Raw genomic sequence first — 288,358 nt, 5'->3', positions numbered from 1 at the left:
GTTTTTTCGTGACATATTGTACTTTAACATACTGGTAAAATTTTGTGGTAACTTGCATCCTTTCTTGGTGAAAAATCCCAAAATTTGATGAAAAAAATGAAAATTTTGCATTTTTCTAACTTTGAAGCTCTCTGCTTGTAAGGAAAATGGATATTCAAAATATATATTTTTTTGGATCACATATGCAATATGTCTACTTTATGTTTGCATCATAAAATTTATGAGTTTTTACTTTTGGAAGACACCAGAGGGCTTCAAAGTTCAGCAGCAATTTTCAAATTTTTCACAAAATTTTCAAATTCGATATTTTTCAGGGACCAGTTCAGGTTTGAAGTGGATTTGAAGGGTCTTCATATTAGAAATACCCCATAAATGACCCCATTATAAAAACTGCACCCCCCCAAAGTATTCAAAATGACATTCAGTAAGTGTTTTAACCCTTTAGGTGTTTCACAGGAATAGCAGCAAAGTGAAGGAGAAAATTCAAAATCTTCATTTTTTACACTCGCATGTTCTTGTAGACCCAATTTCTGAATTTTTGCAAGGGGTAAAAGGAGAAAATTTATACTTATATTTGTAGCCCAATTTCTTTCGAGTAAGCACATACCTCATATGTCTATGTTAGTTGTTCGGTGGGCTCAGAAGGGAAGGAGCGACAAGGGGATTTTGGAGAGTACGTTTTTCTGAAATGGTTTTGGGGGGGCATGTCATCTTTAGGAAGCCCCTAGGGTGTCAAAACAGCACAACAAAAACACATGGCATACCATTTTGGAAACTAGACCCCTTGGGGAACGTAACAAGGCATAAAGTGAACCTTAATACCCCACAGGGGTTTCACGACTTTTGCATATGTAAAAAAATATATATATTTTTTACCTAAAATGCTTGGTTTCTCAAACAATTTACATTTTTACAAAGGGTTAAAGCAGAAAATACCCCCCAAAATTTGAAGCCCAATTTCTCCCGATTCAGAAAACACCCCATATGGGGGTGAAAAGTGCTCTGCTGGCGCACTACAGGTCTCAGAAGAGAAGGAGTCACATTTGGCTTTTTGGAAGCAAATTTTGCTCTGGGGGCATGCTGCATTTAGGAAGCCCCTATGGTGACAGGACAGCAAAAAAAAAAACACATGGCATACCATTTTGGAAACTAGACCCCTCGGGGAATGTAACAATGTTACAGTGAGTACTTACACCTCACAGGTTTTTTGAACAGTGGGCCATAAAAGTGAAAAATTTGATTTTTTTGCACTATATTGATAGCGTTACCTCAAATGTTTCATTTTCACATTGGGTAATAGGGCAAAAGGCCCCCAAAATTTGAAGAACAATTTTGTCTGAGAAAAAAAATACCCCATATGTGGATGTAAATTGCTCTGTGGACGCACTACAATGCTCAGAATTGAAGTCGGGGGTCATGTGCATTTATAAAGCACCCAACATAAAAAAAAAAAAAACATGTGACACCATTTTAGAAACTACACCCCTCAATGAACATAACAAGGGGTACAGCGGGAAATAACACCTCACAGGTTTTTTGAAAAGTGGGCCATAAATTGAAAAATTAGATTTTTTTTTTTTACAGTAAAATGCTTGGGTTACCCAATTTTTTACATTTTCACAAGGGGTAATATGAGGAATTGGGTTACAAATTTTGGAGGGCTTTTCCCCCTGACTATAAAAATACATCCACATATGGGGTAACGTGCTGGACGGGCGCACAACAAGGCTCAGAAGTCATAGAGGTCACTTTGTATTTGTGGCCTATGGCATATCAGTAGCTGACTGTTACATACATTCTGAGGAAAATACAAAAATGAAACACCCACATGTGAAACCATTACAGAAAGTACCCACCCTGGGGAATGGGTATAGGGGTAAAGAGGACATTTTGAACGCACGGGTGTTTCCTAAATTTATTTTCCAGGAATGGATGAAGGTTAGCTTTTGAAAATTGCAATTTTCAACCTATACTCTGCTTCATTTTTCTGGGAACAACTAACATGTGACTCCGAATTGTCGCCTGGAAATACGACAGAGCTCAGCGAGAACTCTTCACATTGGAGGCGGATGTTTGTTACGGACCTAAAAGTTACATACATTCAGAGGAAAATACAAGAAAGGAACACCCACATGTGAGAATACTACAAACAGTACACCCCCTAGGGAAGGTGTATAGGGTGAAGTGGAGATTTGGATCAGACTGGTGTTCCCTTCATTTATTTTCCAGGAATGGATGAAGAGTACTATGGGGGGAAGAAAATTGCAATTTTAGAACTGATATGCCAATTATTTTCCCAGAATGATGACCCAGAGTACAGCCAAAAGTAAAAAGGATGCCCGCCCCAAACCCTATACTCTGAATCATCATTCTGGGAAGGGGATGTGTGGGGCCATCCCTATTCTGTTACCTCAAATGCGCAACCCGCTCAGGTGGGGAGAGAGAGCGTTGCGCATTTGAGGCAACTGCAAACCTCCAATGCTGTTGACTCTGTGTCCCATGACCCATTTTTTAGGGGGAAGAAATAAAAAAGATATTGGGGGTATTGGGAAAAAGATGTTTTTTGTCATTTTTTTTTGGGGGGGGGGGGTTGGTATAAAATTTGGAAGACAATGTACTCTGGACTGGTACATTGGAGTCGAATTTTGGGGAATGAAAATTAGGGCAAAGGATGGAAAATTTAGTACTCCATGGAAGTGTGATACTCCCTGAAGCAGCCTATGCAGAGGCCCGGATGATCGGGGCAAGTGTCGCATTGAGTGGTGGTGTCCTTCCGAATCCCCCTCTTGCGACACACTCTGCATTTCTTCTGAGATCGTCCCTTCTTTCCAGTGTGGGGGATCACACCTGGAAAGTGTTGGCCGGGGACGATCCGGGGACCTGAAGTTCCAGAGGTGCTCTGACCCGCTCTTTGGCGGTCACCAAAGATGAGGGCCTTTAGAACTTCCTCTTGGAACTCCAGGTATGTCCCTGTGTTGCCAGCGTACTTGTACAGTACAAAAGCGTTGTACATGGCAACCTGTACCATGTAGACGGCAAATTTTTTGTACCATACGCGTGTTTTCCGCATGGCATTATATGGCTTGAGGACTTGATCAGAAAGATCAACTCCCCCCATATACTGATTGTAGTCCAGAATACAATCGGGCTTGAGGACCGGTACCTCGCACAGGGACAGGGGTGCTGCCATTCCCATGAATTGTGGTGAGCATAAGGACATCCCTCTTGTCCTTATACCGGACCAACAACAGGTTCTCATGGGAAAAGGCACGGGACTCACCCCGGGGGATAGGAGTCTGCAGGGGATAGGAAGGAAGGCCTCTTTGATTCTTCCGGACTGTCCCACAAGCGACCGTGGATCTGGCGGCGAGGGATGTGAAGAGAGGGATACTAGTATAAAAGTTATCCACGTAAAGGTGGTAACCTTTATCTAGCAATGGGTGCAAAAGGCCCCAAACGATTTTCCCGCTAACACCCAGAGTGGGGGAACAATCTGGGGGTTCAATGCGGGAATCTCGTCCCTCATACACCATAAACTTGCAAGTGTACCCGGAGGTACTCTCGCAAAGTTTATACATCTTCACGCCATACCGCGCTCGCTTGGTCAGGATGTATTGCCGGACATAGGCCTCCCAAAATCTGGCCCCGAAGTGATTGATGACCGGCCTGATTTTATACAGGCGGTCATACGCGGGATCAGTTCGGGGGGGACATGCCGCATTATCAGCATAATGCAAACCTCTCCGAATGGCCTCGAACCGGGGACGTGTCATGGCCATATTGTAGAGCGGGGTCTGGTACAGGATGTCCTCACTCCAATATTGCCTGACACTGGGTTTTTTAAGTAGACCCATATGCAGCACGAGGCCCCAAAAGGTCCTCATTTCGGCTGCATCGACTGGAGTCCAGCCGCCGGGTCTAGCTAAAAGTGAGCCCGGGTTAGCGGCGACGAACTGTTGGGCGTACAGATTCGTCTGTGTAACCATTAGATTAACAAAGTCGTCACTGAAAAAATGACCGAAAAAGTCCTTTTCAGTGAACCCGGCGATGTTAATCTTGATTCCTCGCCAACAAACTCAGGAATCACGGGCTCGTGGTCCGCTGGCTCAGCCCAGTCAAGTTCTCCGGTACGAGGTACCAGTGACCTTGGCTGGGGGGCTTCACTAGTATGAGCGCCAGGGGGACTCATACTAGCATGGGGCACAGGGTCAAGGGCAGAGGAGGTTTGCGGCGCCGCACAGCGGCGAGTTCGCCGCCTTGGTGGCTCATCATCTGAACTAGATGATAAGGAGGACGATGAAATAAGGAAGGTGGGGTCTTCATCGTCCTCTGAGCAGCTCTCGGTGTCGGAGGCAATTATGGCATATGCCTCCTCCGCCGAAAACGCTCTGCGGGCCATTTCCCTACTCTAATGGGGATACGGGTATGTGTGTGTGTGGGGGGAAAACTTTATTGGTGTGTGTGCTGCGTGTGGTGTGGTGCGATATTACCTCCCTAACCTAACTAAACTAACCCGCCCTAACAGAAAAAAAATAAAAAGGCGACTTTTTTTAAAAACAAAAAAGGGACTTCTAGCGCAAAAAAGCCCTACGCCAAAAAAAAGCGTTTATCTAATCAGTGGTGTGCGCACTGATTAGCGCTTGTGGCGGCAGGGGGCGCAGACGTCAGTGGGGGGGTCCGGCCACTCAGCCCAGAACAGTGGCTGGTGGCTTGTACACAGACCCCCACACAAAAAACCCGAAAAATAAAATAAAAAAAACGCTTAACCCCGAAAAAATGCACCCGCCTGAACCCAAAAAAAAAACGCTGATCAGTGATAAATCACTGACAGCGGTGGGACAGGCTGCACACACAGGTACGGTCCGTCCACACAGTACACGCCTGCTACTGGTGGCATGGACCGCCTATGGGTGCAAAAAAAATACGCGTTAACCGAAAAAAGTGCCTTTACCACAAAAAAAAACGCTGATCAGTGATAAATCACCGACAGCGGTGGGACAGGCTGCACACACAGGTACGGTCCGTCCACACAGTACACGCCTGCTACTGGTGGCATGGACCGCCTATGGGTGCAAAAAAAAAAAATATGCGTTAACCGAAAAAAGTGCCTTTACCACAAAAAAAAACGCTGATCAGTGATAAATCACTGACAGCGGTGAGGCACGCCGCACACACAGGTAAGGTCCGGCCACACAGCACACGCCTGCTACTGGTGGCACGGACCGCCTATGGGTGCAAAAAACGCTAGAAAACGCGAAAAAAAGCGCCGGCACCACAAAAAAAAAAACGCTGATCAGTACTACGGGACTGATCAGCGGCGGGTGGGCTCTAACAAACGGTGGCGGACCGCTCTTTTATAACTAAGAGGGTCCGCACACACGCTTAGAAAAAAAAAAGATCTGCGCCAAAAAAAAGGCTGGCAGCAGACCGCAGCGACCCAGCAGGGCCGGGGTCACGCAGCTAAAGGTGCTACGGACCCACGGACACCCACTGAGGTACGCTGAAAAAAAAAAAATAATAAAAACTTTTTTTTTTTAACCCTAGCCTGTCCCTGGGGATTTCTGTGCCAAGGGGCCACAGAGAGGGGGCAAGGGGCACTTTTTTTTACTGAGGGGATGGTGGGCAGCACGGGGCTCCGTCCTGCACACCAGATCTCTCTGAAATGGCAGGCAGAACGGAGCAACATGCTCCTAGCCCACCAGATCCCCTCCCATTACATTGTGATTGGTGTGGCCACTTTGGCCACCCAATCACAACTGTACTGAGGGGGGTGGCCACAATGCCAGCCCCCAGTACAGCATGGATGGTGATTGGTGGTGTATACTACACCACCAGTCACCATCTATATTCGGGTCACAGGGTCACACGTGACCCTGATGACCCGGAACCGCTGCAGAACGCCGGTTAGTAGTTACCGGCGTCCTGCAGCGATCGCCGGTATAGGAGGTCCTCCGGACCTCCTCCGGCACACTGCCGGGATGTCTGCTGATAGAAATCAGCAGACATCCGGCTCCGATCCCCGCCCGGCGAGCGGCGGGGAACGGAATCGCAGCGCATCGCTCATCTGACCTAATGACCCCCCTGGGCGATATGCCGGGATGCCTGCTGAACGATTTCAGCAGGCATCCGGCTCCGGTCCCCAACCGGCTAGCGGTGGGGACCGGAATTCCCACGGGCGTATGGATACGCCCTCGGTCCTTAAGAGGTTAATATATAACTGTTCTTTTCCTTTTCTCTGAGACAACAAACATCCGTCCAATACTATTTTTATATAGGAGTGTGCTGAGGACTGAAACCCTGTCCCTTATCATTTACAAATCTGTTTACCTTTCTGGCACCAGTTGATTTAAAAAAAAAAAAAAAATTCCACAGGAGTACCCCTTTAATGTTAGTCAGTAGTGTGCATGGCCTCAACGTGCCTGTATAAAGTCCTGGTATGCACCAGATAAGACAGCAGATGGTGTTATGGAGCATAGTAACTTTGTCGCTACTTGACCGGGTGTGATACCATTACGTACGTTAAGTCCTAGTGACTCTCCGTTGGTTTAGGACTGGTTAACGCAAGGGCTAGTCATAGCATCAATGCTTTTGCACACTGGCCACAGGAGGCTGAGTATTGTCCTGCATCGGAAGGAACCCAGGGCTCATTCTGTAATATACGAGCAACAAGGTTTGACAGTGGCTCGTAGGATGTCATCCAGGTACCTAACAGCAGGCAGAGGAGGTTTGTGTGACCCTATAAGACAGGTTTGGTGCTTTAGAAGAGTGAGGCTCACAAAGAGAAGAAAGCTTCTGGGTGAGAATAGATAAGGTAGGTGCTGCCTGCCTTGTCATTTACACCTACTGACCTGACTACAGCGGTGGCGCTATGAGTATTTGGAGGTAATCTCATAGCATGTAAAAAGCAAGTTTTTGTGCATGAAATCCGCACTGAATAAAGGGAATTCATGTGCAAACACTTGTTGTTCACGTGTATGAACAGAGGGGGAGATTTACCAAGCTGTTCCCGCCTTTTTTTTTTTGCTGTAAAAAGGCGCATAGTTGCATTTTTTGCGCCTTTTTGCATACATTTTTTGCGCCTTTTTCATATATGCCATTTTAACAAAAATGACTGGGAGAAGATGAATTCTGTTTTTACATAGACAGTGGAAGATATTTACTATATGCGCCTTTTTAAATAAAGCGCATGAATTGGTGCATATCATTCAAAAAATGCTCAAATATAGACCAGGGTAGAGGCAACCTTTGGAAAACGTCAGCAGAACCCTCCTACGGTTTAGTCCCTTGCTATTAAGACCTGTTATAACATCCGTATGTATGTATGGCCGTACACCTCTGCCTACGGACTCCCACAGCCGTGATTACTACTACTCCCATCATGGAAAAGACTTGTTTCCATGATGGGAGTAGTAATTCCCTGGCTGCGGGAGTCTGCTGGGGAGGTTACATTAGTGTTTGTACTACAACCCACATCATGGATCAGACTCTGTTCCATGATGGGGGTTGTAGTACTGGGGCTGAGGGATTGATCGCACCGGGTCTGACTTCTGACACACAATCCGATCAGAAGTTAAGCAGGGGAGCGGGCGGGATGCTCCACAACCCTGCGATCACAATGTATTTTTTACTTTCATTTTCAAATTCCCCGCTGGGAGCCCTGAATGATCAGTACTGAGGAGCCAATCAGGGGTCCCTGCGGGGAATTTAAAAATGAACGATGTGAGGGGACATGACATATGTATATTGAAAGTGTTGTGGGGGCAAAATATATAGCGCTATATATCTAGCTCTCCAGCTCATTATAAAAAATATACCCCCCAGCGTTATCTGCCCCCCACAGTGCTTCTATATACATATGCAGCCGCCGCTCTATGAAAGAATAGTATATCTATCAGGATCATCTGGCCGTGCCCCTCCAATTTAAAATAAATGGGGAGCCCTGCCAGCTAGGACATGCACCACATCTCTTCTCTTCAGGTTCCTGCTGCCGTCGGGTCTGGAGGAGGAGGGGGAGGGGATATAAAGTGTTATGGGAGTATGTGTGTGTGTGTATAAAGTGTTATGGGAGTACGTGTGTGTGTGTGTGTGTGTGTGTGTGTAGAAAGTGTTATGGGAGTACGTGTGTGTGTATGTGTGTGTATATAAAGTGTTATGGGGGTACGTGTGTGTGTGTGTGTATAAAGTGTTATGGGGGTACGTGTGTGTGTGTGTGTGTGTATAAAGTGTTATGGGAGTACATGTGTGTGTGTATAAAGTGTTATGGGAGTACATGTGTGTGTGTATAAAGTGTTATGGGAGTACATGTGTGTGTGTATAAAGTGTTATGGGAGTACATGTGTGTGTGTATAAAGTGTTATGGGAGTACATGTGTGTGTGTATAAAGTGTTATGGGAGTACGTGTGTGTGTGTATAAAGTGTTATGGGAGTACGTGTGTGTGTGTATAAAGTGTTATGGGAGTACGTGTGTGTGTGTATAAAGTGTTATGGGAGTACGTGTGTGTGTGTATAAAGTGTTATGGGAGTACGTGTGTGTGTGTATAATGGTATGTTCATACAGCAGAATTTCCACTGGAAATTCCAACATCATTTTCTGCCCTTTGACTTTAATGGGATTCTGCTGTCCCATTCAGACAGCAGAATTTCTGTGGAAATTCCGCATTCCACAAAAATATAAGATTAGTCTTATTTTGCAGAATTCCACAGTGGAATCCCATTAAAGTCAGTGGGGCTTGAATTTCGACAAAATTCTGTGTTCTGAGAACACAGCAATTCTGCCAAAATTATGTCCAAATTCCACCAGTAGCTTTGCTGAATAGAATTTCTGCGGAATTGCAGAAATTCTGCAGTGTGAACATACCCTAAGGCTCCCTTTAGATATAAAGCATATTTCAAAAGTATTTAGTCTTCCGTTTTGCAGAAGTCCAGGCCTCAATACAGGTCATCAAACCCATGGCATAGTGTGTGGTAGTATTGTATTCAGATGGCATGGTGTGTATTATATAGTATTATATTTAGAGGGCGCAGTGTGTAGCAGTATTTTATTCAGAGGGTACAGTGTGTAGCAGTATTTGATTCAGAGGGTACAGTGTGTGCCAGTATTCAGGGGGTACAGTGGGTGGCAGTATTATATTCAGGAGGTACAGTGGGTGGCAGTATTATATTCAGGGAGCACAGTGTATGACAGTCTTACATTCAGGGAGCACATTTTCTGGTAGGGTTACATTCAGGGGGTACAGTGTGTGTCAGTAATATATTCAGGGGGTACAGTGGGTGGCAGTATTATATTCAGAGGGTACAGTGGGTGGCAGTATTATATTCAGAGGATACTGTGTGTGGCAGTATTTTCTTCAGAGGGAACAGTGTATGGCAGTATTATAATCAGCAGGCAGGGTGATAATGATTATTGTCTTCATACAGAGAATAGGTATCTGCTGACAAAGTGAGGAACCAATGTGTGGACATCACACTTTAGAAGAAGACATGGCATCTGGACCACATGGAAAAGAAAAGGAGAGACAACAGAGAATACGTCACTCAGTTCATTCATATCACTGTGTATTCTCCTGACTGTCCCATCAGAGCTGGAGTCACTTGTAAGTTCTGCAGTGATGATGGGTGAAACTGTACCTCAATCTGTAGCTCTCCAGCCGGTTCAAAACTACAGCTCCCATCATACCTGAGGCACTCCAGACATGATGGGAATTGTAGCTTTGCAACAGCTGGAGAGCTACTTAAACCAAGGTGATCGGTCGGGGTCCCAGCAGTCAGACCTCCACCAAAAAAGGTTGCTTATTCTAAAATGCCCAGACCTATTTTTGGTCCCAGTCCGGCCCTGCCTGTAAGTCACTGATATCATTGTGTATTGGCACTGGCTGTAGTCACTGATATGTGACAGCCGAGGCCAGGTAAGGGGGTTGTCTGGAAAGTGGGGGGCCCCAGAGCAATTTTTTGCATTGGGGCCCTGTGATGCATTTAGGAAGCCCCTGTGGTGCCAGAACAGCAAAAAAAAAAAAAAAACACATGGCATACTATTTTGGAAACTACACCCCTCAAGGAACTTAACAAGGGGTACAGTGAGCCTTAACACCCCACAGGTGCTTGATAAATTTCCGCTAAATTTGGACGTGAAAATAAGAAAAAACTTTTTTTTCACTAAAATGTTGGTGTTACCCCAAATTTTTCATTTTCACAAGGGGTAATTGGAGAAAAAGCCTCCCAAAATTTGTAACACCATTTCTTCTGAGTAAGAACATACCCCATATGTGGATGTAAAGTGCTCTGCGGGCGAACTACAATGCTCAAAAGAGAAGGAGCGCCATTGAGCTTTTGGAGAGAGAATTTGGTTGGAATAGAAGTGGGAGGCCATGTGAGTTTACAAAGCCCCCCGTGGTGCCAGAAACTACACCTCTCACAGAATATAATAAGGGATGCAGTGGGCATTTACACCCCACTGGCGTTTGACAGATCTTTGGAACAGTGGGCTGTGCAAATGAAAAATGACATTTTAATTATCATACAATTATATTTAATTATTATACAAATTATTTATTTTTACAAGGGTTAATTGGAGAAAAAGCCTACCAAAATTTTTAACCCCGTTTCTTCTGAGTATGGAAATACCCCATATGTGGATGTAAAGTACTCCGTGGGCAAACTACAATGCGCAGAAGAGGAGAAGCGCCATTGGGCTAGAACAGTGGACCCCCACACATGTGACCCCATTTTGGAAAATGCAACCCTCATTGAATGTAACAAGGGGTATAGTGAGCATTTACACCCCACTGGCGTTTGACAGAAAAATTGATTGAAAAATTAAAATGTTAATTTTCACGGACCACTGTTCCAAAAATCTGTCAGGCACCTGTGGGGTGTAAATGCTTACTGCACCCCTTATTACATTCCGTGAGGGGTGTAGTTTTCAAAATGGGATCACATGTGGGGGATATCCACTGTTCTGGCACCACGGGGGGCTTTGTAAACGCACATGGCCTTTAATTCCAGACACATTCTCTCTGCAAAATCCCAATGGTGCTCCTTCTCTTCTGAGCATTGTAGTGCGTCCGCAGAGCACTTTACATCCACATATGGGGTATTTCCATACTCCATGGGGTATGGGGTTACAAATTTTGGGGGGCTTTTTTTTTTTCCTATTACCCCTTGTGAAAATGAAAAATTTGGGCTAACACCAGCATTTTAGTGAAAAAAATTAAAAAATAACCCAAATTCTTCAAACACCTCTGGGGTGTAATGGCTCACTATACCCCTTGTTACATTCCATTATGGGTGTAGTTTCCAAAATGGCGTCACATGTGGGTGTTTATTTTTTTTTTTTTGCGTTTATGTCAGAACCGCTGTAACGATCAGCCACCCCTGTGCAAATCACCTCAAATGTACATGATGCTCTCACTCCTGAGCCTTTTTGTGCGCCCAAAGAGCAGTTTACGTCCGCATATGGGGTATTTCCGTTTTCAGAAGAAATTGCGTTACAAATTATGGGGTATTTTTTTCCTTTTACTTAAAAGGAGAAAAAGACCCCCAAAATTTGTTAGGCAATTTCTCCCGAGTTCGGAAATACCCCATATGTGGCCCTAAACTGTTTCCTTGAAATACGACAGGGCTACGAAGTGAGAGAGCGCCATGCGCATTTGACGCCTAAATTAGGGATTTGCATAGGGATGGACCCGGATGCAAGAATTATACTTGCCTCTGGTAACAAATGGTGCCTTCCAGCTGTTGCAAAACTCCCAGCATGCCTGGACAGTCAATAGCTGTCCGGCAACACTGGGAGTTGTTCCATTTTAGAAACCGTGCCATACCAGACATTTCTCATTTTTAATTGGGGGGCGGGGGTGGTGATAACTGTGTAGGGGTATATGTAGTGTTTTACTTTCTATTTTGTGTAAGTGTAGTGTAGTGTTTTTAGGGTACATTCTAGGCGGAGGTTTACAGCGAGTTTCCCGCTGGGAGTTTGAGCTGCAGCAAAAAATTTGCTGCATCTCAAACTTGCAGCGAGAAACTTACTGTAAACCAAACCGTGTGAATATATCCTGTACATTCACATGGGGGGGGGGGGGGAAACCTCCAGCTGTTGCAAAACTACAACTCCCAGCATGCCCTTTGGCTGTCCGTGCATGCTGGAGGTTGTAGTTATTCAACAGCTGGAGGCACACTGGTTGCAAAAAACAGAGTTTGTTACTTAACTAAAAGTTTCGCAACCAGTGTGCCTCCAGTTGTTGCAAAAGTACAACTCCCAGCATATACGGACAGCCAAAGGACATTCTGGGAGTTGTAGTTTGCAACAGCTGGAGGCACACTGGTTGCGAAACACTGAGTTAGCTTACAAACTGTGTTTCGCAACCAGTGTGCCTTCAGCTGTTGCCAAAACTACAACTCTCAGCATGCAGTGACAGCTGAAGAGCATGCTAAATCCCCGCCCGTGTGAACAATCCCCCAGCCCTGTACATTCACATGGGGGGGGGGGGGCAAGCCTCCAGCTGTTGCAAAACTACAACAACTTCCAGCATGCCCTTTGGCTGTCCGTGCATGCTGGGGCTTGTAGTTATGCAACAGATGGAGGCACACTGGTTGCAAAACACTGAGAGTTTGTTATTTAACTCAGTGTTTCCCAACCTGTGTGCCTTCAGCTGTTGCAAAACTACAACTCCCAGCATGCATGATCTGCCTGATCTGATAGGAAACAGACAATGTTTCCCAACCAGTGTGCCACCAGTTGTTGCAAAACTACAGCTCCCAGCATGCCTGGACAGCCGAAGGGCATGTTGGGAGTTGTAGTTATGCAACAACTGGAGGAGAACAGTTTGGAGACCATTGTGTAGTGGTGTCCAAACTGCAGCCCTCCAGATGTTGCAAAACTACATCTCCAAGCAAGATCAGACTGCCCAGGCATGCTGGGAGTTGTAGTTCAGCAACATCTAAAGGGCCAGATGTTACAGAATTACAACTTCCAGCATGCCTGGGCTGTCTGAGCATGCTGGGAGTTGTAGTTTTGCAACATCTGGAGGGCTACAGCTTGGGCAACACTGTATAGTGGTCTCCAAACTGTGGCCCTCCAGATGTTGCCAAACTACAACTCCCAGCATGCCCAGGCAGCCTTTGGCTGTCTGGGCATGCTGGGAGTTGTAGTTTGGCAACTCCTAGCCACTGATCTTCACTGCTGCTTCCACCACTGCCGCCGGTCCCTCGCCGATACGGCACCCGAGGCCATCTTCCTGCCACTCTGCCCACACATCCAGGGGCTCCTATCCTTCAGGATGGTCAGGGCTATCGGGTCATCAGAGACCGGATCAGCCCGGAATCTACTCAAATCGCCGATCTGAATTAATTGGCGATTTGCGCTGATCGCCAACATGTGGGGTCTCAGGACCCCCCCAGGCGTTGTCACGGGATGCCTGCTGAATGATTTCAGCAGGCATCCCGGTCCGATCCCCGCCCGGCGAGCAACGAGGATCGGAAATACTCAGAGCATACAGGTATGCCCTGAGTCCTTAAGGACTAGGAAACGGGGGCGTATCCATACGCCCTGCGTCCTTAATTGGTTACACAACTGGACAATGCAAAATATTACAAGCGATTTATGTTTAATGATGATTTATTAGTAGTATTCTGTTTTGGAAAATGCACTTTAAATAGCTATACTATACAGCTACACTATGTATACAGTAAACTGATTTGTCCAATAGTTAACATGCTATGCTTGTTCCACCTGTGTGTAATCTTGTATGTGGCTAGTAAACCAGTACTTGTTTCATTTGGTTTCCATAGGATCTATCATGTGCATAAATGACAAAATAAACAAAAGGACATCTGAAGTGCCTACTTTTATACTGGTAGCGATCCTCTATGAAGACTTATACCTTATGTGAGGCCAAATATATGTTCTTACTAAACTGGTTCTCTCTCCACAGACATCCTGTTTTTGGAAAAACGTTGGGCATTTCTTCCCTAGTGCTGTTATATACAGTATATGGTGTCCCAGACAGTCTTCCACAGTAAAAAGTTGTATTGCACATCTGGCTCCACCTGGTGGACAGCAAAAGACTTTGCAGGGCCTAATTGGAGAAGCACAGAGACTTTGTACGTTCTGGCGCCAAAATTAAAAGAAGACCACACTTGAGCAAGTAGGGCCGGTCTTAATCTGCATGTGGTACCTGCCATCTCAGGCACTGAGATGTGGCATTGGTGGAATTTTACAGAAGAGCATGTAAAATTGTCTGTATTTTGCATGGCAGAGAGTGACATTTAACTCCCCATGTTAAAGGGGTATTCCAGGCCAAAACTTTTTTATATATATATATATATATATATATATATATATATATATATATATATCAACTGGCTTCGGAAAGTTAAACAGATTTGTAAATTACTTTGATTAAAAAATCTTAATCCTTCCAATAGTTATTAGCTTCTGAAGTTGAGTTGTTGTTTTCTGTCTAACTGCTCTCTGATGACTCACGTCCCGGGAGCTGTGCAGTACCTATGGGGATATTCTCCCATCATGCACAGCTCCTGGGACGTGACATCATCAATGAGCAGTTAGACAGAAAACTTCAGAAGCTAATAACTATTGGAAGGATTAAGATTTTTTAATAGAAGTAATTTACAAATCTGTTTAACTTTCCGGAGCCAGTTGATATATAAAAAAAAGTTTTGGCCTGGAATACCCCTTTAAGTTATGCAGTGAAATACAGAGGGTTCAACAATTTGTAGCATCTATAGAAGTTGTACGAGGACTCCTTTAAATCTAGTCAGCCTAGGTCATTCACGGTAAATCTTTACAATATTGTGTAAAGTATTATTACTACATCCACAAGTTTCTTCCAGTCCACACTGAAATCCATCAACCATAGATTTTGTTTCACCCTGCGACACGAAATTGTAGTGCAAAATCGTGAGTAACTAAAAGGGGTAGTCCAGTGCTGAAAAACGTATCCCCTCTCCTAAGGGGGTTAAGTTTCAGATCGCGGGTGGTCCGACCGCTGGGGCCCACCGCAATCTCCTGTACGGGGCCCCGGCTTGCTGGCCGGATAGCGGGTGACAGCGGCTGACACCCCCCCCCCCCCCAAATACATCGCTATGGCAGAGCTGGAGATTGCCGAAGGCAGCGCTCCGGCTCTGCCATAGAGTTGTATTGAGGGGGCGTGTCAGCCGCCGCTTCGTGCGAGTGGTCAACACGCCCCCCTCCTGCGGGCTGCTGGGGTCCCGTACAGGAGATTGGACCCCCCGCGATCTGAAACTTATCCCCTATCCTAAGGATAGGGGATAGGTTTTTCAGCACTGGATATCACCTTTTAAGGGGTACTCCCGTGGAAAACTTTTTTTTTATTCAACTGGTGCCAGAAAGTTAAACAGATTTGTAAATTACTTCTATTAAAAAAATCTTAATCCTTCCAGTACTTATTAGCTGCTGAATACTACAGAGGAACTTCTTTTCTTTTTGGAACACAGAGCTCTCTGCTGACATCGTGACCACAGTGCTCTCTGCTGACATCTCTGTCCATTTTAAGAACTGTCCAGAGTAGGAGAAAATCACTATAGCAAACATATGCTGCTCTGGACAGTTCCTGAAATGGACTGTGATGTCAGCAGAGAGCACTGTGGTCATGATGTCAGCAGAGAGCTCTGTGTTCCAAAAAGAAAACAATTTCCTCTGTAGTATTCAGCAGATAATAAGTACTGAAAGGATTAAGATTTTTAAATAGAAGTTATTTACAAATCTGTTTAACTTTCTGGGACCAGGTGGTTTAAAAAAAAAAAAAAAGTTTTCCTCGGGAGTACCCCTTTAACCCCTTTTAACCCCTTTTAGTTATCATTCTGATTCCGAGATTGTTTTTTCGTGACATATTCTACTTTAACATAGTGGTAAAATTTTGTGGTATCTTGCATCCTTTCTTGGTGAAAAATCCTCAAATTTGATGAAAAATGTGAAAATTTTGCATTTATCTAACTTTGAAGCTCTCTGCTTGTAAGGAAAATGGATATTCAAAATATTTTTATTTTTATTCACATATACAATATGTCTACTTTATGTTTGCATCATAAAATTTACGTGTTTTTACTTTTGGAAGACACCAGAGGGCTTCAAAGTTCAGCAGCAATTTTCCAATTTTTCACAAAATTTCCAAACTCACAATTTTTCAGGGACCAGTTCAGGTTTGAAGTGGATTTGAAGGGTCTTCATATTAGAAATACCCCACAAATGACCCCATTATAAAAACTACACCCCCCAAGTATTCAAAATGACATTCAGTAGGTGTTTTAACCCTTTAGGTATTTCACAGGAATAACAGCAAAGTATTTTTTACACTCGCATTTTTTACACTCGCATGTTCTTGTAGACCCAATTTTTGAATTTTTACAAGGGGTAAAAGGAGAAAATGTATACTTATATTTGTAGCCCAATTTCTCTCGAGTAAGCACATACCTCATATGTCTATGTAAAGTGTTCGCCGGGCTCAGAAGGGAAGGAGCGACAAGGGGATTTTGGAGAGTACGTTTTTTTAAAATGGTTTTTGGGGGGCATGTTGCATTTAGGAAGCCCCTATGGTGCCAGAACAGCAAAAATCCCCCACATGGCATACCATTTTGGAAACTAGACCCCTTGAGGTACGTAACAAGGAATAAAGTGAGCCTTAATACCCCACAGGGGTTTCACGACTTTTGCATATGTAAAAAAATAAAAATAAAATGTCACTAAAATGTGTGTTTCCCCCCAAATTTCACATTTTTGCAAGGGTTAATAGCAGAAAATACCCCCCAAACATTGTAACCCCATCTCTTCTGAGTATGAAGGTACCCCATAAGTTGACCTGAGGTGCACTATGGGTCAACTAATAATGCTCAGAAGAGAAGGAGTCATATTTGGCTTTTTGAGAGCAAATTTTGCCCGGGGGCATGTCGCATTTAGGAAGCCCCTATGGTGCCAGGACAGCAAAAAAAAAAACACATCGCATACCATTTTGGAAACTAGACCCCTTGTGGAACGTAACAAGAAATAAAGTGAGCCTTAATACCCCACAGGGATTTCACGACTTTTGCATACGTAAAAAAAAAAAAATCACTAAAAGGTGTGTTTCCCCCAAAAATTTCACATTTTTGCAAGGGTTAATAGCAGAAAATACCCCCCAAAATTTGTAACCCCATCTCTTCTGAGTATGGAGGTACCCCATAGGTTGACCTGAAGTGCACTACGGGTGAACTACAATGCTCAGAAGAGAAGGAGTCATATTTGGCTTTTTGAGAGCAAATGTTGCTCGGGGGGCATGTCACATTTAGGAAGCCCATATGGTGCCAGGACAGCAAAATAACCCCCACATGGCATACCATTTTGGAAACTAGAACCCTTGAGGAACGTAACAAGGGGTACAGTGAGCATTTACCCCCCACTGGTGTCTGTCATATCTTTGGAACAGTGGGCTGTACAACATTTTTAATTTGCACAGCCCACTCTTCCAAAGATCTGTCAGACACCAGTGGGGGGTAAATTCTCACTGCACCCCTCATTACATTCCGTGAGGGGTGTAGTTTCCGAAATGGGGTCACATGTGGGGTTTTGTTTTTTTTGCGTTTGTCAAAACCGCTGTAATAATCAGCCACCCCTGTGCAAATCACCTCAAATGTACATGGCGCACTCTCCCTTCTGGGCCTTGTTGTGCGCCCCCAGAGCACTTTGCGCCCACATATGGGGTATCTCCGTAGTCGGGAGAAATTGCATTACAAATTTTGGGGGGCTTTTTTCCCCTTTACCTCTTGTCAAAATGAAAAGTATAGGGCAACAACCAGCATGTTAGTGGAAAAAGTTTATTTTTTTACACTAACATGCTGGTGTAGACCCCAACTTCACCTTTTAATAAGGGGTGAAAGGAGAAAAAGCCCCCCAAGATTTGTTAGGCAATTTCTCCCGAGTACGGAGATACCCCATATGTGGCCATAAACTGTTGCCTTGAAATACGACAGGGCTCCAAAGTGAGAGTGCCAATGTGCATTTGAGGCCTGAATTAGGGATTTGCATAGGGGTGGACATAGGGGTATTCTACGCCAGTGATTCCCAAACAGGGTGCCTCCAGCTGTTGCAAAACTCCCAGAATGCCTGGACAGTCAACGGCTGTCCGGCAATACTGGGAGTTGTTGTTTTGCAACAGCTGGAGGCTCCATTTTGGAAAGAGTGGCGTACCAGACGCTTTCATTTTTATTGGGGAGGGGAGGGGGGCTGTGTAGGGGTATGTGTATATGTAGTGTTTTTTTACTTTTTATTTTATTTTGTGGTAGTGTAGTGTAGTGTTTTTAGGGTACAGTCACATGGGCGGGGGGGTTACAGCGAGTTTGAGCTGCCGCGCAAAATTTGCTGCATCGCAAACTTGCAGCCCGATACTCACTGTAAGCCCCTGCCCATGTGAATGTACCCTGTACATTCACAGGGGGGGGGGGACCTCCAGCTGTTGCAAAACTACTACTCCCAGCATGCCTGAGAATGTTTGGGAGTTGTGGTTTTGCAACAGCTGGAGGCACACGGGTTGGGAAACACTGAGTTAGGAAACAATGTTTCCCAACCAGTGTGCCTCCAGCTGTTGCAAAACCACAACTCCCAAACATTCTCAGGCATGCTGGGAGTAGTAGTTCGGCAACATCTTTAGAGCCAGATGTTGCCGAACTACAACTCCCAGCATGCTTGGAGTTGTAGTTTTGCAACATCTGGAGGACTACAGTTTGCAGACCACTAATACAATGGTTCCCAATCTGTGCCCTTCCAGATGTTGCAAAACTGCCAAAACTGTCCAGGCATGCTGGGAGTTGTAGTTCTGCAACATCTGAAGGGCCAGATGTTACAGAACTACAACTCCCAGCATGCCTGGACAGTAAGGGCATGCTGAGGATGTGTAGTTTTGCAACATCTGGAAGGGCACAGTGGTCCAAAAACTGTGGACCTCCAGAAGTTGCAAAACTGCAACTCCCAGCATGCCCAGACGCCAAGTGCTGTCTGGGCATGCTGGGAGTTGTAGTTTACAGGGTCCCAATACAGCAATGCATGTCGCTTTACGGCAACGTGCATTGCTGCAAAGGGCCCGACCGCGGCTGAAGATCTACTCACCTGTCGCCGCCGCCGTCTTCATCGTCTGGATCCGGGTCCTCAGGGACGAGGTAAGTACCGGGGCCGGTCCCCAGCACTCCCCCGTCCCCCGCCGCGTCCTCCAGTCTTCCTCCCGTCCTCTCCGGACTTCAAGGGGCCGGGCAGGACTGGAGGAAGTAACCGCCCCCCCTCCTGCGATTGGTCGGTTAACTAACCGACGGATCGCAGGGAATAGGAGGAGGTGACAGGCTTGCCACCTCGCTCCTATACGTTAGCATGGTCCTGGCTGACTGTGACAGCCGGGATCATGCAAAATTACCGGGCGGTCGGGTCCCAGAGACCCGATCAGCCCGGTATCGCCGCAGATCGCAAGGGCGATTTCCCTGGATGCCTACATGGCCCCCCTCGGCGTTTGCCCTGGATGCCTGCTGAAGCATTTCAGCAGGCATCCGGTTCCGATCTCTGCCCGGCGAACGGCAGAGACCGGAAAACGCCATGACGTACGGGGACGTCCTGGGTCCTTAAAGCCCAGGGTGCGGGGACGTCCCTGTACGTCCTGGGTCCTTAAGAGGTTAAGGCTTTCTAAGCTGTCTCACCACGAGGAGCCAACCAGTGAAGGTCCTTATTCAGTAGAGTATTTTCTGGATAGGTTTGCTCAAGGCTAACCCTTTACAGCAGTGTTTCCCAACCAGTTTTCGGCTGTCCAGGCATGCTGGGAGTTGTAGTGTTGCAACAGCTGGAGGCACCCTTGTTGGGAAACACTGCTTTACAGGCTAGAAGAGTGAATATAGGCATATCACCCCTAGAAACTTTTGAGGTGTCCCAGTACCGTATTTTATACCTTACCTTTGCAGAGGTCCCCATAGTCAGAGTCCCTAGGACTTTGGGGTCCCTCTTCTGTAGTTATCCCCTTGTCATCCCTCAGTTAGTCTATAACTATATAGAAGTTCATATAAGTATAGATATATGTATATATGTAATTGCCTACCTGTTCAAGCATAGCAGGACCTGCGGGTCACGTGATTAGATTAGAACTCTATGGTTTTGCTACAGGACCTTTGGAGGTTCCCATGACGTGTTCACCCGCAATGAACTGTAACGGTGAGTGACAGTTGTTATGGAACAATCCAAAACGGCCAGCCCCTGCCCATATAAGGGACCTGCGCCATCTTGATCCCTCTTTTGGGTTGCTGACTCTGGAAGAGGTAGGACCTCCGCAGCTTACAAGACGATTTACTAGGTCAAAGCCTTGGCTAAACAATACCCTGCTACTCACCGCAAGATCACTGGACCTAAACGCACCCTTAAATCCAGCGGATCTCTGCTATACAATCCCTAAGAAGCTAAATTGAGCTTATCTGATCCCAACCAACTGTCAATCGCTGCTCAGCTATATGCATAGAGACTCTGTTATCTGGACTGTTACTATTGCTGCATGTACAGAAATTCTTCAGCAAAAGTTCCTGCAAGTTTTCAGTTAACAGTGGTTGTGGACAATCCTTTATTTTACTCTTGGGAAGGGTGGCAATAGGCCTGTCAAGAATTACAGAATTTAACCCCCACCCTGGCGTCACGAGTGACAAGGGTTAATAGCGCCCGTAACTATCCTGAACAGCAACACCCTACTTACCCTACACCCCCACAAGGCTTGATCCCAAATCCGCCACCACAAGCCTTTTTGGCATCATACGAACAGGATTCGGGTGTGTGCCTACTGCTGTTGCCACTAGTGAAAGTGTACTCCCCCCCAGAAAGTAACGGACTTTATTCATGTGTTGCAGACCGCAAGAGCGGTGCGTGTGGTGCAAGTTGCAAGGGGGCAACGCGAAAAGTAAGGGGGAGGCGAAAATTCATGCGCAGCAAGAATGTGTAAACTGCGAAACGAATTCATGCTACGATCCTCTGGTCTGGTCAGCACAGCAAGAGTTAACCTGCTACCAGAGAAGCGGGCGAAAAAGGCCCGTGCAGCGCCACGTCCCGCCCCTGGGCGTGGCTGCCAAGTTGCTGTGTCGCAACCGAAAGGGAACTTGGAGACACAGGAGTTGTTTCTGGGAGGACCGGAAGTCGGGGCTGCACCGATGATGTCCTTCCTGCCGGCCGCCATTTTGGGGAAGCCCACTATAAAAGACACCACGCACAGCGACCTCTTCAGTCTGCACAGAGAGCCAGAGAGTACAGACATGGCGGAGAGCAGCGTTCCACGTGGAGAAGATAGCAAAATGGCGCCGGAACAGCGGAAAGTTGTGGCAGTCGCAGCCCGACTTTTCCAAGAACTTGCTGACCGTCTGCAGCGGTTTTCATTAGATGAAGAGGGGGCCTTCAATCTTCCCCCACTGCCTGATGATGATGACGATTGGCCAGACACACCTCCAGCAGAAAGTGCAGGGACACCTGGAGGTGCATCGCCGGTGAGACTGTCCCCTCACCACAGAACTTGGGGCTCATGGGCCGAAATCGGAGGAGTCTGTGAGTACACCTCCAGAAGCGGCCTTTTCTTCCTCCTCCAGCCCTGAAGCTAAAATACCCCTATCTACTTTGCCAAGTGCACGACCGTGCCCCATTGGATCTTTGGGGACTAGCCGGGACTCATCGAGTATATGCACGCGGTTCTACAACCCGTACCTGGGAAGCCACTCCCACCAATTCCAGCCGCACAAAGGGAAAGGGCCCGTCAAGAAGTCGAGCTGGCTGAGCTGATGTATAAACTCAAGGCCCGACACAGAGAACTGTACGCCCCTAAGCATGTGCATTTGCCTCCTGAGGAAAGAATTCGCTATCAGGAGAATACTAAAGAAATGGAAGCTTTATTCATCCGTAAATGGGACCATCTCCGAGAAGGGGAGGAGCCTCTAGAACGAAGAAGAGCAACTGTGGCCAAGTTCGACAAGGTCAGAGGTTATGGGACACTCCTAGATTACCATACAGGCAAACCATCCTCGTAAACTGGCGAGCAGTGCAGAGGCCATATCTTCATAAAAAGTTCTACTCCTTGGAGGTGGGTGAAATTGTGGAGGACACCCCCGTCCAGAGCCTGCGTGGAGAATGGGCTGCAGTGGTCACAAGACCAACAGCCCCAACACAGCTTCCCTTCAAATACTTTCCGTCTACAGATTTGGAATCGGATCCCTTCAACCTGAGGCCGAAATGGTCTGCTCCTGATGCCTCCACCACTGTACTCAAGGAGGAGGAGCCTCTACAGCATCAATCATCTTCTGTGTACAGTAAAGTGCCAAGTCCTGCTCAAGATCAAGAAAGTAAACCCAAATTGCGGGCACCATAGACCGTACCTAGACCCTCTCGGAGCAATGAGAGTTTGTCTGTTCCAGAGGTACCAACGCACGTACCTAGGCCCTCTCGGAGCAATGAGAGTTTGTCTCCTGCACAGGTACCAACGTATGTATCAAGGCCCTCTTCCGACGTGGAGAGTTTGCCTGCTTCCAGGGTACCGACGAAAGTGCTTTGGCCCACTCCTGATATGGAGATGGTGCTAAAACCTTATGCACCCACTTTGATCCCGACCAGTAAGCCCCTGGTCACTTTGAATCCTACTGTTACCCATTCTATTCTCACCAATGTGGTGTGGGAGAGTTACATTAACTCCTTGCCTGCTCCAGATGTTGGGAGGTATAGAGGATCTACAAGAGGCACAAGAAGATTCCGTAGAAATGTCTTTTGAAGGACTATAAAGTAATGTTTATTGCTTTTCTATGCTAACCACTTTTGTTTTTCAGTAGCAAAGTTTAAGACTGTTCCAGTTTCAAGTTCAGCAATGTAACCATCAAGCTTTGTGCCTGACCATCAGGTCAAGAGACTCCTAGCCAGTAGGAGATTCGTAAATTTTATGCCCGGCTGATTGTGGTAAAGCCGTGTTTCCCATAGACTCCTAGTGTAGGTGGACTGCAGATCCTTACACGTCCGTTCTATGTACATAACCCTATATTTATAGGACTCTCTTGCTAAAATTTGCACTTATCAGGTGTATGCACCTGAACTTTGTTGGAGTGTTAATAAATGTATAATAAAAATGTATATGGTTCCTGTACACAGAAAAGTAGCTTCGTGTCTGTGTACATAAAAATTAAGTAAAGGTTGTACACGGAAAATTGTCCGCTATATGCACGTGTACACCAAAAACAAAAATGTAAATAACTCTTGTACACATGTACATATAATGTAGAAAAATGCTAAAAGGTGTTTGTCACGATTCGGCTTACAGGTTGTGGATCCACTGTGTCAGCGAGGGATTGGCGTGGACCGTGCTGGTGGACCGGTTCTAAGTGGCTACTGGTGTTCACCAGAGCCCGCCGCAAAGCGGGATGGTCTTGCTGTGGCGGTAGCAACCAGGTCGTATCCACTAGCAACGGCTCAACCTCGCTGACTGCTGAGAAGGCGTGGGACAGAAGGACTAGGCAGAGGCAAGGTCAGACGTAGCAGAAGGTCGGGGCAGGCGGCAAGGTTCGTAGTCAAAATGGATAGCAGGAGATCAGGTAACACAGGCTTGGACAACACTAAACGCTTTCACTGGCACAAGGCAACAAGATCCGGCAAGGGAGTGCAGGGGAAGTGATGTGATATAGCCAGGGAGCAGGTGGAAGCTAATCAAGCTAATTGGGCCAGGCACCAATCATTGATGCACTGGCCCTTTAAGTCTCAGAGAGCTGGCGCGGGCGCGCCCTAAAGAGCGGAGCCGCGCGCGCCAGCACATGACAGCCGGGGACCGGGACGGGTAAGTGACTTGGGATGCGATTCGCGAGCGGGCGCGTCCCGCTGTGCGAATCGCATCCCCGCCGGCAATGTCAGTGCAGCGCTCCCAGTCAGCGAGTCTGACCGGGGCGCTGCAGGGAGAGAGACGCCGTGAGCGCTCCGGGGAGGAGCAGGGACACGGAGCGCTCGCCGTAACAGTACCCCCCCCCTTAGGTCTCCCCCTTTTTTTGTCCGGCAGCTGCTTCACATGGGACAAGGACACCGGGAGTGACTGTAGGGTTTCCTCAAAGGCAGGCAGTACAGCAGGAGTGGGAATGGGGAGTGAGGGCAGAGGGTGAAGCTTAGCACGGGGCAGTGTGTCACCAGGACGGGGGCCATGAGGGGGCAAGGTACAGTCCTGATAAGCCTTGGGGAGACCAGGTGTAGGAGGAGGCACTGAGGCTTGCCTGACGGGACTGGGAGGGGGGAGAGGCATTTCTTATGGCAAGCAGAGTCCTAGTTCTTGATCTCCCCGGTGGTCCAGTCAAGGGTGGGAGAATGAAGCTGGAGCCATGGCAGACTGAGGAGGACCTCAGAAGTGCAGTTGGGAAGGACAAAAAATTCAATCAATTCGTGATGGGGTCCAATGCACATTAAGAGGGGTTTTGTGCGGTAACGCACGGTGCAATCCAATCTAACTCCGTTGACCGCGGAAATGTAGAGCGGCTTGACGAGACGGGTCACCGGGATGCAGAATTTATTCACCAAAGAATCCCAAATAAAATTCCCAGAGGCACCAGAATCCAAGCAGGCCACGGCTGAGAGGGAGGAGTTGGCAGAAGGAGAAATCCGCACGGGCACCGTGAGACGTGGAGAAGCAGACTTTGAACCAAGAGACGCCACACCCACGTGAGCTGGGTGCGTGCGTGCGTTTTCCTAGACGTGGAGGACGAATAGGGCAATCCACCAAGAAATGCTCGGTACTGGCACAGTACAGACAAAGATTTTCTTCCCTACGGCGATTCCTCTCTTCCTGGGTCAGGCGAGACCGATCCACTTGCATGGCCTCCTCGGCGGGAGGCCCAGGCGTAGATTGCAAAGGATACTGTGGGAGAGGTGCCCAGAGATCTAAGTCTTTTTCCTGGCGGAGCTCCTGATGTCTCTCAGAAAAACGCATGTCAATGCGGGTGGCCAAATGGATAAGTTCTTGCAGGTTGGCAGGAATCTCTCGTGCGGCCAGCACATCCTTGATGCTACTGGATAGGCCTTTTTTAAAGGTCGCGCAGAGAGCCTCGTTATTCCAAGATAATTCGGAAGCAAGAGTACGAAATTGGATGGCGTACTCGCCTACTGAAGAATTACCCTGGACCAGGTTCAGCAGGGCAGTCTCGGCAGAAGAAGCTCGGGCTGGTTCCTCTAAGACACTACGGACTTCAGCGAAGAAGGACTGGACTGTGGCTGTGGCAGGATCATTGCGGTCCCAGAGCGGTGTGGCCCAAGACAAGGCCTTTCCTGAAAGAAGGCTCACTACGAACGCCACCTTAGACCGTTCTGTAGGAAACAAGTCCGACAACATCTCCATATGCAGGGAACATTGAGACAAAAATCCACGACAGAGTCTAGAGTCCCCATCAAATTTGTCCGGCAGGGACAAGCGGAGGCTAGGAGCGGCCACTCGCTGCGGAGGAGGTGCAGGAGCTGGCGGAGGAGATGGTTGCTGCTGTAGCAGAGGCAGAAGTTGCTGTAACGTGGCGGTCAACTGCGACAGCTGCTGTCCTTGTTGGGCAATTTGCTGCGATTGCTGAGCAACCACCGTGGTAAGGTCAGCGAGACTTGGCAGCGGCACCTCAGCGGGATCCATGGCCGGATCTACTGTCACGATTCGGCTTACAGGTTGTGGATCCACTGTGTCAGCGAGGGATTGGCGTGGACCGTGCTGGTGGACCGGTTCTAAGTGGCTACTGGTGTTCACCAGAGCCCGCCGCAAAGCGGGATGGTCTTGCTGCGGCGGTAGCAACCAGGTCGTATCCACTAGCAACGGCTCAACCTCGCTGACTGCTGAGAAGGCGTGGGACAGAAGGACTAGGCAGAGGCAAGGTCAGACGTAGCAGAACGTCGGGGCAGGCGGCAAGGTTCGTAGTCAAAATGGATAGCAGGAGATCAGGTAACACAGGCTTGGACAACACTAAACGCTTTCACTGGCACAAGGCAACAAGATCCGGCAAGGGAGTGCAGGGGAAGTGATGTGATATAGCCAGGGAGCAGGTGGAAGCTAATCAAGCTAATTGGGCCAGGCACCAATCATTGGTGCACTGGCCCTTTAAGTCTCAGAGAGCTGGCGCGCGCGCGCCCTAAAGATCGGAGCCGCGCGCCAGCACATGACAGCCGGGGACCGGGACGGGTAAGTGACTTGGGATGCGATTCGCGAGCGGGCGCGTCCCGCTGTGCGAATCGCATCCCCGCCGGCAATGTCAGTGCAGCGCTCCCGGTCAGCGAGTCTGACCGGGGCGCTGCAGGGAGAGAGATGCCGTGAGCGCTCCGGGGAGGAGCAGGGACCCGGAGCGCTCGGCGTAACAGTGTTTTAGTAGTTGTTAAATAGTTGACTCTCTTGGCTCCTCCGAGAGTAGCATTCCAGTCGCCAATCGCTAGCACCTGTCTCAACAAAAATAACGGGGTAAACTACCCTTAAGGTACCAAGACTCACATTCAGTACCTGCACACATGGTACCTTTGATAACTCACTTCAATGTACTACCTATATCTTTTCAGCACACTAAATTACTCACTTAAATGTACTACCTCAGTCTTCTCAGTACATACACAAAAACAAAAATATATCTCACATTCAAGAAACACTTAGAAATTATAGCCTATTGATACCCAATTCCTGCCACTGTTAGGTACACTCATATTTCTCTTCTCTGTATTACGTGTGTGAGATGCTCTACCTGGCCAGTAGATGCTCTTGCAAGCTTAGAATTAAACAAGTATTTCTAAAGGTAACCTAGGTAGGTTATACTGTTGTGTTCTAGGGGTAAGTAGTATGTAGCCGATAGACCCTAGTAGCCATCCTTATTGGTAGAGAGCCTCGGGCAAGCCAATATACCCTTCTGTGTACAAACAGGTGAATCATCGTGGCAAAAAGAAAATGTGGTGAGATTTCTAAATGTTTAGACAGCTTGAGACTAAAGGTTATCGAAAGCTGTATATGAATGTCTAGTTAGCCTCATAAATGTTATAGAGAGCTATAAAAAAATGTCTAAGGAGCTAAAAACTAAAGGTTAGATAGCTTCATCACTGTCTAGTCAAGATACTAGTAAGAGTATCCAGAGAATGTGAATGTGTTTAATGTTTACTTAGGTTTTGTCAGGATGTATAGAAAATATATATATAATCCTGTTCTAGTCCTAGTTCCTCTGCCTTAGGGCCTGGGTTCTCAACCTGAGGTACGCGTACCCCTAGGGGTACGCCAGGGGCTGTCAGGGGGTACGCGAAAGCGCTGTCAAATACCGGCCATGCATTGGCCAGTATTTGACAGCGCATAGCGGAGAACAGCCGTGGCAGCTCACTGTACAGTAGCCGCGGCCCGAGCTACGGCCGCGGCTACTGTGAGTGAGCTGCGTGGTTGCCGGGGAGACGTGTGACCTCCCCTGACGTTGTGCGGACTTGCCGCACAGCCCAGGAGACGACACACGTCAGTGCGGCCCCGCTGAATGGGGCGCGCTACATCCAAGAGCAGGCCACAGGGGACTGCAGGATGCCAGGTAAAAAATTAAAACAAAAAGTTGAACACAACTGTATGGCACGGAGGGGGGGATATATGGGATGGAGGGGGGATATATGGGACGGAGGGGGGATGTATGGGATGAAGCACAAGGCATTAAGATGGAGGGGGAGAGGGATAATGGCGGAGGGGGAATGGGGAGTAATAAAGCACAAGGCATTAAAATGTAATGCCTTGTACTTTATTTCTCCCCATCCCCCCTCCACCATTATCCCTCTCCCCCTCCATCTTAATCCCCTTGCGCCGTTTCCCCTTGCTATGATTCCCTTTTGCCATATCAGATAATAATGGCACATGGGGATTAATATGGAGGGGGGAAAATGGCAAAAGGGGGATCAGAGGGAGGGGGAAATAATGACACAAGGGGATTAAGATGGAGGGATAATCCCCTCCCCCCCCTCCATATTAATCCCCTTGTGCCATTATTGTGGCACAATATGGCAGAAGGGGATCAGAGGAGGGGGGAATAATGGCGCAAGGGAATAAAGATGGAGGGGGAATAATGTCACAAGGGGATTAATATGGAGGGGGGAGGGTTGATTATCCCCCCCCTCCATCTTAATCCCCTTGTGTTATTATTCCTCCTCCATCTTTATCCCCTTGTGTTATTATTCCTCCTCCATCTTTATCCCCTTGTGTTATTATTCCTCCTCCATCTTTATCCCCTTGTGTTATTATTCCTCCTCCATCTTTATCCCCTTGTCCCATTATTCCCTCCTCCATCTTAATCCCATTGTCCCATTATTCTCCCCTCCCTCTGATCCCCTTTTGCCATATTGGATAATAATGGCACAAGGGGATTAAGATGGAGGAGGGAATAATGGGACAAGGGGATAAAGATGGAGGAGGAAAAATAACACAAGGGGATAAAGATGGAGGAGGGAATAATAATAACACAAGGGGATAAAGATGGAGGAGGGAATAATGGGACAAGGGGATAAAGATGGAGGGGGAATATTGGCACAAGGGGATAAAGATGGAGGAGGAATAATAACACAAGAGGATAAAGATGGAGGGGGGAATAATAACACAAGGGGATAAAGATGGAGGAGGGAATAATGGGACAAGGGGATAAAGATGGAGGGGGAATATTGGCACAAGGGGATAAAGATGGAGGAGGAATAATAACACAAGGGGATAAAAATGGAGGGGGGAATAATAACACAAGGGGATGAAGATGGAGGAGGGAATAATAACACAAGGGGATGAAGATGGAGGAGGAATAATAACACAAGGGGATGAAGATGGAGGAGGAATAATGACAGGGGGATAAAGATGGAGGAGGAATAATGACACAGGGGGATAAAGATGGAGGGGGAATAATGACACAAGGGGATGGAGGAGGAATAATGACACAAGGGGATGAAGATGGAGGGCGGGTATAATAGCACAAGGGGATAAAGATGGAGGAATATTGGCACAAAGGGATTAAGATGGAGGGGGGGGGATACATTAGTATAAAGGCAAGAACACGCCTTTTGTCCGCGGGTACCCCTCATGCGCAAGTTCCGCGCGAGGGGGTACCCGCAGACAGTGGCGTTGCTAGAGTTGGTGTCACCCGGTGCGATAGAAAATGGTGTCACCCCCATACCTACCCCCTCCCCCCAGTAAGTTTTTAGCCTGTTGTGACAGACACCACTGTTGTAGCGCATTGTGAGAAATTCCAGTATAATAATCAGATATACCAGTTGCCACAGAATAGGAAAGTGTTAAAGAAGTTTTCACCATTGAAATATACAGCTCCCAGAATTACTTAAAGGGGTACTCCACTGGAAAACATTTACTTTTATATCAACTGGTGCCAGAAAGTTAAACAGATTTTTAAATTACTTCTATTTATTAAATCTTAATACTTACAGTACTTATAAGCTGGTGTATGCTCCACAGGAAGTTGTGTAGTTCTTTCCAGTCTGACCACAGTGCTATTTGCTGACCCCTCTGTCCATGTCAGGAACTGTCCAGAGCAGGATAGGTTTGCTATGGGGATTTTCTCCTACTGTGGACAGTTCTTGACATGGACAGAGGTGTCAGCACAGAGCACTGTGGTCAGACAGAAAAGAAATTAAAAAAGAAAATAACTTCCTGTGAATTGCTTATACAGCCGCTAATAAGTACTGGAAGGATTAAGATTTTTAAATAGAAGTAATTTACAAATCTGTTTAACTTTGTAGCATCAGCTGATTAAATTGCTGATTAAAATTTTTTTTTTCCAGTAGAGTACCCCTTTGAGCAGTGGTGAGGTTATGCTGGGAGTTGTAGTTTCACTGACCTAACTGTAGAACTGACAAGTGACTACAGCTCTGATAGGACACAGAGAGGAGAATGTACAATGATATCAGTGACTACCGGTGACGTCTTCTCTATAGTGAGGAGAATACACAATGATATCAGTGACTACAGGTGACGTCTTCTCTATAGTGAGGAGAATACACAATGATATCAGTGACTACAGGTGACGTCTTCTCTATAGTGAGGAGAATACACAATGATATCAGTGACTACAGGTGACATCTTCTCTATAGTGAGGAGAATACACAATGATATCAGTGACTACAGGTGACGTCTTCTCTATAGTGAGGAGAATACACAATGATATCAGTGACTACAGGTGACATCTTCTCTATAGTGAGGAGAATACACAATGATATCAGTGACTACAGGTGACATCTTCTCTATAGTGAGGAGAATACACAATGATATCAGTGACTACAGGTGACGTCTTCTCTATAGTGAGGAGAATGTACAATGATATCAGTGACTACAGGTGACGTCTTCTCTATAGAGAGGAGAATGTACAATGATATCAGTCACTACAGGTGACGTCTTTTCTATAGCCTTCCCTTATCTAATTCAGATGGTACATACCGCCAGGACTTGTTCCAGCTAAAACTTCTCTCTGCAGAATGTGACGCCCAGACGTCTCCTCACTATGTCAGCGCATTCTCATCCTCTATATGAAAACAATTATTATTATAAACCTGCCAGACACTGTATCCTCTAAATATAATACTACTATACACTATAAACCTTCCTTGATTATAAACCTTCCATACACCATACCCACTGAATATAATACTACCACACATCTGTACATTCTGAATATAATACCAACACATACTGTACACTGAATATAAATCTGCCACATACTGTACCCCTGAATATAATACCGCCACATACTGTACCCTCTGAATATAATACTACCACATACTGTACCCTCTGAATATAATACTACCACAAACTGCGCCCTCTGAATATAAATCTGCCACATACTGTACCCCTGAATATAATACCAACACATACTGCACACTATGAATATAAATCTGCCACATACTGTACCCCTGAATATAATACCGCCACACTGTACCCACTGAATATAATACTACCACAAACTGCGCCCTCTGAATATAATACTACCACAAACTGCGCCCTCTGAATATAAATCTGCCACATACTGTACCCCTGAATATAAATCTGCCACATACTGTACCCCTGAATATAAATCTGCCACATACTGTACCCCTGAATATAAATCTGCCACATACTGTACCCCTGAATATAATACCGCCACATACTGTACCCTTTGAATATAATACTACCACCCACTGCGCCCTCTGAATATAATACTTAGAGATGAGCAAACTACAGTAAATTCAACTCGTCACAAACTTCTCTGCTCGGCAGTTGATGACTTTTCCTGCATAAATTAGTTCAGCTTTCAGTTGCTCCCGTGGGCTGGAAAAGGTGGATACAGTCCTAGAAGACTCTTTCCTAGGAATGTATCCACCTTTTCCAGCCCACCGGAGCACCTGAAGGCTGAACTAATTTACGCAGGATAAGTCATCAACTGCCAAGCCGAGAAGTTCGTGATGAATCGAATTTACTGTAAGTTCGCTCATCTCTAATAATACTACCACAAACTTCGCCCTCTGAATATAATACTACCACAAACTGCGCCCTCTGAATATAATACTACCACAAACTGCGCCTTCTGAATATAATACTACCACAAACTGCGCCCTCTGAATATAATACTACCACAAACTGCGCCCTCTGAATATAACGTTGCCATACAGTGCACCCTCTGAATATAATACCACAACCGCAGTAACACCCCTTAACATCCGTTAACTGATGCTATTACCACAGGAGGGGGGTATTGGTGGTGTTGCTAGTGGATGATGGGGGTGCTACTGGCCATCCCCCCTGGCAGTATCACCCCCATCATCAGGATCATCCTCCTGTCAGGAGCACCTCCATCATTCACCATCAGGATCTGCTGATGGAGGTGCTGCTGGGGGGGGGGGGGGGGAGTTGCTCGTGGATGATGAGTGCTACTGCCAGGGGGGGAGCATTAGGTAGGCAGCAGTGCCCCCACATTAGGTAGGTCGCAGTTTCCCCACATTAGGTAGCATCTATTCCCCACATTAGGCAGCATAGATTCCCCACATTTGGTACCATTTCCCCCACATTAGGTAGGTACCAGTTACCCCACATTAGGTAGCAATTTCCCCACATTAGGTAGCACAGATTCCCCACATTAGGTAGCAATTTCCCCACATTAGGTAGCACAGATTCCCCACATAAGGTAGCATAGACTCCCCACATAAGGTAGCATAGACTCCGCACATTTGGTAGTAGTTTCCCCACATTAGGCCGCAGGTTCCCTTGCAGGTTCCCCACAATGGGTCAAAGTCTCCCCACAATAGATCGCTGGTTATACCCCCCCCCCCACACACACACACAAAAAAAAAACACATACAACACAGAGAGACAAACACACACACACACAGTCAGAGAGACACACACTCACAGACAGACACACACACAGAGTCACAGTCACACACACACACAATCACACAAACACACAGAGTCGCACAAACACACACACAGAGTCACACACACACAGAGTCACATACAGTCACATACACAGTCACATACACACAGAGTCTCACACACACAAGCATAGATAGAGACAGACACACACACTCACCCATCCAGCGCAGCGCTCCTTCTCACCGGGCGCCGTGCAAGTGATGTAACTCACGTCCTCCTGCGCGGCCATGCGGTGTGACGTCAGGCTGGCGCAGACGTGGGAGCGGAGGACGGGCACAGTGGACGGACGGGCGCACAGTGAAGTTGAAAGAGGGGGGTTGCTGACGGACAGGCGCACCGCACACACAGCGCAGGGGGAGGGGGGTGCGTCTGTGTAGCTGGGGAGGGGGTGGATGCTGCGGAGCGTCTTGGTGTCACCCCATTAGGTTGGTGTCACCCGGTGCGGGCCGCACCCCCCGCACCCGGGTAGCAACGCCACTGCCCGCAGACATACTTTCAGCCTTCGGGGGTACCCGCAGACATACTTTCAGCCTTCGGGGGTACCCGCAGACATACTTTCAGCCTTCGGGGGTACAGTCGCCAAAAAGGTTGAGAACCACTGGTGTAGAGGATGAGTGGTGCCGTTGTCCATAGCAACCAATGAGATTTCTTCTGACATAAAAAAAAAATCCTGTGAAAAATGAAGGAAGCAATCTGATTGGTTGCCATGGGCAACTAATAATTCTTAATATATGGATATTAAATATTTAGTAAATGATGTAGCTGAGCTGAGTATGCACCACTACTACATCACAGATCCAGTCTGCAGTGCGCAGCGCTCTACTAGAGATGCAGTTCTACGCATGCGCTCTTATTAGGCGCTGAGCCGCTTGCGTTCCAAGCCTCGGTCTCCTTCCCCTGTGTGGCCTGTGATTGGTCAGCTGGTCAGAGCCTGAGACGTCTGTTCTCCGTTCCCCTCACATACTCGGCATGGCTCCGTTCCTCCCGTTGCTGCTGACCGTGCTCACCCAGCTATGTACCGGACAGCCGGGCCCCCCAGACTCTCCGGGCAGAATAGGTATCTATGGAAAGTGTGGTGGCGCCCCCACCTACATACACCTGTGCCTCTATATGTCCCCTTGGTATGGCTGGCACTACACATAGGAAAGAATGAGATGCTATAGATGAGCCTTCATGTTACACCCCAGATCACGTGATCTCTATGTATAGCAGATAATGGGGGTCTCAGGATACATGACCTCCCTAGTATAATGGTAGAGATGGCTTTATTAAGAATTGTTGGTGTACACATGGATGTCGCCATCACAGACCATAATGATGTAAAACCTTGCCTTAGGAAACTGAACTTAGTGACTGCCTATGCTGGTGATGAATGGATTACAGTGTTTCCCAACCAGGGTGCCTCCAGCTGTTGCAAAACTACAACTCCCAGCATGCCCGGACAGCCAAAGGCTGTCCGGGCATGCTGGGAGTTGTAGTTTTGTAACAGCTGGAGGCACCCTGGTTGGGAAAAATTGGTGTGTATCTGTGTGGGCAAAGTGCAAATAGCCATAAATCTGTTGTGCCTACAGCACCTATACATGATCATGTGTCTCCATAGTAACAGACTACAAACAAACAGTGTGCAGTCTGATCCTGCAATCCTATACTTATTTGTAGAGATGAGCGAACTTACAGTAAATTCGATTCGTCACAAACTTCTCGGCTCGGCAGTTGATGACTTTTCCTGCATAAATTAGTTCAGCTTTCAGGTGCTCCCGTGGGCTGGAAAAGGTGGATACAGTCCTAGGAAAGAGTCTCCTAGGACTGTATACACCTTTTCCAGCCCACGGGAGCACCTGAAAGCTGAACTAATTTATGCAGGAAAAGTCATCAACTGCCGAGCCGAGAAGTTTGTGACGAATCGAATTTACTGTAAATTCGCTCATCTCTACTTATTTGCTAACCCACCATATATACATTAGTTATAACTAAGGGGGAATATAGAATGGAGTATGATTAAATGCCACAGCTTTGTGCTCTGACATGGAAACACGTAGGTTTGTATAGGAGCTGGAGACCCTAAAAAGTACATTTTATTTAATTTTTTTATTGAAAGTTTTTCTCATATCGTAAAGTAAAAGCGTGTCATATTGCTAGGGTATATCATCATTTTATGATCATCCCTGAGACCCCAACTGCTTAAAGGGGTACTCCGGTGGAAAACTTTTTTTTTTTTTATCAACTGGTGCCAGAAAGTTAAACAGATTTGTAAATGACTTCTATTAAAAAAATCGTAATCCTTCCAGTACTTATTAGCTGCTGAAAACTACAGAGGAGATTATTTTCATTATGGAACACAGAGCTCTCTGCTGAATCACGAGCACAGTGCTCTCTGCTGACATCTCTGTCGCTTTTTAAGAACTGTCCAGAATAGGAGAAAATCCGCATAGAAAACAAATGCTGCTCTGGACAGTTCCTAAAATGGACAGAGATGTCAGTAGAGAGCACTGTGGTCATGATGTCAGCAGAGAGCTCGGTGCTCCAAAAAGAAAAAAATGTCCTCTGTAGTATTCAGCAGCTAATAAGTACTGGAAGGATTAAGATTTTTTAATAGAAGTGATTTACAAATCTGTTTAACTTTCTGGCACCAGTTGATTTAAAAATAAAGTTTTCAACCGGAGTACCCCTTTAAAATAATACTGGTGGAGCATAGCACCTGCCTTTGTGTTTGCCTACACACCAGTACTGCAAATTGCAATTGGGAAGACTGGGTGCCAAGGGCTATACCAGCACGATGTCTCCTTTAATCTTATGATCAGTAAGGCTATGTTCAGTCTACGGAATCTCCGGCCGGAAATATTTTGGCGGTGGAATTTCAGGGATTGAAAGCTCCGCCGCTTAAAATCTGTAAGGTGCACTGTCCCATTGACAAAAATAAGATTTTGCTGCATTGGAATTTTTGAGTATAATTTGTAAGCGGAGTTATGCTTCTGTAGTGTGAACCCACCCTTAGGGTACATATTTGGCTGCTGACTTTGAAGTCTATGGGTAGGAAGATCAGCCACAGAAAATCTGCTGCAAAATACGCACGTGTGTAAGTACCCACAGAAGTCAAATTCTCACCAAGTGTCCTATCGATAAGCCTTTATTTTTATTATGAGAGTACCTCTTTAAAAGTGAAATGCTGATTCCGTCAATGGATACGCTCCACCCAGCATTGGGGTTAAAGGGGTACTCCGGTGGAAAACGATTTATTTTAAATCAACTGGTGCCAGAAAGTTAAACAGATTTGTAAATTTCTTCTATTAAATTTTTTTAATCCTTCCAGTACTTATCAGCTACTGTATACTACAGAGAAAGTTCTTTTTTTTACATTTTTTTATTTCTTTTCTGTCTGTCCACGGTGCTTTCCGCTGACACCTCTGTCCGTGTCAGGAACTGTCCAGAGTAGGAAAAAGTCCCCATAACAAACCTCTCCTGCTCTGGACAGTTCCTAACATGGACAGAGGTGTCAGCAGAGAGCACTGTGGTCAGACAGAAAAGAAATTCAAAAAGTAAAGAACTTTACTGATAAGTACTGGAAGGGTTAAGATTTTTTAATAGAAGTCATTTACTGTTTAACTTTCTGGAACCAGTTGATTTGAAATAAATCGGTTTCCACCGGAGTACTCCTTTAATTTAACACAAAAATTAAAGGAGAACTTTGGGTTAAGAAAACTTATCCCCTAGAACTTTGGGCCCCGGCAGTCATCTGTCAGGGGGCGTTTCCGACCACAGCATAATGTGACAGCCGACACGCCCCCTCAATACATCTCTATGGGAGAGGCGGAGCGCTGCATTCGGCAGTCTCCACCTCTGTCTTAGAAATGTATTGAAGGGGCGTGTTTGTTGCCACATCATGCGGTGGTCGAAACGCACTATTTCGGCAAAGAGCCGAGGGACCCGTACAGGAGATCGTAAGGGGCACCAGCGGTTGGACTCCCCGCAATCCCGGAGTACTCATTTTAACCGCTGCAATTCAGAGACACATCAAGTAATGGATTTTTTCAGATGGATTCAGCCAGAAGACTGAACATCTTTATTCTTTCAGCGGAATCTCATCCCCATTGGAACTTCCGCTACTGACCTTCCATAGTGAGCTCTGAGCAGTAAAATCCCATTGAGTTCTGCTGCAAGTGGATTCCGTGCAGAATATCCGTACTGTGCATGGGCCCTAAGATTTTGCAGAGGTGTACTTACCCTTTGACCTTGTTTAGTGATCAGTCCTTGTAGTTCACTACAAAATAAATTAGAGATGAGTGAAGTTACAGTGAATCAATTCGTCACGAACTTCTCGGCTCGGCAGTTGCTGACTTTATCCTACATAAATGAGTTCAGCTTTCCGGTGCTCCGGTGGGCTGGAGACTCTCTCCTAGGAATGTATCCACCTTTTCCAGCCCACCGGAGCACCTGAAAGCTGAACTCATTTATACAGGATAAAGTCAGCAACTGCCGAAGTTCGTAACGAATCGAATCACTGTAAATTCGCTCATCTCAAATAAGTGCTAATACCGTGTCCAGACTTGGTGAAATTGCCAGGGATTTCCTGGGTGAAGTCTGCACTTGCAAATTCACTGCAGTTTATGGTACAAAACAAAGCAGCCAAAATCTGTATGAAAATGTGAGCATGCCCATTACTTAGTGGAGTCTTTAACACAGACTTCACCCTTTGCAATGCATAGAACCCTCTGCAGAATTGACAACAAAACTCCATGTAGCCAGATTATCTGCCATGTTTAGACTTGAATCTAATAAAATGTGTTAAAGATTAGAAATAACAGCTGCATTTCATGTGAAAAGAACGTGATGTAAGAAGAGTTGTTTCCTATTGTGACATATTTTGTAAGGCTCATACGGCGAGTTCATACAGCCGTCTAGACCCGTCCCGTTCTTCTCCCGTCAAAAATAAAAACAGACTTAAAAAAATAATAAAAATGGACAATAATGGATGCAAACTGATGTTATGTTTTGATCCGTTATTGTTCAGTTAATAACACCCCCAATATTTTTTTTCTTCTGAGCATACTCACAAGTAGAAACGGATTGAAAAAACGGATGGCATTAAAAGGGTACTCCGCCCCTAGACATCTTATCCCCTATCCAAAGGATAGGGGATAAGATGTCAGATCGCCAGGGTCCCGCTGCTGGGGACCCCTGGGATCTCCGGTGTGGCACCGCGCTATCATTACAGCACAGAGCGAGTTCGCTCTGTGCGTAATGACGGGCAATACAGGGGCCGGAGCATCGTTACATCATGGCTCCGCCCCTTGTGATGTCACGGTCCGCCCCTTTCAATACAAGTCTATGGGAGGGGGCGTGGCGGTCGTCACACCCCCTGCCATAGACTTGCATTAAGGGGACGGGCCGTGATGTCACAAGGGGGCGGAGCCATGACGTCACGCTGCTCCGTCCCCTGTATCGCCCGTCATTACGCACAGAGCGAACTCGCTCTGTGCAGTAATGATAGCGCGGTGCCGCAGTGGAGATCCCGGGCCTCCCCAGCAGCGGGACTGCGGCGATCTGACATCTTATCCCCTATCCTTTGGATAGGGGATAAGATGTCTAGGGGCGGAGTACCCCTTTAAAGGCTCATCCGTTTTCCATAGACTTCAATGTTAAATTGACTGTATCCGTTTTTTTTGACGGGAGAAAAAATACTGCATGCACAGTCTTTTCTCCCGTAAAAGAAAAAAAAAACGGAAATGAGCGCAGACGGGTTCAAACGGATGTGAAAGAATTGTAAAAAAATCCAATTGACATCAATAGGATTATTTTACAGCCGTTTGTAATCCGTTTACAAGCAGCAACAACAGAACCTAAACGGGGGGAAAAAACGGGGACAGACGTCCATGTAAATGCATCCTACAGAGTTACTCTTACAAATGGTGTATTTCTCTTTATATTTGCAGCTGTAGTTGGTGCTGGAATCGGGGGCTCAGCGGTTACATATTTTCTTCACCAGCAGTTTGGACCCCAAGTGCAGATTGATGTCTATGAAGCCGACCGTGTTGGTGGGCGATTGGCCACCCTGACTGTGAATAGCCAGCAGTATGAGTGTGGCAGCCCATTCATTCACTCACTAAACCTACACATACAAGACTTTGTCAATCTTTTGGGTGAGTCTTTCTACGTATAACTGTGTTTCCCAAATAGTGTGCCTCCAGCTGTTGCAAAACTAAAACTTCATGCATACTGGGGTTTGTAGTTTTGCAACAGCTGGAGGGACACTGGTTGGAAAACACTGATGTATATGCTGGTACCTCATGTTAAATATACCTGGTAGCAACTTATCTTTCTCTGGAACAAATAAACTAGCTTATTTGTAGTTATGAATCTCTCATACCTCTCATACATACTAGTCATTTTCCAATTCTGGTAAAATCGAGGCTAGACCAACTTTTATTTCATGTGTATGGGCAGCTTTAGGATGTACCAAATCTGGATCTGCACACTGAAGGGGACACCAATATAGTCACTTTCTGTACTGCAAAACTGTTGGTGATTTATATTGTTTATGCACTACCCCTTCTGTGTTATGTATTAAAATAATGCTATCGGTTACTTTTCTTGTTCTGTACAAGAGCTGAGGGGAACTAGCAGGTAAGACAATAGGTTACATGAAAAAAGTGTCAACAGTGCCATCAGAACACTGATCATATGGGTGGCACCTTTTCCATCTATGGCTATCTGTACTGACAATATTCTTCTTCCCTAATAAGGGTTAAAGCATCGTAAAGAGGTGGCGGGGAAAAGTGCTATTTTCAATGGTGAGAATTTGGTTCTGGAGGAGACGGACTGGTATCTCTTGAATCTTTTCCGGCTCTGGTGGCACTATGGAATCAGTTTCTTGCGACTTCAGATGTGGGTGGAAGAAGTGATGGAAAAATTTATGAGGTTAGTCTATGTCCACCAAATTAACAGCACCCAATATATATTAGTATGTGAACCACGGTGACTACAATATACAACCCCAAAAATAAGCACAGACCACTATGTATGAAAAAATAAAAATACTATATATATATTTTATTGATGTATATGATCAAAAGATATCAAAAAATTACATAAAACACAAAACAACACACCTATAAAAAGCTTACACAAGAGAATAAATAAACCATGGTGAACTGAAACATATAAATTGCTTAAAGGGGTACTCTGCTGCTCAGCGTTTGGCCCCGCCCCTCATGACATCACACTCCACCACCTCAATGCAACTCTATGGGAGGGGGCATGACGGCTGTCACGCCCCCTCCCATAGACTTGCATTGAGGGGGCGGGGCTATGACATCACAAACTCCTGGCTCCAGCATTCGGAACAGTTTGTTCCAAACGCTGAGCAGCGGAGTACCCCTTTAAATACTGCATACAACGTTAAAGCACAATGTAAGAAACAACGTATGCTTGCTTATAGCCAACTTTGTCAAGGGGACTTAGGCCGAATGTACATTGGGGATCTGTGCCCCTAAGGTTGGTATTTTAGCTTTTTATTAATTTGCTTTGTCTTTGCTCCTTGATGCCTTTTGCACTGTGCCTTACCATTGTATGCATTAAAGGGGTACTCAGGTAAAAACCTTTTTTCTTTTAAATAAACTGGTGGTAGAAAGTTAAACATATTTGTAAATTACTTCTATTAAAAAATCTTAATCCTTCCTGTACTTATTAGCTGCTGAATACTACAGAGGAAATTCTTTTCTTTTTGGAATTCTCTCTGATGACATCACGACCACAGTTCTCTCTGCTGACGTTATTATAATAATAATGCTTTATTTATTGTTGTCCTTAGTGGGATTTGAACCCAAGTCCCCAGCACTGCAAGGCAGTAGTGCTAACCACTGAGCCACCATGCTGCCCTTAGCATACAGCTGCAATGCATGGTTGCTAAAATGGACAGAAATGTCGGCACTGTGCTCGTGATGTCATCAGTGTTCCAAAAAGAAAGGAATTTCCTCTGTAGCATTCAGCAGCTAATAAGTACTGGAAGGATTAAGATTTTTTTAATAGAAGTAATTTACAAATATTTTTAACTTTCTGCCACCAGTGGATTTAAAAGAAAAAAGGTTTTCACCGGAGTACCCCTTTAATGATGCTATTGATATCCAGATATAGGTAGCAATGTGCTGTTTCCCTTTGCCATAGTTTATTTATCCCCTGGTGCTCACTTTCTTAATAGGTTTATTTTATGGCATCTTTATATATATACATCTTTTACATATAATTGTATTCATCTTAGTAATAAATATCAATAAAATATACATTGTATCATAATTTTTAATACATTTTTTTTTCATACATAGTTGTCTGTGCTTATTTTTGGTGTTGTATATTGATGGTTAGCGTTTGCATAATTATTATTTCTATGTCTATGTCTTTAATCTGCTGTGCAAGTCCATTTTGTTGAAACAAATTTTCTATAATGTGTGTTACACAATCAGTGTGACGGTAGAGAAAGTGTTAAATGTCTCAGGCTTTCAACATCTTGGTGTCCTTATGCTACACTTCCTTAAATTAGAGGAAAATACATCTACCAACTTTAAAATGATATTTTTGCCTGGAAATGCCTAAGTTAGGCTGCACACCACCACTGTCTACAGCCAATGTGTTTTATTTTTATTTTTTGCTTGATGAAATCTAGTTTTCATTGATGCCATTTTTGGATTTTTGGTACATATTACGTTTTAGGTTGGGTTCATATGTTATATTTAGTCAGTACTTTTAGCCAAATCCAGGAGTGTCTCCAAAATACAGAAAAGGTGTAACTCTTTGCATTCTAGTTTATCTCTCTGTCAGTTCCTGGTCTTGGCTAAAATACTGATCAAAACAATGACTAGAACTAAGCCTTATGTTTTTTTTTTTTTGCCCAGATTGGGGGGGGGGGGGGGGGTCAATTCTGTTGTTTACTGTGTAGATTCTTTCTCTATGCAGGTTTTATATTTATTTTACATTATTATTATTTATTTTCATGGAGTGACCTGGAACACTGTAATATGATAAGGGGTTAAAATACATATAACACAAATGCAAGTACACTGGACCCGAAACAGTAAATGACAGACTGATATAGAGGGTCCTGCCCATGAGGGCTTACAACCTTTATTTACTTTTTGTAGGGATCGACCGATTATCGGTTTGGCCAATATTATCGGCCGATATTCACGTTTTTGGATGTTATCAGTATCGGCAATTACCTTGCCGATAATCCGATAATGCCCCGCGCCCGGCTCCCCCACCGCACCCCCCATCCACCACCCTCCTGCGGCGTCCTGCGTTGCGATGTGCGCTGCGCAATGACGAGTGACGTCCTCAACATGACATCACCGTCAGTGCGCACAGTGACAGGGCAGGATGCCGCCAGAGCCAGAAGAAGCGCGGACCCCAGGAACAAGTAATTATAAAACCAGGGATGGGGGGAGGCAATGGGGCAGCGGCGGTGGTTGGACTAAGGACTGGGAGGGGAAGAGAAGCGGCCGTCGGTGGTCTCTGACCAGAGGATGGGGGGGGTTGGATTCAGGAGGACCCCAGGACAGGCAGGGGGAGAGAAGCATGTGGCGGCGGCGGTGTCTGGCCCCGCAAAAGCCGCTGCAGTTCACTGATTTAAAATGCCCGTTTTAAATCAATGATCTTCAGCTGCTTCTTTGGGGCGGGAGGTGGTGAAATAGCCGATAATTTATACCGGAATATCGGTATAAGTTATCGGCTATCGGCCTGAAAGGCCACAGATTATCGGTATCGGCCCTAAAAAATCGGTATCGGTTGATCCCTACTTTTTTGTCTTAGACCCTCTATGATACTTAACAATAAGATTATTTGCATTATTTCCTGTCAGTGTTAAACTGACAATCTATAGAATTTCTGGTACTGTCTCTGGGTGTCTTTGTAAAGCCCCATCACTTCCATGGTAGACCAGTGGAGGCTGGCGACCATGTTCACAGGCTACTGGTGAGGGCAAATGGAGCCTCTTCTGTCACAACTTAGATGCTGTGGATACTATTGCCCCCAGCATCTGAGGGGTTAAAAGACCATGATTGGTGTTATCTCCAATTCTAGTCATGATGGTGGGAGTCTAGCTGTGACTGATAGCTGGAGATCTAATTTACATGTATGACATACTGTACAAACTAGCCTACTCACATGACATACATGTACTTAACCCTTTAGATATGATTTCAAAGGACACAGAGTAATGCTTAATTTAATCTGTGGTGGGCCGCAGTAATAGAACAACCTGTTTACTTCTGACAAACAGATTGTAAAAAAAAAAAAAAAAAAACACCTTCTTAAGATAAAGTAATATGTGCTCTGACATTGTGAGTAGGTAATCTGTCTAACAGCTAGATAGCCCTAGTGGTTATGTGACTAGGTCTTTACTGTTCCTATTATTCAGTATGTTTTGACTTTTATACAGCCAAGGCTACGTTCACATCAGTGTTTGGAGCTCCGTTATGGAGATAACTGATTCCGTTATAATGACAGGACTTTTGTGAAGAAAAAAAATCTTTCATATAAGGTTTTTTTCTCTGCTAAAATGATGAAAAATAACAGGCATCTAACGAAGCCGCGGCGAACCCCATTCAAAGTGAATGGGACCTGTTGTGTTCCATTGATGTCCCTCCCAGCCCCGTTTTCAGCAGTAGTAACAGAGCTCCACAACGCGGATGTTAATCTAGCCTAATAGTCATAGCATAGAACAAATGTAATGTGAATAATGTGTTCTTTTTACAGAGTATATAAATATCAAGCCCACGAATACGCCTTCTCAACCATAGAAGGGCTCCTTCGTTCACTGGGAGGGGATCTCTTTGTAAATATGACACACAAGTCGGTTGGGGAATCTCTGCAAGGTATTGGAGTGTCCCAACGATTCATTGATGATGTGATCAGCGCTGTAATGAAAGCCAGCTATGGACAGTCTGTGTCTATTCCTGCACTAGCCGGTAAGTTTATCACTTTGATCACCTTCCTGAGAAAGGGAAAAAAGATGCTGCTGTGGTCTCTTTTCCTCAGTGCTTGTTGTGATACTACATGCTGTGCTGTGCTGTGAGAGAGGAGGAGGAGGTGCAGAGAGAAGAATAACTGCAGAGCATTCACAATAATAATGGGTATAGAAAAAGAGAACGGTGCGCACCTCGTGCAGGTAAACTAAGGTATGATGGTATATAGACAGATAAATTCTCGGGCCAACAGGGTGGACCCTTACCTTAGGGTGCTATGTAACACCTGCAGTAGCTTTGAAATGTAGTTGGAAGATCACAGCATCCAGGTTCCTCTAGGCTCTCAGTGGTGGAGTCCAGTGCATCAATAAGAAAGAAAAAAGTGGTGCAACGCAAACACAGAAAGAGTTTCCAGCCCGTACCGGGCTGGAAACTCTTTCTGTGTTTGAGTTGCACCTTTAATAAAGTACCCTTTTATCAAGCCTCATAGGTCTGCGCTCCTTCAGATGTTCCAATTTTCCGTGATCGGACTGATCCGTTTTTTTTCTTTCTTATTCACAATAATAAAATACATAAACCATTAGGGAGAAGGAAAAAGGCCCACAATATGTAGGTCCGGCACAGCATTTCTAGCTGCACTGCTTTTACATTTCATTCCTTTCTGTCTCTGTAATGAAGCGATGTTACACTTCACACTGATAAAACCTATCACTACACTTAACCAAGTGCATGTCTTCTAACAACTGTTCCATATCCCATTATTGAGTGAGATTTATCAAAACCTGTCCAGAGGAAAAGTTGCCCAGTTGCCCATAGCAACCAATCAGATCGCTTCTTTCATTTTTCACAGGCTTTTTTTTTCAACCGGGCAACTTTTCCTCTGGAAAGGTTTTGGTAAATCTCCCCCCATTATCCCTTGTTGCACTTGTATGGCATTAAATTTAGAACTAAAACCATAATAACAATATTAATACTTATACTATAGTTTTGCCTCTTGTCACGTTTGCACCTGGCACACCTCAAAAACACACTCCCACTAATTTAGTTACAAACCCTTTTTTGTGGGTTCACGTGTCGTGACCCTCTCTAGTCTATCCTGCACACGTGACCTCAAGATGTGATGATGAAGGGGTACTCTGCTTCCTCACTCACTTTTACACACACCTAAAATCGCCACCATCCGTCACCACAGACAAGACGTGTTTACTTGCACTCTGGACCCTCTATCACCTAAAGGGAACCTGTTATGATACTGTACCATATAAAATGTGTGGCAATGCATTATGTAGGGTAAAATCTTTTTCCTTACCATCCTCAGGCGACGTTCCTGCCCGCATGGATTGTAAAGATGTCATTTTAGAAATTTTCCCTGACATTCCCGTAAGTAGTCCCCTGGGCTGGCAGCTATTCTCGCCTAGTTCCCTCTTCTCTGGCTGTAATCATGCCCACTCAGGGTTAATTACAGCCCGCATCACCATTTTACTCTTTAAAAAGACAGAGCAGAGCTATGTACCTGGGCTGTCAATCATGCTGAGGGGGCATGATTACAGCCAAAAAGAAGGGACTAGGTGAGTATAGTTCCCTACCTAGTGGACTACTTACGGGGCCTGCAGGGAACACATTCTAACCTCGTATTCTCACCATTCCTGGGGGCATGAATGTTCCCCAGGGATGGTGAGGAAGAAGATTTTACCATATATAACACATTGCCATGACAGGTTCCCTTTAAACGATAACACACACAAGCAACTTGTACTCTATAGGCACTTAGGTTCTTAAAGCATCAAGGCAAACTATTACAGAGAGACTATATGGAGCCATTTGTCTTTTAAGATTCATTTTCATGATATTATTTCTCCAAAGCCTAGTTTTACCATATCTCCCATCCACATCTTTCATAGAGTCATATATTGCAATGTCTGATACAGGGTTTATATAATGCTTAAGACAATAGCGACTAGTTTGACCAGTTTTTTAGCCAACTTGCATTTTTAATTTGGTGACAAGACAATAGCAACGTTAATAGACATTAATAGAAAACAAGGCGAAAAATGTCACGCTTTTTAATTGAGCAGAGGGAGGCAAGCTGCTGCCATATCTCTCTAGCAGGGGGTTTAACTCCTGTGCAAGCAAAGGCTTGGTCATTTTTAAATCAAACATGCCTGATCCTTATTTACCATTACATCTGTCATTTAAGGTGAATCTGGTAATCCCTATACACACTAGGTAGTAGGTAGATCTCAGCAGAATCAGTGGGTTTGACTAATACTTACCTGATGTCTGTGAGTGCCTTAAAGGGGTACTCAGCCCCTAGACATCTTATCCTCTTTCTAAAGGATAGGGGATAAGATGTCTAATCGCGGGGGTCCTGCCGCTGGAGACCCCCGCCATCTCTCCTGCAGCACCCCTGTTTCTCAGCTGCACAGAGCGAGGATGACTCTGTGGCTGATGATGGGCGATGCAGGGGATGGAGTATCCTGATGTCACGACTCCGCCCCCTTGTGACATCACGTCCCCTCAATGCAAGTCTATGGGAGGGGGCGTGGCGGTCCTCACGCTCCCTCCCATAGACTTACATTGAGGGGGCGTGGCGTGATGTCACAAGGGGGCAGAGCCGTGACATCACGATACTCCATCCCCTGCATCGCCTATCATCAGCCACAGAGCCATCCTCTCTCTCTGCAGCTGAGAAACGGGGGTGCTGCGGTGTCTTTGGTGTCCTTCTCCAGTCCCCGGCTGCAATCCTCTTTCTGAGCTGCAGCGTGACGCTTGGGCCTGGAGTGGCAATCTCCGGACTTGCCATAGGACTGTATTGAGGGGGCGTGTCGTCCGCCGCTTCATGTGGTGGTCAACACATGCTCTCTGGCCAGAAAGCCAGGGCCCCGTATGGGAGATCGCGGGGGGGTCCCAGCGGTTGGACCCCCCATGATCTGAAACTTTTCCCTATTCTTAGGATAGGGGATAAGTTGTTCTACTTATTCTACACTGGACTACTCCTTTAATGATATTGATTTGATGCTGTGTTCAGTCATTTAATTTACATTGAACTCTGCAGCATCAAATCTGCAGCTTCAAATCTTTTGCATCAGATATGCGCAGGATACTGTATGTGTGAATAGACCCTCAAAAAGGATCTTTGAAGTGCAATTCTAGTGTCCTCTGCTGTTGCTGCTGATCAGGTATTCTGTGAACACTTCATTGTATGTGTTAACACATGTGCTCTCTCTTAGGTGCCATGTCTTTGGCAGGTGCTCAGGGAAATATGTGGTCTGTAGAAGGTGGTAATAGGCTGATCTGTTCCAGTTTGCTGAAGCTAACAAAAGCTAACGTGATCCACGCAAGGGTGACGGCAGTGTCTCTGCACAACACAGGTATATGCTTTTCAGTAACACATCCATGGCAGAATATATATGTCCACTTCTAGAAATGTCTGAGTCTGATTACTTCTCATAAAAGGCCAAAATTTGTGGTAAAAATTTGCAAAGCAGATGCTGAAATCGGGATCTGTATTAACCCCTTCATGACCCAGCGAAAATGTTCTTTTTTTGCTCACCCTTTTTCTCCTCACATCCTTTTTTTTATTTATCCTCCGACAAAGTTACTTTAGAGCTTATTTTTTTTGTGGGATAGGTTGTACTTTGTGTACATACAATGTCTTACGGAGCCAGAAAGAAATATATGCAAGGCAAAATTGAAAAAAAAAAATGAAATTGCGCAAATTTGTTAGGCAATAATTCTTTTGGAGTTCACAATATGATAAATTTGACAAGCCAACATTATTCTGTGGGCCAGTGCAATTCCAATGATACCAAACTTACATAATTTCCGCTTCATTTTATAATAAAAATAAATAAATGAAAAAATAAAAAAAATCTGTTCATTGCCATGTTCTGACCCCTACAACTTTTTTTTATTTTTCAAGTTATGAAGCTGTGTTAAGGTTAAGGTTTATTTATTGCACCATTTTTAACAGTACCATTGTTATTTGACTTTTTGATAAATTATTATTACGTTTTTTCTGGGATGTGATGTGACCAATAATCAGCAATTTTGGCATATGGAATTTTTTTTGCGTTTACGCCGTTCACCGCGCAGGGTCAGGAATGTGATAAGTTAATAGTTTGGACGATTAAACAAGTGGCCAAATACAGTGGGGATCAAAAGTTTGGGCACCCCAGGTAAAAATTTGTATTAATGTGCATAAAGAAGCCAAGGAAAGATGGAAAAATCTCCAAAAGGCATGAAATTACAGATTAGACATTCTTATAATATGTCAACAAAAGTTAGATTTTATTTCCATCATTTACACTTTCAAAATAACAGAAAACAAAAAGATGGCGTCTGCAAAAGTTTGGGCACCCTGCAGCATGCACTGTCCCCTTTGCAAAGCTATTTTCAGATGTCAATATCCTCTGTTTGGAATGTAATTAAGAAATGGCAGTCATCAGGAACAGTGGAAGTTAAAGCAAGAACTGGAAGACCAAGAAAAATATCAGACATAACAGCTTGCAGGATTGTGAGAAAAACAATTCAAAACCCACGTTTGACTGCACAATCCCTCCAGAAAGATCTGGCAGACACTGGTGTTGTGGTACATTATTCCACTATAAAGAGATACATCGTCCTCCCCACAAAAAACAGCGTTTGAACTTTGCAAATGAACATATAGACAAACCTGATGCATTTTGGAAACAAGTTCGGACCGATGAGGTTAAAAATGTAACTTTTTGGCCGGAATGAGCAAAGGTACATTTGGAGAAGGGGAACAGAATTTAATTAAAAGAACCTCTGTCCAACTGTTAAGCAAGGGGGTGGATCAATCATGCTTTGGGGTTGTATTGCAGCCAATGGCACAGGGAACATCTCACGAGTAGAAGGAAAAATGGATTCAATAAAATTTCAGCAAATTTTGGATGCTAACTTGATGCCATCTGTGAAAAGCTGAAGTTAAAGGGGTACTCCGGTGGTCAACGTGTTTTTCCATTTGTGACTTACCCTATTTGTTTTGTTTCATTTCTATTCTTGTTGTTTAGGCGACTCTATTTCCGTTCTTTGTTGTCTTTTTATCCCCCACTTTGTTTTCCTATCTTTGCTTCTATTTCCTGTTTCTTGTTGTGCTGAAAACTACAAATCCCAGCATGCCACATGCCTTGCTGGTTTGGAACGGCTCCTTTTTTTTTTTTTTTTTGTTTGCTCCGCCCTTTACCCATCCTACTATTTTCCCGCGTCGGCCCCCTTATACACAATACACTAATATAATCAACCCTGGTTGGGAAACACTGGCATACACACACAAAAGGGACTACAACTCCCAGCATGTGTCATTCAGGAGTCTTAAATCTGTGGTATAACACCAGCATGCTGCCTCTGTAGTCTCCTGGGGGTTGTAGTTCACCACACCTCTGTAGGGCATGCACCAGTGTTTCCCAACCAGGGTGCCTCCAGGTTTTGCAAAACTACAACTCCCAGCATGCCCTGACAGCCTTTGGGCATGCTAGGAGTTGTAGTTTTGCAACAGCTGGAGGTACACTGGTTGGGAAACACTGGTGTAACATGATGTGTATGCTGAATAGGCTAGAACAGTGTTTCCCAACCAGTGTGCCTCCAGCTGTTGCAAATCTACAACTCCCAGCATGCCCAAAGTCTGTCAGGGCATGCTGGGAGTTGTAGTTTTGCCACAGCTGTAGGCACACTGGTTTGTAAACACTCACACAACAGGGACTACAGCTCCCAGCATGTGTCATTCAGGGGTCCCCCCTCACATATAGAGATCATTCCCAGTATAAGATTTATTCCCCTGCAGTCCATACATCCCCAGCCGGTGCACCCTGTCATCCTCCCCTTCAGATAACACACTCATCTTATCTGTGATCTTTCTCCTGTGCAGACCTGCGTCCTTAGAATACAGAGCGGGGGGAGGGGAGGAGCTGTGTACTCAGCTGGATGAGATGAGGGGGCGTGGCTTATTCCTCTCATGGAGACAGAGAAAAAAAAAGCTGTGACATCTTGTCCACAACAGACTCAGAACTGTGGACAACAGTAAAAGAAAACCCTCTGAACTACAGAACTTCCTGCCCAACAAACAGGTAAGAAAAACACATACATGCTGCCAAAACATATAACACATGTATATTGCAAAAAAAACTAAACTTACAAAGAAGATGCCATATAGTCAAAAAAATTAACCACCGGAGTACCCCTTTAAAGAGAGGATGGCTTCTACAAATGGATAATGATCCTGAGCACACCGCGAAATCCACAGGGTATTACATCAAGAGGCGTAAACTGAAGGTTTTGCCATGGCCTTCACCATCTCCTGACATCAACATAATTGAAAATCTATGGATAGACCTTAAAACATCAGTGTGTGACAGACAGCCCAGAAATCTCAAAGAACTGGAAGACTTTTGTAAGGAAGAATGGGCAAAGATACCCCAAAAAGAATTGAAAGACCCTTGGCTGGCTGCAAAAAGTGTTTACAAGCTGTGATACTTGCCAAAGAGGGCAGTACCAGATATTAACTCTGCAGGGTGCCCAAACTTTTGAAGACGCCTTTTTTTTTGTTTTCAGTTATTATGAAAGTGTAAATGATGGAAATAAAATCTAACTTTTGTTGACATATTATAAGAATGTCTGATCTGTAATTTGCCTTTTGGAGATTTTTCCATCTTTCCTTGGCTTCTTTATGCACATTTAATACAAATTTTTACCTGGGGTTCCCAAACTTTTGATCCCCACGGTATGTATGTTTTTTTATGCTTATTTTTTTACTGTAATGGGAAGGGGGGTATTGAAATTTTTATTAGTGGAAAGAAATGTTAATATATACATATAACATAACATTTTTTATTTTTATTTGACATTTTTGAAAATTTTTCCCCCCTTTTTTTTCCCCCTTTTTTTTTGGGCTCCACTAGGGACCTATCATAAGCCATCATTAGATGACTTACATTGATTTATTCTATCTCCGTTCGATTGCCAAGGGCTGCCTAAGGCAGTCTTAAAGGGTACCTCTCATCAAATAAACTTTTGATATATTTTAGATTAATGAATGTTGAACAACTTTCCAATAGCATGTTAATGAAAAATATGCTTCTTTCTATTGTATTTTTCCCGATCAGTCCTGTCAGCAAGCATTTCTGACTCATGCTGGAGTCCTAAACACTCAGAGCTGCCAGCCTGCTTTGTTCACAGCCAAACAGGCTGTGAACAAAGCAGGTTGGCAACTCTGAGTGTTCTCCTTTGTGAAGAAAGCAGACTGGCAGCTCGTAGTGTTTAGGACTCCAGCATGAGTCTGAAATGCTTGCTGCCAGGACTGGTAGGGAGACCCCTAGTGGTCATTTCTTCAAAGTGGAAAATTAAATAGAAAGAAGCATATTTTTTAATAACATGCAATTGTAAAGTTATTCTGCATACATTAATCTAATCTATAATATATCAAAAGTTTTTTTGATGAGAGGTACCCTTTAACCCCTTAAGGACTCAGCCCATTTTGGCCTTAAGGACTCAGACAATTTTATTTTTACGTTTTCGTTTTTTCCTCCTCGCCTTCAAAAAATTATTACTTTTATATTTTCATCCACAGATTAGTATGAGGGCTTGTTTTTTGCGCAACCAGTTGTCCGTTGTAATGCCATCACTCATTTTACCATAAAATGTATGGTGCAACCCAAAAAATACTATTTGTGTGGGAAAATTAAAAAGAAACCACAATTTTGCAAAGTTTGGAAGGTTTCGTTTTCACGCTGTACAGTTTATGGTAAAAATGACATGTGTTCTTTATTCTTTGGGTCAATACGATTAAAATGATACCCATGATAACATACTTTTCAATTACTGTTGCGCTTAAAAAAATCTTTTTAACCAAATTAGTACATTTAAAATCCCTCTATTTTGAAGACCTATAACTTTTTCATTTTTCCATATAAGCGGTGTTCTGAGGGCTCATTTTTTGCACCGTGATCGGTTCTTTTTATTGATGCCATATTTGCATATATAAAACTTTTAAAACATTTTTTACCAATTTTTGGGGGAATAAAATGTTATAAAAAAGTTCACACCGTTCGCTGTAAGGTATCATTAACATTATATTTTAATAATTTGGATATTTACGCATGTGGCGATAGCAAATATGTTTATATAATTTTATTTTTTTTACACTTTTTGGGGGGGAAATGGGGAAAATGGGACAATTTACATTTTTATTGGAGGAGGGGATTTTTCACTTTCTTAAACTTTTTTTTTTATTATTTTTTTTTACTTTTTATACTTCTTTTTTTTACACTTTAATAGTCCCCATAGGGGACTATTTATAGCAATCAGTTGATTGCTAATACTGTTCTGCACTGATCAGAGACGGCCCTGATCAGCAGTAATTCCGGGTCACTGGAGACCCGATTGACCCGGATTCCGCTGCAGATCGCTGGGCTGAATTGTACAGCGATCTGCGGCCATCGCCAACATGGGGGGTCATCATGACCTCCCTGGGCGATATGCCGCAATGCCTGCTGAACGATTTCAGCAGGCATCGGGCACCGGCTCTGCTCCAGCTGGCTTTGGGGGGTCGGTAAAGCTCATGTTGTTCTCATATGTCATCAGTCCTTAAGGACTCTGAAATGAAGACGTATGAGAATGTCATGAGTCCTTAAGGGGTTAAAGAGTACCTGTCACCAAATAAACTGTTCTCAACTACCTCAGGCTATGTTCCCTAACTACTCCTAACACCCCTCCTGCCCTAAAAACACTATATCAGAGCTTTAAAGCTGTGTATCATACCTTTCTTCTTGCTCGCATAGTGCAATCTCCCAGCAGAAGAAAGTGGGCGTTTCCCAGCAGGCATGACATCACTGAAGCCTGCTGGGGGGACCACTTCTGCCCTTACATTGTTGCAGTGCTGTGATGAATAGAAGACCTCAGGCTCTGTGCATGTTTCAGTCTGTGTTGCTATTAGTGAGGCTCTCCTGCAGGTTTCAGTCTGTGGAGCTTTCACTTTCTGAGCAGCTGACACTCCAGCTCAGTGCAGATAAGCACTTCCTGAGTTTGCACTCCTGCCAGGCCGGGAAGAGACCACACTCACTGTATTCATTGTGTCAGGGAACAGAACAGAGCCACCTAGTGGTTGTGAATGGGAAAGTGTCTGCTAATTATACAAGGAACACTATATTAAAAGTTTGATTTGGCGACAGGTACTCTTTAAGCAATCGCCGATCTGCCAAGCACCAGAAAGGACGGGGAAGTCCCTGTTCTTCCACAGCAACCCACTGGCAGCCCGCTATTACATCAGCAGCCTGCGATAGCTTAGGGGAGGGGGCTGATGGCACCTTTGCCGATTCGGAACCATGATTATAATATGGGCTATATTTGGTACCATTACTGTGGCTGGGGGCATGATTATTTTATGTCCATGGGTGTATATTTAGCACTGTACACTCGGAACAGGTTCTTGTGAGCTTGCGGCCAGCGCTAAATTCAGGCCCCCCCCCCCCCCGACCAGACGTTAAATATGCTTGCCCATATCTCTCCCCCAGCGCAGTCATCGTCTAAAACACAGCCCATATTGTAATTATGGTTCCCTGTCCCTCTGACGGACTACCTGCTTGATCAGTGGGGCTACAAAGCTCTATAACTTGGCAATGGGGGTGTGTGATTGGAGAGTGAAATTGGTGTACAAAGAGCAGATATACACATTACAGTGGTTTAGTAGACAACGTGGAGCCATATGATTTGTAGGATTACACTGACAGTGGAAAAGACATTGAGCAGTGTTAAGATGCTATTTTTTAGTGAAATATGGGTGATAGAGACATAATAATTACCGTATTACCGGGGTATAAGACGCACCCTATTTTTAGGTGCAAAATCTAAAAAATTAAAGATTTTGAACCCAATAGTGGTCTTCAACCTGCGGACCTCCAGATGTTGCAAAACTACAACTCCCAGCATGCCCGGACAGCCGAAGGCTGTCCGGGCATGCTGGGAGTTGTAGTTTTGCAACATCTGGAGGTCCGCAGATTGAAGACCACTGCATAGGAGGTAATACTCACGTGTCCCCGCCGTTCCGGACCCGTCACCGCTGCCCTGAATGTCACTCCATCGCTGTCGCCATGTCCCCGTCGCTCCGGAACGTCTCTGCTGCCGGCCGGGTATCCTCGCTCTCCGTCGCCGCCATCACATTGTTATGCACGCCGACGCACGTACGCGACGACGTGATGACGAGGAAGGAGAGCGCCGGACATACAGGGGATCCCTGAACGGAGAAGACACCGAGGAGGCAGGTAAGGTCCCCCCTGGTGTCCTGTAAGCACTAACCCGGCTATTCAGTCGGGCTATTCGGGACCGCCGTGGTGAAATCGCGGCGGTCCCGAACAGCCTGACTGAACAGCCGGGCTAGTGTCACTTTCCCTTCAGAAGCGGCAGTCAGCTTTGATTGCCGCGTCTGAAGGGTTAATACAGGGCATCACCGCGATCGGTGATTTCCTGTATTAGCCGCGGGTCCCGGCCGTTGATGGCCGCAGGGACCGCCGCGATAGGGGTGTATTCGCCGTATAAGACGCACCGACTTTCCCCCCCAGTTTTGGGGAAGAAAAAGTGCGTCTTATACGGCGAAAAATACAGTACATGATCAGGATGAGATACTGGGTAACGTATAACAGTATTTTTTTTTTTTTGTGGGATCTGACAGTACACTTCAATTTTTATTTGTGTTTCACGTGTTTGTTTTTTATGCAATATTTGTTTAGTTTTCCACAATAGTTGGGTTTTTTAATACATATTTTCTGTAATATCTTTCACAAATCATGTAATTCAAATGTTTCTCTTGATGAATGTTCAAAATGCAACAAAAAAGGTGAGGTTTGGGGGTGGAATGATCAGTTCTGTTTTAGAATGCAGGAGGATATAGCTGATAAACCTTCTGGAATTTTTTGCAGTAAATGAAAAAGATGGCTTTTAAATAAAAGGGCCATATGGGCCACATGAATAGTACAATGCACTGTTGTTTGTTAAATAAAGAAACATTTTAGCTGGACCATCAGTCTTCTGGATTGCATCTGTTTAGTCCAGATATTACAGGGTTATAAAATGCTCTATATTTTCCACCAGAGGGAGCCACAGTCTCGCACTGTGTCACTATATTGCGTGTCTGTGTACTGTGCCCTTCATGGAAGTGCCGCAGTAACAGCTGTTGTGCTCCCAATAGCTAATATTTGTCTGCTCACATATATGACTTTAGTAATATCGTACATTAAACATACAGTAAAGGAACAATGTAATACTGGAGATAAGATGTTAAACTAATCCTATATTGCTTCTCCCAGTAATATGCGCCATTATTCTTTATTGAATGCAAGCTACATTAACAGCTCTGCTATATAAAGGAGTAGTCAGAGCTTCATTTTGCGAGTGCTTCCAACCCCTGTGATGTCTGTTTACCCTAATAGGAACAGATAGAAATTTAATCTTTCATTAATGTGTTTAATTTTAATTAAAGGGGCTGTCCAGGGAAATTAAATGCATGTGGTCACTGTTACGACCAGTGAATGGCTGAGCGGACATTTCCTGCTTGTCGAAACAAAAGCAGAAAGTGCTTAGCCAGGACAGGGCACAATAAGCATGGAGAATGCTCAAGGCAGGTGTGTGTAAGGGTATTTTTTTTGTCACATATAATTTCCCCAGACATCCCATTTAAAAGTAAAGAAAACAGGACTATAATATATTGGTGGTATAACTGTAAAGATGAGAAATGCACGAACGGTGTCTGTGACTTGTTCTGATTATCTGTCTGATTCCCCTACAGAAAAGAAGCGCTTGTATGAAGTGCAGTATGAGCAGGAGGGAACTCTTGGTTCAGATTACTATGACTTGGTGATTTTGGCTGTCCCTTTGCATAAAGCCGGATACCCCATCTCATTTCTGAACCTCCAGCCTTCTTTTCCTGAGCCTATGGGTTCTTACCATCGGGTTGTTTCTTCAATTGTCCATGGCTACCTCAATTCCTCCTACTTTGGTTTTGTAGATCCCAAACTTTTTCCTTTTGCAAGTATCCTCTCTATCGACACGCCAGATGCTATATTCCATAGCCTGGAAAGTCTATGTCCGGTCAACGTTTCGGTCGGCTTCCGCCGCAAGCCTCCTCAGGAAGCTGCAGTGTGGCGAGTGCTATCTCAAAGGCCTCTGGACAGAAAGGAACTGAAGACCCTGTTTAAGTCTTACTACTCAGTGCAAGTAATCGAGTGGCAAGCCTTTCCGAGCTATGCGACCGCTGGTCCCTCTAGACCATTGCCCCCCATCATTCTTCATGATGGTCTCTATTACCTTAATGGTGCAGAGTGGGCTGCTAGTTCTATGGAGATGAGCGCAGTCGCCGCAAAAAATGTCGCTCTTCTGGCTTTTAATCGTTGGTTTGAACTCAATGAGAAAGTCGACCAGCAAGACCTAATGCACAAACTGAAGACTGAACTTTAAGGCGGTTGTCACCCCGCAGAAGTACTTGACTATTTATCATGGCGTCATGCATTTAACACTGTACATCCTGGTACAGCGTATCTTCAGCTCTGCAGATGGATCTCCTGTGCTGGACAGCTTTATTATCAGATCTGGGGTTAGGATATGATATTTTATTTAAAATCTGCTTGGAATAACTGGAACTTATTCATTTTTATTGTTACTGAGGATTGCATCGATCATGGAATGAGCAAATTGTGATCTGTGCCCCTTTTTTGCTTAACATTTTTCATTATGACTGTTTTTACAGTATCAACATTGGACTACAGCACTACAATGTAAAACTGGATGGACCTGGTAATAGTGGGGTGTTAAAAGCCACATTAAACTGCATGGTCAAAGCAGAACATCTAACAGGGCACTTACTGTGGATTTTACCTTCAAATTATTATGGCCTTAGAGCCAGGAGCCAATTTTAGGAGAACTTTGCTCTGTTATTGTAGATGGGATATGAAACTGCATAAAGGATTAATTCAAGTTTGATACACACTCTTTCATTTAGGGATGAGAATATGGGTCATGAAAGGTTTACATGCTTTCTAGCGGTGATATTTAAAAAAAAAAAAAAAAAAATTACACAATCTCATTCACTTTATTTTTTTTTTACAGCCTTCTATTTGCAGACCTGAGCTGCAATGGTTTCTGCCCTTTGATGTTTAAGATGAGCTGTTGCAAGATGCCGCGCCTTTACTTTGAGAAAAATATGACAAAAGTAGAAGGAGAGTGGGGGATGGGCACTGAACGCGTTAGCCCAGCAATCATACACCTGGTGAGCAAATGGCGTCTATGGGGTGCCAGACACTAAAGGAACCAGCGATTCCACAAAAATATCCAAGAAGGAAAAAAGCATGTCTGCACTCACCATATGGAATGAAGAAAGTTCGGACTTTATTGAAGCAAGGTCCATGTAAACAACATATTCAGACACGTTGGATGCATAATCTATACACAAATAAAGTTCACCCAGGGAGGGAAGACAGCTACCAGCCGGAGCGTAGTAGAACGACAGCGCAGTTTTGCGTCAATCCGGTTGTTTTGAGGAACCGGATGATGCGCCGAAACCGCGCTGTTGTTCTACTACACTCCAGCTGCCGGCTGGTAGCTGTCTTCCCTCCCTGCACCTGGGTGAACTTTATTTGTGTATAGATTATGCATCGACCATGTCTGAATATGTTGTTTACATGGACCTTGCTTCAATAAAGTCCGAACTTTCTTCATTCCATATGGTGAGTGCAGACATGCTTTTTTCCTTCTTGGATATTTTTGTGGAATTGCTGGTTTAACTAGTGTCTGGCACCCCATAGACGCCATTTGCTCACCAGGTGTATGATTGCTGTGCTGCATTAAGGCTGCTATACACGCATGCAGTGCCCATCCCCCGCTGTCCTTCTACTTGTTGATTTTTTTATATAAAGCTGACCTTTAATGTGGTCATAAATCAGCTTAGAAGATTGTTCAGGAAAGAAGTGATAAGGGATGGTGACCGAGCTGTCAGGCGGCTTCTTTGATAGATTTCACTCTGAAAGTGACATAGCAGCCTGCACAACTTGTAAAAGCATACAAGCTGCAGAGGAGAAACTAAGCAAAATGACTTATATGACTTATAGAGAAAAAAATGTTATGCCTTAATAAGTACAATGCCATAAATAATTGCACTAAAAGGCGTCCATAGCCTTTGCAAACAATCTATCACATTTACTCTCTTATACATGTGACAAAAAAGGGGTACTCCACTGGAAAACTTTTTTTTTTTTTTAATCAACTGGTGTCAGAAAGTTAAACAGATTTGTAAATTACTTCTAATTAAAAAAAATCCTAATCCTTCCAGTACTTATCAGCTGCTGTATACTACAGAGGAAGTTCTTTTCTTTTTGAATTTCCTTTCTGCCTGACCACAGTGCTCTCTGCTGACATCTCAGTCCATGTCAGGAACTGTCCAGAGCAGGATAGGTTTGCTATAGGGATTTGCTCCTACTCTGGACAGTTCCTGACATGGACAGAGGTGTCAGCAGAGAGCACTGTGGTCAGACAGAAAGGAAACTCAAAAATAAAAGAACGTCCTGTGTAGCATACAGCAGCTAATAAGTACAGGAAGGATTAACATTTTTAAATAAAAGTAATTTACAAATCTGTTTAACTTTCTGGCACCAGTTGATTTAAAAAAAAAAAAAATGTTTTCCAGTGGAGTAACCCTTTAAAGTGCTCCAGAAAAGCTGTTGAGCAGCTTCCCATTGTATTAAATCATGTAAAGGAATACAAAGGGGTGCTTTATGTGCCACCATCAGGTGAGAGATTGGTTCAGCAAGTAGTATATATTGTGCTTGCCTTTGTTAATTGTGCTGGAACCACAACACTAAGACTGGCATGTATCATAAATCCCGGGCACAAGCTGTATCCAACCATGGTCCATTACTGAAAATGGTGAAGAGCCAGAAGCCGGGGGTAGCTACAGGATGCACAAGGAGACACACAGTGCCAACAACAGGGCTATACTGATACCGGACGACATTCCTATTTCCAATAGTATAACATCCATGAATAACTTTTATAGTATTGCATATTATAATAGGATGATTGCATGTATATTGAAAAAATATGAATTCTGTACTGACCATAAATGCGTTGTCCTATTGTTAAATGCAGCTTTTTATGTGCACGGTTGTATTAAATCTCTTTCATGCGTGTAATAGGTCCATGTGCGATTCCTCACACCAGTCAGCGCAAAAAGCCATTGTCACTGTAAAGCGTTGTTTACACACGTACAGGTAGGTGTGCATCTGTCAATATCACTGTTTGTTGTAGTGTATATGTAGCAACCTACATGGTGAAATCATCCACCTGACCACTGTAGCATGGTTATCAGGAGTAGGGTAAAGTGGTGAATTACTATTTTATTAAATAAATGATCAGTGGTTTTAACATGTATGGCTTTTTATTTCAGTACGTGTATTTTTTATGAGGTGGGGAACTTGTTACTGGTTTTATGAATGTATTGTATATTTTAGGAAGTACACAAGCTGTGCACCCAAACTGGTTCACAATATTCTAGTCCACTACCCGACCAGCACTTGAAGCCAATGGATTCTGTCCAGATGACTACTGTTCATTCCGGCCTGTCTCTGTGAATTGTCACCAGGTTCTGTTTCCTGTGCATGCATTTATATACACACCGGAACAATTGTATGAATGTCTCTTACTCTTAGTGCCAGACGCCCTTTTAGCCGATAAGGTCAAGATTTATTCCGGGGAAGTCTGGGTCAGCAGCAGTTTGCTTGATGGACGAGGTCATGTTTTGCCAAATGAGTACAATTTTAATGTTGTATGAACTTTATATAACATGTTTATGCCTTTTATAATCTTAGTCTTAATCTTAGTATAAGGGGGGGGGGGTTCCTGCTTTGGCCTACCTGGCTGCAACATGTATAACACAGTTAGCCATTGATCTGGATGGCTACCATGCAGTACTACATTTCCTTTGCAGCAGTGTTTGAGTCAAGCAGCAGTTTCCTAGAGGTGGGACCCACATCTAGCAGACTTTTATGGCATTTTACCAGGATAAAGGGGAGATGGAAACACCCCTTTATGTCCCATAAGTTGCGAGGTATGGCCTCCATAAATTGGACTTTTTTTTTTTTTTTTACTCGGGCTACTCTGCTCAAGCAGTACAGGATCTGGATAACGTAGAGGCAATGTCAACACCTTGAAGTCTTTGCTATGTTCATCGACCCATTCCTGAACAATTTTGGTGGTGTGGCAAGGATTACTATCTGGCATTAGGGAATTGTATTTTCATCAGGCGAACTAAGTGTTCAGCAGTGTTTAGGTAGCTTTTCGGTGTGAAAGTAACATTCACATGAATGCCAGGACATACTGCCCCGAGCATTACACTGCCATACCTCCATAAGGTTGCCTGATTCCCATAGTATGTCCTAGTGCTAATTCTCCCTTGGGTAAGGGAAGCATATACACCAAGCTGTCCAAATGATGTAAAAGAAAACATGATTGTGTGGCATTGTGAACTTTATCTACAACCCAAAATTATTAAGGAATTTTGGAAAATATAAAAGTCTATGAATTATCATCACTTGCATATGTTTATGGTTCAGGTTCAGAGTGGATTAATTCATTTTTCTCAAGATGCAATTCTAACCCTCATTTGGAATTTTTTGAACATCCTTCTCCCATCTACATTTATTTCTATACCCAGCATTACCAATATAAACATTCAATGTATTGTATAGATCCCCAACACCCCCTTCCTGAGTATCCCTATTGACTTAAAGGGGTACTCCGGGGGAAAACTTTTTTTTTTAAATCAACTGGTGCCAGAAAGTTAAATAGATTTGTAAATGATTTCTATTAAAAAATCTTAATCCTTCTAGTACTTATTAGCTGCCGATTACTAAAAAGGAAATTCTTTTCTTTCTGGAACAAAGAGCTAGAAAGAGAGTAGAAGAAAATCCCCATAGCAAACATATGCTGCTCTGGACAGTTCCTAAAATGGACAGAGATGTCAGCAGAGAGCTCTGCATTCCAAAAAGAAAAGAATTTCCTCTGTAGTATTCAGCAGCTAATAAGTACTGGAAGGATTAAGATTTTTTAATAGAAGCCATTTACTAATCTGTTTAACTTTCTGGCACCAGTTGATTTAAAAAGGGGAAAAAAAACACCGGAGTACCCCTTTTAAGAGGTAACAAGCTTTTGAAATGACGAAGTGTCTCCAGTGTTTTTAACCACGTGCAGAATCTGTAAATAACAATATTTATTTTTTGATTTAGCATTATATTTACTTTACTCCAAAGCTTCCCATTCTTATATAACTAATCCATCTTAGTGGTACCCTCTTTGACCCAAATTGTATAATTATACATTGAGAGAAACTTTTTTTTAAAGTATCTAACATACTAACCTGCTGTTACTGGGTAATGGCGCTTGTGACACTGATCACTAATGGTATTTACCTTACGTTTCTCTCTTGTTCTGTTTGTGAGAAATTAATAAATAGCATAATGCAAATTATGCTTTTTTGTGCACTGGGGGTGTTTCTCTGCCTCAAAGTGTACCGCTATACCTCCCCCCCCCCCCCCCGCTCCTCTAACAACACCTCTTTATAAATATTTATAGATCTCTGCTATAGTGACGTAGCTCAATTCTGCTCCAAATCTTGCGCTTAGACAGTAAAATGCTGGGCCACCATGTTGGTGATGTTGCTGCGTAGATTTCCATGCAGGATTAAGCTACATCGCTGGGTGGTGGGGGGGGAGCAATAAATATTTATTTATAGAGGCATTGTTACAGGAGCTGGTAGGCAGGCATAGAAGTGCACTTAGAGGCAGGGTAATGCCCCCAGTAAACCAAGCAATGTAATTTACTTATTGATATTAATCATTCTCAAAAACGGCACAATATAGAGACATGAGGAAGGTAATATAGAGATCAGTGTCATGAGCGCTATTACCCAATTCCAGCAGTTTAGTATGGACTACCCTGCTTATAGATTCCCTTTATAGATTCTAAACCTGTTTGGCCTTGTGCATGGATCATGTATGTGGCTAAGGCTCCTCTCACACTATATGTTGCTCCGATTTGAAGACCCGTTACAATGTCCCATTAAGAAAACCCTTAAAAACAGCAATTTTTGATTATCCGTTCTCACCCATTGTAGTCCGTTATGAATAATGGACGTTATTTGTGACGGGAGAAAAAACGTTACATGCTCTAATTTTTTCTCCCGTCACAAATAACGTCTGTTATTCATTACGGGCTATAACGGGTGATAATGGATAATCAAAAAATCCCATAGACTTGAATGGGATTTTGTAACAGATGTTTTTAAGGGTTTTCTTAATGGGACATTGTAACTGGTCTTTAAAACGGAGCAACATATACCGTAGTGTGAAAGGAGCCTAACATGCCATGATATCTTGGGGAATATCTGATTTGTCGGGGTCCAAAAAAAAGTTGGCCACAAATTGTGGTTCTCTTCTCAAAAAAAAAAAAAAAAAAACATGCTTCTTAAAAGGTACCTCATTTTATTTGAGGCTTCATCGGATGCATAACACAGAATTGTGAGCTGGAAGTGACTCAGCTCAACCAAATGAGTTATCCGAAAAGAACAGAATCCACATAGTTTCCTGTCCTATCGTTTCAGTCTCTCTACACATTCATCACTTTATTTTACCTATAGAACCAGTGGTGCTTTACTTTATATTCCACTCAGCTCCATGGATATAGAGCTGCTGTTTATGAATTCAGAGTTCATGAATTCAATTCTTTAATTGTTAAGGGTGCATTCACACCGCGTTTTTGCAATACAGTTCCCGTATACGTTTTCTATGTGAAAACCGTATGCATTGACTCTCCATTGACATGCAACTTAAAATACATTGGATGCATGAGTAGAAAGCTAAAAATCCGGATCCAAGAACCTTTTAACTTACCTGACATTCAGAAGGTCGGCAATCGATCCATGTCCGGTTTTTCTAAACATCTACTTGAGAGGCATGCAGGAACTATCCCTGAAATTTAATTGACTTGTCCTGAGAGGGTGCGCCCACCTCAGAGAGGGGGTGACTGGAACAGAGCACTATTCAGACGGGAAGCGTTTTGGATTTTGTGTTTAGACACACACTTCCCAGTAGGTCTGAATTATAGATATGATCTTAGTTATATATACTAATTATAGTTAGAATATTTCCGGTGCAATGTATTTTCATTGGTTCTGCTCTGACCCGAACAGGTACCTCCCTTCCGAGTGTTTGGGGCGTGCCCTGGTTTTCCCAGTTAACAGTTCACTGGCTACCCAGGTATATAAGGTGCAACATGTATTTGAATAGCTACTTCCATGACTAAGACTTATTAATAAGTCGAAACGCGTCGGGGGACGTTTCGTTCTGTACATATGTACTTTTTATCCATTGTGTGTTTTGGATTTTAATTTTGGAATAATAAAGAACTCTATTTTATCTACGTGGGAGCCGGACTATTTTCCTTGTTATGGTCTAACTCTCCATTGAAAACAGTATGCCATAAGATGCATCAAGTTGTGTCCGTTTTGCATCCTGTACGGTTTTGTCAGGTTTTTTTTTTCCCATACCCAAATTCGTAGACTACCACGGTTTTTGGTCCAGGTGAAAAACTGTATTAAAGCGTACACATTTTTTTATTTATTTATTTATTTTTAACATGGGAGTCAATGGGAACTGTACAGAACTGTATGTGCATACGGTTCCATCCGGTTTTGACCATCCAGTTTTTGACTTTGCACAATTTTTTTCTTGGAATTTCAATCAAACAAGTGAAATGTTATTCAAAATGGAGTGAAAAGTTAAAAACGTATACTTTTTTTTTCTTCTTAAAAAAACGGATGCAACCGGAGATAATTTTTTAAAACCGTATACGGTTTTTAACTGTATACGGGTTGAAATTTGTACACACGTTTTGATACAGTTTAGTCAGGTTTTGAGGAATCCGTTTTTCATCAGAAACCTGATACGGGAACTGTATTGCAAAAACGTGGTGTGAATGCAGCCTAACTTCTTTACAAATCTTAGTGATCTGATAAACTAAAGCTTCACATTGGGTTGAGTTACCAAGAGACCCATGAAATGATTGCAAAATGTTCTGGTTTTATGAAATGATAACCCTACCGTATTCATATAAGGCAGAAGCTAAAGCCTTTTGTGTCAAAAGCATTGACAGATGCTTTTCCTGTGGGTTTTCTTTGGATCCCAAACAAATTTCTGAAATCTTTCTTGGTCTACCTGATCTTGGCTTTGGATTGAGATCTGAGACCTCAAGAAAGGGTATCCCTGGAAGGCATTGGTCATTTTCTATTTTATTGCACCCCCTTCTATTTTTTAATATGTTCAAATAAAACTGCAAGTTTAACCTCCTGAGCGGTATTCCCGAGCGTGACTCGGGGTTAATTTTCCCTGCCAGGATCGGTAACCCCGAGTCACGCTCGGGGTAGAATTGCAGAGTTCCCGGCCGGGCTGCACGATATATCGCAAAAGCAATGCGATATAGCGATGCGGCCCCCGGAAAAACATGCGATTATCTGCTCTGGTCGGCTCCCATTGAAGGGGCCGGCCAGAGCAGATAAAGAAAAATACTAAAAGTCAGTATTTCCCTACCAGAGGGCCTCCAGCTGTTGCAAAACTACAACTCTCAGCATGTCCGAACAGCCAAAGGCTGTATGGGCATGCTGGGAGTAGTAGTTTCACAACAGCTGGAGGTACCCTGTCAGAAAAACACTGAGCTAAGTGTAAAAGGAAAAAGTAGTAAAATAAAAAAACCTTTTGCTCACCTAGTCCCGGTCCCTGAAGATGTCGTTCCCCTCTGTGCGCTCTGGTCCCTGCTCTATTTATCTTACAGGACCTTTCACTTTTCAGCCAATCACAGGCCGCAGTGGTGTAAAGCCTGTGATTGGCTGAAGGGGAAATACACTAGGTTTGAAATCTGCCCGGCAAACCTAGTGTATTCTGCTGCATGACCAGGTGAGAAGGGGGGATGAATGTGACAGAGGGGGGAATGTGACAGAGGGGGGGATGTGACAGGGGGAGGGATGTGACAAGGGGGAGGGGAATGTAACATGAAGGGGGGGATGTGACAGGGGGGGTGTGTGACAAGGGGGAGGGGAATGTAACATGAAGGGGGAGAATGTGACGGGGGGGATGTGACAAGGGGGGGAATGTGACAAGGGGGGGAATGTGACGGGGGGATGTGACAAGAGGGGGGAATGTGACAGGGGGAGGGGGAATGTGACATGAAGGGGGGGATGTGACAAGGGGGGGGATGTGACAGGGGGAGGGGAATGTAACATGAAGGGGGAGAATGTGACAAGGGGGGGAATAATGTGACAAGGGGGGGAAGAATGTGACAAGGAGGGGGGAGAATGTGACGGGGGAATGTGACAAGGGAGAGGGGGAATGTGACGGGGGAGATGTGAAATTCAGTGCAAAAAATTGTACCGCTTTTGGTACAAATTTCCAGAAAGAATCATACCGCCAGGGAGGTTAATAAGATTGTCGTCCGGAGTGCTGGGATATCGTACCTCTTTAGAGGCTCTTTCCTTCACACTGCTGGGTTTTCTTCTGTTTAATGAGGTGACATTTAACTTTGTAGGAGAAGAATGTCTAGGGATCTCTAAACCAGGAAAACCAAATGGGTAGTAGCTGCAGATATGACATCATGTTCTGAGGATGTTATACCATATTTATACAATGAAACCTCTCCAAAAGACCATTTCTTTGAGAAGATTAACCAATACTCCATATGAGGTTTTCTCTGGTGGAGAAAGTCACCCTCCATGTTTATTTTTTAAATTTTTTTAATTTTTTTTTAAATAATAACCAATTGTTGGTGCAATTTTAGGTGGTTTTACTGTAAGAGATTACATATATAATATGTGTGTACTAGCAGAGTACCCAGCATTGCCTGGTCTTCCTACCTAAACAATGTGGGAGAGGAAAAGCAACTATGACCCTCCTGTCCTTATATCCAGACCTCATATATCTTCCTTAGGTGGCTGAGCTGTGATGAGGAGATTGTAGGCCTAAAAATAGAAGGGGTGTGGCTTATGGGCAGGGGCGTGGCTTGTAAGCCAGACCGATCCATCCACCTGGAGATGTGGAGTGTGTGGTGTAAGGTGGGACTGAGCTATGATGAAATGTTTATGGTTGAAGAACGTGTAATGTGGATGTATCAGGCCAAAATGGTGTTTTAGTTGACCTTTAAAGGGGTACTCCGGTGAAAACCTTTTCTCTTTTAAATCAACTGGTGCCAGAAAGTGAAACAGATTTGTAAATTACTTCTATTAAAAAATCTTAATCCTTCCTGTACTTATTAGCTGCTGAATACTACAAAGGAAATTATTTTCTTTTTGGAATTCTCTCTGATGACATCACAAGCACAGCGCTCTCTGCTGATGTCATTATAATAATAACTCTTTATTTATTGTTGTCTTTATTGAGATTTGAACCCAAGGCAGCAGTGCTAACCACTGAGCCACCATGCTGCCCTTAGCATACATCTACTATGCATGGTTGCTAAAATGGACAGAGATGTCAGCAGAGAGCACTGTGCTCGTGATGTCATCAGTGTTCCAAAAAGAAAGGAATTTCCTCTGTAGCATTCAGCAGCTAATAAGTACTGGAAGGATTAAGATTTTTTAATAGAAGTAATTTACAAATATGTTTAACTTCCTGGCACCAGTTGATTTAAAAGAAAAAAGGTTTTCACCGAAGTACCCCTTTAAGTAACGTGTACAAAGTTTTACCAAAATATCTCCAGCCGTTTTGAAGTGATGCTGGTACATGCACAAACATATACATAAACACATTTTTAACATACAGCATGAAGCTATGAAAGGAGCTGTGTTTAGAAAATTATATGAAAAAATGAAGGTTTTGATTCACTGCCAAATTATGGATTTTATTAGTTGATATTTTGCCTCAGGTTACATGACAGACAAGTAGGATTTGCAGTAATGTTTTTTGAAGAATATGTGGTTTGTGGAGTATTGTGAAATAAATAGAAAAATTCACTTTAAGCCATCTATAAGTTGTACAGACAGAAGGGTACATACCTGCTTTGTTATTGAATTACTACTGACTGTGGAATTACACTGCCATTGTTATATATACAGGAATGAAAATCTGAGCGGATAAGAGGAAGCAGCCCTGTCTTCAGAAGATACATGTACAGCCTACAGCTATGTTCTCCATGACTGCAGTATATTCTTTGTGGCACTTCTTTCTTCTCCTTCCCCTAAGTCCGGCCGAGCTGTTCTCACAGAATCGCCTACGTACAGGTATCTTGCTATAGATGGGAATACTTGACATGCTCAGGTCCTCCTGCATAGTGAAAGGGTTGATACAGCCAGTGCATAGACATCGAGCTTCTGGTATGTCAAGTGGGATGCGGTTCTCGTCATGGTTTATACTGGAAGAAGGCAAACAAATGTCCTATGAATGTGCAACAGTTATGACCAAGAAGACTATAGTGTTCTAAATTCAATGCTTAACCCCTTAAAGGGGTACTCCCGTGGAAAACTTTTTTTTTTTTTTTTAAATCAACTGGTGCCAGTAAGTTAAACAGATTTGTAAATCACTTCTCTTAAAAAATCTTAATCCTTCCAGTACTTTTTAGGGGCTGTATACTAAAGAGAAATCCAAAAAAGAAATGCATTTCCTCTGATGCCATGACTACAGTGCTCTCTGCTGACCTCTGCTGTCCATTTTAGGAACTGTCCAGAGCAGGAGAAAATCCCCATAGGAAACATATGCTGCTCTGGACAGTTCCTAAAATGGACAGCAGAGGTAAGCAGAGAGCACTGTGGTCATGACATCAGAGGAAATGCATTTCTTTTTTGGATTTCTCTTTAGTATACAGCCCCTAAAAAGTACTGGAAGGATTAAGATTTTTCAATAGAAGTGATTTACAAATCAGTTTAACTTTCTGGCACCAGTTGATTAAAAAAAAAAAAAGTTTTCCACGGGAATACCCCTTTAAGGACGAAGCCCATATTGGACTTGAGGGCCAGGCAATTTTTCGTTTTTGCACTTTTGTATTTTTTTCCTCCTCCCCCTTTTCTAACCATCATACCGCTTTCAATTTTGCACCTAAAGACCCATATAAAGGCTTGTTTTTTGCGTCACCAATTGTACTTTGTAATCACTTCACTTATTTTATAACAAAATCTGCAGAAAAACTGACAAAACTTATTAGTGGGGGTGAAATAAAAGTAAAAGCTGTCATTTGGTACCTTTTGGGGGCTTCTGTTTCTACGCAGTGCACTTTTTGTTAAAAATGATACCTTATCTTTATTCTGTAGGTCCATACGTTTACAAGGATACCCAATTCATGTAGGTTTTATTTTACTAGTTAAAAAAAATAACTACATGCACCAAAATTAGTATGTTTAAAATTGTCATCTTCTGACCCCTATACCTTTTTTTTATTTTTCCGTATACGAGGCTTAATGACTGTTCATTTTTTGCGCCGTGGTCTGCAGTTTTTATCGATACAATTTTAGTTTTAATCACTTTTTGTACATTTTTTATGGTATATTAAGTGACCCAAAAGTGCGCAACTTTGGACTTTAGTATATTTTTTATGTGTACTGCATTGACCGTGCAGTTTAACGAACCTTTATTATTATTATTGATTACATTTTATTTAAAAAAAAAATGGGAAAAGGAGTGGGTGATTAAAACTTTTATTAGGGGAGGGTCTTATTCACTTTTATTATCTCTTTTAAAAAATGTTTTTACACATTTTCCGTTAAGGGGTATTCCAGGCAAAAACTTTTTTTATATATCAACTGGCTCCGGAAAGTTAAACAGATTTGAAATTACTTCTATTAAAAAATCTTAATCCTTAATAGTTATTAGCTTCTGAAGTTGAGTTGCTGTTTTCTGTCTAACTGCGTTCTTATGACTCACGTCCCAGGAGCTGTGCAGCTCCTATGGGGATATTCTCCCATCATGCACAGCTCCCAGGACGTGACATCATCATTGAGCAGTTAGACAGAAAACTTCAGAAGCTAATAACTATTGGAAAGATTAAGATTTTTTAATAGAAGTAATTTACAAATCTGTTTAACTTTCCGGAGTCAGTTGATATATACCGTATATGAAAAAGTTTTTGCCTGGAATACCCCTTTAACTTTTTTTTATTTACGGTATTTATTTTTTTAAGCATACACTGTTCAGTGCTGAGCTTTGGCTCAGCATTGATCAGTGCTATTGGTGCTGTGGAGGCTGGAGGCAGCAGAGGATCACCAATCAGATGGCGAGGAGGCAAGTAAGGGCCCTCCCACCGTCCTCTCAGCTGATCAGGACATCGCGATGGTCCTGATCAGCTCCGCTGAGCTGCTGGGATTGTTTTATTTTCATTTTAGATCCCGCAATCAGCTTTGATCGCAGCATCTAAAGGGTTAACCCTTTACCCCTGGGTCCCACTGGGTTTGAAGCAAACTCAGCCTGTGAGCGTGCTTTAAATACCGGTAACGGTATTTTTTATCAAGTATACAAATAGGAGGATATTTCCCCATTTTTATTATGATTATTGGCTTATCTTCTTTCTTTTCAATTTATCCATATGGTGTACCTTGTTGTTGCTGTGAAAGGTTTGAAAAAGGGATGTAACACACCTAAAACGTCACCAAACAGCCGGCGCTCAGAGAGGCTGAGAGCTTCGACTTCCAGCCCGGAGGATTAACCAGGATTATGGCCAGGAACAGGAGCCCTCGGCTGAGGCACATGATTTCCAAAGACGCCTAATCCATGGACCCTGGCTACGTATTTTGCATTTGAAGGAATGGATAAAAACTTTGGATAAACACAATCCTCGTGGTGTGTGATCTTTGATAAGTCTGAATATGGTCCTGTACTAGGGTGTGCAGCACCTCGATTGAACACACGGGAGCCACCCAGTTTGCTTAAATTCCAGTGATCTTAAAGGAAATCTGTCATCAGTGTCACCCGCACTAACCTGTCATACAGGCTTGTAGTGCAGGTGATGCTGATCAAAATGATACTTACAATGTCCTGAATGGTCCAGCCGTTGCGCCATTATCGCTGTTTTCTTTTTATGTAAATGAGGTCCTTGGGACATGGTCGGAGCTAGGACCGGAGCTCTGGGCACCCCACGTGATCTTCTGCCGGGCGGGCGCTCGGCCCGGCTCATCAATATGAACGGCCTCCCTCCCTGCTTTCATGGCAGGTCTTCACCACGGGACTTGCGCCGTTCCCAGAGTACTCACAGAAGCGGCGTCAATTTCAGCCTCGTGAGGCTGAAACGGACATCGCTTCTGGGTGTTCTCTGGCATGCACCGTGCCACGAAAGCAGGGAGGGAGGCCGTGCATATTGATGAGCCGGGTGAGAGCCCGCCCAGCAGAAGATCATGTGGGGTTCCGAAACTCCAGTCCTAGCTCGCCATGCCCAAGGACCGGGGGGGGGGGGGGGGGGGGGGGCACGGCTGGACCATTCAGGACATTGTAAGTATCATTTTGATCAGTATCACCTGCACTACAAGCCTGTATGACAGGTTAGGGCAGGTGATACTGATGACAGATTTCCTTTCAAGCTTGTTGGATTGTGATATGTCATACATGCAAAGAGAACAAAATAAGGGTTCTGTAAAGTAACAAAAAAAAAAGCTAAAAACTAAAGTTAAACTAATAGAGCCTTAGAAATTACCTTTATTAGTAATATATACTCTAAATCCTACATCACTGGTATTTATAAAATTATTAGGCATGTTTACTTGGCATATGTAGTTATATCCTATATCTTACCAGTTTAACCACAGCTAATATAGGCCATGGCCCTCCATTATTACCCGTTGGGGTCTCAGCCTTTATCAAGAATAAATGAAAAGTTAAAAGATGTGTAGTGTCCATCTGTAGGATATGAAGTGAAATGTATTGACTTTAATAGCTGGTTTATGACAACAGCTTTTCAACTATCTTTCTCTTACAGTAGAACTTTATATTCTCTAGTTGTGTTTGTTTGTCATTTGCTTCTAAGTGGGTGACTACAATTGGCAAATAAAGTTTCTGAAGCGGCACTCAGAACTGACAAATGTATTTCTGAAGGACATTATCTTCTTCTTGCCCTGAGCCTTTATAAGATTTCCAAGCACCTCAATTAGTAAGTAACCCAGCTACTTGAAAAATGAATGTGAGCAGAGTCCTGACATGTTCTTTGCAGGCTGGCGAAAGATAAAGGGCATGCAGAAAAGAGGAAAAGTGTGTGTGAGTGTGAAACTTGGAGAGAGAAGAAAGTGACTAAAATAGCCCAAGGTAGTGAAAAGGATCTTAGAGGAATTTTAGATTGCTGGAGTGATAGGAAAAATGAGGACATCACAAGGTTTACTTTGGAGATGTTAAAGGGGTTTTCCATCTTGTGCCAAAATTAACCCATGGCAGGGAAGAGGAAGTCATAACAATGCATACTATCCCCTCCATTTTTCACATATTCAGCACCACTGCCGCTTCAGGCTGCTACACAGGATGTTGCAGCCAACAGGGTTCGCCATGGGCATCATGGAAATGGGCATCATCAAAATTGCTCTTTAGTGCCCTCACTTGATTTTTTGTATCATATATTATGTAGCAATTTGATGCTTTTGTTTATATGTTTTTCTTTTTTACTAAGTTTTCCCAAGACCCATACATGGTGGGAGGCAAGCGTTCAAACCCTAGGAAAATGAAATGACACTGTTGTCCATGTGGACTATGTTGATAATTTTTATCAGTTTTAAAAATGAGTCACACAAATGACATAAGGAACTGCACAAATTAAAATGCAACTACCAATAAAATGCTTGAGGGCTGAATCAGTATCTACATAGAAACAAAAAAACAACTGCATACATATTGGTGTGTATAATCCAGTGAGGACGCACATTTTTCAATTATTATCCCCTTGTTGTACTTCCATTGAGGACCTCCTTTATACTCTTTTGCCATTTATTGCCTTTTATTAGTACACTTTTGTCATAGAAGGGCTCTATAGAAGCAATGAATGGCAATCGGGCAGAAAGGACACTTAGAGGACAATGGTTGTGTCCCCATTGGGGCTCATGTTCTAAATTTCAAATTAATTATATTCTGCATGCTATAATATTACAGAAAAGTGAGCATCTGAAGGGGAAGAACATGCAAACTCCAGATGTAGGCCTCATATTCAAAGCTGGATGCTTAGCGCTGTATTGCAACAGAGCTAACCACTGAGCCATCGTGCTAGCCACCATAACAATGCACAATGATGGTTCTGGTGCCATTCTATCAGTATATTGAGTTCTTTCCTTAAAATGTTATGCTTTTATTTGAATTTGGCAAATAAGACATGTTAGTTGTCCAAAAATGTTACCTGTAAGTCCAGGGTGATAGGCTTCTTCTGTTAGAAAGCCAAAGCCTCAGGTTCACTTCACATTTTCCACCAGAAGATTCTGAGCCATTTCGTAGCTGGGTAACCATCTCCACCAAACTTTGTTCATACTCCTCCACTAAACTATAGATCTGTGAAGGAGCAAAAGAATTTACTCCCAGCACAGGGTCTGGAGATGTCTTCCCGTGGCCTTTGCTTTGAACTTTTTTCCTGTTTTTAGAAGGTTTTGCCGTGTCTGAGCCAAGGACATGGATGAGTAGGAGAGAACTCGCATACAAAAGTAACTGTAAAGGTAGACAAACTTGCGTTAGTAAATCATTTTGTCAAACAACATCTATTTTCCAGTATTAACAAGTTTGACCTCCCTAAATCATGACATAACGTCTATGAGGAATTGTACACATAGCAGATAATGGCCATGGTCTGTGGCCAAAGTATTGACATTTGCATTGAATTGCTAAATATTCTACAACATAAAAGTGCAACCCCTGGCATATTTACGTAATCTGAGGATGTACCATATTTTTCGCCGTATAAGACGCACTTTTTCTTCCCCAAAACTGGGGGGAAAAAAGTCGGTGCGTCTTATACGGCGAATACACCCCTATCGCGGCGGTCCCTGCGGCCATCAACGGCCGGGACCCGCGGCTAATACAGGACATCACCGATCGCGGTGATGCCCTGTATTAACCCTTCAGACGCGCCGATCAAAGCTGACCGCCGCGTCTGAAGGGAAAGTGACACTAACCCGGCTGTTCAGTCGGGCTGTTCGGGACCGCCGCGATTTCACCGCGGCGGTCCCGAACAGCCCGACTGAATAGCCGGGTTAGTGCTTACAGGACACTGGGAGGGACCTTACCTGACTCCTCGCTGTCTTCTCCGTTCAGGGATCCCCTGTATGGCCGGCGCTCTCCTTCCTCGTCATCACGTCGTCGCGTACGTGCGTCGGCGTGCGTAACGACGTGATGACGGCGACGGAAAGCGAGGATACCCGGCCGGCAGCAGAGACGTGTCCGACAGCGACGGGGACACGGCGACAGCGATGGAGCGACATCCAGGGCAGCGGTGACGGGTCCGGAGCGGCGGGGACACGTGAGTATTACCTCCTATGCAGTGGTCTTCAATCTGCGGACCTCCAGATGTTGCAAAACTACAACTCCCAGCATGCCCGGACAGCCGTTGGCTGTCCTGGCATGCTGGGAGTTGTAGTTTTGCAACATCTGGAGTTCTGCAGGTTGAAGACCACTATTGGGTTCAAAATCTTTATTTTTTTAGATTTTGCACCTAAAAATTGGGTGCGTCTTATACGCCGGTGCGTCCTATAGGGCGAAAAATACGGTATACTATCACTGAAACAATTCAATGTTTGTTTAATAGTTGATCATTCTAGCTTTATGAAACCTACCTCAAAGAATTTTATTTTTCTTCATTTTTTGGGTAGTGAGAGGTACATCATGGGACACACATTAAAAAAAGGATACATATTTCTTTCCACCATTTTAAAACGGATTGTATTGTATTTTCTGGTCATTGAATTCAAATACCTTTCCTTAAAGAAAGCTTTAACACTCTTTGCTCTGTAGGAAGATGCAATAATATCCTGAACATTATTTCATCATCACCAAATCTGTTTTCTTTTTTTCATTAGAATGGTACCAGACAAAAGTTCCACTATCATCTCCTTGGCCAATGCAGATTGGTGATTTATCACTGTATATCACTTTCATCCAATGCTCTATGATTTCTTCTTTTTAGCTTGTTTTCTCATGTTTAGCTGGTTCATTCAGCCACATTGACGCGTTTGCTATCCTGATGCTTTGACATCTGTCTTAGTCTACCTGTATGTTTTAATTTTCTAACCTTCCCATTTTGCTTATACTTGCATCAATTTGTAAAGACAGCTGCCTAAGAACAACCAACATCTTTTGCCACACACCACATGGATTTCTATTTTGAAAGAGTTTTTTAATTCTTTCCATTGTTTCAATTGACTCTCTGACTCTTGTTTGTTTTGGGGCCATGTATTCTTTTGGCAAAGTCCACAGCTCAGCAGTGGCACACCCAAAGATTTTACAGTGGCTTTTTGCTCTGTCATATCTGTTTTTTTATTTTTTTATTTTTTTTGCTTTGGTTCTTTTTTTGTTTTACTATTTTTATGTTCTTTATTCACTTTTTAAAATATTAAAGTACACATTTTCCAAAATCCACAAATTACCACCCCCTCACTTGGTGTTGCGGAAATTTTTTTTGTAATCCCTACCTAACACGTTAACCTCAATACCTCAACTATTTCCCAATGTATTCCCTGAAATTTTTATTCCATCTTTCCTATTTTTAATTAGCCAGTTTTCATATGTCAGAACTGTACTTCTATCCTTATAACATTCTGCAACTTGTAGTATTTTTTTAATATAACCATACACGTACAGTTAGCAAGCTGGCTTAAAAAAAAACCAACTTGTATACCACCCCCCTTTTAAACTTGCTCATCCCAATCCTCTTCTTCTGCCGGTTTTTTTTTTCCCCTAAAACTGCCGCTGTAGTTTTTGAACCAAAGCCAGAAGGGAAAAAATAGGAAAAATAAAGGAAGGACCTCTACTTCTCCTGCCTACTGGATCCACTTCTGACTTTGGCTCAAAAACTACAGTGGCAGTTTTCCAAAGAATGCCAGAAAAAAACCTGTATGGAAACCATTACTTGTCAATGTTCAGCAGCCCCATAAAGAACCATCCATTAGCCTAACCATCCATTTTCAGGACAATTTTGTGTCCATTCTCTGGATCGATGGGAGTCTCAGTGGTCGGACCCCCACCAATCAGCTTGCAATTGCCTATCCTGTGGATAGGAAGTAAGTACTAAGTATTTGTGTGGTGGTAATGTGTACTTGCTGCAAATGTATTAAAGGTTTATGTGGCCAATGATAAATCAAGTGCTAGAACATTTCTTTTTTTTTTTTATGATGCTTCAGTACCCCACTTTGCAAGGTCCACCTTCTGTGACTTTTCAATTCATTACGCTTAAAGTGTTTAACTTCTTCCAGTTTTCCACAGGCAGTTTTGTAAGGCAGGTCTGGGCTGGTGTATGTCTGAGGTGTACTTGAGGACATTGCGCCAAACTTTCAACTTTTTTTTCCAAGAAAAGTCACCCTTCAAAACTACCACTGCAAAGTGAAAAACCAGGAGTGTGCAGCAGAAAGTCTCACAAATTTTGAGCAAAAGAGACATTTCTGAAACTTTTCTACACCAAAAAAGGCCCTAAACCTGTTGATAAATTCATTAAAACATTATCCCAATACCCAAATCTGCTATTCCCGCTTACCTTCTCACCCATGTTTTGTGAGCATGCTTCTGTTTTATTAGTCACTGCTTATCTCAATATTTTGTACAATGTAGCCATCTCCCCGTACAATTTTCCTTAATTACTACATTGGCCCTCATTTACTATCGCCAAACCGACAGCATTTGTCGGGTTTATGTTGTAGCACATTGCAGACAATGTGCGACATGTTGCGACACTAATTCCCGAACCACCCGACTCGGCTTGCTGAAAAGCCTAAAAAGGGGCGTTCCCCGACAAAAACCTTACTTTCACACATATTTACCAATTTTCCCGACCACATTACTCGGGTTTTGTGTTGTTTTTTAACCGACAGCTGCAAGCTGTTGCAAAAAACGTGTTCAAGTTTGTGCAAACTATTTCCCAACCAGGGTGCCTCCGGTTATTGCAAAACTACACCTCTCAGCATGCCCGAACCGGCAAAGGCTGTCCGGGCATGCTGGGAGTAGTAGTTTCAAAACAGCTGGAGGCACCCTGCTTGGAAAACACTGAGCAAAGTGCGCAGGGAGAAAAATAAAACATTAACATTTTGCTCACCTAGTCCCGATCCCTGCAGATTCGTCTCCGTGTGTTCTGGAGTTTCCTCTCTTCTTGGTACAGTAGGACCTTTCCCTTTTCAGCCAATCACTGGCCACAGTGGTGTCACATGTCAAGCCAGTGATTGGCTGATGGGGAGAGGTCTTGTTCTGCAGTAATACACTAGGTTTCCCAGGTCTCGTGGAAGATTTGAAATCCGCCCGGGAATTAAACCCAGTGTATTACTGCAGTACAAGAATGTGACAGGAGGGGGGGGAGAGGAATGTGACAAGGGGGGAATGTGACAGGAGGGGGGGGAGGTGATTGTGACAAGGGGGGAATGTGACAGGAGGGGGTTTGGGAATGTGCTTTCTGTTTGCTGCAGCCATAATCTCCAGCAAACAGAAAGCAGTTCTTTTCTCACACTCCCGCGCTTCTGAGTGGAATGAATTCTGACAGGAATCTTGTTAGAATCCGATAGGGATTCTGCTGCGACACTATAACTCACATGCGACATTGTGCGGCACTCACATGCGACACATTAGTAAATATGTGTGAAAAGCCCTAGCTATCAGTGGGAAAAAAGAAAAAATACAACCCGGAAAACTTAGTAAATGAGGGCCATTATATGTGAAATCATATTAGACTCCAGTATTGAAAAATCTGACCTTCTAGTTGCTGTCACCGCACTTTTTAAATGTAAATATTTTAGATAACACACAATTGTACCGTGCAGCCTACAAATGTCCTCGTAACTTGTAAGAAAACCATATCTGGTCCAGACACTTTAAAAAAGCAAACTAAGTTGAATTTGTTTTAGTTATATAGATTACAAGGATATATATATATATATATATATATATATATATATATATATCTAGCTCATATCTATCTAATATATAGATGGGAAATGTTTTTCGGAATGTGGTGATTTGATCATTTTGTAACCCAAAAGCTGTAAGGGCATCACAGTTTCTATTTGAATACCGTAATTATAAATAAAAGTTCAGTTGATTTTCAGCACTTGTCAATGTACAGCAGCCCCATAAAGAATGAATGAAGGTCTGGCCACTCACTCATTTACCGTACTATCAATTTTTAGGACAATTTTGTGTCCATTCTCTGGATTGGTGGGAGTACCAGTGGTCAGACCCCCACTGATCAGCTTGCTATTCCGTATCATGTGGATAGGAAGTAAGTACTTCCGATTAAAATACCCCTTTTATTCATCACTATAAGGAAGCTAATGACTGTATATCATTTATACATTGAACCCCTAGGGGAGGGAAATTGTAGCTCTGTATCAAAATAGCAGACCTCTAACCATTATAACAATTTATTAAGGAGGCACTTCCATTATTTCCCCCCTGCCTGTCACCTACACGATGTAAGTTGCCGCATATATTTTTCTACCAGTGCCTTTATTAGGGAGTTATTGGCTTTACCATATCCCTGTGATATGCCCTAAATGCGCGGGACCTATATCTACAATCACAAATTACAGAAATAATGTATAAAGCCCCCAGGCCACCTTGCAACCAGGTCATTTGGGCCAGCGATAGTACCTGCATCTATCATGGGGATATGTCATGAATGTCTGAGATAGGGATACTCCTTTATGATGTATTCACACATACAGTATCCTTCACATATTTCATCCACTAGATATTAAGTTTCTGATTTTTTGCTGCAGATTTCACTGTAAACTAAATGACTGAACACAGCTTTAAAGGGGTACTCCGCTGCTCAGCATTTAGAACAAACTGTTCTGAATGCTGGAGCCAGCACCGGGAACTTGTGACATGATAACCCCACCCCCTCATGATGTCACATCCCGCCCCCTCAATGCAAGTCTATGGGAGGGGGCGTGACAGCCATGACGCCCCCTCCCATAGACTTGCATTGAGGGGGCAAGGTGTGACATGACGAGGGGGCGGGGTTATGACATCACAAGCTCCCGGCGCTGGCTACAGTGTTCGGAACAGTTTGTTCCAAGCGCAGAGCAGTGGAGTACCCCTTAAAATCTGAAGCTTCAAGCCCCGTGCATCAAACATGTGCAGGAGACTGTACGTGTGAATAGATCCTTAGACCATATTGTGATCTCTTTTAGGAGCACAGTCCTACATGAACTATCAGTGAATAAAAAAGATAGGTTGTGTGTTTTAACTCAAGTGGATGTACTGTATGTAGTTGTAGTTTCTGAAAAATAATTTTGATAGTAAGAGTTCTTAAACCCTTTAGACTTCTCTGGTTTAGTGCTAAGAAAAGCTCAACGACATTTCAAGCATTTCGTCTGCACAATCTGTGAAGCTAAGAAGGGGATTAAGGTCACGTTTTTATTCTTTCCTGCACTCAGGTGTTAGTGAATATCACCGGGAAGGAAAAAGGACAGACCAGCAGGCCCGAAGGTACAATAAACCAGCAAGTGACATGTTCCTATAAACATCCTCCACATAGGACTAGCTTAGAAACACAACACACAATATTTCTTAGGCTTGTCAGAATCGCTGCTCTCTGAGCACTTCCATATGACTATACTAACATAATAGAAGCCATCCAGCTGATGACCATTATGCAGCCTATTCTGCCACTTGTTGAGCAGGGTCTAAAGTGGTCAAGTAAATTACTGGTAATGTGACATAAAATGTAACACAAAATCTATTAATATGTCCGGAAAACATAATTTTATGTTCCACATATAAATATAAAAATCTGATGCACACATACATATATAAACATATATATATATATATATATACAGCCTATAATCAGGTTAGGTATATGTATTATAGGCTACAGTCAGGTGTGTTATGTGTATTAACATGCTACAACTGGGATTACACATTCCTTTTGAATTCATTGTAGGTATTACAGGTAACAATCGGTACTAGTTTAAGTATTAACCGCCTTAGTCAAAGTAGAATAGTTTGTTTTCAGGCTACAATTAAATAGATGATATGTATTTACAGAATACAGCACAATGTATCACAGGCTACACTTGATTGTCTTATATGTATTACATTACAGATATGTATTACAGGCTACAATTGCATGTACATGCTAATGTCTTTCTTATCTACAACAGGATAAGTTATTTATTTTACAGACTATTATTAGATCGATCATATGTGCTTTCGGTAAGATAGATCGTACGTGCTATATGATACAATAATATGTATTTATGTATTATAGACTACCATCAGATGACCTCTGTTGTATGTATCACAGGCTACAATCAGAAGGGTTGTATGTATTCCAGGCTATTATCAGAAGGGTTGTATGTATCACAGGCTATTATCAGAAGGGTTGTATGTATCACAGGCTACAATCAGAAGGGTTGTATGTATCACAGGCTATTATCAGAAGGGTTGTATGTATCACAGGCTATTATCAGAAGGGTTGTATGTATCACAGGCTATTATCAGAAGGGTTGTATGTATCACAGGCTATTATCAGAAGGGTTGTATGTATCACAGGCTACAATCAGAAGGGTTGTATGTATTCCAGGCTATTATCAGAAGGGTTGTATGTATTCCAGGCTATTATCAGAAGGGTTGTATGTATTCCAGGCTATTATCAGAAGGGTTGTATGTATCACAGGCTACAATCAGAAGGGTTGTATGTATTCCAGGCTATTATCAGAAGGGTTGTATGTATTCCAGGCTATTATCAGAAGGGTTGTATGTATTCCAGGCTATTATCAGAAGGGTTGTATGTATCACAGGCTATTATCAGAAGGGTTGTATGTATCACAGGCTATTATCAGAAGGGTTGTATGTATCACAGGCTATTATCAGAAGGGTTGTATGTATCACAGGCTATTATCAGAAGGGTTGTATGTATCACAGGCTATTATCAGAAGGGTTGTATGTATCACAGGCTACAATCAGAAGGGTTGTATGTATTCCAGGCTATTATCAGAAGGGTTGTATGTATCACAGGCTATTATCAGAAGGGTTGTATGTATCACAGGCTATTATCAGAAGGGTTGTATGTATCACAGGCTATTATCAGAAGTGTTGTATGTATCACAGGCTATTATCAGAAGGGTTGTATGTATCACAGGCTATTATCAGAAGGGTTGTATGTATTCCAGGCTATTATCAGAAGGGTTGTATGTATTCCAGGCTATTATCAGAAGGGTTGTATGTATCACAGGCTATTATCAGAAGGGTTGTATGTATCACAGGCTACAATCAGAAGGGTTGTATGTATTCCAGGCTATTATCAGAAGGGTTGTATGTATCACAGGCTATTATCAGAAGGGTTGTATGTATCACAGGCTATTATCAGAAGGGTTGTATGTATTCCAGGCTATTATCAGAAGGGTTGTATGTATCACAGGCTACAATCAGAAGGGTTGTATGTATTCCAGGCTACTATCAGAAGGGTTGTATGTATTCCAGGCTATTATCAGAAGGGTTGTATGTATCACAGGCTACAATCAGAAGGGTTGTATGTATTCCAGGCTATTATCAGAAGGGTTGTATGTATTCCAGGCTATTATCAGAAGGGTTGTATGTATCACAGGCTACAATCAGAAGGGTTGTATGTATTCCAGGCTATTATCAGAAGGGTTGTATGTATTCCAGGCTATTATCAGAAGGGTTGTATGTATCACAGGCTATTATCAGAAGGGTTGTATGTATCACAGGCTATTATCAGAAGGGTTGTATGTATCACAGGCTATTATCAGAAGGGTTGTATGTATCACAGGCTATTATCAGAAGGGTTGTATGTATCACAGGCTATTATCAGAAGGGTTGTATGTATCACAGGCTATTATCAGAAGGGTTGTATGTATCACAGGCTACAATCAGAAGGGTTGTATGTATCACAGGCTATTATCAGAAGGGTTGTATGTATCACAGGCTATTATCAGAAGGGTTGTATGTATCACAGGCTATTATCAGAAGGGTTGTATGTATCACAGGCTATTATCAGAAGGGTTGTATGTATTCCAGGCTATTATCAGAAGGGCTGTATGTATTCCAGGCTATTATCAGAAGGGTTGTATGTATCACAGGCTATTATCAGAAGGGTTGTATGTATCACAGGCTACAATCAGAAGGGTTGTATGTATTCCAGGCTATTATCAGAAGGGTTGGATGTATCACAGGCTATTGTCAGAAGGGTTGTATGTATCACAGGCTACAATCAGAAGGGTTGTATGTATTCCAGGCTATTATCAGAAGGGTTGTATGTATCACAGGCTATTATCAGAAGGGTTGTATGTATCACAGGCTATTATCAGAAGGGTTGTATGTATCACAGGCTATTATCAGAAGGGTTGTATGTATCACAGGCTATTATCAGAAGGGTTGTATGTATCACAGGCTATTATCAGAAGGGTTGTATGTATTCCAGGCTATTATCAGAAGGGTTGTATGTATCACAGGCTACAATCAGAAGGGTTGTATGTATCACAGGCTATTATCAGAAGGGTTGTATGTATCACAGGCTATTATCAGAAGGGTTGTATGTATTACAGGCTATTATCAGATAGCTATAGTTGAATGGATCATATGACATATCAAGTACATTCAAATGTGGGATAGTTATCACAAGCTATGTGTTTATTGAATTCTATTATATGCATTATAGATATAACAGGCTGTATAAAAGGCTATAGATTTTAGGCAGCCACCTGTATAAATTTAGTATATTCAGAAATATAATGCAATTTTTTAGTAGGGAAAAAAAACTTAAACATGTGAATGGTTCAATTGTATGTGGCAAAAAAGGTCATAGTAAAAAACAAAATACATATAACTAAGACACAAACTTATTTCCTCTTTCCTTCCATCCATGCCAAGAATCTATCATCCAATACATAACATTAGGCCATACACAAGACTAAAAGGGTAGCATACAATACTGCATGGCTTCTCCCCAGTGACATACTCAACTAACAGCTTATGCTATATTAATGGACAAATACGGATACCTGAGCAAAGCTGATGCCCGTTAACTGCCCATAGCTTATAAACACAGCTAATGCCCACTACGAGCCCATATAAAACAAGCATACATGGAAACAAGAGGGCCGTCTGACCACATAACAGTGATATCTATGTCTGACTCTTGGAGAACTTACCAGTCTATTTGAGCCAAGCATTGTGTGTTGAGAAGTAGCAAATGCAGCTGCAAACAAGTCTCAGGGGCTATCCCCGGTGTCAGTGGGGCACAAGCTGCACCTACTTTGAGTGTCTCCAATGGGGTTGGGCCCAATCCAATGTACAGTTAGATTTGTAAAGGTGCTGAGTACAATGTTAACAAAGGCCCAGCCTGTCCCTATTGCCTTCTGTTCTGCTCCTCTTGTTTTGTGTTCCTGACTCCACATGCAGGGACTGTGTTTGCAGACTGGGAACACAGTGCACAGCGGCTCTGTTCTCACACTCGACACACAGACCTGGCTGATACGTGATGTTTGTTTGCTTGTTCTTTAAAGTCCTTTTGGAATAGAATCCCCTATTTAATAGTTCAATGGAGAATTGTGAAAATGTAATATTACCAGCTGCAGAAAAGGGCAGAGTATCCATTTTCACACTTGGCTGTGGCTAATTTAGGAATAGGCATTAAAATAAATGTTGGCCTGTAAATGTTCTATGTGAGAATGCAGTGCTGTGTATGCTCAGTATTAGCAATGGATCTACAGCATGTGCATCAGTCACTAGATGATAATATCACAGCTGATACCATTTGTCCAATGTACAATGCTTACAAACATGTTCAGTAAATGCACCCTTAGCAACATTTCTACTGGAAATAGAACAAATATACATATGTCCCAGATATCATCTAGCCTTTGGGTGTGCTATAAACATAGTGTGGATCTATAACGTACCACTGGATGCCAATGGATATCATACCGTATTTCTGTTTTTGTTGGATTCATATGAGCAATTTTACCAGGGCCAACTGGAGATGTACTGGTTAACTCCTTAGGCCTATCATCATAGGAGATGTGGCAATCATTTGGCAGACACAGTTTTTGCAGAAAAGGATGGGTTCACTCAGTGTTAATGCTTAAAGAGTACCTGTCATCAAACCATATTTTTTAAACTAACTCAGATTAGATTCCCTAAATACTCTACTAACACCCCTCCTGCACTTAAAAAAAATTTCCGAGCTTTAAAAAGCTGTGTATTATACCTATCCCCTTACTCACATTGTGTGAGCTCCCGGCAGGAGAAAGTGGGTGTTCCCCAGCAGGCGCAACATCACTGAAGCCTATGAGAGCTGTGCCTCACCATGCCCCGCATGCACTTCCTGCCAGGAGACTAAACTAATTGTTTGACTTGTGGCAAGGACCAGAACAGAACCTAGTGGTCGTTTTTTCACCCACATTAAAAACATATAAAGGTTGAGAATTTTAACAGCAAGTAATTAGCAAAGTGTGCAATAATTACATGAGGAACAATGTATTAACCCCTTAAGGAAGGACCCATTTTTTTACCTTAATGACCTGGCTAATTTTTTGTAATTGGGAAAGGGGCATTATTTATATATTTTATTTTTCACTTAATACATGTATTGAACAACCTTTTATTATTTTATTTTTCACTTTTACATTTGTATTGCAGCACAGTATGGCCTGATGAGCTGCACACACTACAGACTGTGCGATCCAGCCTCTGGCTGTATCTCACAAGCTTCCGTAGCAGGCAGACAGGAGGTCATCAGCTGACCTCCTGCTGCCATAGCAACCAACGGTGACCCACGATCTTATTGCGGTGCCGCCGTTGGTGAACAGGGGGAGCACACACATACATCCCAGTGCGCGAACATGTCGGGTGCTGGGACGCATGCATACGTCCTATAGCTGGAAGGGATTAAAAGTTTTGTTTGGTGACAGGTACTCTTTAAGATATAGCTATACATTTAGCTATATGTAGGTATCCTGTCTAAAAATGTATGCCGATGTGTACTGTGGTGCACAGCAACGGATCTATTCAATTTAATGTCTCAAAAGTAGTTTGTTGGTGACTACATATCGGCCTATTTCTACTCCAACAGGTGTATTTAGCTTTACACGGTAGTGTGGTGTGCGACAATGTTTAGTCCAGCAAAATAATCACAGTATATGTCGGCATCCCATTTTTGATAGGATGAGAACATAAAGCTGGGACTTAGAGCATTAACGCTAAGTGAACTCAAGCAGGCTTTACTAACCCCTTATTGCAGTCACATATAGAAAAGGTTGCCTCCCATGTATGCGGCCCTCTCCACTTAGTTGACTATATGGTAACTATCAAGAGAGAGAACTACATTAAAATGTGCTACACAAATATGTCTTCACCTCTTTGGCTGGATAGAATCTCAAAATAACTATCAAGTAATCTCCAATTTTTCTGAAGGTGTCCTAAAGATGAACAGTGGATATATATTACTCATAGTGACTGCCAGGTGCATAACTAGAAAATTATTTTTAGATGGCTTGGGTGGGGAGGGTGGATGTAGAGGTCCCAGTGCTTGTGCTCTTGTGCCCACCTTATAAATGATGCCTTGATGCTTGAGGTCTGGACTTTTATCCGCAGACAACCCCTTTAAACTTTCCATCAACCCACTTGTGAAGGTCTCCTATTCTTCCTATATAAGCACTTAAAGGGGTACTCTGCCCCTAGACATCGTGTCCCCTATCCAAAGGATAGGGGATAAGATGTCTGATCCCCGCGATATCCCACTGCAGCCAGCGTCCGTTTAGAGTGTTGGGTGCAGCGCTGGAGGCTCGTGACCTCACAGTCACGCCCCGCTCGTGATGTCATGCCCCCTCAATGCAAGTCTATGAATGGGGGCATGACGTTCGTCATGCCCCCTTTCATAGACTTGCATTGAGGGGGCGTGGCTGTGACAGTGACATCACTAGCCTCTGCCCCGCATCGCAAGTCATCCAGCATGGAGCGAAGTTTGCTCTGTGCACCGGATGTCTGGGGTGCCACAGCCGAGATCGTGGGGGTCCCCAGAGGATAGGGGATAAGATGTCTAGGGGCGGAGTACCCCTTTAATTGGACTGTGCAGAAAGGAATCCACTCAATGCATAGATTGTGCTCTGTATGTTGTTAAATGACATTCGGACCAGACCTTTAGACAACAAAGACCTAAAATGATGATTTCCTCTAATTCTCATATCTTGTGGAGACAGTTTTCTGTCCAGCATCGGCAAGGCTGATATTTCCTTAAAGTTCTTGAAGACAAGCAAATGACTATAACTGTTGCCAAGAGTCTTTGTTCTGGGGAATATCTTTGAGCAGCACTTGTGTTGTTTGACCTTCCCTGTGTCGTTTTAGAAAAGGAAGTGGAGATAAATGTTTGGTTGTTCACAGTTCATCTGTTCCTCTTTTTTTTCCATACAAGTCATTTCTCAAAGATCTGGTGCTGCATAAGTGATGCATCTGCTACATCCTGAACAGAAGATGGCTGTTGACATAGAGGTGTATTGTGTGCAAGACACTGAACATCCAATCACCACTCCCATGGACGTGCTTATACAGCACACAGGCAGGTGAGTTAGGGCTCGAACAGGTGTCCAACAGCCATATATCACCTTAGACATGCGAAATGTAATGGGTGAGACATATTAATAGTGTTGTATGAACCATCTATTATATATTTATGTGGATTTAGGATTTGCATAAGAGTTTGACACTAGGCATGTTAGACACGTTTCTCTTTTTACCACTTCATGGCTGCCATATTTGGCACTTTCTACAGCTTAACTACACTTCTTTTTAATACTTTTTTTTCAGAAATGCATAAGAAATTTGGTGCACACATTGTACTCTATTTTGTTGCAATTTGTGACAAAATTGTACAATTCATCAAACCTGTTTGTTTTAAGTAATACATTTCAATATTTCCTTGCTTTATGTTTTCCCCTGCTTGGATCTGTAGGGCCACTGGCTAAACTTAAAATAGGTTTTGGAGGGTACCTGGTGTGGTCTTCATTTTTTAATAATAACAAAACTCTGTATTTTTTACAAAGATAATAAAGAACTAAAAGGGGAATACATGAAAACTATGGTATACTTAGACAGTGTAAGCACCACCCCTTTTGGTGCAAATTGCACTAGATTTTGGTGCAGACACTTTCATTTACCCACCTCACCTCCTGACCTCAATGCTCTTATAGTTTGAAATACAACTAAAGGCTCTCAGGTTATGGCTTGAAAAAATACAGAACTATTAAATAAACCTTTTTTGGTCCATTTCTATAGATATCTACCAAAAAATCAGTCTGGTCCTGCAGGGGTGTGACTGACTAAGAAAGTGTATAAAAATGTGACCACCCCTGTGAGCATCACAACAGGTAAGTGATGTGATGGTCAAATAATGATTTTATGAAGACTAAATCTTTAGTTATGTTGAAGAACGTATTAGTGTCATTCACCAGTGATCACAACCTCCAACTAGATTTGTCAAGTAAGCCTTATAAAACCATGTGGAATCCTCTTGCTGACTGATAACCTTAGTGCAGTAAGTTAATAGTCATGGTGAATACTTGCAGCTGTTCATATGTACAGATTCCTAGAGCATCTAAACTAGCTAGCGGAAACTCATGCAGTTAGGCTTAAATAATAGCGTCTGAGGCCAAGTTCAGACTTTGTGTGATATTGGCTGCATTTTGTTTTAAGGAACTGTTTCAGAAAGTGATCTACTATATACAAGATATAAAATCATGCATTTTTGTGCTGTTGGAGTCAGTGGGGGAGAAGCAAACAAAGGCTTTGGGGTCTATTCATCAGAAGCAGCAGGATAGTTGGCTCCGTGAAGGAGTTATACAGACTCTACAACAACAAAATGGTTTGATCATAGTTTTTTTTTTATTAAGGCGAGAAAGTTGCTATATTGTGCAATTAGATAGAAAATTATGTCCATGGCCTGTAATAATAAAAAATATATTCTCTCATAACCCAGAAGCAAAAGCTTCTGCTGGGGGAGGGCGTAGCAAAGGCTTTTAAGCTCTATGTCAGAAGCAACAGGACAGCTGGTTATGAGAAGGAGGTATACAGACTCTCCAACAACAAAATGGTTTGACTATGTTCTAATGAAGGATATTTAGCTTTTAATAATTAAAGCATTACTTTGAGGCAAAAGCTCCTAGGGAAACTTACAGGCCATTAATGCACTATTGTGGGTGACACCCCCTTTTTGGGAAAGAATCTGGCTTTGCTTATAATACCCAGTCATGTTCTAAGGTTTTTCAGAGAAGTAAAGCACTTATAGGGATGATATCACCTATAAATGGCACCAAAGAGCAAGATATTTCCTTTCCAAGAGAAAGCTTCTTAGCATATCGTGAACAGGGATTATTAGGTAGGTCATATCACTTCAAAATGATTAAGGGCTCATTCACACTACGTATTTTCCGAGTGGAATTTTGCTCTGGAATCCACTGCAGAAAATACAGTGCAGTGGTTTCCAAAGTGACAACAACTGATATGCTTGACATAAAATTGGAGCCTTTAAGGCCTAACATATAAATACATACATGAAAAAAATAAAAAAAAATCATTGCTCATGTGTATTGCATAAGGGTACGTTCATAAGTACAGGATCTGCTGCATATTTTTTTGTGCATATTATGGCTGCATATTTTCTGCAGCTGATTTTTTCTATCCATTAAAGTTATTGTAGCAAAATCAGATGCACAGAATATGCAGCAAAAAATATGTAGCAGATCCTGTACGTGTGAACGTACCCTAATAATACATTTTATTTATATAGCTGAAGCAGCAGGTATTCTTCTCTTTAACCAGCAGGGAGCGCTGTGCTCTTCTTAATCACCAATGATATGATTAATGTCGTGTTCTTTCCTATCATAAATATGCAGTAACATCCATTGGATTTGTGTGATTATATCTGCATAGAACGTACCTGGCAAGGAATGAGAGTATTGAGCAACTAATAAATGATTTCTGCAGAATCCGTTTTTTTTTTCCATTAAAACCTCTCAAAATACTTTCTCTCATTTTGTTAACTGTAAATGATATTGTTGAGCGTTTGAGTATTATATATTAACATTTCAAATATGTATTAGCCCACTGAAATATTTACATTACTTACTAATAAAGAGAAGTTTTAGTGGTTTGTATAGTGCAAACATATTCCACAAAGCGGTACAGAAATTGTCATCATTTATATCACTTTCTGTTCCTCTGATCGAATTCCCCATACACTCTCACTAGGTCCAATTCCATAGGAAGCCAGATTATCAATATACTTTTCTGTAGAAAAAACTAAATAAAATGTGCTATTTATGTGTTGTTTATTGTCCAATAGCAGGAGGCTGCTGGTTGTTCCAAATAGACCCAGAACAGCCCTAACAGGGACAATTGTTACTTAACCGTAACTAAGCAAATTTCACTGCAACATATCAGAAATCAGCTCAAAAGGTTACATACCCTTAGAGAATTGGTAAAAAGGGTGTAAAAAAATGCTTCACTTACACTTACAATGATAAATGCTTCACTTACACCTACAATGATAAATGCTTCACTTACACCTACAATGATAAATGCTTCACTTACACCTACAATGATAAATGCTTCACTTACACCTACAATGATAAATGCCGGCCACGGTCTTTTTCCAAAGCAGCCTGTATTTCTCCTTGGGTTACCTGTGGGTTTTTCTCTGTATTTCTTCTGCCTGAAATCAATCTTGGTCTACCTGCCCTCTGCTTGGTATGAAGAGGCCCCCAAATCTTCCACTTCTTTAGTGATTAACCAGTACTGACTGGCATTTTTAAGACTTTTTGATATATTTTACATCCTTTTTTCATCTTTATAAAGTTCCATTACCTTATTTAGGGTGGGTTCACACCACGATTTTTCTATACAGTTTTTGGATACGGTTTAAAAAAACAAAAAACGTATGCAACCGTACAGCAAACCGTGGCCATAGACTTTCCATTCAAAACTGTATGCACCATATTGTATACGGTTGTCTCCGGTTTTGCTTTTTTTTTTCTGGACAGAAAACCGTGGCCTACCACAGTCTTTGGTCTGGGTGAAAAACCGTATTAAACCATATATGTTTTTTTTAAACATGGGAGTCAATGGGAACCGTACAGACCTGTATGTGTGTACGGTTCCATCCAGTTTTTACCATACGATTTTTGACTTTGCACAGTTTTTTTTTTCTTGGAATTTAAATCAAACAAGTGAAACTTTATTCATTATGGAGTGAAAAGTTCTAAACGTATACATTTTTTTTCTTAAAAAACGGATGCAACCGGACATTATTTTTCAAACTGTACACAAGATAAAACTTTGTACACACGTTTTGATACAGTTTAGTCAGGTTTTGAGGAATCCATTTTTTTAAATCAAAAACCTGATACAGGAACTGTATTGCAAAAACGTGGTGTGAACCCATCCTTACACAGGTCTTCTGACAGTTTGTTTCTGTGCCTCATGGCTTTCTATCTAGCCTGCTGAATGCATCTAAGTGAAAGCTAACAAACTCATTGACTATTCATACCTAGACAGGAATTGCAACACACATTGGCCTAGATTTATCAAGCTGTGTGAGAAAAAAAATTGAGAGATTTTCCCCCAGCAACCAATCACAGCTCAGCTTTCACTTTACCAGAGCTCGTTAGCTGAGCAGCGATTGGTTGCTGGGGGACAATCTCTCTATTTATTTTCTCACACAGTTTGATAAATCTGGGCCATTGTGTATATGCACAGGGCCAGCCTTAGGTGTTCAGGCGCCCTGTGCGAGCTAACCTTGTTGCCCCCCCCCCCCCCCATTACCACATAAACATACACAGAGAGGAAAAAAATCTTTGTAACAAATATATTTTTTTTAATTACAGATAATTTAACTGCAACTCCCAGCATTCCCTGGTTGGGAAACACAAGCATACACACACATAACAGGGACTACAACTCCCAGCATTCCCTGGTTGGGAAACACTAGCATACACACACATAACAGGGACTACAACTCCCAGCATTCCCTGGTTGGGAAACACTAGCATACACACATAACAGGGACTACAACTCCCAGCAAGTGCCCCCCCCCCCCTTCTCACATAGAAATCATCCCCAGTCAGAGATTTATTCCCTAGCCCCTGCAGTGTATGAATCCCCAGCCCGTGTACTTTGTCATCAGGGGTGTGGGAAAAAAACAAAAACAAAAAAAAACTACTTGTCCAAGGGACTAAAGTGGAACACAATCTACCTGTCCCTCATGAAAATCCACTTGTCATGGTAGATGAAATAATTTCAACCAAAATAGTACGATCCCCCCCACTAGACCACCAGGGATGGATATAAGATCCCTTTAGACACTGCTGTCAACGTAGACAGCGGTGATCTGATGGTTTAATAGCGGCCACAGTGGTCGCAGCATGCCAGGCTATTAGCAGCAGGAGAGCTGTAGCTCCTTTTACACCCCAGGCAAGCCCCCCCCCCCCATCTGACCCCCATAACTCCAATTTCTCCATATAGAGGGATGTATGAAGGTAATCTTATGTGCTGTGATCTGTAGTTTTTATCGGAACTTTTATTAGGAAAGGGGCTTATTCACATATAGACGCACTTCTTAAAATATTTTAATCACTATTTTTCAGTCTTCATAGGGACTTATATATGGAGTCTTTGGTTTGGAAAACACTGAACGCCGCTGTGTTACTGGGGGGGGGTTCTGCTTCTCCAGTTTGTGGTGCATTTTATATACTCTAATTTATGTGTCAGAAAATGCTGGAAGTTGCATTTAGTTACTAGATAACTACAACTCCCAGTATGCCCTGATACAGCCTATGGTTGTGTGGGTGTTGCAGCATGTTGCACTGTATAGTAGTACAGTTAAGGTTATTGTGTAACATGCTGGGAGTTGTAGTTTTGGTTTGTGTCAGCTGCAGAGCCATAGGCTGTGTCAAGGAATACTGGGAATTACAGGTAGTAACTACAACTCCCAGCATGCCTTGATGCAGCCTATGGCTCTGCAGCTGACCCGAACCAAAACTACAACTCCCAGCATGTTACACTTTATAGTTCTACAGTTTAGGTTATGGTGCAACATGCTGGAAGTTGTAGTTTGTAGACCTGCATCCTCCCGAGATGAGGGAGGGGGCGTGTACTCTCTCCCCATGCAGACCTGCATCCTCCCAAGCTCGGGGAGATGAGGGAGGGGGCGTGTACTCTCTGCCCGTGCAGACCTGCATCCTCCCGAGCTCAGGGAGGGGAGATGAGGGAGGAGGTGTGTACCTCCTCTCTCCCCTTGATGTGCCCTCCCCCAGCTCTAGCTTCGAAAATCTTCGGAGGGCTGGGGGAGGAGCGGATGCATGTTTTCACGAGGGCGCAAAGTTCCACCTCACACCGGTCTATTACACTGCGAGCTGTGTCAGCCGCCCGGCGCCCCTGTTGCTATGGCGCCCTGTACGGTCACACAGCTCACACACCCCAAAGGCTGGCCCTGTATATTTAACTGTATATTCTCCTATGAGCAGACACTCTGAGCTAACCAGCATAAGCACTGTGTGCCCAGTAAGGTTCCACACACAGAGCTGCTGTCAGGTAGCCCAGAGTGTCTGCTCATAACAGAATACGCAACGTATTTGCTGCTGCGCATCAGATTTGGCGCAGCATGAAATTCATTGTATATACAATATTTGTGATTTGTGATTCTTTTTTGAAAGAAAAGAATTGTTTTTGAAAGAAAACACCTATGTTTATATAATCCTGAATAAATAGTACACTGCTCAAAAAATAAAGGGAACACTTAACTGGTTAACGACCAAAGACGTATATACACATCCTTGTGCCGTTAACAAGGTATGGCGCGGGCTCCCGACTCTAGCCCGCGCCATACCGGCCGGCCTTCAGCTGATTGTTGTAGCTGAGGGTTGGCGTTAATAGCTGACATGTGGCGATCGCCACGGTCGGCTATTAACCCTTTAGATCGCTGCTGTCACACTGGCGTCTCAGGGTACCTTTAACTGCCCCGCGATCGCCTGAGGGCTTGCCTCTGCTTCCTTGCTGGTTCTGGCTTTCACATTGGCTTATCAATCGGAGACAGAGCACACAGATCAATGTGGTTCTATGGAACCACATTGATCTGTATGAGGAATGAAGTGATTCCTCCTAAAAGTCCCCTAAGGGGACTAAAAGTGTAAAAAATAAAAATAAAAAAAATAAAAAGTAAAAACAAACATTTAGAAACACACATTAACCTCTTCCTTATTAAAAGTTTAAATCACCCCCCTTTTCCCAAATTCCATATAAATAGTGAATACACATAATAAAAATAAACATATGTGGTATCACCGCGTGCGCAAATGTCCGAACTATAAAAATATGAGGTTAATTAAACACGTGTACACGTAAAAAAAAAATCCAAAATCCAAAATTGCGTATTTTTGGTCACTTTGTATACCATAAGAAAATGTATAAAAAGGTCAAATCAAAACAATCATAGTACCAATAAAAACGTAAGATCACAGCACAAAAAATTAGCTCTCATACCACCCCGTATACGGAAAAATAAAAAAGTTATAGGGTTCAGAAGAGTACAATTTTAAACATACAAATTTTGGTGCATGTAGTTATAATTTTTTTAAGTAGTAAAATAAAGAAAACCTATATAAATTGGGTATCATTTGTAACCGTATGGACCTACAGCATAAATATATGGTGTCAATTTTACCGAAAAGTGCACTGTGTAGAATCGGAAGCCCCAAAAGTTACAAAATGGCGTTTTTTTTTCCAATTTTGCCGTAAATATTGTGGTAAAATGATTGATGTCATTACAAAGTACAATTGGTGGCGCAAAAAATAAGCCCTCATATGAGTCTGTAGGTGCAAAATTGAAAGTGTTATGATTTTTAGAAGGTGATGAGGAAAAACACCTTTGCACCTAAAAATCCATATGATGGCTTATTTTTTGTGCCACCAATTCTACTTTGTAATGACATTTTACCCAAAAATTTTGGGCGAAAGGGAAAAAATTGTGCAACAAAATTTAAGAAAATTTTTTACTTTTTGGGGCTTCCGTTTCTACACAGTACATTTTTCAGTAAAAATTAAACCTTATCTTTATTCTGTAGGTCCATAAGATTAAAATGATACCCTAATTATGTAGGTTTGATTTTGTCGTACTTCTGAAAAAAATCATAACTACATACAGGAAAATGTATATGTTTAAAATCGTCATCTTCTAACCCCTATAACTTTTTTATTTTTCCATGTATGGGGTGGTATGAGGGCTAATTTTTTGCGCCGTGATCTGAAGTTTTTATCGGTACCATTTTTGTATTGATCGGACTTAGTGATCACTTTTTATTCATTTTTTAATGGTATAAAAAGGGACCAAAAATACGCTATTTTGGACTTTGGAATTTTTTTGCGCGTTCGCCATTGACCGTGTGGTTAAATTAATGATATATTTTTATAATTCGGACATTTCCGCACACGGCGATACCACATATGTTTATTTTTATTTACACTGTTTTTTTTTTTTTTTTAAATGGTAAAAGGGGGGTGATTCAAACTTTTATTGGGGAAGTGGTTAAATGATCTTCATTAACTTTTTTTTTCCCACTTTTTTTTTGCAATGTTATAGCTCCCATAGGGGGCTATAACACTGCACACACTGATCTTTTACATTGATCAATGGTTTCTCATAAGAAACCATTGATCGATGATTCTGCCGCTTGACTGCTCATGCCTGGATCTCAGGCACTGAGCAGTCATTCGGTGATCGAACACCAGGAGGTAGGTAAGGGGACCCTCCTCGTGTCCTTCAGCTGTTCGGGATGCCGTGGTGAAATTTTGGCGATCCCGAACAACCCCCTGAGCTAACTGGCATTAGTTTAGTTTCACTTTAGACACAGCGATCAACTTTGAACGCCGCGTCTAAAGGTGGGGGTTGTGCTTACAGGTCGTTTACCATTTGCTAAAGAACACCAAGATTGCCAAATTCGCCACTAGCACCCTGTGCTCTTCACAGATGAAAGCAGATTCACACTGAGCACATGTGACAGACGTAACAGAGTCTTGAGATGCCGTGGAGAATGTTCTGCTGCCTGCAACATCCTCCAGCATGACCGGTTTGGCGGTGGGTCAGTAATGGTGTGGGGTGGCATTACTTTGGGGGGCCGCACAGCCCTCCATGTGCTTGCCAGAGGTAGCCTGACTGCCATTAGGTAGTGAGATAAGATCCTCAGACCCCTTGTGATACCATATGCTGGTGCGGTTGGCCCTGGGTTCCTCCTAATACAAGGCAATGCTAGACCTCATGTGGCTGGAGTGTGTCAGCAGTTCCTGCAAGAGGAAGGCATTGATGCTATGGACTGGCCCGCCCGTTCCCCAGACCTGAATCCGATTGAGCACATCTGGGACATCATGTCTCGCTCCATCAACCAACGCCACGTTGCACCACAGACTGTCCAGGAGTTGGCAGATAATTTAGTCCAGGTCTGGGAGGACATCCCTCAGGAGACCATCCACCACCTCATCAAGACCATGCCCAGGCGTTGTAGGGAGGTCATACGGGCACGTGAAGGCCACACACACTACTCAGCCTCATTTTGACTTGCTTTAAGGACATTACATCAAAGTTGGATCAGCCTGTAATGTGGTTTTCCACTTTGATTTTGAGTGTGACTCCATATCTAGACCTCCATAGGTTGATAAATTTGATTTCCATTGATAATTTTTGTGTGATTTTGTTGTCAGCACATTCATCTATGTAAAGATGAAAGTATTTCATACAATTAGTTCATTCATTCAGATCTAGGATGTGTTATTTTAGTGTTCCCTTTATTGTTTTTGAGCAGTGTATTAAGTATTAAAACATTTTTTTTCTATTTTCAATTTTTTTTAAACAATGTAATAAACATTATAGAAAACATAACAAAAAGGACATCCATAGCCTTACGAAAAAATAAATAAATAAAGTTATTCAACTAACATGGGAAAATAAAACTAGTGCAAATGTGTCTCATCTTGGATGGCCATAATACTGAGCTCTGTCCTACACTAACAGCAGATCATACTGAGATCAACTTTTTGTATATGGCCAGCCTCAATGCACAATTGTGTTAAATTGTCTATCGCTGTTCCAGCAGTTTTTTTCCTGTTTTCAGGGTTGAGGCAAACAAAACTTGGTGAGGGAATACTGCTTGTTAGCAGTGTTGAGCAGCTGTCTGATGCTGCATTGCATCAAGAGTCAGGGAAGTAGAGCAACAGATGCACCATAGAGCCACACTTGAAGACCAGACAGTTCTATGACTTCTTGGATGGTACTGCCTGCCTTCTAAATGACCTCATCATCCTGAGTGTTGGATAGAAGTTGCATTGACCACTGCATAAATCAAGTGTGTTTATACCCCAAGAAGTCATATTCTGTCACAGGTCCTTGTTAGGCTATGCTCACATGGTGGAAAATTTGCAGAATGTCCGCGGATATTCTGCAAATTTACATGTTCTGCTGGTGGTAGGACTGCTCGGAAATGCACCGTCTCCTTAGACTGCAATACATTTTCGAGTGGAATCCGCAATACAATGAACATATTTATTGTTTCTGCAGCTGCCGAATTTTGGGAAATACCACCATGTGCACAGGGCAGCAGAATTCCATTAAAATAATTAGGACAGCGGAATTTCTGAGTGGACTATTTCAGCAGAATTCCGTTTGGAAATTCTGAATTGTGAACATAGCCTAAGGCCATGTTTACACGTCCCGAATTTTCATGCAGAATTCCGCAATAGAATTCTGGAGGAGATTCCGAAGCAGCAGAGTCCAATTGTATTTAACTGGATTCTGCGGCGATGTGGACACGGCAGAATTTCCGCACCAAATGTTTCTGGCACAGAAATTCTGATTTCTATGTCCTCAGAAAGAATGAACATGTCCATTCTCTCTGCGGAATGCATAGCCGTCTATGAGACAATGCATTTCCTTGCGGACATTCCGAACATGTCAATATCGCCTTAGAAGGAATCTTGACTACAGGAGGCTGAAACAGGGAGAACAACAAATTAAATGGAAGAGAATTGCAACTTTTTTGATTTGTATAGCTAACCATTTCTACAAATGAATGGTGCAATTGACTGATTCAGAAACAATATCCTATCTAAGATAGAGCTTATAATCCCCCAGTTGTTCTTTAGGGATCCTTAAGTCGCATGAATGAATTACATGACTAATGAAAAAACACAGGGGATAAAACGCCAAACAAAAAAACTGCACAAAGTGAACAAAGCCTCACTAACCACATTGCTGTCTGTTTTGTTCTGTTGTAGTCCTACCTCTAGTGATGTCATCACTAGAGGTGGGACTACACCAGGCCAGGAACAAGAGCAGCCATCTATATAAATGGCTGTATACTGTATACCCCAACTCAAGAATTTATCTAGCACACAACCCAACAAGGGGTAACAGTAACCCAGCGATTTATACAAATTACTGGTTTACTGTGTGTTGAGAAAGAGTTAAGATGCGCTGCACAGCCCAGCAAGGAGTTACAGTACAAATGGTTTACTGTATATTCTTGCAGGCAGGAGGTACACAGTGTACACCTTCTCCCCAGCCTAAGCTGTACCCTTGGCTGTATAGCTGTGGGCACAGATTAGCCACGCTAGTAGCAGGGATAGTATACAGCTGTGCGCTATGCAGCGATGTATTCTGTAGAGCCAGTGGCTATGCATCACTATACTAATCTGTAGGTGCTGAGACTATGGCATCTTTGCCGATAAAAATGCCATAGTCTCAGCATGCTGCAATTTTGGAAACCTGCCAATAAGTCAAAAACCACAGAAAAGCGGGCAAGATAAGTTAAAAACACCAGAGGAATAATCCGTATTGACCTTCAGCTAACGCCTGACTGCTGCGTTTTTGCCGTGCAAGCATTTTAGCCTGAGTACTTAGCCCGATGCAGTCACTTTGGGTCATTAGTTATAGCTTGGATTGTGGTTTTAATTTGGATTTAAAAATACAATATTATATCTGAATAACTGCAAATATATCTATAGCTAGCAGGTCAGCCAAATTAACAATGGCAACCTCTTCCTTTGTCTCCTGTTAGTGATATACTTGCATCATAGACATATCTGAATTACTGATTCCATACTGAAAGATGCACATCGACCCTTGGTACCTCTTCCTCTTGTCTATCATTATAGGCATGCCATTGGCATCATAACATATTTACAGCCCTTCATCCGAAGCTACAAATTTGGATACCATTGTGGTAAAAAAAGGGCCCTCAGTAAAAGATGGGTGAGATCCCACACATTGAGTGGTGGGCCGATAAAGATTTTGATATGGAGCCCATACCTGCAGTTTTGCTCCTAATTTCATCTCTTTATTTTAGTGATATTATGAACCTAACTTGTTAGTGGCACTAAAAGTCTGGAGTTTACTAGAACTCGGGGGTGACTGTATTTTCTGTGCAGCCAGCAGTACTTGGCTGGTTCTCCTGGCCTCCTGCCTTTATAATATCAACATTTGGAAGTAATGTTTAGACATGAGGGGAAGGAAAGATAGTCTGCGGCCACAACCAGTTACAAAGTTTTGATCTTTTTTGGTGAGATGGAAACTTACCCTCTTAAACAGTGCCAAATTTGATAAGGCCCAAAGAAAGGGCAAGCGGGAATAGGGAATCAAATAGAAATATGGCAGGGGAAAGGAGGCTTTTATGTAAACCATGTTTCCAGCTATTTATTGTTTTTCCTACGATGAAAATGAACATAAGATACATTATCTATTGGTGTCTATTTATGAAGGAGATTTACCCTTCTTTTCAAACTATGGCTTTTATATGACATTTTTTTTAACTTACTTTTGCTTAGATGCGACCTATCTATCAAATAGTCGCACAACCTTGATGAATAAATCGCACGTAAGCATAATCTGGGAAACCCACTTACAAAGGCATTTTTTAAAGCAGAAAATTTTCCCTTATGTTAATAGCCAAAGTTCTTTATCTACCCTTTATTACCAGTAGTGTTGCTAGAGAGTGATGGGGAGGGGGGGGGGGGGGTCGTACTGCAGCGGGTGACACCCTGACTGCCCTGCCTGGCACTAAATAGCTGCGCTCCAACTATCTCGCAACAACCCATCCACCCTTCTCAGAAATTAAAAAATATTAAAAACATACTATGCCGCACCATGAATATCCGTACTCTGGAGGCTTTTTTGTTTAATTTTGAGCCCGCATTTTGTGACGTTGGTGGGCGGAGTCTTGTGTCGCTGCGCTGAGGCCGGAGTTTACGTCAGGAAGGTACGTTACCCACCCCAAAATGTGCCTGAAGATGTATCACTATGGATGTTTCTTTTTTTTTAAGGAAAAATGTTAGTGCCACATATGAGTTATTTACATAGTCTGTAAAAATTCTTACACAATTATTTTGTGCCTTATTTTATTTTAACACAACATTAATTTTAAAATTTAGTGGGTACACCAGCATGTACGTGTCCTAAAATTAACAAGGTGTGCAGTGAGTATTTTCAACCTTAAAATTAATAGTTATTAGTTATATAATAATTTTTTTCTATAATTAACACTAACATTAATGTAGTAGCTTTGTTTCATGATGCAGAACAAGAACAGTTGTTAAAGTGGGTGTTAAAGGGGTATTCCGGACAAAAACATTTTATCCCCTATCCAAAGGATAGGGGATAAGATGTCTGATCGCGGGGGCCCCCCCGCGATCAGACATCTTATCCCCTATCCTTTGAATAGGGGATAAAATGTTTTTGCCTGGAATACCCCTTTAATTTCTTTTTCTGCAGACGTATGCACTTTTTGTAAGCCAGGTTGGGCCTGGAATACATATGCGACTTTTAAATGGAGATGCTACTTTTTTCTTCATAAATAGCAACTATCACATTTGATAAATACATGACCACTGAAAAGTAAAAAAAAAATGTTTTTTTGCATAAAAAAGTGTGCAAGTACCTTCAACTTTTTTACGCAAAAAAATGTACTACGGAGCTTGGTGAATCTCCTTCTATATAGTTATCTTAATGGATTGAAATGGAAAACCATCAGCATTGCCATTCCCAAATATATATGATTCTTCTAGTTTGTTGCCTGCATTTTTTTTTTGCAGGACAACATATACAGTAACCCTACATATCAGCCCAGTGCTAGATGTCACATCTCAGCCATACATGTATACCTAAATATGTTCTCATAAATGTGCACTCATTTACCTATACATTTACATCTGCATATATATATATATATATATATATATACACACACATCTAACTCAATGCCATATATCATCCCAAAAAATCCCTGATGAAGCGCTTATGCGCGAAACGCGTTGCATACTGCCCACTGGGAATAAATGTTTTGCTGTCCTGAGTTTTGCCTGGTCCTTCAGCGCCTGAGTTCCACCCTTCCTTGGAGGTGATTGTTTTTCTTTGTGATATATCATCCCAGCCATACATGTACACTTTTGTATCAGCCCTTTGCCATAAATCCCATCTGGGCCATACATGTACGCCTTCATATTAGTTAGTGCAATTCATGTATTTCTACATATTCTCTCAGCGCCATACATGCAGTCATGCATTTCAGCTCAGCACCCTAAATTTATTCCACCATAGCTTTGCCTATAAATCCATTATACATTCAATAAGCCATATTTGTAATCATGCATCAACCTTCGGAATGAAATGGGTTAGTGGCATGGGTATAATGAGGAGAGATACTGAAATGATCTTGACAACAGTGAATGCCGCACAATATGCCAGCCAACATCAAACATCCCTGTTTTAAAGATATACAGAATTTTGCTCCATTCCATCTGAATAAACAAACTGTGGCACACTGAGTCTGTTCCTTCTCCCTTAGCTTGCACTGTTACAAGTATTTATAATCAAGTGCAACATAAACCACATTTCCATGTAGGGTAAAAGTCAAGTATTTTTTTTATAGATTTACATCTCTAGTAGATACATCCTTTCCTATTCATAAAGCTGAGAGAAGGAGGGGCTATACTTGTCGCCACAATAATTTGGCTTAGGGAAAGCACGGCATGTAGTAAATGATGCACTGCTCAGGATAACTACATTTTTTTAAATGATTGGAGCAATTGCAATACTAAACCCATAGGGTTTCAGGAGAACAAAGTTTAATACTGCTTTCCTTTTCCAGTAAAAGCTTTCAAGAGCTGTTAGGAGAGGGGTACAGAAATGCATGATAATACCTGGTCAACTCAGGTCAGGTAATATATACAGTGTATACGTAGCATATGTATGATCCACCATCGACTTTCGGACAGTTTCTGTGGTAAATGCCAGGTACACATTTGTCGAGTATAAGCCGTAAATGCCAGGTACCCATTTGTCGAGTATAAGCCGTAAATGCCAGGTACACATTTGTCGAGTATAAGCCGTAAATGCCGGGAACACATTTGTCTTAGCAGATATTGTTTATAAAGTATTACCGTATATACTCGAGTATAAGCCGTCCCGATTATAAGCCGAGGCCCCTAATTTCACCCCAAAAACCCAGGAAAAGTTATTGACTCAACTATAAGCCTAGGGTGGGAAATGCATCATCCCCCCATGTCATCATCCCCCCATCATCATCCAGACCCCCGTCATTTTCACCCCGTCATCATCACCCCGTCATTTTCACCCCCGTCATCATCACCCCGTCATCATCCCCTTCGTCCTCCCCCCCCCACCCTTCATCATCACCGCCTGTCAATCCCTTTCAGTGATCTTCAACCTCCGGGCATGCTGGAAGTTGTAGTTTTGAAACATCTGGAGGTCCGCAGGTTGAAGACCACTGCGGCCTTCATCATTATTCAGCCCCCCCCCCTTTAGTTTTCTACTCACCTCCCCTCAGTGGGAAGGAAGGGTGAGCTGATCCGGGCTATCTATGCTGCAGGGACCGTCCGGTGGGGAGGGTTAGTCGTTCCGGCCTGTCCATTTCCGGGCCCGGCACCGGACTAGTGACGTTGCCTTGAGGATGACGCACAGGGACGTTCATGCGCAGGTACATCTGCTGCACACGGATGTCCCTGTGCGTCGTCATCAAGGCAACGTCACTAGTCCGGTGCCGGGCCCGGAGCAGAGAAGAGGGCCTCCCTGTGAAAATGGACAGGCCGGTCCGACTAACCCTCCCCATCGGACACTTGCTGCAGCATAGATGGCCCGGACCAGCTCACCCTTCCTTTCCACCGAGGGGAGGTGAGTAGAAAACTAAAGGGGGGTCAGGATGATGACGAAGGGTCGGCAGTGGTCTTCAACCTGTGGACCTCCAGATATTTCAAAACTACAACTCTCAGCATGCCCGGACAGCCGATGGCTGTCCGGGCATGCTGGGAGTTGTAGTTTTGCAACATCTGGAGGTCTGCAGGTTGAAGACCACTGAGAAGGGATTGACAGGGGGAGAGTTCACTCGAGTATAAGCCGAGGGGGGCGTTTTCAGCACGAAAAATCGTGCTGAAAAACTCGGCTTATACTTGAGTATATACGGTATATATTTTATAGTGCCATTAATGTCCAGGGCACTGTACGTGTTATATTCAGAAGGGTTTAAATACATAATAATGGTGATATAAATAAACAAGCCTATTGACTGTTACAGCAGGAGAGAGGGGCCTGCCTGCAAGGACTTACACTCTACATGGGAAAAAAGACAGGCAGAAAGTGAAATATATAGTTACAGTGCCTGGTGAAAGTATTTCCACTCTTGGTGTTTTTTCTATTTTTATGTATTACAACCTAAAATTAAAATGGGTTTGAGATGGATCCCCTATAGACTCTGGGATATTTGCCCATTTATCTAGCCCAAACTGCTCCAACTCCTTTCATTTAGATGGTTGTGTTGGTGTACAGCAGTCTTCTAGTCATGCCAAAGATTCTCAATTGGATTAAAGGGGTATTCCAGGAAAAAAACTTTTTTTTTATATATATCAACTGGCTCCAGAAAGTTAACCCCTTAACAACGAAGGACGTATATTTAAGTCCTCCGCTAGCTCCAGCGATATGCCGCGGGGTCACGCGGTGTCCCCGTGTCATATCGGGTCGGTCCCGGCGGCTATCAATGGCTGGGACCTGCGGCTAATACAGGACATCGCCAATCGCGATGATGCCCTGTATTAACCCTTCAAATGCGGCAATCAAAGCTTACCGCCGCGTCTGAAGTGAAAGTAATGCGGCTGCTCAGTCGGGCTGTTCGGGACTGCCACGGTGAAATCGCGGCGTCCCGAACAGCTTACAGGACACCGGGAGGGCCCTTACCTGCCTCCTCGGTGTCCGATCGACGAATGACTGCTCCGTGCCTGAGATCCAGGCAGGAGCAGTCAAGCGCCGATAACACTGATAACAGGCGTGTATGTGATCTGTGTAAAAGATCAGTGTGTGCAGTGTTATAGGTCCCTATGGGAGCTATAACACTGCAAAAAAAAGTGTTAATAAAGGTCATTTAACCCCTTCCCTAATAAAAGTTTGAATCACCCCCCTTTTCCCATAAAAAAAATAAAACAGTGTAAGTAAAAATAAACATATGTGGTATCGCCGCGTGCATAAATGTCCGAACTATAAAAATATATAATTAATTAAACCGCACGGTCAATGGCGTACACGTAAAAAAATTCCAAAGCCCCAAAAAGCTTATTTTTGGTCACTTTTTATACCATTAAAAAATGAATAAAAAGTGATCAAAAAGTCCGATCAACACAAAAATGGTACCGATAAAAACTTCAGATCACAGCGCAAAAAATTAGTCCTCATACCGCCCTGTACGTGGAAAAATAAAAAAGTTATAGGGGTCAAAATAGGACATTTTAAACGTATAAATTTTCCTGCATGTAGTTATGATTTTTTCCAGAAGTACAACAAAATCAAACCTATATAAGTTAGGGAATCATTTTAACCGTATGGACCTACAGAATAATTATAAGGTGTAATTTTTACTGAAATATGCACTACGTAGAAATGGAAGCCCCCAAAAGTTACAAAATGGCGTTTTTTTTTCCGATTTTGTCGCACAATTATTTTCTTTTCCGTTTCGCTGTGAATTTTTGGGTAAAATGACTAATGTCACTGCAAAGTAGAATTGGTGACGCAAAAAATAAGCCATAATATGGATTTTTAGGTGGAAAATTGAAAGCGTTATGATTTTTAAAAGGTGAGGCGGAAAAAACAAAAGTGCAAAAACTGAAAAACCCTGCGTCCTTAAGGGGTTAAACAGAAAGTTAAATCAGTACTTATGAGCTGATGAAGTTGAGTTGTTCTTTTCTGTCTAAGTGCTCTCTGAAGACACGTGTCTCGGGAACCGCCCAGTTTAGAAGCAAATCCCCATAGCAAACCTATTCTACTCTGTGCAGTTTCCGAGACAAGCAGAGATGTCAGCAGAGAGCACTGTTGCCAGACAGCAACTTCAGCAGCTGATAATTATTGAAAGGATTAAGATTTTTTTAATAGAAGTAATTTACAAATCTGTTTAACCTTCTGGAGCCAGTTGATATATATATAAAAAATAGTTTTTTCCTGGAATACCCATTTAAAGGGGTACTCCGCCCCTAGACATCTTATCCCCTATCCAAAGGATAGGGGATAAGATGTCAGATCGCCGGGGTCCCACTGCTGGGGACCCCGGGGATCGCTGTTTCAGCACCCCACTATCATTACTGCGCAGAGCCAGATCGCTCTGCACATAATGACGGTCAATACAGGGGCCGGAGCATCGTTATGTCACGGCTCCGCCCCTCGTGACATCACGACCCGCCCCCGTCAATACAAGTCTATGGGAAGGGGGCATGGCGGTCGTCACGCCCCCTGCCATAGACTTGCATTAAGGGGACGGTCTGTGATGTCATGAGGGGCGGAGCCATAACGTCACGCTGCTCCGGCCCCTGTATCGCCCGTCATTACGCACAGAGCGAACTCGCTCTGTGCAGTAATGATGGTGGGGTGCCGCAGCGGCGATCCCCGGGGTCCCCAGCAGCGGGACCGCGGCGATCTAACATCTTATCCCCTATCCTTTGGATAGGGGATAAGATGTCTAGGGGCGGAGTACCCCTTTAAGGTCTGGACTTTGACTAGGTCATTCCAAGACATTTTAATGGATCCCCCTTAAAGACCAGCAGTAAAGCTTTTGTGGTATGTTTAGGGTCATTGTCTAGTTGCAAGTAAACCTTTGTCATGGTCTCAATGGTGTTGTAAGGGGTATGGAAAGTGTTGGTTTTGTACCGTGTTGGGTTTCCTATGATGGCCAAAAATGTCAGCTTTAGTGGCATCTAAACAGAAAACCTTCTGCCTTGTTTTGGGATGTTTGCCAAATGTGTTTTTTTCTGTTTAACTTAAATCAATGGCTTTTTCTGGTTATTCTTCCATAGCCCCACTCTGTTCAGTGTACAACTTATAGTGGTCAGAGAAAGTAATATTTCCATCACTGCTGTAGATCGTTGAGTCCCCCAGGGTATTGTTGATATCTTTGTTGAATCTACGATTAATACCCTCCTTGCTTGGTTTATTTTGATGGGTGGCCTTCTCTTGTCAGGTTTGTAGTTGTGCCATATTCTTTTCAGTTTGTTTCGATAGATTTAATGTTGTTTTGTGGGATATTCAAGATGGAAATAAAGGTTACTTAGTATATTTTTTTCATTTATACACATATTTTGTGCTCTTCAGGGAAATGAAATGGGAAAACCCCTGTTGTAGTGCAAGACTCACATTAAATAACTGTATTTTCAATCTTTCTCAGAGTTGTATGGTGTAAGATTTCTCAGGGTTGTACGGTCTGATGAGTTTATTGCATGCAAAAAGAAAACATTGATATTCCAGCTACTAGAGTGTTAACCCCACGGAAAATATGTAATGTTTATCATCAGACGTAGGATTAAGTACCGCTGGCTGGCACTTTGCTGAGCTCAGTTGGGAGGGGAGTATGTGACTATTTTGCTGTCTTATTGACTAGACTAGAGAAAAAAATCCAAATTTGGGCACATGTACTCTATTTAGATGTCTGGAGGTCTGTAAGGAAAATACTGGGCAATAGGGGAGGGGGCTGGGATAGCTGAATTTAGATATTGTCTCCTGCTTAGATCTAGCCTGTGATCCTGATGTTTATGTATGGAGCTTGACATGCAATAGTTAATTTTAGATTCAAAACATAAATAAGCATTGTAAGAGGCCACATATTTCATCCTTAGAACCCAGAAACACAGTACATAAACAAGAATTACATACATACGGGGGGATTTATCATTGGTGTTACCCTGTTATTTTTTTGTGGTAAATTGTCAAAAACTATTTGCGCTTATCTTTTAGACTCATTAAAACACTTTGGATGCAGTGTGGCATGGTTATGTGGCCTTTGATTTATCAACTGCGACTTTTTTAAACTGTCGCAAAAGTTGCGCAAACACTAACATTTTTATAACATTTCATGTCAGCCCGTACCACAGTTAGAAACCTGTCTACATCTAAGCTACTTTGTTATTCATGAAGAATGTGCACCTCTTTCATAAAAGTGGGGGAAGGACACATGATGTACGCCCAGGCTAACTGGGGTAAAAAAAAAAATGTACACAGTTAGTTTCTACCTGTTTTTTGTATTGTATTCAATAAAGGAAGGACTTACACTTCTCCTCCCTTATGGATCCACTTCTGACTTTGGCTCAAAAACTGCAGTGGCAGAGATCCAAAAACTGCCAGAAAAAAAAACAAGTGGAAACTTAGCCTAACTGATTATTCCCCTATAGATTTTTTGCTCTAAATCAGACTGTCCATTGATGTATGAAATTGCCAATTGTGTAGGCTTCAGAGCTAAACCTTCCTGTATTCCTTGGTTCAGGGACATAACAATCATGTTCATAGAGGGTCTGACCTGGCCCACAGGGAAATGGCAGACCGTTCATGGATCCGGGAAACACTCTTGGATCCCCCAGTAAGCATGGCTTTTAATTGTGTGTTCATCTTTAAGATGCACAAACAGTCAGACTACATCACGGGGCAAAAGCTCACCGGACATTTGGCACAGGCAGCATCTTTGTCCCATGATACCTGCACTGAAAGATCATAGACTGTCATAATGCCTTCATTGAGCCTATTATCAGATGCATGAGCATTCCTCGTAATGGCCCCATGTGAAAGGACCACTGATCAGCCAGAAACGGGCAAACGCTTGTTCATTGGCTGATCACATCTTTTTGTGTGCAACCTTTTCAACAACACTGCCAGGCCTTGTAAGGTCCGTGTCATGACGTACACTTCATGGCACTCGGCCTCCATGACAAAGCACATAACCTACACTGTTTGCTGGTATAACCTGACTGATCAATGTTCCAGCAGTCAGCTACTCCGGCCTCACTGATCTTGTAAAATGCAGATGGGCTTAGGCCTACTCGTAATATGCAGACCAATTACAGGCTTTGTGGACACTACATACTCCCAATTAGTAATATACCTCTCACACTTCATACTTTCCAGTGTTGGGAAGCCCTTTACTCCCATCAGACACCTTTATGTGATCCCTAGGGACCACCTTTAACCCATGGACATATAAATGACAAATATTCCCCATTGTCAGCCATTGTGGTGTCAGGTCAACCCCTTTAATATAACAACATATGTTATTATAACCAGGGCTGTAGAGTCGGTAGATAAATGTTCTGACTCCAACTCCTTTGTATTAATATGCCAATGTATTTATAAACACTTACAGTTGAATCCAAGAAGCTGTTCCACCAAGTTCTTCTAAGCTCTTCTAGCAGAGAGAGGTACTTGGGCAGAAGCTGCTGCCTTCTCCTTTTTGTGTGCTGATCTGCTGCTGAAGATAGGGCAGTGGGAGGATCCAGGAAGGGGCATTTATTATAAAACATGATTTCCCTAGTAGAATCCCATAGTCATGTTTAAAGTTTAAGCTAACAATTGGAGTTTACAAGTTTTTATAGCCTTAGCTGAATGGCAGCAGTTTTTCCAATGGTTTACAGCTTCAGTCTTGATCTATTGACCCTCCATACCCTTCACTTATACAAGTGACTCTAGTGTCTCCTGCAAAAAACATATTTACTTAATCCCTTATCAGTGAGAGGCTAGGTTACCCATGGGTTCCCTGTAAGAGCAGAACACAACACTATGGAAAGTATAAGTATTGCTGCTCTTAATTGTGCGTTGTGTGCCATATAGTGAAGCACATGAAAAGCATGCTTCTTCACGGTCACTTAACGTGTTCGTTTTGCGGTTACGTGAGGCACTGCATGCATTGGTCTTTATTCTTACAGTAGAGAAGTCATTAATTATAACTTTTTGTGAATTGGGACATTTAAACTTGCTTTTTTTTATTCCAATCTAAATTTAGTAGGAGTTGGAGTCGGTGCATTGTTTGCCGTCTCCACGTACCCAAAATTTCGTCCGACTCCACAGCACTGATTATAGCACATAATACTAATATCTGAAGGACAGGGTTGGGAAAGACAAGATGAAATATAGTAATGTTGCGAGCAAACAGTAATGGATCTCAATGCAATAGCAATCTGTGCCACTGTGTATTAACCACACAGGACGAGGCCTCCTTATTACAACTGAGAAATGAGTCTGGCAGGGTTATTCTCACACTTTTCCCTTGCTCTCCCGCCTGTTCAGACCTTACTCTCTTGGGATGATATATTTTCCCATCTCCAAGTTTCCCTCCAAACCATATTTGCACAAACCCACAAGCTTGGGTTGGGGTCAGCCAGCAAATGTATTTTAAGTCTCTTGAACTTAAAGTGTAGGCTTTTTTTTTTTTTTTTTGTGCTGAAGGAAACGTGAACCCGTTGAGTCACTGGTGCCAAAGAAAACAAGAGAAAACTTCTCCCTTTTCCCGCAGAGCACTCATGGTTGCGAATCATTAATAGCCAGTGACATAGGCAGTTCTCAGTAAGTGCTGGTTTCAGGTCACTATACAAACTATAACAGTGTGCTGAATGACATCACCTACCACCATGATGTATAGAAATAAAATATCTTTTCATATACAGTGATCCCTCAACTTACAATGGCCTCAACATACAATAGTTTCAACATACAATGGTCTAATCTGGACCATTGTAAGTTGAAACCAGACTCAACATACAATACTACAGACAGTCCAGATCTGTGAAACATGTCAATGGCTGGAAGAACCGACCAATCAGAATGGGGATTACACTGGTAAAACCCCTGTATTACTGAAGTGTATGCACTGACTGGGTGTCTGGTAGCGCCCCCTACAGTACAGGGTGGTTTTACATGTTCTGTACTCTTTACCTGTGCCAGGGTTAGCTGCTCCTTTGAACACCAGGTGATGGAGGCTCCATGTAACTTTTTTGGGACACTTTGTGTACTGTACAGGACCCTGAAGAAGCTCCTGTCCTCTACATAGACCAGTGTTTTCCCAAGCAGGGTACCCCCAACGGTTGCAAAACTACAACTCCCAGCATGCCCGGACAGCCTTTGGCTGTCCGGGCATGCTGGGAGTTGTAGTTTTGCAACAGCTGGAGGCTCCCTGCTTGGAAAACACTAACATAGACAGTGATTTATGGCTCCCAGCAGATCTTTCTTACTTTTATATATAAGGATTTGCTTTATCTGTATTAGTTATCTACTTATTTTTCTTTAATTCTCACTTTTTTCTATTTTTAGATGACATTTTGGTGCCTTTAGAACCAATTACCAGGTTTCCATAGAGTTCTGGTCCCAACATACAATGGACTCAACATACAATGGTCGTCCTGGAACCAATTAATATTGTAACTTGAGGGACCACTGTAATCATCTATCTCCACCAGGACTTTCAAGAACTTTATAGGTGTATCTGAAAGGTAAATGAATATATAGTGTCTGTTAAGGTGAAGCTCCACTATAGGAACAATTTCAGACAATGTTTGGTTATATAGGAATTTATTTTTCTAATATCCGAAAACCTTTTCAAACACAGGATAATAGAGTTCCCTGCGGCTGTCAGTAGATTTGTATGGGAAGTGGGGAAGATTTATTATTATATTAGGAGTAAGGCCAAGATCTCACTTGACCGTAGTTTTTACACGTGGTTCCATGATGTGTTTAATGTAGATGTTCTAGAAGCAATTACTAGAGTTATCTAACTTCTTCCTATAAGAAAACAACACTTTTGCTATGTATTTTCCTGTGCAGTTTGTTTACAGTGTAGAGTAGCCATGTCATACAGATGCAGTCCAGAGGAAGTAGAGAGTTAAATCATTTCATTACAGGGAATTCTAGTCCGTGTTTTACAACATTTTTTATTTACGTTCACATTCATTGGGAAACCCCCTTAAAAGTCTACTGTTGCCTGGAGTCAACAGAGAAACATAACTTTTCAAATGAATTCTAGTCATGTTGTTATTTCATATTCCCATACAGTATATAGTTGTGTAGTAAACACTGGATAAGCGGTGAGATACAGTAGATTGGGAATTCTTGTACTATAAAGTGCAAAATTAACATTAAAATTAATATTGTAAAGCACAGAATAGTTATGTTTACCAAGAAAAACTGCATGCTGTCGACTTAGTTTTTAGATGTGAATAGTTTGGTGACACACTCCTCACCCCCTTGATCACTTCCTGTGTCACTTCATTCCCCATTAATCCTCCCCATGTGCCACTTCATTCCCCCATTGATCCCCCTTGTTTCACTTTATTCCCCTCTTGATCCCATCCGGGCCACTTCATTGCCCCCCCTTGATCCCCCCCATGCCACTTCACCCCCTCTGATCCCCCTTGTGCTACTTAATTCCCACCTTGATCCCCCAATGCCACTTCATCCCCCAATCCCCTATGTGCCATTTCATTACCACCTTTGACCACCTCATCACCCCCTGTGCCACTTAATTCCCTCTCTTTCATCATCCCTGTGCCACTTCATTCCCCCTCCTTGTTAACCACTGTGCCACTTAATTCCCCCCCCCTGATCACTACCATGTGCCACTCCATTCCTGCCTTGATCCCCAGATGTGCCACTTCATTTCTTTCCCTAGTGCCACTTCCAGCTTCACTACAGTTCTTTTCATAGTGGCCTCAGTCCAGCTTCACCACAGATGCAGACTCAGCAGTTATGACAAGTGATCAAAAGTCCCAGCAGCCACCGCAGATCAGATCAAGATCAGTAACAAGGGTCATGCCACTTAGGAACAGTAACTGCTGCTGTGGGATAGGGCGGTCCTGTGACACACCTGGGAACTGCCGCTGACACACTGTGTCCCAGCACCCAGTTTGGAGACCACTGCCATAACCCCTTAACCCATTTTGCACTTTCGTTTTTTCCTCCTTACATTTAAAAAATCATAATTCTTTACATTTTGCACCTAAAAATCCATATTATGGTTTATTTTTTGCGCCACCAATTCTACTTTGTAATGACATCAGTCATTTTAGCCAAAAATCTGCAGCGAAATGGAAAAAAATAATTGTGCGACAAAATTGAGGTAAAAATGCCATTTTGTAACTTTTGGGGGCTTCCGTTTCTACACAGTGCATATTTCAGTAAAAATGACGCCTTCTCTTTATTCTGTAGGTCCATACGGTTAAAATGATACCCTACTTATATAGGTTTGATTTTGTCATACTTCTGAAAAAAATCATAACTACATGCAGCAAAATTTATATGTTTAAAATTGTCAATTTCTGACACCTATAACTTTTTTCTTTTTCCACGTATGGGGCGGTATGAGATCAGACTTCTTGATCGCTTTTATAAATTTTTTCATGATATAAAAAGTGATCAAAAATACGCTATTTTGGGCTTTGGAATTTTTTTGCGTGTACACCATTGACCGTGCAGTTTAATTAATTATATATTTTTATAATTCGGACATTTGGGGATACCACGTATGTTTATTTTTAGTTAGGCTGGGTTCACACCACGTTTTGTTAAATACGGTTCCCGTATACGGCTGGGAGGAGGGGGCGGGGCTTAATCGCGGCACCCGCACTCAGCCGTATTCGGGAACCGTATTCAATGTATGTTTATGAGCTGACCGGAATGAACCGCAGCCTCCGGTCGGCTTCGTTTTCGGCCGTATGCGGTTCACTCCGGTCGGCTCATAGACATACATTAAATACGGTTCCCGAATACGGCTGAGTGCGGGCACCGCGAATAAGCCCCGCCCCCTCCTCCCAGCCGTATACGGGAACCGTATTTAACAAAACGTGGTGTGAACCCAGACTTACACTGTTTTTTTGTTTTTTTTTACATGGGAAAAGGGGGGTGATTCAAACTTTTATTGATCACTTTTTTTTCCCACTTTTCTTTGCAATGTTATAGCTCCCATAGGGGCCTATAACACTGCACACACTGATATTTTACATTGATCAATGGTTTCTCATAGGAAACCATTGATCAATGATTCTGCCGCTTGACTGCTCATGCCTGGATCTCAGGCACTGAGCAGTCATTTGGCGATCGGACAACAGGAGGCAAGGTATGGGGACCATCCTCGTGTTCTACAGCTGTTCGGGATGCCGCGGCGGTCCCGAACAGCCCCCTGAGCTAACTGGCATTAGTTTAGTTTCACTTTAGACGCGGCGATCAACTTTGAACTGATAATTATTGGAAGGATTAAGATTTTTTAATAGAAGTAATTTACAAATCTGTATTCATGAAAAGAAAGACAAGTGCACTTACCATGTTGGTTGCTTCATCTGTGTAACTTTAATGGAGTTATCCAAATACAGAGACAAGTGTGCAGGGGGACGACAATGGAGGGAGGTGTTCTTGGACTACGGAACCGTCTCGCGCTACATGCGCTTCATTTGGCCCCTAGGTAGTAGCCCAAGAACACCTCCCTCCATTGTCGTCCCCCTGCACACTTGTCTCTGTATCTTGATGACTCCATTAAAGTTACACAGATGAAGCAACGAACATGGTGAGTGTACTTGTCTTTCTTTTCATCATTTTCATGAATACAGTGCTTATGGTCTATACAAGTTCGCACCACCACCAGCTGCAAATCACAGAGTCTCCCCAAGGGTATTACATATAAGAAATTGCTACACATCAGTGCCAGGTGGCTTTTCTCTTTATTGGATCATTTGCAAATCTGTTTAACTTTCTGGAGCCAGTTGAGATATATATATATATATATATATATATATATATATATATATATATAAAAAGTTTTTTTTACTGGAATACCGCTTTAACTCCTTGATGACGCGGGCAATTTTCATTTTTTGTGTTTAAATTTTTTCCTGTTCGCCTAAAAATAACTCTCTACATTTTTAATCTACAGGGCCGTATGAGGAATTGTTTTATGTGGGACCAATTTTATTGTAATGAAAATCTACAATGAAACAAAAAAAAACATAATTTTTTATAGGGTGAAATTGAAAATAAAATACAATTTTGTAAATACATTACAATTACAAATATATGGAAATGACAAAGAAAATCTTGAAAGTTTAGGGTACGTTCACACGGGCGGATTTTTTGAAAGTGGGTGGGCTCTTCTCGGCTGTCCGCAGCAGATTTTCCGCGGCAGAATTTACGCTGCGGAAAATCCGCCGCAAGCCCCATTGAAGTCAATTCCACCGCGGAAAATCTGCTGCGGACAGCCGAGAAGAGCCCGCCCACTTTCAAATATGCAGCGGAAAACCCGCTCGTGTGAACGTACCCTAAGAATTCATTTAGTAAAGCATGATGGAAACTAAACACATCGGATATTGTTATAATTGCACTGACCTAAACAATTAAGATAACATGTTAGTTTGATCATACGGTTAATTTAATCAATTTCACCTCTTTTTTTTTTTTTGTTTCAGGCTAGGTTTCCACTTTTTGAAAAAACGCCAATAAAAACACCCTAGATGTTAGCTGCAAGTCAATATGGAACTGCAAAATGCCATATCCGCTTGGCGTTTTTTTTTTTTATCCTTTTGAAGTTTTTCAGCTATTTTTGGCTCCTTGGCAGTTATTCAAAAACGACCTCTTGTTGAGACTTTGGCATTTTTTAAGGAAAAACTTGGCGTTTTCTTCCCATAGAATTCTATGGGAGTGAAAAAACGCCAAGAAAAACGCCATGTGGGTTTAACTTTGGCATTTTTGCCGGCGTTTTTTATTCTTTTTTGGACTTTAGCGATCCAAAAAAGTGATGGAGATAAGTTTTTTAATAAAAGTTTGTAGGGTACCATAAAAAAAGATACAGTAGTGATAGAAAAAATTGTATTTAATGAAATTTATCTTTTTTATAACTACGATATAACCGCATAGAGGTATGTAGGAATGAAGCACTCACCAGGTCTTGATAGATAACGCCAGCTCTTTAATTCATATCAGCATACAGCGATCTTGTACGTGTGGGGAGAGCGGACAGGTGGAGCGGGGTGGGGGAAAAAGGAATGGGCGACGGTCTGTTATCGCGCTATTAAAAAGTAATAAAAATTTTGCTATACATTTTTTTTTCCGTTAAATACATTTTCCCATCCCTACTGCATCTTGCATTTTTTTTGGGTATCCAACAAATTTTGAAGAAAATGCCAAATGGGCCAAAAATGCAATTTCCACTCAAAGGCAAAAAAAAAATGCCAGGAAAACTGCCAAAACGTAGGAAAAACCTGTGGCAGTTTTTCTGGCATTTTTGGTGGCGTTTTTTTAAGTAAAAAAAAAAAAGTGGAAACCGAGCCTTAGAGCATATGTTATGGAAAAACTAAGGAAGTCATTAAAAAGTACAATTGGTCCACAAAAAAACAAGCCCTCATTTGGGTGTGTAGAAGAAAAAATAAATGAAATATGGCTATACAAGATTAGGAGGAAAAAATGAAAGTGCAAAAACTAAAATTGGTCCAGTCCTTAAGAGTTTAAAATTTGCCTATATGCGTGCCTCTTAAAAAATAGAGGTATCAGGAGTCTCACCCTTCTTTCACTCTGCTACTTGCTTCTTAGCAAGACAGCTCAACTGATATTAAAGGGGTACTCTGGTGGAAAACTTTTTTTTTTAATCAACTGGTGCCAGAAAGTTAAACAGGTTTGTAAATTACTTAATAAAAAAAAAACTATTAAAAAATCTTAAGCCTTCCAGTGCTTATTAGCTGCTGAATACTACAGAGGAAATTATTTTCTTTTTGGAACACAGTGCTCTCTGCTAACATCATGACCACAGTGCTCTCTGCTGACATCTCTGTCCATTTTAGGAACTGTCCAGAGGAGCATGTGTTTTCTATGGGGATTTTCTCCTACTCTGGACAGTTCTTAAAATGGACAGAGGTGTCAGCAGAGAGCTGTGTGTTCCAAAAATAAAAGAATTTCCTCTGTAGTATTCAGCAGCTAATAAGTACTGGAAGGCTTAAGATTTTTTAATAGAAGTAATTTACAAATCTGTTTAAAGTGTACCTGTTGTCAACAAAAACTTTTTATATAAAGTAGATAATATCATTATATGAATATTTGTAATATACATTGGTTAAAAATTGTGTATATTTTTAGGTGAAAAATGCTGTCTCTGCAGCTATTGCCTGTGTGTCTCTATGAGGAGTCCAAATACAGGAAGTGAGGGTAGGACAAGCAGGGCTCTGTGCAGGCTCGTCAATCATCCTGATGTGTGAGCGGGAAGCATGTCATAGAGACTCAGTGCACACTGTCCTGCTTGTCCTCAGTGCACCAAGCCCTGCTTGTCCTCCCTCACTTCCTGTATTTGGACTCCTCATAGAGACACACAGGCAATACCTGCAGGGACAAAAATATACACATTTTTTAACCAATGTATATTACAAATATACATATAAAGGTATTATCTACATTATAGAAAAAGTTTTTGTTGACGACAGGTATACTTTAATTTTCTGGCACCAGTAGATAAAAAAAAAAAAAGTTTTCCACTGGAGTACCCCTTTAAAGAGCAGCTCCTCATTGCCCTGACAGACAGTACTGGACATGCTTAGGAAGGATCTGTGCTTGTCTCGGGGCTAAATGGCCATGTTGTGAGATCGCTTGTCTGATCGGCAGCCACCTTGACCTGTTGAGCTCCTTTTCCTTTCTACCTTCTTTTCTCTGCTTCCTTTTCCTCTCCATCCTGGTTGTGTTTTATGCTTTGTTTTGTGTTTGTCTATGTGGTCCCTTAGTGTTTCCTTCTTCTTCTCTTCCCCCCCCCCCCCCCCCAATATTGTGCATGTCACCCTCTGGGCCTTGTAGCTTATTGCGTTCACATAAAAAAAAAATGGCTATGTTGTTAGATTAGCAAAACCCTGTGGTTATCTTTTTGTGAACTGGCTATTTCCTGTTGGAGTTTGTTCCCTCAAATTACAAGTGCCATGATTCCTTGTTTGTAAGTATGAGGTCACTTTTCTGCCTCCCACACATCAGCCACCCCACCCATTGAAACCCACCTGTGATCCTTCCCATACAATAGACCAGTGTTTTCTGACCAGGGTGCCTCCAGCTGTTACAAAACGATATTTCTTGCAGAATGATCTCCCTCCCACCCAGTGGTTGCTTCACCCATTGATGCTAAGATCTTCTGAACACCTGACTAGTGATGTAATGTCTCGGGCCGCACTGCAACCTGGGAAAACCTGAGACAACACTCATTTTATATGCTGTTTAAATATTGGGGCAAAAATCACAGAAAGATTGTGAGACCACCATGAAACACAGGTACAGACACTATTCTAGCTCAGCACTATAGTTTACATCTGGTTTTGTGGTTCCTGATATCTCAAACTGCATCACCATTCACATCGCCTACCACTTAACCCATTCTGTAGAGTGATAAAGTCAATATATGATTAAAAACCTTCTAATGTACTGGGTGGGTCATGCTACTGTAATACATGTGCTAAAATGCTGCAGTACGGGAAAGTGAGGATAAAAACAACTGTCATCTATTGCACAACAAAAAAAAGACAACAGACCAATAGTAAGACCTACTACCAATAGTAAGACCTCTTGTACATGACGGAGCCACTGCATGTGTTGCCTTATGGTACCGCCATACAGCACTATATTTTAGGGAGGTGTCCTTTTCAATATTTATTAGAGAAGAATAAATCCGTAATACAAGCGATCAAATTATGTAACATATTTTTCTGTCAGATTTTGTATGAAGGTGAAATAACTCTACGTGACCATCCGAAAACACAAATCTTACAAATTTTACATTTCAATGAGATGATCAGAACGGCAGTGTGGCTAAATGATTAAAGGGCCAGCTACAATATTAGGACTCTTAAACTACTTTGTGAAAGTGATTTTGATCTCTAGATAGACAGATGTCAAGATTTATTTACTGTCTTGTCTTTAAGCTGCTATATACTGTAAGAGCAATTTTTATTAAATCTAATAAGGGTTGGAGAACAGCTGCAGTTCCTCTTTAAAATTAATCGCTTAAAAAGACGTCATCATTGGTGCAAACCTGTGTTTCACTACAACTGTTTTTCATATACGTCTGTCTGATTAATGATAGAGCGAAATTTCACCACTGGACTCAGGCACTGAGGCCCAGATTTATCAAAGAATGTAAATTCCCACATTTATTTGGGCGGTGGGTTTGACTAGCGTGCATCTTATTTATCAGGAAGATGCAGCAGGATGATGAATTTTGCGCAGTTTTGCTGTGGTGGGAAAGGCTCTACCACATACACTTTTTCTAGACGCTTGTGAGGGAGGGAAGTAGACATTTTCTCAGGTCCTGATTTTGGCAGGTTAGGTGTTTTTACTTACATTCACAAAGCTGCCGGGACATTTTTACTTGCATTTTAGAAGCTACAATCAAATTTGATTTGATTTGCAGTGTTAAAGGGGTTAAAGCCGGGCATCACCATGATCAGTGATGTCTGGCATTAGAGATGGGTCCTGGTGGCAGATAGCTGCCAGGACCACCCAGCTATGACACGCTGAGCGCGTTTCATAGAAGGGGAGTGGGACGCTGTCGTCCACAAGAGGTTAAAAGTTGAATTGAAGAAAGTAGAGGTGATGCTCACGCCTACTGGTAGGTAGTGTAGCTTTGCACCTAAAAAAGTCCCTTTGCTCACAAAATAGCAACTTTTGACAAAAGTCGCAAATTATAAATACGTGACCACTGCATGGTCAAAAAGAAAAAGTTCTACGGGTAGGCAAAAAGAGTGAAACTGTCTATATCAAAAGACGCATAAAAGTTGCTAAATATGCTTCTTGCACCTGAACTGCGCCAAAACATAGACAAAAAAAAAATGCTCAAGAAGCAATGATAAATATCCCCCTGCAGAAAAGAAACATTTTACAACCTTCTAATTAGGGATCGATATTGATTTTTTAGAGCTGATACCGATAATCTGTGGACTTTCAGGCCGATAGCTGATAACTTATACCGATATTCCGGTATAAGTTATCAGCTATTTCTCCACTCCCCCCCTTGGCCCCGAAGAAGCCACGGCAGATCATTGATTTAAAGCGGGTGCTTTAAATCAATGAACTGCAGCGGCTTTTGCGGGGCCAGAGACCGCCCCCGCCGCCCGCTTCTCCCCCCCTGCCTGTCCTGGGGTCCTCCTGAGTCCAACCACCACCTGAGTCCCCCCCCGTCTATCCTCTGGCCAGAGATCGCCGCAGCCCGCTTCTCTCCCCGCCGGACCTTAGTCCAACCACCGCCGCTGCCCCATTGCCTCCCCCATCCCTGGTTTTATAATTACCTGTTCCCGGGGTCCGCGCTACTTCTGGCTCCGGCGGCATCCCGAGCTGTCACTGTGCGCGCTGACGTTGACGTCACGTTGAGGACGTCACACGTCATTGTGCAGCACACAGCAATAGCGCAGGACTCCGCCGGAGCCAGAAGTAGCGTGAACCCCGGGAACAGTTAATTATAAAACCGGGGATGGGGGAGGCAATGGGGCAGCGGTGGCGGTCTCTGGCTGGGGCAGTGTGGTGTTGTGGGCGGTGCGGTGGGCGGGGCATTATCAGATTATCGGCAAGGTAATTTCTTATACCGATAATAATATCGGCCAAACTGATAATTGGTCGATGCCATTTTACCAAGAATGTTTGCTATATTAATATGGAACGTATAGTAATACTGCCCCTCCCCATCTAGAATTTAAAGCAGTTTTCCACAATATAAACAACAACATACTTCTCAGCTGTGTTCCCCAGCATAGCAAGAGCCCAGGCAAATCTAACCCGTGTCCTCTTTATGACCACCCACTGTTTGACTGGGTCACTATATAAAGAGGGCATGGGCTGGGCTTATTTGGGCTCTTGCTGTGCTGGGGAACTCCCCCTAGGCTTTTGAACTACATTTGCATAATAACAAAAAAGACTCTTTTCTTGGCATTCAGTGCCATTAATATGTGCATGCCACAAGATGTTTATTTTAGCTTGCTCCTATATACCCAAACACAAAAGTTTAAATTACAAAATTTTATCTGAATCAAGTTTTCTGTATCAGAAACATCATAACATAAGGACAGTACTAAAACCAAGATTATATTTGTACAACAGATCTTGGAAATGCCACCACTTTCTTATCTGTGGGAATCCAACCTCCGGGCTACCACCAATTCTGTGGAGGAAGATGATTTAGCTCTGCAGTACCTTTTAAAGAGTTGATAAATTATATAATCCTCCCAGTTCACTGCCCCCATCATGATAAACCACCCTCTGCCTTTATTTATATTATTTTTTAGTTTTCTACTTTGATATTGCTCTGTATTTTCTGCTCAGCCTCAGGTTCACAGACTGGAAAGGGGTGTTACCCAGCAGGGGAAGCCATACAGGGGATAACTTCCTCCCTTACTCTGCTACACACAGCCCAAAGCAGTTCAGTGTGAGATGAGCTATGATTGGATAAAGCTGGACCCCCCCTCCCCCTCAGAACTCCAGAGTGCATTTCCTGTGCAAAAGATCCCCCATCTTTTGCACAGGAAATGCAGTCTGGGGGTGGGGGTGGAATGTGCTTTGGTCAAGTAGCGAGACACCTAGTGGCAGCTTTTTTAAACACATAAAAAACATAGAAAACTTTCTTCTTTTAAACAAAGTATATTAGGCTGGGTTCACACTACGTTTTGCAACTACGGTTCCGATATACGGCTGGGAGGAGGGGGCGGGGCTTAATCACGGCGCCCGCACTCAGCCGTATAGGGGAACCGTATTTAATGCATGTCTATGAGCCGACCGGAGTGAACCGCAACCTCCGGTCGGCTGCTTTTTCGGCCGTATGTGGTTTCCCGACCATAGGCAAAAACGCGGTCGACCACGTCTATGAGCCGACCGGAGGCTGCGGTTCACTCCGGTCGGCTCATAGACATGCATTAAATACGGTTCCCCTATACGGCTGAGTGTGGGCGCTGCGATTAAGCCCCGCCCCCCTCCTCCCATCCGTATACGGGAACCGTAGTTACAAAACATAGTGTGAACCCAGCCTTAGAAAGATTTTTTATTTACCATATGTGCAATAGTAAAAATTTGTTTTAATGAGAGTGCCCATTCATCAGGATTAGAAAATGATAGTATATCCTAACAATATGCCATAATGTTCTAAGGAATAACCCTTTAAAATGTATGAATCCTGATGTGTTTTTTTTTTTTTTTTTTGTATGGTCAGCTTAAAGGGGTTTTCTGAAACTTGTAATGGTGTTAGCCTATCCTAATTCTATCTCCAAATATCCCAGCTGATCAGCAGAATGAACAGATTTGGGTATGTTAATGCTACACAGTCACAGTGCCAAGCATACAGTGAAAACTAGAGGTGCACCGAAATGGAAATTTCAGAACCGAAACGAAACCGAAATAAAAAAAAATGTCCGACCGATACCGATACTGAAAATGACTTCACCCCGTCTTCTGATAAAATGCAGCGCTCCGCTCATTAGATTAGATTAGATTCCCCCTTATTAGGTCGGGAGTTCCCCCACATTAGTAGGCAGCTCCCCCACAATAGTAGGCAGCTCCCCCACAATAGTAGGCAGCTCCCCCACATTAGGTCAGCATTTTCCCCACAATAGTAGGCAGCTCCCCCCAACAATAATAGGCAGTTCCCACACAATATTAGGCAGCTCCCCCCAACAATATTAGGCAGCTCCCCCCACATTTTTAGGCAGCTCCCCCCACATTAGGTCAGCAGTTCCCCCACAATAGTAGGCAGGTTCCCCACAATAGTAGGCAGCTCCCCCACATTAGGTCAGCATTTCCCCCACAATAGTAGGCAGGTTCCCCACAATAGTAGGCAGCTCCCCCCAACAATAGTAGGCAGTTCCCACACAATATTAGGCAGCTCCCCCCAACAATATTAGGCAGCTCCCCCCACATTTGTAGGCAGCTCCCCCACAATAGTAGGCAGGTTCCCCACAATAGTAGGCAGGTTCCCCACAATAGTAGGCAGTTCCCCCACAATATTAGGCAGCTCCCCCCACATTTGTAGGCAGCTCCCCCCCCCCCCCCACAATATTAGGCAGCTCCCCCCCCCCCCCCACAATATCAGGCAGCTCCCCCCAACAATATTAGGCAGCTCCCCCAACAATATTAGGCAGCTCCCCCAACAATATTAGGCAGCTCCCCCCCAACAATATTAGGCAGCTCCCCCCCAACAATATTAGGCAGCTCCCCCCCACAATATTAGGCAGCTCCCCCCCACAATATCAGGCAGCTCCACCCCAACAATATTAGGCAGCTCCCCCCCACAATATCAGGCAGCTCCACCCCAACAATATTAGGCAGCTCCCCCCACATTTGTAGGCAGCTCCCCCCCCACATTAGGTCAGCAGTTCCCCCACAATAGTAGGCAGCTTCCCCCCACCCCACAGACATACAGTTTCCAGCTATATATACAGTGTATGGCTGGAGGCTGTATGTCTGTGTGCTGCCCCCACAGTGTTCCGGTCACCGCTCCTCCGGCCCGGGGTCACATCTACTGCTATGGCCTATGGACCATCAGTGACGTCTCGTGCGTACGACCATAGAGGCGGAGAAGCGAAGGACCGAAGGAGGATCGCAGGAGGACGCCGGGGAATGGTGAGTGACCGGCGGACATCCTTATGTCCCGAAAAGATTTTTCGGGACACAGGGATGTCCGGGATAGGAATACTTCTTTTTATGTGCCCGGGCCGGCTCCCGTGTGTGGCTGCAGGCGGGGGCCGACCAGAGCATATAAAACCTAATACTGTATACTAAAAACCAGGGGGCCTCCAGCTGTTGTGAAACTACAACTCCCAGCATGCCCGGACAGACTTTGCCATTCCGGGCATGCTGGGAGTTGTAGTTTCACAACAGCTGGAGGCCCCCTGGTTTTTAGTATACAGTATTATATACCCCCCCCCCCCCCTGCACCCCCCACGAGTGCCTCTGCCACTGGCAGTGTTTATAACTTGTGCTGTGGGCGGGCAGGGGAGGTGGGTCATTATCAGCACTTTTTTTGTTGTTTCGGCATTTTGCCGAAATAGCCATTTTCGGCCAATATGTATCGGCCGCCGATATATCGGTGCATCCCTAGTGAAAACCTTTTTAAAGGGTTACTCCGCTCCACAGCGTCCGGAACATTGAGTTCCTGAACGCTGTGCGCGGGCTTCCATGTTCACACCCGCCCCCTTGTGATGTCATGCCCCTTCATGTGACGTCATGTCCCGCCCCCTCAATGCAAGTCTATGGGAGGGGCGTGACGGCCGTTGCGCCCCCTTGCAATAGACTTTCATTAAGGGGGCAGGCCGTGACGTCACGAGGGGGCGGGCGTGAACATGGAAGCCTGCACACAGCATTCAGAAACTCAATGTTCCGGACGCTGGGGAGCGGAGAAACCCTTTAAATGGCTACTCTCATTAAACATAATTTTTTTAATTCAATAGATTATGCCTAAATAAAAATCTTTATAATATATGTCATTGAAAAAAAAAATCTATCTTTCACACTTTATTTTACATTTGAAATCCTGGCCACAAGGTGTCACCCTACATGGTCCAGGAATCATTCCCCCCCCCCCCCCAACACCCCCCCCCCCCCCCCCTGACGTCGGGCAATGTGGACCGAAATGCGCATTCTCAGCTCGCTCTCTGCCTGTATATGAAACAGTGCTCGTGCGCGCGCGGCGAGTGTAATTTAAATATCCCTGCCCCCTGCATCTTCCTCTTCTCAGTGCAGCTCGTGGGTGCGCGGCACGCGTAATTTAAATATCCCCACCCCTGCATCTCCCTCTTTTCAGTGCGGGAAGACGGGCGGAAGACGGCCGGCCAGGCTTCAGATGACGATGCGCCTGCCGGGCCACGCCCACTTCCTGCCCTCGCAAACAGCTTAACACTGAGCTACCAAAGATGCTATTAGAAAGGTAATTAAATGGAGTTTTACAAAAAAAATAAGACCACTTATTAGACCACTTTTTAAGGCATTCCTTACTATATATGTAATGAGTTATTAGGAACATGCAATTGGCACCAAACATGGTGAGTTGGTTGAAATTATTTACCAGCCAGATAAAAAATAAAATGTCTTTTGGGTCTGCGGCAACTGAAACATGTAAATGGAAAGTCGTCGAGTCGCTATAACAGTTCTTTCGGGGATTGGATGTTTGCACATAGTTATACAGTAAAAATGTAGATAAGGCCTAAAATATGTCTCCAAAGCTATGTGCTGAAAAGAAAGTTCCAAGTCAGAATGCAGCTTATGACCTCTACTTGAAAAGATTTAGCTTAAAGGGGTATTCCGGCTTTAGACATTTTATCCCGGTCGTTACGCCCCCTCCCATAGACATGAATGGAGGGGGCGTGACGTCATGAGGGGGGGCGTGGCGCTGCGTCGCATCTCCAGTCCCTAAAATTCCGAGCCTGGAGATGCAGCTCCGCACATAATGCAGGTGCTGCAGGTAGATCGTGGGGGGGTCCCAGCAGCAGGGCCCCCGCGATCAGACATGTTATTCCCTATCCTTTGGATAGGGAATAAAATGTCTAAAGCCGGAATATCCCTTTAACATTGGATGGAAGATTCATTCATGTCTGCCTTATGTTTCATTTATTTGTACACAATGGCCCTGATTTATCAATCTGTCTGAGACAGAAACTGGAGTGATTTTCCCAAGCAACCAATCACGGCTAAGCTTTCATTTTACCAAAGCTCCATAATATATAAAACATGAGCTGTGATTGGTTGCTTGGGAAAATCACTCCAGTTTCTGTCTCAGACAGATTGATAAATCAGGGCCAATGTTTGTACACACACATTTATTTGAAAACAATAGGTACTGCGTATACTATTTTTAGACAATATTCAGGCATTATTATTTTAGACAATGAATGATCAATACATGATGGTATTAGACTCTGTAAGGTGAAATTGTATCTGCTACACAGTATTGATAGCATTCGTTCATCACCCTAGAAAGGTATTGTTTGACCACTATATGGCAGAAGCTGTATGGCAGATATACATATAGTATCCCCACCTTTGTAAGCCAACGTACCTAGTGTCCCTTTTCTTGCATAAACATGTTAAAACAAATATTAATACAGGCAAAGGAAATAATTTCCTCTTTTGACATCCATTATGTGTGCCCTACCTTAACCCCTTAAGGACTGAGCCCTTTTTCACCTTAAGAACTGAGCCCTTTTTTGCAATTCTGGCCACCGTCACTTTAAGCGTTAATAACTCTGAAACGCTTTTACCAAATATTCTGATTCTGAGATTGTTTTTCCGTGACATATTCTACTTTATTTTGGTGGTAAATTTTTGGCGTTACCTGCATCCTTTCTTGGTGAAAAATGCCAAAATTTCATGAAAATTTAGAAACTTAAGCATTTTTCTAACTTTGAAGCTCTCTACTTGTAAGGAAAATGGATATTCCAAATAAATGTTATTTTTATTCACAAATACAATATGTCCACTTTATGTTGGCATCATAAAATGGACATATTTTTACTTTTTGAAAAAATTAGAGGGCTTCAAAGTAGAGCCGCAATTTCAGCAGGCATCCCGATCTGGTCCCCAACCGGCTAGCGGCGGGGACCGGAGTTCCCACGGGCGTATCCATAAGCCCTCAGTCCTTAAGGACTTTAAAACGGGGGCGTATGGATACGCCCGCCGTCCTTAACAGGTTAAAGGGGTACTCCACTGGCCAGTGGAGTACCTCTTTAAAGGGTTACCCAAGTGGAAAAAAAAATGTCAATCAACTGGTGCCAGAACGTTAAATAGATTTGTAAATTACTTCTATTTAAAAATCTTATTCGTTCAGGTACTTATCAGCTGCTGTATACTACAGAGGAAGTTCTTTTCTTTTTTAATTTCTTTTCGGTCTGACCACAGTGCTCTCAGCTGACACCTCTGTGCATGTCAGGAACTGTCCAGAGCAGGAGAGGTTTGCCATGGGGATTTGTTCCCACTCTGGAGCAGAGAGCACTGTGGTCAGACAAAAAAAGAAATTTTAAAAGAAAAGAACTTCCTTTGAAGCATACATCAGCTGATAAGTACTGAAAGGATTAAGATTTTTATATAGAAGTAATTTACAAATCTGTTTAACTTTCCCGTTCATTAAAAAATATTTTCCACTGGAGTGCCCCTTTAAGAACAATCTATGACTATGTTTGGGAAGGTGTATCATGCACGGCCCAGCTGCTAACTGCACACAATACCAAGACACACATATAGAATTCTTACATCCCTAGCCTGTTGGCCTTGGACAGTTTGCACATGATGGACACTAAACATAGATATCTAAAGTTCGGTGATTGGATCTCAAGACCGACATAATTTATGCTAAGGCAGTGCATAATAATGTTATAATATATAATACCATGTAACTTGTTTGCAATGTAAAGTGGCACAGAATTTGATGGTGCCATATAAATGATCATAGCATAGTAATTATCTTTTATGCAATTCTCTAATATTTAATCTTTAAAAACTTTTTGGGGAGTTGAATCGTGTTGATAGTATTCATTACTTTCTTTCTATGTACTATCCTGCTTATATTGCTGTTATCCCTGATACTTTCCATGCAGCACACTGTTGATAATCAGGGCTTTTTCTGCTGTCCTCAAGACTTTTCTCTCCAGTCTGTGTATATATATATCTATGGTTGACAATTCTGTCTTTTGTCTGTATATAACAATCCCCCCACCTTCCTGTACCTTTTCAGCTCTGGTGACTAGCTGGAGGGTTTTTTCCGGAGAGACAGATTGCCTGTTAATACTTGTTAATGTAAATAATGTCTCTATTTAGAAAGGATGTAGCATGTAAGGCTTGTGCAGAGAGGGGGTCACAGGCAGATCCGTAAATGGCAACAAAGCTGTACGTGAAAGCTAATAGCAAAATGAAGACATGATTGCCATGATTAAAGAAGTGCCCCAATATAAGAACAGATGATGGATAGCCAATAACAGAAAAGTGACAGGCGTGCTCACCAGATGCATAAATGGCTGGTAATTACGAGGAGCAAGTGCCATGAATAGAGGGTAATTTCAAGGAGCAACTGTCCAGCACAGAGATGTCAGACAATTACATATAGAATACGATTATATATATATATATATATATATATATATATATATATGTATATATATGCATACACAAAAAAATAAAGGGAACACTTAAACAACACAATGTAACTCCAAGTCAATCACACTTCTGTGAAATCACACTGTCCACTCAGGAAGCAACACTGATTGACAATCAATTTCACATGCTGTTGTGCAAATAGAACTGACAACAAGTGGAAATGATAAGCTATTAGCAAGACACCCCCAATAAAGGAGTGGTTCTGCAGGTGATGACCACAGACCACTTCTCAGTTCCTGTGGCTCAGGTAGTGCAGCTCATCCAGGATGGCACATCAATGCGAGCTGTAGCAAGAAGGTTTGCTAGGATGTGTTATCTTAGTGTTCCCTTTATATTTTTGAGCAGGGTACAGTATATCACAGAGAGACTAATGTACCAAACTGTGTGATAAAAAAGAGCTTTTAAAAGTGAGACAAGTTTTTACCTTTACTTCATTGTTACATGGATAAAGAATAGAACTACAAAATGTGCAGCACTGTATGCATGTGTTTGAAGATGCTCAATCTCAATTTGGCCTCCATTATTCACTTCACATTTGGCTCCAGAATGATTATCATGACACAGTGAAATACTGTATAATGCATATATTAAATTTGAGTTTTTCATCCCCTAGAAACCCCTTTTTATCGTGCATTGTTTGCCTTCTCCCAGGCAGGCAACAGATTCTCACTGCAGATAAAAAATCTGTCTGGAATGCAACACTTACAAAGGCCAAGATCAGCGCAGCTTCGAAGAGCCAAAAGCATCATTAAGATTATTATTTGAGATCTTCATGTTTTTAATCCTGTCATATTGTAAGAAGATAAGCTCCGAAATTTCTGTTTGGTATTTCACATTAGATGTTGAAAAATGCTAAGTAGACAGTTCAGAGAACTTTGCTAAAAGAGTTAGTACTATTAAAGGGTTTTCCCGCCTAAGTGGTACAATATTGCTACGACATGCCATTACTCTATCATCAGTGAGGGTCCAATGCCTGGGAGACGGAGACACCATGCTGGTTTAGCGCTGTTTAACAACAGTAAAAGGAGAAAGAGGGATTTACCAGTGCTGCAGCTTCCTTATTCTGAGGGTTAGTGGGGGTCTCTGAGGCCTTACTCAACCAGAGATTGTATACCCTGAACAGTAATCTAGTTGTCTATGCAATGATATTATGTGTATGAAAAGCTCAAGTGTAAACATTACTGGAAACATTTTTTTAAAGTGGTATTCCAGCCGCGTTTACATATATTTATAATGATACCCTCCAGTCGCTCACTGCTGCTTCCAGGTTCCTGTAACAAGTTATCCCAGCAGGGACTGCCCACTCTGCCAATCACTGGCCACATTGGTGACCCGCCAGTTTACTGTCTAAGGTAAATTGAAAGGCAAGACTTAAGTGGATAATAGAATGCAAAACTGGAGCATTGAGAAGTGAAAAAACATTACCTGATCAGATGACTCCAGATTTCTGTTGTACTCATAAGAGGTGCAGCCATATTTCTATAACTAGGCCAAGACGACCTAGGCTTATGTGGCACAGTTTTTTTTTTTTTTTTTTTAAATCTCTGGTGGCTGCCATCAAGTTTGGACAATTTTAGTGGTACTAGTGACAGTTGCCTAATAGGTGTAGAGCAGTACTGCGCAGGAAGTGGGTGGCCTTACTGCAAGCCAGAGTTGCCTCACCCTCACATATAGAAAGGATTCATAACAAGCTGAGCATTGCAGCCAGCTCAGCATCATCCAATGGGGAGGCAGACACGTCCTTAGTAAATGGTAAGAGGATGATCAGCATCATTCGGTGGTTAGAGTCTCCATCAGCCAGTGTTATCTGATGGAGACTCTCCTCATTGGATGATGCTAAGCTTGCTCTTACCATTCACTGCTAAGGATAGAGTTTGGCCCAAACAGGTATCAACAGTTAAAGACTGGTGGAGGTCACAAACTCATTTGGGGTATTTTTTTTCTTCTTGCTTATATAACATTCTGGCTGACCAAGTTCCTACCTTCATGGCAACTGTTGATTCGATGACAGAAGGACACTTTAAGAAAGACAGTGCACAATGCCCCAATGGTAAAGTAGTCATTGGTTCCAGGAACATGACATTGAGATTTCATTGCTTCTCTGGGCTTTACAATTCCAGATCTTAATTCTGTAGATCTCCAGGATGAGGTAGAGTGGGCACAGTGCTATCTAGTCAGCTTTTAGAAGCATTCTACCAAGCTGGAGGGTGAACTGATGCAGAGTCTGTACATGTAGCATAATGTTAAACATCTATTTGTTGACTTACAATCTGTACCGTAAAATTTGGAGCTCCTTTTGAAACTAGCAATATTACTATTATACAGTCTGTTACACTATTTTTGCTATATTTAATCGGTTTCCCTTTTGTATAACTGCAGGCATCCATACATTCTTTGAAAACCGGCAGATGCATTGTCAGTACTGCTGGCAACCATCCATAATGACCTTTGTGCTATTGAGACCTGAACGGTAAGCCTGGGCTGCATGCCACAATACAAAAGAAAAAGAGAAGTCAATGTACAGGTGCATGCTGCAAACAAATGCAGTGGGAAGTTTTTGATACACTGCCGATTTTGCAGGTTTTCCTACTTACAAAGCATGTAGAGGTCAGTCATTTTTATCATAGGTACTGTGAGAGACGGAATCTAAAAAATCCCGAAAATCACATTGTATGTTATTTTAAAAAACAATTAGCATTTTATTGCATTACATAAGTGTTTGATACCATCAGAAAAGCATAACATAATATTTGGTACAGAAACCTTTGTTTGCAATTACAGGATCAAACATTTCTTGTAGTTCTTGCCCACTCCTCCATACAGACCTTATCCAGATCCTTCAGGTTTGTATTCAGGTCTGGAGACTGGGTAGGCCACTCCAGGATCTTGAGATGCTTACTTGGTTGCCCTGGCTGTGTGTTTTGGGTTGTTGTCATGCTCCAAGACCCAGCCACGACCCATCTTCATGGCTCTTACTGAGGGAAGGAGGTTGTAGGCTAAGATCTCGCGATACATGGCCCCATCCATCATGCCCTCAATACAGTGCAGTCATCCTATCCCCTTTGCAGAAAAGGAGCGCAAAAGAATGATGTTTCCACTTCAATGCTTCACGGTTGGGATGGTGTTCTTGGGGTTTTACTCATCCTTCTTCTTCCTTCAAACATGGCGAGTGGAGTTTACACCAAAAAGCTTTATTTTTGTCTCATCAGACCACATGACCTTCTCCCATTCCTCCTCTGGATCATCCAGATGGTCATTGGCAAACCGGATGGGCCAGGACATGCGCTGGCTTGAGCAGGGGGACCTTGTGTGCACTGCAGGATTTTAATTATTTTAATCCATGATGGATGGAATGGTTTTCTTGCAGACTGTGGTCCCAGCTCTCTTCAGGTCATTTACCAGGTCCTGCCGTGTAGTTCTGGGCTGATCCCTCACCTTCCTTGTGATCACTGATGCCCCATGAGGTGAGATCTTGCATGGAGCCCCAGACCGGGAGAGATTGACTATCATCTTGAACTTCTTCCATTTTCTAATAATTGTGCCAACGGTTGTTGCCTTCTCACCAAGCTACTTGCCTATTGTCCTGTTGCCCATTCCAGGTCTACAATTTTATCCATGATGTCCTTACACAGCTCTCTGGTCTTGGCCATTGTGGATAGGTTAGAGTCTGTCTAATTGAGTGTGTCTACAGGTGTCTTTTATACAGGTAATGAGTTCAAACAGGTGCAGTAAATACAGGTAATGAGTGGAGAACAGGATGGCTTCTTTAAGAAAAAATAACAGGTCTGTGAGAGCTGGAATTCTTACTGGTTGGTAGGTGATCAAATACTTATGTCATGCAATAAAATTCTAATTATTTTTTTTTTTTTAAATCATATATTGTGATTTTCTGGATTTTTGTTTTAGATTCCGTCTCTCACAGTACCTATGATTAAAAGTACAGACCTCTACATGCTTTGTATGTAGGAAAACCTGCAAAATTGGCAGTGTATCAAATGAAGCAGCACTCTGTGAGTAATAAGAATATGGGGATTATTTTGCATTGCTGCATTTATGTTCTGCATGCCGCAATATAGATTATAACAGCAAACATCTTTATCAGTAAAGCTCTGTTTATACTATGTTCACATTCAGTGTATGCCCTAGAAAGGCTCCTGGCACATTTCCATAGAGCCCCACTGCACTGATGGGACAAAACAGTATTCTGAACCAAATACAATGTAAAGTATAGGTAAGTGATCTTCAACCTGCTGACCTCCAGATGTTGCAAAACTACAACTCTCAGCATGCCCGGACAGCCGTTGGCTGTCCGGGCATTCTGGGAGTTGTAGTTTTGCAACATCTGGAGGTCCGCAGGTTGAAGACCACTGGTATAGGAGGTAATACTCGCGTGTCCCCGCCGCTCCGGACCGGTCACCCCTGCCCTGGATGTCGCCCTCCATCGCTGTCGCCGCGTCCCCGGGGTGTCCCTGTCGATCTCCCGAACGTCTCTGCTGCCCGGTATCCTCGCTCTCCGTCGCCGCCATCACGTCGACACGCACGCCGCTCCTATTGGATGACAGGACAGCGTGCGTGACGACATGATGACGACGAAGGAGAGCGCCGGCCATGCAGGGGATCCCGGCACGGAGCAGACACCGAGGAGGCAGGTAAGGTCCCTCCCGGTGTCCTGTAAGCTGTTCGGGACGCCGCGATTTCACCGCGGCGGTCCTGAACAGCCCGACTGAGCAGCCGGGTTAGTGTCACTTTCGCTTCAGATGCGGCGGTCAGCTTTGATTGCCACGTCCGAAAGGGTTAATACAGGGCATCACCGCGATCGGTGATGTCCTGTATTAGCCGCGGGTCCCGGCCGTTGATGATTGCAGGGACCGCCGCGATAGGACAGGGTTTTAATGTGTATTTGCCGTATAAGACCCCAGCACCAACTTTTTCCCCCCAGTTTTGGGGAAGAAAAAGTGCGTCTTATACGGCGAAAAATATGGTATATCATTGCACAATATTACACTGGGACAATATTTTTCCTGTGCATGGTAACTGTGACATTTTGAACCATCCTTTTGTGGCAATTTGTTCCATTGACACATTTAACAATTACAATATGTTTCTCTCATAAAACATGGCTCAAATTATAAGGAACAGGTTAAATAAAAGAAAAAAAAAGAAAAAACTTAAAGGGGTTATCCAGGAAAAAACTTTTTTTTATAGATCAACTGGCTCCAGAAAGTTAAACAGATTTGTAAATTACTTCTATAAAAAAAATCTTAATCCTTTCTGTACTTATGAGCTTCTGAAGTTTAGGTTGTTCTTTTCTGTCTAAGTAATCTCTGATGACACGTGTCTCGGAAACCGCCCAGTTTAGAAGAGGTTTGCTATGGGAATTTGCTTCTAAACTGGGCATTTCCCGAGACACGTGTCATCAGAGAGCACTTAGACAGAAAAGAACAACCTTAACTTCAGAAGCTCATAAGTACTGAAAGGATTAAGATTTTTTAATAGAAGTAATTTACAAATCTGTTTAACTTTCTGGAACCAGTTGATATATATATATAAAAAAAAGTTTTTTCCTGGAATACCCCTTTAACTAAGTGAAAACAAATCTAAACAAAGGCAGAAAAGCATTTAAAGTATTACATTTGGCTCCTCTGTGCTTTAAACCTCCTGCCTGGCACCACTGTGTGTATTGTATCCTAACAATCCCAAGAGGCTTTTAATGTATTTTTAGAATTCTTGGTGTTGTAAAATAGATTGCAAGCTTATAAGCACACAGCTCTCATACAGATGCACTCCGGGGCAGGCAGACTTTGTGTCATGTTTCTTGCATCACTTGTCTATACTTACAAAAATGACTGGTGGAATCTTTTGAAAATGGCTGTTGAAAATAAAAGTTCGTTGTAAGTGTTTATGTGACAGGACAGGAGCGGAGAAGCTGGATACATCTAAACATTGCCTTATTAAGGCAGCTCTGTAAGGTGGGGTCACGTCCGCTGGGTCATGAAACACGATTTTACCATCCCAAGAACAAACAAAGGCTGACATTAGGATTTTCATCTCGTAAAGGCTTGTGCTATATTTATAAGACTGAATCTAGAAGAGCTTTCTAAACTTCTCTAAGCCTCAGTGGGCAAAAATGTTTATAAAAAAGAAAAAAAAAGTGTATTTTATATCTTATCTTTGTAAATTAAGATGTAATACAATATGTCACTTGGGATCTAAGACTCCTATAATTCTCGTTTGAGAAGGTGTTTTATGTGAATAGTGCCAGCGCCTGAGTAGAATGCAGAATATGGTGCCAACCACGAGCTGCATCTATAGAACAGCCTTAAATGGTTTATCAGGCACATCTTGGGTTTACATACACCTGAAATTGTCTCTTCAATGTATAAATGACAATATGACAATGTAATATAATAGAATCTGTATGGACTCCATATCAGGAATTCACATTAAGGGTAGGGTCACATGTGCCGTATTTTGCTGCATATTTTCCTACCCATTCAAGGAGTAGCAAAATACGCAGGTGATTTTGTTACATATTGACTTCTATAGGTAAGAAAATACGCAGCAGCAAATACACAGCAAAATAGTGAACCTACCATAAAGGGGTATTTCAGTTTTTTTTTTTCTTTAGCCTTTGAGCCTATGATGCCAAGTTATGCGTAATAGGCCTTTGTTACCTTCTTGGGCCACTTTGTCTCGTTTTCATGCACAGGACCCACAGCTGGAAGTGCTGTAGTGTGAATCTTTTTAATTGACTGCTGTTGATGACCTTTTCCCAGCATTCCATGCAGTCAGAGACAATATGTCATAAGTCACATGTTCTCCAGGAGGTATGGCTCTGCTGCAGTGGGTGGGTGGATATCATTACTTTAGTAAATCCCTTCCACCCTGATTTCCACCTACCCACTGCAGCATAGCCATGCGCCCCTAGAGACCATGGAACTTCTAGCATATTATCTCTGACCACATGGAATGCTGGGAAAGGTCGGAGACAGCAGAAAAATAAAAAGACATGCACTACAGCACTTCCAGGTATGGGTTCTTTGCATGAAAACAGGACAAAGCGGCACACAGAGTTAACAGAAGTCTAATACACGTTAGTTTCATTTGGCATCATGAGCTCAAAGGCTAAAGAAAAAAAATAATGGAATACCCCTTTAAAAAAATACATCGGTGCCATAGATCACATTGAAGACAAAGCAGAATCCATATAGTTTTCACACAAATGATGACATGTCAGCTGCATTAAAAACAACTGTAAACAATACTGGGTACATAAGCATGTCTCACACTTTATCGAACAGCCCATTGATTTCAGTGGGAACTGTGTACTCCTGTGGTGGTAGTGCAATGTTCCTCAGATTTAAAGGGGTAATCTGGGGATCAAAAATATTTTTCAGTTAATCCATTAGGCATATTTGAGTCCTTTAGTAACATACTTTTATTGGTTTTAATGTAAGCCCTCTCAATCACAGTGTACAGGGTACTATGGAAATAAAAAGAAAACATACTCACCTGTCTTTATCCCCCATCACTGCCATTTTGACAGCTCCCAGTATGCATTACGTACAGTTGCTTTCTGCACAAGAAGTGCCTATTTAGCCAATTACTGGCCAAGGTAGGTCACTTCTGAGATCAATGTGGAAAAAGCATCAGCAACAGGAACTGGGAGCTCATGGAATGACAGTGGCTAGGGGAAAGGGGCAGGTGAGTATGCTTTCTTTTAATTAAAAAATTTTTGGGTGTTGGAATACCACTTTGAACATGACTAGGGATTATTAGCCAAGCTAGAAACTCCTCCATATGAAGAAGCACCCATCTGTAGAAAGCTGTTTTCATACAAACTTTGCTACGTATTTCTGAGAAAATGACACCAAGCGTTGACCCACCCAGGGGTTGTACACATAAAAAGGTCCCTGTGTCAAAACATGGTGTCAAAGTTTTTGTGCAAATAAATCTTTACTTTTTGATGTGGCAACAAACTGCTTTTTTCATTTGACACATAAAGCTCTTCATAGTAACTTTATGCTCCTCTTTAGACTCTTTTGGGTCAGCTCAGTAGGCAATCCTTTCATATGCTCCTATTGTACATTAATATTTCCTAAGCCAGTGTGTGCACTGCTGAGTCCATGCGGAGTCTGCTCCTCAACTGTTTACATTCCTATTGTATGCACTTATCTCATTGTGTGTGTACAAATGAAGGGGAAAGAGCCTAAAACATGTCATCAAAGTTCTCCACACATTTGTTAGCTGCTATGCACACTAAATATACAAATATTGACTGCGAGACATAACAACTGTATTTAGTTTAGAAATAGCTTTTTGCCCCTTGAGGCAGAACTCAAGATTATAAACTCCTCAACCTCTGAATTTCATTTTTGTGAAATATTTTTAAATAGAACTAGTGCAAAACAGTACCAGATGTATTGCTAATATACAAGTACCTGGAATAGTGGCATAAAACTATGTCAGTGGGGACAGTACCAGATACAGGTCCCATAGCCACAGAGACAGTCAGATTGGCCCTTAACTATGCCAATGCCTTCTCAAAAGTAAAGGCAATAAGAGGTGCAGTTGAATCTATAACAAGGCCAACAACAGTGGATATAAAACACCCATCTCCTCCAAGCTCCAAGAAAATGTCCTGAACCCTCACCTTGCTAATAAAGGCCCAGTCTCTAAAAGGAAAAACGGTAATCTCACGGTGACTATGTATGACCATAGTCATGCAGAAGAGCTTTGCTTGTGCAGTTGCAACCCTCCTCCGACTTCCACCCTATCATTTTTATCTAAATACCATTATGTATCAGTCATGTTTATTCAGGCATTTCTTACCCAACATTGAATACTTAAACTCTATTTAGTTGGCTGTACATTAGGAATTTCACATGTTCGTTTTCTTAAAAACATGACAAATGATACAAAAATTGTCTAGGAATATGTTCACATGAGCACAATCTGCATGACTTTTGCCAGTTTCTACATAAAAACCCACATGGTTTCACTGTAAAACAAACATCTCCCATTGATTTCAGTGGGAGACATGGAACTACTCAGAAAAAGTGCATGGTGCAACTTTGAGGCTCCCAATGATATCAGTGGAAGCTTCATGCCAGGACCTCCCCATACTAACTACAAGAGAGAGTAAGGTTGTGATGCACTGTATACAGGCAAGGGGTTTGCACATACCCTAAATCTGCTTTTTTCTTCTATACAATATCACTAGAGTGCCTCAAACAACTCTGTCTTTGCTACTCATGTGACTCTGGTCAATGCATTTGACAATTAGAAATCTGCAAGGATTCAGGCACGTTGGGCTTGAAAAAGATTAGAGCAGCTGAGTTTATTTAACCATGACAAGGAGCATCCTCAGTATCAAAAGGAATTACTTGGCATACAGCCAAGTAAAAAAAAACTTTGATCCTCAGCTAGTTTTGTACATTTGCCCACAGACAAAAAAAATGATCAGTTTATAAATTTAATTGTAGGTTTGTTTGAAAAGTGAAAGACAGAATAAAAACAGATGAAATCAAGAAAAACTAATTTCAAATAAGTTATGACTTGATTAGCATTTTACCCAGTAAAAGTATTTGATCCCCCATCAACCAGCAAGATTTTTGACTTACAGGTGTTTTTAATACAGGTAAGTGTCATGTTTAGCGCTCCATATGCACACGCTGGCCGTGAGCGCATGGCCCCTTCTACTGATGCCGCCGGCGGGGCTGGGATTCGCATCGCGGGACAAGCCCGCATGCGAATCCCAACCAGTCACGCACCACCTGCTCCTGCTGCACTCTCCTGAGCTTCTGTGCTCCGTCTGGTGCGTGTCCACATCCCTTAGGCTGCGCGCGCGCCTGAGCTCTGAAATTTAAAGGGCCAGTGCGCCCATTAATTAACACCTGTGCTCACTTAATAAATTCCTCCACCTCCCACACTTCCCTGCCGGATCTTTGCTGCCCTAGTGCATGAGAGAAAGCGTTCATGTGTACTGCCTTGTCGTGTATCATACCCTTGCTCCGTGACCTGACTTTGCTCCTTTGCCGTCTGCCTACTGACCACTTGCTACGTTCCGGACTACGCTACTATGCTGCCAGCCCTGACCTTCTGCTATCCTGACCACTAGTTGCCGTATCCTACCTGTGCCTCGAATTCCTCAGCCGCCTGTGTGGTCGAGCTGTGCCAGGGGTAGTGACCTACCGTTTCTTGGTTTTGGAAAGGATTGGTGCACTAGAAAGTTGTTCGTTGAGTAGATATATACTATCAGATTAACCAAGGCCAATATAATTCATCTGCTATCATCACATGATCTGTATAACTTCACTGGAACGCATCATACTGCTCAACAAATCCCTTCAATATAATTTTTTATTTTAAGACAAGTTCTTGGACATGTTACTTTGTACAAAAGATGATCACAGAATATCTGGTCTGTATTAGGCACATACAAATGCTTCAACTACTGCTACTTCTGTTACTAGAGTATTAATACTCTGGATAGTCAGGCTTCACCAGAGTTTAGAGCACTAATAGCATAACTGAACCAATAAGGAAAATGCAGTTAAGGGTAGGGACACACATGCCATATTTTGCTACACAGCAAAACACACAGAAAAATATGGCATGTGTGACCCTACCCTAAAATTTTAATCACTGCTAGAATGCTGCAGTTTTTTTTAACACTTTTTTAATTGCATTATTCAAATTATTTTCAAAAAAGAACAGCTATATCAGTACAGCAATAATAGTAGGATATATAAACACAGAATTGCCAGATTGTACCACTACGTGTGACAGAATGGCATTACAAAAGCATCAATTTGAAGCCTAATGTAGTGAGCTGTTAGGAAGGTGTACACCACTTCTCAGATAATTTTTCGCATTCCATTCCATGCCTTTTCGTGTCTTTCCGTGTCCAGCCTGCCGACCGACGCCACAGTTTTCATGAAAAGTGTCAATTTTGTATGTGTTTACAACTGGTTGCATAGGGCAGTTTAGAGGACAATGGGGGAGATTTATCAAAACCTGTCCAGAGGAAAAGTTGCTGAGTTGTCCATAGCAACCAATCAGATCGCTTCTTTCATTTTTAACAAGGCCTCTGAAAAATGAAAGAAGCAATCTAATTGGTTGCTATGGGCAACTCAGCAACTTTTCCTCCAGACAGGTTTTGATAAATCTCCCCCAATGACATCATCATTCATACTCCTCAATTAAAAGTGGTTGTCTGATATGGAAAACACTTTTCTATATTCCTTATTAGAGAATTTTGAGTTACAAAGAGCATCTCTGTGGTCTGAAAGACCTAACCTGTCTACTGACTTGAATGTGTACTGTGTAATACTTTATTTCTCCAGTGGTGGTGCTGCTGTGAAATTAAACAATTACTGCCAGATTTACCCACTGATTTTGGTTCATTCTTGGGTGTCCATGAGGGGAGCATTTGTGATTGGTTTATTTTCAAGGGATCCTTATATCAAGTACAGATTGCCCAAAGCAAACGCCTCTGATGAGAGCTTTTGTATATACACTGCTCAAAAAAATAACACTAAGATAACACATCCTAGATCTGAATGAATGAACTAATTGTATGAAATACTTTCGTCTTTACATAGATGAATCTGCTGACAACCAAATCACACAAAAATGATCAATGGAAATCAAATTTATCAACCCATGGAGGTCTGGATATGGAGTCACACTCAAAATCACATTTTGATCCAACTTTGATGTAATGTCCTCATAACAAGTCAAAATGAGGCTCAGTAGTTTGTGTGGCCTCCACGTGCCCGTATGACCTCCCTACAATGCATGGGCATGCTCCTGATAAGGTGACAGATGGTCTCCTGAGGCATGTCCCCGCAGACCAGGACTAATGCATCTGCCAACTCCTGGACAGTCTGTGGTGCAACGTGGCATTGGTGGATGGAGCGAAACATGATGTCACAGATGTGCTCAATTGGATTCAGGTCTGGGGAACGGGCGGGCCAGTCCATAGCATCAATGCCTTCCTCTTGCATGAACTGCTGACACACTCCAGCACATTCCAGGTCTAGCATTGTCTTGCATTAGGAGGAACCCAGAGCCAACCGCACCAGCAAATGGTCTCACAAGGGGTCTCATCTCGGTACCTAATCGCAGTCAGGCTACCTCTGGCAAGCACATGGAGGGCTGTGCGGCCCCCCAAAGAAATCCCACTCCACACCATTACTGACCCACCACCAAACTGGTCATGCTGGAGGATGTTGCAGGCAGCAGAACGTTCTCCATGGCATCTCCAGACCCTGTCACATGTGCTCAGTGTGAACCTGCTTTCATCTGTGAAGAGCACAGGGCGCAAGTGGCGAATTTGCCAATCTTGCTGTTCTCTGGCAAATGTCAAACATCATGCACAGTGTCCGGCTGTGTAAGCACAACCCCCACCTGTGGATGTCGGGCCCTCATACCAGAGTCTATTTCTGACCGTTTGAGTGGACACATGCACATTTGTGGCCTGCTGGAGGTCATTTTGCAGGGCTCTGGCAGTGCTCCTCCTTGCACAAAGGTGGAGGTAGCGGTCCTGCTGCTGGGTTGTTGCTCTCCTACGGCCTCCTCCACATCTCCTGATGTACTGGCCTGTCTCCTGGTAGCGCCTCCATGCTCTGGACACTATGCTGACAGACACAGCAAACCTTCTTGCCACAGCTCGCATTGATGTGCCATCCTGGATGAGCTGCACTACCTGAGCCACTTATGTGGGTTGTAGACTTTGTCTTATGCTACCACTAGAGTGAAAGCACCGCCAGCATTCAAAAGTGACCAAAAAATCAGCCAGGAAGCATAGGAACTGAGAAGTGGTCTGTGGTCACCACCTGCAGAACCACTCCTTTATTGGGGGTGTCTTGCTAATTGCCTATAATTTCCACCTGTTGTCTGTCCCATTTGCACAACAGCATGTGAAATTGATTGTCAATCAGTGTTGTTTCCTGAGTGGACAGTGTGATTTCACAGAAGTGTGATTGACTTGGGGTTACATTGTGTTGTTTAACCTCTTAAGGACACAGGGCGTATGGATACGCCCTGCATTCCGAGTCCTTAAGGACGCAGGGCGTATCCATACGCCCGTGGGAATTCCGGCCTCCACCGCTAGCCGGTTGGGGACCGGAGCCGGATGCCTGCTGAAATCGTTCAGCAGGCATCCCGGCATATCGCCCAGGGGGGTCATTATGCCAATATGACAATTCAGTCCAGCGATCTGCGGTGATTCCGGGTCAATCGGGTCTCCAGTGACCCGGTGACCCGGCATTACTGGCTGTTCGGGGCCGTCTCTGACGGCCCCGAACAGCCAGAGCCTGCAGGGGTGAGGTGGCACTGGTGCCACCTCACGATCGCCCTGATTCGTCGGCCGGATTACCGGCCGACCAATCAGGGCGCCTGCTGCGGGTGTCACTCCCGCACCCGCTCCGCCCCTCTTCCGGAGGCAGTGAGCGGGTGCGGGAAGACGACCCCGGGTGCTGGGGACCCCGATCCCCGGCGTCCATGTTGGGATCGGGGCCCCAGGAGCGACGGCGGCGGCGAGGGACTTTCCTGCGATGGAGCAGCAGCAGGAGGTGAGTTACAGCCTCCTGCTGTTGCTTAGCAACAGCTCCCAGCATGCAAAAAGGGCATGCTGGGAGCTGTAGTTATGCAACAGCAGGAGGCAGACCACCACAACTCCCAGCATTCCCTCATGGGCATGCTGGGACTTATGGTTTTGCAACAGCTGGAGGCACATTTTTTCTATGGAAAAGTGTACCTTCAGCTGTTGTATAACTACAACTCCCAGCTTGCACAAACAGCTAAAGTGCATGCTGGGAGTTGTAGTGGTGCATCTGCTGGTTGCATAACTACAACTCCCAGCATGCCCGTTGGCTGTCGGTGACTGCTGAGAGTTGTAGTTTTGCAACAGCTGAAGGCACACTGGTTGTGAAACTTAGAGTTTTTTTTTTTTACCTAACTCAGTGTTTCACGACCGGTGTGCCTCCAGCTGTTGCAAACTACAACTCCCAGCAGTCACCTTACACCATGCACCGTACATGCTGGGAGTTGTAGTTTTACAACAGCTGGAGGCACACTGGTTTTGAAACACTGAGTAAGGTCACAAACTCAGTGATACATAACCAGTGTGCCTACAGCTGTTGCAAAACTAAAACTCTCAGCATGTACAGTCTGTCAGCGCATGCTGGGAGTTGTAGTTTTGCAACAGCTGGATGTCCCCCCCAATGTGAATGTACAGGGTACACTCACATGGGCGGAGGTTTACAGTAAGTATCGGGCTGCAAGTTTGAGCTGCAGCAAATTTTCTGCAACAGCTCAAACTGCCAGCGAGAAACTACTGTGAACCCCCGCCCGTGCGACTGTACCCTAAAAACACTACACTACACTAACACAAAAAATAAAATAAAAAGTAAAAAACACTACATATACACATACCCCTACACAGCCCCCCTCCCCTCCCCAATAAAAATGAAAAACGTCTGGTATGCCACGGTTTCAAAAACGGAGCCTCCAGCTGTTGCAAAACAACAACTCCCAGTATTGTCGGACAGCCGTTGACTGTCCAGGCATGCTGGGAGTTTTACAACAGCTGGAGGCACCCTGTTTGGGAATCACTGGCGTAGAATACTCCTATGTCCACCCCTATACAATCCCTAATTTAGGCCTCAAATGCGCATGGCGCTCTCACTTTGGAGCCCTGTCGTATTTCAAGGCAACAGTTAAGGGTCACATATGGGGTATCGCCGTACTCGGGAGAAATTGTGTTAAAAATTTTTTTTACATATGCAATAGTCGTGAAACACCTGTGGGTTATTAAGGTTCACTTAACCTCTTGTTACATTCCCCGAGGGCTCCAAAATGGTATGCCATGTGTTTTTTTTTTGCTGTCCTGGCACCATAGGGGCTTCCTAAATGCGGCATGCCCCCAGAGCAAAATTTGCTTTCAAAAAGCCAAATGTGACTCCTTCTCTTCTGAGACCTGTAGTGCGCCAACAGACCCCTTTAACCCCCATATGGGGTGTTTTCTGAATCGGGAGAAATTGTGCTTCAAATTTTGGGGGGTATTTTCTGCTTTAACCCTTTGTATAAATGTACATTTTTTGGGAAACCAAGCATTTTAGGTAAATTTTTTTATTTTTTTTTACATATGCAAAAGTCGTGAAACACCTGTAGGGTATTAAGGTTCACTTTACCCCTTGTTACGTTCCCTGAGGGGTCTAGTTTCCAAAATGGTATGCCATGTTTTTTTTTTTTTGCTGTCCTGGCACCATAGGGGCTTCCTAAATGCGGCATGCCCCCAGAGCAAAATTTCCTTCAAAAAAGCCAAATGTGACTCCTTCTCTTCTGAGACCTGTAGTGCGCCAGCAGAGCACTTTTAACCCCCATATGGGGTGTTTTCTGAATCGGGAGAAATTGGGCTTCAAATTTTGGGGGGTATTTTCTGATCTTACCCTTTTTAAAAATGTAAAACTTTAGGGAAACCAAGCATTTTAGGTAAAAAAATTTTTTTTTTTTTGCATATGCAAAAGTCGTGAACTGTGGGGTATTAAGGTTCACATTACCCCTTGTTCCGTTCCCCGAGGGGTCTAGTTTCCAAAATGGTATGCCATGTGGGGTTTTTTGCTGTTCTGGCACCATAGGGGCTTCCTAAAGGTGACATGCCCCCCAAAAACCATTTGACGCTCCTTCCCTTCTGAGCCCTCTACTGCGCCCGCCGAACACTTTACATAGACATATGAGGTATGTGCTTACTCGAGAGAAATTGGGTTTCAAATACAAGTAAAAATTTTCTCCTTTTTACCCCTTGCAAAAATTAAAAAATTGGGTCTACAAGAACATGCGAGTGTAAAAAATGAAGATTGTGAATTTTTTCCTTCACTTTGCTGCTATTCCTGTGAAACCCGTAAAGGGTTAAAAAGCTTACTAAATGTCATTTTGAATACTTTGGGGGGGGGGGGGTGCAGTTTTTATAATGGGGTCATTTATGGGGTATTTCTAATATGAAGACCCTTCAAATCCACTTCAAACCTGAACTGGTCCCTGAAAAAAAAGCGAGTTTCAAAATTTTGTGAAAAATTGGAAAATTGCTGCGGAACTTTGAAGCCCTCTGGTGTCTTCCAAAAGTAAAAACTCATCAATTTTATGATGCAAACATAAAGTAGACATATTGTAAATGTGAATAAAAAAAAATTATTTGGAATATCCATTTTCCTTACAAGCAGAGAGCTTCAAAGTTAGAAAAATGCAAAATTTTCTAATTTTTCATCAAATTTTGGGATTTTTCACCAATACAGGATGCAAGTTACCAAAAAATGTCACCACTAAGTTAAAGTAGAATATGTCATGAAAAAACAATCTCGGAATCAGAATGATAACTAAAAGCATTCCAGAGTTATTAATGTTAAAAGTGACAGTGGTCAGATTTGCAAAAAATGGCCGAGTCCTTAAGGTGAAAAAGGGCTCAGTCCTTAAGGGGTTAAGTGTTCCCTTTATTTTTTGAGCAGTGTAGTATAGGTCCCTGATTCTAAGAAAAAGAAACACAAAACAATCTAATAGTTACCTTGAACAAAGACAGGTATGAGAAACACAGTTATGAACACACCAAGAAATAACAATTACTCTTCCCACTAGGAAGCTTACTAGGAGCTCCAAACAAAAAATATGTAAAATATATATATATATATATATATATATATTTTCACATTACAGATACAATTTATAATTATATTATTTATAGATTGTGCAAATACCACATTACAAAGTATTGTACCAGTCTAAGGCAGGGTTCACATTTCTATATACCATGGGTATAGATTGGAACACCAGCAAAAAGTTGTTCCGACATATATTATAGCATATAGGTTGGAATATAGAAATATTCCAATAAGTATTTGCAGATAAGTTTCCCTGCTGTTATTAGAGTTATCCTTATATACATTAGATCCTTTTGGATGACGTTTCTGGTTAGTAAATATTTGCAGAACCTCCGGCTCCTGAAATGAGAGAGTATTTCTCTTTATGTGACATTTATGACGTTTGTGCCTCTCATCTAAAGCTCTATAAACACATCTGCACATGTATGATGGGCCCCGTCTCAGGCACTTCATGCCCTGAACACTGTCATATTTGTGGGAACGTGTCTATTTTGGACAGAGGAGGGTAATGGTAGCGGTTCACTTGCAGTCCCCCCATTTTCATTTCTCATACAAACTGAGAACTAAGAAAATTCCCACACTCTTTAAAAGCAGTAAGCAGGAAGTCCCATTAACCTCTTGTACGCCACAAGGGATGCATGGAGGGGAATTGGTTAATAGATGCAAGACCCTTTCAGTTTGGTTCTTTAGTGTTCCCAGACAACTTGCTGGCACAGAGTTGGTCTCACTCTCCCTCCTCTATTTCTCTCTGTTTTTGTCCCTCCCCCATCGCTCTGTTTCACCCCCCTTCTCTTTCAACCCTAATGATTCCCACATGGTTCTTGGTATCTCAGCCAAGCCTCCTAGCATTGTCTGAAAACTCCAAATTTAGAAGAAATATGAAAATTGTCAAACAGTCAGTCCTTAGTGGGTAAAACTGAAAACCTCCTAAACTGTCACAGGTCAAGGCAAGAAAAGGAGGGGGTGTCACGTGACTACACCCCCAACCAATGGCATCCCTCAAGGACCTGACAGATGTGCCTTATAACAGCCTGGCCTCTCTTCCCTCCAGCTCATATAAGGTAAAAGAAAAAAGGTCTTTTCCCCCAGATGGTTAGAATCTAGTTCAGGAAAGTCCTCTCTCTACAGACTCGTGCTTGTGCAACCCAAGGGGGATCAAAATCTCTTAAGAATGCCTTGGAAAAGGTAAGTCATGACTTTCCTAACTTGTACCAGTAAATCCATCTGGCGCACTACAAGGACAATTACAATGCACTTTACTGACTTGATTTTTTCTTGCAGTGCATTAGATCAACATTACAAAACAACGCTATAATACAATTTTCTTTATAATGTTACAAAATATTTTTAAATGTGCAAAACTATACATATGTCTTTGAAAAACAAAAGTTAGTATACTTCATCCATCATTAGTCCCATAAGGTAATTGTTAAAAGATGTGGAGTTCAGTAAATTGCGGGAAGTTACATACTTTTATTTATGCATTGGCCTCTGAATAGAGACCTTAGAGGCCACTAATGTGGAACCGTGGTATTGGGTTATTCACGTACATATTTAAAGCAGCATCTATGGCTGTACTGAGGTCACTGCAGCAGATCCATAGGTTTTACTGTGTATACGTGTGTGTATGTAAATGGTCAGAGCTCAGACCTGCAGTGATAATCCCTGATATGTCATTCCAGGGGCCACACTTACAAAATGGGAAAAACTTGTGTCTAGTTGTCTGAACTCATAAATAGTTTAGAGAAATAGATAATAATTTAAAAGTACACTTACGGGTGTAATAAGGATATTGATTCTAGATTTTCTATGAAAACATAGTCATCTATAACCTAATGTTTAGTCATCTCTCATAGTCATCTATGTAACCTTATCTCATAGGTATATCTTACAGTCACCTATAACCTAGTCTAGTCATCTCTCATAGTCATCTATGTAACCTTATCTCATAGGTATATCTTACAGTCACCTATAACCTAGTCTTCTAGTCATCTCTCATAGTCATCTATGTAACCTTATCTCATAGGTATATCTTACAGTCACCTATAACCTAGTCTTCTAGTCATCTCTCATAGTCATCTATGTAACCTTATCTCATAGGTATATCTTACAGTCACCTATAACCTAGTCTCCTAGTCATCTCTCATAGTCATCTATGTAACCTTATCTCATAGGTATATCTTATAGTCACCTATAACCTAGTCTAGTCATCTCTCATAGTCATCTATGTAACCTTATCTCATAGGTATATCTTACAGTCACCTATAACCTAGTCTCCTAGTCATCTCTCATAGTCATCTATGTAACCTTATCTCATAGGTATATCTTACAGTCACCTATAACCTAGTCTTCTAGTCATCTCTCATAGTCATCTATGTAACCTTATCTCATAGGTATATCTTACAGTCACCTATAACCTAGTCTTCTAGTCATCTCTCATAGTCATCTATGTAACCTTATCTCATAGGTATATCTTACAGTCACCTATAACCTAGTCTCCTAGTCATCTCTCATAGTCATCTATGTAACCTTATCTCATAGGTATATCTTACAGTCACCTATAACCTAGTCTCCTAGTCATCTCTCATAGTCATCTATGTAACCTTATCTCATAGGTATATCTTACAGTCACCTATAACCTAGTCTCCTAGTCATCTCTCATAGTCATCTATGTAACCTTATCTCATAGGTATATCTTACAGTCACCTATAACCTAGTCTCCTAGTCATCTCTCATATGCTATTCTTTAAATCATCCACAGCCACTTAGTCTTATAGTCAACTATTCTATTCATCTATAGACAAGGCTCCTAATCATCTCTTATAGTCATCTATAAACTAGTTTCCTAGTTATCTGTTTTAGTGATCTATAGCCTACTCTCCTAGTCATCTCTTATAATCATATATAACCTAATCTGCTAGTCATCTCTTATCTCTCCATCTATAACCTGGTCTCTTAGAAATCTGTCAGTCATCTATAACCTAGTCATATATAACCTGTCTCCTTGTCATTTCTCATAGCCTAGTCTTACAGTCATCTACAGCCCCCTAGTCTTTTCTTCTTCTAGTTTAGTCATCTATAACATATATATATATATATATATATATATATATATATATATATATATACTCGGTTAAATCCTATAGTCATCTATAACCTAGTCTCCTAGTCATCTCTTATAGTCATCTATAACCTAGTCTCATAGTCATCTCTTATAGTCATATATAACCTAGTCTCCTAGTCATCTCTTATAGTCATCTATAACCTAGTCTCATAGTCATCTCTTATAGTCATCTATAGCCTAGTCTCCTAGTCATCTCTTATAATCATATATAACCTAGTCTCCTAGTCATCTCTTATAGTCATCTATAGCCTAGTCTCCTAGTCATCTCTTATAATCATATATAACCTAGTCTCCTAGTCATCTCTTATAGTCATCTATAACCTAGTCTCCTAGTCATCTCTTATAGTCATATATAACCTAGTCTCCTAGTCATCTCTTATAGTCATCTATAGCCTAGTCTCCTAATCATCTCTTATAGTCATCTATAGCCTAGTCTCCTAGTCATCTCTTATAGTCATATATAACCTAGTCTCCTAGTCATTTCTTATAGTCATCTATAACCTAGTCTCCTAGTCATCTCTTATAGTCATCTATAGCCTAGTCTCCTAGTCATCTCTTATAGTCATCTATAACCTAGTCTCCTAGTCATCTCTTATAGTCATATATAACCTAGTCTCCTAGTCATCTCTTATAGTCATCTATAGCCTAGTCTCCTAGTCATCTCTTATAATCATCTATAACCTAGTCTCCTAGTCATCTCTTATAGTCATATATAACCTAGTCTCCTAGTCATCTCTTATAGTCATATATAACCTAGTCTCCTAGTCATCTCTTATAGTCATCTATAGCCTAGTCTCCTAGTCATCTCTTATAGTCATATATAACCTAGTCTCCTAGTCATCTCTTATAGTCATATATAACCTAGTCTCCTAGTCATCTCTTATAGTCATCTATAGCCTAGTCTCCTAGTCATCTCTTATAGTCATATATAACCTAGTCTCCTAGTCATCTCTTATAGTCATATATAGCCTAGTCTGCTAGTCATCTCTTATAGTCATATATAACCTAGTCTGCTAGTCATCTCTTATAGTCATATATAACCTAGTCTCCTAGTCATCTCTTATAGTCATATATAACCTAATCTGCTAGTCATCTCTTATAGCCATCTTATACTTTTAGTCATTCATATATGACCTAGTCTGTTAGCCATCTATACCTAGTCTCATGATCACCTATAACTCAGTTTCTGTAAGCCTGTGAGCTTGCTCCACCTGTTGTTCTCTAAACCTTAAAAATATATATTTCCCATAGGTCTGTAGTAATATTCTCACAGGTCCCTGTTTCTATGGCACATAAAATCTTCCTTTCCTGTATGTTCAAACCACAAGTCTGTTCTCCTTTCATGCCTCCAAGCATTGTCTAGACTCCAGCACCACTACAGTCTCTCTGCTGCCGCTGTCTACAAACCATGAAGTGTTACATTTATATCTGGAGTTTGTGAAGAAGCCCAATGCACAATATAAGAAACTCAAAAACTCTAAGAACTTAAGTCATCTTTAAAAGCAAAATACTTTCAATGTTCCCAACAAAGGGGCTTGTGAATTGTAAGAAATGCACAGTTGACACTGAAAGATGCTTTTTCGATATCAAAGCTGCATTGTCCCGTAATTTAGCAAAATCTGTGTCTGTGCTACATTTGTATTAAACTATTCACAGACTTCATGAAATAAGTCCTCCAGTACATTAGACATTATGCATAAAATTCATAGTATATTCCCAAGCAATTTATTCCTAAATGTAAAATATGTGGTCCACAGCTATAGGTGTTGTGTTTCTTTCCATGCAGAGTAGTCATAGGCAAGTAAAATGTACTTACTGCTGGCCACAAGAAGATCTGCTTGTGGGGAATGGAAATATATTATAAATCTCTTATCTGAGTGAATCCATTCTGTGTAAAATGCTGCAGGAAATGTTGGTGCCGTATCCTTAATATTTATAGTATAATCACACAACACGTCTTATTGCCATAAGAAGCATTGTATTGCTATGCACTGCATTGTAAGACCTCCTAGTTGCCAAGTATTATGATATTTCCTTTTTTTTTTTTGTAATTTATGGAGAATTACACCATGAGATTTATGACAGTGTAGATGATAATACTGAATGCATTTCCTTAAGGTGAGTGGGACTGTCTCTAGGCATGTGTGACCTGCCAAACCTTGCAGCAACTTCCTGTCAGGACTGGGACATAGTCTTGGCAGCAAAAGTCCTAGGCAGCTGCTCCAGATGTGACCACTTTAACCGCTGGAAAAACCCTGAGGCTCTCACCATCATGCTTAGACTGGCGAAGGTTGGAGATTTCCTCAACACATTATAATATTAATCCTCTGGGTGTTCCTCGGTAAAAGCCTACTGTTTAAGTGCAGGTTTATAGAAGGAGCATTGACTCTTTTTGATTCTTTAAACAACCTGATAGAATATGTATATATAGCCAAAGAATAAGTTGGCCAGCACTATTAACTCCAAACTATTGTAAAAACCTGTTATATATATGCTATCAACAGAGACAGTATTTTTATGCTGTTTTGAAATAGTCATTTTCATGTGTACACGTCTTCATTATATCCTTATATTTTTATTGTTTTTAAAGAGTTTTATAAACCAATAGTTTAAAGAGTACCTGCCACCATCTCCATTGCTTTATATTATGCTGCTGGTATGTTCCCCTCTTCATTATCTGCCCCCCGCAGTTTTTCCTTTTCCTTTTTGCCCAGTATTTCCTTCATAATCCTCTTTCAAAGCTTGCTCACTGCAGGCAGTGTTCAATGTAGCTGAGGTGCGCCATGCAGCGCACACAGCGCTCGCTCCCGTCTGTCTGTTTGACAGGCAGGGAGCTGATCTGTGCTCATTAGTGTCCGGGCTGCACTATGAGAGTTAGGACTCGTGCATGAGTCTGAACTCTATGACAGACTTGTGGCCGGTACATGTAGGGAGACCCCTAGTGGTCAGTTTTACAAGTCAAAATAAATATATAAATATACAAATCTGTTTAAGTTTTTGGCAGCAGTTGATTTGAAAACATTTGTTTTCCGCCAGAGTACCCCTTTAACCCCTTAAGGACTCAGCCCATTTTGGCCTTAAGGACTCAGACAATTTAATTTTTACGTTTTCATTTTTTCCTCCTCGCCTTCTAAAAATCATAACTCTTTTATATTTTCATCCACAGACTAGTATGAGGGCTTGTTTTTTGCGCAACCAGTTGTCCTTTGTAATGACATCACTCATTATATCATAAAATGTATGGTGCAACCAAAAAACACAATTTTTGTGGGGAAATTAAAACGCAATTTTGCTAATTTTGGAAGGTTTCGTTTTCACGCCGTACAGTTTATGGTAAAAATGAGTTCTTTATTCTGAGGGTCAATACGATTAAAATGATACCCATTATTATATACTTTTATATTATTGTTGTGCTTAAAAAAAATCACAAACTTTTTAACCAAATTAGTACGTTTATAATCCCTTTATTTTGATGACCTATAACTTTTTTATTTTTCCGTATAAGCGGCGGTATGGGGGCTCATTTTTTGCGCCATGATCTGTACTTTTTTTTGATACCACATTTGCAAATAAAAAACTTTTAATACATTTTTTATAATTTTTTAAATAAAATGTATTAAAAAAGTAGGAATTTTGGACTTTTTTTTTTTTTTCGTTCACGCCGTTCACCGTACGGGATCATTAACATTTTATTTTAATAGTTCGGACATTTACGCACGCAGCGATACCAAATATGTCTATAAAAAATGTTTTTTACGCTTTTTGGGGGTAAAATAGGAAAAAACTGATGTTTTACTTTTTTATTGGGGGAGGGGATTTTTCTATTTTTTTTTTACTTTTACTTTTCCATTTTTTTACATTTTTTTTTACACTTGAATAGTCCCCATAGGGGACTATTCATAGCAATACCATGATTGCTAATACTGATCTGTTCTATGTATAGGACATAGAACAGATCAGTATTATCGGTCATCTTCTTCTCTGGTCTGCTCGATCACAGACCAGAGCAGGAGACGCCGGGAGCCGGTTGGAGGAAGGAGAGGGGACCTCCGTCCGGCGTTCTGAATGATCGGATCCCCGCAGCAGCGCTGCGGGCGATCCGATCGTTCATTTAAATCGCGCACTGCCGCAGATGCCGGGATCTGTATTAAGTACCACCTCATCAGGACGTACATTTACGTTCTGCGTCCTTAAGGGGTTAAAGGGGTATCCCCTACTTAAAAAGTAATGGCTTGTCACAGTGATGATTAGTAAGGGTCTGGGATCTCATCCATCGTTCAAATGAGGGGGTGGCACTGTGGTCTCATTTTTTTCTCCTTAGTGGTGCTCCTCTCTGGCCACCTGTCTATGTTGGGGAGCTGGAGTAGTACTGCAGGTCTCCAGCACAGTGGGCAGCTGAAACCTTTGAAGGGGCTAATGTGCCTATTGATCATAAAATCATGGCATATCATAGTATGGAATCCCTCTTTAAGGGGGTTGTGAACTATTTTTTCAATTACAATATGCTAAAAATTTGTCTTACGCTGATCCCATGGCTGTGGGAAGTGGGTGGTATGGTGGTGTTTATTAACATAAGCATGGCCATGGTCTTTTCTGAGCTCCCAGATTTATAATATATAGTAATATAATATATAATAGATATAATCATTGAGTATTCTTTTCAGAGAGAAATATTTAGAGCCCTGCATATATTTCTTAAGATTTCTCTGCAGATTGTAGCCAGCAGAACCTTATGTGACTTTAATCCTTTCTACAACAGATGCAATGGGTTTGATTAAATGTGGACCTGCACCTTAGATATCTGTCAACCAAAGGGTTGTTCAAACTGAACCTATTCCTACTGACATGAACCTATTCCTACTGCATGATCGGGCAAGTGTTCTCAATGGGGAGAGGGGAATGAACCGGTGCTAGAGGAGTTTTGCAATGACATATGCCCCATCAGAACAAAGGATCCTGCATGTTGAAATCCAAGACGCCCGATCCAAGATGGCTCTTGTGTGGTAGGGGGAGATTTATTTAATCCTGCACAGAGGAAGAGTGATGCCATTGCCATAGCAACTAATCAAATTGCTTCTTTTGTTTTAAAAAACGCCTCTGAAAAATGAAAGAAGCAATCTGGTTGCTATGGGCAACTGCACCACTTATCCTTTGTGCAAGATTTGATAAATCTCCCCCATAGCGAGTTCGATTCTTTAACCACCATAGCCTCATTTTAAAGGATCATGGCTATAGTTTGACCACATTTGATGCTGACTCCTGAAAAGCCATATCGTTTTCCATGTGGCTTTTCAGGAGGTTTTTAAAGGTCCTATTGATTTTAATATGTGCTTATAGGTGGAATCAATCTGACATTTCATTTCATTTTGAAAACCACATGTTTTTTTTTTTTTTTTAAACATTTCCAACTGTAGTCAATGGGAAATAATAAGCCAAACGTTTTTGTTTTGTTGTCCGAGTATACATATCTCTAGTTGTCAGTGTTGTGTAACAAATGGCATGGTACATCAGGGATGTGGAATTTGTATCACCCGACGCCCGGGACATGCAGTGCCGGGCAGGTGAATTTTTCTGGGCCTTAGCCCTGCTTCGGGCAAGCAGGGCCAGACCTGAAAGCCCCACGACAAGCACGGCGGCGCTAAGAGGGGAGTATGAAGCGGGCTCCCGACACCAGCCCGCTCCGTACTCTGCAGCCCCAGCTGATTTCAGTAGCTGGGGGCCGCCACTAATAGCCACCATGCGGCGATCCCAATCACCGCGACTGGCTATTAACCCCTTAGTTCACTGCTGTCAAAGCTGACAGCAACATCAAAAGGGACATGTGAATGCTCCCTGGTGGGCTAGTGGGGTGGATCCCCCCCCCCCCCCTGCAGCGCGATCCACTATAGAGGTAGCCGGAGGGTTTACCTCTGCTTCCTTGGTGTCCGTATCTATGTCATTGATAGAGCCTGGCTGGACTAGGCTCTATCAATGGATCGCAGAGCACACAGATCAATGGAGTTCAATAGAACTCTATTGATCTGTATGAGGATTCTAGTGATTCCTCCTAAAAGTCCCCTAAGGGACTAATAAAGTGTGAAAAAAAATGTTTAATAAAAGTTTTAAAGATACACATTAACCCCTTCCATATTAAAAGTTCAAATCACGCCCTTTTCCTATATAAAAACATAATAAAAATAAACATATTTGGTATAGCTGTGTGCTTAATTGTAATACGAACTATTAAAATATAACATTATGTATCCCATACAGTAAATGACGTAAATGTAAAAAAAAAAAAATACCAAACCACAGCAATTTTTATAATATCCCAGAAAAAAAGTTAATCCCTATTAAAAAGTCAGATCAATACCAATATAAATAGCAAAAAATTTGTTCTCACACAGCCTGGAATGCAAAAAAAAAAACACATTTTTTAAGGCTACAGAGGTCAGAAAATTGCAATTAAAAAACAAAAACAAAAAAATTCTGAGTTTATATTTTTTTAATTAGTAAAACATGACGGAAACTTTACAAATCTGGTATTGCTGTAATCAGGCCGGTCTGAAGTATCAAAATAACATGTTATCTCAACTACAAGGTAAATGGCGTAGAAAAGAAAACCACAAAAGGTGCAAAATTATCTTTTACTATTTGAATTTCACTTTCCCAATATTTTTGTTTCGGAGAATATGTTATGGAAAAATTTAAAGGTATCATTTTAGTAGTTAGTTATGGCTATTATAGGGCGAGGAGGTAAAAACGAGAGTGTAAAAGTGAAAATTGGTCCGGACAAGTGGATGGTCATGAGGGACAAGTAGATTTTGCTCCGTTTTAGTCCCGTGGACAAGTAGTTTTTTTTTTAAATATAATTTCCACACCCCTGTACATACTCCTTTACTATCTTTGAGTGGGAACAAGACAATAGTACAATCCTTTCATTACCTTCTTCATTGAATACCTTTTTGTCTTTCATTGTCTTCACATGATCCTTCAATGGTTTAATTGGTTATTCCAAGCATGGCCCAGATTCCTCCTTACTACATTAGTTGTATGTATTAAAATCTATAGGGACCAATACCGATAGGAAAAATTAAAACCTTTAAAAAAAAGTAAATACTCTGAACTGAGCTGTTACTCTAATAAGTTGGGCTAGGCATAGATAGACATATTTTTCAACACTATTTTAGCCCACATAGGCCAGAACAGATCTTGAGTTTGATCAAGACAAGGTTTAGGATTTTTAAAAGATTAGATGTTAGTTATAGTAAATACTCTGGCACGATATAGTATACATACCATGTTCCCACAAAATACATGTTTGGGGTTTGTGGTTTGGATTACTCCATCACTTCCTGCTGCTCTCATCAATGACCCTCCATTCCACAACATGCGAAGCGTCCTTTCTCACATGCTCCCTGACCTCTCATGTCTTTCGGTTGTTTTTATCCCATCAAGAATGTTACTTGTAAACAGAACAGTTAAGTGTCTGTGTCACACGCTCCCAATTTCCTTCACAAGCTGATTAACCCCATATTTGTAGCAAGCACTGAGACCTGGCCATGTGTCTTCTTCCACCATACAGTTACATGCATCAGTAACTGCAACCACTTATAGCTTCTCCTAGGGACTACCTGTCAGGAAGTAGGTTAGCATAAGGTTGTTTGCTTTATTGGTATGCTTCACCCCATTCATGAAAATTAATATTACTTCTAGGCTGGACATGAGGTGGGAAGCTAGTCACATACGGCTGAATCTGAAATTGTTCATTTCAAATTTTCCTATTTTAATATTATGTAATATCTAGCTATCATCTATCTATCTAGTTTTCAGTTATCTATCTATCCATCTATACAGGGCTCAAGTCCTGCAGGAATGTGTGGGAACTGAGTTCCTGCACTTTTTTTTCACAGCAGGAACACCATTCCCATTAGCAGTAGTCCTGCAGGACCAGCTCTTGAGTGGAAATCTTGGGTGAGTTCCCTCACTTTTTTCCCAGGACTTGACCCCTACATCTATCCTAAAGATTTTGCAAAATTTAGGCTTGCAAATGGTCCTTGTGAGAGGACTGAAGCATCACAATGGCCCTCATTTACTTAGAAAATCGGGTTGTAAGTCTATCTTGCTTTCTTACCCGACTGCTTTTTTCCCCTGGTATTTATTATTATGTCGCATCCTGTTTGTCGCATGTGGGTTTTGTTGGTTTTGGTCTCCAACTCCTCTGAGCTGTCGGGAAAAAATCCACAACAATTCAACAAATTCGGGTTGGAAACCTTTATAAATACTTGGGAAAGCTCAGAAATGTCGGGTTACGCCCCTTTTTTGGGTTTGGGAGAATCCACATCGGGTCCGTCGGGAAAAATTTTTGCATCGTGTCGCAGACTGGCGCACGATGTCTGGGACATGTCGCAGACAAAGATGCGCCAAAACCCCCCCACAAAACAAGTCGGGTTTAGAATAGTAAATAAGGGCCAATATGTTTAATGCACTTTTAAAATCTTATGCTGAATAAACTACCATTTTAGTTCATTTTTTAAATGGTGTGCTGTGGACTTTTTGGTATCTATCTATCTATCTATCTATCAAAAGAAGGCAGTAGCACTCCAATGTAGTGAAGAAAACGGGTCTTTATTTACCCCAACGTGCAGCTGCACGTTGGGGTACATAAAGACCCTTTTTCTTCACTATATTGGAGTGCTACTGCCTTCTTTTTGGGAGACTGTGTGAACATGGACCCTAAGCCAGGGCCCGGGTGTGTTGGCACCTGTGCACTATTACTGGTAGTCAATCCAATAGAAGGGAGTAGTGGTCGGCACTGCTATGCACTTATTGGGATGATGATGATCCTTTATTCACATCTGATTCAGTCCAGCACGTAAACCGCTTCGTGGTGCTCAATCTTAAAATAGAGTTGTGATAAATAGGTTAGAAGAGGTGGATGGCACTCACGATTTGCAGTTAAAAATTCTTTATTGTGGTCAGGTCGTCTCACAGATATGGCCGACGGGCTGTTTCTCACTATAGATCGCTTTCTCAAGACCACATGGTCTTGAGAAAGCTCTCTATAGCGAGAAACGGCCCGTCGGCCATATCTGTGAGACGACCTGACCACAATAAAGAATTTTTAACTGCAAATCGTGAGTGCCATCCACCTCTTCTTACCTATCTATTACTGGGAGTGCTGCTTTCTTTTTGTGAATATCTATCTTTATATCTATACCTTTCCATCTGTCTATCCATTCATTCATCTATAACATTCAAACCATTGCCAGGTGAAGTAAATAACATTGATTATTTCATGACAATGGTGCTTGTTAAGGTTGGAAATATTAGGCAGCAAGTGAACGGTCAGTTTTTGAAGCAGAAAAAATAAGCAGGTATAAGGATATAAAGGAACTTTGACAAGAGTCCGATTGTGATGTCTAGACAACTAGGTCCAAGCATGTGCATAATGGCAAGTTTGTGGGGTGGTCTTGATATGCAGTACTTAGTACCTAACGAAGGAATAGAGGAAGGAAGGAATAGAAAACTAATGATGGGGCTATGCTATGGGTGCCAAAGAGTCATTGATGCACATCCAATTCATGAAGGCTGTAAAGGAATACCACAGGACACCTTAAGAGGTTGCAATATAATTGTAATAAGATTTATTTTGTTTTATCATGATCTACATTGCTGAATAATGGGTTACAAAGCAGGAGTATCAAACCTGACAGAAACAGATACAGTAGGAGGAAAACCCTACCATATAAACATGTACACTGCAGGGACTGAACCAGCTGTTTTTTGTGTCAGCTACTTTGTCTCCTACCGTAAATAATACAATACAATATCTAAATAATATATTATCCAAATGGCATCCAGCCAGTAGCTGTAGATCATGCCAATAAATAGTTCATATCTACCTCACAATTCATTCTATCCCCAAAAAACCCACACAAGGAAAGTAGGAAAATGAAATCGCACATGCCCCCAGCAAACTGGCTTAGTGCCGGAGGGGGATTTGAAGTGTTTGAAGTATGAAGAAACTGCCTCTGACCATAAAAGGAAGAGAGATTTTTCTTCAGTCCGGATCATGGAAAAAGAAGAAGCTATTTTTAGTTAGAGGTCTGGCGGCATCAGAGGAGCTGTATAGTGTGATAATGATTTAGAGCCGCTGCTTGACACTTAAATACATCAATTTAATATACATCAAAAAAGTACACTAACATCACAAGTGATCCACTGGACCGCCAGAATGGGCACTGTACCTGGAAAATTTTTCATTTTTATGTTTATGTTAGAATGTGACAATACTCATCACATACATTAAGAAGGAGCTTTATATACAGTGTAAAGGAAAAGATTATATGGAAAAAGGGGAACCCTAAAGGAAAACTGTCAGTTATTTTCTTCTGCACTATCCACACTGGTGGTACTGGTGGATAGTTCAGGAGACGCTGATTACAACGAGCCCTACCTTACCCGGATCCCCTTGGCTGTTTGCCCCCAATTGTAGTTTTATTCTATGTGTATATCTTGCTGTAACTGGCACGGGCGGGGTTTCTGCAGCTTAACTGGAAGCTTCTGCAGCTTAACTGCAGCCCCGCCCGTGCCAGTTACAGCAAGATATACACATAGAATAAAACTACAATTGCGGGCCATCGGCCGGTGGATCTGGGCAAGGTAGGGCTCGTTTTACTCAGTGTCTCCCGCACTATCCACCAGTACTGTGGATAGTGCTGAAGAAAATATCTGACAGTTTTCCTTTAACAATCAGCAATTATCCTACAATATTTGGCTCTGAGCCAGCTTATGCAGATATCAAACATATATATTCCTACATTTTATTGTGTATATATATATATATATATATATATATATGTCAGGTCCTTGTATTAGAAACAATTTACATATCTGATCCTTTTTATCTAGGGAGATCTGAGGCATGTTGCAGGGAATTGTGGGAAATGTGATGTGCCGACAGCCGGGTTTAATGTCTCAGTTAATGTGGTAGCTGAATCTAATGATGATCCTTTTCCCCAGAGGGAGAACAGACAGGAACCAGCTGTTGCCCATCTGTTCAGAATTTTTTCCCAAAAACTTCAGAGTTTGTAAAAATAAAGACACATGAGATTCAGCCTTTCCTTGCCCCCACCCCTTTATCCATAATTAAAGCAATGACCAGGGGGTCAAACCTCCAGGAAAAAACTCATCATCCCCAGAGACAAGATTTGGACAACCTCCAAATTTCATAGGGAACCTAATTCAATGTCAACAAAGCAATAAAGCAAGATTCGGTCACTCCTACAAATACCACTCATATCATAAAACGGTTTGGCCCAATAAGAATTTCACGACAAAGTTGATGTATATAGAGCTGTTTGAGATGTCTGAGAAATAGCTAACTCAGACCTATTCGACTGCTTCCAATTCTAGGAGCAGATGTGATGAGGGTGGAAAGAAGCCAGTTATCCAGCAAAGAATGTTCTCTTGATTCCTTCCAGATCCAGAGAAGGCAGAATCTTTAGATCAGTACTAAGTCAGGGATCTTCTGAAGGACAATCTGTAATTACCTTCTTATTTACAATGAAAATATGGTGTGTTTACCATAGTACTTACACAATGAAACACTCCCAAAATATCTAGAACCCAATAACTATAGTGCCTTTACATATTGGCTATTTAGAAGGCCTCGGACCCAGATTAAATGTAATAAACTGTTCAAAGCAGAGTTGGTTTCTAGGCTATTCTATTATGATCCTTTTTAGAAAACCAGAAAGAAAAAAACCTTTCAATTATTGTCCTTTAAATTTCATCCGAATTCCCTAAGTATAGCTTATTTTTACAAGTTCTGTTACTTATGAAGGGATTAATGTGATAAGGGGATAATTGTCTGATTGCGAGGGATCCAACTGCTGGGACCCCCCACGATCTCCAGAACGGGACCCCAGGTCTCACTGCTGAATAGAGTGGTAGACGGCACATACTCCATGCATTGCCAATAGGAGTGTCGGATTTACCAAGTACTGTACTCGGCACTGATATAACCAGGCTCCATTCCCTTTCAGTGAAACTAAGCTGCAATGCTACACACAAAGTGAGGACAAGCATGGCACTGTTTCTAGAAGAAGACAGCTATTAGTTTTTATAAATCTCACATAAACTCTAGAAAGGAAAGTTGTCACCAGGAAAATGCAGTCTGATCAGCAGGCATCGTGTTATAGGGGGGGGGGGCTAAACAGATATATCGTTTTGTCTAAAAAGATTTAGTGTAACTAACTTAACTTAGTGTAATTTACTGATTGAATCTCTGCTTAGTTTGGGTTTAGGAATCCAGTAGGTGTTGTCTTCCCTGTGTAAATGTGATCTGATTAGGACCACCATTGTAAAGCAAAAATAGAGAAACAGAAACACAACCGCACATCCACAATTTGTATTTTGATCTATTTACTCAGCATAAATCCAAAAATTAATAGGTTGTTAGTATACATTTGATCAAAAGGTACAAGCCCACTTGCCACTTCAAGGCCACCTAGTCAGAGTGGGTCTCTAACCTAACACTGGCGTAGTGCTGGCGGCAACCACCACAACACCATGCCCACATGGTGAATGACCCAGTGGCCAGGCCGCTCCACTGGTGCCTGCCAAGCCCCTGGCTCCAGGCCACTCCACCCCATTCCTTTTGGGTTTAGGAATCCAGTAGGTGTTGTCTTCCCTGTGTATCTTATTAGGACCACCCACTGGACTCCTAAGCCCAGAATAGGCAGAGATTTAAGTGAATAAAATACAAATTCTACATATTTTTTTCCCACCAAACTATTCATCAGTTGGCTCAGCTCCTCCAGCTTTATAATATGATGCTGGCAGGCTAGGCTACTTTTTAAATTTCTTAAAAAAAGGAAAAAAAATTCTTAAACAATATCTGTGAGCCCATCACAACACAATCAGTAACGAGCCATTAGGTGGATAAATATTTTATTCATATGAGCAATACACAATACAAATGTAGCTAAGAGGTTAGTATTATAGTCAACCACCTAGTTTATAGCAGCGCAACAGTGGTTTGAACTTCCGCTTCCATCCTTCTCACCTATTCAGCTTTTGCAGTCCATAGTCTAAGCATTTCAGTTGTACTTTTACAAGCTCATTACTGTTTAAGATTTCCGATAGGAATTATTACATATTTATTGTATAACGTTGATGATTTTGATCATGCATCATTTCAGAGCTTCTGTCATTCAATGTTTGGTAAGCTTTATGGTTACTTAACCATAGGGTAGATTGGCTTGTTACCAAATAAGCTATAATAGGGCAGACATGTATTATATCCAGCCATTTAGGATACAAGTCTGACTTTAAGACGTAATTTGGAAATGACTTCTATAAGTTTAAACAGAGCTGTCCTTTGACTTGAGCTTATTATGGGTTGTTTAAGGACTTGATTGAGAAGGACTGCTCTAGATCAATAGCATCATTCACAGTAAACCTTAGTGCACATCATAGGCTTGCTGAACAATCCACATCATTTTCAAGTCATCTTATTACAAGAGGCTAATTGTGCTTAGATTATGCAATGTATCCTCTTTTCTTTTGCAGGCACGATTCCAGATCATGTCCCCAGCAATGATGGAGGTAGAACAAAGCTACAGCCATGTTAGCTCAATTACGAGGATGAGACGCGGGTTTGGCCCAGAAAGATGCGGTGCAGAACATTGCATTCCAATCCTGTGGCAAGAAGGAGGCCAGGTGAGGGGTTTGGAAATGGTGATGGGGATTTCTTGCAATTGGCTTTTATGGTTTTGAATGATTTCCAAAGATTTAGTCCAAACTCCATATTAACAGCTGGCTAGAGAGAGAGAGGAAATACCGTGCACAGTTGTATATAACAGGAACTGTCACAGAGAGCAGACGATTTAACTCAAAGCTAGCATACCTGCCAAGTTTCTTCCACGTAGATATTGCTCTTTCAAAACTTTTTTGAATATTGAAACTTTAACGCTTCTTATTATTCTATCATTTCAGCATCATTTAAAGCTGTTGTCCAAGCTTAAAGGGGAACTCCGGTGGAAACAAGGGGAAAACAAATGTTTTCAAATCAACTGGTGCCAGAAAGTTAAACAGATCTATAATTTACTTCTATTTTAATATCTGAAGTCTTCCAGTACTTATTAGCTGCTGTATATTACAGAGAAATTTGTAAAGTTCTTTCCAGTCTGACAACAGTGCTCTCTGCTGACACCTCTGTCCGTGTCAGGAACTGTCCAGATTAGAAGCATATCCCCATAGAAAACTTATCCTGCTGTGGACAGTTCCTGACACGGACAGAGGTGTCAGCAGAGAGCACTGTGGTAAGAACTTCACAAATTTCTCAGAAGTACATCTGTAGTATACAGCAGCTGATAAGTACTAGAAGGGTTAAGATTTTTTAATAGAAGTGATTTACAAATCTGTTTAACTTTATGGCACCAGTTGATTTGAAAACATTTTTTTCAACCGGAGTTCCCCTTTAAAATAAAAAGGCTCTTTTTTGTTACTTTTTTTTTGGTCCACAAATCCTCAAAACAGCATAGCTCAATCTTATTCACTACTGCAGAGTAGTACAGACAGCTCAAAATATTGTTATCTTACAGGTTGTATTGTATACAGTATAGGTATAGTACACTTTTCTGTTCTTTCATCAATTGTTGTCTAGTAAGTATACTATTTTAGAGCAGAAAAGTTGCGGTTGATGTTACCTTCCTGCGCCAAATTCATCAAAAGTCACACACCACTTGATGAATTTACCAGCTCCTATGCCCATGGTACCTGCTTAGACTGCTTTACAGAGCTGAAGTAAATTGTGAGTGTGGGTTTGTGTCTAAAAGAAGGCCGCTGCGACTTTTTTGTGATTTTCTGAGAAAAGTCGCACATAATGAATCAGTGCCTACTGCATAAAACTAGTCTAAAGCACTGCAAATGGTGGTTCACTTTCAAATATTCAAAGAAAAGTCTTACAAAAGTCGCATGGGAAGAGACTGAGACTTTTTGGTGTAACCATTTTAGACTTAAAAAGGTACTTCATTGGAAAAAAATGTTTAATCAACTGGTGCCAGAAAGTTAAACAGATGATTTGTAAATTACAATGTGAATTCAGTTGTAGAAAACAGACATGGCCGCACATCCACAACATGCACAATGATCTAATGCTTCTCAGTAACATTTATTAAACTAAGGGTGCATGCACACCACGTTTTTGCTATACAGTTCCCGTATACGGTTTCAAGTTTTCAAAAACCATACGGAACCGTATAGAAAACCATATGCATTGACTTAACATTTTAAACCGTATGTCAAGCGCATCATCCGGTTTAGTCCGTTTTGCAACTTATACGGTTTTGTCCGTTTTTTTTTTTTTACCTGTACCCAAAACCGTAGTCTACCACATTTTTTGGTCCAGGCGAAAAACCGTATTTAACCATGTACGTTTTTTTAAAACATGGGAGTCAATGGGAACCGCACAGAACTGTATGTGCGTACGGTTCCATACGGTTTTCACCATACGGTTTTTGACTTTGCACTGTTTTTTTAGTGGAATTTCAATCAGACAAGTGAAACTTTATTCAAAATGGAATGAAAAATTAAAAAGGTATATGTTTTTTTCTTAAAAAATTGATGCAGCCGGACATCATTTATCAAACCGTATACCGGTTTTTAACCTTATACAGGTTGAACTTTGTACACACGTTATGATACTGTTTAGTCGGGTTTTGAGGAAACCGTCTTTCATCAGAAACCTGATACGGGAACTGCATTGCAAAAACGTGGTGTGCATGCACCCTAACAGGTCGTTAGTGTACTTTATGATCATGAAGTGCAAGCCCACCAGCCACGTCACGGCCACCTGTAAGTGGTGGGTCCCTAACGTCCCTAGCATAAAATGGCGTAGCACTGGCTCGCGACCACCATCGCCACAACACCAGTGCCCACAAGGGGAACAACCCACTGGCAGAGCAGCCCCAACGCCACTCAAACCAGTCCCAGGGCTGCGCCTCCCCATAGACACGGTGCCGCAGCAGCAATGGGCGCCGCACAGCACCACATCAGTGTGAACAAGGTGTAAAAGCTCACTTACCATGTGCTCCCAGTCAGACTGGGAGGCTACCAGAAAGTAAACGACCCTGTGCAGCTTCCTGATATATATATATATATATATATATATATATATATATATGCCTGGGCTGAGTGGGAGGGGCAGAGTGCAGACCAAGTAAAAACAACAAAAAAAATAGAGGGGGATAGAAAACACAATGTGAATTCAAATGGAGAAAACAGACATGGTCGCACATCCACAAGATTTGTAAATTACTTCTATTAAAAACTCTTAATCCTTCCAGTACTTCTCAGCTGTTGTATGATCCACAGGAAGTTCTTTTTTGGGGGGAATTTCCTTTCTACCTTACCACAGTGCTCTGCTGACACCTCTGTCTATTTTAAGAACTGTGCAGAATAGAAGCAAATCCCCATAGAAAACCTATCCAGCTCTGGACAGTTCCTGACAGAGAGCACTGTGTTCAGGCAGAAAGGAAATTCTAAAAGAAAAGAACTTCCTGTGCAGCATACAGCAGCTGATAAGTACTGGAAGGATTAAGATTTTTTAATAGAAGTAATTCACAAATCTGTTTAACTTTCTGGCACCAGTTGATTAAAAAAAAATAATGTTTCCAGTGAAGTACCCCTTTAAAAAAAAAAAAAGGTTCTAAATAGCTTGATGAATTCTTTTGAGCACATGGGGAAATACCAATAGGTGTGTACATGTCTGAATAGCAATACTTCTTAGATGGTTGTCCCTCCATTAACACTTATCCTATATCCACAGGATAAGGGACAATAATATGGTTATGGATGTCCAATTGCTGGGTAAATGGGGCCTGAAAGCTCCTGTTGGAATGGAGCAATGTTCACACATTGTCGTTCCTGCTTCATTCATTGTCTATAGGTGTTGCTGAGACAGTTAAGCACTGTACTTTGCTGCCTCCAGCAGTCCCATCCTGTGGACAAGGTATAAGTGTTATTGGTGTGACAGTGTCCTTTAGGCTAAGTTTCCACTTAGTTTTTTTTCTGGCAGTTTTTGGAAAACTGCCACTGCAGTTTTTGAGCCAAAGCCAGAAGTGTATTCAAAAGGAATAGGACTTACACTTCTCCTTCCTTATGGATCCACTTCTGCAGTGGCAGTTTTCCAAAAACTGCCAGAAAAAAAACCAAGTGGAGACTTAGCCTTAAAGGGGTACTCCGCCCCTAGACATCTTATCCCCTATCCAATAGATTTGCATTAAGGGGACGGGCCGTGATGTCACGAGGGGCGGAGCCATGATGTCACGCTGCTCCGTCCCCCGTATCGCCCGTCATTACGCACAGAGCAAACTCGCTCTGTGCTGTAATGATAGCGGGGTGCCGCAGCGGATCCCGGGGCTCCCCAGCAGCGGGACTGCGGCGATCTGAAATCTTATCCCCTATCCTTTGGATAGGGGATAAGATGTCTAGGGGCGGAGTACCCCTTTAAAGGAGTTTTCCAGGGAAAAACTATTTATTGCCTATTCACAGGATAGGACAACATTGGCTGATCGACTAGGTAAAGATAACCAGTACCCTCACTGATCACCTGTTCGGGCCAGCTGCTATGCCGAAGTAAACAATGTACCTCTGCTCTGTATAGTAGTGGTGGTGGGTTACTATAGAGAAGCTTGAATTCACTTTAATAAATCACTATTTAAGTGCATGGAGCTGAGGTTTCTGGCTCCTGTAAATTGTTTATATCTGATCACCCACAGGTGACCCAAACAGCTTATCAGTGGAGGTGCCGATTGTCAGGTCCTCAAGGATCAGCCATTCATGGCCTATCCTGTGACTAGGCCAATCAATAGTTTATTTCCTGGTAATCTCCTTCAATGCCGATAAGATCATTTAAAATGTGGTTGAAATATAACAGTCTGGTAGCCTGCACTTCTGTACAATCAATAAGAATGGACTTGTTATTTTTTATATAGATTTTGGTAAATAACATGAGCACGTTTTGTGGCATGATAGGAAATGACGATCTCCGACCAGAGACCCATGACCAAGTACGATTTCACTTAATACATAACTTTTATTTCTCCTTTTATAAAAAATAGAAAGGTGAAAAATCATAGTACACACCCAAAATACCAGTGTTACTAACAAAGGAAAGATTTACAGTCTGGTCTTGTTTCGATAGAATCACTCCCCTTTATACTATCTGTTATGATAGTCAGGGAGTAAGAGAAAAGGGGGGGGGGGGGGGGGAGGGGCGAATGTCCACTAACACTAAAACCTTTTGAGGGACCCACCTCCTTAATAGGGTGGCCCAAGTGTTAGGGGACACTCTCCTCTCCCCTTTACTTTACTCCCTAACTATCATAATAGATTTTCCCTACTATTATTAAACACACCAACTACTGTACTCAAATAGGGGAGCTGTTATATCGTAACATGGTCTGACGTAACATAATAAAAGTTATGTTTTAAGTGATATCGTACTTGGTCACAGGTCTCTGGTTGGCGATTGTTGTTGTTTTGACCCTTGGCACCTTCATCCTTTCAGGATTGGACCCCCTAGGTCAACCAAGACTGTCAACCTTGGTGATTTATGATTGGAAATAATCAAGCATTGTGCTTATTTTCTACCCATGAACTGCATGTTAGGAGTGCATTTGATCCAATGTGGATATCACCTCTATAGGCTGTATGTAATAGTGATATACTAATACCTGTCATCTTCCATTTCTAGTGTCTGAGTAAGCTGTGTGCTGTGATAATACTCATATAGTCTTCACAAGTCCTTATCTTTCTAATGGATGTCCACTACTCCCGAGTGCCCAGTGTCTTCCAGCCCAAGGTGCAGTGCTGCATCTCTGGTCAGTTGTGAGTCTGAGATGAAGCACTGTAGCTCGGGAAGGCGGAAATCTGCTGCCATGAAGAAAAGGGTTGAAAAATAACATCTTTACCTAAAGGAAAAGTTTATAATAGTGCAGGAAATCAGTTCAAGAAAAGTATACATCTGGTGAGTATTAAAAGGATTCCTTGTTATTCACGGCCAGAAAAAAATAATTCTTGTTTAGAGGAGGCCTCCGTACGCCATTAATCATTTTCCAGTAGTTTATAGGTCATCTTTGTTGTGATCAGCCACACATCTTACTGCTACAGCTGGAGCTTATGTTACTTGAATAAAAGTAGGTCTACGGTACTGGGGTGTGGTACTTGTCAGGAAGATGCATGAACCACATTGACCTTTGTGACTTGGTCCTCACGGTCCAGTTTTCCCAGGAATCCCTTGGGTGCCGTGGTGGGGATTCCTGGAAATACTGTTCTTGGGGTCTAGGAATTGCAGCCAGAACCATCAACATCTTCGTCAGTATTTACCAAAAAATGTGCTTTTCTCCACAAGGCATTGATACCTGTATTGTTTTATGTATACTCCTGTTTTATTGACAGCATGCAAAATATGGTAAAAGTGAAACATAATAATAATAAAATAGAAATGAACTGCAAAGTCTAATTTTTCAAATGTCAGAAAAGCTCTTAATAAGAACATAGATCATTATGCATTAATGAAACCCAGAAGAACAACAGGCAGTACGAAACAAAGAGAAAAGCAGTCAGAATGAAAAAAAAAAAAGGGGGGGGGGGGGGTAGAAAATGGGGAAGAAAGGAACGGCCTTTACCTGGTGGGCCTAGAAAGAAACAAGGGTAAAAGCAAAAAGCCTCAACCCAGCAATTCCGACATAGTTTTACCTTGTGCTAGAGAGCCCAGAATAAGATCTAATACAGCAATTTGTATAGGGACAGGTGTGCCTGAGAAAGTTTGCTATAATATTAGCATCCCAAAACACCTTAATTGGGAGGCACCATACCACACATGAAGAAGCGTGTCCTTAGTTTCAAGGCATCTCCAGCAAAGGCTTAAATGGGTTATCCACCATAAGGTGATTTTAGTACTTACCGGCCAAACAGTAATGAACATGCTTAGGAAGAATCCGTGCTTGTGAGCCCACCATAATGTTGTGGCTATCTTTTTGTAAAATGGCTATTTCCTATTGGAAATCCCTCTGTCCCATAAGTCACATACCGTAATACCTTGTTTGTAAGTGTGAGGTCATTTTTCTCCCTCCCACACATCAGCCACCCCACCCATTGAAGCACAGGTGTGCTGCCTTCCATGTTTTGCTGTGAACAATAGACCAGTGCTTTCTAACCAGGGTACCGCCAGCTGTTGCAAAACTAAAATTCACTACAGAATGATCTTCTTCCCACCCAGTGGTTGCTCCACCCATTGAATGCAAATGTAAGGAGAAAAATGTGGTCTTAGAAGCGCTGCTCAATGTAGGTCACGAACCGACAGACTCAGGCCAGCACAGGACAATAAATATTTTGAGTCCACGCCAGCACCGCAAGAACACAGGATCTTAGCACACCCATACCTTGCTAACAACGAGCAGTGTACTGTCTAAATTGGACCTAAAGAACTACAAAGAACTACAAATTACTTTTGAACAAAGAAAAACTTAACTATATAAAGAAAAAATATACAAGCATAAGTATGCAGAATTGTATAACCGTGTGGCAAATTACTTTTCAACCATAAGAAAAAGCCTAATATATACAATCAGAAGTTCGCATAACTGTATAACCATGTGATCTATATCTCCCAATGTGCAATCATGTGACTCCCGCAAGCTACATATGTACTAGGTAACAAAACTGCATCCCTCAATTAAACCAATTAACCTACAAGGTTAGTTCCAAATATACACACCTGGAACTGCTTGCGATGCCCACCTGACTCAACAGCATCAAACAGAGAACCTGAGATTAACACTGCACTCAAAGCACTCAATACTTCATATTTCGAGCTGTTTTAATGTTTAGATCTCTTTTACACTACGATCATTGTAATTTTATGCCAATTTTACTGTTGTATGCTAATTTTAAGTTGTGACCTCCAGCTGACCGTGACCCCGTGACCCGGTAGCAGTCGGCTGGACTGGATATTTTAATTTGCCACCACCTCTGTTTGTAATCCACTTGCCTGACGAAGAACCCGGTCCGGGTTTGAAACTTTTAAATTCCATCCTGAATTAAAATAGCCTTTTTGGTATACACCTGGGCTAGTTTTTATCTTTTATTCCCACCCATCTACTACAAGAAGGCGCCGTGTCTCGTCCAAATTTTCTACAAAGTTCAGTTTGGACCTAAGGAAGGCACTTTGTATGTGCCGAAACGCATTGTCTGTATTCCCAAATAAAATATTTATTGTCCTGTGCTGGCCTGAGTCTGTCGATTCGTGACCTACCTTGAGCAGCACCTCCAAGATCGCATTTTTCTTCTTACATTTGCATTTCATCACTGGTCCCCCTACGGGAGTCCAGAACCGGTCCTGAGTGCGGCAGCCTTACGTTCACCTACCCATTTAATACCCCAACATTCTCTGACAATCACGACTCTTAAGAGCTGCGGATCAGATTGCCATCACCCTACAGGTGAGTATATCACTTGGTGTGGTGGAGAGTATCACTTAAGTCGATATTCGCTACATGGGAGCGCCCCCTGTTCTTTTTCTTCTCTCCCAATTTCATCCACCCATTGAAGCAGGCAGGCTCACTGTCATCACCTAGTGATGTAATGTCTTGGGTCGTACTGCAACCTGGGAAAACTAGAGACTACAGTAATTTTGTATGCTTTTAAAAATAAACATTGTGGTAAAGATCGAAACAAAAATAGGTTGCTTGTAAGTATAATTAAAATTAAGGGATAGACCTCAAGGTAATGTTTGTATATGTTATGATTAAGGCTGGAAAAGGTCACAGAAGAATTGGGAGACCACCATGAAACACAGGTACAGACACTATATTATGAAGCACACTAACTTTACAGCCCATTGTAGCATAGTAAAATAAAAATAAATCCTGGAATACCCCTTTAGGGTCTATTCACATGTACAGTATTCGGCGCAGATTTGATGCGCAGGATTTGAAGCTGTGTTCAGTCATTTAAAGGAGTAGTCCGGTGCGCACTTTTCTCATTTTATCCCGTCCAGGCTGCAAAATAAAAGAAAATAAACTTTCTCTTACCTGCCAACGAGCTCCCGGAGCTCCGGTACAGGTGTTCGGTCCCCGGGCTGTATTCTTAATTCCTGTCAGTCCGGCACGTCACACGGAGCTTCAGCCTATCACCGGCCGCAGCGATGTCCCGCCTCGGCCGGTGATAGGCTGAAGCTCCGTGTGACGTGCCGGACTGACAGGAATTAAGAAGAATACAGCCCGGGGACCGAACACATATACCGGAGCTCCGAGGGCTTGTTGGCAGGTAAGAGAAAGTTTGTTTTCTTTTTTTTTTGCAGCCCAGACGGGATAAAATTAGAAAAGTGTGCGCCGGAGTACTCCTTTAATTTACATTGGAATCTGTAGCAGAAAATCCTGCGCATCAAATCTGTGCAGAATACTGTACGTGTAAATAGACCCTTCAGGGTACGTTCACACGTACAGATTTGATGCGCAGGATTTGTAACTGCCGATTAGAAGTTGTGCTCAGTCATTTAGTTTCCATTGAAATCTGCAGCAGAAAATCCTGTGCATGAAATCCTGCGCATCAAATCTGCGTATGTGTGAACGTACCGTCAGTGACACAAGATGGTCTACCAATGTGATTGCCATATACATATGTATTTCTGCTTAATGCTATAGAATAAGGAACATGTTGAATATATGTTTGTCTTTGCATTTTAATGTTTTGCTTTATAGTGTCATTCTCCGTAAGCCCAAAAAGAAAAAAAAAAATCATTCTGGTTTCATAATAAAATGTTTCATATTGTTAGAAAACAAACTGTGCTATTCTTTATGTCTGAATAAATGTGGATTTACAAAATAAAAAATCTGAAAATAAAATAGTATTTTTTCTTGAAATTAAAAAAGAATAGAATCTACAATATCTACATGGGAAGACATACATATATTCTTTACACTATGGGGGAACAAAAAGTGTGTATATTATGGTAAAGCGCTGCGGAATCTGTTGGCGCTATATAAATAAAATTATTATTATTGTTAGCTTAGACTACACTACACATCTACAAATTGGTTTATGGGTCTAGTGCAAATTTAAACTATGCATGTTTGTGGTATTTTTTGGGCATGTGTGACCAAACCACCTTTTATTCAAAACCTCACCCACATTTTCGGATTTTGCCAGATCTGCATCCACCTGTCTGTCAAAGACAGGTCAAAAATCTATAAGAGTCAAAACTCTATTCTTTTTGTCTGATTTGTTTAAAAAATCTCATAAGCAGATTTTGCAGCAAAATTCTGATGCATACACTTTTATTTACACCCCCCCCCCCTTCTTTAGAAAATTAAATTCACAAGGTCTTAATGTTAGGCAAGATGTCATATGTCAATATTAGATAAATGTAAGAGCTACTGGAATAAGGTCTGTGTGGATGTAACTTTTATCCTTTTCCTGTTATCCTTTATTGATAAAAAAATAAAGCCACGTTTTAGCAGTACAAGTACAGTCTTGCTCCTTGCCTATTACATATTATGGACTTGTTGTACTCTAAACATCTATATGCACAGAACCTATCCATGGGGCTCTGGGGTGAGCCATCCTCCTCTTTCTTTTTCCTCGTCATTAAAAGGGGCCATGGCGTTTCAGAAAGTGTTGCACCCCCTTCATTGTTTACAGGGTATATCTCCATATATTTGGTAGGGGCTATGCATGATATTGCAAATAATCCCATTAACGTTAATGATACCAAGTAGCAGTGACCTACCATACTAGGCACAATGATTACCAAATGTATGGTTTGGTGCCTGGTTAACAATATAGGCAATGTGGCATTTCTTAAAGTTCAGGTTTCTCTCAAGTCAGCTGATCGGCGGTAGGTGCTTAAAGTCAGACCCATACCAATTTGATATTAAAGGAAAACTAGTAAAAAAAATTCCTTTAGCCCTATGCTCAGGCTGCAAAAACAAAAAAAAAAAAATATATATATATAAATAAACTTTAACTCACCTTCCTACGTTCCCCCATTGGGTGATATCGGCATCCCGTTTCTCCGCTTGTCTTCTTCCTGCTTCCTGGGGACGGTAAGTCATACTGTGCTCAGCGTATCACCGCCTCGGCCGGTGATCGGCTGAGCGCACTGTCATGTAAGGAGCCTGGGCTCCGCCTTCTCCCTGCTGCCCGGGCTCCTTACATGACAGTACGCTCAGCCTATCACCGGCCAAGGCGGGACATCGCTGCGGCCGGCAATGCGCTGAGTGCAGTATGACTCACCATCTCCAGGAAGCAGGAAGAAGACCAGCACCGGAGGACTGGGACTCTGATATCGGCGCAACGGGGGAACGTAGGAAGGTGTGTTTTTTTTGTTTTTGCAGCCTGGGCACAGGGATAAAGGAAAATTTATCACTACAGTTTTCCTTTAAAGGGGTACTCCGCCCCTAGACATCTTATCCCCTATCCAAAGGATAGGGGATAAGATGTCAGATCGATGCGGTGCCGCTGCTGGGGAGCCCCGGGATCCCCGCTGCGGCACTGCACTATCATTACAGCACAGAGCGAGTTCGCTCTGCTCGTAATGACGGGCGATACAGGGGACGGAGCCGCGTGATGTCATGGCTCCGCCCCTCGTGACATCACGGCCTGTCCCCTTAATGCAAGTCTATGGCAGGGGGCGTGATGACCGCCACGCCCCCTCCCATAGATTTGTATTGAAAGGGGCGGGCCGCGACATCACAAGGGGTGGAGCCATGACGTAACGCTGCTCCGGCCCCTGTATTGCCCATCATTACGTGCAGTAATTATAGCGCGGTGCTGCAGCAGCGATCCCCGGGGCCCCCAGCAGCGGCACCGCGGCGATCTGACATCTTATCCCCTATCCTTTGGATAGGGGATAAGATGTCTAGGGGCGGAGTACCCCTTTAATGATCCTAAGGATAGGCCATCAACATGGATGTAGAGCTAGAAAACCTAAAATATGTCTCACATGTCATTCTATTATTTTTACATACAGTAGTTCTACCACTTTACAAATAACTACTTGATCCCATATGGAATATTGTGTTGTACAGTTTTGGGCACCAGTGTACAGTGTAAAGGGAATCAACACGGTAAAGGAGAAGAATATATTTAAAAGAAGAAAAACTACCACAAGAGGACATAGTTTTATATTAGATAGCATGGAATCCACAGAATAGATAGCATATGTGAATATGCCCAGGCAGTCTGTGGTAAGCCAATAGGCCTATCTTTGCAGACTAGTAAAAAAATAAATGGTTTTGCCTACAACATAGTCCAAAGTTGAAGTATCAGATTGGTCCGCTACTGATGGTATCAGTATTGCATTCATTTATAGACTCTTTTGGGGACAGTTATCAAAACCTGTGTAGAGGAAAAGCTGACCAGTTGCCCATAGCAACCAATCAGGTTGCTTCTATTATGTTAAAAAGTCCTCTGAAAATTAAGACGCAATCTGATTGGTTGCTATGGGCAGCTGGGCAGCTTTTCCTCTGCACAGGTTTTCTGTGTTAGGTGTTTGACAGGCGTTTAATAGTTTATAGTTTTATACAGATTGGAGAACTGATTAAAAACAACTTTTTCCTGGTTCGACAAACCTGTTAAAAACTATAAAATTCTGACTGCCAGCAGATGCTACTAGGAGGGGCTTATTACATATGGAGGAGAGCAGTGCCACGCAGATGATCACATGATCATACACAAAACCACCCGAAAAACTCAATCTAATCGGTCTACATTCTACCTATTCTTTATACAACTTGCCATTTTAGGAATCAGAAATTTGTTCTGTATGTAGCTATATGTTAAATATATAGTCTATATGTCCAACCTTTTGATTTCAACTATCTCTGAAATGAGAAGCTTTAGTATCTCCATATCATACCCAGGGCCACCATCAGGAATTTTAGGGCCCTATACAGCCATATCCTCTGCAATAGTCCCAAAAAAAACTCTGATCAGCGTAGTTTACTTTTTTCCCTTCCAGCCTAGATGGCGACTTCTTCCAGCTGTGACTTATTTACGCAAAATCTGTCAGAGAAATATTTTAGGCTCTGCATTTTTCCGGCATCCCACACCTATGCAAACTGTCTTCCATAGTGCCCTACACTACTACAGCAATGCCCCTGTTTGTGCCCCATACCATAGTGCCTCTCAAATAGTGTGCTCCACACAGTAGTTACTCCCCTAATAGTGCCCCCATACAGTAGATTGCCCCCAATAGTGGCCACACACAGTGGTTTGCCCCTTATATTGCCACCAAACAGTAGTTCCCCCCAAAATAGTGCTCCGACACAGTAATTGTCCCCCTAATAGTCACCACAGTAGTTAGATCCCAATACAGTGCTCCTCACAGTAGAAAGTAGTGATGTTCTGATATCTGTATCATTGCCATCAGTATCAGTGCAAATACCTGATACCTATTTCAATATCTGCCAGGGGAGAGGAGAAAGAAGGGGCGCTGTGCAGCATGCTTAGCGGTGGTGTCGAAGTGTGAGGGGCGATAAGAGCGGAGGAGAGGAGACGGCACAGCTGCCATACAGACAAGTAGAGGGAGGACAAGCAGACCATCACTTCTGGAACTTCACGAGACTAGGAAAGCTGAGTGACACAGGGCTCACAGTACTACCCCAGCTTTATGTAATGCCTGTTACCCAACTTTCCCAGCCTCCTGAAGGGAATATCTGTGTGGTAAAGCAGCCACATTGGAGATAAAAAGTACCAGATGTCACTCTAGTATTCTGCCATTCAGGAGTTTTATAAAGATGGGAAAATACTGTAAGTCCTGAACTAAGACTCTTGAATGACAAAGTACCAGTGTGACATCTAGTACTTCTCTTCATGGAAAAGCTGGGTGACAGACAATACACATAAAGCTGGGAAAGTAGAGTGAGCACTGCACTGTGTACTATCTGTCATCAAGCTTTCCCAGTCTCCTGAAGAGAGACCCAATATACCCATATAGTGCCCCACATAGTGGATACACACATACATGCACATTACATGTATACTTTTACAATACTAACAGAGTTAAGTATATGACATACACACACTTACTTTTTAGGCAGGATTGAACCAAGGTCCTGAGTGGGGGCCTGCAGCACTCAGGACCTGTCATGTGACCTGTGGAGGCTGAGCTGAAAGTCCTGTTCAGTGAAGTAGCCAGGAGAAAATAATGGGCCTGGTGAGTTCTTCCTGCAGTCTGCTTGTGTGAGGTCACTGTATACAGCTGGGTCTCCCAACCAGGGTGCCTCCAGCTATTGCAAACTACAACTCCCCATGAGTTGTCAGTCTTCCCCCCCCCCCCCCCTCCCCGGATTGAACAGTTCCAGGGGGTCTACATCTTGTGTAGCCTCCAGCCTCACTTCTGCCCCCAGCTAGCACTGTGCACTGCAGCCCCTCCCCTCCTCCTATTTCTAAGCTGTATACAGCAGGAGGCAGGGGATCTTACTGTAGGGTGGGAGAGGAGCCCAGGAGAGAGGAGAAGGGCCCAGGTACATCCTTCTGCCTTCTGTGCGTGGGGAAGTGCTGTGCCCAGGAGCTTCCAATTAGGTAGGCCCCGCAGGGGAGGGGACAGGCCCCGTGATCTGTGGAGTGAGGGAAGAGGATGACGGAGCTGGCAGCAGCAGACCCTTGTACATAGTGCACCTGGTCCAGGCCCGTCGGCAGAACTGCCTGTACTGCCCTGATAATGGCCCTGATCATACAAACAAGCTTCCCGGAAGCTGAATAAAGGATGAGGAGCTGGATGATGGATCGATTCACCTCTTCTACTACTTATAGGGACAAATAAAGCAGATCTACAATGTGAGGACTCCAAGCAACATTCCAAATATTAAAGGGATACTCCGGTGGAAAACAAATGTTTTCAAATCAACTAGTGCCAGGAAGTTAAATAGGTTTGAAATTACTTCTCTAAAAATGTTAAATGGGTTATCCACCATGAGGTGATTTTAGTAGTACATACCTGCCAGAACTGGGTATTTCCTGTAGAATTTCGTTCTCTAAACTACACATCCCATAGATCCATAATTTGTAAGTATGAGGTCACTTCCCCCTCCCACACATCAGCCACCCCAACCATTGAAACACGCCTGTGATCCCTTCAATGCAATATACCAGTGCTTTCTAATCAGGGTGCCTACAGCTGTTGTAAAATGATCTCTCTCCCACACAGCAGTCACTCCACCCATTGAAGCAGGACAGACTCCTACTGATCACCTGACTAGTGATGTCCGGTCTCAACGCACTGCAACCTGGGAAATCCCGAGACCTGAGTAATTTTGTATGCTGTAAAAAATAAATATTGGGACTATAATCACAGAAGAGTTGTGAGAAAACTGTCACACACAGGTACAAACACTATATTATGAGCTACACTAACTTTACAGCCCCTTTGGCATAGTCAAATTAAACTAATTCCTGGAATACCCCTTTAAGCCTTCCAGTACTTACTAGGAACTGTCCAGAGCAGGAGAGGTTTGCTATGGGGATTTGCTCCTGCTCCGGACAGTTCCTGACATGGACAGAGGTGTCAGCAGAGAGCACTGTGGTCAGACAGAAAAAAACTATACAACTTCCTTTGTAGTATAGCGCAGCTGATAAGTACTGGAAGGATTAAGATTTTTTTTATTAGAAGTAATCTACAAATCTGTTTAACTTTCTGGAGCCAGTTGATTTGCAAACCATTCGCTTTCCACCAGAGTACCCCTTTACATCCTTACTGTATGTAAACAATTAAAGTCAATTATTTTACGAGCCCAGCGTCCGAATGCTGTACCCAACAGCCACAAGATAGCGGCCAGCATTTAATACCATAATTAAGCTAATTGGTTCCCTTTAACTGCAGTCAAATCTGAATTTATAAATATTATTATTATAATTATCGACAAATCACTATATTTCCGAGATAAATGTATCACAGACACAACAAATGTGATTATGTTGGAGAGTGTCTCCCCCTTCAGATTACAGCTGGAAAACAAACTACATAATACCTGCTAAATATTTGTCTGCGCTCTTTAAACCACATCCTTGAGACCACCAACATCGCCCTGAAAAATGATTTCCGTATTGGTGACCTAACTAAACAGCACTTTAAAATAAACAGCCCATGAATGAAGGATGAATTGTTTAACATAGAGCTACTCAATAAAACTGCATAGGCTTTAATGTGTGACTAGGCCCCATCTACCATGTGCTACTGATAATACTGGCCCCCTCAGGCACCAGGGTCAGGGAACCACTGCCAATTCTCTAGCTATGCTAACTGTGGAATTCCCGTTTCTGTACCATAGACCTTTATAGACGTATTTATTTCTTAATAGAATATGAACTGAACGCTGTGTGAGTTTTATTTGTCAGAGATTTTGCAATGACATCATACATACATGTGGCGTTCACTATTGTTATACGTGTATATCTGCTGCCCCCTGCTGTTCATTATTCAGACTGTACAAAATACAAAATAAAACATTTATTATTTCAAAGGTATTGTTTGAAGGACTACAGGAAAACACTTCTTTACAAATAATACAATAAAAAAAAGTTACCCAAATGTACAGATACTTCTAGGTAAGTACAGTACTGGGGTAATATTTGTACTTCTATAATAACAGGGAATTATAAGTGTACTTCCAATGTATTTTATTATCCTAACTTAAGGGTATCTATAGTGTAGAAGAGACTTTGGGCATTTAAAGCGTACCTGTCATAGCACAGAAAAAAAATAATAATGTTAATATATGTTCCTCACTAGGTCATGCAGATTATTCAAATTTTTTTAATGTTTTTAGGTTTTGTATTTAGCTCACAAATCCCTCTGTTCTGCTTCTCACTCATTCTGACATCCACTGCTCAGGAAGGGGCGTGTCTGAGGTAGGCACTGAACCTGCCCTCACTTACCATGTGTTCCCTTCCTCCCTGAATCTGCTGTGCAGGGCTGGGTCTCTACATCCAATCACTGCAGGCTGCTCTTTAACCCCTCTTCAGGAGTCTAAGAGTCTAATAGACAGTGAGCACAGAAGAGTGCTAGGCCAGCCCTTACTTACTGGACTTTGTCCAAGCCTGTACCTCAGCTTGAACAAATATGATGCTGCAGCTGGACAGGGCCATGTTCTGGACAGTCTGGCGACTGTCCATTTTGAAAGCTTGATGTAGATGTCTTGTTGTTTTTCCATTTAGGAATTACTCTTAGTTACAATGTTATTTATTTAATAGTAACCCAAGAAAAGATATGCTGCCCACAACCACTGTACACGGTTACATATCTCTAGGGCCCAGGGCCGGTACAGCCACTAGGCTAACTAGGCAGCCGCCTAGAGCACGCTGCCGCCCAGGGCGCAGTTGACCTGATTGCCCAGACCATGGGAATCCAATAAAGAAGCGGGTGCTGTGCAGGTGCTTTTAAAAACCAAATGAGCGCCCTTAACTACTGTGCTCATTTGCAGTTTTAAAGCGCCCCCCCTGTCATTGGAGAAGAAAAACCAGCTGCTGGGACTTAATGCATGCCGTCTCCCTGCAGCGTTTATGTTCAGGGTGAGTGCCCGTCAGGACGACAGCAGCAGCACAGCTCTACAAGCCGTGCGCGATTACGTTATCTCATCGCGCACGGTTTGTGTACCTATACCTATCTATCTAACTACTTACCTATCTACATACCTACAGGGCAATTACCTACCTATCTACATACCTACAGGGCAATTACCTACCTATCTACATACCTACGGGGGATTCCCTACCTATTTACATACCTATTGGGGAAATTCCCTCCCTATCTATGTACCTACTGGGGACATCTATCTAATTAGGGGGAAGTTACCTACCAACTGAGGGATCTACCTAATTGGGGGGTTACGTACCTAGTGGGGGCATCTACCAAATAGGGGAAATTCCCTACTTATATACGTATTAGCCAGGGGCATCTACCATAAACCGTTTATGGTATAATGTTTTATAAAGGGGAGAAGCTAATAATATATCCTCCCCTATTGGGATGGCAAAAAAAAAGTCTTGCCTATGCTTCTAGAGCCTTTGGCAAGGAAGAGAAAAACTGTCCCATAGGATCAAGAAAAATATACTGACAGCCTCAAGGGACACATCAATCACACACAAAGCGTAAAAGCTATAAGGAAAACAGGCTTAGCAACATATTTGCCATGAAAGTAATGTAGAGAACTGGAAAAAAAATCATCTTATAAAGGTCATAGGCACCGTAAGGTATGAGAATAGCAGATAAGGTACAGAGGGATACTGTTATCAAAAAATTATAAGCCTTTCCTGCTTCAGATCTACTGACCACATAATATATAGACACTAGGGACTGTGTGGTGCCAATGTCTATAGCTGACACATTCATTAGTCAACATGCCCTTTAAAGCATACTTTTACTATCTTTATTTTAAGGAACTGCATAGACAAAAGTCCTAACTATATATCTTCTGTCAGAAGATCCCCATTGGTGAGTTGACCTTCCCACGTCAATAGCTGTAATTCAACAAAATACAGTAATTCATGGGCAACCAGTGATGCATTTACTGTGTTCTATGACATTTTTATGAGGGCTAACTACTGTGCTTGTCTAGACAGATTGGGCATGTTAAGGAGTAATGGAGCTGTAGGATGAAAGATCATTAGGGCATCAACTATATCATGTCTCATGATAGAATGATATCCATCAGTGGCGTTGCTAGGGTTGGTGTCACCCGGAGCAGTAGAAAATGGTGTCACCCCATACCTTCCCCTTCCCCCCCCCTAAGTTTTTAGCCTGTTGTGACAGACACCACTGTTGTAGCGCATTGTGAGAAATTCCAGTATAATAATCAGATCTACCAGTTGCCACAGAATAGGAAAGTGTTCACCATTTAAATATACAGCTCCCAGAATTACTTAAAGGGGTACTTCACTGGAAAACATTTACTTTTATATCAACTGGTGCCAGAAAGTTAAACAGATTTTTAAATTACTTCTATTTAAAATCTTAATCCTTACAGTACTTATAAGCTGTTGTATTCTCCACAGGAAGTTGTGTAGTTCTTTCCAGTCTGTCCACAGTGCTCTGTCTGTCCATGTTAGGAACTGTCCAGAGCAGGAGAGGTTTGCAATGGGGATTTGCTCCTACTATGGACAGTTCTTGACATGGACATGTCAGCACAGAGCACTGTGGTCAGACAGAAAATAAATTAAAAAAGAAAAGAACTTCCTGTGAATCACTTATACAGCAGCTAATAAGTACTGGAAGGATTAAGATTTTTAAGTAGAAGAAATTTATAAATCTGTTTAACTTTGTAGCACCAGTCGATTAAAAAAAATGGTTTCCAGTAGAGTACCCCTTTATGCAGTGGTAAGGTTATGCTGGGAGTTGTAGTTTCACTCACCATAACTGTAGAACTTACAAGTGACTACAGCTCTGATGGGACATAGTGAGGAGAATACACAATGATATCAGTGACTACATGTGACGTCTTCTCTATATTGAGGAGAATACACAATGATATCAGTGACTACAGGTGACGTCTTCTCTATAGTGAGGAGAATACACAATGATATCAGTGACTACAGGTGACCTCTTCTCTATAGTGAGGAGAATACACAATGATATCAGTGATTACAGGTGACGTCTTCTCTATAGTGAGGAGAATACACAATGATATCAGTGACTACAGGTGACATCTTCTCTATAGTGAGGAGAATACACAAGGATATCAGTGACTACAGGTGACGTCTTCTCTATAGTGAGGAGAATACACAATGATATCAGTGACTACAGGTGACGTCTTCTCTATAGTGAGGAGAATACACAATTATATCAGTGATTACAGGTGACGTCTTCTCTATAGTGAGGAGAATACACAATAATATCAGTGATTACAGGTGACGTCTTCTCTATAGTGAGGAGAATACACAATTATATCAGTGATTTCAGGTGACGTCTTCTCTATAGTGAGGAGAATACATAATTATATCAGTGATTACAGGTGACGTCTTCTCTATAGTGAGGAGAATACACAATTATATCAGTGATTTCAGGTGATGTCTTCTCTATAGTGGGGAGAATACACAATTATATCAGTGATTACAGGTGAGGTCTTCTCTATAGTGAGGAGAATACACAATGATATCAGTGACTACAGGTGACGTCTTCTCTATAGTGAGGAGAATACACAATTATATCAGTGATTTCAGGTGACGTCTTCTCTATAGTGAGGAGAATACACAATTATATCAGTGATTTCAGGTGACGTCTTCTCTATAGTGAGGAGAATACATAATTATATCAGTGATTACAGGTGACGTCTTCTCTATAGTGAGGAGAATACACAATTATATCAGTGATTTCAGGTGATGTCTTCTCTATAGTGGGGAGAATACACAATTATATCAGTGATTACAGGTGAGGTCTTCTCTATAGTGAGGAGAATACACAATGATATCAGTGACTACAGGTGACGTCTTCTCTATAGTGAGGAGAATACACAATTATATCAGTGATTTCAGGTGACGTCTTCTCTATAGTGAGGAGAATACACAATTATATCAGTGATTTCAGGTGACGTCTTCTCTATAGTGAGGAGAATACACAATTATATCAGTGATTTCAGGTGATGTCTTCTCTATAGTGGGGAGAATACACAATGATATCAGTGATTACAGGTGACGTCTTCTCTATAGTGAGGAGAATACACAATGATATCAGTGATTACAGGTGACGTCTTCTCTATAGTGAGGAGAATACACAATGATATCAGTGACTACAGGTGACGTCTTCTCTATAGTCTTTCCTTATCTAATTCAGATGGTACATACCGCCTGGACTTGTTCCAGCTAAAACTTCTGTCTGTAGAATGTGACGCCCAGACGTCTCCTCACTATGTCAGCGCATTCTTATCCTCTATATGAAAACAAGTATTATTATAAATCTGCCAGACACTGTATCCTCTAAATATAATACTACTATACACTACACTCTTTGATTATAAACCTTCCATACACCATACCCACTGAATATAATACTACCACACATCTGTACATTCTGAATTTAATACCAACACATACTGTACACTCTGAATATAATACCAACACATACTGTACACTCTGAATATAATACTACCACATACTGTACCCTCTTAATATAAATCTGCCACATACTGTACCCTCTGAATATAATACCGCCACACACTGTACCCTCTGAATATAAATCTGCCACATACTGTACCCTCTGAATATAAATCTGCCACATACTGTATCCTCTGAATATAAATCTGGTGGTGTTGCTAGTGGATGATGGGGGTGCTAGTACTGGGGGGGGGGGTGTTGCTGGAGGATGATGAGGGTGCTACTGGCCATCCCCCCTGGCAGTATCACCTCCATCATCCATCGGCAGGATCATCCTCCTGGCAGGAGCACCCCCATCATCCACCATCAGGATCTGCTGATGGAGGATGATGAGGGTGCTACTGCCAGGGGGGGGGAGCATTAGGTAGGCAGCAGTTCCCCCCCTTAAGGTAGGTAGCAGTTCCCCCACATTAGGTAGGTAGCAGTTTCCCGACATTAGGTAGCATAGATTCCCCACATTTGGTACCAGTTACCCCACATTAGGTAGTATTTTCCCCACATTAGGTAGCACAGATTCCCCACATTAGGCAGCACAGATTCCACACATTAGGTAGCAGTTTCCCCACATTAGGTAGCACAGATTCCCCTCATTAGGTAGCAGTTTTCCCACATTATGTAGCAGCTTTCGCACATTAGGTAGTAATTTCCCCACATTAGGTAGCACAGATTCCCCACATTAGGTAGCACAGATTCCACACATTAGGTAGCAGTTTCCTCACATTAGGTAGCACAGATTCCCCACATTAGGCAGCAGTTTTCCAACATTAGGTAGCAGTTTCCCCACAATAAGTAGCAGTTTCCCCACATTAGGTAGCACAGATTCCCCACATTAGGTAGCAGTTTTCCCACATTATGTAGCAGCTTTCGCACATTAGGTAGTAATTTCCCCACATTAGGTAGCACAGATTCCACACATTAGGTAGCAGTTTCCCCACATTAGGTAGCACAGATTCCCCACATTAGGTAGCAGTTTTCCAACATTAGGTAGCAGTTTCCCCACATTAGGTAGCAGTTTCCCCACATTAGGTAGCATAGATTCCCCACATTTGGTAGTAGTTTCCCCCCATTAGGCCGCAGGTTCCCTTGCATGTTCCCCACAGTAGGTCAAAGTCTCCCCACATTAGATCGCTGGTTCAAACAACCCCCCACACAAAAAAAAACTACATACAGACACAACACAGAGACACACACACAGATAGATAGAGAGAGACACACACACAGTCAGAGAGACACACACACAGTCAGAGACACACACACACAGACAGTCACACACAGTCACACTCAGAGTCACACGCAGTCACACACACACAGAGTCACACACAGACAGAGAGTCACACACAGAGAGCCACACACAGAGACAGCGACAGACACACACACAAACACACACACACACACAGAGACACACACTCACAGAGAGAGACACACACACACACACACAGTCACACACACACACAGTCACACACACAGTCACACACAGACAGAGTCACACACACACACACAGTCACACACACACACACAGAGAGAGAGTCACACACACACACACACAGACACACAAACAGAGATATAGTGAGACAGACACACACTCACTCAACCATCCAGCGCAGCGCTCCTTCTCTCCGGGCGCTCTGCGAGTGACGTCACGTCCTCCTGCACGGCCCTGCGGAGGCACGTCGGGCCGGCGCAACAGAAGTGGGGGCGCAGGCCGGTTCACTGTGCACTATGATCCTACTAGTACGGAGACAGCGCAAGCGAGGAGGGGGGGATGTACTATTACAGAGACAGCGCAAGGGATATATAAGGCAGCAAGTGAACAGTCAGATGAGTTTGAGGTAGGAAAAATTTGCAAGAAGATCTGAGTGACTGGCCATCAACAGGGGCAACCAGTAGGTGTTGAGGGGTGGTCCATGTGGCTACATTTCACTACATTTCAAGAACAGGGGATTGGGGTGCAGAGCTTCTTATTATACAAAACAGGCACACAGTATAAGTTTACTGACAGTAGTAAATGGCTTATCATTACATAACATAAATTTTACAAAAATTATTTTCAAGTAGACAACCCCTTTAATGTTGGTTAGTGTGTTGCCACCTGCTGCATAGATGCAGACCGGTCAGAGTGTCCATGCTGCCCTGTAAAAAGTGTCTACAATGGGACCATGGAGCAATAAAAGAAGGTGGCCTGGTCTGATGAATCACATTTTGTTTCACATCACGTAGATGGCCGGATCCTTGTGTCACTTAACTGGGTAAGCTATCGCACTGGGAAGCATTATAGGAAGAAGGCAAACTAGCGGGGGCAGTGTAATGTTCAGGGCAATGTTCTGTTGAGAAACCTTGGGTCCTGGCATTTATGTGGATGTTATTTCGACACATACCACCTACATAGACATTATTGCAGAACAAGTACACTTCTAGGTGGTATCGACATTCCCTAGTGGTAGAGGCCTCTTTCAACAGAATAATAAAGCCTGCTGCACTTCAAAAATTGCTCCAGAATGGTTTAAGGTACATCACAAAGAGTTCAGTGTTTTTACTAGGCCTCAATTTCCCCAGATCGAGCATCTAAGCCTAAGGAATGTACTAGAAAAACAAGTCTGATCCATAACTTCAGAACTAAGAGGATTTGCTACTAGATACTACAGGACACCCTCAGAGGTCTTGTGGAGTATATGATCCACTGCCCCAGCAATCGGAACATTTTGTTCCGAATGCTGGGTGAGGGCTGCGGGGGTCGCATCGTCACGGCCAAGCCCCCTCATGACATCACACCATGCCCTCTCAATGCAAGTCTATGGGAGGGGGAGTGGCAGCCGCCACGCCCCCATCCATAGGCTTGCATTGAGAGGGGCGTGGCCATGACGTCACGACCCCCGCACCCAGAACAAAATGGTCCAATCCTGGGGCAGTGGAGTACCCCTTTAAAGTTATTGTTGATTAGTGTGTACTTCTATATGATGATCTTATAATCCAATATGAATAAAATGATCAATTATTTTAATATATCACAAAGAAACCCCCATAAATGTCTGATTATAATGTGTTCTTGATTGTATCCCCTACTGTATGTGTTTATGTAAAAGTATAATTATTATGGACTTTTTCAATCTTCATTCTAGGACTATAGCAGACTTAATACAAGATACTGGACAGTAGGACACAAAGACTGAGCAATGGATATCTCTGTGAGCAGCACTCCCTACCTGAGAAGAGTGACGCAGCATTTTATATGGTGTTAAAGCTTTTCCGTACTCCTCATTCCATTCACATGACAAGCGTGACAGGTTACAACAGGGAATCTATGACTCATAAGCTGCGTCTGAGATATGTATTTACCTGTGACAAGTGCCTTTATGTATGCCCTACCCTTTATACTGTAATTTACAGAAAGACGTTTAACTACTAGTCTATAAGCAGCAGGCTTCTTGCTATATGTAGACAAGGCGGGTAAGGTTCAGCTGTTCTACGACTTTCATCTCCTTGCTCACACATGAAGGATGTGTCTTCAAATTCAGGTTTGTATATAAAGCTTTTGAATCCAAAGCCAAAAATGGATTTTAAAATGGAAAAGAAATACATATCTTTCTATGATCCACCCCTGGCATAGGCTTAAAAAACTTCATCTAGAAACCTAACTGTGGGAACATGCCCTAAAAAAAAAAGTGACCACAGCATCTTACATCTAAGTTAGACAGAAGGAGGTGGCTGATCGCTCCTCCAATCATCCCCCCAAAACTAAAAGGACACACACACAGATATAAAAAAATGTATATTAGGGGGCCTGGCTTGGCATGCTGGTGTGGTGACGCCATAGTTGTGGTGAGACCACAGGGTGAGAAGGGTGTAGGTGGATGGGGCAGATGGTATAGCCCAGGGGCAAGGTGTTATTAACCCCTAATGTTCGTGATGCCAGAGTGTTTTTTCCGGTACCCACCCGAACGGTAGCACCGCTATCCCAAGGTTAGGCAGGGCAATAATAGTCCAAGAGCAGGTAAGGGTTAATGGTAGCTTTACTGAAGTTAGACAGTTTTTAAAGTCTTTACAGATAGGCCAGAATCCCAGAGAGTCGACCAGTAACACGGAAAGGGCCTTGCAACTTGCTGGGACTTGCAGTACTTTTGGGTCAGACTTCAGTACAGCCACTCAGCCACTATAATTGACTTAACTAGTTACTTGACTTTGGTAGAGACAGCAGACATAGATGAGTTGACTTACTGACAATGTGGCTGGTGTGCAGGCTTTATGGCCTCCAGGATGTACTGGACACAGGATTTGTGATGTTTGTGCTTTGCTGTTCCTCAGAATCTAAGAGCAGTGAATGATCAAAGAGACAGATTGCAATGGCTCCCCCTCTTATAAAGGGGGGCTGAACAAGAAGCCCATAGGTCAAGCTGCAGGTCAGGTGGTCAACTGGTGCTCTCTGGGTAACATAACACATTATGTGAACATAACAGGTGATACATCCAAAGGTCCTTAAAGGCCCTTTATACTTTATATACCTATACATACCATTATGCACTATATTTACAACACTATACATAACATTAGACTTACTACAATGGGGGGAGACACTGCAGGAGAGCCCCTAGGACAATAAGGGACTCAACCTGAGAGGGCCTAAGTACTGAAATGAGAGGCTGAAATGACAATAGTATTACCATCTCCAGAGGTTGCTGCCATGACCTTGAAAAATCATCCTGAATTACAGGCTTTACTAGCTCTTCTTCCATGCTGTCTCTGGCAACTAATTTAAAAAACATCATAGCACCAAGATCTGGAACCTGTTAGAGCCAGGGTCTCGCATCTGAATAACCATGTACTAGAGCTGGAAAATTTCTGTACATTGGTCCCTTCAGAATTACAACAATTGTGTGAAGCCACGACCTCTATCCTCACCCAACAGTCCACACTAGTGGACCAGATGGACAATCTTGAAAACGGAGGAATAATATCCGTATTAAAGGCGTTCTGGAATCAGTATTGGGGAGACTTACCAAAACCTGTCCAGAGGAAAAGTTGCCCAGTTACCAATAGCAACCAATCAGATCGCTTCTTTCACTTTTAACAAGGCCTCTGCAAAATGAAAGAAGCAATCGGATTGGTTTCTAGGGGCAACTTTTCCTTTGCACAAGTGTTGATAAATCTCCCCCTTTAATACTATCCTCCAGAAACTTGTTGATTCTCCTTTGGAATAAGACAGGGTCCTTAGGGCCCAAAATCCAGATCCTGCTAAACCTAGAGACGTCATTTGTAGAATTCACCATTTCCTCTTGAAGGATAAAATAAATCGTAAGGCCCACCTGCAAGTTTCAGATACCGAGATACAACTTTTTCCAGATTAGTCTCTTCGCATGCCTAAACTGAGAGCTACATTACCTCTCCTGAGGCTTCCTCGATTAGTCTCCACCTTACCCCCTGTAATGGCCTCTATAGCTCAAGCAGGCATGTCCCACCTAAAAGGGCATATCCCTCTCCTCGCCACTGATAGATCTCTGACCCCAGTGTTTGGGAACTCAGCTTTCCTTCACGCTTTCTCCACGCTCACCTTTCTGAAGAGCTCATGAACCAAGAGAACCACTTTCTCTTGCTTCTTGACAACGACAACCTTAAAACCATTGCAGGATATCATCCGTGATGCTCCCATTACCCCCACTCATCTATTCCAATATTCCCAACTTCGCCACTTTTACTCTACGGTTAGGGATTCTTTGAACTTTCACCGACCCCTCTCCTCATTTGAGAACCTATGCACCTCCAAATCCCGGACCTACTGTCCAATCAGAACTCTGTACTCTACTCTGAGATGATCTGCTTCCTCTCCGCAAAGGTTGGGAGACTGAGCTTGGTCGTATGTTCTCGGATGAGGATTGGGGAAGGGCACTGCTCCTCTGCCATAAACTATGCATCTTATGCAAGGCCCAAGAGACGAATTATAAAAATTCTTACGAGATGGTATCGAGTGCCGGCTCTTCTGTCGCGATTCTATCCAGGGGTTCCAAATGTATGTTGGAGATGCAGAGCGACAGGGGGTGACATGTTGCATATCTGGTTAACCTGCTTCCAATTGACCTCTTTTTGGACCCAGGTTCTGGACATCATTCACAAACTTACCACTATCAAACTTTGTTTGGAATCAGAACCCCTCTTACTCTTCATATTCTCTCCAAACCTCCTGAAATGGCTGGCTCACTTGCTCAGGTTTATGCTTCTTGCAGCTAGATCAGTCATTCCCAGACTGTGGAAATCAAACTCCTTCCCCTCCAACTCTATCCTCTTGGTTCCAAGAACTCTCGCACTTATATTGAATGGAGTACCTTTCGCTTACTCCAGAAAACAGATAGAGAAACATCACCTCATTTGGGGCCCCTGGATTACTTTCTCATGCTCAGATGAATATAGATCCCTGCACTTGTCGACTCTTCCCTCGTCCTAGCCTTTTTTTTTAGGTGTGTACCCTTACTTATTGTGTCAGCTTCCACTGCTCGTTGGGGGTCTCACCCGTGTGCGCCATCCTAGCAGGTTCGTATCATCCCTCCCCTGCTTTCTCCTCTCCTCTTTCTCCTTTCTTTATTCCTGTTCCCTCTCTCTTTTCCATTCCCATACTACATGTCTCTTATTCGTCTCTCTCTTTCTTTTCTTCACTACTTCATGTATTTGTCTCCACTCCCTTCCCTTGTGCCTATATATTTTATAACTATATTTTTCTTCTTCTATTATCTTATTGCTACTTTTTTCAGAGTCCTTTGTATGGCTTAGCTTATCTTCCTTTGTATGGCTTAGCTTATCTATACTTCTTGCAATATCATGCTCCACGTAAGCCTTGATAGTTTTTCTGTTATTGTTATTCTTATGCCACGCCTTTCTACATGGAAACTGTTCACATTCTGATGTTATTTTCTATTGGTAACCTATGTGTGTTCTTATATTGCCCTTTGGAATATTGTCTTTTATTTGTTTACTTGAAAACTTTAATAAAACTTTACTATTGATCAAAATGTATATCACTTTTTTGAGAAATGTTTTAACTACTAAAATAAAGGGGGAGATTTATCATGCTGTCTAGGGGCACATTCACATTACAGAATTTTGCTCAGAAATCCTGCTCGGAAATTCTGCTTAAGTAAGCTTTGGTGTAAATGGGTTTGCCTTTGATCCATTCACACTCCAGAGTTTCCATGGTGGAAAGTTCAGCTGCAGTAATTCCAGACTCCTGACTTGCTGAAAGAATGAAAAAGTTAATTCTTTAGGCAGAATTCTACAAGTATTGCATTGCGGTCATAATGCAGGTCTGCTGGGTCCTAGTGTGGTTGAATTTCGTCGGTACCTGCTAGAGACATTCCGGCCACAGATTCTATAGTGTGAATGCACACTTAGGGCTCATTTACAGTACGCAATCTCTACCTGGAGATATTCCCTCTGTAGCAGGTGCCAGTAGACCACTAGGACTACTTGGAAATGCTCCATGAGTGTTCATTTTTAGGTCTGGGGTACGGAATTTCTTTAGTGTGAAGGGTGCAGCAGAATCTGGAAATGGTGCAGCAGTCAAGAAATTCCGTAGTGCTAATGATGCAGCAGAATCCCAGTGGAGCTCTTAAGCGGAGAAAATATGTAGTGTGAACGGGTCCTTACAGTAAGATTCTCTCTGCTGTCCATAACAACCAATCACAGCTCAGCTTTCATTTTACCATAGAAGGAAGGAAAGCTGAGCTGTGATTGATTGCAATGGGCAACAAAGGGAATCTTGCTATAAGAAAGCTTAAGAAATCTCCCACATAGGCTCAGATTTACTACAACAGTTTGAGACGAAAAATGTCTTATTTGCAAATAGCAACCAATTAAAGCTCAGCTTTCATTTTACCAGAGCAGTCAGATATATGTAAGCTTAGATGTGATTGGTTGTTATGGGCAAATATGACAGTTTACTGAACAGGAACAGGACAGGTTACTGAACAGGACTAAACGAGGCATCAGTCATGTAACCCCCTATACCTCAAGTGACCCTAGGCATTTAGTAAGCAACAGGGTTATATGACATACATGTGTTGGGTCATCATAAAGGACACATCAATATATAGGTCTACTAGTAAAATGGTTATCATTATTGCCACAACTACTTCACGGTGTGTGTATTTACTTATATAACAAGGCTGCACGTCTCTAGGTGGTGTAGAGTGTAGTTGTCCATCTCTAGGTGATTCATGGAAATGTCATACGATAAACAAGCCCCAATACATAAGCCAGGGCCAAAATCCACTCCATGGTACCTTGGAAGCCAATACAAATAGTGGCTTTTTACACTATAGGCAGTAGGACATAGAAAATCACCTTATCCCCTTTCAGGATAACATATATTCATCACAGAGTACAGGTTGCTTCACCTACAGTGGGGCAAAAAAGTATTTATTCAGCCACCAATTGTGCAAGTTCTCCCACTTAAAAAGATGAGAGAGGCCTGTAATTTTCATCATAGGTATACCTCAACTATGAGAGACATAATGAGAAAAAAAATCACATAAGTCACATTGTCTGATTTTTAAAGAATTTATTTGCAAACTATGGTGGAAAATAAGTATTTGGTCAATAACAAAAGTTCATCTCAATACTTTGTTATATACCCTTTGTTGACAATGACAGAGGTCAAACGTTTTCTGTAAGTCTTTACACTGTTTTCACACACTGTTACTGGTATTTTGGCCCATTCCCCAATGCAGATCTCCTCTAGAGCAGTGATGTTTTGGGGCTGTCGCTGGGCAACACAGATTTTTAACTCCCTCCAAAGGTTTTCTATGGGTTGAGATCTGGAGACTGGCTAGGCCACTCCAGGACCTTGAAAGGCTTCTTACGAAGACACTCCTTAGTTGCCAGGGCAGTGTTTGCGATCATTGTCATGCTGAACGACCCAGCCACGTTTCATCTTCAATCCCTTGCTTATGGAGGGAGGTTTTCACTCAAAATCTCACGATACATGGCCCCATTCATTCTTTCCTTTACACGGATCAGTCATACTGGTCCCTTTGCTGAAAAATCAACCCAAAGCATGATGTTTCCACTCCCTTGCTTCACAGTAGGTATGGTGTTCTTTAGATGTAACTCAGCATTCTTTCTCCTCCAAACACGATGAGTTGAGTTTTTACAAAAAAGTTCTACTTTGGTTTCATCTGACCATATGACATTCTCCCAATCCTCTTCTGGATCATCCAAATGCTCTCTAGCAAACTTCAGACAGGCCCGGACATGTACTGGCTTAAGCAGGGGGACACCTCTGGCACTGCATGATTTGAGTCCCTGGCGGCATAGTGTGTTACTGATGGTAGCCTTTGTTACTTTGGTCCCAGCTCTCTGCAGGTCATTCACTAGGTCCCCCCGTGTGGTTCTGGGATTTTTGCTCACCGTTCTTGTGATCATTTTGACACCACGGGGTGAGATCTTGCGTGGAACCCCAGATCGAGGGAGATTATCAGTGGTCTTGTATGTCTTCCATTTTCTAATAATTGCAGATTCAGTCTTCCCAACCTGGAACAGGTCTACATTTTTTGTTTCTGGTGTCCTTCAACAGCTCTTCGGTCTTGGCCATAGTGGAGTTTGGAGTGTAACTGTTTGAGGTTGTGGACAGGTGTCTTTTATACTGATAAAAAGTTCAAACAGGTGCCATTAATACAGGTAACAAGTGGAGGACAGAGAAGACTCTTAAAGAAGAAGTTACAGGTCTGTGAGAGCGAGAAATCTTGCTAGTTTGTAGGTGACCAAATATTTATTTTCCACCATAATTTGCAAATAAATTCTTTAAAAATCAGACAATGTGATTTTATGGATCTATTTTCTCATTATGTCTCTCATAGTTGAGGTATACCTATGATGAAAATTACAGGCCTCTCTCATCTTTTTGAGTGGGAGAACTTGCACAATTGGTGGCTGACTAAATACTTTTTTGCCCCACTATAGATTTCTTGTAAATATCCAAGCTTTTCTTGGTGGGCAGAGATTCTTGACATTCTGTGTTATTTGGGTGGAGTCTGTTGTGCTCCAACCAATTTTTGGGGCCGCTCAGGGCAAAAAAAAAAAAAAAAGAGCCGAACAGGCCCTTAATGGGATGGAGCACGACGGCAATCTAAACTTCTACAAAAAAAAGTCCACTAATTAGAAGTGGGGTCCCTATGGGAAAATGACACATTGATACATAAGACACATAGTATAACTACACTGGATCCACTGAGAAAGTAAATGATATAACCTCTAAAGTGATTCCCATCGCGGAATAGCAGGGCTTTGTAATAAAATAAATGTAATAGATGTTTGTACAGAACAGGCAGCTGATTAGATAGCCGAGTTACAGAACTGCCAGCGTGTCTGCATCCTATTAGGTGTGTCAGGCTATTAAAATTGTTCAAGGAGCATCAAGTTCACACCCAGATTTTCCTTTTCATTCCATAAACCCAAGTATCAATCACACTCATCCAGAAGGCTCCACCTAAAGACTCCTGCATTAAGCACTTCGGAGAAACCCAGAAGGAATTTCCCTGATGGCAATGCAAAGAATGTGACCCAGTATGCTCTCCTGGCAGCTGGCACTATATGCAGCTTTCGTACAACTGCCTGGTATATATAGAATCAACGTTTGTGACGTTCTTACAGACCATCCTAGCACCATCTGCCACAGAGGCTTCATGACGTCTCAAATGGAACAATGACAGATAAATGTGCTGGAATCTGCCTGTCCACTTCCATGTCTATAAAAAGGAGTGGACTATCCATCTGTCTCATCTTATACAACACATCTTCATTATCTATTTATGTATCTAATTCTGTAATTATCAATTCGTCAGTAGTCTCCATTAAATCTTCTATCAATGTAATCATTGGCATAAAGCTCTAATAGACATGAGCTCTGATAGCTGTAGCAGGAGAGTGTGAGGTGACAGCTGATGCAACTACAAATGTAGGAAGGGGAGAGGGCACTTATCTATGCATTAAAGCTACCTCCTATACCATGCCACCTTCACGGCACCTGTAAAGTTATACTTACTGTTCTCAGCAGGAACTGGAACCTTCACTGTTGTTTTTAGAGGAACAGATACAGTGATATGATGGCAAACCTGACTAAAACCCTGATGAACCAACCCTGATAAAGGCCCCCATGCCTATAAGAAAAAAGTTGACTAAATCTTCTAATTTCAGAGAGACTGGCTGAATGTCTACTGTGTAAGGAGGCCACCTAGCTCTTCCTCAATATACGATCGTCTCATTCCTCCAAGGACAAAGGGATCGGGCACTTAAAATACAAGATACCCAATCTGTTTGTTCTTGGACAGAGCTGAGCATTTATGGGGGTATCGGGAAAGCTAGCTATTGGCCAAACAAACGTCTTCTGGAAGAACCACTACAACTTTCTGAACTGAAACAGAGACAAGACAAGATCTCTATGTCAACCATGACCTGGACAGAAGAGTAACATCTGGGGACTGGGGTTCCATTAAGGTACCCTCAGACAATGAAGGCCCATGCTGGTGAGTTAATATCCTCTGGGTGCTACCAAACATGTCAGAACACAGTAGTGAACCAGCAAAACTGGTCTCTGTTTCCAGGATCCCAGCAGTCAAACCCCCATGACCCCCTTATCCCGTATCCTAAGAGTTTAAAGTGCGAATAACTAATTAATGCTGTAGTCATTCTCTGTATAACTGAATGAATAAACAGTAGTGTAGTCATTTCGAATATTAAATGATGTTATGAGTAGATAGAAAATACTGAGACAGGACTGACCTGCAACCATTTGTTATAAGCTTTAGTTGCCGCACTCCTATTTCATTATTTACTCCAGGGAATGCATTTATGCTGACAGGTGCGGTACAGTGGCATGGAGTTGGCACGCACCATTGCTTTAGTTAGTATGATTCTCCTGGGTGCCTTATAGAAAATAATCTTTCACATTTGTAATGATTCTCTTTTTGGAACAAACAAAAATTCAGTTTTAGCCTAGGTGCGTATCTAAGTGTAAAAAAGACAATTCCATACTTATTGTGTATAGTGATTTATATAGCAGCCTTTCAGCATGTGAGATGTAGTTAGAACAGATGCCAGCATACGTTACATAACATTCACGTGTCCCAGACTTCATGGGGCAGAGACCTTCTCCTATTGGCAAGAATCTGTGTGGATAAACAAAAATATGGCAGCACTATTATCATGTCTTCATGTTAGATCAGCAGAGGGCGCCCAAGGTATCATTATCAGACATAGCTGAGTTGAGTTTGTAAAGGATGGGGAGGAGCGAACACTGCAACCTCTGAACAATGACTCATCCGGAAGCCTCTCTGCTTTTCCCAACTTGGAAATTACATATCCTTTCCCTTCCCTGATGAATCAATGGTGATACAAATAACCCTTCCCCCTCCTGCGCTTCTCAGCCTGTGTTCTGCATTATGCGTGTTCTATGCTGGGAAATCTAAACATGACTAGCAAACACTGGGAGCTCCAATCATAGACATATATATATATATATATATATATATATATATATATATATATATATACTTGCTAAACTTTCACCTAGAAAAACTCTTATCTTATCGTTCATATCAATACAGTGTCATGCGTTACCAATACAAGCTGTGTTTATGAGGGTCCATGATAGGTCGGATAATAAAATTTGATTTACCCATTTTCCACTTCCTGTTCTCCGGTGCAGAGGTGTCAGGTAGGGGGACATTGTTGGTGTTCATAAGTTATTGAATAAGTAAGGTTATTGCAGATCAACAGCTTAAAGGGATACTCCGGCGCTAAGACATCTTATCCCCTATCCAAAGCATAGGAGATAAGATGCCTGATCGTAGGGTCCCGCCGCTGGGGACCCCGTGATCTTTCACGTAGCACCCCGTTACCATCAGCCCCTGGAGCATGTTTGTTCCGGGTCTGATGACTGCCGATCACGGGGCCGGAGTATTGTGACGTCACCGCTCCATCCCCTCAATGCAAGCCTATGGGAAGGGGCGTGACAGCTTGGTCATTTTGTCAGCTAATCACTGGGGCAATCGTCATCTTTTACTAAATAATATACCATCCTTTACTGAAGATTCCAAAAAAATATCTTATGAAGTGCCAATGTGAACATTCTAATAAGGAATCACAGTACAAATCGAAAACCATCACTGGCCAGCTTTGCACAAACATATTACACAGTTTTACATCCATATTATGAGCCAGTGTTTCAGCTCTGCCATAGGTTTAATAACAGGAACTCATTACATTATAGATCCTTATGATTCTTTGAGTTAAGGTAATTAAAGGAGTTGTCTAGCCACACATACAAATGTGCAATATAAGGAAGAAAAAGGTGCTTAGCTCACCATCCACTAAGGAAACGTAGTGCAGAGACTTTGACTGTAAAGAAGCAACTGGAGCTCTGATTTTTCAGGCCGCTTCCCGTATGTAGAGATCATGAAGTTAAGGGGGATCCAGCTAACATAAATAGTAATAAAACGTAGCTTTTACTAACCCATATTAAAATCATTGGTGAACAAAAAGAAAACACCCAGGTGGGTTAAAAGCAGCACGCCCGACACGTTTCGAGCTACAGAGGAGCTCTTGATCATGATTAAGAGCTCCTCTGTAGCTCGTAACGCATCAGCGTTCATTTAGAGAGTCAGATGCAGTGCAGGAGGCTCATGAGGTCACGGCCACGCCACGCTCGTGACATCACGGCCACGCCCCCTCAATGCATGTCTATGGGAGGGGGTGTGACGGCCATCATGCCCCCTCCATAGACTTGCATTGAGGGGGCATGGCCGTGATGTCATGAGCTGGACATGACCATGACGTCACAAGCACCCCCCCGATCAGACATCTTATCCCCTATCCTTTGGATAGGGGATAAGATGTCTTGGGGTGGAGAACCAATTTAAGTATTGAGAAAAGTGAGTTCTAAAAACTGTATCTCCTTAGGAAGAAATTGGGATATTTACCAATGTGTTGTAGTTGTAAATTTAGAATGGGAGAGCGCTTAAAACTGTCTTTGGTGACTTGTAACATATTTGACAAACCCGCTATTGGCATCTAAGACATTTTAAAATGTTGTCTTCCAGAAGGAACATGGCTTCTTAGTCACAGCTGTGCAACATAGTTATGCATGCCTGAAGACAAAATTGTGTCTTATAAAACATGGTGCACATGTAGTACAGGTCAGAACAGGCTTAGAACTTGTTTTATACAGTCTGTAGTAGTAGACATATTTATCATGAGTAAGCGTAACCCAGTTTAATCTAACTCAAATGAATTACAGTCTACATAATACCAAACCCATTAACTGGCATTATTGATATGATTTTCAAAGTTTCTAATACTATCGTTTATCAATTTTACAGAAGCAACAGCAAGACAACCTCCAATAGGTGATGGTTTCTAGGTGGTGGCCATTAACAGTTATTCTCTATTCATCCTCTCTGACTGATTTGTCTCTAGTTTTTCATTTTTCTGGTGGTACTCAGAACGCATTTTGGCTATGTTCACACAGCAAATCTTCCTCTGTGGAAATTTTTAATTCTGTATTTTTCAAAAACAGTCAATGGGCTTTGAATTCTGTCCAGCCTCGTGCTATGGTGTATTGTGTCTGCAGTTAAGTAAAGGCGGCCATTTTGAATAAAGTGTACATTTCACTTAGACAAGATAAGCAGGCATAGATAATAAAAATTACTTAGTAAAATGTTTATTGTAATGTATATTTATGGTTTATATGTCTAACATTAATAAATTGTAATATGAAAAATAGAAAAACAGACAGACCGATGCGCATCTAAGCGTAATTATCCTTATTGAAGGAGATAAAGTAAGAAATAGGTATAAATGTGCTCACCTATATGTGTTGCGCTACGAGCACAACACCACAGCTTGCTTCTTTCCACAATGAGTGGTATATGGAGGAGTGCAGCCTGCACTGGTCCCGTGTCCAGCAGGTGGAAGACGGTCAGGTGAATTCGGGTAGTGGAAGAAGGTCTCCCGGAAAATTAGTGCAGTCAGCGGCGCTCTCCTCCCAGTATGGAGGGGTTGTAAATAATACCCGGCAAGGTACGGACTTGATAAAATAACAAACAGTTTATTTTACAGATGCAAACGAACAACGCGTTTCGAGGGGCGGGACCCCCTCTTCGTCAGGTTCTGATTAATAAATTGGATGTAGATGATTCATTGCAGTACTGACAGAATTATATGTATTTTCTGCTTGAAACTTGTAGTATCAGTTATTCTTTATATAATCAAAGCACTTTGTTTTCTCACCATGTCTTGCACACTCATCATCATTAGTCCTACAGCGCCATTTATTTCATTCGAGCACAGCCTCATCTATGCATTTCATCACTCTAATTTAGTCATGTGATTACCAGTATGACAAAAATAAAGTTACAAGGGGAGATTTATCATTGTGTGGCTGTGTGCAGTCATTTTTTTTTTTTTGCTGTGTTTTTGGCTTACTTCAGCAAAATGTAACAATAAGGTGCACGGACTTTACAAAATTTTGCACAGAACTTGATAGCACTTGCTGTAGGATGTCACTTTTCAAAGGCAAGGCAGACCTGGTATGAATTTGTTTTTGCACACTTATTTTGCGCCTTTTTCAAAAAGGCACACCTGGTAAAAATCTGCTACTGCAATGTCAATTAGGATTTACTGCATTTCACAGTCAGTTTTGCAGAAAGTGCCTATTTTGAAATTGCACAAAATGTTTGCGCAAAAATTAACTGCGCAAAAGATTTGTGCCAAATTTTGGCCCAAAAATGCCAGGAAGGCAATAGTAAATCTCCCCTAAAGTGCTTAAAGCGTACCTGTCCTCGTAATGGTCTCTGATCATTTTCAGCCTTTTCTTTTTTTTCTTTACTGTTGCTGTAAGTGACCTAATTCTCCTGTATAGGCATCTGCTGTTCTCCTGAACTCTGTGGGCGTTTCCAGGCTGTGAAGATGCTTTCCCTCACTGCTGTAAACTTCCTGCCTTTTAGTTGCCAGTTTGACAGGAGTTGCAAATCAGTGGCAGTCTCCTCCCTTACAGCTCTCCTCACTGTTTACCTCAGAGATACACAGAGCAGAGGGAAACTGCATACACATCTCAACTACACACACACACACACACACACACACACACATTCAGCTCTGCTGATCACACACACAGCATCAGTACATGGCTCCAACTATCCTCCCCCTCACCCTTAGGGTCTATTCACACAGCAATATTTACGCCGGCGGAATCTGCCAGAGGAATTCCTCCTGAGATGAAAGCCCATACACTTCTATGGGTTTCCGCACTCCATAGAATTGTATTGGGCTTTCATTTCAGGTGCAAATCCACCGTTGGATTCCGCCAGAGGAAATTCTGCAATGTGAATAGACCCTTACCCTAGTTATTAAAAGAATTGTCTGTGTAGAACTGCTGAGAGCCAGCACCTTTGCGCTCTGCAGAGTGATTGACAGACCAGCACAGTGGTAAGCATGCCCCCACTTCATGTATTCAGACTGTACAGGAGAATTGCCACAGTCAGTTTAGAGAGCAGTGTAGGAGAGGATATGGGACCGCTATTGCCACTGTTTTAGGGGGGATTTTCAAAGGTAAAATGGCCAAACAAATATTGCAAGTATATTGGAGATGCACTTATATTCACAGACACTAAGCAAATAAATATATATATATATATATATATATATATATATACAGCAACAGGAGAATACAGCAGCACACTGCTAGCACAAAGATATAGATAAAACATGAGTATATAGATAAAGCATGAGTATAAAGATAGAACAGGAAAAGCTATACAGCTGTAGTGCAATAAATGAAAATATGAAACTATGAAATTATGAGGTACTAAGCTAGCAAATTTGGCGGCCAAATAGCGTGGACCGTCCCACCACGGTAAGGTGACCTCATTCTGGGACGGACCCTACACTATGAATATGCCTCTGTGTGAACAATTCAACAGGCATTACAAGGTCTGAAACATCCAAGGCACCTTATATACACCTAATAGAGGTGGGTGGGGTGCAAGAGCCAACATGGAGGTAGCCACTCCCCCGTATGTGTAATACAACCAAAGAATAAGTTGGCCAGCACTATTGATTCCAAACTATTGTATAGACCTGGCTTACAGGTGCAGGCTGCTGGGCTAAATATACAGCAACAGGAGAATACAGCAGCACACTGCTACCACAAAGATATAGATAAAACATGAGTATATAGATAAAACATGAGTATATAGATAGAACAGGAAAAGCTATACAGCTGTAGTGCAATAAATGAAAATATGAAACTATGAAATTATGAGGTACTTAGCTAGCAAATTTGGCAGCCAAATAGCGTGGACCGTCCCACCACGGTAAGGTGACCTCATTCTGGGACGGACCCTACACTAATGTTTCAGACCTTGCAATGCCTGTTGAACTGTTCACACAGAGGCATATTCATAGTGTAGGGTCCGTCCCAGAATGAGGTCACCTTACCGTGGTGAAACTTTTTTTTTTACAATACACACCTCTGAGTGCCGAAGCAGGGCTAAGGACATGTAAAATTCACCAGCACTGCACCCAGGACTGCATGTCCTGGGCGTCGGGCGATACGAATTCCACATCCCTGGGTATACTTCAACTATGAGAAAAAAAATCCATAAAATCACATTGTCTGATTTTTAAAGAATTTATTTGCTAATTATTGTGGAAAATAAGTATTTGGTCAATAACAAAAGTTCATCACAATACTTTGTTATATACCCTTTGTTGACAATGACAGAGGTCAAACGTTTTCTGTAAGTCTTTACACTGTTTTCACACACTGTTACTGGTATTTTGGCCCATTCCCCAATGCAGATCTCCTCTAGAGCAGTGATGTTTTGGGGCTGTCGCTGGGCAACACAGATTTTTAACTCCCTCCAAAGGTTTTCTATGGGTTGAGATCTGGAGACTGGCTAGGCCACTCCAGGACCTTGAAAGGTTTTCACACACTGTTTCTGGTATTTTGGCTCATTCCTCCATGCAGATCTCCTCTAGAGCAGTGATGTTTTGGGGCTGTCGCTGGGCAACACAGACTTTCAACTGCCTCCAAAGGTTTTCTATAGGGTTGAGATCTGGAGACTGGACCTTGAAATGTTTCTTACGAAACCACTCCTTCGTTGCCCAGGCGGTGTGTTTGGGATTATTGTCAAGCTGAAAGACCGAGCCACGTTTCATCCTCAATTCCTTTGCTGATGGAAGGAGGTTTTCACTCAAAATCTCACCATACATGGCCCCATTCATTCTTTCCTTTACACGGATCAGTCGTCCTGGTCCCTTAGCAGAAAAACAGATCCAAAGCATGATGTTTTCACCCCTATACTTCACAGTAGGTATGGTGTTCTTTGGATGCATTTTCAGCATTTTTTCTCAAAACACGACAAGTTCAGTTTTTACCAAAAAGTTCTACTTTGGTTTCATCTGACCATATGACAGTCTCCCAATCCTCTTCTGGAACATCCAAATACTCTCTAGCAAACTTCAGACGGGCTCGGACATGTACTGGCTTAAGCAGGGGGACACGTCTGGCACTGTATGATTTGAGTCCCTGGCAGTATAGTGTGTTACTGATGGTAGCCTTTGTTACTTTGGTCCCAGCTCTCTGCAGGTCATTCACTAGGTCCCCCCGTGTGGTTCTGGGATTTTTGCTCAACGTTCTTGTGATCATTTTCACACCACAGGTTGAGATCTTGCATGGAGCCCCAGATCGAGGGAGATTATCAGTGGTCTTGTATGTCTTCCATTTTCTAATAATTGCTCCCACAGTTGATTTCTTAACACCAAGCTGCTTGCCTATTGCAGATTCAGTCTTCCCAACCTGGTGCAGGTCTACAATTTTGTTTCTGGTGTCCTTCGACAGCTCTTTGTTTTTGGCCATAGTGAAGTTTGGAGTGTGACTGTTTGAGGTTGTGGACAGGTGTCTTTTATACTGATAACAAGTTCAAACAGGTGCCATTAATACAGGTAACGAGTGGAGGACAGAGGAGACTCTTAAAGAAGAAGTTACAGGTTTGTGAGAGCCAGAAATCTTGCTTGTTTGTAGGTGACCAAATACTTATTTTCCACCATAATTTGCAAATAAATTGTTTAAAAATCCAACAATGTGATTTTATGGATTTTTTTTCTCATTATGTCTCTCATAGTTGAGGTATACCTTACAGGCCTCTCTCATCTTTTTAAGTGGGAGAACTTGCACAATTGGTGGCTGACTAAATACTTTTTTGCCTATATATATATATATATATATATATATATATATATATATATATATTTGTGACTATGCCTAGTTATTGTGTCAAAAAAGAAAGTAAAGCCCTGAGTTAGGTGACTTCCACACATAATCAGAAAGTAGGACAAGTGCAGCTCATTATTCGGGAGATCGAGTTTAACTGTTAAATGACACAAATAATCAAATGTGTCCAAAAGGAAAAACTAATATCCTAATATCCCAAAAGTTGAGATTTTATCACAAATTCTATTACTATTCACACATTTGGGTGCTGTAATAACTGATCGGTACGCCATACAGTGGTGGTTCTTCTGCATTGTGTCAAGAAGGTTAACATTTCAACGCCTCGTTTGTCATGGTTCTCTTGAGTGATTAACTTTCCCATATTGTTTGTAGACCTCTGTACGTGTTGTTGCATTACTGTTTTGTTTTACAGTTATTTCCTAGACCGTATTTTACCAACCATGATGTATATGTTTCCTCCACTGCACCTTTGTATCATATGTGTATCATGTTGCCTTACTATCATTTTCTGATTGTACATGTTTTTTGTTGTATGTTCAAGACTCCCAATAAAGTGTGATTTTTATATTTTGACATATATTCTTTCTTGCTGGGGCTTCTCTATCTAGGGGTTCATACATTGTTGCAGCCCAGCAACCTTTTTTGGAGTGACTATGATAGAAAGTAGTCAGAACACACAGGGCATCACAGCTGGGCAGGGTTATGCTGGGTAACCTTGGGTCCTGGCATTCATGTGGATGATACTTTGACAAATATCCATTATTACAAAGCAATTTCAAAGAGAGTCATAGTGGAGCGTTTGCTGTGAGGTTACGATTCTTAACTCTTCAGTTATCTATATATTAATAATACGAAATACGAAATCTTGTAAAACTACATTTTTCTTAATATTTTCTACTTATAAAAGTACTACAATAGTAGTGTATCAGTATGGGCTATATAGTATGCAATTGTATGTCAGCAGGATTGTTTTTAAGTGTTTTTAATGGGTATGGTTTTACACTTTTATTTTTGTATTTGGTCCAGCTGGAAAAAAAAAAACAGCAGCCAATAGTTGATATAAAAGCCCAATACTGATTTCAATACACATGTTTGAGGAAGACGGCGAGGCTCCTGAAAATGTTTAGTACAATATTTGCTACAACATCTGCTGCTCTTTACATGTGAGTACGGGGTCTAAGGGTGCATAAAGGAATAGCACCAAGGGCAAAGAAAGAGACTTAAAGGGGTACTCCGGTGGAAAACATTTTTTTTATCAACTGGTGCCAGAAAGTTAAACATATTTGTAAATTACTTTTATTAAAAAATCTTAATCCTTCCAGTACTTATCAGCTGCTGTATACTACAGTACAGAGGAAGTTCTTTTCTTTTTGAATTTCTTTTTTTGTATGACCACAGTGCACTCTGACACCTCCGTCCATGTCAGGAACTGTCCAGAGCAGGAGCAAATCCTTATAGCAAACCTCCTGCTCTGGACTGTTAAAGAAAAACGGTCACCTGTTTACCCGCACTATAACTCGATACACCGAGTTATAGTGTGGGTGAACAGGAGACTGATGCAGGGTCTCGGACTGCTATGCCCACCTGCAGTCTGGAGCCCCAATCCTCCAAAGGTCCCCCTCTTCCAATGCTGGAGGCGGGCCCGCCGGTTAGATTTAAATATTCATAAGTGCCGTTCACATGAGCACTCACGTGACCAGTGCTTATGAACATTTAAATCCAGCCAGCAGGCCCGCCTCAAAGCACAAGTCAGCACTGGAAGAGGGGGACATTTGGAGGATTGGGGCTCCAGACTGCAGGTGGGCATAGCAGTCCGAGACCCTGCATCGTTCTCCTGTTGACCAGCATTATAACCAGGTGTATCGGATTATAGTGCGGGGGAACTGGTGACCATTTTCCTTTAAATTGTTTTCCACTGGAGTACCCCTTTAATGAGTCATGGAAAGCCTGAGGAGACACCCATTGCACTAATGGACTGCAAGTTTGTCTATACACTATATAGTGATGTTTTGTAAATTGCAGTAAAGAAAACATTTTTTGCAAGATTTCAGTGGTATTTTGCATTATTAATTTATGATTTTTTTTACACATACCAACTTAATATTGTTCCAGACTAAGTACTGCTTGTTCTCTAAAACCAGTGGCATATTTCAGCTGGATAATGTGCCCCGTCACATTGCAAAGATTGCTCAGGAGTGGTTTGAGGAATATGACAAAGATTTCAAGGTGTTGATTTGGCCTCAAAATGGTGCTGCCAGGACACCTTCAAAGGTCTTGTGGAGTCCATGTTTTGATGGGTCAGAGCTGTTTTGATGACATGTGAGGGGCCTATAATATAAGACAGGTGTCTCTAATATGTTTGATCAGGGGAAGTGTTACGGCTGTCTTCTTCTTTTAGGCTGTGTTCACACTAATTTCTGTAATTAAAAATTACATGACAGATTTGACCTATTTATTATGATCTATCATATCCATAATGGTCTATTTATGAATTTGTCTTCCCGTTCCTATTGACTCATAACGGGTCAGTCAGGTTTCAGGTTTTTTTTTTTTATTAGATAGAATAATGTAGAATGCCACATTATAAAAAGTAAAAGTTGCTTGTTGTTAAAAAAGAGGGCTGAAAATACGGTCAGAGGGTGGACAGGGCTTAAACGGATTACGAAAAATCTATTCAACTACTTCTTAATTTATTTACTTTTTTACAGAACTTTGCTGCTTAAAAAAAAGAAAAAAAAAAAAGGGAAGAGAAGTCCCTTCTTTACATGAGAGAAGAAAACAGCTGAATAGAATTTTTAACAACCTGCTGGAGGAGACCGCCCAATGACCTACATTTACTGTTGTTGGGGGTGGTGCGCTTTAGTACACCTTGCATAATGAAATAACATTCATCATCTGCCTCCATCAGATATTAGGATTTGTTTCCAATATTAGGATTTTATTTTCACGTCAAACTCCCAACGCTGCTCAAATCTTCTGATATAAGAATGGTACTGTGAGTCGGCAGCTGAGTGAATGCCAGGTGCTGGGGGAAAGACTTGCTGACATGGCACATCAATCCTTTAAGTGTCCAATATGTTCTGCAATCTCTGCTGCTCCTCAAGCCATTGTGCCATGTCAACCTTCACTCCTTCACGTCTGCATATTTCAACATGTTAACATTTAGCTCATTGATACTATATATATGCCCAGCCTTTACCTCAACAAGGATGTGTATGGTTGTGCCCAATCCTGCTTCCTTGGCATCTATAATGACTTCTTGTTTAGCTTCCCATCTTCCCACACTGATATGCTATCTGTTTGCATCCACCCACTCATCCAAGTCAGTGCATATGTGTCCACTGAAAGTGGAAGATCGGAGAATGGACATCTAGGGAGAATTCCATAATCCACATAGTAAAGAGATATTGCATTACACAATAAAAAATAAAATATTATATTATATATATATATATATATATATATATATACATATTCCACAGAAATTACTGGACTCTTTAAGATTCACTATATATTATACAATATATCATGGGCAACAAACACCTAATATATATATATATATATATATATATATATATATATATATATATATATACAGAGGAAGAACCCGCACCCTGGCGTCACGACAGTTAAGGGTTAATCCAACACCCTTTCATCACTGCACAGCTACACCCTACCTACCCTACATCCCCACAAGCTCACCACACTTTTCTCTTACACAGTTTGATAAATCTGGGTCTTGGACTTGACAAACTTGACTGAAGTAATCCCAGAGACTGTAGGCTTACTGCAAGGCTTTGACTTTCACCTGGGCAGTGGGGTTAACTTATAGTTGATGCGTGGTTGCTGGACTAGGCCTCAGGCCTCCTTTCAGATCCACCTCACAGACAAACTTCACTCCTCACGAACTGTACCTCAGAACAAATCTCTACTCGGAACTGACAATACATATGTACATATATGAAACCATAGACACACTATTTTCCTTTTTTGTACGACATGACTTATTTCGGATTGGGCTGCCAGAGGTTTTCTACCCAGATGCCTGTGCTATGTGCTGTGCCTGGCTTTTTGCTACTTCTCCCCGGAACATAGAAATTTTTAGTATAATGAGGTACTGACACAATAACTTCCACTTAAGGTGCTATTAGACTTACCAGGCGCTCTCTCTGGCCACAAGAGAACCATGTGCACAGTGGACAGGAAAAACTATTAGTATTGACAAAACCCATTTTGAGGTATATACATACTGACTACGAAATAACAGTTCTGACTTGAGACATTTTTAGTATTGTACTCTAACTTTAGTATTAAACATTTCTGACTATTATGCATTTTCTCACTTTACTTTTCTGACTGTACAGGTAATTATTTAGTATATGTATTTTTCTTGCAGGCTATACAATCTTATTGTAATGCTATACATTTTGTTACTGACTAGTAATATGTACTCATTTATTCTCGATACCTAACAGGTAGTTGTCCCTGAGTAGACCACTGAGATCGACGCAGCACCATCTCTTGAGGAACAGGATCCTGAGGTAGATCTGGGAGTGCAGCAGGTATTTCTTCTAGTTGAACAGGAACTGTTTGAGCAGGGACCATAGACTTGAGCAGGTACATAGACTGGAGCCAAAGGGGACAAGACAGGAGCCGGAGGTAGACAGATGTTTGTCAACTGTGTTGGCGAGAACATGTTGAAGTCAATAGAAGGATGTATCCCTTCACCGGGAATGTATTCACGAACAGGCGCAACATGTGGAGGAGGCAGGTGGCAGGTCCTCCTTGAGGCAGAGTTTGAGATGGTTCCTGTGGACGACCTGTGGTTCACGATTTCGCACTTAGTAGGCATCAGACTCAGGGTAGGGAATAGCTGTTATCGTGTAAGGCTCCGTCTCACAGATGGAGTCCAACTTGTCTGTTCTAGGAAATATCTTTACCAGACTTTGTTGCCAAGTAAAGGTTTTGGCCGCTGCATGACGGTTGTAGTCATGCTTTTGCCTCTGTCGAGCTTCCTCCATTTTTTTGTTGACGATCTCTTGGGCCTTGTGGATTCACCTTTGATTATCAGATGTCCATTCATGGGGTGGCCAGGGAAAGTTGTCAGCTGGGGCTTGCAGCCCAAAGGTTCGGTCCTAAGGCCGCTGTCAATGCCTCCCCATGATCAGGTAGAAGGATGTATACCTAGTGGAACAGTGAACGGTGTTGTTGTAGATTTTTATCAGTTTACGTAACAGTTGAGACCACTCCTCATGGCATGACATAGAGGCTGCTCACAGCATGTGGATGAACTATTGATTAATCCTCTCACACAGCCCATTTCCTTGGGGGTGATAAGCGGTAGTCCTGAGTTTCTTACAATCGTGGAATTAACAGAGTTGTTGGAATAGTTGAATCTGTAGAGAAAAGAAAAGAAAGGACCGACGGACGGCGCCTCGTGTATTTACCCTCAATAGATCGGGTGGTGGGTGGGGGGCAACCCCACGGGGCTTATAGATGGCCGCTCACCTTGAGATCTATGCAAAAAAGCATATCACCCACGATATAATCTGGGTACTGTAGTACGAGTCGCTGCTATGCCGATGGGTTGCAGGAGGAAACAAGTCGTCCTGGGAGTCAATATTAGAAGTAGAGCAGGAAAAAACCCTCAGGTATGGCGCTGCAGACTCTTGTAGACAGATGAGGCGGATGCCAAAGGTAATAGGAAAGTCCTCAGCAGGACATTTTATTAAAAAAAACAATAAAATGGACAAGATTACGCTTTCGGGAGGATCCCTCCCTTCCTCAGATCAGGATAAGGACAGTACAACAATAGCAGGTTTATATAGCCCAAAAATGGGCGCCAAAAACACATGGGAGGAGTAACAATCCAAACTTGAAAATCAAAGTACAGGAACAGAAACAGCACTATCATATAATATGCAGTATGAATATACATTAGGAAGCAATACAATTACAAATTGTGGTAATATAAGGTCAGGTTATGTGTTGGACCATGACTAGCAACTGCTGGAGAATCGCAGTGGGCCGGAAGCTGTCAGCCGCAGCATGTGAACAGTGTAACCAAGGCACTTCCTGTGTGAGAAGCACGTCAATAGCAGTGAGCTCTGAAGCCGGGCTGGTTGCCCTGGACGCGTTGCTATGCTAGGAGGTCACATGGTCAGCTCTCTACCAATCAGCTCTGAATGTGGTTTCTCCTTACTTGTGAAGGCTGTGAGGATCATACTGGCAGAGGACACTGACAGGCTCCTATTCAGTGTAAGCTGTGCGAGTATTATCTATATGCAAATAGTGCTGTCAGGGGATACTGGCAGCCTGGTCAGTGTGGGCTGTGTGAGCACTGTGTATATAAGGATCGTGCTGTCAGGGGATACTGACAGTCTCTTAGACACTTCAGGCTATGTGAATGGTTGGGCCTCGAAGGCCAGTCCACGGTCAGTTAAGACAGACTCTGGGCACCCCAGCGTTTGTACCCACTTGGAGTAGAACATCTGTGTGGCCATTTTGGTTGTGAGATCTTTGACTGGAACAACACATCCCACATTGGAGAAGTGGTCGACCATGGTGAGAGCGCAGGTGTACCCAGTTCGGAGCCAATTTCACGTGGTCTAGTGTGACCAACTGGTTAGGTATGTTGCTCTAGATGGGATGAAGGGGCGCCCTTGTGTCCTTACATCCATTTTTTGTAACATTGCAGACAGAGCATTCACTGCACCATTTCTCAACATTACTCCGCATCCCAGTCCAGTAGAATCTTCTCCGAACTGTGTCTTCCGTCTTGTGGACTCCGAAGTGTCCCGACTGGTCATGGTAGGGATTGAGAACCATAGCCGCATCTCTTCTGGGAACCAGAATCTGATGTAGTCATTCACAGGAGACTGGATCTAAAGAATTGCGATACAATTGCCTTTGTGCACAAACAGTTTGACGCCACAGTCACTTCAGCTCATGGTCACAATGGGCCCGACGCAGACGGGTCGGTACCTTTTTCACCAAAAGGTAATCCATCAGGTCCCCCATGACTCGGCTTTCACCTTGCAGAGTCTTCCAAGTATAGAGATCCTCTTTAACCTTCTCTGGCCTTGGTTCACCCTCAACAAGGGTAGTGACAACATTTTGATCGGCAAACTGCTGCTAAAACTGAGGGATCTCCACACCCTCCCACTCGTCTTCTTGGGGTGGCTCGCCTGGGGTCATCAGAGATAGCACATCGGCACTGACATTGACTTGCCGCTTCTATACTTGATGTGAAGCTGTAGTTGGCTAACCCTGAAGCCCTTCGCTGTTCAAGAGCACCCAGTTTAGCAGTGTTCAAGTGTGCCAAGGGATTATTGTCAGTATAAACTGTAAATGGTGTGGCTGCCAAATAATCTTTGATTTCAAAGTCACGGTCTATACCAGAGCAAGAAGTTCCAAATTGAAAGAACTATAATTAGCATAATTTTCCTCTGCTCCTCGCAGATCCTGACTGGCATAGGCAATCACTAACTCTTGACCATCTTGGACTTGGGACAGGACGGCTCCTAGGCCTTCAAAACTGGCGTCAGTATATAGCAGGAATGGCTGACTTTAATCAGGATATGCCAAGATGGGTGGCTGTGTCAGCAGACTCTTGAGGGCTTGAAACGCTGTCTCCTCCTCTTCAGGCCAATCAATAGGGAGTCTTCTGTTGTAGTTCTCAATCGCTGTCCCCCACAGGAGGGCTGTAAGGGGCTCTGCAATTTAGGCGAAATGGGGGATAAAATGGCGGTATTAGCCAGCAAATCCCAGGAAGCTCCTGACATCTTTCCACGTGCAAGGCATAGGCCAATTGACAGCATACACCTTTTCAGGATTTGTCTGAACTCCCTCTGCGCTCACAACATGGCCCAAATAGTGGACTTGGGGCTTGAGCAAGTGACATTTTGACGGCTTGATCTTCAGCCCATGCTTGATCAGGACATGAAAGATGTCTGACCGTGGTGCTCCTGTTAAGACTTGGAATACACAATGACATCATCCAGATACACCAAGACACTTTGGAAGTTTAGATGTCCCAGGCAAGTTTCCATCAGACGCTGGAATGTAGCAGGGGCTTTGCACAGCCCAAACACTATACTTTTGAACTCGAACAAACCCATAGGTGTCATGAAGACGGTCTTCTCCCGATCTTCTGGGGCTGTTGGCACTTGCCAGTATCCGCTGGTTAAGTCCAGGGTGGAGAAGTAAGTGGCAGACCCGAGGGCAGTAAGCGACTCCTCGGTTCGTGGTAAGGGATAAGCATCTTTGTGAGTAACATTGTTTAGTTTCCTGTAGTTGACACAGAAACAGATAGTTTCATCTTTCTTTTTGACTAGGATGAGTGGTGCTGCCCAGGGACTCTGGCTTTCTTGAATCATGTCCGCTTCCTTCATTTCAGCCAACATCTTCTTTACATTTTGATGCATGCCTGGTGCGACCGGACGGCATCTCTCTTTGATAAGCGGGCTATCGCCTGTGAGGATGCGGTGCTGGATAATTGACGTTTTTCCCAAAGTCTGTTGGGTGCCTACTGAAGGCTTCATGATACCACTTTGCTATATTCACAACTCCATTAATCTGGTCCTGAGGGGTTGTGGTGTCCCCTACCTGGAGCTGTGCCCACCAGGGTTCTGAGGGACAAGTACTGGATCCACCGGCAACTTCAGACGCTCGCTGTCGGGCCACCAGATGTTCAGTTACGATATCTCTTGACTCAAGGAGGTACAACTGGGCCACTGGAGTGTACTGGGGTAAAACAGTGGCAGATTTGGACAAGTTCACTAACCATACTGGTAGACAGTGATGAGACTTCTCACAGCCCGGACTAATGGATGATCTTCTAGCTGCATGGGTTCCAGCAGGGCCTGATAATCACGGTTCTTGACTCCGGGATGTGCATGGCACCATATAATGGTCTCAGTGTTGGGTTGCAAGGTCACTGACCTGATGTTTTTAATTTGTACTCTGCACATCTTGCCTTGTTTGTTGGCAAACTTCTGCTCGGCATGTAGGACTTTCAGGGTGTGCTGCACAGCCTGCTGGTCTGAGGGAAAATATTGGGAAGAGAGACATACAAAGCATCTAAAATCTCTGCAAAACAATGTCTCATAATGTTCATCCCCAGTATGAAATCAGCAGATTCCCTCTCTGTTACATTAGTTACAATGACTCCCTGTCCTGTGAGTACATGGTTACCCAATTGAATGGTTGGCTCCCAGTATCCATGTCTGGGGAATAGTTGCCCATTACTCGCAATTAAACTGAAATTAACATCATCAGGCTCACACAACAGACTAGCAGCCCAATGCTGATAGAAAACACGTTTAGATATGGTAGACAGTTGTGACCCAGTATCTATTAACGCCTCTAAAGGTACGCCTTCCACAATAACTGTTACAAGGGGGCAGGAGGCGACATAAAGTGAGAGTCCTGACTTAGGTCGTTCTTGGGTCGGACCTGATGACTGTTTTCCTGAGGGACGGTCCTCGACCTCAGGGTGAATCCGTTTAAATCCCAGCACTGCATTTTCCAATAGCCGGGCTTGTTAGAGTAAGTGCAGAAGGGTCTATTATTCCCAGAATACTTATTGGGCGGAGGAGTATGGTAACTGGGGTTGCAGGGAGCAGGAGCAGAGGGAGATTTTGTAGGCAAGGATTGTTCACGGGAGAATGGCGCAGGCTGGGTGGTGAGCTCCTTGAGAGCGTTAGTCAGTTGTTCAATGTCCTGCCAAACAGGGGCTGGACAGGTGATAGTGGTGGTATGGGCCTGGCAGTCTCTCCTAGGGGTTCCTGAACAAGTGCAAGGGGAGTACAGACATCTTCCAATTCAGTACCGGACTCAATCACTTGTATAGCCAGTCTTTTGAAGGCAGGAAATGACATTATGGTTTTGCACTGCTAACATTCTCAGTTGGGCCTTATCCATTTGTTATGAGCCCCATCAATAAACCTGTCCATTAACACTTTATTGTCCTGCTCAGGAGTTATACCATCTAACTTCTGGACAGTCTCTAGGGCATTCTGTAGGGCCACAGCATACGCTCTCAGAGTCTCACCTGCCTTCTGTCACCTTTCATATAGTCGGAGACATACCTCTGATGGAGAATGGGATTCAAAAACCTGGTACAGCCCTTCAGAAATCTGCTCCACAGTCGCCTTCTCGTATGCTGGCCAGGTGCGGACTTCCTCTAATGCCAGTCCCTAGAGTTGTCCCATTAACAGTTGCACCTGTTGGTTAGGAGGAAAAGAGCAAAAGACAAACAGGCTCTGGATTCTTTCCTTGAAAGGGGTCTCCATTGTAAATAGGGAGTACGGGATTCCCTATGAATATCGATTGGGTTGCTGGAACACCCGGGTTGTTGGCAGTGGAAGGAGACATGGCGCTGGTCGCCGGAGCAGGTGAGTCCCTCCCCACAGGAGGTGGAGGGGCGCTGGTGCCCAGTTGGTCAGTGGTAATTGGTTCAGACATCGGAATTTAACAGGGTGCACTGTTGCTCTAATTGTAACAGAGTAAAACCAATGATAAACTAACACCCCCCCCCCCCTCTTTTTGTTTTTTCCAACAGAGAAATTTTAAAGTTGCAAATATTACCACAGGAAATAGTAAATATTTTGTACCAGAACTGAAAGTGCTCAATAAACATATCACATAAACTGTGCCATGTCTCTCCACAGACTTTGTCTTGTATTCCAGTTAAAGGGGTACTCCGTCCATAGACATCTTATCCCCTATCCAAAGGATAGGGGATAAGATGTGTGATTGATAAGGGGATAAGATGTGTGGTCTAGGCTGCAGCACACCAGACATCCGGTACACAGAGCGAACTTCGCTCCGTGCCGGATAACTGGCGATTTGGGGCAGAGGCTCGTGACATCACGGCCATGCTCCAATCGGGACGTCATGGCCACGCCCTCTCAATGCAAGTCTACCATAGACTTGCATTGAGGGGGTGGGGCCATGACGTCATAAGCGGGCATGGCCATGACGTCACAAGCCTCCGGCGCTGCACTCGACGCTCAAAACGAACACCGTGTGCAGCAGGGAGATCGCAGGGGTCCCCAATGGCGGGACCCTCGCAATCAGGCATCTTATCCCCTATCCATAAGATGTCTTGGGGCAGAGTACCCCTTTAAGCTACATGCACTTTCAGGGGGATGTGCTACAATACCAAACAAAGGCAAGAAGAAGAAAAATAAACAGATAAAACATCTATTTTATATTTTGACCCAGGATTTCTCATTAGATGGTAGCATGTCACAAGCACTGGAGATTGTTATTAAAGGCTTGAAGGGAGGTATTACTGTTTTGCTTTGTCTTTATAATAGAAGTATGCTTTCTTTGTATGTTAATGTCTATAAGGCCATTGTCAGTAAATCAGATTTATTGTTGTGCAACACTCATAAAAAAGGCATTCTGTAGGGTTATGTTGATTGTAGTGCAGTAGAGGTAAGTATCAAGCACATAAGCACATAAAAGCTCATATTAACCCATACACTGATAGAATTAACTCCCAGAATTCATTTCATTACAAGCCTCCAGCTCATTCGTCATAGCACACCTCACTGTTTGCCTGCCTTGGGTGTGTCTTAATGAAATGCTTTTCACGTGTGTCACGTGGAGTAGCTACATGTGCATATTTTAACATTTCATTGCCATCGTTTTCCATAACGTTACATTTTAAGGATTGCTGATGAAAGATTTGCATCATGCACCTTAATGGTTACATTCCAGTGACGTCGCACCTAACTCTAAAAAAAGAATAACACAAAAGATTGAATTATGCCTAGTAGTACATCAATGGTTAACCCGGTATAAAATATTATAAAATATAAAAAATATTTAAATATTTAAAATATGAAAAATATTAAGTATTTAATGGGTAACTGTGTTATGCTGTGGATATTATATCTATTTATCATTTTCATTTATTTACGTATCTCATATCTATCTATCTATCTAATAACTATATATCACTGTCATATTTATCAATCTATCTATCGCTATCATATCTATCTATCAATCACTGTCATATCTATCCATCCATCTATTTAATATCTATCTATCCCATATCTATCTCTCTACCTAGCTAACATCTATCTATTACTGTCATATCTGTCTATCTAAGATCTATCTATTTAATGTCATCTCTATCTATCACTATTATATCTATCTATTACTGTCATATCTATCTATCATCTTATCTTATTTGACTATTTATATAAGCCTCCCACAACCATATATATATATGTGTGTGTGTGTGTGTGTGTGTATTTATCTGAGTATATACTATATATCTTTCCATATACCAAAGTATCTATCTATCTATCTTATATCTATCTATCTATCTATCTATCTATCTATTACTATCATATCTATTACTGTAATATCATCTGTATCTATCTCTGTCTATAATATCTTCTGTTCTCTATCTGTATGTTTTTCTATCTACCTAATCATTTACATCACTTAGAGAAAACAGGCTAATATTGTAGAGGAGACGCTGGAGTAGCAGAGCTGTATAACAGCAGGTTTTCCGCCACAGAAATAGACATTCATTGATTAAACAACCCGAGCTTTTAAGGTCACATGCACCCTGGCTCACTTGTGCTCACATGAATAATTGAAGTATATGCAATTTACAGCAGATGAATATTGAGCTGTACTGTTCAAAATATTCTGTTATTGTGAAACCAAATGTAAAAATACTTCAAAATAGACAATAAAAAACACATCAAAACGTATCCACTAAAACTAGCAATAGACTCTTGCATCTATAATTACATTTGTCCTGATAGAAGACTATCATTATCTGTCTCTTTAGTCTGCATCATGGAGCTAGCAACAAGATCTCTCCATTACATTGGATGTATAGTGGTGGAGGTCTCCACAAATAATAGATATCTTCTTCCACAATGTCTTTATATGAAAATGAATATACAAGTTCTAATATTGTGCCATATTGTGTCATAATGATACTCCTGAGGGGATGCATCCATTCCTGTATACCACAGCTCTTTATATGATTAGTGAGAACAGTTAGACAGCTCCTTGCCATGAGGCAACTTATGTGTTGTTGCTTTTACAAAATGGTGCCCAAGTGGCTGAAATCACAACTGGGTCCAACTTTCTAATATACAACCCGTTGCCATTTTGCCTCTTTGTCTCTGCATGACTTACAAAGAAGTTGTGTAATATGGCCTGGAAATCTTGTCATGCAGTGGTCTTCTACCTGTAGAAGTGCCTATTTTATCAAATAGGCACATAATGTGTTTTACGCTGCTAGTGCAAATACCCTATGCTGAATGGAGAGATGGGACAGGGCCGGCTATGCCTATAGGCAAAAGAGGCAGCCGCCTAGAGGGCACTCTTGATGGTGGCGATGCTCTGTCAGCAGCAATAAAGTTAGCCAGCATCCGAAGCACCCACCCAGCAAAACCCCGCCACCCCAGTAGTAAGGAGATTACATAAGGAGGAGGTTTGTTACAGTGTGTCACCCCAGTAGTAAGGTAATTACATGAGGAGGAGGTTTGTTACAGTGTGTCACCCCAGTAGTAAGGTGATTACATGAGGAGGGGGTTTGTTACAGTGTGTCACCCCAGTAGTAAGGTGATTACATAAGGAGGAGGTTTGTTACAGTGTGCCACTCCAGTAGTAAGGAGATTACATAAGGAGGAGGTTTGTTACAGTGTGTCACCCCAGTAGTAAGGTAATTACATAAGGAGGAGGTTTGTTACAGTGTGTCACCCCAGTAGTAAGGTGATTACATGAGGAGGGGGTTTGTTACAGTGTGTCACCCCAGTAGTAAGGAGATTACATGAGGAGGGGGTTTGTTACAGTGTGTTACCCCAGTAGTAAGGAGATTACATGAGGAGGGGGTTTGTTACAGTGTGCCACCCCAGTAGTAAGGAGATTACATGAGGAGGAGGTTTGTTACAGTGTGCCACCCCAGTAGTAAGGTAATAACATGAGGAGGAGGTTTGTTACAGTGTGTCACCCCAGTAGTAAGGTAATTACATGAGGAGGAGGTTTGTTACAGTGTGTCACCCCAGTAGTAAGGTGATTACATGAGGAGTGGGTTTGTTACAGTGTGTTACCCCAGTAGTAAGGAGATTACATGAGGAGGGGGTTTGTTACAGTATGCCACCCCAGTAGTAAGGAGATTACATGAGGAGGAGGTTTGTTACAGTGTGCCACCCCAGTAGTAAGGTGATTACATGAGGAGGAGGTTCGTTACAGTGTGTCACCCCAGTAGTAAGGTAATAACATGAGGAGGGGGTTTGTTACAGTGTGTCACCACAGTAGTAAGGAGATTACATGAGGAGTGGGTTTGTTACAGTGTGTTACCACAGCAGTAAGGAGAATACATGAGGAGGGGGTTTGTTACAGTGTGCCACCCCAGTCTTAAGGAGATTACATAAGGAGGAGGTTTGTTACATTGTGTCACCCCAGTAGTAAGGTAATAACATGAGGAGGAGGTTTGTTACAGTGTGTCACCTCAGTAGTAAGGTGGGGCGTGTCAATGGGTAATGCCAATGGGCGGGGGTCATGGGGTGGCAAAATTAGCTTTCGCCTAGGGAGGCAAAAATCCTTGGTCAGGGGCACATAAAGAAATTTTACTTAGGAAAGTCTGGGGTGACAAGAGATTGTGACAAGTGATGCGCGCTATGTAATGTATGAGCCCAGTTTGGCCTTAAGGACACATCCAATTTTATTTTTGCATTTTCATTTTTTTCCTCCTCGCCTTCTCATAACTCTTTAAAATTTTCATCCACAGACCCATATGAGGGCTTTTGTTTTGCACAACCAATTGGCCTTCGTAATGACATCGATCATTTTACCATAAAATTTATGGTGCAACCAAAAAAATATTATTTGTGTGAGGGAATTGAAAAGAAAACCGCAATTTAGCAATTACATGTTTTCCTTATTCTGTGGGTCAATACGATGAAATGATACCCATGGTTACACGCTTTTCTATTATTGTACTGCTTTAAACAAAATCTCCAACTTTTCAAACAAAATTTGTATGTTTAAGATCACTCTATTTTGACCCCCTATAATGTTCTTATTTTTCCGTGTGCAGGGCTGTATGAGAGCTCACTTTTGGGCTGTGATCTGTAGTTTTTATCGGTACCACTTTTGCTTATATGTAACTTTTTAATCGCTTTTTATTCTTTTTTAAATAAAACGTTTACACTGTTCACCGTACGGGATAATTAACATTATATATTGATAGTTCGGACATTTACGCAGGTGGTGATACCAAATATGTTTATTATTTATTTATTTATTTATTTATTTTTACTCTTTTTGGGATAAAATAGGGAAAAAGGGGCTATTTAAAATAGTATTGCGGGAGGGGCTTTTCAAATTTTTAAAAACTTTTTTTTTTTTACACTTTTATAGTCCCCATAGGGGACTATTTATAGCAGTCATTAGGTTGCATATACTGAACAGTGCTATGCATAGGGCATAGCACTGATTAGTATTATCGGCAATCTTCTTTTCTGGTCTGCTCGATGTCTGACCAGAAAAGAAGACCCCACGATGATGGCCGGAGTAGGTAAGGGGACCTCGGGCCGCCATGTTGGATGATCAGTGCCGCGGGCAATCCGATTATCCATTCAAATGCCTGCATTGCCACAGGTGCTGTGATCTGTATTGATCACGGTATCTGAGGGGTTAATGGCGGACATCAGCGTGATCGCTGATGTCCGCCATTACCGACAGGTCCCTGGCTGCTGATAGCAGCCGGGACCTGCCGTGCATGATGCGAGCACCAATCTGATGCTTGCGTCATGTACAGGACAAAAATGTACATCCTGGTGCATTAAGTAACAACACATCAGGATGTACATTTATGTCCATTGTCCTTATGGGGTTAAAGTGTTTGTCCCAGGTTCTCTGGCTTATTTGTAGCAGCAGGAGGTGGTCAAAGAAGCTGAAAGCAGCGAGAGTTAAATACACAGCATATCTTGCAGGGCAATGCTGTTTGCGTAACTCCCATTAAAGTCAATAGAAGTTACTCAAATTGTGTAACTTCCCAGCTTTGGCTGCTTTTGGCTTTTCCATCCACCTTCAACCACTGCAAACGGGTCGAAAGAGACAAAGAAACTGAAAGTACTGAGGTAGAATAACACGTTTAGGCTTGGGGCACACGTGACGTATTTTGCTGCTACATATTTTCCTACCCATTGACTTTAATGCGTAGGAAAATACGCAGCAGCAAGTACACAGCAAAATACCTCACGTGTGACCCTACCCCTAGGCTATGTCCTCACTCCTGAGGTTGCTGCCGGAAAGGGCAGCGGAACGTGTGGAGATGCTGTGTCCCCCCCTTGGTTGGTGAGGGTGTCCCTGTCATGGTTTACTATGCTACTAGCGGTCTTAGTAGTTTGGGATTAGTGTTTGGTCGCTGCATGGGTCATTAGTGTTTACATACTTGCACATCGATATAGCGTATTTATCATTATTCATCCTTTACATTGATGCCTTGCAGCATTGTATGTATGCAGTTTTCTTTCCCACAGTTTTTACCATATATGTGGTGATTTTCTTGCTAGCACTTTATATCAGGGACCCTCCCATCAGGTCATTTATACCTACTAGGGGGATGGTGTAGAGTAGGATTACATTCCTCCACCATGTTAAGTATATGTTTTTAAGTGGTTTTAATGTGTTTGTGCTATGATGGTGTTTATAATAAAGATTGTATTTTGTACTTTATTATCTTTGGTGTGAATCATTATGTAGTGGCAAGCGTTCTTTTTCTTTTGTTACAGCTTGGAAACTCAACTACAACAGAGTAGCTTTGACTTCAAAGGGATTCTGCTGCACTGTGCCCATGGCGGAAATCCCGATTTTGGCATCCACTGAGACATTGAAGCGAATTAGGCTCAGTTTCTCTAACAGAATTGAGTAAAGGAAAAACCTTATGCGAACCCACCTTGAGACATTTGGCACCAAAAGATATAATCATTTTTCTATGTTATGGGGGCAAAGACAGATATCTGAAAGGTTCCTTACCCTAACAGCTATATAACAAGGTCAGCAGGTTGAAATGTGAATTGTAGTTGACAGATTCCCTTTAAAGAGGTATTCCAGGAATTTTTTTATTGGCCTAAACTACAGGGACTGTAAAGTTAGTGTAGTTCATAATATAGTGTCTGTACCTGTGTGTGACGGTTTTCTCACAATTCTTCTGTGATTTTCACTCCAATATTAATTTTTATCAGCATACAAAATGACTGCTGTCTCGGATTTATCCCATGTTGCAATGTGGCCGAGACCTGACTCACTAGTCAGCTGATGACAGGGAGCCTGTCTGCTTCAATGGGTGGAGGGATCAATCTGTAACTAATGCAACAGCTGTAGGCACCCTGATTGAAAACCACAGGTCTTTTGATTGTTTCAAAGGGTGGGGTGACTGATGTGTGGGAGGGAGGAAAATGGAATTCTGGGATCTGTAGGCAGAAAAGAAAACTCAAAAAGGAAATACCAGTTCACAAATAGCTAGCCACAGTGTTATGGTAATTTCACAAGATAGCCATTTAGCCCCAAGACAAGCGCAGATCCTACCTAAGCATGTCCATTACTGTCTGCCAGGTACATACTAAAATCACCTTATTCTTGATAACCCCTTTAAGACATCTGTTCTTCGGGATATGTTCTGCAGCTAAATGAACTTTCATGTCTATAATTGTAATTTTAGTGTATGACTGTCCTGATATCTTATAATCTCCTTATGTGTCCCAGCATGAAAGGTGTACTTTACTGTATTGTACTAACTGGTGATATCGCTTCAGACTCAGTACTATCAAGTGATCAATAATAACATGGTGCATCATGTCACAATGCTGGGTTGCTGAGCAGCTCTGTGACGAGCATTGATTGCTGCTCCGGAATAATTCAGCATGTTCCCTCTGTACCAACACAGGATTAGCTAACAGTGCCATTTCAATATGAAATAGATAGATAGATATGAAATAGATAGATAGATAATAGATAGATAGAGAAATAGATAGATAGATAGATATGAAATAGATAGACAGATAGATAGATAGCAGAAAGACATACCGGTAGTTTATCTGTCTAAGTTGTATGTTTTTATTTTGGAAGCTGTATAAAAGCTCTCCCTTGTCAATTTCTATAACCCCCATTCCACCGAAACCAAGCACTAGGACCTTGAAGTTGTGATAAATAGGGGTTCACAAATGCTTATGACATATCTGACTAACATGTTATGAATGTAAATTCTGCTAAGGTTCTTGACACCCACGTTCTATCTAGTTATATATTATTGAGGTGTTTGCAATGAACAAGGCAAATATGGAGTGTGACAGGTGGAGGAGTCAAATAGTGCTTGGTAAATATCCTCCTATCTATGAGCAGTTTGCTTGGTGCACTCTCACTACTGTGCAAAAACAAAACAGATAAAATGCATATAACCTGGGCTGGGAAAGCTTTACCAAGCTGCTAAAGTGCAGCAATAAATGCATTGTGACCCTGTAACCCGAGTATACACATAGAACTTCCCCGTCTATAAAAAGGAATTATGGGAGATACCAGGTCATTGATTCCTATCTGAGTCATTTCTCACTGTGACTGCTAAGTCAGGTGCTTTAAATTCTCAGTGACTGTACTGCCTGGGAAATGGAAAATTCCTTTCATCTACTGCTATAGGTGCAGCATGTGAGGTGGCAGGCCATTAGAATTATAATATTGCTTTGTCTGATATGGAACTGGTAATATTAATATATTGAAACCATGGCCATGTTTTCTACAGTGTGCCACATGTTCATGTTAATATACTTGCTCAGACAGTGTGCCACATGTTCATGTTAATATACTTGCTCAGACAGTGTGCCACATGTTCATGTTAATATACTTGCTCAGACAGTGTGCCACATGTTAATGTTAAAATACTTGCTCAGACAGTGTGCCACTTGTTCATGTTAATATACTTGCTCAGACAGTGTTGTCTTGTTCATGTTAATATACTTGTTCAGACAGTGTGCCACATGTTCATGTTAAAATACTTGCTCAGACAGTGTGCCACTTGTTCATGTTAATATACTTGCTCAGACAGTGTTGTCTTGTTCTAAGCTGGATAAATGTGTTCCTGCCCTGTTTCACTTAAATATGTATTTTGTTATTGCTATGTACATATCATGCATATCATGTTATATATTTGTGCATGTGTGTGTAAATATACACATTGGAGATTAGCTCTGTAAAACCAAAATAGCAGTCAGAGACGGACACAGAAATTATGTTTAAACGGGGCTTCTCCAGTCGTTACTGTTCAGTAGCAAAACAAATACAGCCTTCAAACAAATACAGCCATAAACACAAAAATAAACCCTGCTAACTAAACAGATCTCTTTCCATGGCTTACTACCAGCCACCCAACACAACGGTAAACAAATGTGTTACTCATATCGGTAACACTGTCTCTTTTTGAGGCTGCAAACTTCCAGCTTCAAACTCTCATCAGTGGTGCACGTTCCTCACAGCCTCACTTGCAGACTGACTCTCAGCTTGTTTTAACCCCTTAAGGACCGGGGGGTTTTCCGTTTTTGCATTTTCGTTTTTTTGCTCCTTGCCTTTAAAAAATCATAACTCTTTCAATTTTGCACCTAAAAATCCATATGATGGCTTATTTTTTGCGCCACCAATTCTACTTTGTAATGACGTCAGTCATTTTGCCCAAAAATCTACAGTGAAACAGAAAAAAAATCATTGCGCGACAAAATTGAAAAAAAAACGCTGTTTTGTAAATTTTGGGGGCTTCTGTTTCTACCTAGTACATTTTTCGGTAAAAATGACACCTTATCTTTATTCTGTAGGTCCATACAATTAAAATGATCCCCTACTTATATAGGTTTGATTTTGTCGTACTTCTGGAAAAAAATCATAATTACATGCAGGAAAATTAATACGTTTAAAATTGTCATCTTCTGACCCCTATAACTTTTTAATTTTTCCGTGTATGGGGAGGTATGAGGGCTAATTTTTTGCGCCGTGATCTGAAATTTTTAACGTTACAATTTTTGCATTGATAGGACTTATTTATCATTTTTAAATGATATAAAAAGTGACCAAAAATGCACTATTTTGGACTTTGGATTTTTTTTTGCGCATACGCCATTGACCGAGCGGTTTAATTAATTATATATTTTTATAATTCGGACATTTCCGCACGCGGTGATACCACATATGTTTATTTTTATTTACACTGTGTTTTTTTTTATGGGAAAAGGGGGGGTGATTCAAACTTTTAATAGGGGAGGGGTTAAATGATATTCATTCCCTTTTTTTTGCAGTGTTATAGCTCCCATAGGGACCTATAACACTGCACACACTGATCTCTTACACTGATCATTGTTATACCATAGGGACCTATAACACTGCACACACTCATCTTCATTATTGATCACTAGTTTCTCATAGGAAACCAGTGATCGATGATTCTGCCGCATGACTGCTCATGCCTGGATCTCAGGCACTGAGCAGTCATTCGGCGATCGGACAGCGAGGAGGCAGGTAGGGGCCCTCCCGCTGTAAGCTGTTCAGGATGCCGCGATTTCGCCGCAGCTATCCCGAACAGCCCACTGAATTAACCGTCAGCTTTCACTTTCGGTTTTAGCCGCGCGGCTCAGCTCTGAGCGCGCGGCTAAAGGGTCAATAGCGCGCGGCGCCACGATCGGTGCTGCGCGCTATTAGCGGCGGGTCCCGGCTTCACTATGACGCCGGGTCCGACGTGATATGATGCGGGGTTACTGTGTAACCCCGCGTTATATCACGGGAGCAGGACCAAGGACGTACCTGTACGTCCTTGGTCCTTAAGGGGTTAAAGTTTTTTTTTTCTTCTTTAGCCTTTGAGTCCAAAATGCCAAGTTATAACACTGTGTAATATGCTTCTTTTGCCTCAGTGTGCTGCTTTGTCCAGTTTTCATGCACTGGACTTCGGAAGTGCTGTAATAAAAGTATTTTTGTTTTACTGTTGTCTCTGACCTTTCCTAGCACTCCATGCAGCCAAAGACAATATGTCATAAGTCTCATGGTTTGGCTCTGTCCGGAGCTTGGCTATACTGCAGTGGGTAAGTGGATAGCAGGATGGAAGGGATTTACTAAAGTAATGCTATCCACCTATCCACTACGGAACAGCCATGCTCCCCTGGAGACCATGTGACTTATGACAAATTGTGTCTGGCTGCATGGAATGATGGGAAATGTCAGACGCAACAGTAAAATAAAAGACTTGCACTATAGCACTTAAGGGTGTGGGTACACAGAGGTAATAGAAGCATATTACACTTGGTATCATGGGCTCACAGGCTGAAGAAATCCTAGAATACTCCTTTAAACCCAGTGACAAGCTGTCATCAGCACTAGTGTTGAGCGGCATAGGCCATATTCGAATTCGCGAATATTCGCGAATATATGGACGAATATTCGTCATATATTCGCGAATATTCGCATATTCGTTATATCCCCGTTTTATTTTCGCATATGCGAACATATCATATGTGCATATTAGCATATACAAAATTAACATACGCGAGAATTCGCATATGTGAAAATTCGCATGTGCTAATTTTCGCATATGCTAATTTTCGCATATGCGAATTTTCGCGTGCCAGTCTCACACAGTAGTATTAGAGCCTTCTTTACACCACACAAGCTGGAAGCAGAGAGGGATGATCACTGTGATGTGTACTGTGGAAAAAAAAAAAAAAACGAATATTCGTAATTACGAATATATAGCGCTATATTCGCGAAATTCGCGAATATGCGATATTCGCGAATAATATTCGAATTGCGAATATTCGTGAGCAACACTAATCAGCACTTGTGCTGATCTGGGCTAGTTTTGAAAAACCTGAAAGAAAATGTAGGCCTAATAACAGGACTGAACAAAAGTCCCTAGCAAGCTAAGTCTCACCAGTGAAATAACTTTTTCTGAATTTCCATCCAGATTTCCCTGAATGAAACCTGGTATCCACATCGGTAGCTTGGAGCTTGGAGTGATCCCCGAAAACTATTCCAGTAGCTGTCTCACTATATCTGTCTATTTATAAAGTTTGTAATACTGTTTTGATGTGATCATATGACATGCACTGATTATGCACCTGCAGCTTGGAGAAGGAGAATGAAGGGCCTATCTGGAAATTATATAATAGCAGGTATTGGAAGAAAATGTGGACGAATTTTGGCGCTGGAACTCTGGATATTAAGAAAATCAGGAACACATCCGCATTCCTTTCAGAGGCTTTATTGTGAATACATAAGCTACGCGTTTCTGGTCCGAACTGGACCCTTCGTCATATACCTTGCCTGATGAAGGGTCCGGTTCGGACCAGAAACGCGTAGCTTATCTATTCACAATAAAGCCTCTGAAAGGAATGCGGATGTGTTCCTGATTTTCTTAATATCCAGAGTTCCAGCGCCAAAATTCGTCCACATTTTCTTCCAATACCTGCTATTACGTTACACTGGGACAGCGTGCCTGCTACCAGAGGACTGAGGCTGCGGACCTGGGAATTGTTACCATACCACGCTTTTTAGGCGTTGTGCCCTGAGCGCAACCTTGAATATGTGTAAACTCATTTTTTAAACGTTCTTCACTAGGGCCGCAATTTCCCTCTTTCTTTTTTCCTCTCTCTTTATATCTGGAAATTATGGAACACACACTGGGATCATTGAGCAAATGCAGCTTTTAACTGTCTTTAAGAGGCGCCCACAATTGGATTACACCACAGAGCAGAGGCTGCCAAAACTTCTGATGCAGACAGTGCCTTTGTTCCATGCTGCCTTCACTTGGAAGGTCTGCGAAGAAGAAAGGATCAGTGGGAGACCAGAGCATTGGAAGGACAGGTGAGTATTGTTTTTTTTTTTTCATGTTTGCCTTCCTCTTGATCAACACAGTAGGGTTTTAATTTTATTTTACTATATGGGGACACATAAGGGGCCTAACTACTTCATGGGGTGGCCTAGTTTATGAGGGGTTAACTACTTCTTGGGGGCTACTGTATGTGGGGCCTAACTACTGTATGAGGGAATAGTGTGGGGGCACAAAGTAGCCACTATTGTTGGCCTGTACATATGGGAAGTTTGTGTGGTGTGGCTGCTGGAACAAGGAGCCTTAAATGTTTGTCCAGCAGATTATGGCCACGAATTGTCTTCATTAAGGCCCGGGCCAGGTGTTAAAAAAAAAAAAAAGGAAAGTGAACAGCTTTAATCAAAGAAGACACCCCATGTGAGTCCCTGTATGTAACTGCGCTATAATCACTTATATGGTTGTCAGAGCTTGTGTCAAGCCTATCAGTCTGTGTATAGTGGTTTTTATTTAGTAGTAGTATGGTAATATTATTAATTAAGTGGTGGTGAAGGTAGCAGTTGTAGTGTGGTGGTATTATGTGTGCATTTTGCAGCAATGCTAATAAGTGGTGCAAAAAGGCACTAATTAAAAGTATTGGTTTGGCACCAATGGGAGTGTGGATGGTGTGTGTGGCGCTGTGAGGACCTGTGTTCGGCCAATGAGACTGTTAGGCCTAGGTGTGGCTATTGGTGGCTTATCAGTGGGCCAGAGGGGCTTTTATTAACTCTGAGGACCATGTGGAGAAGCAGCATGGGTCAGCTGGTAAGCTTTTGGGAGACTCACAGGCGAGACATGCCATTGTAATATTGCCTACCTAGTCCAAGTAAAAGACATTGGGAAGCACATGGTGAGCTGACTGAGCTAAGTAAGAAAATCATCACTTTAGATTAGAAGGCTAAGATAAGATGAAAGCTAAGGTTCCACTGAGATTCTCAGTGTCAATTTTCCATAATCGCAGCATGTTGAGACTATGCCGCTTTATTCTGGCATAAACGCCATCGTTTCAGCATCTACAGAGGTAAGTTGTGATGCATAGTACAGTATCCAGCGCTGCTTAACTCCTTGGGTGAGAGGGGGAGGGGGGTTGTACACATTATACAGCCTTCTATATAGTATATGCTTCTCCCTGCACCTCTTTTGTTACCTAGCAGAGGCCCTCACACCTGTCTGCACCAGAAGGGCCATTCTTTCATTTCTGATGTTGTAACCCTGCAATTTAGGAAAATAGCAGTAAATTTGTGTGGGTAAAGAGCTGTGGCACCGTTAATTTAATGCCCTGTGTGAGCACAGCCTTATAGTGAGGGCAATGACTCCTTACCAACATGACTATAAATGGTCAACCAATAAATTCAAGTTTGCTGTAATTTCTAAAGAGGGTCTGAAGTAAAGTGAAATGATACACCAAAAGGTTCTTTATCTGCAGCTCTGTTTATTCAGACTGACTACTGAGTATTAGCACAAGCTCACCAAGAAGTCAATCCACTGAGTTTATCTGTAGTATTGTTGTCCAAATGACATGTCAGTAATCCACGGTAAATAGGGGTGGGGACCAGAAGCTACTCATTTTAATGTAACCAGGCATCACTGAGATGAGTCATATACATACATTAGGTGACTGTATACATAAATAATCATAGTCTTCTTCACAATTCAGCAGAAAGTTGCCATAAGTGGAAAGTGCTTATCCAGCTAAACAATACATCTTGAGAGCAAAGCATAGACTGCATAGAATTTGATATTTCCTACTTTTAGGCTAGGTTCACACTACGGAATTTCCACCTGCAATTCCGCTTTGAAATTGCAGGCAGATATTCCGCTTACTAAAGTGTATAGTATAGTGAATGGGTTTCCGTTCACAAATTCACACTTCGGAATTTGTGAACAGAAAATCCGCTTGAAAATTCCACAAGCGAAAATTCAGAAGCGTGAATGGGAGTGCGGAATCCCATAGAAGTCTATGGGCTTTAACTTGAGGCGGAATTCCGCAATGGGAACTTCTGCCATGTGAATAGACCCTTACCTCAAAGCAGTGGTCTGCAGAATGCATGCTGCCTATGTACTATTGTTGTATGGTGTCTGTATAGTGTTCAGATGCAGTGGCGTTGCTAGAGTTGGTGTCACCCGGTGCGATAGAAAATGGTGTCACCCCCATACCTACCCCCTCCCCCCAGTAAGTTTTTAGCCTGTTGTGACAGACACCACTGTTGTAGCGCATTGTGAGAAATTCCAGTATAATAATCAGATATACCAGTTGCCACAGAATAGGAAAGTGTTAAAGAAGTTTTCACCATTGAAATATACAGCTCCCAGAATTACTTAAAGGGATACTCCACTGGAAAACATTTACTTTTATATCAACTGGTGCCAGAAAGTTAAACAGATTTTTAAATTACTTCTATTTATTAAATCTTAATACTTACAGTACTTATAAGCTGGTGTATGCTCCACAGGAAGTTGTGTAGTTCTTTCCAGTCTGACCACAGTGCTATTTGCTGACCCCTCTGTCCATGTCAGGAACTGTCCAGAGCAGGATAGGTTTGCTATGGGGATTTGCTCCTACTGTGGACAGTTCTAGACATGGACAGAGGTGTCAGCACAGAGCACTGTGGTCAGACAGAAAAGAAATTAAAAAAGAAAATAACTTCCTGTGAATTGCTTATACAGCCGCTAATAAGTACTGGAAGGATTAAGATTTTTAAATAGAAGTAATTTACAAATCTGTTTAACTTTGTAGCACCAGCTGATTTAAAAAAAAATGTTTTCCAGTAGAGTACCCCTTTGAGCAGTGGTGAGGTTATGCTGGGAGTTGTAGTTTCACTGACCTAACTGTAGAACTGACAAGTGACTACAGCTCTGATAGGACACAGAGAGGAGAATGTACAATGATATCAGTGACTACCGGTGACGTCTTCTCTATAGTGAGGAGAATACACAATGATATCAGTGACTACAGGTGACGTCTTCTCTATAGTGAGGAGAATACACAATGATATCAGTGACTACAGGTGACGTCTTCTCTATAGTGAGGAGAATACACAATGATATCAGTGACTACAGGTGACATCTTCTCTATAGTGAGGAGAATACACAATGATATCAGTGACTACAGGTGACGTCTTCTCTATAGTGAGGAGAATACACAATGATATCAGTGACTACAGGTGACATCTTCTCTATAGTGAGGAGAATACACAATGATATCAGTGACTACAGGTGACGTCTTCTCTATAGTGAGGAGAATGTACAATGATATCAGTGACTACAGGTGACGTCTTCTCTATAGAGAGGAGAATGTACAATGATATCAGTCACTACAGGTGACGTCTTTTCTATAGCCTTCCCTTATCTAATTCAGATGGTACATACCGCCAGGACTTGTTCCAGCTAAAACTTCTCTCTGCAGAATGTGACGCCCAGACGTCTCCTCACTATGTCAGCGCATTCTCATCCTCTATATGAAAACAATTATTATTATAAACCTGCCAGACACTGTATCCTCTAAATATAATACTACTATACACTATAAACCTTCCTTGATTATAAACCTTCCATACACCATACCCACTGAATATAATACTACCACACATCTGTACATTCTGAATATAATACCAACACATACTGTACACTGAATATAAATCTGCCACATACTGTACCCCTGAATATAATACCGCCACATACTGTACCCTCTGAATATAATACTACCACATACTGTACCCTCTGAATATAATACTACCACAAACTGCGCCCTCTGAATATAAATCTGCCACATACTGTACCCCTGAATATAATACCAACACATACTGCACACTATGAATATAAATCTGCCACATACTGTACCCCTGAATATAATACCGCCACACTGTACCCACTGAATATAATACTACCACATACTGTACCCTCTGAATATAATACTACCACAAACTGCGCCCTCTGAATATAATACTACAACAAACTGCGCCCTCTGAATATAAATCTGCCACATACTGTACCCCTGAATATAAATCTGCCACATACTGTACCCCTGAATATAAATCTGCCACATACTGTACCCCTGAATATAAATCTGCCACATACTGTACCCCTGAATATAATACCGCCACATACTGTACCCTTTGAATATAATACTACCACCCACTGCGCCCTCTGAATATAATACTTAGAGATGAGCAAACTACAGTAAATTCAACTCGTCACAAACTTCTCTGCTCGGCAGTTGATGACTTTTCCTGCATAAATTAGTTCAGCTTTCAGTTGCTCCCGTGGGCTGGAAAAGGTGGATACAGTCCTAGAAGACTCTTTCCTAGGAATGTATCCACCTTTTCCAGCCCACCAACTTCGCCCTCTGAATATAATACTACCACAAACTGCGCCCTCTGAATATAATACTACCACAAACTGCGCCTTCTGAATATAATACTACCACAAACTGCGCCCTCTGAATATAATACTACCACAAACTGCGCCCTCTTAATATAACGTTGCCATACAGTGCACCCTCTGAATATAATACCACAACCGCAGTAACACCCCTTAACATCCGTTAACTGATGCTATTACCACGGTAGGGGGGTATTGGTGGTGTTGCTAGTGGATGATGGGGGTGCTACTGGCCATCCCCCCTGGCAGTATCACCCCCATCATCAGGATCATCCTCCTGTCAGGAGCACCTCCATCATTCACCATCAGGATCTGCTGATGGAGGTGCTGCTGGGGGGGGGGGGAGTTGCTGGTGGATGATGAGTGCTACTGCCAGGGGGGGAGCATTAGGTAGGCAGCAGTGCCCCCACATTAGGTAGGTCGCAGTTTCCCCACATTAGGTAGCATCTATTCCTAACATTAGGCAGCATAGATTCCCCACATTTGGTACCATTTCCCCCACATTAGGTAGGTACCAGTTACCCCACATTAGGTAGCAATTTCCCCACATTAGGTAGCACAGATTCCCCACATTAGGTAGCAATTTCCCCACATTAGGTAGCACAGATCCCCACATAAGGTAGCATAGACTCCCCACATAAGGTAGCATAGACTCCGCACATTTGGTAGTAGTTTCCCCACATTAGGCCGCAGGTTCCCTTGCAGGTTCCCCACAATGGGTCAAAGTCTCCCCACAATAGATCGCTGGTTATACCCCCCCCCCCCCCCCCCCCACACACACACACACACACACACAAAAAAAAAAAACACATACAACACAGAGAGACAAACACACACACACACACACAGTCAGAGAGACACACACTCACAGACAGACACACACACAGAGTCACAGTCACACACACACACAGAGTCACACAAACACACAGAGTCGCACAAACACACACACAGAGTCACACACACACACACACAGAGTCACACACAGTCACATACACAGTCACATACACACAGCATACACACAGAGTCTCACACACACAAGCATAGATAGAGACAGACACACACACTCACCCATCCAACGCAGCGCTCCTTCTCACCGGGCGCCGTGCAAGTGACGTAACTCACGTCCTCCTGCGCGGCCATGCGGTGTGACGTCAGGCCGGCACAGACGTGGGAGCGGATGACGGGCACAGTGGACGGACGGGCGCACAGTGAAGTTGAAAGAGGGGGGTTGCTGACGGACAGGCGCACCGCACACACAGCGCAGGGGGAGGGGGGTGCGTCTGTGTAGCTGGGGAGGGGGTGGATGCTGCGGAGCATCTTGGTGTCACCCCATTAGGTTGGTGTCACCCGGTGCGGGCCGCACCCCCCGCACCCGGGTCGCAACGCCACTGTTCAGATGTCAAAAACAGGCAGGGTGAGGAGTTCTGGGAATAAGTACAAAGTAAAGATGGGTTCATTGCACTGACATTACTTTCCAAAAATAATAACTGCTTTTCCTTGTACAGTTTTTTAAAAACTGACTCAGCTATTAGATATTTTCTTCCTACTTTGTGCCTGGCTGTTACCCCCTACTCATCCACAAGCCATTTTACCATCACTCTAGTGCAGACTATGTGGAAATGTTGTGTGAGTCAGAGGTTATATGATCTCGGAGGTTTAGAGGCTGCAAAAACGAAATAGACAGGAAGCAGGGTATTATGGTTAACTGCAGTCACACCTGATATTTTTATAATATTTCTTTCAGCTATTAGGGTATGTTCACAGGTTCACACTACAGGAAATATGCAGCAGATACTGCTACCCACACTACATAAAATATGCAGCGGATACGTTACTAGATTCACAGCAAACCTAAAAGCTCTACACTCCATGGGTTGGTTGCAGAGCACCCGGCCTATGGAGTTTAAGGAATTAAGTAGTAAGGCATCACCTCTGTCAGTCATACAGTAAACAGCGGTGCATAGGACACCGCTGTTTACTGTATAGGAGCCGGATTCTGCTCTTAACGGGGTTTCCCACTCAAGAGCAGAAAACTCCTGCTCCTCAGCTAGTCCAGTGGGTATGCAGCCACAGGTTCAGCTTGTTCACAGCAGGAGGCATCCATTGTATGCTTCATGCCTAGCCAGAAAGAAGATAGGTAGCAATGCTGTACATGGCCATTTTACTCTTTTGGGGCCAGAAACTAAGCAGTGATCTATATAGTTTACTGCTTAGAGTTACAGCACTGCTACTTAAAGGGGTTAACCACCATAAGGTGATTTTAGTATGTACCTGGCAGACAGTAATGGACATGCTTAGGAAGGATCTGCGCTTGTCTTGGGGATAAATGGCTATGTTGTGAGATTACCACAACACTGTGGCTAGCTTTTTGTGAACTGGTATTTCCTGTTTGACTTTTCTTTTTTTTTACTACAAATCCCACAATTCCATTTTCCTGCCTCCCACACATCAGCCACCCCACCCATTGAAACATAAATGTGCTGCATCCATTCAAAAGACCTGTGGTTTTCAATCAGGGTGCCTACAGCTGTTGCATTAGTTGCAGGTTGATCTCTCTCCCACCAAGCGATCCCTCCACCCATGGAAGCAGACAGGCTCCCTGTCATCAGCTGACTAGTGAGTCAGGTCTGGGCCGCATTGCAAATCTGGGAAAAATCTGACACAACAGTCATTTTGTATGCTATTAAAAATAAATATTAGGGTGAAAATCACAGAAGAATTGTGAGAAAACCGTCACACACAGGTACAGACACTATATTATGAACGACACTAACTTTACAGCCCCTGTAGCATAGTCAAATAAAAAAAATTCCTGGAATACCCCTTTAACTCCTTTTTGGCTAGGCCGGAGGCATCCAGCATATAGCCACAGGCCCAGCTCAGGAGCGGAAGCCTTCTGCTCTTGAGTAGGAAACCCTGTTTTAAAGAAGGATCTTCCATTATTTAAATGACTGAATCCGACTCCTATGCAGCAAATAGGGGTGTAGGCATCACTATACATGACTACTTAACTTCATACACCCCGTGGGCCGGGCGCTCTGCATACGATCCATGGAGTGTAGAACTTGATTTGCTGCGAGTTTAGTAGCGTATCTGCTACCCATTGAAGTCGATAGGTAGCAGAATCTGCAGTGTTTTTTCAGCAGCATGAAATTGGCAGCAAATACACCTGTGAATGCACATATTTGGTTTACCTGCACAATTATTCATATTACTGTTTACAGTTTTTGGAAACCTGATCTACCTTTTTATCATATCTATTACCTGTGCAAAAACCACAACAGGAAATACACTTTTACTATAAAGTGAACTTAACGGGACACAGTGCAACTTCTCTGCTCTTATCACAGGGGAAATCCCATCTTTACATCTATATTGGCTACAATAATATTTCTATCATAAGTTTCTTTGCAAAATTTCCCTGTAAACATTTTACTACTTTAACATGTTTTTAGTTTGTTTTTATCCCATGCAGTGTAGAATAATAATTCTTGGGGAAATTCAGCAGTGTCATATGAATTTGTCTTTCCTTAGGTTGTGTCAGGCACATGCAGTCACAGACCACCATTTGGGCATCTGTGCAATTACCCATCAAATTGCCACGACTTTGGGAGCAAATGGGGCGGAGGGGAACCTGGTGGGGGAGCCACCATTCTGGTAGGAAAAGAGTTAGGTGAAGGTCCCGCACACCATCCCTTTTTGTTTTGAACGTGGTTATGGGGTGTTGTGGAAGTGTGTTGGCAGGTGGAATGGTCTTTGGAGGTGTGGTGTCCCAGCACAGGATGTCGTCCTGTGGGCTAAAGATTGCCTCAAGCATCTCTGTTCTCTCGGTCTTGGACGGTGGACCCACTGCTCCATAGTCTAATTTGTTATGCTGTGATGTATCCTCGTTTTATGCTATGCTTTAATGAAGTACTGTCTTTTATGGGATTGCTGCAGAGTGACCCAGGTGACCCTGATGCCCCAAAGATAGCCCCAAAACATTGGCCCTTATATAGTGTAGAGGGGAGAAGTTGTTCAGTTTAGCCTTAGTCTGGGCCTAGTCTCAGTTGGAGTTAAAGAGTGGAAGAGTTGTAGGCTAATCCTAGTCCAGTCCAGTCCAAGTGTGTGCTAGCTGAGGTATAGTCAGTCAATGTGTCATGCCTAAGGAAGAAACTCTAAAATCTGCAGCCACGCCGACCTCGGGAGAACCCCATTGTTCAGGTGAACATCAAAGCCTGGCGGTAAGCATAAAGTTTTTCGGAAAAAATTGTCTTCAGTCAGTCAGCACAAAGTCTCTAAATTCAGCGTGGGCTGTCATTTATCACAAATCTGCAGTCTCAGCAACCATAAGTCCCAGCAAGGTAACAGACTTCCATTCTGCATATCCTTCTGCACTAAAGCCTGCACTGTGATGGATTTAACAATTTCTGCCTCAGTAAAGATAGTTATCCGTAACCTTGCATCAATGTCATCATTGTCCCTGTGCTTGGCTAAGGAGAAGCAATTAGAACCTCGGACCGTGTAGGTTAACGGTGCCCTGGTGTCACAAACTGATCTTTACTCTTTGTACACAGTTAGTAGTCCCGCACAGAGGTAGTCATTTTCAGGATAATTGAGAGTATGGTAAGGTAACGGAGGAGTGGTTTGACCCAATGTTTAGGCTACAGCAGAAATGGGCCTCCTGGTGGTGTTTCAGGGGTCCGGGAGTTATTGGGAGCATGCACCAAGGCATATGGCTAAGAGATTGTTAGTGAATTAGGTCATTCGTGAAATTAATATATTTATATAGTTTAGCCCTCCAGGGTCCCTTCTTGCCACGTGATTATAAGTTCATGTAAATCTGTTTATTGTGTTAATAATGTTGTTTGAATATTTATTATGCTGTGTTAAATAAACAGGCTGAGCAGCCTACTTTTACCATAACATGTGTACCTTGTTTTCTGTGGTTAAAAGGGGGCTTGGGAGTTATGGTAGGGGTTTTCTTAAGGGGGTTGTAGGTTAAAGGGGTACTTTGGTGAAAAACTTTTTTTTTTTTTTTTTTTTATCAACTGGTGCCAGAACGTTAAACAGATTAGTAAATTACTTCTATTAAAAAAATCTTAACCCTTTCAGTACTTATGAGCTGCTGTATTGTTACGCCGAGCGCTCCGGGTCCCCGCTCCTCCCCGGAGCGCTCGCTACACTCTCGCTACTGCAGCGCTCCGGTCAGATCCACTGACCCGGTGCGCTGCGATACTGCCTCCAGCCGGGATGCGATTCGCGATGCGGGTGGCGCCCGCTCGCGATGCGCATCCCGGCTCCCGTACCTGACTCGCTCTCCGTCGGTCCTGTCCCGGCGCGCGCGGCCCTCTGCGATTTAAAGGGCCACTGCGCCGCTGATTGGCGCAGTGGTTCTAATTAGTGTGTTCACCTGTGCACTCCCTATGTATACCTCACTTCCCCTGCACTCCCTCGCCGGATCTTGTTGCCATTGTGCCAGTGAAAGCGTTCCCTTGTGTGTTCTTAGCCTGTGTTCCAGACCTCCTGCCGTTGCCCCTGACTACGATCCTTGCTGCCTGCCCCGACCTTCTGCTACGTCCGACCTTGCTTCTGTCTACTCCCTTGTACCGCGCCTATCTTCAGCAGTCAGAGAGGTTGAGCCGTTGCTAGTGGATACGACCTGGTCACTACCGCCGCAGCAAGACCATCCCGCTTTGCGGCGGGCTCTGGTGAACACCAGTAGTGACTTAGAACCGGTCCACTAGCACGGTCCACGCCAATCCCTCTCTGGCACAGAGGATCCACCTCCTGCCAGCCGGCATCGTGACAGTAGATCCGGCCATGGATCCCGCTGAAGTTCCTCTGCCAGTTGTCGCTGACCTCACCACGGTGGTCGCCCAGCAGTCACAACAGATAGCGCAACAAGGCCAACAGCTGTCTCAACTGACCGTGATGCTACAGCAGCTACTACCTCAGCTTCAGCAATCATCTCCTCCGCCAGCTCCTGCACCTCCTCCGCAGCGAGTGGCCGCTTCAGGCCTACGACTATCCTTGCCGGATAAATTTGATGGGGACTCTAAATTTTGCCGTGGCTTTCTTTCTCAATGTTCCCTGCACTTGGAGATGATGTCGGACCAGTTTCCTACTGAAAGGTCTAAGGTGGCTTTCGTAGTCAGCCTTCTGTCTGGAAAAGCTCTGTCATGGGCCACACCGCTCTGGGACCGTAATGACCCCGTCACTGCCTCTGTACACTCCTTCTTCTCGGAAATTCGAAGTGTCTTTGAGGAACCTGCCCAAGCCTCTTCTGCTGAGACTGCCCTGTTGAACCTGGTCCAGGGTAATTCTTCCGTTGGCGAGTACGCTGTACAATTCCGTACTCTTGCTTCAGAACTATCCTGGAATAATGAAGCCCTCTGCGCGACCTTTAAAAAAGGCCTATCCAGCAACATTAAAGATGTTCTGGCCGCACGAGAAATCCCTGCTAACCTACATCAACTCATTCATCTAGCCACTCGCATTGACATGCGTTTTTCCGAAAGGCGTCAGGAGCTCCGCCAGGATATGGACTTTGTTCGCACGAGGCGTTTTTTCTCCCCGGCTCCTCTCTCCTCTGGTCCCCTGCAATCCGTTCCTGTGCCTCCCGCCGTGGAGGCTATGCAGGTTGACCGGTCTCGCCTGACACCTCAAGAGAGGACACGACGCCGCATGGAGAATCTCTGCCTGTACTGTGCCGGTACCGAACACTTCCTGAAGGATTGTCCTATCCGTCCTCCCCGCCTGGAAAGACGTACGCTGACTCCGCACAAAGGTGAGACAGTCCTTGATGTCAACTCTGCTTCTCCACGTCTTACTGTGCCTGTGCGGATATCTGCCTCTACCTTCTCCTTCTCTACTATGGCCTTCTTGGATTCCGGATCTGCAGGAAATTTTATCTTGGCCTCTCTCATCAACAGGTTCAACATCCCGGTGACCAGTCTCGCCAGACCCCTCTACATCAATTGTGTTAACAATGAAAGATTGGACTGTACCATACGTTTCCGCACGGAGCCCCTCCTAATGTGCATCGGACCTCATCACGAAAAAATTGAGTTTTTGGTCCTCCCCAATTGCACTTCTGAAATTCTCCTTGGACTACCCTGGCTTCAACACCATTCCCCAACCCTGGATTGGTCCACAGGGGAGATCAAGAGTTGGGGTACCTCTTGTTTCAAGGACTGCCTTAAACCGGTTCCCAGTACTCCCTGCCGTGACCCTGTGGTTCCCCCTGTAACCGGTCTCCCTAAGGCCTATATGGACTTTGCTGATGTATTTTGCAAAAAACAAGCTGAGACTCTACCTCCTCACAGGCCTTATGACTGTCCTATTGACCTCCTCCCGGGCACTACTCCACCCCGGGGCAGAATTTATCCTCTGTCCGCCCCAGAAACTCTTGCTATGTCTGAGTACATCCAGGAAAATTTAAAAAAGGGCTTTATCCGCAAATCCTCCTCTCCTGCCGGAGCTGGATTTTTCTTTGTGTCCAAAAAAGATGGCTCCCTACGTCCTTGCATTGACTACCGCGGTCTTAATAAAATCACGGTAAAGAACCGCTACCCTCTACCTCTTATCTCTGAACTCTTTGATCGCCTCCAAGGTGCCCACATCTTTACCAAACTGGACTTAAGAGGTGCTTATAATCTCATCCGCATCAGGGAGGGGGATGAATGGAAAACGGCATTTAACACTAGAGATGGACACTTTGAGTATCTGGTCATGCCCTTTGGCCTGTGCAACGCCCCTGCCGTCTTCCAAGACTTTGTTAATGAAATTTTTCGTGATCTCTTATATTCCTGTGTTGTTGTGTATCTGGACGATATTCTGATTTTTTCTGCCAACCTAGAAGAACACCGCCAGCATGTCCGCATGGTTCTTCAGAGACTTCGTGACAATCAACTTTATGCCAAAATGGAGAAATGTCTGTTTGAATGTCAATCTCTTCCTTTCCTAGGATACTTGGTCTCTGGCCGGGGACTACAAATGGATCCAGACAAACTCTCTGCCGTCTCAGATTGGCCACGCCCCTCCGGACTCCGTGCTATCCAACGTTTTTTGGGGTTCGCCAATTATTACAGACAATTTATTCCACATTTTTCCACCATTGTGGCTCCTATCGTGGCTTTAACCAAAAAGAATGCCAATCCTAAGTCATGGCCTCCTCAAGCGGAAGACGCCTTTAAACGGCTCAAGTCTGCCTTTTCTTCTGCTCCCGTGCTCTCCAGACCTGACCCATCTAAACCCTTCCTATTGGAGGTTGATGCCTCCTCAGTAGGAGCTGGAGCGGTTCTTCTACAAAAAAATTCTTCCGGGCATGCTGTTACTTGTGGTTTTTTTTCTAGGACCTTTTCTCCGGCGGAGAGGAACTACTCCATCGGGGATCGAGAGCTACTGGCCATTAAATTAGCACTTGAGGAATGGAGGCATCTGCTGGAGGGATCAAAATTTCCAGTTATTATTTACACCGATCACAAGAATCTCTCCTATCTCCAGTCTGCCCAACGGCTGAATCCTCGCCAGGCCAGGTGGTCTCTGTTCTTTGCCCGGTTTAATTTTGAAATTCACTTTCGCCCTGCCGATAAGAACATTAGGGCCGATGCTCTCTCTCGTTCCTCGGATGCCTCGGAAGTAGAGCTCTCTCCGCAACACATCATTCCTCCTGACTGCCTGATCTCCACTTCTCCAGCCTCCATCAGGCAAACTCCTCCAGGGAAGACCTTCGTCTCTCCACGCCAACGCCTCGGAATCCTCAAATGGGGTCACTCCTCCCATCTCGCAGGCCATGCGGGCATCAAGAAATCCGTGCAACTCATCTCTCGTTTCTATTGGTGGCCGACTCTGGAGACGGATGTTGTTGATTTTGTGCGGGCTTGCACTGTCTGTGCCCGGGATAAGACTCCTCGCCAGAAGCCCGCTGGTCTTCTTCATCCTCTGCCTGTCCCCGAACAGCCTTGGTCTCTGATTGGTATGGACTTTATTACAGACTTACCCCCATCCCGTGGCAACACTGTTGTTTGGGTGGTCGTTGATCGATTTTCCAAGATGGCACATTTTATTCCTCTTCCTGGTCTTCCTTCAGCGCCTCAGTTGGCAAAACAATTTTTTGTACACATTTTTCGTCTTCACGGGTTGCCCACGCAGATCGTCTCGGATAGAGGCGTCCAATTCGTGTCAAAATTCTGGAGGGCTCTCTGTAAACAACTCAAGATTAAATTAAACTTTTCTTCTGCTTATCATCCTCAGTCCAATGGGCAAGTAGAAAGAGTTAACCAGGTCCTGGGTGATTATTTACGGCATTTTGTTTCCTCCCGCCAGGATGACTGGGCAGATCTTCTACCATGGGCCGAATTCTCGTATAACTTCAGAGTCTCTGAGTCTTCTTCCAAATCCCCATTTTTCGTGGTGTACGGCCGTCACCCTCTTCCCCCCCTCCCTACTCCCTTGCCCTCTGGTTTGCCCGCTGTGGATGAAATAACTCGTGATCTTTCCACCATATGGAAAGAGACCCAAAATTCTCTCTTACAGGCTTCATCACGCATGAAGAAGTTTGCTGATAAGAAAAGAAGAGCTCCCCCCATTTTTTCTCCCGGAGACAAGGTATGGCTCTCCGCTAAATATGTCCGCTTCCGTGTTCCCAGCTACAAATTGGGACCACGCTATCTTGGTCCTTTCAAAATTTTGTGCCAGATTAATCCTGTCTCTTACAAACTTCTTCTCCCTCCTTCTCTTCGTATTCCTAATGCCTTTCACGTTTCTCTTCTTAAACCACTCATCATCAACCGTTTCTCTCCCAAACTTGTTTCTCCCACTCCTGTTTCCGGCTCCTCGGACATCTTCTCCGTAAAGGAGATACTGGCCTCCAAGAAGGTCAGAGGGAAAACCTTTTTTTTGGTCGATTGGGAGGGCTGTGGTCCTGAAGAGAGATCCTGGGAACCTGAGGACAATATCCTAGACAAAAGTCTGGTCCTCAGGTTCTCAGGCTCCAAGAAGAGGGGGAGACCCAAGGGGGGGGGGTACTGTTACGCCGAGCGCTCCGGGTCCCCGCTCCTCCCCGGAGCGCTCGCTACACTCTCGCTACTGCAGCGCTCCGGTCAGATCCACTGACCCGGTGCGCTGCGATACTGCCTCCAGCCGGGATGCGATTCGCGATGCGGGTGGCGCCCGCTCGCGATGCGCATCCCGGCTCCCGTACCTGACTCGCTCTCCGTCGGTCCTGTCCCGGCGCGCGCGGCCCCGCTCCCTAGGGCGCGCGCGCGCCGGGTCTCTGCGATTTAAAGGGCCGCTGCGCCGCTGATTGGCGCAGTGGTTCTAATTAGTGTGTTCACCTGTGCACTCCCTATGTATACCTCACTTCCCCTGCACTCCCTTGCCGGATCTTGTTGCCATTGTGCCAGTGAAAGCGTTCCCTTGTGTGTTCTTAGCCTGTGTTCCAGACCTCCTGCCGTTGCCCCTGACTACGATCCTTGCTGCCTGCCCCGACCTTCTGCTACGTCCGACCTTGCTTCTGTCTACTCCCTTGTACCGCGCCTATCTTCAGCAGTCAGAGAGGTTGAGCCGTTGCTAGTGGATACGACCTGGTCACTACCGCCGCAGCAAGACCATCCCGCTTTGCGGCGGGCTCTGGTGAACACCAGTAGTGACTTAGAACCGGTCCACTAGCACGGTCCACGCCAATCCCTCTCTGGCACAGAGGATCCACCTCCTGCCAGCCGGCATCGTGACATGTATGCTCCACAGAAAGTTCTTTTCTTTTCAAATTTCTTTTCTGTCTGACCACAGTGCTCTCTGCTGACACCTCTGTCTGTCTCAGGTACTGTCAAGAGCAGGAGCAAATCCCCGTAGGAAACCTCTCCTGCTCTGGACAGTTTCTGAGACAGACAGAGGTGTCAGCAGAGAGCACTGTGGTCAGACTGGAAAGAAATTTAAAAAGAAAGAACTTCATGTGGATCATACAGTAGCTGATACTGGAAGGGTTAAGATTTTTTTAATAGAAGTCATTTATAAATCTGTTTAACTTTCTGGCACCAGTTTATTTAAAAAAAAAAAAATTTTCAACGGAGTACCCCTTTAAAGAGGGGAACTTATCCAACACCTAAATAAATTTCAGCAATACACAAAATACCAAATATGCTAAATTTTATTGGGTAAATACACAAATGAAGATAAAATCAAAGTACATAAGCATGGTGCACAGGACTGAGAGAATACAGGAGGCATAGGCTAGAAAAACATTAAAGTGGCTATAGCTTTAAGAATAAAGTGTAGTCAACTAAGTAACAGTGGTACAATACAAATGGAAACAAATCACAATAGTACAAACTACAAAAAATGCATAGATAGAACCATATAGGTTATCCCAACGGAAGTTTCGCGCTGCTGCGCTTCGTCAGGGGGCGTCTGGGGGAACTTATCTAAAGTGCCTCCAGTCATGCATCCTGGCATTGCAGTATAGAGTAGGTCAGTAGGTGAATGGCATCATTAGCCTTTGCCTTTCAACCCTATAGAGGAGACTGAGCTAACTAACATTAGGCATCAGCACAGTCTCTGGAGGCAGTTCTACTGCTTAATTTATCCCTTATATAGCACGTACTGAAGCAGATTGTGTTTACGCATTGAATTTTTACGCACTGGCATGTGTTTACACAATGTGACCATCATCGCCAAAATCTCAAAACTGCACAAATGACAGATCACTATGTTTACATGATGCCAAGCTTACAAGCCTGACTGCATTTCCCACTATACAACACACAAATTAGAGTGTATTCCAACCAGGGTGCCTCCAGCTGTTGCAAAACTACAACTACCAGCATGCCCGGACAGCCGAAGGCTGTCCGGGCATGCTGGTAGTTGTAGTTTTGCAACAGCTGGAGGCACCCTGGTTGGAAAACACTGCTATATAGATGTAGACTAGATCTTTCTGCACTTTACAGATTATTTCGAAAGAGATGTGGCGTGGATAAAATTTGTACTGAAAGCGTTAATTTGACTAATGGCCCTTTGGCAGTAAAACGGTTAACGGTTGTTAGGAAGCGTCTCTTCCAACCTGCTCGGCAGGTAGACAGACGCTCACTTTTCTCGTAGGGTGGGGCCTACAATTGCCTGCGAGGAAAAGCTTAGCTGTAGACTACTTCTACCTGTGTATTTGAAATGATGACATCAATGCACAAAGCATGGGGGAAGGGCCGGTACTGTGCAATCCGAGTCGTGATCACATTACCACTGCATTGCAGGCCTGGCCATGGTGGCTCATTGCTCGAACAACATCTGCCTTTCTTGCTGCTGAGTACTCTATTAGTATAGGTTAACACTGAATGCTGCTAAAGGTAGACTATACCCACAAGAAACATAAAGTAGGATCCTAAATAATAGTAAGAATTTCCATAACGCTTTTATATTCTACAGTGTAGAAGAGTATGTGTTCCTGCTACTGCACAACCTACAGAAAGCTAGTTAACCCCATATTGACAATAAGAATAAAGCATAGTGCTGGCAGGAAATTCATAGAACGTATGCAAATAGTCAACAAATGCAAATAATGCCGAGGTGGAATAAAAAAAAATAAAAAATGAAAAAAAAAAGCTCATTAACCCATACACTGAAAGAAGTGATATCACCGTGTCACTGTCCTAGCCACAGTATAAAGGTCAGCTTCGATAAGATTAAAAAAAAAAAAGAAAAAATCCTTCAGCAAATTAAAGGGGAACTCCAGAATAGAAAAATAGTCCCCCATACTGCCAGCAGGAAAAAAATAAAGATGTACATACCTTCCTTCACTCCCCCGGGGCCTCGGGTAACCGGCTCCGGTCTCCGCCACGATCCTCTTCCTGGTTGCTGGTGGTCGGCGAGTCATACTGCGCTCAGCCAATCACCGGCCGGAGTGAAGTCCCGGCTTGGCCGGCGATAGGCTGAGTGGCAGTGTGACGTTTTCGGCCCCGGCTGCAGGTGCCGGTGTAGTGAAGGATTTTGTGTCTTGAAGCGTTCTCACACTGCCGCTCAGCCTATCGCAGGCCGAGCCGGGACTTCACTCTGGCCGGTGATTGGCTGAGCACAGTATGACTCGCCAGCAACCAGGAAGAGGATCGCGGCAGAGACCAGAGACGGTTACGGGAGGCCCCGGGGGAGCGAAGGAAGGTATGTACATCTTCATTTTTTTTTCTGCCGGCAGTATGGGGGACAATTTTTATATTCTGAAGTTCTCCTTTAAGATTTTATACTCTTGAGCAGAACTTGCAGTCTTAGGCCACATGTTCACATGACGAAATTTCCGTGCCGGATTCTGCATTGGAATTCAGCATGGAGATTCCGCTGTTGAGTTCAAAGGGATTCTGCTGCACTGTGCACACGGCAGAATTTCCGTGACAGATGTTTCCGGCACAGAAATTCCGATTTCCATGTCTACAGAAAAATTGAACGTGTTCATTCTTTCTGCGGACTCTCCACAGAACGCATAGCTGTCTATGAGGCGGTGCCAGAGACGTGCACAGCATTTTTTTTGTCTATGTTTTGGCGCAGTTCAGGCACAAGCAGCATATTAAGCGACTTTTATGCGCCTTTTGATATAGACAGTTTTACTCTTTTTGCCTACCTGTAGAACTTTTTCTTTTTGACCATGCAGTGGTCACGTATTTATCATTTGCGCAAAGGTACTTTTTTAGGCGCAAAGCTACACCACCTACCAGTAGGCGTGAGAATGATTTCTACCTTCCACAATTCAACCTTTAACCCATTGTGGACGACAGCGTCCCACTCCCCTTCTATGACACATGCTCAGAAGCTGAGCATGGGTCATAGCTGGGTGGTGTTGGCGGTTATCTGCCACCAGGACCCATCTCTAATGCCAGACATCACCGATCACGGTGATGCCCGGCTTTAATCCCTTAGACACCGCAATCAAATTTAATTGTAGTGTCTAAAATGCAAGTAAAAATGTCCCGGCAGCTCTTAAGTAAAAACACCTAACCTGCCACATTCAGGACCCGGGAAATTGTCTACTTCCCTCCCTCACAAGCGTCTAGAAAACGTTTATGTGGTAGAGCTTTTCCCACCACAGCAGAGCTGCGCAAAATTCATCATCCTGCTGCACCTTCTTGATAAATAAGATGCACACTAGTCAAACCCACCACCCAAATAAACGTGGGGAAATAGCTCTACCATAGACATTCTTTGATAAATCTGGGCCATAGACTCAAAAGGGGTCTTGAGCCCCTGCCCTTTTAATGCCCCTGCCCTATGATGCCTTCACTAATTGGGACTTCCGGTGAGTGATACGGGTCCCATTCAGCTGATATGACTGCTGGAGGTCCCTTACATCAGGAATTGCGTTGTGTTAACATGCAGTATGTAAGGTTTTTACAAACAGTTTTTTTTAATAATGAGAAGTGCCCTTTTTTTCTACTTGAGCCTCTGCCCCCCAAAATGTCGGTGCATGTCCCTGGGCAGCGCCTTCCTTTGCAGTTTGCGGAAAGTCCGCATGGAGATTCTCCGTGTGGACATTGCATACTGTCACAGGCAGACATTCCGCAGATAGCGGGCGCTGGCAGAATATACTGGCTCTAGGACCGTTCAGAAATGTGCCCTCTCCATACAGCAATACATTTCTGAGCGGATTCCGCCAAAATAACTGACATGTCAATTCTTTCTGTGGAAGCCGGAATCAGGAAACATCTGCCGTGGTACCGTAATTCCGCCATGTGCACAGTGCAGTAGAATCCTTTTGAAAGCAATAGGATTCTGTTGCAACAGAATTTTCAAGCTGAATTTTTCTGGCAGATTCCGCTCGGAAATTCCGTCATGTGAACATGCCCTTAGGGTACTTCCCCACTTGCTGATTTTGCTACCCATTGGTTTAAAGTCAACAGAAAATTTTCAACTATTGCAGATTCGCTGTGGACCCATGAAAGTCAATGGGTTGCAAAATCTGCTGTGGAAAATTCACAGCAAAATATGCACATGTGAAATACCCTTAGGGTACATTCAGATTGGTGGATTACCTGCGTAATTTCCACAGCGTATCTGCTGCGGAAAATGCACAGCAGATTTTGCTACCATTGACTTCAATGTGTCAGCAGAAAATCTGCAAGAGGCAGATTTGCAGATTTTCCTTCGGACTCATTAAGGTCAATGGTATCTAAATCCGCTGCGGATTTTATACAGCACATTTGCTGCTGAAATTCCGCAGGTAATCCACCTGTGTGAATGTACCCTTATACTGGGATCACACAACAAAAAATTTATGGCAGTTTTTGGAGCAGTCTAGGCTAGTCTTGACCGTGTCAGATAAAGCCAGAGAGTCCAAATGTTGGGTTAGTTGGTTCTTCTGTTACACTTCTCTATTCATTTAGTATAACTTGGCTATGTTGACATGGCTTAAAATGTGCAGAATGTCCGCCCATTCACTTCTCACATTTCCTTGTTTCAGAGGCAGCGGAATTTCCAAATGGAAAATTCATGTGGAATTCCGGTCGGAAATTCCACTATGTGAATATAGCTTCTGACAGTGTATTTTTTACGCTCCCTGTGTTCCCATATATATAACTATAATTTATATACCTTGTTGGACTTATGCACTTTATTATTCTGTGACAATTTAGTGATTGTTGTGGTCATTACCAGGTTTCTACAATGGGACGTGATTGTATAAGTATATATGCATTTCTCGTTTATACATTATTTTGTGTTCTCATCTATTTGTGGACTTTCACTGACCTGTCTGTCTAGGTGCCATAAAGGCGCAAAACAGCTGTCACCAGTACACACTGCACACAGCACTGAAGCGTCCCAGCCCATGGCATGGAGTAGAAAGTCTGTGCTTAATACTTACCTGCACTTTAAAGAATAAAGAACAATAATAGTGCCCTCACACAGTTTATGCTAGGCCCCTAATTGTGCCCCGTACATTCCTAAAGTTCCAAATTTGTGGTCCCATCCAGTAGTTTTATGTTCCCCAAATCTAGGCATGTGATCCCATAAATTAGGTAATTGAGTAGATATATTTGGGGGTAGATAGGTAGGCTCTTCCTTAACCCCTTAAGGATTGAGCCCTTTTTTACCTTAAAGGGGTACTCCAGCGCTAAGACATCTTATTCCCTATCCAAAGGATAGGGTATAAGATGCCTGATCACGGGGGTCCCACTGCTGGGGACCCCCGTGATCTTTCACACAGCTGTCACGCCCCCTCCCATAGGCTTGCATTGAGGGGGCGGAGCGTGATGTCCCAATACTCCGGCCCCCTGATCGGCAGTCATCAGACTCGGAGCGAACATGCTCCGGGGACTGATGGTAACGGGGTGCTGCATGAAAGATCACGGGGGTCCCCAGCGGCAGGACTACCGCGATCAGGCATAGGGGATAACCCTATCCTTTGGATAGGGGATAGGATGTCTTAGCGCCGGAGTACCCCTTTAAGGACTCTTTAAGTCCCTTTAAGCCCTTTTTTGCAATTCTGACCACTGTCACTTTAAGCATTAATAACTCTAAGTTGCTTTTACCATTTTATTCTGAGATTGTTTTTTCATGACACATTCTGCTTTAACATAGTGGTAAATTTTCGTCATTACTTTCGGCATCCTTTCTTGGTGAAAAATCCCCAAATTTCATGAAAATTTGGAACATTTACCATTTTTCTAACTTTGAAACTCTGTGCTTGTAAGGAAATGGATATTCCAAATAAATTTTATATTGAATCACAAATACAATATGTTTACTTTATGTTGGCATCAGAAAGTTGGCATGTTTTTTCTTTTTGAAGACATTAGAGGGCTTCAAAGTATAGCAGCAATTTTAAAAATGTTCACGAAAATTTCAAAATCAGAATTTTTCAGGGACCAGTTAAGTTTGAAGTGGATTTGAGGGGCCTTTCTGTGAGAAATACCCCATAAATGACCCCATTATAGAAACTACACCCCTCAAAATGACATTCAGAAAGTTTGTTAACCCTTTAGGTGCTTCACAAGAATAGCAGCAAAGTGGAAGAGAAAAATCAAAATCTGCATTTTTTTACACCAACATCTTCTCGTAGCCCCATTTTTTTTCATTTTTAAAAGTGGTATAAGGAGAAAAAGCCCCCCCAAATTTTTAGACCAATTTCTCTCAAGTATGGACATACCTCATATGTTGACATAAAGTGCTCTGTGGGCTCACAACATGGCTCAAGAGGGAAAGAGCAACTGTGGGATTTAAAAAAAAAATTTTACTGTCATGGTTTTTGGGGCCATGTTGCATTTAGAAAGCCCCCATGGTGCCAGAACAGCAAAATAACAGCCACATGGCATACTATTTTGGAAACTACACCACTCAAGGAACGTAACAAGGGGTATAGTGAGCCTTAACACCTCACAGGTGTTTGACAACTTTGCGTTGAATTTGGACGTGAAAATGGAAAATTAGATTTTTAACACTAAAATGATGGTGTTACCCCAAATATTTCTTTTTCACAAGGGGTAATAGGAGAAAATAGACCCCAAAATTTGAAGCCCAATTTCTCCCGATTAAGAAAATGCCCCATATGTGGATGTTAAGTGCTCTGCTGGTGCACTACAGGTCTCAGAACAGAAGGAGCACCATTGGACTTTTTGCTGAATTTGAAGTCAGGGGCCATGTGCATTTTCAAACCTCCCATGGAGCCAGAACAGCAGAAACCCCCCACATGTGACACCATTTTGGAAACTAGACTCCTCCAGGAATGTAACAAGGGTTACAGTGAGTACTTACATCTCACAGGTTTTTTTGAACTGTGGGCTGTAAAAGTGAAAAATTTTATTTTTAATACTAAATTGCTGGTACGAACCAACATTTTTTTAGTTTCACAAGTAGTAAGAGAAAAAAAGCTCCACAAAATTTGTAGCCCAATTTCTCCAGAATGAGAATATACGCAATATATGGCAGTAAAGCACTATGCGGATGCAAAACAGGGCATAGGAGTGAGACAACACTGATGAGATTTGAGGCCTAAAGTGGTTGCATTGCAATGGTTGAGGTTCTGACATAAATCTAAATAAAAAACCCTGGCAAGTGACCACAATTTTGAAACTAAACCCCTCAAGGAAGGTAACATGGGATACAGTGAGTACTTACAACTAAAATGCTGGGGTTACCCAATTTTTTACATTTTTACAAGGGGTAATTGGAGAAATTGGGTTACAAATTTTGGAGGGCTTTTTCTCCTGACTATGGAAACACATAAACATATGGGGTAACGTGCTGGGCGGGCACACAACAAGGCTCAGAGGTCTGTTTGCATTTGAAGCCTATGGCTCCATACATTCAGAGGAAAATACAAAAATGAAACACCCACATGTGACACCATTACAGAAAGTACCCACCCTGAGGAATGGGTATAGGGGTAAAGAGGACATTTTGAACGCACGGGTGTTTCCAAAAAATTTTTTCCAGGAATGGATGGGTAGCTTTTGAAAATTGCAATTTTCAACCTATGCCCTGCTTCATCTTTCTGGGAACAACTAACATGTGACTCCAAATTGTCACCTGGAAACACGACAGAGCTCATTAGAGAGAACTCTTCGCATTTGAGGCCGATGTTTCCTATGGACCTAACAGTTACATACATTCAGAGGAAAATACAAGAAAGGAACACCCACATGTGAGCCTATTACAAACAGTACACCCCCTAGGGAAGGTGTATAGGGGTGAAGTGGAGGTTTGGAACAGACGGGTGTTCCCTAAATTTATTTTCCAGGAATGGATGACGTGTTCTATAAAATGATGCCCGCCCCAAACCCTATGCTCTGAATCATCATTTTGGGAATGTGATGTTTGTGGGCCTCCCTATTCTGTTACCTCAAATGCGCACCCCGCTCAGGTGGGGAGAGAACGCTGCACATTTGAGGCAACCGCAAACCCCCAATGATTTTGCCTCTGTGTCCCATGACCCATTTTTTTGGTGGGAAAAAAGATATCATCAGGGGTATTGGGAAAGAGTTTTTTTTTTTTTTTTTTTTTTTTGGGGGGGGGGGGGCTTGGTTTTAAAATTTGGAAGACAATGTACTCTGGACTGGTACATTGGACTATAATTCTGGGGAATTAAAATTAAGGAAAAGGAATAAAAATTTAGTGCTCCATGGAAGTGTGATAATACTCCCTGAAGCAGTTTTTAATGCAGAGGCCCGGATGATCAGGGCAAGTGTCACATTGATAGGTGGTGTCCTTCCGAATCCCAATTCTGTGACACACTCTGCATTTTTTCTGGGATCGTCCCTTCTTTCCAGTGTGGAGGACCTCACCTGGAAAGTGTTGGCCGGGGATGATCCGGGGGCCCACAGTTCTAAAGCTCGAACTCAGGAATCACGGGCTCGTGGTCCTCTGGAGTCCAGACAAGTTCGCCGGTATGAGGCACCAGTAAACTTGGCTGGGGGGCTTGACTAGTATGAGCGCCAGGGGAACACATACTAGCATGGGGCACAGGGTCAGGAGCAGAGGAGGTTTGCGGCCTCGCATGGCGGCGTCTCCGCCACCTTGGTGGCTCATCATTAGAAGATGATAAGGAGGACGAGGAAATAAGAAAGGTGGCGTTTTCCTCGTCCTCTGTGGCGCTTTCAGAGTCAAGGCAAGTAAGGCATATGCCTCCTCCGCTGAAAACTCCCTGCAGGCCATTTCCCTACTCTAATGGGGGGTGAGGTGTTTATATGTGGGGGGGGGGGGGGGGGGGGGAACGTTATTGGTGTGTGTGCTGCATGTGGTGTGGTGCGAGAATTCCTACCCTAACCCGCCCTAAGAACAAAAATATAAAATAAGACTAAACTAAATGAAACTTCTAGCGCAAAAAACCCTGTGCCAAAAAAAAGCGTTTACCTAATTAGTGGTGTACACACTGATTAGCGCTTGGTGGCGCAGAAGTCGGTAGGGGTCTGGCCTCTCAGCCCTGAACAGTGGCTGGTGGCACATACACAGACCCCCACACAAAAAAACCCGAAAAATAAAATATAAAAAACTATTAAAACCCAAAAAAAAGCACTCGCCTGAAACCGAAAAAAACGCTGATCAGTGATAAGTCTGAATTGACTGGCGATTTCTGGCGACCACCGATATGTGGGGGTCCCAGGACCCCCCTCGGCGATGTGCCGGGATGCCTGCTGAATAATTTCAGCAGGTATCCCAGTCCGGTCCCCGACCAGCTAGCGACAGGGGCCGGAATTCCCACAGGCATACCCATACGCCCTCAGTCCTTAAGAACTCTAAAACGGGGGCGTATGGATACGCTCTAAGTCCTTAAGAGATTAAAATACTGTTCCTTTATGTTAAAAAAAAAATGATAAAAAAATGCTTGAAACTCACCTCTCCCTGTTACCATGCTGAGCAGCTGGTCCTCTTCCTGCTGTACATGGTCCCATGACATCGGGTATGTACAGTTTGTCTTCTCTTCCCAGACCCTGCCTGTTGTTCATTGTAAAAAGAAACATAAAACCGTTTTGTCACCAGATGTCATGGAGCAGGACATCATCTTCATCTGTTATAACTACCCCAAATTAGTAAGCCATAAGTTGCAGATGTAGGTATTACTCCAGGAGCACAGTATCTTTGCAGTGTGTAACAATGGAGACACACTATTCAGCAAAGGAGGTTTCTATAAACAATTATAGGATATTTTTACAACAATTTTCAAAGCTACTTAGAGGGGTATTCCAGGATTTTTTTTATTTGACTATGCTACAGGGGCTGTAAAGTTAGTATAGTTCATAATATAGTGTCTGTACCTGTGTGTGACGGTTTTCTCACAATTCTTTTGTGATTTTCACCCCAATATTTATTTTTAACAGAATACAAAATGACTGTTGTCTCAGATTTTTCCCAGGTTGCAATGCAGCCGAGACCTGATTCACTAGTCAGCTGATGACAGGGAGCCTGTCTACTTCAATGGGTGGAAGGATCGTTTGGTGGGAGAGAGATCAATCTGCAACTAATGCAACAGCTGTAGGCACCCTGATTGAAAACCACAGGTTATTGAATGTTTCAATGGGTGAGGTGGCTGATGTGTCGGAAGGAGGAAAATGGAATTATGGGATTTGTAGGCAAAAAAGAAAACTCAAACCGGAAATACCAGTTCACAAAAAGCTAGCCACAGTGTTATGGTAAACTCACAACATAGCCATTTAGCCCAAGACAACTGCAGATCCTTCCTAAGCATGTCCATTACTGTCTGCCAGGTACATACTAAAATCACCTTATGCTGGATAACCCCTTTAATTGTCATTTTTTATGCTATATTTATAATTACTTTTTTTTATATTTAGCCTTTTAAACTATGATACGTTTCATAATGTAAATTGTAAATTAGTCTGAAAGATACAGTAATAAGTCTTTTCCTCCCTTGTGTCAGCTCACTTTGGTAACCAATCATTGTAGGGCACGTCTTCCCTTGGGTCCTACTGTGCAGACACTAGAGGAGAGACAATGATTGCATCTATACTTACAGTATAATGTTCCTTGTAATCACTACAGAGGTAGGAGGCACAGATTGTCCATATATTCTTAGTAATCTGGATTTTGTGTTAGTGTTAAAGATAACAAATAAGGCAACTAGGTCTGTAGAATACAGGTTTTAGACTCTAATCTTATGTCAGTGACAAAATCTTATTTGTCCATCAGAGATGAGTCAGATCAAGATACTTGAACCTAATTTATAGCCTATAAGTAAGTGTATCCATAGTTTTTCTAAACAAGGAATACTGAGAAGTGTAGTCCATGTGTGACCTCAGTGGGGTATAGGGAGCTAGCTTTTTCTCTTACCAGGGACATATCTGCCTAAGAAAACTAAAACATAATAACTAGCAGACCACCCAACATCTTAAATCATTTGACTGATCCACATATACAATGGGGCAAAAAAAGTATTTAGTCAGCCACCAATTGTGCAAGTTCTCTCACTTAAAAACATGAGGCCTGTAATTTTTATCATAGGTATACCTCAACTATGAGAGACACAATTAGAAAAAAAATTCATAAAAACACGTCTAATTTTTTAAGAATTTATTTGTAAATTATGGTGGAAAATAAGTATTTGGTCACCTACAAACAAGATTTCTGGCTCTCGCAGATCTGTAACTTCTTCTTTAAGAGTCTCCTCTGTCCTCCACTCATTACCTGTATTAATGGCACCTGTTTGAACTTGTTATCAGTATAAAAGACACCTGTCCACAACCTCAAACAGTTACACTCGAAACTCCACTATGGCCAAGACCAAAGAGCTGTCGAAGGACACCAGAAACAAAATTGTAGACCTGCACCAGGCTGGGAAGACTGAATCTGCAATAGGCAAGCAGCTTGGTGGGAAGAAATCAACTGTAGGAGCAATTATTAGAAAATCGAAGACATACAAGACCATTGATAATATCCCTTGATCTGGGGCTCCACGCAAGATCTCACCCTGTGGTGTCAAAATAATCACAAGAACGGTGAGCAAAAATCCCAGAACCACAAGGGGGGACCTAGTGAATGACCTGCAGAGAGCTGGGACCAAAGTAATAAAGGCTACCATCAGTAATACACTACACCGCCAGGGACTCAAATCATGCAGTGCCAGATGTGTCCCCCTGCTTAAGCCAGTACATGTCCGGGCCTGTCTGAAGTTTGTTAGAGAGCAGTTGGATGATCAAGCAGAGTATTGGGAGAATGTCATATGGTCAGATATAACCAAAGTAGAACTTTTTGGTAAAAACTCAATGTGTTTGGAGGAGAAAGAATGCTGAGTTGCCTCCAAAGAACACCATACCTACTGTGAAGCATGGGGGTGGAAACATCATGCTTTGGGTCTGTTTTTCTGCTAAGGGACCAGAAAAGAATTAATGGGGCCATGTATTGTGATATTTTGAGTGAAAACCTCCTTCAATCAGCAAGGGCATTTAAGATGAAACATGGCTGGGTCTTTCAGCATGCCAGTGATCCCAAACACACCACCTGGGCAATGAAGGAGTGGCTTCGTAAGAAGCATTTCAAGGTCCTGGAGTGGCCTAGCCAGTCTACAGATCTCAACCCCATAGAAAACCTTTGGAGGGAGCTGAAAGTCTGTGTTGCCCAGCGAGAGCCCAAAACATCACTGCTCTAGAGGAGATCTGCATGGAGGAATGGGCCAAAATACCAGCAACAGTGTGAAAACCTTGTGAAGACTTACAGAAAATGTTTGACCTCTGTCATTGCCAACAAAGGGTATATAACAAAGTATTGAGATGAACTTTTATTATTGACCAAATGCTTATTTTCCACCATAATTTGCAAATAAATTCTTTAAAAATCAGACAATGTGATTTCTCATTATGTCTTTCATTGTTGAGGTATACCTATGATGAAAATTACAGGCCTCTCTCTTCTTTTTAAGTGGAAGAACCTGCACAATTTGTGGCTGGCTTAATACTTTATTGGCCCCACTGTACTTCTTTAGGGTCTGGGTGCTGGGTGCTGGTCTACTTGCCACTCTCCTCCCTGAAGGTTATAGGCCCATATACTTTTAATAGAATCCATATTCAGCATTGAGGCGAGAGTTGGGAAGAGAAGAGCTCTCCCCACTTGTTCTAGCCATAAATGGAGGTCTCAGCTCCCATACCCAAAAGTGATAAAAATTTTGGAAATTTTTCTATTACATTAGGAAAAACAAAAATCGGTTAGCACATCCAAAAGATTTACCATAAATGTAGAGGTGTACCCTGCTATGGCTGAAATACAAGTACAGACAAATTTAAGACCTTATGTGTATGTAAAAATAAATAAACTGATGCAATATAAATAAATAACTAACTATGAATGCTGTCACTAGCACAAACTGCAGCTACAGCGACACCATGAAAAACCCTAAACTACTAACGCCCTAAGGTATGGACAAAACCAAAATATCTATTTTTAGAGTTGCTTTATGCATAAAAAATTTAGCAAAATAGAGGCATGCTTTTTTATGCTTTTTATCCTAATTTCACAAAAAAAATTTGAATAACCAAATACATACAAATTTTTCACCCACTGGTCTTTATTAGGCCAGTATACCTTTGTGGGGAACGGAAAGGCATAGTAGACTACCTTATTCCATTCAAAGCTAACTGTTTACTGTGTGGTATGGATTTTTTTTCTATGAAAGCCCAATAACACATGTGCCTATAAAGTCAGGTATGTTGCAGCCTTCCATTGAAAGTATGTTAGAAAATTCTCCAGACAGATACTGTACCTCCAACATACATACATAAGTGAGTACACTCCTCACATTTTTGTAAATGTTTTATATCTTTTCATGTGACAACACTGAAGAAATGACCCTCTGCTACAATGTAAAGTAGTGAGTGCACAGCCTGTATAATAGTGTTTAATGTTGTGTCCCCTCAAAATAACTCCACACATAAAGCTCTAAACTTTAGCAACAAAAGGGAGCACATCCCTGGAAAGGTCCAAATTGGGCCCAGTTTGCCATTTTCTACTGGTACTGGAATACTGGTCACTGGAAGTCTAACATAGCACCTCATTACTAAAAAAAACTTTCTGAGGATTTGAAAAAAGGATTATTGTTCTACATAAAGATGGCTTAGGCTATAGAAAAATTGCCAAGACCCTGAAACTGAGCTGCAGCAGAGGTTTCACAGGACAGGTCCCATTGAGAACAGGCCTCGCCTTGGACAACCAAAGAAGTTGAGTGCACGTGCTCAGCATCATATCCAGAGGTTGCCTTTGGGAAATAGGCATATAAGTGTTGCCAGCATTGCTGCAGAGGTTGAAGGGGTTGGGGGTCAGCCTGTCAGTGCTCAGACCATACACTGCACACTGCATTAAATTGGTCTGCATGGCTGTCATCCTGGAAGGAAGCCTCTTCTCAAGAAAGACTGCAAACAGTGTGCTGAAACCAAGCAGACTAAGGACATGGATTACTGTGGGCTGATGAGGCAAAGATAAACTTGGTTCAAATGGCATGCATGGCGGCAACCAAGGAGGAGTACAAAGACAAGTATGTCTTGCCTACAGTCAAGCATAGTGGATTGTCATGGTCCTGGACTGCGTAAGTGCTGCTGGCACTGGGTATCTACAGTTAATTGAGAGAACCATGAATGCCAACATGAACTGTGACATCCTGAAGCAGAGCATGATCCCCTCCTTCCTTCCGAGACTGGGCTGCAGGACTGTATTCCAATATGATAATGACCCCAAACACACCTCCAAGACTAAAGAAGCTAAGGATAAAGGTGGTGGACTGGCCAAGCTCTCCAGACCTTAACCCTTTTGATCATCACTGGAGCATCCTTAGATGGAAAGTGGGGGAGCACAAGGTCTCTAACATCCATCAGCGCTGTGATGTCATTATGGAGGAGTGAAAGAGGACTCCAGTGGTAACCTGTGAAGCTCTGGTGAACTCCATGCCCAAGAGGCTTAAAGCAGTGCTGGAAAATAATGGCGGCCACATGTGGACATTTCCACTTAGGGATGTACTCACATTTGTTGCCAAGGTTTAGACATTAATGTTGCTTTCCCCTTAAAATAACTTAACACACATCCATTAACATACTGTTTTACAGGGTGGGCCATTTATGTGGATACACCTTAATAAAATGGGAATGGTTGGTGATATTAACTTCCTGTTTGTGGCACATTAGTATATGTGAGGGGGGAAACTTTTCAAGATAGGGGGTGACCATGGTGGCCATTTCGAAGTCAGCCATTTTGAATCCAACTTTAGTTTTTTCAATAGGAAGAGGGTCATGTGACACATCAAACTTATTGTGAATTTCACAAGAAAAACAATGATGTGCTTGGTTTTTACGTAACTTTATTCTTTCATTAGCTATTTACAAGTTTCTGACCACTTATAAAATGTGTTCAATGTGCTGCCCATTGTGTTGGATTGTCAATGCAACCCTCTTCTTCCACTCTTCCACTCTTGCACCACCACATTATGGGTGTCAGGTCAGAGCATTCCTAGATGAACAGTTTCCTGGAAAGTGGATTGGTCGTCGTGGGCCAGTTGAATGCCCCCCCCCCCTCCCCCAAGGTCTCCCGATCTGACCCCCTTAGACTTTTATCTTTGGGGTCATCTGAAGGCAATTGTCTATGCTGTGAAGATACGAGATGTGCAGCACCTGAAACTACGGATACTGGAAGCCTGTGCTAGCATTTCTGATGTGCAGTTTGCTATCAGTGTGTGAAGAATGGGAGAAGAGGGTTGCATTGACAATCCAACACAGCACATTGAACACATTGAACACATTTTATAAGTGGTCAGAAACTAGTAAATAACTCATGAAAGAATAAAGTTACGTTAAAACCAAGCACATCATTGTTTTTCTTGGCCAACTTCAAAATGGCGGCCATGGTCACCTCCCATCTTGAAAAGTTTCCCCCCTCACATATACTAATGTGCCACAAACAGGAAGTTAATATCACCAACCATTCCCATTTTATTAAGGTGTATCCATATAAATGGCCCACCCTGTACTTTAAATTGCAGCAGTGTGTAGTTTCTTTACTGTTTTCACATGAAACGATATAATAAAATATTTACACAAATGTGGGAGTAGTACTCAATTAGTGTGCATGCACATCACGTTTTGCAACACAGTTCCCGTATCAGGTTTTTGATGAAAAACGGATTCCTCAAAACCGGACTAAACTGTATCAAAACTTGTGTACAAATTTCAACCCGTATAGGGTTAAAAACCGTATACGGTTAGAAAAATGATGTCCGGTTGCATCCGTATACCTGTTTAACTTTTCACTCCATTTTAAATAAAGTTTCACTTGTTTGAACTTCCAAGAAACTGTGCAAAGTCAAAAACCGTATGGTGAAAACCGGCTGGAACGGTATGCACATACGCTTCTGGATGGTTCCCATTGACTCCCATGTTAAAAAAAACATGTAAACGGTTTAATACGTTTTTTCACCTGGACCAAAAAACGTGGTAGACTGCGGTTTTGGGTACGGGCAAAAAAAAAAAAAACGGACATAACCGTATAAGACGCAAAACTGACTAAACCGGATTATGCGTTCGACATACAGTTTACAATGATAAGTCAAAGCATACAGTTTTCTATACAGTTCCATACGGTTTTTAACTTGAAACTGTATACGGGAAATGTATAGCAAAAACGTGGTGTGCATGCACCCTTACTTAAAATACTGTAGGTGCTTTCTAGTAAATGTGATGTGAACACAGCTATATTCTACACCAGGCAATTGGAGTCCTGAACAGTTTTTCTTGGAATCCATTTTAGTGTCTGTTACCGTCACCACACGTCCTGCAACAGCTCTGATAAGCTGAATAAAATGGGGATGATCCTTTGCGGGAGCAGTGAACACATGCACTGTCAAGGTCATTCCAGGACAGCGATGACAAGCCACTATCAGCTGCCAGACAGGAGTTGGCACTCACGCTCTGCATTTTGTGACAAACACTCATTCGGCTGTCCTAACAAAGAAACCTTTCTTCCACCTTTATTTATTATTCACAATGGAGTCTAATCACCCGATACAAATATTGTGGAGCACCTGTATCGCTCTTCACAGCAGCACCTGCAGAACACCTTTATTACAGTCTTCATTCTAAACTAGGAACAATTTCTCGAACCAATATGTAGAAATTATAAATAAAAAATATTTATGTGAACCAGTCCTCAAAAGCACAGGGGAGAGAAAAAGGAAAAGACTAGTGGAGATGGGATCCAAGAAATGGTCTTTATTATATAAAAAGGATATATATGGCCAATCGCCTAGCAGGGCCCTTGCTAAAGGCGAATGGAATATACTGGGTAAAAAATAGATATAATAAAAAAATACAGAATATAGTAGGATTAAAATGAGATAAATATGATGGGTAAGTAGCACCAAAGAAAATTCATTAATTAAATATCTGCTGCATATATCAGGAGAAAACGTTCTCAGTCCATATAATTCATATGGATATTTCAATGAAAAATCCACAAGAAATGTCCAGAATGAAAAGTCACAATTAGTTTGGGTGTATCTGGAGTAACGGTATATGGTAGTGAGTGTAGCGACAATAGCTACAATAGGAAATTCATGGACAGGTAATGCAGACAATGTGGCAAACACTGTCAGCGATGAAGATGTCAAGTCTTGGTGCACAGCACCACTCACCCTCCTTTGGAGTCCTCAGGTCCGGGCTGGCACGGCTGAGTCCGGCACTCTGGATATCAATGCCCGCCTGGGTGGTATGCTGGGTGAATGGCTGAATCTCCGGGGGTCCGAGTGTCCTGGGCTGGCACGGGAGGCGTCCGGCCTTGGGGAGGATGATGTCCAGGAGTAACTCTGCCGACCGGGGCTGTGAGAGGATGCAGGTAACAGGTGGTGCGGATTGCACGTATGAATAAGGTGCTAACAGCGCACGTGCAGCAGTGGTCCCGGAATCGTGGGCATCCAGCTGTTGCAATTGGAATATGGCAGATACAGTCTATTTGAAGTGATATACACTTATGGATAAGGTGCAGATAATGGGCTAGACGCGTTTCAAGGCCGCGGGCCTTTTCTTCAGTAGCTATAGGTGTGGATAAAGGGTGGAAATGCTGGTTTTATATAGTCTCCATGCAGTGATGATGTAATACTAATTGGAAAAGAGGAAAAAGTGGAGACTGGAAGTTTCAGGTATGTTGTAAAATGGGTAATGGATCCAGATAGAAAATGGGAATAGGGAAGAGAAGAAAGAAAAGAAAACATAGGGATAAAGATGGTGAATTAGATATGAGTGTGAGTCAGGAGTAAAAATAAATAGATAAATAAATAAAAAAAAATAATGGTCATTGGGTATGTGTAGAGATGCACTATGGATCAAGACTATAGTGGAAATCATGAGAAAAAATATGAATAGTAAAATTCTTAAAAGGTGTGTGAAAAAATAAGTAAAAATAAAAATAAATAAATAAATAAATATTTTGATAAAAAAGTGAACAACTGCAATGCAAGATATGATAATGTATTGATAATTATGTAAATGGTACATATGTAGTTTATGGTGTGTATAGAAATTAAAATTATATAAAGTTAAGCCACAGTGGGAATGGATTAATTGATGAAATTTAGTAAAAATGTATATAAAAATTAATTGATAAAAGATAGAAATTAATTAATAAAAAATATGAAAATGGATGAATATGATATAAAAAAATATAAAAATGTAAAAAAGCAGGAGGAGGGCACTTCAAAGGAGAGGTCCATAGACATGTTCTGTGGATAGTCTTGGGGAGGACCTCTCCTTTGAAGTGCCCTCCTCCTGCTTTTTTACATTTTTATATTTTTTTATATCATATTCATCCATTTTCATATTTTTTATTAATTAATTTCTATCTTTTATCAATTAATTTTTATATACATTTTTACTAAATTTCATCAATTAATCCATTCCCACTGTGGCTTAACTTTATATAATTTTAATTTCTATACACACCATAAACTACATATGTACCATTTACATAATTATCAATACATTATCATATCTTGCATTGCAGTTGTTCACTTTTTTATCAAAATATTTATTTATTTATTTATTTTTATTTTTACTTATTTTTTCACACACCTTTTAAGAATTTTACTATTCATATTTTTTCTCATGATTTCCACTATAGTCTTGATCCATAGTGCATCTCTACACATACCCAATGACCATTATTTTTTTTTATTTATTTATCTATTTATTTTTTCTCCTGACTCACACTCATATCTAATTCACCATCTTTATCCCTATGTTTTCTTTTCTTTCTTCTCTTCCCTATTCCCATTTTCTATCTGGATCCATTACCCATTTTACAACATACCTGAAACTTCCAGTCTCCACTTTTTCCTCTTTTCCAATTAGTATTACATCATCACTGCATGGAGACTATATAAAACCAGCATTTCCACCCTTTATCCACACCTATAGCTACTGAAGAAAAGGCCCGCGGCCTTGAAACGCGTCTAGCCCATTATCTGCACCTTATCCATAAGTGTATATCACTTCAAATAGACTGTATCTGCCATATTCCAATTGCAACAGCTGGATGCCCACGATTCCGGGACCACTGCTGCACGTGCGCTGTTAGCACCTTATTCATACGTGCAATCCGCACCACCTGTTACCTGCATCCTCTCACAGCCCCGGTCGGCAGAGTTACTCCTGGACATCATCCTCCCCAAGGCCGGACGCCTCCCGTGCCAGCCAAGGACACTCGGACCCCCGGAGATTCAGCCATTCACCCAGCATACCACCCAGGCGGGCATTGATATCCAGAGTGCCAGACTCAGCCGTGCCAGCCCGGACCTGAGGACTCCAAAGGAGGGTGAGTGGTGCTGTGCACCGAGACTTGACATCTTCATCGCTGACAGTGTTTGCCACATTGTCTGCATTACCTGTCCATGAATTTCCTATTGTAGCTATTGTGGCTACACTCACTACCATATATCGTTACTCCGGACACACCCAAACTAATTGTGACTTTTCATTCTGGACATTTCTTGTGGATTTTTCATTGAAATATCCATATGAATTATATGGACTGAGAACGTTTTCTCCTGATATATGCAGCAGATATTTAATTAATGAATTTTCTTTGGTGCTACTTACCCATCATATTTATCTCATTTTAATCCTACTATATTCTGTATTTTTTATTATATCTATTTTTTTTTACCCAGTATATGCCATTCGCCTTTAGCAAGGGCCCTGCTAGGCGATTGGCCATATATATCCTTTTTATATAATAAAGACCATTTCTTGGATCCCATCTCCACTAGTCTTTTCCTTTTTCTCTCCCCTGTGCTTTTGAGGACTGGTTCACATAAATATTTTTTATTTATAATTTCTACATATTACATTAGGCCTTTTGGGTGAAGGCAACACCTTTAACCTCAAGCACATTATTTCTTTTATCCTAAGTGAGCTACACATATTTTACATTTCCAATTTCTCGAACCAAAGCAATATCACAGGGCGAGCCAACACGGCTCAGAAAAAATGAAAAGAAAAGAATAGGTTCTGGTTGCGTAACTTGCTATTTTCAATATCTGAATTAAATATTGATGAGTTAATATTGTGCATTAACATTTCATAGTTTGGATTTATATCAGGTTCTATGCATATAGATAGGTATAGAGAAACTTTAAAGATAGAAACCAGTTATTAACATATTAATTTTTCTCTATCATATCATATAATGCTGAGAAGACATCTATTGTGTGATGCAGCTTTGTTAAAGAACCATACCTTTTCCCAGTACACACACTTTTAAAGGAATCAATACATTTAGGCATAGGTTCCTATATCATGATCGATTGCTCTAGAGTTAATTTTCCAATGACCATAGTCCAAATCTTCCAAACCCTCGGCTATTATACACAAATGTATATCTCTCTACAGCCCTCAATGAACTTGTTTTTTTATCAATCAGTATGTCTCAGAAACACAATGGCCGACATTTATCAATGAGTTTACACCTTTTTTTCTCCGTACAAAGGGCGCTATTTTGGCGCACTGTGTGTTATTTTGCGCCTTTTGGTGGTAGAATATTTTAGTCATTCCAGATGTTTTGGAGTAGCAATACACGCTTTTCAATTCAGCATATGCCATGGACTGAAATTTATGAACTGTGCCTTTTTGTAAAAAGGCGCAAAAAAGGCGCAAAGCCACTGAAAAGTGTCTAAAACTACACCATCCCAGACCTGGAGTAGCTTTTTGTTGTATGTGAAGAGAGAAATTTCAGAAAATGTTTACCTGCACAAAATGTGTCAAATGCTATGTGAACATTTAATAAATTTGGTGCTCCTACCATTACCAGCACACACAAAAAGGGTGTAAAAAAAATGCTTCACCTACAATGATAAATGTGGGCCAATCACTTTTTAAATTGAAAATGTAAGAATCAGCATCTATTCTGTTTCAGAACCCTCCAGCGATCAGCTGCTTTTGTCGAGGAAAATCTAACCTCACATTTGCCTTGCAGCAGTCCTTGCAGAAAGCATCAATGTCATTTGAAAAAACTTTTGACACGCAGTCCAGACATGTCAAAAGTTATAATCGCAGTAGGTCTCACTCCTGCACGTGGCAAGTCTGTTACCAGCAGCCACTGCTGTTCTTAAAGTGGTAGAGTAAACAAAGGACCAGCAACACGGGCTGAACAAAAAATTCAGTCAGAGCCAGGAGTCTCCCAGCAGTAAAGGCACATTGGGTTAATCTGGCTCTGATTACACACGTTGATATAGATTAACTCCTTAACGACGCAGGACATATATTTACATCCAGCGCCGACTCCCGCGATATAACGCTATAACGTCATATCGGGTTGGTCCAGGCGGACATCAACAGCCAGGACCAGCGGCTAATATCAGACATCACCGAATAACCCTTCAGACGTGGCAATCAAAGTTGATCGCCGCGTCTGAAGTCAAAGTGAAACCTTCCCGGCAGCTCAGTGGTGCTGTTTAGGACTGCCGCGGGTGTCCCGAACAGCTTGCAGGATGCGAGGAGAATCCCTGGCAGCCTCCTTATTGTCCGATCGCCAAATGACTGCTCCATACCTGAGATCCAGGCAGGAGCAGCTGAGCGGCAATAACAATGATAAATGCCATAATATTGCATGGCAGTGATCAGTGTAGGAAATCCCCTATGGGGGCTATAATATTGCAAAAAAAAAAAGGGAAAATAAAGTATTTTCCCATTTAAAAAAGAGTATATGTAAATAAAAATAAATATAATCATATGTGGTATTGCCGCATGCGTAAATGTCCGAACTATAAAAATATATAATTAATTAAACCACACGGTCAATGGTGTACACATAAAAAAAATTCCAAAGTGCAAAATAGCGTATTTTTGATCACTTTTTATACCATAAAAAAATTAATAAAAAGCGATCAAAAAGTCAGATCAAAACAAACATGGTCCCAATTAAAACGTTGCAAAAAATGAGCCCTCATACATTCCCTTATGCGGAAAAATAAAAGTTATAGGGGTCAGAAGAGGATATTTTCAAACGTATTCATTTTCGTGCATGTAGTTATGATTTTTTCCAGAAGTAATACAAAATCAAACCTATATAAGTAGGGTAATGTGGGGGGGGGGGGAAAAAGAGAGAGGCAGGGATGGCGCTATATAGTGCCGATTATCTGGGGATACAGCTGGAGTTGGTGAGAAAGTAGAATATTGCTCACCTTTTCACATGCAGGCGCAACACTAAGAATTGTATTCTTGGACTTGAGTGCTGGGAGCAGCTGGCTGTCGGTCCCATCGAGGACGGTGCAGATATCAGTGATACATATGTGGGAAAAGGGAATCCTGGCAGGGATTCCCTGTTTCTTCCAGCGGCAAAGGTTACGGTACTTGGAGCACTACACCGGCGGCAGGATGACATGGGAGTCGGGTGAAGCTTAGTATGCAACTTTTTATTAATTTCATAAAAAGTAGTCATACACAGGACAACGCTTTTCGGAGGGGCTGCCTCCTTCCTCAGGTCCGAGTCCTTCCTGGCAGCTCAGCGGTGTAGTGCTCCAAGTTCCGTAACCTTTGCCGCTGGAAGAAACAGGGAATCCCTGCCAGGATTCCCTTCTCCCACATCTGTTCACTGATATATAGGTAGGGTGTCATTTTAATTGTATGGACCTACAGAATAAAGAGAAGGTGTAATTTTTACCGAAAATTGTGTTGTTTTTTTTTTCAATTTTGTTGCACATGATTTTATTTTTGGTTTTGCCGTAGATTTTTGGGAAAAATGACTAATGTCATTACAAAATAGAATTGATGGCGCAAAAAATAAGCCATTATATGGATTTCTAGCTGGAAAATTGAAAGGGTGATGATATTTTAAAGGTAAGGAGGAAAAAACAACAATGCAAAAACTAAAAAAGGTTGAGTCCTTAAAGGAGAACTATGGGATTGAAAAATGTATCCCCTATGCTAAGGATAGGGGATAAATTTCAGATCGCGGGGGGTCCGACCATACGGGGCCCCGGCTCTCTGCATAGAGAGCGCGTGTCGACCACCGCACGAGGCGGCGGCTGACACGCACCCTCCATTTACTGCTATGGGAGAGCCGAAGCGCTGCCTTCCGCAATTTCCGGCTCTCCCATAGCAGTGTATGGAGGGGGCGTGTCGGCCGCTGCTTCGTGCGGTGGTCAACACGCGCTCTCTAACCAGAGAGCCGGGGCCCCTTACGGGAGATCGTGGGGGGCCCCAGCGGTCGGACCCCCCGCGATCTGAAACTTATCCCCTATCTTTAGGATAGGGGATACATTTTTCAATCCCGCAGTTCTCCTTTAAGGGGTTAAAAGCAGTCTGCTTCGTTAACATACTCAGTTTTAGGGTATGTTCACATGTTTTATTGGAAATCTGTTATGGTTCATGCAGCACAATTTTTTTTTCCACTACAGAGTTATAATATACACTACTTCTTAATGCAAAAAATTTAGCAGGTACCGACCCACACAAATAAGCCCCATTAGATGACCCACATTCTCTTCCCAGACAACAATGGATTTTCTGACGTACATTTCTGTCCCTCCATAGATTACTTTTAGGACTTCAGTATTTATCCACTCAGCTTTTACAGGTCTCTAGATAATGTTGAATATTTGTTTCTTTTAAACTTTGGACGTATCAGTTCCTCGTTCCTGTTTTCACTGTGTTTCTTCATTTCCTTGATGGGAAAGGATATTACTGGCTATTATACTTTGAAAAATGTTCTGTGTCTGTGAACATTATGTGAAGTCATGGCCAAAAGTTCAGGCTAATACAATTTTTTTTTTTTTAATAAAGTTTGCTGCTTCATTGTTTTAGGATCTTTTAGTCAGATGTTCATGTGGTATACCGAAAGACAATTATAAGCATTTCATAACTTTTATTGACAAATACATACATTTTATGCAAATACTCAATTTCCAGTGTTGACCCTTCTTTTTAAGACTTCTGCAATGTCCATATCATGCTGGATACTAGCTTCTGGGCAAAATCCTGACTGATGGCAGCTCATTCTACTGAATCAGAGCTTGGAGGTTGTTTTTGTATGCCCACTAGCTTCTTGAGGACCAAAAAACAATGCCGCCGGAGTCCTGTTCTGAATCAATTTCAAAGGCAGCCTTAAAGGGGTACTCCGCTGCCCCAGCGTTCAGAACATTTTGTTCTGAATGCTTGGAGCAAGCGTCGGGGGTTGTGATGTCATGGCCAAGCCCCTTGTGGCGTGATGTCACGCCCCCTCAATGCAAGTCTATGGGAAGAGTTCTAAACGAATGGCGGGTGCTGAACAGAAATCCTTGGATAGGGGATAAGATGTCTAGGGGCGGAGTACCCCTTTAAAACAGAACTGTACAGAACTGTTTTTCTTAGCTGAAATCAGTTTTGGGTATGTTCAAACCTGCTGTATACCCTGCATATTTTACTCTGAATTCATCTTTTTATTTACAGTATGTTTAGGGGCTTCAAGATTACCTGCAGATTTTTATGAGCGAAATCCATGGCAAGTAAGGTACATATGAAAGAATAGAAAAGAATAGTTGATAGCAATTCTTTATTCCAAACAGTTAAAAGTTGCAGGATGAGCACACCACCTAGCCGGTGACACACTCCAAATGGACGCGTTTCGAGCACATGCGCACTCTTGATCACCATGGTGAGAGAGACAGATACACCCTGATGTCCTGGTACTTAAGGACCACGGGTGTACCTGTAAGTCAGCAGGCACCTCGTACAAACCCCTGTGTAGGTCCTGAGATGACCCCCCCCCCCCCCCCCATGTCAGCGATCGCTGCAAATAGCCAATCAATTCAGATCGTCAATTTGCGTTGATTCCGGGCTGATTGGTTCTCTGGTGACTTGATTGCCCAGAAAATAGGGATGATCAGAGTTGTCATAAACAGCGCCGATCATCCGAAAGGATAGGAGTGAGGTGCCAGGAGTGCCACCTCCCCCTATCCCCTGCGATTGGCTGGTCAGGACTGACCGGCGAATCGCAGGGGCGGGGGTGAAAGTTCAGAGAGGGGAGGGGGAGGGGGAGGGAGAGGGGGAGGGAGAGGGGGGATGGGAGGGAGAGGGGAGGAAGACGAGGTAGAGAAGAGGAAAAGGGGGGGGGAGGGGGAGGGGGAGGTGGGAGAAGGGTGGGGGTATGGGGGAGGGAGAATACATGCATGCACATCAATGAGAAGAGAGACATGATCTGAATGTGGATTGATGGAGTTAATAGCTATCTGGTTCATGCAGCGCATATTTAGAGTTAGACCAAAGCTTCCACCTGGTGATAAATTTATTGTACGTGCCCGCACCCAGAGCGATGGTCCTTTCATACATAAAGGATGTGTTGATCTTAGCAATCAGAGTTTCACCCAGTGGGATATCCTGCATTTTCCAATGACTGGTAAGCAACACTTTAGCTACTATGCAGATAATGCACACTAAATCTCTATTCTTACTAGGTATGTGTTCCATGTCCATAAATAACAAAACTAAACGGGGTGACCAGACTACTGGTGACGCTAATAAGTCCTCTATTAAGTTCTTGCACATTGTCCAATAGGGTTGTACTATAGGACACTCCCATAGTATATGAATCAATGTACCCTCCTGACCGCAACCCCGCCAGCACAGTGAAGACATATCAGGATAAATTCTGGCCAAACGGTCTGGTGTATAATACCATCTCATTTGCGTTTTCATTGATGATTCAATATGGGAAACACACTGGAAAGCCAACATTGGCCGTGTGAAAGCTGCCTTACATGTGGTCTCCGATATATCGCATTTCATTTCTTTGTCCCACATCCGAAAAGGGTATGTTTTGTTAAATTCCATAGATTTAGTAAAAGCGGAATATATAGGTTGCAATCCTTTCAAGTTGCTAGCTAAAAACAGGAATGTACGGTCATGTGTGCCTATACCTGTGTGTGTCAATGAATGTACAAAATGCCTGATTTGCGGGAACTTGTAAAAGTCCCTCTGAGGAATAGAGAAGGAATCATGAAGGCGTTGAAATTGGTCCCCGAAGAATAAAGGTGTTTGATATGTGTAAGCCCTTTGTTGATCCAAAGAGTTAAGTCTAGTTGTGGGATAGATGCTTGTATAAAAGTAAGCGGTATAGACTCAATGGTTGGGAGTTGTGTATAGGTGACCCCGACTAGGTACTTAGACCAGGCTAGGTAAGCTGCCTTGATAATAGGATTGCGTGCAAAAAAAAGTCATAGGTCCCCAAAAAGGTAAAAGCAGAACATCTCTAATTTGATACGGTGTGACTAGAGATTGTTCAATATGCACCCAAGGTAACGTGAGATCCGACTTCCACCAATGCCTCAATAATCCAACTAACGTTGCTATATAATAGCCATATAGATCCGGTGCTTCCATACCCCCAACTGGTCTAGTCTTAGTCAGCAACGTTGCCGCTACTCTAGATTTGTTGCCTGCCCACACGAAGTCCAAGAGGATGCGTCTAGCTTTAAGAAAAAAAGGCTGGGGAACAGAGATAGGCAAAGTACGGAATAAGTACAGAAAGGGAGGTAGTAGAAGCATTTTAAAGGTTGCGACCCTCCCTGTCCAAGAAATGTCAAAACTAGTTAGTCTGTCTGCTTCTTCCATAATATTTTTAAGGAAAGGCTCATAGTTCTGGGAGTACAATAGTTTATGTGGAAATGACAATTTGATTCCTAAATAATCGAGATTATCCGTTTTCCAATCAAAAGGATGTCTCTGTTTAAGTCTCCCTACAGTATGTGTGTCTAGATGCAAGGGGAGAGCCTGGGTTTTGGTAGCGTTTAAGTGGTAGTACGACAATGTACCAAAATGTGTAATAATGTCCAGAGCCTTGTCTGCTGAGCGAAGGGGGTCGGTGAGGACTAATATTATGTCATCTGCGTACAATGAGATAAGATGTTGCCTATTCCCTATATCTACTCCCCTAACCTCAGGGTGCAGGCGAAGTGCTTGGGCCAATGGCTCCAAACAAAGTATAAATATGAGGGGAGATAAGGGGCACCCCTGCCTTGTGCCATTCGTTAAGTCAAATTCCTCCCACAGAGTCCCATTGGCAAAAACTTTTGCTGAGGGCAGAGAGTATAGCGAGGCAATGGCCCTAAAAATAGCTCCATCAAACCCCATATGCCGTAGGACTGAGAAGGCGTACGTCCAACGAAGCCGGTCGAACACCTTCTCAGCATCAAGGGCTAGCACCAAGGCAGGGGTGTTGTGTGTTTCTATATGATGAAAAATGTGCAAAAGACATCTGGTGTTAACTGAAGCGTGCCTTCCTGCAATAAACCCTGCTTGATCCTCCTGCACAAGGTAAGGTAGAATGCCCGTGAGACGTGTTGCTATAACTTTGGCAAAAATCTTAAGATCCTGATTTAGAAGGGAAATTGGTCTGTAATTTTGTGGGACCGTAGGGGACTTACCCGGTTTCGGTATGGTCACAATGAGAGCCTGCAGATTTTCTCTAGGGAAGCTTCCCTTCGACATGGCATGTTGACAAAAGTCTCGAAGATATGAGGATAATATGTTGCAAAAAGTGCGGTAGTACAAATTCAAGAATCCATCCGGACCTGGTGCTTTTTGTGCTGGAGAGGATCTAATCGCCTTTACAATGTCAGACAGGGTTATATCTTCATTCAATTTATCTAGTTGTTCTGTAGCTAATTTTGGCAGGTGCACAGAAGAAAGGAAATATTGAATAGAAAAAGGAAGATCAGGGGTAGCAGGAGAAGAGCGGGCTAGATTATAGAGTGAGGCATAGAAAGCCTGAAAGCCATCAGCTATATCTTTAGGAGTATACAAAGTGGCATTGGTAGTCGGGTGTATAAGATGTGCGATTTTAGCTCTATCATGTTTAGATTTTAAGCGATAGGCCAATAACCTTCCCGCCTTATCATTTTGCGAATAGTATTTCGCCCGTGTGCGCCTAAGATTCTTTTCATAATTAGCTATCAAAATATTTCTAAGTTCAGTGTGTAAATCAGTGATCTTCTTTAAGTGTGCAGGAGAGGGTTGTGATTTATTGATTATTTCCATGTTAGCAAGGTCCTCTAGTAAAGTATTAAGCGTTTGCTCCCTCTGTTTTTTACATATGGAGCCATATTTGATAAAAAAAAAAACTCTAATGAACGCCTTATGGCAGTTCCAAAGGGTGGTCGGGTCAGGGGCTGACGTTGTGTTAGTCTGAAAATAGGTGTGTAGGTGAGTTCGCAAAGACTGGGCATGCTTCGGGTGGGACAACAAAAAGGGACTCACTCTCCACATGTAAGTCTGCGGTGAGTGAAAGTGTTCCCGAAGAGACAGAGTCACTGCGGCGTGGTCTGACCACGTGATAGTTTCTATAGTGGCACCAGCTAACGCCGACAATAAAGGTCTGTCCACCAGAACCATGTCCAGTCGGGCATAGGAGTTATGGACCACTGAGTGATGGGTATAATCCCGTTCTCCCGGGTGCATAAGTCACCACGTATCATATAGATCAAATGTCGATAACAGTGGGGCCAGCTCAACTTGTGAATGTCTATGTGTTAAGCTAGTGTCCACAGCAACATCGGAGACCCCATTAAAGTCGCCACACACGACCAACTTACCCACCCTCACGTCTGAGGCTTTCTTCAATACTGCTTTAATGAATCTCTGCTGTCCCAGGTTAGGTGCATAAAGAGAAAGAATAGTGTATGGGTCATTATTGATAACACAGTTCAAGATAATATATCTGCCGTTATTGTCACTATATTCTTTAGTTACAGAAAATGCTACAGTATTTCTAATAGCAATAGATATTCCTCTAGCCTTGGAAGTGAAATTAGAGTGAAAGACATGTGGGAAGGAATGATGTTTTAACCGAAATGTGTCAGCACTCAAAAGATGTGTCTCTTGGGCACATACAATATCCCCTCCCAAAGACAGAGCCTTCCTCCAAAAATAAGAACGTTTATGTGGGCTATTGAGACCATTAACATTCATACTGATCAGCTTAATAACCATAAATAAGTATAGATGATCAGAGTTGTTAGATTGCATCACAAAAGTAAGTGACCACATGCGCCCCCCAGCCAGCACGCACGGGTCTTGAACATATAAGGACCAAAGTGAGGACCAATACCATAAGCTCCACCAAAAAAATAAGAAAAACAGGGTAAACAAAACACTGAGACACGCTCAATACCCAATATTATCAAAAAGCATAAGAACACATATATCGGCATAAAGCCGAAAACACTGTTAGGGGACAAGTCCATGCCGAAGCCAGACTACTAGTCCAACATCCCAGCCAAACTTCCGGCCAATCCTAAGTGGTACCGGGGTCATTTTACAATTGCCCATTCGGACCGCATCTTCTGTGGAGGTGCCTTGTTCACACTTGATGGACAGTTGGGATATTCCAGCTTAACAGTAGCTCCCGGCCTTCTTCCAAGGAGCGGATAATGTGCGTCTGATTGTCTTTGCGGACCAAAAGGCGTACTGGGAACCCCCAGCGATAGGGCATTTTTGCGGCTCTAAGGGCTCCAGTAATAGGTTGTAGATTGCGGCGCAGTTGTAAGGTGGCCGCTGAGAGGTCCGCATATAATGATATATGGTGACATGGAGCTGGGAGACCATCATTAATTCTAGCAAGTTCCATCAGGCGCTCTTTTGTGGAGAAAAAATGTATGCGGGCCAGAATGTCTCTAGGGACTGAATCCTCCAAGTGCCGTGGCCGTGAAACTCTATGAGTCCTGTCCACTTCAAGCTCCACAGCCGAACAATTTGGTAGCACAATCTTAAGAAGGTAACGTACATATGGCAGAACCTCCACTGGAGATACTGATTCTGGAACCCCCCCCCCCCCCGGATCTTTACGTTATTTTGACGGCTGCGAGCTTCAAGATCCGCTACTTTCGCTTTCAACATTGCCACATCTTCCTCTGTTGTTTCATGTGCCTCTATCAGGTCGTTGTGGGAGCTGGGGTGTAGGGGTATGTAGTGTTTTACTTTTTATTTTGTGTAGTGTAGTGTAGTGTTTTTAGGATACATTCACGCGGGCGGAGGTTTACAGTGAGTTTTTTTGCTGAGACTTTGAGCTGCGGCAGAAAATTTGCCGCATCTCAAACTTGCAGTAGAACTTGCTGTAAACCCGCCCGTGTGAATGTATGGGGGGAGGGGGGGGGGGGTGGTGGTGGCAAACCTCCAGCTGTTGCAAAACAGCTGGGAGTTGTAGTTTTGCAACAACTGGAGGCACATTGGTTGCGAAACACAGAGTTTGTTGCTTAACTCCGTGTTTCCCAACCAGTGTGCCTCCAGCTGTTGCAAAACTAGAACTCCCAGCATGTACAGTCTCTCAGTGCATGCTGGGAGTTGTATTTTTGCAACAGCTGTAGGCACACTGGTTGCAAAACACTGAGTTAGGTAACAAACTCTGTTTCACAACCAATGTGTCTCCAGCTGTTGCAAAACTGCAACAATCAGCATGCATTGACAGCCGAAGGGCATGCTGAGAGTTGTAGTTTTGCTACAACTCCCAGCATACCCTTTGGTAGTCTGTGCATGCTGGGAGTTGTAGTTATGAACAACTGGATTCACACTTTTTCATAGAAAAAAAGTGCCTCCCTGCTGTTGCATAACTACAACCGCCAGCATGCACAGACTAGCAAAGGGCATGCTGGGAGTTGTAGTTGGAACTCCAGCTGTTGCAAAACTACAACTTCCAGCATGCCCTTTGGCTTTGCAGGCCGAGAGTTGTTGCTAAGCAACAGCAGGAAGTGAAGAGGCCTTACCTCCTGCTGTATCCTGCCGCTGGGACGCTGCCGCAGCCGATCCTGCTACTGTCGCCGCCACGGATCCTGAGGGGACCCCCGCCGGACCAGGGCAAGGTAGGACACCCCCGCCAGCGCTGATCTCTTCTCCGATCACCGTCCCTAGCAGGTCCGTGATTGATCGGTCGTTCAGACTGATCAATCACGTGATCGCAAGGCAGCACCCGTGCCACCTCACTCCTGCTGATTAAGGGTGAATGGGGCTGTCTCGGACAGCCCCATTCACCCTTTTTTTCCGGGTCACCAGAGACCCGATTGACCCGGAATAACCGCAAATCGCACGTCTGAATTGACGAGCAATTTGCGGCGATCGCCGATATGGGGGGACCTCCCTGGGCGATATACCGGGATGCCTGCTGAACGACATGAGCAGGCATCCTGGTCCAGTCCCTGCCCGGCGAGCGGCAGGGGCTGGAAGAACGCAGGGCGTATCCATATGCCCTGAGTCCTTAAAGGGGTACTCCGCCTTTGGATAGGGGATAAGATGTCAGATCACCGCGGTCCCGCTGCGGCACTGCGCTATCATTACTGCACAGAGCGAGTTCGCTCTGCACGTAATGACGGGCAATACAGGGGCCGGAGCATCGTTACGTCACGGCTCTGCTCCTCATGACGTCACGGCCCGCCCCTTTCTATACAAGTCTATGGGAGGGGGCGTGGCGGTCATCACGCCCCCTCCCATAGACTTGCATTAAGGGGACGGGCCGTGATGTCACGAGGGGTGGAGCCATGACGTCACGCTGCTCTGTCCCCTGTATTGCCCGTCATTACGCACAGAGCGAACTCGCTCTGTGCTGTAATGATAGCGGGGTGCCGCAGCAGGGATCCCGGGGCTCCCCAGCAGCGGGACCGCAGTGATCTGACATCTTATCCCCTATCCTTTGGATAGGGGATAAGATGTGTAGGGGACGAAGTACCCCTTTAAGGACTCGGAAACGGGGGCGTATGCATACGCCCTGCATCCTTAGTGGGTTTAGACCCCACAAGTGTTTGACGAATTTTCATTACAGTTGGACGTGAAAATGAAATTTTTTTATTTTTTCACTAAAATGCTGGTGTTATCCCAAATTTTTCATTTTCATAAGGGGTAATAGAAAAAAAAAAGCCCCCAAAAATTTGTAACACCATTTCTTCTGAGTATATAAACATGCCATGTGTGGACGTAAAGTGCTCTGCTGGCACCATTGGGCTTTTGGAGAGAGAATGTGTCTGGAATTGAAGGCCATGTGCGGTTACAAAGCCCCCATGGTGCCAGAACAGTGGACCCCCCACGTGACCCCATTTTGGAAACTACACCCCTCAAAGAATGTAAAAAGGGGTGCAATGAGCATTTATACCTCACAGGTGAAACACCTAAATGGTTAAACTCTCAATGTCATTTTGTATACTTTGAGGGGTGCAGTTTTATAATGGGGTCATTTATTGGGTATTTCTAGTATAAAGGCCCCTAAAATCCACTTCAAAATCTGAATTTTTCAGGGACCAGTTCAGTTTTGAAAATTTTTAGAAAAATTGGAAAATTGCTGCTGAACTTTGAAGCCCTCTGGTGTCTTCCAAAAGTAAAAACATGTCAACTTTATGATGCAAACATAAAGTAGACATATTGGGGGAGATTTATCAAAACCTGTCTAGAGGAAAAGTTGCCCAGTTGCCCATAGCAACCAATCAGATCACTTCTTTCATTTTGCAGAGGCCTGGTTAAAAATGAAAGAAGCGATCTGATTGGTTGCTATGGGCAACTAGGCAAATTTTCCTCTCCACAGGTTTTGATAAATCTCCCTCATTGTGTATGTGAATCAATATATAATGTATTTGGAATGTCTATGTTCCTTACATGAAGAGAGCTTCAAAATGAGAAAAATGCAACATTTTCAAATTTTTCATGAAATTTTGGAATTTTTCACCAAGAAAGAGTGCAAGTATAGACGAAAATTTACCACTATGTTTAACCCCTTAAGGACTGAGGGGTTTTCGGTTTTTGCACTTTCGTTTTTTCCTCCTCACCTTTCAAAAATCATAACCCTTTCAATTTTGCAGCTAAAAATCCATATGATGGCTTATTTTTTGCGCCACCAATTCTACTTTGCAGTGACATCAGTCATTTTACTCAAAAATCTACAACGGAAAAAAAAGTCATTGTGCGATGAAATTGAAGAAAAAAAATCGCCATTTTGTAACTTTTGGGGGCTTCCGTTTCTATGCAGTACATTTTTCAGTAAAAATGACACCTTCTCTTTATTCTGTAGGTCCATACGATTAAAATGATACCCTACTTATATAGGTTTGATTTTGTCGTACTTCTGGAAAAAATCATAACTACATGCACGGAAATATATACGATTAAAATTGTCATCTTCTGACCCCTAACTTTTTTTTTTTTTTTTCGCATACGGGCCAGTATGAGGACTCATTTTTTTGCGCTGTGATCTGACGTTTTTAGCGGTACAATTTTTATACTGATCGGAATTTTTGCTCGCTTTTTATTCATTCTTTCATGATATAAAAAGCGACCAAAAATACGTTATTTCGGACTTTGGAATTTTTTTTGCGCGTACGCCATTGATCGTGCGGTTTAATTAACGATATATTTTTATAGTTCGGACATTTACACACACACGGCAATACCACATATGTTTATTTTTATTTACAGTTTTTGTTTTTTTTTATGGGAAAAGGGGGGTGATTTGAACTTTTATTAGGGAAGGGGTTAAATGACCTTTGTTAACTTTTTTTTTTTTTTTTGCAGTGCTATAGCTCCCATAGCTCTGCACGGATCAGCGAGATAGGGGCTCGATTGCTCAAGGCTGTAGTTCAGGCTTGGAGCAATCAAACCCCGATCGGACGCCGCGGACACAGGTAAGGAGACCTCCGCCTGCGTCCCAGCTGATCGGAACATCGCGATTTTATCGCGATGTCCCGATCAACCCGACTGAGCTGCCGGGAAGAGTTTACTTTCGTTTTCAGACGCGGCGGTCAACTTTGATCGCCGCGTCTGAAGGGTTAACAGCGTGCGGCACAATGATCGGTGCTGATCACGGCTTTGATTAGCAGCCGGGACTGACCCCGTTTTTAACACCGGGAGCGGGCTCAGGACGTACTGGTACGTTCTAAGTCCTTAAGGGGTTAAGAAGAATATGTCACGAAAAAACAATTTCAGAATCAAATTCATAAGTAAAAGCATCTCAGAGTTATTAATGCTTAAAGTGACATTGAGTAGAGAGAGAGAAAAAAATGGAGAGAGGACAGCGCCTCGTGTGATACCGTAAAACAACGAACCCCAGTTGGAAACCCTGGCAGGGTAAACTCTCACCTGGTGACCCTCTTGAGGGTTATGCGTATCTCCCCGTTTCCAGGGGTGTTGGAAGTGTCCGTGCTGCAGCCGAGGTGCCTTGACTGGTATCCTATGCAGGAACCCGTTAGATAATGGATTATGGAGAGAAAGAGGAGGCCCTTAGGTCCGGCGCTGCTTGGTCCACAAAGGTTCAGTCAAAATAGTGATGGAGGTTAAAAGTGGTTTATTTAAAATTAATAAATAAAACAATTGTCCAAATGCATGCGAGCAATAACGCGTTTCGGGATAAGCATATCCCTTCTTCAGATTGCAGATGTGTAGAAGATGACAAGCATGAACCTTTAAATAGACGGTGAAAAGGCGCCAAATCGATGTTCAAGGTCAGGGGGCGTGTGTTCATACCGGAACGGGATCGGGGAACATTACTACTTAAAATCATGTAACGTCTTACGATACAAAAGAATTATAAATATGTGGATTATACAGATTAATACTGATATGATCACAACAGGATTTACATGCGCATATGTATTAATTTATACTTATTGGGCTATGAATGACGTCAGTCATGTTGGAGAAAGACCCAAAAGGAGGCTTGGGACGCAAGACAGCGTAACCCATAGGGAGGCTTAGAGTGTACCAAACCAATAGGGTATCAGGTGATGTCAAGACAGGGTTAATAAGAATGAATGAAACTTATGTTTGGTTGAAACACAGCATAGAATCGCGTGACATGTTTAGAAGGCTAATCTAAATAAAAAAAAAAAATGGCAGCATTTGCATCTTGCGGTGTTACAACGATAGCTACCTGTTATCGGGGGCATGGAAGGGAGTATAGAAGTTGCAGTTTTTAGATTCTTTAGGCGACTGGGGGCTAAAATATTTTTGAGGGATTTGTTTTTCCGGTAAATGACATGTGGGTTGGGTGTAATGATATCCTTTAGGTACGGGTCTAGTTTGAGGGTATTCCAATGTTTTTTTAGGATCTTGTTGATGTTTTTATGGTCACTTGTGTAGGTGGTTATGAAGTTGCAGGAAAAAACGGTATTTTTTCGGGAAGCATTTTTTGTTTCTGAAGATAGTAGACAGGTCTGTTGGTCTAGAGCTCTTGCTTTCTGGTAACTGTTTGAAATTAAGGATATTGGGTAGCCTTTAGATTTAAATCTCTTGGTTAGGATTTTACTTTGCAGGGTGTAATCTGACAATTGTGTACAATTTCTTCTTATCCGCTTGTATTGACCATACGGGATATTATTTAACCATTTGTGGAAGTGGGAACTACTGTAATCCAAATAGCTGTTGCTATCAACTGATTTGAAGTAGGTTTTGGTATTAATGGAATTATCAGGGTTGTGAAAGACGATAACATCCAAGAATTCTGCATTATTAGGGTAGATGTTGTGAGTGAAGTGGAGATTCCGAGTGTTATTGTTCAGATCAAGAATGAATGTGTTTAGAGAAGTAAGGTCGGTATCCCAGATGATGAATATATCATCAATAAACCTTTTGTAAATAATGCAGTGATGGAATAAAGGGTGTGTATAGATAAACAGCTGTTCAAAGTGACTCATAAAAAGATTTGCCAGACTGGGTGCGAAACGCGTGCCCATCGCTGTGCCTTGTTCCTGTTTATAGATGCGATTATTGAATGAAAAGTAATTGTGGTGAAGTATAAATTTGATACTATTTAGGAGAAACTTTTTTTGTGCAGTTGGCATTGTGGGATCTGAGTCTAAGAAAAAAGATACAGCCTGTATGCCTTGGTCATGATCTATTATTGTGTACAGAGATGTTATGTCCATTGTTAGAAAGCAATAGGAGTCTTTCCAGGGGATACTAATTATGGAATTTATAAAGTCGGCGGTGTCACGGAGATAGGCAGGTGAAGTGATGACAAGAGGCTGTAATAAGATATCTATATACTGGGAAAGGTTGGAGGTGAGAGAATTGATTCCTGAAATGATGGGGCATCCTGGAGGGTTGGTATCATTTTTATGTATTTTGGGTAGATAATAAAATAGAGGGCTATCTGGTTGGGAGATGGTGATAAACTCCAATTCTTTTTTACTTAAAACGCCAGACTTATAACCTTGCAAGAGAAATTCTTGTAGTTCGTTGGAACATAGGGTGGTGGGATTGTGAGGTAATTGTATGTAGAAGGTGGTATCAGACAAAAGGCGATTGGCTTCAAGGAGGTAATCAGTTCTATCTAATAAAACGATGCCACCTCCTTTATCAGCTCCTTTGATTATAATTGAATTGTCTTTAGACAGAGAGGTAATGGCTTCCCGTTGTTTTTTGGAAAGGTTAGATTTGTAGCTATTTGTAGTTGTGGAGCATAATTGTTTGAAGTCAGAACTGACTGCTGCTGAAAAGGTGTCTAGGAACGGGCCTTTGTGATGGGTCGGATGAAATGTGGATGGGGGTTTCAAACCTGTAGCTATAGGGGCCGGATCGAGATTGATGGAGTAAGGTTCTTTGAATGTAATGGGTAAAGTACTATTCGTAGAGGTTAGGTTAAAGTGTCGTTTTAGGGTTAATTTTCTAATATAATTATTTAGGTCAAGGAAGAGGTCGAAATCTCTAGACCTGGATGTAGGACAAAAGGATAATCCCTTTTTGAGGACACTCTCTTCAGTGTCGGTCAGGGCATGTGAAGAAAGGTTAAAGATTCGGACTGTGTTTAGTTCTGGTGGTCCGGCTGGAGTAGCTGATGGTTTAGTTTGTTTCTCTTTTCTCTGTCTTTGTTTCTGTCCTCCTCGACATCCTCTTTCTTTTCTTTTGGACGACAAGGGGAGGGCTAGATGAATTCTCTCCGCTGGTTGGCGGAGTTCTTGAATTGATATCGGCGGTGTGTAATTCATGTTGGGGGGTAGCCCTAAAAAAGAAAGGTTAGCTCCAGAAATATTGAGAATCGATGGTGATTCCGGAGTGGTGGAATTTTGCTGGATGTCAGCTATGGGTTCAGTGCATGGTGTAAAATATCGTGTATTTTGCGAGTTGTTAGTGGGTGACGGAGATGTCATACTGTAAGTGGGGTGAACTGTAAGTACAGAATCACTGAGCGATATGGTTGATATATCGGATGGGGAGGATTGTTCATATCTGCCGGATGGAAGATTAGGTTTATTGTTGGTGTTTTGCAATAACTGGAGTAGATCCTCTGGGACTGTAATAAGGTCAACAGGTTGGACTACAGGTGGTGGAGGGGGTAAGGGGGAAGCTGAGTTGTGACTAAACGTATTGGAATTGGATTTAACGGAGGCGTGATTGGATATGGGTGGGTGTGATCGTGGTTTGGGTATTGGTTTGGACATGGGTTTTGGGCATGTAGTAGGCTTGGAAGCTGTTTTGGGGAGTGATCTATGATTTTTGAATGTATTTTTATTGCATGTTGGTCTGTTGGGAACAGGTTTTGATTTTTCCCAGAATCTTATATTGTTTGTTTTATAATCTGTTCGGTCTCTGTTCAATTTGTGTAATTTAGTATTTACCAGTTCTTTTTCGTATTTGTTTATCTTGTGTTGAATTGTTTGGTTGTTTTGTTGGTATTCAGAAGTGTTTTGAAAGGGTGTTAGATGCGACAAGCAATTATCAATTTTGTCAGAAATGTTGTCTACAAGTGAACACCTTTTTTCTATTAATACATCAATGAGTAAACGGGAGGACTTGTGGAGCGCTCCTTCCCATTTTGAACAGAATTCTAAGTCCTCCGGAAAAGAGGGTGCAATACGTAAACGGAGACCTCTAGGAAGAATGTTTTCGGTGAGGTATACTTTCAGAAAGGTGTAGTCAATATGATGTTGGATCTCGGATATAGATAGAGTCTCGAGGTCATTGAAGAGTTTTCTCATTTTTGTGAAATCAAGGGTATTACCTCTAGGTTTAGGTCGAGGAAGAACGAATGACTTAGGATTGTCTTTGTTTTGAAGGATGTCCTTAAGGAAGTGGTCGCGTTGGGTCAAACGAATATTTTTCTTTTCCATGGCTTCGAGGGTTATATCACGGTGAGTCGCTCACACTCCTGGTTCAGAAGAACCTGATGCTGGAGCATGTACTTGACAATGCCCAGATATGGCTAGAGTAGAGAGAGAGAAAAAAATGGAGAGAGGACAGTGCCTCGTGTGATACCGTAAAACAACGGACCCCAGTTGGAAACCCTGGCAGGGTAAACTCTCACCTGGTGACCCTCTTGAGGGTTATGCGTATCTCCCCGTTTCCAGGGGTGTTGGAAGTGTCCGTGCTGCAACCGAGGTGCCTTGACTGGTATCCTATGCAGGAACCCGTTAGATAATGGATTATGGAGAGAAAGAGGAGGCCCTTAGGTCCGGCGCTGCTTGGTCCACAAAGGTTCAATCAAAATAGTGATGGAGGTTAAAAGTGGTTTATTTAAAATTAATAAATAAAACAATTGTCCAAATGCATGCGAGCAATAACGCGTTTCGGGATAAGCATATCCCTTCTTCAGATTGCAGATGTGTAGAAGATGACAAGCATGAACCTTTAAATAGACGGTGAAAAGGCGCCAAATCGATGTTCAAGGTCAGGGGGCGTGTTCATACCGGAACGGGATCGGGGAACATTACTACTTAAAATCATGTAACTTCTTACGATACAAAAGAATTATAAATATGTGGATTATACAGATATGATATGATCACAACAGGATTTACATGCGCATATGTATTAATTTATACTTATTGGGCTATGAATGACGTCAGTCATGTTGGAGAAAGACCCAAAAGGAGGCTTGGGACGCAAGACAGCGTAACCCATAGGGAGGCTTAGAGTGTACCAAACCAATAGGGTATCAGGTGATGTCAAGACAGGGTTAATAAGAATGAATGAAACTTATGTTTGGTTGAAACACAGCATAGAATCGCGTGACATGTTTAGAAGGCTAATCTAAATAAAAAAATAAAAAAGAGCTATGATGCGTATGTAGCCAATCAGGCAAAAAAAGAGGGAGGTGTGGCTAGAACCCCTCCACCACCTGTAGTCCAACCTGTTGACCTTATTACAGTCCCAGAGGATCTACTCCAGTTATTGCAAAACACCAACAATAAACCTAATCTTCCATCCGGCAGATATGAACAATCCTCCCCATCCGATATATCAACCATATCGCTCAGTGATTCTGTACTTACAGTTCACCCCACTTACAGTATGACATCTCCGTCACCCACTAACAACTCGCAAAATACACGATATTTTACACCATGCACTGAACCCATAGCTGACATCCAGCAAAATTCCACCACTCCGGAATCACCATCGATTCTCAATATTTCTGGAGCTAACCTTTCTTTTTTAGGGCTACCCCCCAACATGAATTACACACCGCCGATATCAATTCAAGAACTCCGCCAACCAGCGGAGAGAATTCATCTAGCCCTCCCCTTGTCGTCCAAAAGAAAAGAAAGAGAGGATGTCGAGGAGGACAGAAGCAAAGACAGAGAAAAGAGAAACAAACTAAACCATCAGCTACTCCAGCCGGACCACCAGAACTAAACACAGTCCGAATCTTTAACCTTTCTTCACATGCCCTGACCGACACTGAAGAGAGTGTCCTCAAAAAGGGATTATCCTTTTGTCCTACATCCAGGTCTAGAGATTTCGACCTCTTCCTTGACCTAAATAATTATATTAGAAAATTAACCCTAAAACGACACTTTAACCTAACCTCTATGAATAGTACTTTACCCATTACATTCAAAGAACCTTACTCCATTAATCTCGATCCGGCCCCTATAGCTACAGGTTTGAAACCCCCATCCACATTTCATCCGATCCATCACAAAGGCCCGTTCCTAGACACCTTTTCAGCAGCAGTCAGTTCTGACTTCAAACAATTATGCTCCACAACTACAAATAGCTACAAATCTAACCTTTCCAAAAAACAACGGGAAGCCATTACCTCTCTGTCTAAAGACAATTCAATTATAATCAAAGCAGCTGATAAAGGAGGTGGCATCGTTTTATTAGATAGAACTGATTACCTCCTTGAAGCCAATCGCCTTTTGTCTGATACCACCTTCTACATACAATTACCTCACAATCCCACCACCCTATATTCCAACGAACTACAAGAATTTCTCTTGCAAGGTTATAACTCTGGCGTTTTAAGTAAAAAAGAATTGGAGTTTATCACCATCTCCCAACCAGATACCCCTCTATTTTATTATCTACCCAAAATACATAAAAATGATACCAACCCCCCAGGACGCCCCATCATTTCAGGAATCAATTCTCTCACCTCCAACCTTTCCCAGTATATAGATATCTTATTACAGCCTCTTGTCATCACTTCACCTGCCTATCTCCGTGACACCGCCGACTTCATAAATTCCATAATTAGTATCCCCTGGAAAGACTCCTATTGCTTTCTAACAATGGACATAACATCTCTGTACACAATAATAGATCATGACCAAGGCATACAGGCTGTATCTTTTTTCTTAGACTCAGATCCCACAATGCCAACTGCACAAAAAAAGTTTCTCCTAAATAGTATCAAATTTATACTTCACCACAATTACTTTTCATTCAATAATCGCATCTATAAACAGGAACAAGGCACAGCGATGGGCACGCGTTTCGCACCCAGTCTGGCAAATCTTTTTATGAGTCACTTTGAACAGCTGTTTATCTATACACACCCTTTATTCCATCACTGCATTATTTACAAAAGGTTTATTGATGATATATTCATCATCTGGGATACCGACCTTACTTCTCTAAACACATTCATTCTTGATCTGAACAATAACACTCGGAATCTCCACTTCACTCACAACATCTACCCTAATAATGCAGAATTCTTGGATGTTATCGTCTTTCACAACCCTGATAATTCCATTAATACCAAAACCTACTTCAAATCAGTTGATAGCAACAGCTATTTGGATTACAGTAGTTCCCACTTCCACAAATGGTTAAATAATATCCCGTATGGTCAATACAAGCGGATAAGAAGAAATTGTACACAATTGTCAGATTACACCCTGCAAAGTAAAATCCTAACCAAGAGATTTAAATCTAAAGGCTACCCAATATCCTTAATTTCAAACAGTTACCAGAAAGCAAGAGCTCTAGACCAACAGACCTGTCTACTATCTTCAGAAACAAAAAATGCTTCCCGAAAAAATACCGTTTTTTCCTGCAACTTCATAACCACCTACACAAGTGACCATAAAAACATCAACAAGATCCTAAAAAAACATTGGAATACCCTCAAACTAGACCCGTACCTAAAGGATATCATTACACCCAACCCACATGTCATTTACCGGAAAAACAAATCCCTCAAAAATATTTTAGCCCCCAGTCGCCTAAAGAATCTAAAAACTGCAACTTTTATACTCCCTTCCATGCCCCCGATAACAGGTAGCTATCGTTGTAACACCGCAAGATGCAAATGCTGCCATTCTATTAGCCATGCTAAAAAAACATTCAAATCTAATATAACCCAAGAGATATTCAACATAAAAACTTTCATGAATTGTAATACGTCATTCACCATCTACCTGTTGGAATGTTCCTGTTCCCTCCAATACATAGGACGCACCATCCAAACCCTGCGCTGCCGCTTAAATAAACATAGATCTAATGTAACAAATGGATACAGTCTCCACAGTGTGTCAAGGCACGCTGCGGTGGTGCATGATTGCCGTTTTTCAGACTTTCGAATTACCCCAATAGAACACATCACAGAAGATACCAACCAAAGATACACGAGTTTACGCCGCCGGGAAAACTACTGGATATTCCGTTTACAAAGTTTACAACCATCAGGTCTCAACGAGTATATCGAACATGTAACTTAAGTTGGAATAGCACTATATTGTCTCTCTGAGCCACTTTTATCATAACCATATATTCAACTACACATTCTCCGGTCTAAATAGTCTTTATCACCTTGACTTACAATCAGATTGGATATTCCCAGTACAACACTTACCTTGAATTTTCCGCATCACCCAAATCCACTCCTAATTGGTCACTATCCCCCAGGTGACCTTTTGTTTACATCCTCGTCAAGAGCATACGCCGTGCTGCCAACTGATTGGCTATTGAGTTCTAGCCACACCTCCCTCTTTTTTTGCCTGATTGGCTACATACGCATCATAGCTTTTTTTTTTTTTTTAATTTAGATTAGCCTTCTAAACATGTCACGCGATTCTATGCTGTGTTTCAACCAAACATAAGTTTCATTCATTCTTATTAACCCTGTCTTGACATCACCTGATACCCTATTGGTTTGGTACACTCTAAGCCTCCCTATGGGTTACGCTGTCTTGCGTCCCAAGCCTCCTTTTGGGTCTTTCTCCAACATGACTGACGTCATTCATAGCCCAATAAGTATAAATTAATACATATGCGCATGTAAATCCTGTTGTGATCATATCAGTATTAATCTGTATAATCCACATATTTATAATTCTTTTGTATCGTAAGAAGTTACATGATTTTAAGTAGTAATGTTCCCCGATCTCGTTCCGGTATGAACACACGCCCCCTGACCTTGAACATCGATTTGGCGCCTTTTCACCGTCTATTTAAAGGTTCATGCTTGTCATCTTCTACACATCTGCAATCTGAAGAAGGGATATGCTTATCCCGAAACGCGTTATGCTCGCATGCATTTGGACAATTGTTTTATTTATTAATTTTAAATAAACCACTTTTAACCTCCATCACTATTTTGACTGAACCTTTGTGGACCAAGCAGCGCCGGACCTAAGGGCCTCCTCTTTCTCTCCATAATCCATTATCTAAAGTGACATTGGTCAGATGTGCAAAAAATGCTCTGGTCCTTAAAAAAGGTGAAAATATAACAGAAAGGGGGGGGGAAGCTATGCGCGCCCCTAGTAAAGGACGTCACAGTGGTGTGCAAGTAAGTAGGTGGAAAACCACATACCAGATGGTGTTGCGATCAGAGCACAACACCTAAGTAGACATCTAGATATAGGTATGGCGCCTGCAGCCTCAGCTCATCCGGTCGTAGCTTCGCTTGGGCCGGTAGGAAGGCAATCTCAAAGGAAAAACATGAGCTTTTTGCGGGCACTGATCTCCAAAGCAAGCAGTAGGACACATTTCCAGGTCCAAATAGTATTTTATCTGAGGAAGGGTCCATTCTGGACCAGAAACATGTTTTTGGTGCAATAAAATACTATTCGGACTTGGAAACGTGTCCTACTGCTTGCTTTGGAGATCAAGTTTTTCCTTTGAGATTAAGGTGAAAATAGGCTGGGTCCTTAAGGGGTTAAGAGTCAGTGAATGAATGAAGCACATGGGACAGGCACCAATTGACTTATGGCTTACCACCAGAAATGCCTAAAAGAAAAAAAAAAAAAAAAAGAAAAAAAAAAAAAAAGAGGGGGACAACAAACTAGCCCAGCCCCGGTTACGAGCAGGCTGTCAGTGTCCTGTGACTTTGGAAAAAGCTAAAATACAAACAAGGGTGCCAGGTAGCATTGTAACAGTTGACACCAATAGGGGGAAACCAAGAAGGGAGAGGTGGAGGACAGGGTAGACAGGAGATGGAAAAGGGCTGAGAAGTAAGAAAGAAACATCAATAAGGCTACTTTCACACTAGAAACTAGGCTCCGTTACAAACGGACGTTAAAGGGGTATTCCAGGCCAAAACTTTTTTTTATATATATATCAACTGGCTCCGGAAAGTTAAACAGATTTGTAAATTACTTCTATTAAAAAATCTTAATCCTTCCAATAGTTATTAGCTTCTGAAGTTGAGTTGTTGTTTTCTGTCTAACTGCTCTCTGATTACTCACGTCCCGGGAGCTGTGCAGTTCCTATGGGGATATTCTCCCATCATGCACAGCTCCTGGGACGTGACATCATCATTGAGCAGTTAGACTGAAAACTTCAGAAGCTAATAACTATTGGAAGGATTAAGATTTTTTTAATAGAAGTAATTTACAAATCTGTTTAACTTTCCGGAGCCAGTTGATATATATATATAAAAAAAAAGGTTTTGCCTGGAATACCCCTTTAAGGGCTCTTTTTTTCATTTTGTCTGCCATTAACGTCCATTTTTGTAATGGAGCCTAATGGGAGTCATAATGGGCACAGAGGACGACGTCCGTTATGACTCCCGTTATTCCGCCGAAAGATAACGGAAGGAAAAGACGTCGCAAGCACAAGTTTTTCTCCCGCTATCTTCTAACAGCCGTCACACTGCCGGGCACAAATGGCAGTGTGAAAGGAGCCTATGATGTTGTCTGAGTATATCTGAAGACAGGGAATATGGTTTTAAGCGATTCTTCCTCGTATCGCCCTAGAAAGCGTTCAACCAGTCTTATTCCCATTTTCATAGAATTTACTCTCGCCACTTGAAGGACGACGCCCCATGAAGCTTTAAAATTTATTGGTGGATTGGAGACCAACAATTATGAGGGGGGGGGAGCTCAAGAGCTGCATTATTAGAGAGGCTATAAACAATGGGGCTAAATGGGGACTAGGTTATGTAATGTAAATGAAGGGTAACAAATATGGGAGGGGAGAACAGATGCAAAAACAATGTAACCAGAAAGGAAAGAAACAACTAATGAGCAGGAGGCTAGAAAGGCGGATGGCCATCTATATCAAAAGGAAAGGAAAGGCTACGGTTAATGCAAAGATGAAAATTATTTTAAAGTTCTTCTGGGTAAATAAAGAGAAAAAGCTAATTTGGCTGTAATAGTTGATACATTAACAGAGGCCATTTTAGTGACTGAACAATCCATTTTTAAGGGAGTCAAGTAATACAACCAGTCAACTGTAGGAGGACACGTCGGGCTCCAACAGATGTCTGCATGGAGAAAGAAAAACACGATCGGGAGAATACAAGCACAGCCCCTTACACAAGCAAGATAAAAAAACACCCACACTGTGTAATATAGTATTAACAATCCAACTCCCATTTAGTGAATTCATAACTGTCAGAATCATCATCTGATCAGCTGAATTGTAAACACTGTTACTGGTATCTGTCCTATGTGCCATGAGAAAAGGACTGATATATAACGATTTGCTCACCCAGAATGCCAGCAATAGCACATGGACAGGCACAGGCCAACATCAAATGGCAACGGCAAAAAAAAAAAAACTGTCCAGCGCAGGTCAGATTGCTCTTATGAAAATCTATATAAAGGGCACTTCAGTGGCTGTGGTGTTTTTTTTTTTAATATGCCTTTTATTTGATGTCAATAATGTACAGAGAATTTGGCCTACTGCCATATACCCATCATTTGTGCATTGCATTGCCGTATTTTTGTGTACAAGACAGGGCAGTGAATGGTTAATTGTAGGGATTGACCAATTATCAGTTTGGCCGATATTCACGATTTTGGACGTTATCGATATCGGCAATTACCTTGCCGATAATCCGATAATGCCCCGCCCCCACCCCATTGCCTCCCCCATCCCCGGTTTTATAATTACGTGTTCCCGGGGTCCACGCTACTTCTGGCTCCTGCCGCGTCCTGCGTTACGCTGTGCGCTACGCAATGACGAGTGAAATAGCCGATAACTTATACCGGAATATCGGTATAAGTGATCGGCTATCGGCCTAAAAGGCCACAGATTATCGTTTTCGGCCCTAAAAAAAAAAAAAAAGATATCGGTGATGCGTTATATAGCAAATTCATCCATTCGTCAGAAGGTATTTATTATCTTTTTTCCATCTAAGCATTACTTTACTATCATATATATTTAGTTTGTTTAGTTTCTCTCTCTTGTACACATTAGGTATGCTTTTTATGATATATTATAAAAGATGTATATTTTTTGTGATATTTTCTAGTATACACAAAAAAAGGTTTTAGGTATGCACATTTGGGGAGATTTATTCAAATCTGTGCACAGTACAAGTTGCTCATAGCAACCAATTTTTTTTTTTTTACAAGGCCTCTGCAAAATGAAAGAAGTGATCAGATCGGTTGCTATGGGCAACTTTTCCTTTGCACAGGTTTTGATAAATCAATGTTTAATCTTATCACTTATTAACTTATTTTTATTTAGGGAAAAAAGGTATAAGAAAAACCATGTGGACCGCAAAACAACTGCATTGACAGTAATCAATAGTTGTGCAACAAAAATTACAGAAATCTTCATTTTTTTTTTTTAAAGAACATCTACCAGTACAAGCTTTCCAATCACCTCCATCCCATTCACATCCTTCCTTGTGTAAAGCGGTGATGTGTGGCTGATATTGATGAATTAGAAGGCCCAGAGAATGTTCGTGCGGCCCCGTCATAAGATTAATCAAGCCATCTAAAGGCCCTGAAATGAGAACCAATCACAGACACTGGCGTTCTTTTCCCCCAGCTATTTGGCCTGAGGAAAAAAGTGCCTTGGTGGACTCATTTGGAAAAACATAATTTACGTAGTTTAAAAAGAATAAAATCTGTATTTTCCCATGCAAAAACTACACAATCCTTCATCATAGGCCGTATCTGGCATTGTAGTATATTGTAATACCAGACAAAACCCATGAAGAAGAGTGGTGCTTCAGAAGAAAGAGCAAAAATATATATATATATATATATATATATATATATATATATATATATATAATAGGCATAATCTCATAACTACCTTTTTTTTAAAAAAAATCCATGGAGATTGTTCAATTTAGTTCCAACTAAAACAAACGGTACAGATAGCTTAAAAAAAATAATAATAATAATAATTCAAGTGAATAGAGTTAAACTGTAATAAGCATGGCATCACTTTTTCTGGAATAAAAAGTTATTTTTTTTCTTATTATTTGGGAGGGATTCTCCAAGACAATTCATCCCAACAGAACTTCCCTCCCTGCTAGTTCATAATACAGTGCATTTATATGTGTTATTCCATGTGTTACCATAGGCCTCTTGGAGGAATAGTTTGCTAACAATGCAGACGAAGCCTTCCAGAACCAGTTTTGTCTTGCTTCGTTCTGTTAATTACTCCCAGGAATGTGAACGGCAGCGGTGAGGAAGAGGAGGGGGGACACCAGGAGGAAGAGGTTAGGAAAGCAGAGTCCCTGTGACTGTACATGACCTCTGTGAAGGGGTTTCATTTCAGCGTTTTATTTAGAAACCATTTGGTTATACAGGTTTTCAGCACGTCAGATTATGCTTTAAGTAAATATTGCTAGATAGCAAAGGAGATAAGACCAGTGCACGAAAAAAAAAAAAAGATCATGTCCTAGCATAGCCAACGTAAAGGCTGTGCGTTATGTTTAGACCATAAGCTTTTGGGTCAGATTCCAGCAAATTTTTTTTATATAAAAAAGCTCCGATAAACACATATGTTGTTTGTTAATCCACTCATTGTAAAGCGCTGTGAAATATGTTGGTGCTGTATAAATAACAATATAACAAAACTATAAATGAAGGAAACAAAACTGCACCTGCAGCTGAGCGCACTTCATAGCTGGTTGTATCAGAGGCCAAGACCCATGGCTAATGCCGGACATCACTGATCAGAGGTGCGGAATCTAAAATGTCCAAAAAGAATTGCTGGTAGCTCAGTGGAGCTGAGAGGACTAGTGGAGGGTTCCTACTTGTCTTCTTCCATCCGGTCTGCGCTCCATCACTGCAGACAGCCTCAGCATCCTGTAGTAATGCAGCACCATTAACACTGATCAGTGCTGTGCTATGGCACAGCATTGTTCAGTGTATACAATCAAAAGATTGTGAATAAAATGTAAAAAGAAAACAATGAATGTTAATAAGTCCCTCCCCCATACAAGTTTGAACCATTCCCATTTTTCAAATTAAAAAAAAAAATGTGTAAATGTCCAAACTGCTGGGAGTTGTAGTCTTCCTTTGGGCGGTAGGCATTAAGACAGAATGGGGAATGAAAAGAATGTTAAAGGACAACTGCAGCGCAATATACACTTATCCCCTATCTACAAGATAGGGGATAAGTGTTTGATCGCGGGGGGTCCGACTGCTGGGACCCCCCAAGATCTCCCTAACCGGGCGCCGCCATTAGCGCTCATAGTGAGCGCTAAGGCGCGTAGCATCGACCTATAGGTCGACGGCGACGCCCCATCTCTTCCCCGTTCCCATACAGTTCTATGGGGGAGCCATGGAGGTACGAACACTGCCTCCCCGCCTCTCCCATAGAGATGCATGGAGGAGGCGTGCGTGCCGGCCACAACGTCATGCTGCGGCAGGCACGCCCCCTGCACGGGAGAGCCACAGCCCCGTACAGGAGATCGTGGGGGTCCCTTCGGTCGGACCCCCGCAATCAAACACTTATCCCCTATGTTGTAGATAGGGGATAAGTGTATATTGTGCTGCAGTTGTCCTTTAAATATTGTAGTTTTCATTCTGACCTCTATGCCTAAAACAAAGCTGAGACTTCCTGTTTTGTCCATCATAAGGAGGCTGCTGTAAACTGATCTGTACAGTATAAGTGAAAGGTGACCTCTTTAAAAAGGGGCAGTCTAAGCACAGCTTTAAAGGGGTACTCCGACCATAAGACATCTTATCCCCTATCCAATCTAGCATGCAGCACCCACCTGTGAGCACTGCAGGAAGCGCTGGAGGCTCCAAGTCTTATGCCTCCCGACTACGGGGACGGAGTATCGTGATGTCACGCCCCCTCAATGCAAGTCTATGGGAGGGGGCATGATGGCTATCACCCCCCTTCCCATAGACTTGCACTGAGGGGGGCATGATTTGATGCGCAGATTTCACATGCAGGATTTTAAGCAGTGTTCAGTCATCGTTTACATTGAAACCTTCAGCAGAAAATCCTACACATCAAATCTGCACAGAATACTGTACGTGTGAATAGACCCTAAAAGTGCTAAATATCTATAGTTGCATTTCTTCACATGTTGTAATTATGCGTTTGTGTACATACGATAAAGTATGGCGTTCTCCCACCATTATGTTTTAAACATGTCCTATGGGTTCATATTTTTTCCTGGAGGGGGGAGAAAACACTAATTTGTTAATGGATATTTTCTTATGCATTTACAATAAAAAGTACCATTTGCAATTACATGTTTGTATTTGCTACAAAAACTTGCCACTGAATGAATATCTATGCAGGGGGGGGGGGGGGGGGGGTGACTGTAAATCACAAATTTTTGGGAGGTCGATGGCTTTATGTAGGGGTGTACTCCTATCGGGGTGGGTTCATATAGGCCTTATAAAAGTCATTAAACTCTAGTGTTTGTCAGCGCTAGGCTGCATTATTCCAGGGACAACTGAGTGTGCCTTCAAGGAATCAGCAGGGGTCCAGTAGCCAAACCTCCACCAATCCGCTTGTTATCCTCATCTTGTGGATAAGGGATAACTTAATTGACTAAAGTGAGGGCTACTGCTCAACAGACTGAATTTGTCTCTATCTTCTATGATAACTTTAAATTATATAAAATTTTACTGAAAAGCTGTCAAGTAGAAGGGGATGACTACCCCCCCCTTGATATGTTCTAGATAGTACATCCAAAATAGTCATGCACTAGAGATGAGCGAACTTAAAGTAAATTCGATTCGTCACGAACTTCTCGGCTCGGCAGTTGATGACTTATCCTGCGTAAATTAGTTCAGCTTTCAGGTGCTCCGGTGGGCTGGAAGAGGTGGATACATTCCTAGGAGACTCTTTCCTAAGAATGTATCCACCTTTTCCAGCCCATGGGAGCACCTGAAGGCTGAACTAATTTACGCAGGATAAGTCATCAACTGCCGAGCCGAGAAGTTCGTGACGAATCGAATTCACTGTAAGTTCGCTCATCTCTACCATGCACTTTAAGTCCATTTTACATTGTGGATTTGCGATTGTTGTATGAGACATCTACTGCCTTGTTTCCACGTAACATCTCTCCAAGAAAGATGGTGTTGTATTTGTCACATGATTTTTCTTTGTTTAGAGGCAGTTGCTGTTTAGAGATTTTTCATTATAACTTTGTGTAGTTATGCCATAGTCTGGTTTACTTTTCGCAGTGGTCATTAATCTATCATGTGTGACCCGTCGCACATTTTGGCGCATGGGGCAAAAAATAAAGTAGCAGGGTGAGACCAAAGTGATATACGCAAGTACAATAATAAAAAGTGTACTAGTGCCATATTTAAACTATGCAGCCATATAATAATTTTAGCATTCGTACACATTACCACTACAAAAATTAAAGGTGTAGAAAAATCACAAACTACACCACCCTTAACAAATTCCCCATATAATGTCTAAGTACAATACTTGGCAATGAACTTGTTATTGAAAGAGTATCTTAGAATAAAATGTAACATGTTAAACCTGCCATGTGTACTTAATGCATACTTACATATCCCCTACCAACCGGGACCCCTTGCAATCTTCATAACAGGACCTAGGCTCTCTACACTGCAAAAAGCGATGTGTGGATGCAGTGTGAGCGCGCTGGAGATACTTTGGCCCTCCATATACAATGTACAGACATACCACCATGCAGCAGGAAAAGCCAGGGTCCCATTCTGGATAGCAGGGAAATCGAGCAGTTCGAGGATGTTACTAATGGCTGTAATACCCCTTTAACTAAAAACATACTAGCAAAGTTTGCCCAAGTTGGGTGAAGAATCCCCCATTATAGCACCAAAGCAGGAAGAACATACCATTTTAAAGCATATTTGACCAACAGGAATCACAAGTCATTAACCAAGTTACTGTTTAATGATTAAACATGAACCTTAAAATTTTCGGCGGCATAAAACAAATGAAGCCACATTCCATTGCCCAGCTTGCATTTTGTTGTAGCTACCAAAAGCATATACAATGATCCCTCAACTTACAAGGATCTTTTCTGGACCATTGCAAGTTGAAACCAGACTCAACATACAATGCTACGGACAGTCCAGATCTGCATTTACTGGTAAAACCCCTGTATTACTGAAGCGTATGCACTGACTGGTGTTTGGTAGCGCCCCCTACAGTACAGGGTGTTACATATCTGTACACTTTACCTGTGCCAGGGTTAGCTGCTCCTTTGGACACCAGGTAAGGGCGACTCCATGTTACTTTTTTAGAACAATGGGGAGATTTATCAATACCTGTGCAGAGGAAAAGTTGCCCATAGCAACCAATCAGATCGCTTCTTTCATTTTGCAGAGTCCTTGTTAAAAATGAAAGAAGAAATTTGATTGGTTGCTATGGGCAACTTTCCTCTGCACAGGTTTTGATAAATCTCCCCCATTGTGTGTACTGTACAGGACCCTGAAGAAGCTCCTGTCCTCTACATAGACCAGTGTTATCCAACTAGGGTGCCTCCAGCTGTTGCAAAACTACAACTCCCAGCATGCCCGGACAGCCGAAGGCTGTTCTGGTATGCTGGGAGTTGTAGTTTTGCAACAGCTGGAGGCACCCTAGTTGGGAAACACTGACAGACAAGGATTTGCTGGGAGCTGTAAATCACTATTACTTTTATATGTAAGGACTTGATTTATCTACATTATTTATCTACTTATTTTTTTTAATCCTCACTTTTTCCTATTTTTGGATGACATTTTGGTGCCTTTAGAACCAATTACCAGGTTTCCATAGAGTTCTGGTCTAAACATACAATGGTCGTTCTGGAACCAATTAATATTGTAACTATTGTAAATTACCTCCACAGCAGCCTAACAAGGTTGTGTAATAACTGAGGTAACTGAATCCTCCATCTTACAGACATCCCATTTTAAATATATTCCTTTAGCGTGGCACTACAATAGCATGGCGAGGCAACACCCTCAATACAACAGCAAGGGGTGTACTGAAACGGCTTCAATGCATATGATCTCAAAAAGGGTGCTCCCAGAGAACATCACTTTCCCATGTTTCCTCCGATTACAGGGCTTTAATGGTTAAGCACTAAGGTTACTGTAATTTCCACATTCTAGCATCAGAGCTGAAACCAAATCCCTTCTATGCTTGCCGACATTAAAAGAATAGATTACACTGTTGAGGAA

General features: G+C 42.6%; 2 protein-coding genes and 1 long non-coding RNA gene across 7 annotated transcripts; 2 read left to right on the top strand and 1 right to left on the bottom strand.

The window, feature by feature from the left end:
• Nucleotides 1-33,285: 33,285 nt before the first annotated feature.
• PCYOX1L (prenylcysteine oxidase 1 like) lies at nt 33,286-56,446 on the top strand. The gene is made up of 6 exons (XM_056574762.1): nt 33,286-33,444; nt 38,318-38,524; nt 39,128-39,302; nt 43,131-43,342; nt 46,570-46,710; nt 55,134-56,446. Exons 1-6 carry the CDS (start codon nt 33,357-33,359, stop codon nt 55,799-55,801), a joined length of 1,491 nt encoding a protein of 496 aa, XP_056430737.1. The 5' UTR covers nt 33,286-33,356; the 3' UTR covers nt 55,802-56,446.
• Nucleotides 56,447-66,230: 9,784 nt separating this feature from the next.
• On the bottom strand, nt 66,231-182,148 carry IL17B (interleukin 17B). 5 transcript variants are annotated; one of them, XM_056574757.1, is made up of 3 exons: nt 84,086-84,261; nt 71,723-72,024; nt 66,231-66,784 (listed from the first exon to the last, which is right to left on the bottom strand). In XM_056574757.1, the coding sequence occupies exons 1-3, from the start codon at nt 84,152-84,154 to the stop codon at nt 66,529-66,531; spliced, it is 627 nt and encodes a 208-aa protein (XP_056430732.1). In that variant the 5' UTR covers nt 84,155-84,261; the 3' UTR covers nt 66,231-66,528. The 5 variants fall into 5 exon arrangements, with proteins under 5 accessions (XP_056430732.1, XP_056430734.1, XP_056430735.1 ...); XM_056574759.1 differs by lacking the exon at nt 84,086-84,261 and adding an exon at nt 182,113-182,148 and having other exon boundaries at nt 66,232-66,784; XM_056574760.1 differs by lacking the exon at nt 84,086-84,261 and adding an exon at nt 151,697-151,720 and having other exon boundaries at nt 66,232-66,784.
• On the top strand, nt 85,811-158,434 carry LOC130369457 (uncharacterized). The gene is made up of 4 exons (XR_008892766.1): nt 85,811-85,901; nt 108,182-108,360; nt 127,367-127,457; nt 158,330-158,434. It is a non-coding gene; the product is annotated as an uncharacterized LOC130369457 (long non-coding RNA).
• Nucleotides 182,149-288,358: the final 106,210 nt, after the last annotated feature.

The sequence above is a fragment of the Hyla sarda genome, chromosome 4, assembly GCF_029499605.1.
Source record: "Hyla sarda isolate aHylSar1 chromosome 4, aHylSar1.hap1, whole genome shotgun sequence".
NCBI lineage: Eukaryota > Metazoa > Chordata > Amphibia > Anura > Hylidae > Hyla > Hyla sarda.
Note: the sequence above shows the minus strand (reverse complement) of the source record. Positions and strands in the feature narration are given on the sequence as shown.

Bases quoted from the DNA above. Each gene is read 5' to 3' on its own strand.
- IL17B (XM_056574757.1), bottom strand. From the start codon at position 84,154: ATGGAAAGTTTAAAGGGGTTGTCTGCGGATAAAAGTCCAGACCTCAAG. The intron at 72,025-84,085 runs GTGGGCACAAGA...CTACCTTTACAG, and splicing joins ATCAAGGCATCATTTATAAG to TTACTTTTGTATGCGAGTTC. The intron at 66,785-71,722 runs GTAACATTTTTG...GCCTTCTTCCAG, and splicing joins CTATCACCCTGGACTTACAG to TATAAACCATGACGAGAACC.
- PCYOX1L (XM_056574762.1), top strand. From the start codon at position 33,357: ATGGCTCCGTTCCTCCCGTTGCTGCTGACCGTGCTCACCCAGCTATGT. The intron at 43,343-46,569 runs GTAAGTTTATCA...GCTCTCTCTTAG, and splicing joins GTCTATTCCTGCACTAGCCG to GTGCCATGTCTTTGGCAGGT. The intron at 46,711-55,133 runs GTATATGCTTTT...ATTCCCCTACAG, and splicing joins AGTGTCTCTGCACAACACAG to AAAAGAAGCGCTTGTATGAA.